This window comes from Peromyscus californicus, unplaced genomic scaffold (genome assembly GCF_007827085.1).
Source record: "Peromyscus californicus insignis strain IS unplaced genomic scaffold, ASM782708v3 Scaffold_21__1_contigs__length_65335640, whole genome shotgun sequence".
Classification (NCBI taxonomy): Eukaryota; Metazoa; Chordata; class Mammalia; order Rodentia; family Cricetidae; genus Peromyscus; species Peromyscus californicus.
Window position 1 is genome coordinate 38,100,955 of NW_026294514.1, and position 225,175 is coordinate 38,326,129.

The 225,175-nt window shown below is 42.6% G+C and overlaps 2 protein-coding genes across 5 annotated transcripts; both read left to right on the forward strand.

Annotated features, from left to right (window-relative positions):
• Positions 1 to 2,779: 2,779 nt before the first annotated feature.
• Smchd1 (structural maintenance of chromosomes flexible hinge domain containing 1) lies at positions 2,780 to 146,110 on the forward strand. 2 transcript variants are annotated; one of them, XM_052750092.1, is made up of 48 exons: positions 2,782 to 3,002; positions 14,624 to 14,699; positions 17,322 to 17,483; positions 25,063 to 25,145; positions 25,718 to 25,848; positions 29,679 to 29,793; positions 29,895 to 30,014; positions 36,072 to 36,238; positions 38,930 to 39,020; positions 39,623 to 39,833; positions 43,140 to 43,260; positions 48,316 to 48,499; positions 50,120 to 50,314; positions 52,414 to 52,527; positions 53,176 to 53,282; positions 54,187 to 54,269; positions 54,438 to 54,551; positions 56,915 to 56,992; positions 57,482 to 57,601; positions 61,170 to 61,314; positions 63,496 to 63,592; positions 67,915 to 67,987; positions 70,371 to 70,510; positions 72,153 to 72,287; positions 74,011 to 74,238; positions 79,581 to 79,729; positions 81,323 to 81,411; positions 81,976 to 82,094; positions 84,463 to 84,630; positions 91,351 to 91,476; positions 92,149 to 92,228; positions 92,448 to 92,605; positions 94,083 to 94,198; positions 95,462 to 95,526; positions 111,190 to 111,277; positions 111,848 to 111,979; positions 112,246 to 112,398; positions 117,639 to 117,765; positions 117,916 to 118,035; positions 119,758 to 119,843; positions 121,256 to 121,378; positions 122,328 to 122,518; positions 124,564 to 124,673; positions 124,804 to 124,874; positions 128,900 to 129,071; positions 134,868 to 135,026; positions 135,787 to 135,901; positions 142,091 to 146,110. In XM_052750092.1, exons 1-48 carry the CDS (start codon positions 2,817 to 2,819, stop codon positions 142,116 to 142,118), a joined length of 6,021 nt encoding a protein of 2,006 aa, XP_052606052.1. In that variant the 5' UTR covers positions 2,782 to 2,816; the 3' UTR covers positions 142,119 to 146,110. The 2 variants fall into 2 exon arrangements, with proteins under 2 accessions (XP_052606053.1, XP_052606052.1); XM_052750093.1 differs by lacking the exons at positions 134,868 to 135,026; positions 135,787 to 135,901; positions 142,091 to 146,110 and adding an exon at positions 126,336 to 126,429 and having other exon boundaries at positions 2,780 to 3,002; positions 128,900 to 128,997.
• Positions 146,111 to 161,078: 14,968 nt separating this feature from the next.
• On the forward strand, positions 161,079 to 223,232 carry Emilin2 (elastin microfibril interfacer 2). Of its 3 annotated transcripts, none has more exons than XM_052750095.1 (8): positions 161,079 to 161,784; positions 162,273 to 162,395; positions 192,507 to 192,682; positions 199,956 to 201,875; positions 218,293 to 218,658; positions 219,444 to 219,476; positions 220,095 to 220,223; positions 222,261 to 223,232. In XM_052750095.1, exons 1-8 carry the CDS (start codon positions 161,642 to 161,644, stop codon positions 222,596 to 222,598), a joined length of 3,228 nt encoding a protein of 1,075 aa, XP_052606055.1. In that variant the 5' UTR covers positions 161,079 to 161,641; the 3' UTR covers positions 222,599 to 223,232. The 3 variants fall into 3 exon arrangements, with proteins under 3 accessions (XP_052606055.1, XP_052606054.1, XP_052606056.1); XM_052750094.1 differs by having other exon boundaries at positions 161,082 to 161,784; positions 218,290 to 218,658; XM_052750096.1 differs by lacking the exon at positions 161,079 to 161,784 and adding an exon at positions 162,071 to 162,153 and having other exon boundaries at positions 218,290 to 218,658.
• Positions 223,233 to 225,175: the final 1,943 nt, after the last annotated feature.

Here is a 225,175-nt window from a genome sequence, read left to right on the forward strand (position 1 = left end):
TAGGTTTTTTTTTTTTTTTTTTTTTTTCAAGACAAGGTTTCTCTGTGTAGCCCTGGCTGTCCTGTAACTTGATCTGTAGAAGAGTCTGACCTTGAACTCAGAGAACTACCTGCCTTGAGTTAATGGGATTAAAGGCATGTCAGCTGAACCTGGGAAAGCTGTTGCTACTATTGATGCATAACACAATACTCCTGTTGTTGTTTTAATATAAGTATAGATGCATATATGATTTGAATCTTTGGAAATATTAGCTATGCTGTCAACTTTGGGAAAAAGTATCCTAATTTACCATGTAATTGTGGTATCACAATAATAGCCATATTGGTCTAGAAACATTAAGCTTCTTTCTTTTCTATTAGAACAGGAATTACACACTGTGTTAAATATGTAAGGTCTTATGTATAAGGGCTTGATTACAGAACCTAATAAAGTGTTCTCTAAATAATGAAAACAAACACACAAAAGATCCACATTAGGACCTGATGTTGAGAGTTCAGTTCTCTGCACTCACATCTAGTGATTCACAACCACCTGCAACTCCAACTCCAGAGAATCTGAGTCCTCTGACCTTCAAGGGGCAGCTGCACTTATGTACACACACACACACATACACACACACACACACACACACACACACACACACACACACACACACAGTGCTTCTATTTGTATTCATGAGATTTATAATTTGGTATTACAGAGAAACTGCCCTGTTGATCCTCCTGATTTGCTGAACCACAAAGGCAATTCATCTTGCTCATTAAGATTTAGAGAAACGGTTTTTCTTTTCCTTCCTTCTTTCTTTCGTTCCTTCCTTTCTTGTTTTTTCTTTCTAAGACAGAGTTTCTCTGTGTAGCTCTGGCTGTCCTGGAATTCTCTCTGTAGACCAGGTTGGCCTCGAACTCAGAGAGCTGCCTGCCTCCGCCCCGGAGTGCTGGCCAGGAATATTTGTTTTTCTTGAGTCATTTAAGTCTAACACAGTACAGAAAGGGATAGAAGGAAATGGTTCTGTGAGATTTTAAGATAATAATGTGAAATGTCAGCTAGGAGTAGTGACGCACACCTTCCCAGCCTTCCTGAGGTTAAGGCAGGAGGATCAAAGTTCGAGGTTAGCCTGTGCAGCACAGGAAGGCTGACAAAAAACCAAATTACAGTGAGACTTGACAGAAATCCCTTGATGGCTGGGGGCTAATTTTGTGTCTCCAGTCTCCCCATGCTCCCTTTCAGAAACATGCACGGCGTTTGGCCACAGTTTCATGTACGACCTACTGGCCCATTCTCTCTTCACCCAGTCATGCTATTTATGCCGCCCGACACACGCCTTCACACTTTTGTTCAGTTTCATGTTCTACCTGTAAAGTATGTCGAACCAACAATCCTTCAGTTCTGTCCTTGGTGCCAACAACCAGGTCTGTTCCTAGGGTGCACGGAGTTTGTGAAGCTGGCTTTATCATTAACCATAAAGGCTTCAGCAAACCTCGTAAAACAGCACACTTAAATGTGACCCAACTTGTGGAAACCTAAAAGGACTCCCTAAACCATTATTATTACCTTGGGTTTTCATTAATTTACATGTTGCTCTCAGGTACAAAACACCCAGGTTTGAGAACCAGAGAGCAAGTCTAGTCCTCCGCAAGGTTACTTTTGTTTGGTGCTATCAGTATAGTTATTATGAAGCGCATCCCCCCCACACCGGTGCTGAAGTTTTCGTGGAGGGTGTCCCACACATTATGCACTTAGGAGAACCTAACTTAACCTCGGCGAGCGGGTTAGAGGTCATTCGGTCAACCGATCCCGTTAAGGGGGGACCGGCAGCCACGGAGAGCCTCAGCGCCCAGCAAACCCCCCGGGGGGCCAGCCAGGCGGCCGCGGTGACGTCAGAGACCCGGTTCTTCCTCCAGGCCCAGCTTTGTCTCCTTGTCCCACACTGGAACCCACCCACGACCGCCAGGGAAGCGGACGCGCCCGGCGGGGCGCCGGGTCTGAAGAGTCCTGGCGACCGTGTCGGCCGCGTGGGGACCCGCGTGACCCACGCTTCCCGCCACCGCGTCCATCGCGCCCTGCAGAGACCGCGTGGCGAGCGAGCCGAGGAGGAGGAACCAGGACGCCCGAGCCTGAGTCCCAACACAGACAGACCCCCCCGGGGGGCGACGCGCCCGCGAGCCGTCCTCCCGCGAAGCGCCCCGGAGGCGCTGGGAGCTGTCTTTCCCGCCGCTCGCCCGTCCTCCCCACCCCCCCCCAGCAGTCCGCGTGAGGCCCGGGGGGGCGTGGCCTGGGGGAGGGGGAGGGGAGAAAGGCGCGCGAAGCCCCGCCCCGCCCCGCGGCCTGCCGGACTGGCCGGGTCTCCGCCCACCGCTCTCTTCCTCCTGCGCAGCCAGCCGCGGCGGCGGCGGCGGCCTGCTCTCGCTCGGGTCCCACGGCACCCCAGGCTCGCGTGGGCGGCGGCGGCGGCGGCGGCGGCGGCGGCGGCGGCGGCGGCGGGCGCAGCTAGCCGACTTCCAGGCGTACGCAGCGCGTCCCTGCCTCCGCGCGCGGGTCGCGGAAGTGACGTCTGGCACCCCGGCAAGAGAGCGTTTGAATCGGTTCCCGGGTTGCTTTCCCGGCCGCAGCCGCAGCCGCAGCCGCAGCCGCGGAGGGTGCTGCGCGTCCGGGCCGAGGCCCCGAGCCGCGGCGGCGGGAGCCGAGGGGACACGCGCGCCCGCCCGCCCGCCCGCGCGCGGGGAGGCGGCATCGCCACGAAGCGCGACCGAGGCCCGTGCAGGGTGTTCGCTTTCCTTCCTCCTCCCCCGCCCCCCCACCCCCCCCACCCCCCCAGTATGGCAGCGACGGGCGCCAGCGATGCCGGCGGCCTCTCGGCGGGGTCTGGGAGGGACGGCGGCGTCGACGGCTGTCGGACGGTGTACTTGTTTGACCGGCGCGGGAAGGACTCGGAGCTCGGGGAACGCTCGCTGCAGGTCTCGGAGCGCGCGGGCTATGCGGGGTTCCGCGCTTCGGTGTCTCAGGTACGCCCCAGGGCACAGGAGGGATGCTTTTGCGAAGAGGTTGGGGGGTGGGTGGGTAGGTGGCCCGAAGCCTGGCTGGGTAAACCGCCATAAACTTGTCAGTCGGCCCTGGTCCCGCGGCCCTCGGCCTCTGCCGGCTGCCGGCGTTGCGGATGATCCCCCCCCCCCCCCCGACTGGATGTTCCGACGGGCCTGGCTTCGGCCAGGGAGCATGTGGTCCCGCCCCTCCGTGGGCCTCTGCTGGCCGAGGGTTAGAGATCTCGAAGTTAGAGGGCGCTTATCGGGGTTAGCAACTGCTTGATCGCTGCCGAGCAGTTAGTTCATCATCCTGTAGGAGAAGCACCTGTCTTGGTCTTTTAGTTTGTAACTTCCAGAGTAGACTGCGGAGTTGTATTATTACCCACTGTATAGTCAGCGTTGCGAGGCTTGCGATGGTTAGAAGTGCTGAAATTCCGGGAGTTCCGGAACCTCAGGTTCCAGGAGAGGGTTTAGTCTTTTCCCAGGTTGTCTTGTCAGAAAGGTTTGCCTGGTCCGGTCCCAGAAGGATTCTTCTTCCACATTGTAACTCTCGAGTTAGGTTAGTATGCGTAGCTGTCCTTCCTCCTGGTTTTCTGAGCGCCAACCTTCTTGGGAGTTCCTGAACTACCCTCAAGTGTCCCTGGGGACAACAAAGAACGTGTATACCGACTTGAAAAATGAATGACTTTGTATCAAAATCTGCTTTAAACTGTGAGGTGCTTTATGGATTGGTGGTGTTACTGTTGCCTGAGCTTGTGAGTACGTTTCGGGGAGGGGTGTCGTGGGGTTTTGTTTTGAGACAAGGTCTCGCTGTGTACCTCTGGCTAACCTCGAAGTCTCGGCGTTGACCAGGTTGTCCTCGAACTTTGGATCATCCTGCCTTTGCGGTCTAGTGTTGGTAGTCACGGTCACAACTGCCACCTTTCTGGGTTCTGAACTTTTAAAAGAAGGGATATGGTAATGCCTGAATTAACCACAGAAACAGCTTCAAAGGAAAGAAATTGGAAGTGGTGGTGTTTTGCCTCCAGAAGACTTAATAAGTTTAGCATTGGTCTAGGACAGTGGTTCGCAGCCTTTCTAATGCTGCGACTTCAATAAGTTCTTCATGTTGTGGTGATTCCTGACCATAAAATTATTTTCCTTGCTACTTTGTAGTATAATTTTGCTACTGTATGGATCGTAATGTAAGTATCTTGTTTTCAGATGGTCTTAGGCGACCCCTGTGAAAGGGTCATTCAACCAGTGTCAGCTTACATGTCAAAAAAACACTGGCCTAGGGCATAATTTTGTATAGTTGTTGAAACAATTCAAATTGAGATTTACTTTGCCAAGGTGGACTTTCTTTTGTTTATAGCTCTATTCCCAGTGTCTTGACACATGGTAACTGCCCACACAATTTGGAATGGATACATGAATTAGGGGAAAACTAGGTAAACTCTGAAACTCTGAAGTTCATTCTATCTATGCCTGTGTATATGTGGTAGATTCTCAGTGTCTTGGTTGGTTTTTTTTTTTTTTTTGGTTTTTTTTTTTTCGAGACAGGGTTTCTCTGTGTAGTTTTGGTGCCTGTCCTAGATCTCGCTCTGTAGACCAGGCTGGCCTCTAACTCACAGAGATCCTCCAGGCTCTGCCTCCCGAGTGCTGGTATTAAAGGCGTGCGACACCTCTGCCGGGCACAGTGTCTTGTTTTAAGACTGATTCTCATACTGTAGCCAAGGCTGGTCAGGAGCCCTGCATGTTTCCCAGTGCCAGCAATTGAAAAATTGGGGAGCCTCAGCATTACTCCGGTGGGTCCCTCTTCCTTTTATGTCACTGTAATACAGTTTTACATTTTGTTTCTCTCTCTCTTTTTTAAGTTAATATTGCCAGCAAAGTCTATTTTACTTTTTAAAAAATGTTATTTATTAGTTTATGTGTATGGTTGTTTGCCTGCCTGTATGTCTGTGCACCGACTCATGCCTGGTGCCTTCAGAGACCAGAAGAGGTGTCTTGTGAGCTAGCATATGGGTGCAGGGAACCGAACCAGGTCCTCTGCAAGAACAAGTGCTCTTTTTTTTTTTTTTTCAGGTTTTTCGAGACAGGGTTTCTCTGTGTAGCTTTGCGCCTTTCCTGGAACTCACTTGGTAGTCCAGGCTGGCCTCGAACTCACAGAGATCCGCCTGGCTCTGCCTCCCGAGTGCTGGGATTAAAGGTGTGCGCCACCACCGCCCGGCGAACAAGTGCTCTTAACTGCTGAGCCAGCTCTCTAGCCCCAGAAATGTCTTAATGCAGGATTCATAGAATCGGGTGTGCTCTCTTTACTATCACAATTGAAATTTACTTTCAGAACTGTAATTTTTAGTACTGCTACAGTAAACATTTTTGAATTCACAACTTTTTTGTTTATTGTTTCAGAAATGTCTTTAAAGGTCTTTTTCCTTTTTTACACATTTTTGTGTATGTGTGCATACACATGCACTTACTTGCATGTGCTGTGGCACAGGTGGAGGGCAGAGAACAACTTGAGCAAGTTGGTTCTTTCCTGCTCAGGTCATCAGACTCCACAGTGCTCTATCAACAGGCCACCCCCACCCCCCTTTTTTAACAATCTTTAGAGACAAGGTCTCTCCTCTTGGTAACCCAGGTTGACCCCAGATTTGTGGCATTCCTCATACCTCAGACTTCAGAGAGTTAAAGTTACAGGTGTCTCCATCTTGTCCAGTTTTTTTTTTTAACCTTTGATTTTAGCCAAAAAAGCCAGTAGTATGTATATGTGTGTGTTTATGTGTGTATATATTAACTTTTTATTGTTTGTTTTATTTAGAAAACTCAAGGATCTTTTTGTTTATGTCTGGGATTGTAAGTGTAGGCACCGTGGTTTTTATGAAACGTATTTTTAAATTGCTTTTCAAAAAGCATTTCCTTTCCTTCTGGAAACATAGTGTTTCTTCCTATCCTCTGTGAAATAAATGTCTAACTCTTAGATAAATTGGATATTAAAAGGTAAGTTAGTATCCAAGCCCAGAACTCCTGTACTTTGTGTTGTATCTTTCTGCTGTTTCCTTTTTACTATAGGAAACATGTATTTTTTATAACCCTTTCATTTTCCAGCTTAACACCAAGCTTCCTTTATCTTGTTTGTTTATTCTAGAGCTGATGAAGGTTAAATTTGAATAGAAGTGAGGGGGAGAACTATAAGAAAAGGAAAAGTTAGGTATAAAGTTAGGAAGAGTAACCTTTTAAAATCAGTCTACCTTAAAAAAACTTTTATGTGTCTACGTGTTGCCTGCATGCATGTCTGTGCACCACACAAATGCCCGGTGCCTGTGGAGGCCAGAACAGGGCATGAGATCCCCTGCAACTGAATTACAGACAGTTGTGAGCCATCTTGTGGGTGCTGGGAACCAAACAGGTCCTCTGTAAGAGTAGCAGGTGCTCTTAACCACTGAGCCGTCTCCAGCCTCTGGATCCCCTTTTGTGCATCACAGATCCTGTGGCATTGTTTCCATTACACAGATGAAGGGCTGAATCAAGTTTGCAGAGTTGTCCCAGTGTGCTCCTCGATAGATGTGACAAAACATTCTGACCAAAAGCAATGTGGGGAGGAAAGGGTGTATTGGCTTATACATCCCAGTCCCAGCCATCATTGAGGGGAGCCAGGGCAGGAGCTAAAGGCAGGGGCTGAAACAGAGACTATGAAGAATGCTGCTTACTGCTCGCTCTCCCTGACTTCTTCAGCTTGTGCGCGCGCGCACACACACACACACACACACACACACACACACACACACGCACGCACGCGCGCCCGCCGAGGACCACCTGCTCCTCCATTGGTGCTACCCACAGTGGGCTGGGGCCTGCCATATCAAGAAAATGCCCCCACAGACTTGCCAGCAGGACAATATGATGGAAGCATTTTCTCTGTTGAGCCTTTTTCTTTCTAGATGACTCTAGCTTGGGTCAAGTTGACAAACTAACTAGCACAGAGGTTAACAAGAAGTGAAGTCAGTAGACTTGATCACTTGTTGTCTTGTTTGTGACACAAGTAACACAATTGGCCTGGAACACGGTGTAGTCTAGGCTGGCTTTGAACTCTTCCCATCTCACCCTCCATACCCAGCTTTAGATCATTTTGATTACAAACAAAAAAAACTTTGCTACACTGCTGTACTGTTATATTTCTTTTTCCTGCTGCTACTTCTGCTTCTTCCTCTTTCTGACAGAGTATCCTGGTATTTAGCTCTGGTTTAGTATACACTTCGTACTCTAGGCTAGCCTAAACTGTGAACAGACCTTCTGCTTAGCCTCCCGAGTGTCAGGATTACAGACATAGCTACTGTCTCCATCTTAAAGCATATGATTTACCATTCATGTGTTTTTACTTTTGAGGACAAGAACACTTAAAATTTACTCTTAACAATTTTCATATATGCAAGATACTGCTTTTTTTTTAACCTATTAGATTTAGATTTATTTGTGTGAGTATATGTATGTTTATGCACACACCACTGGGAACCTGTATGGAGATCAGAGGACAGCTTGTAGGAGTGAGTTCCCTTCCCCTGTGTGGGTGCTGGGGACTGAACTCAGGTTGTAAGGCTTAGTGGTAAAGAAGTACCATTACCTTATTAGCCATCTGACTAGGCCTGGTTTCATTTTTGTTTAAAGGCATGGTCTCACTATATAGTCCTTGCTGGCCTCCAACTTCTGATCCTTCTGCCTTAAGCGTCTTAGTGGTGGGGTCATAGACACGTACCATATATGATTTTTAAAATTGTGTGTGTGTGTATGTGTGTGTGTGTATAGTTTTGGTGCCTGTCCTGATCTCGCTCTGTAGACCAGGCTGGCCTCAAACTCAGAGATTTGCCTGTCTCCTGAGTGCTGTGACTAAAGGTGTGTGCCACCACTGCTTGCTGTGATTTTTTTTTTTTCAATGTAGATAAAAACTGTCTTCAGCCAGATGGCAGTGGTGCACGCCTTTAATCCCAGCACCCAGGAGGCAGAGCCAGGCAGATCTCTGAGTTTGAGGCCAGCCTGGTCTACAGAGTGAGATCAGGACAGGCACCAAAACTATATAGAGAAACCCTGTCTCAAAAAACCTGTCTTCAGTGGAGGAGAGTATAGGCAACCTTCAATTTAGAATGTGAATGTTTGACTTAGGATTTTTCAACATTGTGGTGGTACAAAAAGAGACATTCATTTGCTTTGAATTTTGAATTCTGATTTTTTTGTTTTGTTTTTTGTTTTTTGAGATAGGGTCTCTCTATGTAGTCCTGACTGGCCTGGAACTCACCATGTATACCAGACTGGCCTCAAACTTACAAAGATCTGCCTGCATCTGTTTCCTGAGTGCTGGGATTAAAGGCATTCACCCCCTATGCCTGGCTCGAACTCTTGTCTTTAAGAAAAGTATTTAATATAAATTTATAATGTGTATGTCTCATTTCCTGATACTGTGGTATTCACAGAGGCCAGAAGAAGATGCCAGATCCCTTGGGACTCAAGTATTAGACAGTTGTGAGCCGTTGTAAGGGTACTGGGAATTAAATCTGGGTCCTCTGGAGAAGCAGCCAGTGCTCTTAACCACTGAGCCATCACTCCAGCCTTTTCGACATAGATGTAGGCCAAACACTCATATACATAAATAATATTTATAAAAAGAAAATATTTTATGTAATATTCATACATGCCTATAATGGATTTGAGTCAGATCCACCCCCATTCTTTCTCCTCCAGTCCCCCATGCCCTTTACCATTTAATATGCTTCTTTTCTTTTTTAAAAATACGCACTGAGCCCACTTAGTACTACCTGAGTGGAGCATGGATAGCCTGTCAGGGCCCTTTCTCCCAGCAGTCATCAGTTGCCAATAGCTCCTCAGATATGGAGGAGAGGTCATGAGCCCCTCCATCCATGCTGGGATTGAGGCTGATGTGATCTTGTGCACACAGCCAGTCTCAGTGCTGTGCGTTTATGTGCAGCTCTGTCATGTCTGGCAAATACTGTTTTGCTTAGAGATATCTATTCCCTCTGGCTCTTAAAATCTTTCCACTCCCTTATTCCACAATGGTCCCTGGAGTGGGTGTAAATTCTGATCTTTTCCTGGGTTACCTATATGTTGCACAATACCGATCTGATTTTCATGTTCAGTATTCAACATTGCTGACAATTTTGCTCAACTGTAGACAAATACAAGTTTTATGAGCAATTAGAGATAGGCTAGCCCAAGCTATGATATTTGGAAGGGTTGGGTCTATGAAACACATTTTTAATTGCAATGTAATCCTCTTATAAAGGAATATCTATATAGTCTTAGATGAGTAAAAAGTAATTCAGGTAACAAAGGTGCTAGCATTCTTATCTATAATACATAGGTAGGTACATTGACAGATAGGCAGAACCTGTCTATGAAGTTAGTTATAAGCTAGATCAAGTATGCTGAGCCATTATTCTAGAAGAATCCTTAAGAAAACTTTAAAATAATAGATTTGTGGGGATATTGCATGAAATAATTAGAAATATATATACTTTGCAGTTGTACATTATTTTAGTTGGGATTTCTGTTGTGAAGAGACACCATGACCATGGCAACTTTTTTTTTTTTTTTTTTGGTTTTTCGAGACAGGGTTTCTCTGTAGCTTTGGAGCCTGTCCTGGACTAGCTCTGTAGACCAGGCTGGCCTTGAACTCACAGAGATCTACTTGCCTCTGCCTCCCGAGTGCTGGGATTACAGGCGTGCGCCACCGCCACCATCACCCAGCTCATGGCAACTCTTATAAAGGAAAACATTTCATTGGGGCTGGCTTACAGTTCAGGAGTTTAGTTTATTATCATGGTGGGAAGCGTGGTGGCATGCAGGCAGACATGGTACTGGAGAGGTAGCTGAGAGTTCTACATCTTGATCTGCAGGCAACAGGAAGTGAACTGTGTCTTACACTGGGTGTAGCTTGAGCATATGAGACCTCAAAGTCCACCCCCCACAGTGACACACTTCCAACAAGGCCACACCTCCTAATAGTGCCAACTCTCTATAGGCCAAACATTCAAACACACGAGTCTGTGGGGGGCATACCTATTTAAACCACCACACAGAAGTTCCCATTGACCTACAGTTGCCAAGTGGGTGAGGCTGGCTTCTTTTACTCTGAGGATCCTGGGGATTAAACTCAGGTTGTTGGACTTGGCAGCAAGCATCTTTAGAAGCTGAGATATCTCACTGTCCCTCGGTTTGTATTTTGAGACAGTTTCATGTGTTTCTGGGTAGCCTTTGTGTATCTGTGAGGATGACCTTTCTCCGCATCCTTAATACTGGGATTATATGAGTGAGATACCATTTCCTGATTTTGTAGGACTACATGAGGTGTACCGTGGTCTGACAGTATTATATGACTTATCTATTTCCATATGTATCTTGTAAATTAGATTTTAGCTGACAGTCTTCATTAAATTTAATTTAGAATTGGGATTTGGGTGGTTTTGGCTGGATTCTTCTAATTCTGATTTAATGGTCACCTGTTTTTGTTCTGTTTTCTTTTGTTTTAGACAGGGTCTTGCTATATAATCCTGGCTGGTCTGGCCTGGGACTTCTGGCAGTCCATCTGCCTCTGACTCCTAAATTCTATTATATGTATCAGCCAACAGACCCATCTGTCTGTCTGTCTGTCTGTCTGTCTATCTATCTACCTACCTACCTACCTACCTACCTACCTACAGCCAACAGACCCATCTATCTATCTATCTATCTATCTATCTATCTATCTATCTATCTATGTATCTATGTATCTATGTATCTATGTATCTATGTATCTATCTATATCTACCTACCTACCTACCTACCTACCTACCTACCTACCTACCTATCTTTGAGACAGTGTCTTACTCTATAACTCAGTCCTGCCTGGAATCACTCTGTAGCCCAGGTGGCGTCCAATTTAAAGTAGTCCGCTTGTCTCCTCCTTAGTGTTGGGATTACAAGTGTGAGCCACCGTGTCTTACTGGGTGGTTCATCTGTTGATGGTGTATTTTGATTGCCTTCCTCTGCTTATTTGCTAGGGGATCTCCAACCCCACCACATGAGGACTTAAACCTAGGGTCTCATGCAGGTAAATGGTGTTTAGCTACAGAGCTGTTATCTCTAGTCCTAGCTGGGATTCTTTAATGAACAACTTTTAAGCTGAGACCATGGTGGTATACACCTTTAATCAGTGTAATTGGAGATTGAGGCAGGAGGATTGCTGCAAGTTTGGGCCAAATAATGAGAACCTTGTTTAAAAAAGTAAGCAAATAAAACCACATCCCCTCCCCAAGGGGGGGGGGGGGAACCACATTGCTTATCCTGAAACATAATTAGTCCTAAGGGAAAAAAAGTGGTTTAGGGATTGGCATCCCAGTTATTTCTATAAATAACCCTAAGAATTTTGAGGGACTGGAGAGATGGTTTAGCAGTTAAGAGAGCACTTGCTGCTCTTCCAGAGGACCTGAGATTGGTTGCCAATATCCATGGTTGGCTCACAACCACCTGCAACGCCAGCCTCAGGATCTGATGCCATCTTCTGGCCTTTGAGGTTAAGCACACACACACACATACACACACACACACACACACACACACACACACACACACACACACATATTTGAGAAAAATAATTATTTTGTATTACTGAAAGATTTGCACATCCATAATTGTAAAATTTCTTAGACACCTTTAGGTAGAAAGGTTGGTCTAGAAAATAGTCTGTCACTGTCACTACCTAAGGCAGAGTCCTGTCTCAACTGCTCACTACTGTGTTTCATTTCAGAAATACATGTCTTCTTTTGAATTTAAATGATAGTGTTAATTTACCTTTCTAATTATTTTTTGGTAGTTTTAATCTTTTTTAGTTCATATCATCATTGTCACTTTTTAAAAAAGTTATTATGTTTATTCACTTAGTTATTTAGTGATGTTTTTAGAAAGATGTCAGGCTTCTTTAGATACCCTGTAGCATATGCACTCTACCTTACTGCTATGAAATACTCACCTATTTTCTTCTAACATTTACATATCTAATTTGTATAAAGTAAGTGTTGTATTAATGCTTTGTTTCAAATAAAATGATTCCTTATGTAATGGAATGAATGAGCATGTCTTTGGTTCCTCTTGATGAACCAAGGGCTTTTGAGATGACTCGGTGGGTAAGGGTGCTTGCCACCGAGCCTAAGAACCTGAGTTCCACGTTCAGGATCCACATGGTGGAAGGAGAGAATGACTTTCTCAGGTTGTCCTCTGACCCCCTTACATGTGCCATGTCCCCCATAAATGAATGAATAAATAAATGTAAAAAGGTTAATCCTTTCAAAATGTCTCACCTAGTCACTAGTGGGTTTTCTCATAAGATCTTTTGATTTGTTCTTTAACAGTTTTATTTGTGTACACAAAATGTATTCTGATCATACTAAACCTAAATCTTCCTTCCCTCTACCGCATACCTCCCCAAGGGCCCACTCCCATGCTTGAGTATACCTTACTGAATCCAGTCATGCTGCTTACATGCTTGAGTGTGGGGCCATCCATCAGAGCATGGGTAACCTACCAGCAGTCACAGCTCAAAGAAAAGTGACACCTCCTTTCCAGTTGTTACCAATTGCCAATAGCTCCTTAGTTAGGGATGGAACCTCTTCAGCTCCTCTTTTATCCACACTGGAATGTTCACCGGCTTGATTTTGTCTTAGGCAGGTAAAGTTAGCTGCTGTGTGCAATGCCTATGTCTTGCTTAGTAAATAGCATTTCACGGCACTCTTCCTCTTCCTCTTCCAGTTCTACATTTTGCTGCCTCCTCCAATATGTTTCCTCAAGAGGGTGTGGAGTCTTGATATAAATGTCCCATTTAGGACTGAGCATAGTCACTTTTCCCAGCATTTTGGCCAGTTATGAGTCTGCATTGACTGCTGCCTACTGCAAAAGCAAGCTTCCCTGACCATGAGTATAAACATAGTATTTAGAAGGCCACTTGACAACATATCCATTTACTACAACAAGTTAGCTCCCGCTAAATCATGGGCTTTTAACCAGGTTTATAGTCCCAGGCATGAATTCCCTCCTGTGGAGAGGGCTTCAGGTCCAGTCAGAAGCAGCGAAGCCACTATTGTATCAGAAGGCATGTATTGTCTAGCAGGTCAGTATTGGTGCATGTGGGGTCAACTTCTGGGTGAGTCCATTGTGACTTTTCCTATCCCACGGGCACTGTGAAAGCTAGCCATCAGAAAGGAAGTTTCCTGGTCACTTCCTATTTGATCTCTGTCCTGCAAACAAAGCATGTTGCATCTTCAGTAATAGGGTCTTAACATCCAGTTATGGTGAGCAAATAAGCAATACCAATAGCCTGTGTTGTTTTTGGAAGGCGTTGGGCCTTCCCTGATTAATAGCTTGTAGGAGGGTAACCTGTGCCTAGCATTTTTAATAACCCATGTCTTCTAAGAGGAAGCATTGACCACCTATTCAGGGTACCTCTGTTCAAGTGCCTTTAAAATTCTTAAAAGTTACATATTACACACACACACACACACACACACACACACACTCATTTTTTGATAATTTAGATAGGATATTTTGATGACATCCACTTTTTTCCCCTACTCACCTACCTTTGTGTCCTTTTTTTTTTTAACCCATCAAGTCCACTTTTGCTCCCCGTAAACTCTTGGGTTGAGGCTATCTGCTGGAGCACAGGAGCTGTAACTTTAAATCTGAGTCTCCCTCTCCTAGCAGCTGTCAATCATTATTATCACTTCAGCTGGGGGAGGACTTAATGCCCAGCTTCCCTCCGTGCTGGGTTTGGTCTGGCTTGGCTTGTGCCGGCCTGCGCATTCTTTCATAGCTGCTGTGAGTTCATGTGTGCGGCTGCTTTGTTGTATCCGCAAGTTACTCTTTCCCTGTAGTCACTCCACCCCTTTCCACAACGATCCCCAAGCCTTGGGAAGACTAGGTGTGGGGTAGATGTACCATTTCGGGCTGAGCATCCCATGGTCTCGTATCCTCTGTATCTTGATTACTTGTGGGTTTGTGTTAATCATTGTTTATTACAAGCAGCAGCATCTCTGATGAGGGTTGCGAGAGAAACCAATCTATGGGTGTAGTGAAAGGTCATTAAAAGATTTTTTTGTTTTGTTTTGTCTTTTGTTTTTTCGAGACAGGGTTTCTCTGTGTAACTTTGCGCCTTTGTAGACCAGGCTGGCCTCGAACTCACAGAGATCCGCCTGGCTCTGCCTCCCGAGTGCTGGGATTAAAGGCGTGCGCCACCACCGCCCGGCAAGGTAGCACACACCTTTAATCCTAGCACTGAGAGCCAGAGAAAGGCAGATCTCAGTGAGTTCGAAGCCAGCCTGGTCTAGAAAGCACGTTTCAGGACAGCCAGGACTGTTACACAGAGAAACCCTGTCTCAAAAAACCAAAAAAAAGGCAAATTTTTTGGCTTATAGTGATTAATTTTGCAAAGTCAAAATTTAAAAATGCTTAATTCTTTATTTCCTAGACAAGTAAGTGTAGTAGCTGTTTCAAAATTGTAATATCAGCATGTTCATATTCTTGCAAACGTGAGTAATGAATTTATTTCCTTTAAGTAATATATATTTTTTTAATTTTGATAGACAATTGGCATTTCATCTGAAGAAAAGTTTGTTATTACAACTACAAGCAGGAAAGAAATTACCTGTGATAATTTTGGTAAGTAAGCAATGTCCTCTTGCATTTATTTACTGTGTCGGTTAGAGCAATAGCTGTACATCCCTGTCTGTCCATAGCATTGATAATCTGGAGTACTTCTGTATTCGCAGAGGCCACATTTTTCCTGCTGTCAGTTGGGGCCATAGAAAATGAGGCCTTACTACTTAGCTTTATTTGGGCACCCACAAAACTGAGCTATTAGCAAACTTGAATTCTTCAATTTTTTTTAACCTTTTTTTTTTTTTTTTTTTTTAAGTTTCCATAACCTGCCAGATTTTATGCTCTTTCCCCTCTATGGAAGGATTTCCATATGTAACCCAGAGAGCCCTGGACCTGGAGTACTCTTTGAGTACTAGCCTTAGAGGTGTGCTCCACCATGCTTAGGTTGATTGCTATTCTTTTTGGAAAGGTGTACTCTTATTATTTTTAAATTTTGCGTCAGTATTTCTGTCTGTGTATGGATATATGCATGTGAATACAGTTATCTACAGAGTCTAGAAGAGGGTATTAGGTTTGTTGCAGCTGGAGTTGCAGGTGGTTGTGAGTCTCCCAACATGGGTACTAAGAACTCATCTTAGGTCCTCTGGAAGAGCAGCAAGTGCTCTTTAATTGCTGAGCCATCTCTCCCGTCCTGTTTTCTCTCTCCTGAAATGAAACAATGAAGAAGTCTCCATTCCTGTTGATATCACTCTAATGCAAATCTTCATCTGATGGTCATGTGATAATTTAACTTACTAGGAATTGAGTGTTGGGACTGACGAGATGACTCAGTGGTTAAGAGCACTTGTTCTTTCGGAGGACACAGGTTCAGTTCTTGGCACTCACGTGGTAGTTCACAACCATCCCTTACTCTACTTCTAGGGGTTTTATACCTTCTGATTTCCATATACACAAGCATGCATGCAGGCAAAAACTCATGCACATAAAGTAAATCCTTTTTTTTTTTTAAAAATTGTGTTTTTGAGATAGGGTTTCTCTCTGTATAGCCCTAGCTCTCCTGGAACTCACTTAGTAGACCAGACCACAAACTTGCTTAGATCCACCTGCCTCTGCCTCTGCTTCCCTTTACCCTGAGTGCTGGGATTAAAGGTTTGTCCCACCACACCTTTCTGAAAGAAAGAAAAAAAAGAAAGGAAAGGAAAGAATTGTGTGTTTAAAACCTGGGTGTGCAGACAGTAGTGGCACATGCCTTTAATCCCTGCCCTTGCGAGGCAGAGGCAGGCAGATAACTATGAGTTCGAGGACAGCCTGGTCTACAGAGCTAGTTCCAGGACAGCCAGGTGTATACAAGGAAACCCTGTCTCGAAAACAAAAAGAAACAAAACACCCTGGATATGTGGTACATGCTTATAATCTGAGCAATTGGGATGTGGAGGCAGAAAAATAAGGAATTCAAGGCCAGTTTGGGCTATATGAAACTCCCTATCTCAAAAAATACTGAGTTTTCCAACTTTTCATCATGTGAGGACACAGAAGATTCCATTTATGAGAAAACAGGCCTTCACTAGGCACCAGTCTTGGACTTTCCAAAATTTAACAAATTATGAGATGTAAACTTGTGTTACTGTATTTTTAAATGTTTTCTTAGTTCTTTATTTGTATATGTTTGTATTAGTGCAGAGGTCAGAGGATAACTTTGGGAATAGGTTTTCTCTTTCTACAGTGTAGGTCCCAGGGACTGAACTCAGGTTGTCAGATTTGGCTAGCTGGTACTTTACCATTGAGCAATCTAGCTGGCCCAACCTGTAATGGTTTTTTAAAAAATAAAAAATAAAAAATAAATGTGTTTTACCTGCCATGGTAGCTTACACCTATAATCCCAGCACTCAGGAAGCTAAGGCAGGACAATTGCCCAGAGTTGGAAGCCAGACTGGGCTATAGTGAGTCTGAGGCAACTTAGGCTGTAGTGAGATCCTCTTTCAACAAACAGACCATGTTGGGCATGCTGATGTCCACTTGTAACACCTGCACTTGGGTGACCGAAGCGGGAGACTCCCCCAGTTCAAGGCCTATCTGCATAGTGAATTCCAGGCCAGCCCGGGCTACTCAGTCTCCAGTGAAGAATAAACATTTCAAAGCTCCACACATTGGTACACTTGTCATCATAGCATTTAGGAGGCTGAGGCAGGAAGGTAAGTTTGAGGCCAGCTGGAGATATATTATGAGACCCTGGTTTTTTAAAAAACAAAACAAAAACAAAAAAAACCCCAAGGGCCACCATGATGGATCCGTGGGTAAAAACACTTGCCTGGAAAGCCTGATGACTTGAGGTTGACCTCTAATCCCACAGTGGAAGAAGAGGACTTCAGAAAGATGTCCTCAGACTTCTACATGTGTACTGTGACATGCACTTGCTCACATGTGTGCTGGCATGTACACACAAACACACTTAGTAACAATAAATGAAATAAATTTAAATATTTGAGTATTTTAGAGTTGTAGAAATATTTATGCTGTTCCATTAATGCTCTTTATATTCGCAACTGGAATTTGTAAATAGAGCCATTGACAGTTTACCTATACTGTTAAGTGCATTTTATAGATACAGGTTATATATTCAGAATAAGTTCACTGAGTTTCTGATGGTACCCTAGCACTTATGATTTCAACTCTCAATTACAGATGAAATTGTTAAAGATGGAGTCACTCTGTACCTGCTACAATCAGTTGACCAATCACTATTAACAGCGACAAAGGAAAGAATTGACTTCTTACCTCACTATGACACTCTGGTTAAAAGTGGCATGTATGAATATTATGCAAGTGAAGGACAGAATCCTTTGCGTAAGTAATCTGTTTGTACAATTTTTGATTTTTTTTAAATTTATTTATTTTTACTTTATGTACATTGGTATTTTGGCATGGGTGTTGGATCCTCTAGAACTGGAGTTTCAGACAGTTGTGAGCTGCCCTGTGGATGCTGGTAATTGAACCCAGGTCCTCTGGAAGAGCAGTCAGTGCTCTTAACCACTGAGCCATTTCTCCAGCCCCTGTATAATTTTGGCAAGTTGTTAATCTCTTTTATCCTTTCACCACATATGCCATTCCTTCACATTTTGTAGATCTTTTCATTTTACTTTATTATAAGGCCATGGGAAACATTTTGATCTGCTTTCTTAGTTTCTTTGTATATATCCAACTGAAATTGGAATTTTTGTTTGTTTTTAAAAATTTTAAGTTTATTCATATATATGTGTATTTGTTTGTATGCCACATGAGTGTGGTTTCCCAGGGAGTGCTGGAAACCAAAATAGGGCTCTCCTCAAAAGCAGCAGCTACTCTTAACTGCTGAGCTGTCTCTCTAGCCCAGTCCTGCCTCTATGTGTGTGTGTGTGTGTATATGTATGTATGTATATGTGTGTGTGCCACAGCCAGCATACATGTGAAAGTCAGAAGACATCTCCTCGCCTTCTACTGTGTTTGCGGCCTGGTGTCTTCGTTCACTGCTGTGGCTGCCAGGTTAACTGGACTAAGCTTCCAAAGAGTCTCTTGTCTGTGCCCGGAAGTCAACTTTAAAGTAAAAAAGTCACCTTTAACCCAGTAATAGAGCTGGATGCGCTTTACCTTGTAGTTAGACATCTTCCTGTCTTGCTGTAAACCACTTCTAGTTATGAAAAGACCCTTTACCTTCCATTTATTTTTATTTATTTACTCCGGATTAAACCCAGAGCCTTGCACATACAAGGTAAGCATTCTACTGCTGAGTTCCATCAGTCTCTACTCTGTAAATTTACATAGATAAATTGATGTGCCTATTGCCATGTCTTTAATACTTTTTTAAAAACCTTCATAGCTTGGTTTATCCTTATAGACTGTTTCAGATGGTTTACCAGATCTTTCTAGATGCTGTCAAAGTACTTTATGCTATTAACGTGTTTATTATAAACCATATTCTTTCATTTCTCTCTCTCTCTCTCTCTCTCTCTCTCTCTCTCTCTCTCTCTCTCTCTCTCATTGGAGTTTTGCCTGCATGTATGTCTGTGTGAGGATGCCAGATCCCCTGGAACTGGAGTTACAGACAGTTGTGTATAGTTGGAAGGTGTCTCTGGTCCGGCCCCACAGTCCCACAGCCACTTATAAAATAATTACTCAGAGGCTTATATTAATTACCAATTGCATGGCATATTGCGGGCTTCTTGCTAGCTGGCTCTTATAACTTAAATTAACCCATTGCTATTAATCTGTGTTTTGCCATGTGTTCCGTGGCTTACTGGTTTGCTGGCATGTTGTTCCTTGGGTGGCAGGCTGGCATCTCTCCTGCCTCTCCTTTCTCTTCCTGTTTATCTGCTTGGATTTCCACCTACTTGTAAGCTGCCTTGCCATACGCCAATGCAGCTTTATTTATCAACCAATCAGAGCAACACATATTCACAGCCTATGGAAAGATATCCCACAGCAGTTTTGAGCTGCCATGTGGGTGCTGGGAATTGAACCCAGGTCCTTTGGAAGAACAGCCAGTGCTCTTAACCAGTGAGCCATCTCTCCAGCCCCCAAATCCTTTTTTTTTTTTTTTATAAATGTGTTTTACTGTTAGAAATTGGAAAAACAGATGAGTAGAATGTGAAAATAATCATATTGCTACTACCTGAATGTAATAATCACCAATACTTTGGTGTTTATCATTTCAGAACTTTTTCTATTAGTTGATTTTTTTAAACATTGTTTTATATATGTTAAGTGTAGAAGTGGTATAGATAGACTTTCTATTAGTTTATTTTTTAAAATGTACTTTATGTATGTTAAGTACAGAAGTGGTATAAATAGACAAGTCAAAAGTTCTTTCCTAGCTAATCTCCCTCTTTGGCTTGCTGTTTTAGGCAGTAGCTCTCCTGTTTTTGTCTACCATTCACCTTAGTCCCTCCTCTCCACTGATGAGCCTGTCTCTGCTTTCTTCACCTCCTTCATTTATCTCCAAATGTCTGTGGAAGTTACCATTGACCAGAAAGGTTGGAGTGGAAATGAACTTTTTTAAAAAGTAGTTTTATTTACTTATTTGTCTGTTTACTTATATTTTATGTATATGAGTATTTGCTTGATATCTGTCTGTGCACCATGTGCATGCAGTATCCACAGATGCCAGAAGGGAGTGTTAGAGCTCCTGTGACTGGTGTACAGATGGTTGTGAGCTTGTGTGTGTGTTCTGGGAATTGAACCTCTGGAGGAGCAACCAGTGCCTTTGACTGCTGTTACATCTCTCTACCCTCCACCCCTAACCCTGGAAATAAGCTTTGAAAATTTTGTTTGTTATTGTTTTTGTTTTTTGATACAGGGTTTCTCTGTGTAACAAACAGCCTTGGCTATCCTGGAACTCGCTTTGTAGACTGTGCCCTGGGTGCTGGGATTAAAGGCATACACCACACACCCAGCTTAAATTTTTTAAAAAAGATTTTATTTTAAATGATGTGTATACCTGTGCCTTTGTTATTTGATCTCTTTGCTCATTTTACTCTATAGCACATACTACTTTGTAATATATAGAATTTACTTAGTTACTGTCTTTTTTTTTGGTTTTTCGAGACAGGGTTTCTCTGTGTAGCTTTGTGCCTTTCCTGGAACTCACTTGGTAGCCCAGGCTGGCCTCGAACTCACAGAGATCCACCTGCCTCTGCCTCCCGAGTGCTGGGATTAAAGGCGTGCGCCACCACTGCCCGTCTTAGTTACTGTCGTAGTGACTTTTCTGTTGCTGTGAAGAGACACTATGGCCACTTATAAACTTATAAAAAGAAAGCATTTAAGTTGGGGCTAATGGTTCCAGAGGGTATAGAGTTGGTGGTCATCATGGCAGGGAGATGGCAACAGGCTGGCATGGTGCTGAAGCAGTAGCTGAGAGATTATATCCAGTCTACAAGTTGGAGGTGGAAAGAGCTAAATGGAATGGTATAGGCCTCTGAAACCTCAAAACCCACTCCTAATGACACACCTCCTCCAACAGAGTCACACCACCTAGTCTTTTTTCAAATAATTCCACCAACTGGGGAGGGACCAAGCATTTAAACATTTGAGTCTGTGGGGGCCATTATTATTCAAACCACCACACTTACTATAATCATTTATTTTCTTTTTTTCTGTTTTTTTCCACTCCCACCCCCCACTCTTTGTTTTTGAGGCAGGTCTCACTTTGTAGCCCTGGCTGTCCTGGAGCTCTCCTGCTATGTAGACCAATTTGGCCTCAGACTCACAGAGATCAGCCTGCTTCTGTCTCCTGAGTGCTGGGATTAAAAACATGCACCACCACACCTGACTGTGATTATGTTATTTTTATTTATTTTTAAATTTTATATATTTATTTATTTAGTGTCTCTATATGTAGCCAGGCTGTCCTGGAACTCACTCTGTAGATCAGGCTAGGCTTGAACTCACAGAGATCCACCTGCCTCTGCCTCCTGAGTACTGGGAATGAAGGTATAATTATAGTTTTTAAAGTTTACATTTATTTATTTGTGTGCATGAGGGCATATGTATCAAGGTGTGCATGTGTGCATGTGGAGGTCAGAGGATAGCTTGTAAGGAGCTGCTTCTCTCCTGCCATGTGAGTCCTAGGGATGGAAGTCAGGTTGTCAGGCTTGATGACAGGCACCTTTACCCAATGAACTATTCACCTGTCCATGATTACATTTTATTTCCCATCTTCCAGTAAAATGTTGAACTCACAGAAATAGAACCTTTGCATTGTGCATTCCCTAGAGTAGTACCTGGCAGAGAATAGGTGCTTAAATGTTTGAGTTAATTTTAAATAACTTCTTTGGAGATAAATTTCTGAATATATATTGTGTATTCAGTGTAAAGACTTTCCTTGTAAAGACTTTCAGTGTAGCTTAATTACTGTACAGATTCACTGTATCGGTTTTCAACTGTGCCGTCGTTACATAAATATGTGGTGAATCTCTGCTCAAACTTCCCTTTGACTTACGTTAACTTTGCAATATATCCCAAGATCTTTTCTCTCATTTCTTTCCTTCTGGCTCTTCCTTGCTTGTTGTGGCCATGTCTTCAAGTCATGTTTATCATTTCTTTTATATATTTTCTTTTAGCAGACAGATCTGAGTTTAATTGTATATATGTATGTCAGTGAAACAAAAGCTTTACCTCTGGCTCTCTAGTCTCTTTGTTAAGGAGAGTATCTGTTCCAGCTTCTTATGTAATACTTCTACTAGCTGAATTTGATGTAGTAAGCATTGTATTTAAATTGTATATATTTCTAGAGGCAGAAATTCAAACTTGTCTCTGTTCCATTCCGCTTTTCTTTTGCGGGGGGGAAGAGACATGGTGTTTTGAGACAGGGTTTCTTTTGTATAGCTTTGGCTGTCCTGGAATTAGCTCTGTAGACCAGGCTGCCCTCAGACTCACAGAGATCCATTTGCCTTTGCCTTCCAAGTGCTGGGATTAAAGGTGTGTGTCACCACCTGGATCCTTTTCCTTTTTAAATTTAAATTCTATACATTTTTTTCTTTCTAGTTATTGTTGTCCATAGCTTGATTTATATGCATACCTAATTTGTGTTAACTTTATATAATTAGTTTATCAATCTAGTTATCACTTTAATGTTAAGTACTTGCTAAGTAAGTTAAGTGCTTGCTAAGTGGGTTAAGTCTTGTGAAGTGAAGATGAATTGGTAGAACTGCCCTTCCTTTCTCTGTTCTGTCTTCTGAGACAGTTTCACTGGGTAGCCCAGGCTGCTTTCCGAACTTGCTCAAATAATAGATATATGCTGTTTCTTTTTCTTCTCCTTTTCCTTCTTCACTTCTTTTTGTTGTTGTTTTCAAGTCTGAGTTTCTTATGTATCTCCCTGGCTGTCCTTGAACTCAGAGATCTGCTGAGTGCTGGGATTAAAGGTGTGTGTTCCACCACTGCCCTGTGTATTGTTTCTTTTTAATTAGAGAAATCGTTGAATGGTTGCTTTTCAGAGAGCAGGCTATAAAATAGTGCCGCCAGTAGTGAATTGAGTGCAAAGTTGGTTGGTAGTGTGCTGGGAATCAGTAGCATGGAGCTGTCTTTGTCTTGCCATTTGTTGTATTGATTTTCTGGAAGAGATGGGAACAGATAACGGCTCCAGTGACAACCAAAGACACCAGCCCAGCCAGTTTGCGTAGCAAGCCCCAGTGACTTTTGAGGTTGCTTACAGGAGCATGACTGATTTTAATGAGAAACAGCTGTGTCAGTAAGCGGCCCACTTGGCTGTGTCTTGGAGCTCCCTGTGCAACTTCAGGCTCAGCCACAGTTGCCTATTGCTTTTATAACTTTGGAGAGGGCTCTTGTGAATCTTAAGAGTCAAGAGCTTTCTGGGCCTAGTTTGTTTGTTTGTTGTTTTTTGAGACAGAGTATCACTTTGTAGCCCTGGCTGGCTTAAAACTCAATATGTAGACCAGGATGGCCTCATACTCTCACAGATCTCCCTGTTTCTGCACCGAGTCCTGGGATTAAAGATGTGTGCCACCATGCCTGGCTTGGGCCTGTTTTTAGAGTCCAGAGCCTTGTCAATTTTGTCTACTTCCTGGGTCTTAAGAGTTTGTAGGAGAAAATGTTTTAATTTGGAGAAAATCGTGAAACTGTTATTTAACACATTTTTTTGGTTTGGTTTATATAGTGAGAATATAACATTCTTTCTGTTACTATGATGAAATACCTGACAAAAAGCAATTTAAGGAAGGGTGTGTTTATTCTGCTTTTCAGTTCTATATTTCATCATAGACAAAAAGACATAGCAGGAACAGGAGCAAGCTAGTCACATTCCATCCACCCAGTCAGAAAGTAGAGAAGGATGAGTGTTCACACTCATCTGGTGCCCTAGTTTGCTTTCAGTTGTTCTGATAAACACCATTACCTGAAGCAACTTGAGGGAGAAAAGAATTTATTTGTTTTAAACTTCCAGGTCACAATCCATTGAAGGAAGTCAGGACAGGAATTCAAGTAGGAACTCAAGCAGAAACCATGTAGGAACTACAGCGCTAACTGACTGACTCTCGAGCTTGTTCACTGGCTCCTTCTGCTATTATCTACCTATTATGGAGTCATCAGAGTGGGCTGGGGCCTCCCCGTCAGTCAGTTTCATTTGGGCAGTTCATCAAGTAAGGCTTCCTCTTCGCAGACAGCTTTAGATTGTGTCTGGTTGACAATAAAAACTAGCATACTCGGCTTTACCCATTTTCTTCAGCCTGGTAGCTGCTATGGGTCTTCCTACTTAATTAACTTAATCTGAAAAACTCACAGAGCGGGGCAGTGGTGGCGCACACCTTTAATCCCAGCACTCGGGAGGCAGAGGCAGGTGGATCTCTGTGAGTTCAAGGCCAGCCTGGTCTACAGAGCGAGATCCGGGACAGGCTCCAAAACTACACAGAGAAACCCTGTCTCGAAAAACCAAACCAAACCAAACAAAAAGCATGCTCACAGATATTCCCAGTCTCTAAGCTGCTTCTAGATTCTGCCAAGCTGATGATTTAAACTGTTTGAGAATGCAAGTTCTCTTTGAACTCCTAGCAATCCTCCTACCTCAGCCTCTGGAGTGCTCAGATCACAGGTGCCTTAGTTACTTTTCTATTGCTGTGACAAAACACCATGACCAGGGCAACTTAGAGAAGAAAGCATTTAATTGGCTTATGATTTCAGAGGGTTAGTTTTTGATGGTGGTGTGAGGGCACAGAGGTGGGCAGCTGGAGTAGCAGCTTAGAAGCTCATACCTTGATCTACAAACATGAGACAGAGGGCACGTTGGGAATGGCAGGACTCTTTCTTTTGAAACCTCATACCCTACCTCCAGTGACATCTTCTCCACAAGGCCACACCTTTTCATCCTTCCCAAACAGTTCCACCAACTGGAGACCAAGCATTCAGACACATGAGTCTGTGGGTGCCATTGAAACTGCCACAGCTGGCTACCATTTAACATGATATTGTTAGTCTTTAGAATTCTATATCCAAGCTAGCTGTGTGTGTGTGTGTGTGTGTGTGTGTGTGTGTATTGTCCAGAGGATTGAATCTAGGGCATGTTCTTACTGAGTACAGGTTGGTCTTGAACATGCTTTGTAACCCAGGCAGGCCTTTAACTTAGAATCTTCTTGCCTCAGCCTCCCAGTTGAGACTACAGGCCTTTGGCCACCACACTGGCTTCCCAAACCAGCCCTTTTTCATGGCTTCTGTTTTGATACAGGGCCTTACTGTGTGGCTCAGATTGGTGCCTAATCTTTTTTATTCTGGTAGTGGTTGGTGATGAAACTTTATTGTGCATAACATCATTAGACTCAGGGTAATAATACTTGTAGGTCTTTGGAAAATAAAAGTGGTTTGCCTCAGAGTTCCTTCTCCTTGAACTTTTGTATAAAGTATTTGGGATGGAAAGGTTAAGCATTGTTTTCTTAATCTCTTTCAGCATTTGCTCTTGCAGAATTAATTGACAATTCATTGTCAGCTACTGCTCGTAATGATGGTGTAAGGAGAATACAGATCAAATTGGTAAGAAAATCATGCATAAAGAAATGTAAATTTTTTAGTAGTACATTGGAAAAATTAGAAATAAAGAAAAACTAGAAATAGTTAACTGATGTCTTGTTACTAATTTTTATAGTTTCTTTTATATATGTATGTGCTTATTCACATATCTCTTATTTATACATCTCTTTCTGTACTTAAGTTTTATAATTTCTTTTTTTAACAATGCAATTGTAAACAGGACATGAATATTTTATGATATTAATGCAGAGGGTTTTGTTAGCTACAGTGTAAGTTCTAGAGTCCATCGTTTTAAACAGATTTTTTTCCTCTCCTGTATTTTTGCCATGAGAAGCAATGTGGGAATAGTGTATATTTATGTATGCCTTGATTATTTCCTTAAGTTAAATTCTGAGAAATGGTATTCCTAGGTTAAAAAACATTAAGAATTTTAAGGTTTTTGATAGGTATAATTCAGTGCCTTTAAGAAAGTTGTATTTGTTTATATTTATGCCAGTGAAATGAGTAAGCGTATTGAATTTCATACTTCATGTTTTAAGTATTAATTGGCGTTTTCCTGACTCTTTATTTTGTAGCTTTTTGATGAAACACAAGGAAAACCTGCTGTCGCAGTGGTAGATAATGGAAGAGGAATGACCTCTAAACAGCTTAACAACTGGGCTGTGTATAGGTTGTCAAAATTTACAAGACAAGGTGACTTTGAAAGGTTAGCAAAATCATGTTTTTTTCCTATTTTTAGTGATACCTGTAAAAGTAAGAACTTCAGTGTGAGAGATATACCTATCTATCATTCATCTATCTGTCTGTCATCTTTATATCTATCATCCATCCATCCATCCACCCACCCACCCACCTACATAGATTCTAGTGTAAATCGATAAATCTATTTAAGAAGTATTAGGGAAATTTATTAAGGTATATTGAGGAAATACAGTCATGAATACAGAACAGAGCAGACAGCTGAAGTTGTCCTCTGATCTGACTGAGAGTGAATCCACCTTGCAGGCAGGAGCAGGGAGAAGGGGCATGTGACCCTTCTCCCTCTCCTTCTAAGAGGTCAAGTATAATAGCAGGAAGCACCACCTCCTTTGTGCCCTATAGCCCAAGGTCATGGGTGGAGCAAATACCACCATATTTCCCCTTTTTATCTAAATAAGAAAGTTCTAAACTTAATGCAAACTATATACAGTAAGAATGATTATCAAGTATTGTCCAGGAAAAACAAAGAGTAATAACATAAAAATAGAACTACAACCAACAAGAATAGCATCAAACAAGAAAGACATGCTAAGTGTCCAGAAATGTCCAGAATATAGGTAAATGGCAAATTACCAAGATTACTCCAATAGCTGTCCTATCTTGAAGATTCTAATTATATATTTATTATATATTATAGTATTAATATGCTCTAGCTAAGATACAAGAAGATTGTAACTGTAACTATCTCGTCTTCAACTCAATCAAAGACCTGAGAAGGAACATAATAATACCTAAGAAAATGGAAAATGCAGGCAAGCAATTTCTGAAATTCTTGTGAGAATAGACAATGACAGCTGGCAGCCTGGACACTCGCCTAAAGTTTCTCAGCATCATTGGGGCATCCAATTTGGCAACAGGCCTAGAATGTCTGACAGACCATTTTCAGAAGCACGGATTTTGAAAGACCATCTTACCCTGTCTTGGCAGAGTTCAGTAGTTGCTTTTCCTTGTGTCCTGCTTGTCTGGAAAGGACAGTGTCCATATTGGCAGCAGTCGAGGCAAGGGCAGTTCTTTGCCCAGTAGGCCAATTTGTGCCAAGAAGACAAACTTCCAAACAGAAATGTGTTAGAAGCCCAACATCTTCTTGGGATCAGATAGATGGGTGCTGCCAGGAGCAATCATGTCTCAGTCAACAGAATTCTAAGTTATAGAGAGATTCTTCCAGACTGCTGGGCAAGGCAGGGCTAGAGAAATTTCCGTAGTGTTTTATTTAGATTTTTTTCCCCCTCTCTTTTCGTATCTGTCCATGCACCTTCATTCTGATAGGTGTTTGTGTGTTTTCTTATTTGTTTCTTTCTTTTTTTTTTTTTTTTTGGTAGATTTTTTTTGTAGAATGATTGACAGTCTTCCTTAGCACTGTTCGTTTCCTTAATATTTTATAGGAATATTTTCAAACATGGAAAAAGTTGAAATTCTATAGTGAATATACCTACATGTGAGTTCTACCATCTGTTGTTATTTATTTTATTTTATTTCATTTTATGTGTATATATGTGCCTTATATAAGAACATTAGCTGTATATATATCTGTATATATATACATACATACACACATATACACACATATATACACATGTACATACACATACATATGTACACATATATGTTGTTTTATGTGTTTTGTCTGTAGGTGTATCTGTCCACCACATTTGTCCATTGCCCTCAGAAGCCAGAAGAGGGCATTGGATCCCCTGGAATTAGAGCTACAGATGATTGTGATCCACTATGCGGGTTCTGGGAATCAAACTCAGGTCCTCTCTGGAAGAGCAGCTAGTACTCTTAACTGCTGAACCATCTTTCCAGTCCCACTAATATATTTTTAACAGGGCCAATGGTTCATTTCAGTTTTAAATTTTTCTAGGTATTATCATCAGCACTTTGATTTATTATAATCTAATTTGGCTTAATGCCAGCTTGTCTCTAGTGCACAGAAATGTTTTATTCTCTTCTGTTCTTGTTTTTGAGGAAGGGTCTCACTTTGTAGCCCTAGCTGGCCTGGAAGTCGATATATAGACCAGGATGACTTTGAACTAACAGAAGTCCACCAGTCTCTATCTCCTAAGTTGTGGGATTCCATGTGTATACCACCAGCTCAGTTTCTTTCTCTGACTTTCAGTAGTTGAACTCTGATGTGTCTATCTATGACTCTTTATCATTTCATTCTCTTTGCAATTAATTCAAGTTCTTTTATTTTTGCAGTAAGTTTCCTTATATTTAGAAAGTGTAGTCCATCATTTCTCCAAGTACTTTTTTTTTTCTCTGTGCTTTTCCAGTGCCTTACATTTTAGGTATAGTGATGATCCTATAGACCTCAAATGTCTGTGTTCATTTTCCTTTACTTTTTTCTTTTTTTTAAGCACTGAAGAGTAATCCTGTACACATACTAAGCAGATTCTGTACCACTAAGTTGCTTTGTTTTTCAAACTATATAAGTTCAACTTGTCTACAAGTTTATAGATTTATTCTGCTACCAATTCAAATCTGTTCATGATTCAGCCACTTACATGAATTTTTCATTTTAGTTATTCTGTCCAAATGCAAATTGTGGATTTAAAATTTTTTTTATTGCCGGGCGGTGGTGGCGCACGCCTTTAATCCCAGCACTCGGGAGGCAGAGCCAGGCGGATCTCTGTGAGTTCGAGGCCAGCCTGGGCTACCAAGTGAGTTCCAGGAAAGGCGCAAAGCTACACAGAGAAACCCTGTCTCGAAACACCAAAAAAAAAAAAAAAAAAAAAAAAAAAAAAAAAAAAAAAAAAAAAAAAAATTTTTATTGATATATTTGGTAGAACACTTCTTTTTTTAAAGATTTTTATTTATTATGTATACAGTGTCCTGCCTACATATATGCCTGCATGTCAGAAGAGGGTGCCAGATCTCATCATACATAGTTGTGAGCCACCATGTGGTTGCGGGTAATTAAACCCAAGGACCTCTAAAAGAGCGGTCAATACTCTTAACTTCTGAGCCATCTCTTGAGCCTTAGTGGAACACTTTTATACTTAATGGTTATGGTTTCTGTTATTTGAACATGAAATATAGGTTGTTTAAATTTTTATCTAGTAAGTAACTTCTGTGACAGTATTTATTATGATTTTTTAAAAGATTTATTTATGTGTATTTGTATGCATGTATGTTCTTGTACCATTTGCATGCCTGATGGCCATGGAGAACAGAAGAGAACATTAAGTCTCCTGGAAGTGGAGTTACAGATAATTGTGAGCCACCATGTGGGTGCTGGAAACTGAACCCCAATCATGAAAGAGTAGCCAATGCTTTTAACCACTGAGCCATCTTTCCAGCTCTCTATGATGGATTTATTAACTGCTCTTTTTCCTGTCAGGGACCATACTTTAAAATTTGTTTGTCTTGTAATTTTTTGTTTTTTATTTTTTTGAGAACTAGAAAATTTAAATAGCTTGTCATTCTGTGTTAGCACTGAAGTCTGCTCACTTAAGTTTGGTGATCAGTTTATTTTACATTTCCTGAAATGAAACCATAAGTCTTCCTTTGCTGAGGGTTTCTGTGGGTATAATGGAAATCCCTGCCCCAGAGATCAGTCTCAGGGCTTTGCAGATGCTAGGCAAATGCTGTACTCCTGAATTATATTCCTAGCCCTTGAATGCACTTGGTGGTTTTGGTAGGGGTTTTGGTGAGTGGTAGGTTCTAAGACAGGATTTTATTATATGTCCCATGCTGTTCTCTAACTTAGGATGCTTTTCCCTCTATTTCTCAAGTAGATTGTTCTAAAGGTCTGATTAATACAGTGTTTTCTTTTAGTGATCATTCAGGCTATGTTCGGCCAGTACCAGTACCACGCAGTTTGAACAGTGATATTTCCTATTTTGGTGTTGGAGGCAAACAGGCTGTTTTCTTTGTTGGGCAATCAGCCAGAGTAAGTGAAAATTTTTCCTGTAAGTGAAAACTGATAAAAGTATTTTGGGATTGACAAACTTAACTAGTAGAAGTTAATGTATCTTTTAAATTGTTTGACAGATGATAAGCAAACCTGCAGACTCCCATGATGTTCATGAGCTTGTGCTTTCTAAAGAAGATTTTGAGAAAAAGGAAAAAAATAAAGAGGCAATATATAGTGGATACATTAGAAACAGAAAGGTACAGTACATTTTACAGCTAAAAATTACACATTTATTGCTTTGACCACATGATGGGACAGAATGTTTTTCTGACTTATTACTGGCGTGTCAATGTTTTAAAAACTTGAAAGTAGTAAGAGATTTTCAAAATGAGTTATTTTCATATTTTCCTTTAGAAAGTAGCAGACTTATCATTTATGTGGGTTTTTTTTTCAAGCTAAAACTTCTCATAAACTAACTTAAGAAACTTTCTGTAAATTACTTAAAAAGTTTCAGACCTTGGTTGGAATTTATGCTAAAAATTTTTTTGATGTTTTATTCATTTATTTTGTGTGTGTAGGGTGTGTGTGTGTGTGTGTGTGTGTGCGCGCGCGCGCGTGTGCGCGTGCCTGCGCGCATATGTGCGTGTGTGCGTGTATGTGCCATAGTGCACATGGTCAGAGGACAGCATGAAGGAGTGTGTCCCAGGGATCCAATTCACATCATCAGGTTGGTGTCAAAGTGCCTCGGCAGACTGAGCTATCTCTCTGGCCTAGAATATAAATTTTAAAATCTTTGCTATGAAGTAATAATAGAAACCAAGTAGGAAAATAGTGTTTGAGATAATGTAATTTGAGGAAATTGAGATTTTGTTACAACTATGCCCTCACACTTATGTATATCCCCTCCAAATATACATCTACTCATGATAAAAATAAACCTCTAAGACACAAATAACTATTTAAAAATGTCTTTCTTATTTGAAGATGTGCATAATGTTATGGGAAAGCAAATACAATACTCCCAAGTATCAGAGAAAGGTACTGATAACATTTTGATAAGTTTCTTTACAGTCCGCTGTTTAAAAATATGTATACTTAGAGCTTTGATACCACATTTCCTACATCAACCTCTTGAGTATTCCTCATTTGGAAAATGTTTTTGTATACAATACATTTTAAAAAGAATATGAGTTGTCTACATGTATGTATATATACTACATGTGTGTCTGGTAACTGAGACCAGAAGGGGGTGTTTAAATAGCTTTATAATATTTCTATTACTGGTTATACTGTTATTTTATTTGAGCATTTAGTATATTTGAAAAGTTTCCCTATAATTATACGTACAGTGTTTGGCTATCTTTGTGTAACATTTTTTCCAAATTGCAGATATTTTTTCTCTGCAGATTGTTAGAATTTGAATAGCTGTGATGAATTTGAATTTTTCATATTTTCATGATATGTTACAATTTTTTTGGTCTGAGAAATGAGACTCAGAAATTATATATATTTTCAATAATTTTGCATTGGAATACCTACCTGATCAGTTCCTTATTTTGTTGTTGTTGTTGTTGTTTGTGCCCTCCTTAGGCTCATACTGAATATTTGGTACCCAATTGGTAGAACTGTTTGGAAAAGGGTAGGGGTCTTGTTGGAGGAGGTATGTCACTGAGGGTTGGGTATGGGGTTTCAAAAGTCCATGCCAATTTCTGGTTAGGCTGTTTCTGCCTCCTACTTGTGGATCAAGATGTAAGCTCTAAGCTACTGCACCAGCACCATGCCTGCTTGCTTGATGCCATGTTCCCCACGATGATGGTCATGGACCCTACCACCTTCTGAAACCATGGGCTCCAATAAATGCTTTCTTTCATAAGTTGCCATGGCCATGGTGTTTTATCACAGCAATAATAACCAAGCAGGGAGTGGTGGTGCACACTTTTAATCCTAGAACTTGGGAGGCAGAGGCCAGCCTGGTCTACAGAGTAAGTTCCAGGACAGCCAAGGTTACAGAGAGAAACCCTGTCTCAACCACCCACCCCCCCCCCCAAAAAAAAACTGAGACAGAAGTTGGTACCTATGATTATGATATTGCTATGACAGACCTGACTATACTGTGGTTTGTTTGTTTTTGATACAAATACAGAACTGTATTTGTTGTAATGTACATATATTTCGACTTCTATTTGAAATATTTTGTATATTGATACAAATGTAATATTATATCTGTCATACTGTATATATGTTCTACCTCTGTTTAGGATATTTTATATATTGATATTTATTTAGGATTGTTGTCATATTGCATATTGCACTATATATTTCTACCTCTGTTTAAGTTTTGTGTATTGTCACAATTTTGAGATCATTGTTCTTTTGCTGCACATTTGTTTACAGACTGTTTACCTTGTTTATATGAAGCCTTAGTCCTTAGGTTATTTAGGTAGATAAGACTTACAGATTCATAGTCACCCATTCTTGTCATCTCTATAGTTAATGTTACTTAGCTTGTCCAGATTTACAGATACATAGGTCAGATGGATAGGTAATCTTTAAACATTTCACAGACCTAGAGAATATGGCATTTCAATAACTTAGAATTCTGCTGACAGGAGACACAGTTGCTCCTGGCAGCACCGATCTGAGACCGAGAGAATGTTGGGCTTTTAAGACACTCCTTTTGGAGGTTTGTCTTCTTCCTGGCGCAAAATGGCCTGCTGGGCAAAGAACTGCTCTTGCATGGACTGCTTAACACTGTGTTATATAAACTGGACGTGCAGGACCCATAGGAAAATGACCACTAAATTTTGCCAAAACAAGGTGAGATGGTCCTTCAGGTTCCTTCTTTGCAGAGGAGACTGCCAAACATTCTACAGGACACAGGGAGATGCGACTGAAAAACTCTAGGCCTACAGGCTGAAGAAGGATGCCCCAATGTTGCAAAGGAACTTTGGGTGACTGTCCAGGCAGGCAGCTGTCTCTGTCATTTTAGATTTTTGGAAGTTGCTTACAATGTACTTCCTGTTTACTTAGGTAATATTATATCCTTCTGGGGTCTTTGATGTAGTTGAAGACTAAATATAATATAAATTTCCTTGGTTATGATAAAAGATAAATTAGATATAAAACCTTAGACTCACAAATATATGATAGAATATTTTCTTTAATTTTGCCAAATACAAATAGACTAGATATTATAACTATAATTCCTGCTTGATAACTGTTTTATTGTATGTAATTTTACTATGTTAAAGTTAAAACCTTCCTTTTTGATTAGACATAAAAGGGGAAGTACTGTGGGATGTCTTTGTATGCTGTGAATTTGTATTGCTCTGATTAGTTGATAAATAAAGCTGCATTGGCCTATGGCAAGGTGGCTTAGAGGCAGGTGGGAAATCCAAGCAGATATATGGAGAGAGGAAAGGAGAGGAGGGGGGAGATGCCTAGCTGCTGCCCAAGGAGAAGCAAGACACCAGCAGATGGGTAACGCCGTGGCCATGTGGCAAAACACAGATGAATAGAAATGGGTTAATTTAAGATGAAAGATCTAGCTAGCAAGAAGCCTGCCATATATATTTATAAATATATATTAAGCCTCTGAGTGATTATTTTATAAGCAGCTGCGGGACCGCGGTCCAGGCAGGACTGGAGAAATCTTCCGGCTACATTTGTTTGTCTGTTTGAAAAATGTGGAAGATTTTTAGGACATTGGACTAAAAAACAGTTGAATGCTGTAAGCAGGGCTTAAAGGACCATCCTTGTTTGAGCTTGGAAATCAGTATTGCTGAGAGAAAGCCCAGCTCAAGAGATTTTATAGGGGAACACTATTAGCAACTGGGCTAGAGACCATTCTTGTGACATTTTGGCAAGGAATGTGGCTGCTTTATGCCCCTGTCCTAAGAATCTGTCTGAGGCTAAATTGAAATGTTTGGAATAGTTTTCTTACAGAGATTTCAAGAGAGCCTAATATTGGCTCTGTCTTGTATATATTAGTTATCACTCTTATGCTGATCTAGAGTAAAACAGAGCAAGAAATACAAAATGTAACAGTTTGAGGGGAGAAACAGCACTAGGAAATTTAATGCTGGACCCTTGGTTTGTGCTGAAATAGATAGGAGAAATGGAATAAAGGGAGTCCTACCCTCAGGGTGAGACTCTAACAACTAATCCAGCAATTTGTGAAAGACCTTAGAGACTTGAAATGGGATTAAAATTCATTTTACATTATGATGTGGCTACAAGCTGTGGGGGCCTGGGAGTAGAATGCACTGGTTTGAATGGGAGTGCCCTCCTAGGTTCATATATTTGAATACTTGATCCCCAGTTGGTGGAACTGTTGGGGAAGGATAAGGAGGTGTAGCCTTGTTGGAGGAGGTGTGTCACGGAGAGTGGGCTTTGAGATTTTAAAAGCCCAGGGCATTTCCAGTTAGCTCTCTCTTTGCATCATGCTTGTGGAACAGGTGTAAGCTCTCAGCTACTTCTCAGTGCTGTACCTGCCTATGTGCTGCCATGCTCCCCACCATGATGCTCATGGACTCTACTAAGTAATCTCTGGAACATTAACCCCCCCACCCCAACCCCAAACTAAATGCTTTCTTTTCTAAGTAGTTGTGGTCATGTTGTCCCTTTACAGCAGTAGAGAGTAAACAAGACAGTTTGTTCATGTATTTGTTTTTTGCTTGCTTGGCTAAGCCAGGGCCTCCTCACATGTTAGTTTAGGTTGGTCTGGTACTCATTATATAGTCCAAGCTACGCTTGAACTCAGTCTCCAAGAGTGTTAGGATTGCAGACATGCTGCATGTATTGGCTGCTGTTTTGTTGAATGTCTTTTCTATTGCTGTGAGACAATATGCTGGCAAAAGCAACTTAACCAAGACTGAGTTTATTTTGACTCACCATTCTAGACTAAAGTTCATCCAACTAGGGAGGTCATTGGGAGGCAAGAGCATTCTTGGTCCAGACATAGAGGCAGAGGAATGCTAGTCTCAGCTCTCTTTATATATACAGTTTAGGATCCTTGCCTTAAGATGGGTCTTATAACACTAATTAACCCAATCAAGAGAATCCCTCACAGATATTCCCATAGGCTAACCTTAATCAAGATAATTCCTTATAGGTGTGCTTGGCTAGCTTGCCTCTAGGGAGTCTAGATGCTTTCAAGTTTATAACATCACTGCTTTTTGCTCTTTTTCCTCCAGTGCTAAGGATCAAACCCAGAGCTCTTTCATCTGAGCAAACACTTCATGGGTACCAGTGGTACTTGCTTACCTTTCTTTCTTTCTTCCTTCCTTCCTTCCTTCCTTCCTTCCTTCCTTCCTTCCTTCCTTCCTTCCTTCCTTTCTTTAATAATTCTTTTCTAAAAAGATTTATTTTTTATTTATAATTTTATTGTGCGGGGGCTGTGTTTGTGCATGGGCATGCAGTTACACACACAGACCAGAGGAAGCATCTGATCCCCTGGAACTTGAGTTGTCAATGGTTAACCATAAGTCACCTGATGTAGGTGCTAGGAACTGAGCAGATTGCTCTCTTTCTGCAATATCATCCCTTGTGCTCCCTTTGAACAGTTCTTTGCAGGTATTTCAGTTGAACTCTTCTTGACTTGCTAGTGATTTTCAGAATGTGGATGGATTTGAGGCTCTTTGTAGGGAGCAGTTGAAGTCCTAAGTAGATGTGTGGGGTTGACATGAGCCTCAGACCTGTGGGAAAATGGCAGTGCCTTCCCTAAAGGTTAGGTTCATGGAAATGGCAGCATCCCTTCTTGATCTGAGTATGTGCAGAAAATCTCCATTGTAGCTTCCTCCCTCCAATGATAGTGGCTTGAAGACTGCTCCCCTACAGAGATAGTTCCTTTGCAGAAAATGCTCTTACCAATTGTCTGTTTTCTTGTTCAACTGTATATAATAACACCCCCTCCCTGCTCAACTGTATATTATAATACCCCCTTTCGGTTCAACTTTATAATACCCCCTGTTCAACTGTATATAATAAGCTTCTGGGGTACTGTTGCTTTTCCCTCAGCCCAGTGTACCGATCTCAGCTTCTCTGTGTGTCTGTGTGTTTATCCCTTTTTCATTCCCAGCCTTGACCGTTCTGGAGCTGTCTGTAAGCCTAGGCTAGATTCAAATTCAGAGATCAGCCTGCCTTTGCCTCCCAAGGGTTGAGATTAGATGCATGTACTACCATACCCATACCATACCCAGCATTAAAGATTGTTTTTGAAACATTAAAAATAAAATGTCTGAATCACTTTAAAACTTAAATATGATTATAATTATAGATGAATTAATCTGTTGTGTATGTATTCACCCTTTTAGCCAGCTGATTCTGTTCACATTACAAATGATGATGAAAGATTCCTACACAATCTTATTGTAGAGGAGAAAGAGAAAGACAGCTTTACTACTGTGGTTATTACAGGAGTGCAACCAGAACATATACAGTACTTGAAAAATTATTTCCATCTTTGGACACGACAGTTAACGTAAGTAATTTGGTTCAAGAAATGTTCCTGCTTACTTTTTTTGTTGTTGTTTTGTTTTGTTTTTGAAGCAGGATCTTGCTATGTACCCCAGCTGACCTGGAACCCTTCCCATTTTCTTCCTTCCCGACTTCCAAGTATTAGCATTACAGGCATGGTACTCCACACCTGACTTAAAATTTACCCATTGCCTCCTACTTAAAGACAGAAAATAATTAGAGATGTATTGAAGTCTCTTTGGTCCAGTTTTCTTCACATTGGTACATTGTGCACTGTTCTGATGTTGATTTTTAAAGGGTTATTCATTCACTCATTCAGAAATGAAATAGATTGCTTCGTATATTGAACATTAATTTTGAAGCACAGGTTTTTTGACATGTGCTGCAGAGTGAAGAACAACTGGAGAGTTAATCATGCTCCAGTGCGATTTTCAGTCACACTGTTTGCTTCTTCCCACAGGTGTAATGTAAACTTCCATACTGTAGTTCTGGATTCTTGTTTCTCCACTGTAATCTTTTGATTCATGCCTATGTCTATATCTTCAGTGTCTACAAGAATATCTACTACATAGTAATAAATGCTTGACAGATTAACACATTTAGGCCAGTGAAATAAGAAATGCACAAGCATTCCTTAAAATGTTCCATGTTAATAATTAATAATAAGCCGGGCGGTGGTGGCGCACGCCTTTAATCCCAGCACTCGGGAGGCAGAGCCAGGCGGATCTCTGTGAGTTCGAGGCCAGCCTGGTCTCCAAAGCGAGTTCCAGGAAAGGCGCAAAGCTACACAGAGAAACCCTGTCTCGAAAAAACCAAAAAAAAAAAAAAAAAAAAAAAAAAAAAAAAAAAAAAAAAAAAAAAAAAAAAATTAATTAATAATAAATACTAAAATATTATTGTATTATTCCAATAAATCCTGATTGTATATATCTCATTCACCAAATCAGAAGATTTACTTAAGTTTTTCCTGTATCTCTAAATATTTACTCTTAGTAGATTATTTACACAGTTTTCATTTAGTCTGGAATACTGACTCTTTTTAAATGGATATATCTTCACAAAATTAATAATTAAAAATCATCCAATATTTACTCCAAAGACTTTTGTACTTAAGTCTTTATTATATACATGTACATATTAACAGAGTGTACATTTTTGTTTTTTATAGGAAATAAAATTGACTCTTAGGAATACCATTTTTTCTTGAAATTTCTGTTTATTGCCTGACATATTTATATAAGAAATTTGGATTTTCACCGGGCGGCGGTGGCACACAACTTTAATCCCAGCACTCAGGAGGCAGAGCCAGGCAGATCTCTGTGAGTTCAAGGCCAGCCTGGTCTACAGAGCGAGATCCAGGACAGGCACCAAAACTACACAGAGAAACCCTGTCTCGAAAAAAACAAACAAACAAACAAAAAAGAAAAAAAAAGGAAATTGGATTTTCTTTTCTAAGTATATAGTAGCTACCCTTTATGATTTCTTCCTACTGAAGAAATTGTGTATACAAAATAAAGAATAATATATCCTGTTTTGTTCTTTAACTTATTTTATTCTTCAGAATAGACAATAATTAAAGTATGGTCTTAAGCATTGACGATTTTGAAGAAAAATACAATGTTTTAGTGGTTTCCTGTTGCTAGAGTTTTCCTGCCTGGCCCACAGTCAGGACAAATCTCTCTCACCTGCCAGTCCCACAGCCGCTCAAACCCGACCAAGTAAACATAGAGACTTATATTTCTTACAAACTGTATGGCTGTGGCAGGCTTCTTGCTAACTGTTCTTACAGCTTAAATTAATCCATTTCCATTAATCTATACCTTGCCACGTGGCTTGTGGCTTACCGGCGTCTTCACATGCTGTTTGTCATCGTGGCGGCTGGCAGTGTCTCTCTCTCTCTCTCTCAGCCTTCCACTTCCCAGCTTTATTCTCCTTCTTGTCCCGCCTATACTACCTGCCTAGCCAATGGCCAATCAGTGTTTTATTTATTGACCAATCAGAGCAACACATTTGCCATACAGAACATCCCACAGCAGTTTCCTTTATGTTAGTATTATTTTGAAGAGTAGCTAGGGTGATAAGTGTTGTTCCCTCTGCCTTTCTCCCTTCCTCTTTCCCACCTTCTCTTTCTTTAGAGTTAGATTCTCACTGTGTATCTCAGCTGGCCTGGAACTTGCAATCCTCACACCTCTGCCTGTCAGTCCTGGGATTACAGATGTGTACTACCATGCCTGGCAAACCTAATTTTTTTTTTTTTTTTTTTATTTATGAGAAGAAATTCTGTAAATTTCTACTTGAGGAATAATCAGAAATATTTTAATTTTGTTTAACCTTTATTTAAAAAATAAGACAGCAAAGATTTCTAGTGATTTTTTATGTTTTGTTGAATTTATTAACTTCTTAAAATGTTGTTATAGATCAATTGTGTATCTGAATCTGTAAATGGAAATGTAATGCTTTGATTTCAGAGGTTATTTTACCATTGGAATATTGTTTTAAAAAATGCTGGAGTGCATGGCTAGTTAGCATAGCTTAATGGTAGATGGCCCCTTTAGCATGTGTGAGACTTTAGCATTTCATCTCCAATGATCAAGTGCTTAGCTAGGAAGTGTATTCAATTGTGGGAAAATATTTTTTTTGAAGATGTAAACTATGGTTCTGTGTTAATAAATTACAATGTTATTCTTCATTTTAGGCATATTTATCATTACTATATTCATGGACCAAAAGGAAATGAAATAAATACAGCTAAAGAAGTTGGACCTTCCAATAATATTGATATTGAAGTAAGCCAAAAGTCCACCTTAGGATATCCCAAATGATACTGAATAACAAAAGTTAGTCAGTAATTAGACAAATTTTCTCTCCTTGTTTTTTCATCAAATTTCTTTGGTTGTTTGAATACCTAATGAAGAGATGGTTCTTAGATGTATTTTTGTAGCCTTGGATACAGCCCTTGGTTTCCCTTTTATTCACTTTTCTGTGGATATGAGAATTGTGGTTGGATATAATACTTTTGAAAGCAAAGAAAGAGAGGGATATATCTGTTCATGGCATCTTATTTGTTTTTGAAAGTCTTGTGGTGCACAGAACATTTTAATACTGGGTTCTGCATTTCCTTGTCTAAACACTGAGGAATCTCATGTAAAATGTCCTTAAATGTAATATGCTTATGACTTATCTGTCCTTCAGTGCTGATTTACTCCTTTCTATTTTATTATTGTGTAGTCTTTACTGAGTTTTGATCCATGCATAAATATGTATAATTTGTTAACTGGATGATTACTTTACAAATGAATGTAGTCTTGCCTATTCTGTGGTTGGAGCTTGGCTGTGAAAAGTAAAGTTACCATAGAATTTAATTATTTCTATTTTATTTTTATTTTAGATTTCTTTGTTTGAAAAAGGAAAGACACCTAAGATTGTCAACCTAAGGGAAATAAAAGATGACATGCAGACATTGTATATAAACACAGCATCTGATAGTTTTGAGTTCAAGGCTCATGTTGAAGGAGATGGTGTGGTTGAAGGGGTTATCCGGTATCACCCCTTCTTATATGATAGAGAAACTTACCCCGATGATCCATGCTTTCCATCAAGTATGTGAATCTGATCTGTTATTTGAAAATAGAACGTTGTGATTTATGATAGTATTCTCTAAATGATTTCTAGTTGGGCTAGTAAGACTAGATAAAAGTTCTAACAGTTTTTCTTTATGTACTGTTAGTGTTTATTATAATTTTTATAACTCCTGGTAGTCTTTTGTTTTAAAAATATATTTATGAACTATCAGCATTTAACTCATATACTTGTTTTACTTTATTTTTTTTTCACAGTTTCATACTTTTATACAAATACTTAATTTTTGTGTATCTTTAATTCCAGGTTAGATAAAAGCACTTGACTTTCAGAAACTTTTAATTTCTGACAGAGTTCAATTTTTATGTGTATGCATGGTATTCCTGAATGTGTTCCCCACAGTATCTTTCTTTTATGTGTATTTATTAAATTTTTATATTTGTACAATCACATTTACTCCTGTTTTCTATTGTACTTTTTGTCTTTTTTTTTTTTTTTTTTTAATTTATTTTATGTATGCAAGTGACCTGTCTTCATGCACACCAGAAGAGGGAGTCAGATCCCATAACAGATGGTGGTGAGCCACCATGTGGTTGCTGGGAATTGAACTCAGGTCCTCTGGGAGAGCACTTAACCTTAACCACTGAACCATTTCTCCAGCCTTGTCTTACTTTTGTAAAGCTTTTTACACCTTAAGTTTTTGTTTTTTTAATGATCCTGTAGGGTTTGGCCTTTTTTTGGTTGTTGTTATTTTATATGTAATATGTCTTTGTGTGTGTGTGTGTGTGTGTGTGTGTGTGTGTGTGTGTGTGTGTATGTGTGCGCTAAGATAGGTATTTAGCTTAATATTTTCCATATAATGTTTATTTACTTAAAGCAACAAAAACAATATCCAGTGAGTTTATTGGCGATTGAGTTGAAAAAAATTTATATTTGATACAGGGTCTGACCTGTAACTAGGAAACAATTGTGTTACCTTCCATGTTGAAATTACAGCATGTACCACCATGCTGAGCTTGTGTTGAAATAATATAATACTTTAATTATCCTTAGTTTTCTGACCCACGTCCTATCTTTGTCATTCTTCTATTTTGTTATTTTAGACAAACCACTCCCTATTTTGTGTTGACATATGTAAAATGAGTTTGTTTGTTTCAGTGATTATGAGGGTTAAATGAGAAACTGAGGCTGGGTGTGGTGGTGTAGTCTATAATCCAACACTTGTGAGGCTGAACTAGAAGGAATGTTCATAGCTAGCATGGACTACATGACAAGACTGTTTTGAAAAGAGAGGGAGGGAGGGAGGGATAGAGAGAAAGCAGGGAAATTACGGTCAGTCCTTAGAATAGTGCTCAGGTGGGCTGGTGAGATTGCTCACTGGTTAACAGCACTGGCTGCTCTTCCAGAGGTACTGAGTTCAATTCCCAGCAACCACATGGTGGCTCACAACCATCCATAATGAGATCTGATTCCCTCTTCTGGAATGCAGACATACATGCAGACAGCACTCATACATTAACAAAATACATAAATAAATAAAATGAAGAAAAAAAATAAAGAATAGTGCTCAGCCATGATGTAGTACCTCAGTGCAAGCAGTGCCTGTTACTCAGTGGTTCTATCTCCTGTGAGTCTCTGATCCCCACCAAACTTGCTATGTCTGGGGTTTTGTTTTGTTTTTTGTAATCTTCTAGACAGAGTAATACAATTCTTCAAGTGATGATCAGGGAAATTCTTTTAAGACCAAAGTGGCTTGGCTTGACAAGGGCATTTTGGGAGGTGAAGGCTTTATTAATTTAGGTAGATTACTTAATGCCAATATGTGCTAATATATCAGAAACATAGTGCTTAATTTATCTGGGTATTTAAGAATGTATTCATAAAAAGCACAATACTATTGATGATTGTACTAATTTGTTCTTGATGTATGGTAGAGTATCATTTCCTGTTTGTCTGAATCCAGTCTTTGGAAACATCATAGTTTATATAAAGTTAAATTGCGTACTCTCGACTAATTTGTGTAAAATAGATGAACTTGCTGCTCTTTGACACTGTAGAGTTGCACATAAGCATTGCTAGAGGTTTTGTTTGTTTTGTGTTTTCAAGACAGGGTTTCTCTGTGAAACAGCCTTGGCTGTCTTGGAATTCCCTCTGTAGACCAGGCTGGCCTCAAATTCAGAGAGAAGAGAGAAGGCCTGCCCACCTCTGCCTCCCGAGTGCTGGGGTTAAAGGTGTGCTCTGCCACCGCCGCTGCACCGTGCGGTGCTAGCTTTGTAAAATTGCCGCAGTTGTGGTTCAGGTGCAGATTTCAAGAGCCTGTTTGTGGAGAAGAGGAAGTCACTGTAGGAAAAAAACCTTTTTTTGATGTATAATTTAAAAAAAAACAAAAATTAGAACTAACTTTAAAAGCCGAGCATGGTGGCACATGCATTTTTTTGTTTTGTTTTGTTTTGTTTTTGTTTGTTTGTTCTCTGTTTTTTGTTTTTTCGAGACAGGGTTTCTCTGTGTAGTTTTGGTGTCTGTCCTGGATCTTACTCTGTAGACCAGGCTGGCCTTAAACTCAGAGATCCGCCTGGCTCTGTCTCCTGAGTTCTGGGATTAAAAGTGTGTGCCACCGCCACCCAGCCTCGGATCCTATGAGATACCCTTTCCTTGTAAGCATGTCTTTTTTTTTTTTTTAAGATTTATTTATTTATTTATTTATTTATTTATTTATTTATTTATTTATTTATTATGTATACAGTGTCCTGCCTGCATGTTTGCCTGCAGGCCAGAAGAGGGCACCAGATCTCATTATAGATGGTTGTGAGCCACCATGTGGTTGCTGGGAATTGAACTCAGGACCTCTGGAAGAGCAGCCAGTGCTCTTAACCTCTGAGCCATCTCTCCAGCCCCCGGTGGCACATGCTTTTAATCCCAGCACTTAGGTGGCAGAGGCAGGTGGGTTTCTGAGTTGATGCTGGCCTCGTCTCCGTAGTGAATTTCAGGACAGCCAGGGCTACATAGAAAATCCCTGTCAAAATAAACTGAAACAAACAAACAATTAACAACAAGAAAGAAAAGAAAGAAATAGCTTTAAAGATCACAGTCTTGTCAGCTAGTGCGATACTCCTACTTCATACTAGATAGTATGTAGGTAATCATTTATATTAACTATGAACTCCTAAATCTTTTTAACTAAAAATTTTCTGTTGCAATTCGAATGACTGTATGCAGTATTTCTCTGAAGCAACTTTAATGTGCCCTTATAGAAATTGATGTCACAGTAGTAAAAAAATGGTCCTGCTTTATGGACATGAAAATGTTGTCTCACCCTTTTGCTATAGAATTAAGAGATGAAGAAGATGATGATGATTGCTTCATTCTTGATAAAGCAGCAAGAGGGAAGAGACCTATTTTTGAGTGCTTTTGGAATGGACGGTTAATACCATATACATCAGTTGAAGAGTAAGTTTTCATTGTTGTGGATTACATTTTTTAACCTAACCTTTTTTAATTGAAAATAGGTTTTTTTTAATATATTCTGATTACAGTTACTTCTTCCCCAATTCCTCCCAGATCCTCCCACCCGCCTGAATCCACATCCTTTCTTGTTCTTTCTCTTATTAGAAAACAAGCAGGCATCTAAAAAAAAAAAAGAAATAAAGAAAAAAAAATCAGGTAAAATTAAAAACAAACCTGAACAGAGCAAAACAATGAGTAGGAAAAGAGATAACCAAAGAAAAGGCACAAAAAACACATATAGGCACATAGACACACATATTCACACACACACAGAAATCACATAAAAATACAAAGCCAGAAACCATAATATATATATATATATATATATATATATATATACACATACATATGTATACACACACACACACACACACACACACACACATATATATATATATATATATATATGCATATTTATATGCAGAAGACCTGTAAGGTCAACAAACATTTTTGTAAATGCCTCCACAAAGCATAATGAGACAAAACAAAACCAAAAAACCTCTAAACTCCAAAAATGCCATTGAGCTCATTCTGTGTTGGCCATCTGCTGCTTGGCTTAGGGCCCGTTCTTAAGTATGGTTTGTATACCCAGTGAGACTCTGTTGGGGAAAGCTGATTTTTTTCTTTACAAATGGTTATTAATTGGAGATAACTTCTGGGTTAAGATGAGGGCATGTGTCCACTTCCCCCTCTCAGCACCGGGACCCCATCTGGCTTTCACCTGAGGTTGCATGCTGCCATGGTCTCTGTGAGTTCAGGTGTGTGTCAGTCCTACTGTGTCTAGAAGGCATTGGTGTCTTCCATTCCCTCTGGTTCTTAACTCCTTCCACCCCCTCCTTTGAAGAGTTCCCTGAGCCCTGAGGTGTTGTAGGTTGTTGTTTGACTCTTTTGGGGGGGTCCACCACCCAGCTCAAATAAATCACACACAGAGGCTTATTCTTACTTATGAATGCCCAGCCTTAGCTTGGCTTAGTTTCTAGCCAGCTTTCCTTAAATTATCCCGTCTATCTTTTGCCTCTGGGCTTTTCCTGTTCTCTAACTTCTATAAATCTTACTCTTACTCTGTGGCTTTCTGTGTAGCTGGGTGGCTGGCCCCTGGAGTCCTCCTCCTCTGGCTGCTCGATCTTCTCTCTTTCCAGATTTCTCTCTATATTTATTCTCTCTGCCTGCCAGACCCACCTATCCTTTCTCCTGCCTTGTATTGGCCAGTTCTTTATTAGATCATCAGGTGTTTTAGACAGGCACAGTAACACAGTCTCACAGAGTTAAAAAAGTGCAACACAAACAAAAATACCACACCTTAAAATATTCTACTACACTGAGGGGATGGATTTGTTGAAGACATCCCATTTAGGACTGAGCGTCCCAGAGTCCTTCCCTCTCTGCAAACTGTCCAGTTGTAGATCTTGGTATTTTGTTTCCATCTACTGTAGGAGGAAAGCAGCTCTGATGGCTGAGCATGGCACTGATGTAAGAGTATAGCAGAATGTAATTAGGAGTCATTTTATTGCTGTGTTCCTTTGGCATAACAGTAGTATTTGGTCTTTGCTTAGATCCATGACCTGTCTAGTCTCAGGTTCTAGGCCACACGAGCTGCATAAAGCATGGATTCCATCTCATGGGGTGGGCCTTAAATCCAACCAGAGAGTGGTTGGCTGCTGCTGCAGGTGTGTGGATTTATGTCTGGATCTTCAATTTGATTCCATTTATCAATATGCCTATGTTTATGCCAATCCCATGCTATTTTTACTACTATTGCTCTGTAGTACAGTTCTGTTGTTGTTGTTTTGTTTGTTTTTTGTTTGTTTGTTTGTTTTTTTGAGACAGGGTTTCTCTGTAGTTTTGGTGCCTGTCCTAGATCTCGCTCTGTAGACCAGGCTGGCCTCGAACTCACAGAGATCTGCCTGGCTCTGCCTCCAAGTACTGGGATTAAAGGCATGCGCCACCACCGCCCGCTGTAGTACAGTTTTAAATAAGGGGTGGTGATACACCCAGCAGTTATTTTTATCATCCCACTCTGAAATCTAAGGATTGTTTTAGCTGTCCTGATTTTTTGGTGTTTCCATATGAAGTTGAAAATTGCCCTTTCAAGATCTGTGAAGAATTGTGTTGGAGTTTTAATGGGGAAGTGCATCTGTAGATTGCTCTTGAATGGCTTTTTTTGTTTTTGTTTGTTTGTTTGTTTGTTTTCTATATTAATCTACTGATCCATGAGCATGGATAATCTTTCCAATCTTCTGATAGCTTCATCAATTTCGCTTTAATGTCTTCAAGTTTTTTTTTTTTTTTTTTTTTTTTTTTTGGTTTTTCCAGACAGGGTTTCTCTGTGTAGTTTTGCGCCTTTCCTGGAACTCGCTTTGTAGACCAGGCTGGCCTTGAACTCACAGAGATCTGCCTGGCTCTGCCTCCCGAGTGCTGGGATTAAAGGCGTGTGCCACCACCGCCCAGCTGTCTTCAAGTTTTTATCATACAAGTCTTTTACTTGCTTAGAGATACCCCAATATATTTTATATTATTTGAAGCTATTGTAAAAGGTTTTGTTTCCGATTGCTTTCTTGGTCCATTTGTGATTTGTATATAGGAGGTCTACTCATTTTTGAGAGTTAATTTTTTATTCAGTTACTTTGCTGAAAATGTTTATCAGTTGTGGGAATTCCCCAGTGGAATTTTAAAAAATGATTTATTTTTATTTTGTGTGCATTGGTGTTTTGCCCACATGTATGTCTATGTGAGAATGTCAGATCCCCTGGAACTGGAGTTACAGACAGTTATAAGCCATCATGTGGGTGCTAGGAATTGAACCCAGGTTCTCTGGAAGAGCAGCCAGTGTTCTTAACTGCTGAGCTATCTCCCCAACCCCACCCCTCTTCAGTGGAATATTTCAAGTCACTTGCGTAAACTTTCATATCATCTGCAAATAAAGATACTTTGACTTCTTCCTTAATCTCCTTGAGTGTCTTAATTGCTCTAGCTAAGATTACTTTAAGTACTATATTGAATATAGTACTTTTCTTTTTTGTTCCTGATTTTAGTAGAATTACTTTTAGTTTCTCTCCATTTAAACTGATGTTGGCTATGGCTTGCAGTAACTTGCCTTTATTATGTTTAGTTATGTCCCTTGTATCCCATTCTCTCCAGGAATTTCACCATGAAGGGTGATAGATTTTTGTCAAAGGCTTTTTTGGTATCCAGTGAGATAATCATTGTTGTTTTCTTTTAATTTATTCATGTGGTAGATTACATTTACTCATTTTCATATGTTAAGCCATCCCTGCATCTTTGGGATGAAGCCTACTTGATCATGGTGGATTGTCTTTTTGAATGTTCTTGGATTTGGTTTGAAAGTGTTTTGTTGAGTATTTTTGCATCTATGTTCATAAGGGAAATTTGTCTGTAATTCTCTTTCATTGTTGAATATGTCTTTTGGGTATCAGGATAACTGTGACCTCATAAAATGAATTGGGAAGTGTTCCTTCTGTTTCCATTTTGTGGAATACTTTTAGGAGTATTGACATTGACTCTTTGAAAGTCTGGTAGAATTCTGCGCTAAAACTTTCTGGCCCTGGGCTTTCTTTGGTTGGGAGACTTATAATTACTGTTTCTGTTTCACTAGCTATTTAAATTGTTTATCTGATCTTCATTTAACTTTGGTAAGTAGTACCTATTGAGAAAATGATCCATTTCTTTTAGATTTTTTTCCAATTTGATGGGAGTACAGGTTTTTAAATACGCTCTTACAATTTTGTGAATTTCCTGAGTGTCAGTCTTGGCCCATTTTTCATTCAATAGTGAGTTGTTCAGTTTCCATGAGTTTGTAAACTTTGTGTTTCTCTTGTTGTTGATATCCAGCTTTAATCTATGGTGGTCTTATAGGATTCCTGAAATTTCCATTTTCCTGTATCTCTTGGGACTTGTTTGTTTCCAAGTGTGTGGTCAGTTTTGGACAAAGTTCCATGAGGTGCAGAGAAGAAGGTATATTCTTTTGTGTTTGGGTGAAATGCAAATATCTCTTAGGTCCATTTGGTTTATGACATCAGTTAGTTCCAGCCTTTCTCTGTTTAGTTTTTGTCTGGATAACCTGACTCTTGGTAAAGGTGAAGTCTCCCACTTATCAGTATGTGAGGTCAATATGTGACTTTAGCTGTAGTAGTGTTTCTTTTATGAACTTATGGGTGCCTTCATGTTTGGTGCATAGATGTTAAGAATTGAAAAGTCCTCTTGTTGAATTTTTCCATTGAGTATGTAGTGTCCTTCCCTACCTCTTCTCGTTAGTTTTGATTTGAAATCTATTTTTGTCAGATATTAATATGGCTATGGCCAGCTTGTTTCTTAGGTCCATTTTCTTGGAATATCTTTTTCTATCCTTTTACCCTGAGGTGATGTCTATCCTTGATGTTAAGGTGTGTGTGTTTGTTTCCTTTTTTTTTTTTGGTTTTTTTTTTTGGTTTTTTCGAGCCAGGGTTTCTCTGTGTAGCTTTGCGCCTTTCCTGGAACTCACTTGGTAGCCCAGGCTGGCCTCGAACTCACAGAGATCCTCCTGGCTCTGCCTCCCGAGTGCTGGGATTAAAGGCGTGCGCCACCACCGCCCGGCTCCTTTTTTTTTTTTAAGGTAAGTTTCTTGAATGCAGCAGAAGGATGGATCTTTGTATCCATTCTTTTAGTTTGTGTCTTCTTATTGGGAAATGAGACATTGATGTTGAGAGAGATCAGTGTTTATTGATTCCTGTTATTTGTTACTATGTTGTGGGGTTTTTCCCTCTCTTTGATTTGTTGGTCTGGGATTATTTATTTCTTGGGTGTAGTTAACCTCTTCAGGCTGAGATTTTCTTTCTAGTGCCTTCTATAGAGTTGTATCTGTAAATACTAATTAAATTTGGTTTTATAATGCAGTGTGTTCCTTTCTCTATTTGTTGTGTTTGAACATTTTGCTGGATATAGTAGTCTGGGCTGGTATCTTTAACCTACTCTTTACTGACCAATAATGTTGTTCTGTTCCAGCTTTGACTGGTGTGCTCCTCCTAAGAAGAGAGGGCTTGCCCCAATTGAGTGCTTTAATAGAATATCTGGTGCGTTATTCACTAATGACAGATTTCAGGTCAGCACAAATAAACTGACATTTATGGATCTTGAGCTGAAATTGAAAGATAAGAACACCCTTTTTACACGAATTTTAAATGGACAGGTATGCCTTTTAAGTTTCAAGCTGTGAATATTAGCCAGTGATCTCTCTTAAATTAAACCAAATGTATACATTAAGTAGGTTTTTACTAATATTTCATATTTTACTAATACTATTTTACTAATATATACATATTTTATATATATTTACTAATATATTTTACTAATATTTAATATTTAGATTCATTTACTCAAAAGACTTCTGTGTTTAAATACTCAATGTTTGTTGAAATAAACATTTAAATATTTTGTGTTTGTGTGTGTACGCAAGTACACATGAAGGCCGAAGGAAGGAATCAACTCCCATAGAGCTAGACTTATAAGCAATGACCCACCCAAAGAGCAGCAAGTGCACTTAATAGCTAAGTTTTTTTCTCCAGCCAGTTTAGCCAGATTTGAATATTATATAATATATATGTGCAATATTACATAGTACCCCATCAGTGTGTGTAACCTTTATGCTTTGATATGTCAGTTAAGTTTTTTTTCCTAAGACTTTGGTGATTTAATTTTTTTTTATTTGGAGTTTTTAACTGTTCATCACAGTAAAAAAATTTTAAGTTGGTTAAACTGTGTTTGTATAAAATTTACTTGCCTGCCTTTATTAACACCCCCAACCCCACCCCCACCCCCCCCCCCCCACCCCCGTGAGAAAGTCTCATGTATGGCAGGCCTACTTCAAACCTTTTATAGCCTAACCTGGCCTTGAACTCTTGATCCTGTCTGGTCCTCCTGCCTCTTACCTCCCAAGTGCTGGAATTACATGCATATGCTGCCATGCCCCACTTTATTAGATCTTAGTATCGAGACTTTAGTATCATCTCCACTTAATATGAATATGTATAATTGTGTTTCACGGGAACTGAACATTAACTACTCTATAAGGCTTTAATAATTTTTTGTTTGTTCTTGCACATGTTGATGTTCATGTGCATGTGTGTGCCAGGGCATGCATGTAGAGGTCTGAGGACAACTTGCTAGAGTCAGTTATCTCCTTCCATTATGTGAGTTTTAAAGACGGAACTTGGGTTTTCAGGTTTGGTGGCAAGTGTCTGTACCGGTTGAGCCACCTCACTACCCCTTAACTATGCAATTTTGTCTTGCTTTGTAAGGTACCAAAGGGGGGGCGCGTATAATTATGGAATACTTTTGGCTCAAAGGTGATTTGAGATTGATCAATATTAAAATGCATGCACTGGTAATAAAACAAAATGATTTCATTGGGTAGAAGTTTTTGAAAGTTCAATAGGACTAATTGTGTACTTTCATAAGTACATACCTCAAAATCATTTACTTTGCACTACTCTTTAAGTAATGTAATGCTTAGCTGCCAAAAGTACATCACATAACAGTTTTTATAGCCTTTCATTCTTATAAGTTAAGTCATTTTAAATTTTGCTCCATTTTTCTGTATAACTTTGGCATAAAGAATGTCATAAGGAAAAGCATGCCTTAATTTTATGAAATCCCCTAAATTAGTATAGGAAAAGGTCTGGCAAGATATTTTAATGTTCATCTAGGTTTCTGACATGTGATGTGTGAAAGGAAAAGGAAATAAGTGATATTTCTAAGGCTATTTTTGTTTATCAATAACTATTTCATAGAACATTTTAATGTTTTACAGGAGCAGAGAATGAAAATTGACAGAGAATTTGCTTTATGGCTGAAGGACTGTCATGAAAAGTATGACAAACAAATAAAATTTACACTTTTTAAAGGAGTAATTACCCGTCCAGATCTTCCCTCTAAAAAGCAAGGCCCCTGGGCAACATACTCAGCAATAGAGTGGGATGGAAAAATATACAAAGCAGGTCAACTGGTAGGTTCGGCTTATGTTCAAATTAAGTTCTTAGTAGAATCGCCAACTAGTTTAGGTGTATTAGAGTTTGTCAACTACAAAAATGCTTATGTTAGTTTCTATGGAACCTCTAAAGAATGAACAAGAAACCATTTTAATATACAATTTATGATGTCTTAAAAATCTTGTTTATTGCCAAAGGCTCCATGAGCAAAGTATTATTTCTTGCATTAACTTTACTCACTTGGAGTGACAATGTTGTATTAATGTGTTGTAAAGTAATTTTTGATGTTAGGTTTTTAGTTGTTGAACAATATTTTCTGATTTTAAATGTATTGTAAACATAGCAGAGATTGAAAGTGCTTTGATCTTAGAATATTGTAACCTAAAAATGGAAACAGTAAAAGCATAAGTAAAATGATAATTTGAATGAGAAGAGAATTGTAAGGAGAGGAGAGAATTTTCTGAAGTTGGATGATGTTAGGATTTGGAAGAAGAGAGCAAACCATAACATACTTTGGGTTAAAAAGTAGCATTTGGAGCTGGAGAGATGGCTCAGAGGTTAAGAGCACTGGCTGCTCTTCCAGAGGTCCTGAGTTCAATTCCCAGCAACCACATGATGGCTCACAACCATCAATAGTGAGATCTGGTGCCCTCTTCTGGCACACAGGCATACTGTACACATAATAAACAAACAAACAAACCTTAAAAAAAAAGTAAGCCGGGCGGTGGTGGCGCACGCCTGTAATCCCAGCACTCGGGAGGCAGAGCCAGGCGGATCTCCGTGAGTTCGAGGCCAGTCTGGTCTACAGAGCTAGTCCAGGACAGGCTCCAAAGCTACAGAGAAACCCTGTCTCGAAAAAACCAAAAAAAGTAGCATTTAAATTAACCTCAAGCAGAAGCTTGGATATACTCAACAGTTGCAAATTAGAAAGACGTGTCTTCCCTCCATGACTCTGAGGGGTGCCATCATATAATTAAAGCCCTAGAAGGAGCAAGCATGGCTAAAGAATCCGAGGCCTGGGGCGTTTATGACATTTATATCAGGACAGAAGGGAGCTTGGTGTCTAGACAGTAAGGATATCTAGTGCGATGAAGGGAACTAGGAGAACTAGAGTGTCAGGAAGCCAAAAAAGGAGTTGCAAGTCAGTTTGTCAACTGCTCCATGGACTTGAGTAAATGCTTTATGGATTATCTGAGCATGGACATACATAAATAATTAGTTCTGAAAAATAGGAAACATTAAGTTGGTTGGTTTTTTCTGCTACGACATGTACATATGAATCAAAATAATTTATAGTGGTTTTTGATTTATTTTAAATTTCTGAAGCTATTGATACTACCTTTTCAAGGGAAGACATGGATTTTTTTTTTTTTTTTTTTTTTTTTTTGGTTTTTCGAGACAGGGTTTCTCTGTGTAGCTTTGCGCCTTTCCAGGAACTCACTTGGTAGCCCAGGCTGGCCTCGAACTCACAGAGATCCGCCTGGCTCTGCCTCCCGAGTGCTGGGATTAAAGGCGTGCGCCACCACCGCCCGGCAAGACATGGATTTTTTTTTTTTTTTTTTTTTTTTTATTTTATTATGTATACAGTGTTCTGCCTGCATGTATCCCTTCAGGCCAGAAGAGGGAGCCAGATCTCATTACAGATGGTTGTGAGCCACCATGGGGTTGCTGGGAATTGAACTCAGGACCTCTGGAAGAATAGTCAGTGCTCTTAACCTCTGAGCCATCTCTCCAGCCCAAGACATGGATTTTGAATGACACAATGTGACTGTGTTGGACTGAGCAATCCAGTGCTCAACTCCAAGTGCCAGGGATTATAAATAGGCCCATCACACCTGACTCATAAACAAGTCTTGAGCTAATGTATTTGATGGGAATGTTAACTTGTCAAAGTCTAGAAACACATGCTTAACTATGACATATCTGAATGGAGAAGCTCCTGTCTTAACACAGATTTGCCAGCAATAAGTGCTAAGCCTCACACATCTTACTTGCTTCATTGGTTTGAAGTCATTGTTAATGAATGTTTTTCACATGCATAACAGTTGCATAAAGTAGTTATTAAACCTGTTTCCTCTTAGAAAATATTAATCTGAGTATTTATGCTAAATGTTAGGTCAAGACAATCAAGACACTTCCTCTCTTTTATGGAAGCATAGTAAGATTTTTCCTTTATGGTGATCATGATGGAGAAGTATATGCTACAGGAGGTGAAGTTCAGATTGCAATGGTAAGAAAGCAAGTGACTGATAGTCTCTTGGCACCATCTTTATGTAAATATGGCAATAAAGATAATGGTATTTGGAAATTGGCTTGCATTTTTTCCTGTTGAATGAAGTGATGTCAGCATAGTTTTCTGTTCCATATTTAATGTTTGTATGTTTTACATATATTTATATATTTTATTAGTATAATAGTGCTTTTATAAAAGGCAAATTTTCACTATGTTCACAGACGAGTAATATCACTGGACAGAATTCTGTTCTAAGAATAAGTATCCAAGATTAAAATGTTTTTTTCCCCTTAGCTTGTTTCTTGTTATTTGGATTTTATTAGGATTATGTAGATTAAATTAAAAAAATGAAAATAGTTACTAGAGGTAAAGTTGTAAAACTGATTCTCAGGTCTAAGAGTTGTCCTCCGACCTCAAACGTGTGCCCATGCACATACTCAATACACAGACACAATAATAATAATTTTTAAAGTTAGATTCTTAAGAGTGAAAATAGTTAAGTGTAAGAATAGTTACTCGCATTTGTATACTTAATTAGGATAAAATTGATGTCTTTGAAGGAAATACATGGATTGGTTTGTTTAGTAACTAAGCAACTTAATTTAAATTGTTATCTTTGTAATGTTGGTATAAATTCTTATTCAGGAACCCCAGGCGCTGTATGATGAAATAAAAACTGTACCCATTGCAAAGCTGGATAGGACAGTTGCTGAGAAAACAATTAAAAAATATGTAGAAGATGAAATGGCAAAGTAAGTCAAATTTCAAAAAACAAACAAATAAAATTAAGAATTGCGGTTGGGCACAGTGGCACCTGTGGGGGTGGAGGCAGGCGGATCTCTGTAGTTAAAGGGTAGCCTAGCCTACATGGCCAGTTCCAGGCCCGCCAGGCCTACATAATGATACCCTGTCTCAAAGGGGAGATATATATTTCAATATATAGTATATAGTGCAATATATAGTATAATTTTTGAATGTATAAAGTACAGTTTTGGATTCAAATAATGTGTTTTAATCCAAGAATTGTAGTGCTGTTCAGTATTCTCACATGTGTTATGTGCCTTGAGGTGAACTCTTTGACATTAAATATTGAGAGTTGTAGTTAGATGGGAACATTAGAAAAAGAAATCTTATCTAAAGTGTCACATTTATTTATACCTTAACATGGGCATTTAAAGGAAATCATTTGGCGTGGCTTACAGCTAGAGGAAACTAGCACTTTCTAAGAAATAAAGAGCACTAAAAAAGAAATAGCCAATAAGGAAGAAGCAGTGTCCCCAGGACACTGAAGTGGGGCCATTGAGGACCAGTCTGAGCTATGCTGTTTGTTCTAGGACAGCATGTACTAATGTAGAGGGGGTCCTACCACCATCACTTTAAAATTAAACAAAAAAGGAAAGAAAATGAAATAGATGACATTTCTATTTTTGGATCAAGCTAATGATGTTATTTTGTCTTTAAAGGGTATACATGTACTATAAATAGAAAAATCACATCTAAGTGTTAATATCAAGATAGATTTTTATCTTGGCTTTTTATTAGACATAGTGGGATTAGGTTTAACTTTTCAAAATGTATCAATAGTACCTATCTGCTAATTTTCATATTTCTAATTAACTAAATTCACAAAACATTAATATGCTGGTTTTATAATAGGCTCCCTGATAGATTGTCTGTAACTTGGCCTGAAGGAGATGAATTATTGCCAAATGAAGTTAGGCCTGCCGGAACCCCAATTGGTACGTTTTCTAATGTTCCCTCTGTTGGTTTTGTCTTTCTTATAAAAAATTTTTGTCTACTTCTAATATATAGAAAACTATAGAATATTGAAATGTAACATGAAGATCTTCCGGACTGTTGATGGGTAATTGTGATAGCCTTTCTTTTCACTTTGGGCATTCCTGCAGGTGCACTAAGGATCGAAATACTAAACAAGAAGGGGGAAGCTATGCAGAAGCTCCCAGGGACAAGTCACGGAGGATCAAAGAAGCTGCTGGTGGAACTTAAAGTTATACTGCACAGTAAGAGTGTAGATCAGTTTGGGCCTTGAGTGACTGGATGAGAGAGATTGAATGGCTCTAATTTTTGATGACTTGAATCTGGTTAATACAGCAGATTTGGTTAAAGTTAGAAAATAGAAATTAAGGTGCATTCTTCCAAAAGGTCATGTAGGGCAACTCAACTGAGGAATAGTTGAGTGCCCAAAATTCAGGGAATAGGAGTTTTTTGTGGCTCGAGAAGAGGAATCTAATCTGCAAATGCCTATGAGTTGTTCTAGGAATTTGGAGGACATTTCCAGGAATTGGGAAAGGAGAAATGATTTGATCAAATCATACCTAGGACTTTGGCAGGGGCCGACAGATCTCTGTGAGTTTGAGGCCAGCCAGCTCTACAGAGCAAGTTCCAAGACAGCCAGGGCTACTCAGAGAAACCAAAAACAAAACCAAAAACCAAAACAAAAAACTGAAAAACCTAGGACTTTTAGAGCCGAAGTCATATTTGGAGGGAGGCGACTGCATGAAACCACAACTAGTGTGCAGCTTGTGGGTAGCCACCCTGCAGAGCCCAGCTAACTCTGCTGTAGTGAAGGGTCAACTTCCACAGCACTGCTGGGCCATTCTAAGGTCAGTACATCTATGTTATATGAGGTCTTTCAGTATGCTCGGCATAATTTAAAGTACATAGACAGCCCCTTATGGTTGTTTATTCTGGTAATCTCAGCATTGGGGAGGCTGATGCAGATGAATTATTGCAGGTTTGAGGCCACCCTGGCCTATATAGTGAGTCCCAGGCCAGCCTGGGCTACATTTTTTTTTTTTAAAGGTTTATTTATTTATTATGTATACAGTGTTCTGCCTGCAATCCGGAAGAGGGCGCCAGATCTCATTACAGATGGTTGTGAGCCACCATGTGGTTGCTGGGAATTGAACTCAGGACCTCTGGAAGAGCAGCCAGTGCTCTTAACCGCTGAGCCATTTCTATAGCCCTGAGCTACATTTTGATACCTGTCTAAAAACAAAACAAAGCCATCCAAAAGAATAAAACTTATATGGAAAACCTTGTAACAGTTTCATTATGTTCTTTGCTTGCTTGAGTTATTGCAAATTTTTTTTTTTAATTCTTAAATTTAGTCAACAGATATTTTGCTGGTAATTTTTACATCTATGTCCTTTAGGGAGATTGATCTATACTATTTTTCTGTTTGTCTTTTCCCAGTTTTGGAATCAGAGAAATATTGGCTTTATAAACAGTTTGGTAGTTTGCCTTCCTTTCTTGACATATAGAATAATTTGAGAAGCACTGATGTTAGTTCTTCTTTCAAAGTCTGGTAGAATTCATCTCTGGATCTATCTGAGCCTGGACTTATCAATCTGAAATTCTTTTCTACCCTTTAAAGTCAAGATTCAGGTTACAGGGTCAGGCATGGTAATACATGTTTTTGAGGCAGATGGACTTCTGTGAGGTAAGGACATCTGGCCAGAAAGGGCTATAGTTAAGACTCTGGCTCAAACAACAACAAAAGATCCAAACTATAACTGAGTAGAAATCTCCAAAGAGAGCTTCTTGGACTACACAACCAGCTACAGCAAGTTATGTATCTCACTGCCAATAAGAAAAGGAACCAGGAGACTGAATCAGGCCAAGGATCAAGAATGTGTGAGATTCTAGGGTATCCCCTATTAGAAAATTTGCATCTAATAATAAAAGATATCCATCAATATGGGATAAACATGAAGGTGCTTGCCAAAGGAAAATAAAAACAAAAACCAATTGTGTTAAAAAGATCAAATTCCATACTCTTCCTTCCCCTTCACTGAACATTATTACAGAGCACTAATCAACTGTAACTTGAAATTTAGAAATACAACAACAACAACAAAAAATGAATCAAGCCTAGCCTGAATACTGCCTTTCACATGACATTTAAATACTATATTAGGAAGAATGTCTTACTTTGGAGGTACTGCCTTCTAGTCCATCACTTTACCCTCCAAGTGAAAGCATTGTAATGAGCTAAATAAACTTTCATTGTTTTTGCTCATTTGTATAAGATAATAATATATAGTTTGAAGCTTCAAAGCAGTATTATAAATTGTATAGCAAATAAAGATAACTGTATTTGATGCTATTTCGACACCTCATTTTATTTTACACACAGTTTCTTTGTTTTGTTTTTTTGTTTGTTTGTTTGTTTGTTTTCGAGACAGGGTTTCTCTGTGTAGTTTTGGTGCCTGTCCTGGATCTCGCTCTGTAGACCAGGCTGGCCTCGAACTCAGAGATCTGCCTGGCTCTGCCTCCCGAGTGCTGGAATTAAAGACGTGTGCCACCACCACCCAGATCTATCTATACTCAGTTTCTTAAGGCAGTTTTTCTTTTTATTAAGCTTCAAGTGGAAATAAAGAAATCATTTCACATATCAGTCAACATGGAGGAAAATGGCCTTACTGGTTTAAAAAAATGGGTGAGTTACTCTTATTTTTGTTTATTTTTTAGGTTTCAAATTTTTATTTTATGTGTATGAGTGTTTTGCCTGCATGTATGTATGTATGTATATATACAGTGTGCTTGCCTAGTGCCTATGGAAACCAGAAGGTAGCACCAAGTTCCCCAAGACTGAAGTTATGGATGGCTATGAACCAAACCTGGTCCTTCTGCAAGAGCAACAAGTGATGTTAACTGCTGAGCCTTCCCTCCAGTCTTTACTATGCTTGCCTACCAGGGTTGACCCCTAGGATTGATCCCCATCCCCACTGTAAACAACCCACATCCATGCATGGTGGTTCATATCTGTTGTAGCTACTCAGCTAGCTCAGCAGGGAGAACCACTGGAGTGTACTGGTTCAAGAACAGGCTGGACAGTCTTGTGAAATCCCCATTTCCCCTGAAAAGAAGATCACATATAAATCAATTTCTGTTGACATGGTGTTTAATCTCTTCTTAATTTATCCAGAAAATATCCAGAAACTGGGTAATTATACATTGAAATTACAAGTGGTATTGAATGAAAGTAATGCAGATACCTATGCAGGAAGATCACTACCATCTAAAGCAATAAAATTTTCTGTTAAAGGTAAGCAAAACACTATTGTATAATTCCATCTGCTGATAGTGCCATTTTAAATTGGGAATTTATATAATTCAATAAAAGATACATAATTGAGTAAACATCTTGATTTTTAAATGACTGTAAAAGTAATTAATCGTTCGTGTTCGTTCTTAATTCTGAAGATGTCATTTAAAAAATGTATTTAGTTAGTTTTACACTTTGCATAGTCTACAGCTATTCTGATTCTTAACCCTTTGGGTGATTTCAGATGTTGGGGGATTTTCTCCCTCAGTTTTATAATTATAGGATCATTGTCATCAGCTTCTGTGTAGTCAGCCTTTTTAGTTTTGAAACATTCTATTTTCTAGGCATTTTTCTTGAAATACTTGATTTTTTTTTTAGTTTTTTGTGTTTTTTTTAATAATATCTAATATGAAAGTACTGTGTCCCCAGACATGTACACTAATTAATTTTTTTCTCCTTTACACCTTCTGCTTTTATTTATTTTACTTGAGATTACTTTAACATTCTCGAATTTATATTAAATTTTCCCATCTTGCTATATCATTCCTTGTTATTCCCTTTTTAAAGCATTGTATTCCCACTTCATGGATTGGATATCTTCGCTCTCTAGGGCTTTTTCTTGATAGTGCTTTTCCTTATTCATAGTATGTCTCACACTTGCTGGGTTGTATGCTTGCTTGTTTGCTGTGTTTACCTTACATGACATATTTGCTTACATTACAAAATAAAATACATAAAAACATGCTTTATTTCAATTATGAGAATTTTCAGGTCTTTGAGTTTTGGCTATTGAGAGTCTCGAGTGGAACCTTCCAGTCTTCTGCTAGGGAAGGTTACTGTCTGGCACCCATTGTACAGAAAGTCAGGCTGGGTATAACAGCTGAAAGGGGAGAGGTCTGACTTTTTATATATATAATCCTTCAGTTGGTTTTCCAGTTTTCAATAAACTCTTCATCCTTTCCTAGTGCTGTGTCTCTCATTCCTTAGACCTACCTCTTTTCTTCTTTGAGGATGAGGAAGACATGACTGTTCTCTGTGTTGAGGATGAGGAGACATGACTGTTCTCTGTGTTGAGGATGAGGAGACATGACTGTTCTCTGTGTTGAGGATGAGGAGACATGACTGTTCTCTGTGTTGAGGATGAGGAGACATGACTGTTCTCTGTGTTGAGGATGAGGAGACATGACTGTTCTCTGTGTTGAGGATGAGGAGACATGACTGTTCTCTGTGTTGAGGATGAGGAGACATGACTGTTCTCTGTGTTGAGGATGAGGAGACATGACTGTTCTCTGTGTTGAGGAATGGTGATTTTGGGAACTGAAGCCAATTTCAACTATTTTTCTAGTTGTGTTCCAGTTTCATAACAGCTTGAATATACTGTAGTATGATTTACTTTGGGCATTAAGGATTTGATACTCTTAGCTTCCTACGTTTGCCCATGTGTAACGTATTAGTCTACTTTTTTTGTTTGTTGGTTGGTTGTTTTGTAGAGTTAGGTCTCCTAAATATCTGTAGTATCATAATGGTCTTTTGGGGGTTCTTTTTGTTTTTTGGAGAAGTTGGAGCTGCATGCCTTTTTTAATCAGAAGGACCTCTAGAAGATTTCATGTATCTGTACACTATATTTGTGTCTAGTGCCCATATAGGGCAGAAGAAACCTGAATCCCTAGATCTGGAGTTCCAGATGGTTGTGAGCTGCCATGTGGGTGCTGAGAATTAAATCTGGGTCCTCCACCAGTGCTTTTAACCACTGAGCTTTCGCTCCATCCCCAAGGTTTTATTTCATAAAATTATTTTTTGTTCTACAAATGTACTTCATGGTATAGATTTGTTATATTTTAGTTTCCTGTTGAAACATTTATGTTGTTCCAGTTTTTTTTTTACTAAAAAACGTAAGCTGTTTTTGTTGTTGTTGTTGTTTAAATATGCTAGTTTCTCTAGGATTGATACCAAGAAATCTCAAAAACTATGTGCAGAACACTCAGCAGTAGACTTAGAATTCATTTCCCACAAGCCTATTCCATATAACCTCAACATTTACATAGTAAAATGAGTGGTTAGGCATTTTCTCTAACTTTTAAAGTGTGTGCTGCTTCTAGTCCATGTGTGTCGTCTGAAAGCCTGTTCATTTCAGTGCTTGTTTTATTAGTTTGAAGTTGTGCTTTACTTGAGTTGGTAACTGAACTACCTTGAAGGACTTATTAAAGCACAGTCTGCTGAGTGTCACTCTCAGAATATCTTCATGCATGTTTGTTTGTACTAGGGATTGGACCTAGGGCCTCATGTGTGGTAGACAAGCCCTCACCAGAGCAATATCCCCGTCATTTTCATTTTTAGACAGGATCTCAATAAGGCACCTAGGCTAGCCTAGAACTTTCTCTGTAGCTCAGGCAACTTCCTGAATATCTCTGTCAGTGGCATGGCTATTCACAGAGTTTCTGATTGGGCATATTTAAGGGTGGACTCTTAAGTTTCATTTCCAGTAAATTCCAAGGGATAGTCAAAATTAGTAGATTAGAGATCACACTTTGAGAAAAGATGGTTCATGGATAGAGTGTAAGCTCAGCTGGAGCATATACAAGGCCGAATTAGTTCCTGACACTGTATGCACATGAGTACACAGGAACATGTGTAAATAAATAGATCATTCTTTCCTTGGCTTTTAGTTCCTTATTGCATGTGTTACAGTTAGTTTCACATATATCCCTTGTTGTAAGCTCATCAAATCCATTTTTAGTTTTTGAGAACTTAGAAGTTCTTAATTAAGGGCATAATCATTCTTCATTATATTCTAATAATTTGAGAGCTTAGAAACAATTTGAAGTTTGGCGTGATGGTATACACCTATAATCTCCCCCTTAGAAGTTAGATTGGAGGATCGGCTGGGCGGTGGTGGCGCAAGCCTTTAATCCCAGCACTTGGGAGGCAGAAGCAGGCGGATCTCTGTGAGTTTAAGGCCAGCCTGGGCTACAAAGCGAGTTCCAGGAAAGGCGCAAAGCTACACAGAGAAGCCCTGTCTTAAAAATCAAAAAAAAAAAAAAAAGAAAGAAAGAAAGATTGGAGGATCGTCACAAGTCTAATGACGGCGTGGTGTGCCCAGCCTACATAGTGAGACTGTTTCAGTAAGTGTAATAAGAGTAAAAGGAAGTAAAAGAAACACTTTGATGTCTACCCCTTGAATTTTCTTTTACATGTGGTGTGAGATAAAGTTCTATACTTATTTGCACTTGCTGGTTGTTGGCAATAGTTAAATCTTGGCACAGATTCTTTTTGTAAGTTTTTGTTTTATTTTTAATTATATTCAGTGTGTGGGTATGTGTACAAGTGCCCGCAGAGGCCAGAGGAAGGCCTCCAATATCCTGGGGCTGTAGTTCCAGGCACTGTGAGTCACTTGACAAGAGCGCTGGGAACCAGACTCAGTCTTCTGCGAGAGCCATCTTCCCAGTCCTTGCACAGATTTCAAATGCCATCTACATTGTAGTTGTAATTGCCAGGATATGTATGGGTCTACTTCTGACCTCCAGTAAGTTTTCTTCATAATTTATTTTCTCTTTTGTTTTTGTTAAAGAGGGCAAGCCAGAGAAGTTTTCATTCGGTCTTCTTGATTCCCCTTTTCGTGTTGGAGTTCCATTCAATATTCCTTTGGAGTTACAGGATGAATTCGGTCACACTACCCAACTATTATCTGATATTCAACCAGTTCTTGAAGCAAGGTAATTGAAGGACTTATTTGTATTTGTCTTTTTGTGTTTGCTAAGTCTTTACTCTTTTTTGTGTAAATTATATAAGGTTAGCATTTGTATTAATGTTTTAAATGAATTTTATAATTCCTAATGTATTTGGCTTCAGGCCATCCTCTGTGGCTACAATATCATGTGTAAATTACTTCACAGAAGCTTATTTACTAAATTTACTGCTGAAGTCATTGGAGATGTACTTCATTTTCTTTTTACAAGTATGGTGTGTTGTCCCGTGGCAATTCTGTTAGTTGCTGTTGTTTTTAAGTTCATGTTAGGGGGATTTCTTTTTTTTTTCTTCTTCTTTTTTTTTTTTTTTTTTTTTTTCAAGACAGGGTTTCTCTGTGTAGCTTTGCGCCTTTCCTGGAACTCATTCTGTAGCCCAGGCTGGCCTCGAATTCACAGAGATCCACATGGCTCTGCCTCCCGAGTGCTGGGATTAAAGAAATCTGCTTCATTACTGAGTCATCTCTCAGGGTAACTTAAAATGATCAGTGTGGACCTTCAAGGTGGCTTAGTGGATAAGGATTCTTGCCACCAAGCCTAAAGGTGTACGTTAATCACTGGGATGCACATGGTAGAAGGAGATAGATTCTGACCTTCACACATACACACCATGATTTGCATACACACCATGGACTACAAGTGTACACACATACACACTATAAATAAATTTTAAATTGTGCTTTTTTTTCCCCATCTTCATCTCTTTGTGTAGAATGAGCCTAGGTGTTTTGTTCATTGGAACACTTTGTTGGGATGAGTTAAAATGAAATAGTGTTACTTGATTGTAAAATCAAAGACTGTTAAGATCTTTATGTTATCATTTTAAATCTGTCTATTCAGAAAATACCTGTAAACAATTCTATGCTTGAGAAAAATGGGCTTTTTTTTTTTACCTTATGATGTTCTTTGTACCATTTTCTCTTGGATAGCTAACCTAGGTATCACTTGCACATAGCAGTAGAAAAGGTACTTAGCATATACTCTACCAAGCTTACAGCGACATGAAAGCCACTTGGTTATTTGGACTTCTCTGATGCCATTCTGCTGACTAGGTAGTAGAAGCTGCCTAAAATTTTACTGAGTGCAAGATTTTAAGGGATCCATAGAAAAGACTGAGGAAACCATGAGTTTACCATGTGAACCTGGTGTACTTGAGTATTTCTTTTGTTAGGGGTGTATTGTGGTCTACCTTTGTATTCTTTCTTTCTTATTGTATCAGCAGTGAGAGTCTGGAGTGATAAAATAGTCAAGGTGTGCCTGTTGATATTCTCACCAAGTCACACTTTTGTGAACAAGCCTAATGAAAGTAAGCTAAGGCAGATTCCAGGGGTGGTTGTGCGTAGGGTTTCTAGTATAGGGTACATTTCTTGCTTGTATCTGCCCCTTTTATAGTTTTGTTTTTTGAGTTTTTTTTTTTTTTTTTGGTTGTTGTTGTTCTTAAATACTGTCAAGGTATTTACAGATGCATAACGGAAAAGCCAGTCCTCCAAGACTAGTGCTATGGAATTATCAGCAGTTAGCCCAGTGGTTGTACAGTGGCAGGTGTGCTGTTATGTCAGACATATGTTGGGCATATAGCTTGCCTTATTCCTTGTGTCTTGATCAACTCAACATGTGTGGTTTCTTTATTTTATGACAACCTGTCATATTATTTTCAGTGTTTGCACCATTAGTATCACTTATACTTGCTTGGTCATATTTTTTTCCACCATAGAATTTTTTGGAGCTCTATAGAGTAGCACACATCTGTAATCTCAGTACTGGGGAGACTGGGGGGGGTTATGAATTTGAAGCAAACTTGGCTGTATAGGGAATCCCTGATTCAAGGGGGAAAAGACAATTTTTTAGGAATTTTCTTTTCTTTCTTTCTTTTTTGGTTTTTTGAGACATGGTTTCTCTGTGTAGCTTTGGAGCCTTTCCTGGAACTCTGTAGACCAGGCTGGCCTCGAACTCACAGAGATCGGCCTGGCTCTGCCTCCTGAGTGCTGGGATTAAAGGTGTGTGCCACCACCGCCTGGCTTTCTCTTTATTTCTTATTTAAATTAAATTAGAAATTTTATTAGAAAGATGAATTAAACATGCCAGTAGCGTATTTGCAATCTTATTTGTAGATAATGCAGGGAAATTTAAAAATAATCTGTTTTTTTCCAGTGGTCTGTCTTTACATTATGAAGAAATAACCAAAGGCCCAAATTGTGTAATTCAAGGTGTCGTAGCTAAGGGTCCAGTTAACTCTTGTCAAGGCAAGGTAAGCATTATACATAAATTTTATAATATTTATTATTTGTTTCCTATTATGTTAAATTGGAAATTTAATGTTAAATGACCTGGGTTTATTTTTTGTTTTGTATTTTGTAACGAAGATCACATTAATTCTGACTTGTTAGGAATTCATCAGTGCTATGTTACCTGACTCACAAGTTAGAGTGGTGTGAAAATCTTGCACTTTTATTACTGTAGTGATTTCAGCATCCTTGAGTTAAATGTTTTCTAGCTGTCTCTATCTTAGTTCAGAAACATTTATTCAACATTTCTCTGGTAATATTCCACTTTTTCCTCCTCTTCTTTTATTTTTCTCAGACCAGAAACCACAATTTCAAATCAGTGAAACTGTAGCTGACTAGTTTAATATGTTTTGAGAATTAATAAAGGGAAGTATTCAGTAAGAGATATATATGGTTAAAAAAGATACAAATATTTCCCTATCAATATTATGTTTAAGATTGAGCTTCCTGGGGCCTGGGTCTATGTTAGAGTGCTTGGAAGGCCCTGGGTTTAACCTCCCAGTACCAGCCCAAAGAAGAGAGAATGAACATGTACTTTCTTCAGATATTTCAGGTGGAATAGCCCTGATCTGAAATGTTTTGAGTGTTGATATGATACCACTGGTAAAAAATTCTACACCTGACCCTATTTGATAAATGTCAGTCAAAATGGGCACACCAGAATTACTGTACAAAAATGTATTGAAGGTGATGTATTTTAAGCTGAAAAGTAGATGAATTTCATGTTTAGACTTGCTTCATTCCGCAGATAGCTTTGTTTTTACAGATATTCTAAAATTCAAAATACTTCTAGTTCAAAATATTTTTATTTTATTGTGTGTATGGATGTTTTATCTGAATGTAAGTCTGTGTACCATGTGCATGCCTGGTGCCTGAGGTATCCATAAGAAGATATCGGGTCCCCTGAAAACTGGAGTTAACAGTTGTGAGCTACCATGTGGGTGCTGGAAATCAAGCCCAGGTCCTCTAGAAGAGCAGCCAGTGCTCTTAACCATCTCTCTAGCCCTGTAATAGAAAAACATTTTAATAGGTGTTACTTAACTTACATACTACTGCGTCATATTATCAAATGATGTTTAACATCAGGTTTTATACACCTTTCTCAATTGAGACTTTCCTGAAATAATTTGAGATTTGTGTCAAATTTTTAATGTTAAGTGGAGCCAGGCAGTGGTGGCGCACGCCTTTAATCCCAGCACTCGGGAGGCAGAGGCAGGCGGATCTCTGAGTTCGAGGCCAGCCTGGGCTACCAAGTGAGTCCCAGGAAAGGCGCAAAGCTACACAGAGAAACCCTGTCTCAAAAAAAAAAAAAAAAAAAAAAAAAAAATGTTAAGTGGACTTAAAATTATTTCTAGATTTTTAAAAGAACTTTAAATTTATAGAGGAGTTCAGAGATAATAAGAGCTTACAGAGTTTCTGTGTTAATATCTCAGAACCATATACATATATTTATACACACTAATAAACATTAAGACAGGACTAATAAGAAAACCAGACTTTATTTAGATGTCTCCAGTTACCATTACCTTTCTGTTCAAAATCCAGTCCAGAATATTGCATTCCATTCAGAAGTTTCTAGATTGAGTTTTTAAATTAATTTTAAAAATTGAAATGTAATTACATCATTTTCCTCCTTTCAGTCCTTCCCATGTATCCACTTCCTGCTCTCTCAGATTCTTGGCCGTGTGTGTGTGTGTGTGTGTGTGTGTGTGTGTGTGTGTGTTCGTTCTGCTTAGTCTCCATATTGTTCCTTGTATGTATATGTTTTCAGGCTGACCATTTGGTGTTGGATAACCAAATTGGGGCGTTTTTTTCCTGGGGAAGACTCTTTCTCCTGCTCTCAGCTCCTTGGTTGCCTCCAGTTCTTTGTCTGGGTTTGCAGTTCCATGGCATTGCCTCCTTCCATGCTCGCTTGTCTGTTGTTTTCGTCCTGATTCAAGTCTTATTTAGGCAGCCTTGTTATTTGAGACTTAGTTGGTATAGCTTCTCTGACATTTCTAGGAGATGTAGTCTCACAGAAGACTTCCTGTTCCTCCCACTCTTAGAATCTTTATGTCCCCTCTTCCTTGGTATGCCCTAAGCCTTGGGTGCAGGAATTATCTAGATGATGTAGCTGTTGGGGCTGGTCCCCAGAGGATCTCTTGTTCTGTGCATTTCAGTTGGTTTTGGTTTTCTGTAATCATCTCTGATGATGTCAGAGAGATTTTTTTTTGATGTGGGGGTGAGGGCCTACACTTAGCTGTAGGTATAAGGATACATATTTAGAGTGTTGTTAGGAATTAGTACTGGCTAAGTAAAGTGGTGGTTGTAGGTTTTCCAAGATCCATGGGCTCACTAGCTTTGAATAGTTGACTAGGTTTCCAATACCAGGCATGATTTCTGTTTTGTTGAATAAGACATAAGTCCAGTTAAAAAGCTGTTGGTTACCACCAAGATATGCATGCCACTATTGGACCTTTAGGGTCACTGTGCCGTGATGATCATTGTTGTGGATCATAGGCCTCATGGCTGCTTCCCTCTCCCAGAAACCTGCACGGCACCTTCTGATACCATGAAATCTAGTCTTCTAGGGAGGAAGCTTTCGGATCAGATCCAGCTCTATGTTGTAAGTGCATGATGTCTTCATGGATTTACCTTCAACTTCTAGTGATGCAACCAAGGGCAACAGCAATAGCCTAAAGTGCTTTGGAAGTCTCTTGGACTGCCCTGACCAACACTTGAAAGGAAGTGTCTCATGCCTGGTATTGATGTGTTTTTTGTTAGTTTATGTATGCTCTTGGGGGAGACTTTGTCAGCCCAGGTGTGAACGATTTAAACTGTTAGTATATTTACACACGTATTTATATGTATTATATGTAATTTTAAATAAAAAGATGATAATGAGAACTCTTTTCAGACATTCTTACTGTTACTGTACCTTCGTCCCTTCTCTCCTCCTTTATTGACCCTCCTCAGTAACATCCCTCCTCCACAATTTTTTTTAATTTCACCCTTCCAAGTCACCGGTACCCTGCTATTCCTCTCTATTGCATGCTCCCCATTATACCTTCCTATTTTACTGGTTTCTGTCATTATTCTTAGCTATGTACTCACATCTAAAGATTGGGAACTAGGAGTCTCAGATGAGAGAAAACATGACTTTGTTTTTCTGAGTCTGGGTTACTATATTCAACATAATCCTTTTTAATTACATTCATTTACCTGAAAATTTCATGATTTCATTTTTCTTTATATCTGCATAGTGTTCCATATTGTATATATACCACACTTTTATTATCCATTCATCAGTTGAACATTTAGACTGTTTCTGTTTCCTAACTCTTGTAAATAGAACAGCAATGTACATGACTGAGTAAGTATTTGTGGAGTATGATGTTGAGTCCTTTGGGCATATGCACAGGAGCAGTATACCTGGGTCATAGGGAAAATTTATTTTTAGCTTTTTGAGGATTCTTCCCACTGATTTCCAGGGTAGATGGACCAACTGCAATCCCAACGGTAAATGAAAGTTTCCTTTTCTCCACATCCCTTCCAGCCTTTGTTGTTATAGGTTGTTCCATTGATCTTTGTGATTTTGACTGAGATAAAATGAAATCTCAGGGTTGTTTTGATTTACATTTTCCTCATTGCTAGGGATAGTGAACATTATCTAATAATTCTTAGCCAATTTAATTTCTTCTTTTGAGAGCTCTGTTCAGATCCTCTCCCATCTTTTAAATGGATCTTTTACTTAGATCTCTTTAGTTACTGTTACCTTTCTGTTCAGAGTTCAATCCGGTTTTTCTTTCCCTCGTACTCCTTGATTGTTTCACTTAAAATATATTTTTATTTTTTTGTGTTATGACTGTTTTGCTTACATGTATGTGTGTGCACCCCATGGGTTCCTGGTGCCTGGAGTCCAGAAGACCTAATTGGATCCCCTGGAACTGGAGTTATAGGTGATTGTAGCCACCCTATGGATGCTGAGAACTGAACTTGGGTCCCTTGCAAGAGGAGAAAGTGCTGTACACCACTGAGCTGTCTTTATACCTCTGTTTTACCTTTTAAAAAATATCCTTATTCTGATAATTACCTGATAATTATTCAGATAAACACGATTTGAGTTTGAGGAAAGTTTTGTTCTTTTTTTCTCCTGGGATTCTTAAATATTTGTAATAATTTTTCTAAGTAAAATTATGAGTACATTTATATAATGATAAGATAAAAATCAAACACAAATCAGAATTGAAATGGTAAGCTACTTATTTAAAACCTGGGTTTAATTTTTGCTGTCTTTTTTCAACAGAATTTTAATCTGAAGGTTGTTCTTCCGGGTTTAAAAGAAGATTCACAGATTTTGAAAATTAGATTGCTACCTGGTAATACTATTTTAAACAATATTTGAAATAGTTACTTTTAAAATATTCTTAGGTTACTGTAGTGGTGAATGGCCAGAATATAGAACGTTGAGGCAGTAAAGACAACAATTGCGTACATGGGGGTGGCATATGCCCTTGGATGCTGTGCCTGCAGCCGTCAGGGATGACAGATCCCCCAGGAACAGTTGTAAATATTCTTAACCACTAAACCATTTCTCCAGCCCTAAAGGATTGCTCACAGTCCTCCTGCCTCAACCTCCCAAGTGATAAGTTACAGGCATGTAACACCATAGCTGGTTTATGTGGTGTGGTGCAGGGATTGAACTCAGGACTGCATTCTAGGCAAGTAGACTTATCAATGGAGCTCCATCCCCAGCTCCAGTATAAATCTTAAAAATACATTTAGAGTTGCTTAATGTAGCTCAATCTTGGGGAAATATTTTAAGTACTATGTATTAGGAAACATCTAGAGATAAGTTTATTAGACTTAGGGAAAAACTGCTGTATTAGTCTTACTGGTTTTACTTTCATATTTTAAGAATTATAGGTCCTTATTGATTTGATAAGGATTTATTTTGGGAAAATGAAATGGTATTCAAGTTACATAGGGTGGAATGTGCCTTTTAATTTAAGGGATAGCCTGTTGTAAGGATCTAAGAAGTATATTTTAGAATCAGACCATTTGGGTTTCAGTATAGTATAGTCTGGCTGCTTTTGCAAAGAATCATGAGAATGTTTTCTGTTCTCATAGGGTTGTAGCAGTAAAATGAGTTAATATGTAGTCTTCACTCTGCATGATCATGCAGTTGTTGAATAGAGAACAAAGTACTAGTTGCACATGAGCTTTCTTTAACACTGTCCTTTGCAAAGTGAGATCTGCCAGTAAGGTTATGCTTATTGAGTGTTTTACACTTGATCCTAGACTTAATGCCAAGGAACAATTGGCATGCAAATTTAGAAACCTTGATTATAACACTTGGTCCATAAGCGATCGTTTGTACTAGATTTCAGCAGAAGGAAACAATAGCTTATTTGCATTCACAAATTGAAGTTCTTGGAGGTTTTACCTAGGCATACACTGATAAGTGAAAATTGGTGCTAATGAGGAAAAAAATGTTCATTTATAGTAATAAATATGTATGCCTTTAGAAGTAAGCTAAGCCAAATAGAAATGACTTATAGAAATCTTATTACTTAGGTACATTTTTTTGGTGGTTTTTATTTTGATAGAAATGACAAAGTAGGAAATAGCACAATGTTGTGGTAAAAGGCAAGAAACCAGGACTTAAACTTGACTTTGCCACTTACTGACCTTGGGTCCATCTCTTTGTATTAAATATTTTCTTTATGTAGTCCCTTGATTAAATATTTTCTGGTGTTTGTAGATGCTTCCATTCTTATAAAATGGAGGTGATAGGACCTTGTGTTCTGTATGATGAGCATAGTAGTGCTTACTTAAAACATGACATAGTAGTTGGCAGATACTAAATATTCATATTAACCATTAAAGTAAGTGTGTCTAATAATTGTTTTATATACTTTCATTATCAGTATTTAGCATAAATTGAATTTTAAAGTATTAAGGATTGTGGGGCATATAGTTAGTTTTTTCTAGAAGTATAGATCCATTTTTTTAATCTTATAGGGAATGTATGATATAACTTGCTTGTGATATCAAAGACAGTGAGCAGTATACTTACCTGTTTATGTAGTTACACAATCACCAGGGCTTAATTTGTTTATTTCATAGCCCATGCTGGTCTGCAGCTCTCAGATGCTGGGATTGCAGGATTGTACTACTAAGTTTGACCTGAACTCAGCATGTTATTACTTGTGCTGGATCCAGCAGTCATTCATTGTGTAAAGCTAAAGATGATAAATAAACAGTATTTTGATAAACTACTTTTGCTTCTTGAATACTTTGCCTCCCAGATGTTTTTAAGGTTTTTCAGGACTGTTTAGGTCATTTCTAGCATGAATTAATCAGTGTGCTCTAGCTTATATAAGACTAAATCTAGACATTAAACTGTTTTTGTTTTTGTTTTGTTTTTCAAGATAGGCTTTCTCTGTGTAGCCCTAGCTATTCTTGAACTCTGTAGACCAGACCAGACTGGCCTCAAACTCAGATATCTGCCTGCCTTTGCCTCCTGAGTGCTGGGATTAAAGGTGTGTACCACCAGTGCCCCAAAACATCAAGCATTTAGCTGTGTTACTAAGACAACTCCATCATGTACACAAACTACATTTGGAAGATAGAATTTATCAAGTTCTGTATTCTTTTTTTCTTTTCTTTCTTGCATCACTCATAAATATTAAATACAAAATGCTAATTTTAGTCTATTTAATCTATTGAATATGTACTTTATTATGAATCTCCTGATAGGTCCTCCTCATCGACTAAAAGTGAAACCTGACTCGGAAATTCTGGTTATAGAGAATGGAACAGCCTTCCCATTTCAGGTGGAAGTTGTGGATGAGTCAGACAACATAACAGCACAACCAAAGCTGATTGTCCACTGTAAGGTAAGCTCACTGTGATGCATTGTGATGTGCAGCTAGGACACTTCTGTTGTTAGTGAATGGCAAGGACTGTCTTTTTGCTGTTTCAAAGTTAAGCCTTAAATAGTAAGTTTTTGTATTGTTTTGTTTTTAAATTCTGCAAGTTACAACATTTAATGAAACCAAAGGAAGTAAATCAGACTGTCTTTTTGCCCTCTTTTTTTTTTTAATCATTTTTTGTTTTGGTTTGTTTTTTTGTTTGTTTTGTTTTGTTTACAAGACTGGGTTTCTCTACATAGCCCTCGCTATCCTGGAACTTACTTGCTCTGTAGACCAGGCTGACAGATACCCTCATGTCTCTTCCCACCCCACCCCCCAGGTGCTGGGATTAAATGCTTGTACCACCACCGCCTGGCTTAAATAAATTCTTTTTTTTTTTTTTTTTTTTTTTGGTTTTTCGAGACAGGGTTTCTCTGTAGTTTTGCGCCTTTCCTGGAACTCACTTTGTAGACCAGGCTGGCCTCGAACTCACAGAGATCCGCCTGACTCTGCCTCCCGAGTGCTGGGATTAAAGGCGTGCGCCACCACCGCCCGGCTTAAATAAATTCTTAATGATTATTCCATGGAAAATTTCTTAGACCCTTTCCTTATCAAAAGTTTTTCAATAACACAAAGCTCAGTGAACACACCAGCTCTTCCCAGTTGTGTTTCTTTCCTTCATTTCTTTTTTTCATTTTCTTTTCGGGAACTGAATTTTAAGGCCTTATTTATACTAATCGAATGTTTTATCATTAAGCTATAGCTTCATACCTCTTGATTTTTTTATTTTGAGACAGGATTTCATAAAATAGTTCAAGCTGGCCTTAAACTCACCATGTAGCCCCAAAAGGCTTGAATTTATGATTCTTTCTACTGCCTTAGTCTCTAGTATTTGGGATAAAAGGCCTTCACTACCAGGCCCAGCTAAGCAGTTTCATAAGTTTGCTCCCTTTTCTTTCCTTTACCCCCTCATATATATGTCTGTTTTCATGTGTCTGAACTCATATGGCAGAGTCCATCCAGCTTGCTTCAGGAGATTCCTGTCTGTGACTCCTACCTTGCCTTAGGAGCACTGGGGTTGGAGAGGTACACTGTAGTGACTAGCTAGCTTTATGTGGTTTCTGGGGATTCAAACTTGGTCTTCCTGCTGGCATGGAGGCGCTTCATCAGCTACTGCGCTATCTCCCCATGTCCCTCCCTAACTTTAGATGAGGTGTTTCGTTTATAAAGAGAGTGCACAAACAAAGGTGGTAGGTAAGATCTACAATAAAAGAAACTCAAGACAGTAAAAAAGAGGGCTGAAGAGATGGCTGTAATGTCTATAATCCCAGTTCCAGGAGATCCACACCCTCTTAATGCCTGAGACAGACACACACACTCATACATGCATGTGATCTTTTTTTAGGTTAAAAAAAGAATAATGTTGAGGAAGGTTTTCCAAAAGGATAAATTTTATGTAACATAGAAAATCACTCTTTTTATTAAAACATTCTGGTGTTTTGAGTTTTATTTAGAATTTTCCAGTGTAGAGCCAGAAATACTAGCTGTGGTAAATTACTCAAGAATTTGAACAGGTACTCAGTAGTTATGGATTAGGTAGTTAATGATCTTTCTGTCCTCCCTCTAGTTTCTAGGTGCTCCAAGCCTACCAGTCTACACTGTGGATTGCAGTAGCTCTGGGACCAGCATCCTAACAGGGTCAGCAATTCAAGTTCAGAACATTAAGAAAGACCAGACACTGACTGCCAGGATTGAAATACCTGTAAGCTACCTCTCTCTTTGGTTTTACTTGGAGTCTTTAAGGTCTTTAGCAGATATAGAGTATTTATGCAAAGTTGTTTGATGCTAAAATGTATAGTACCTTGGTTCTCTTAAGAAAAACAATGTGAACTATAACTATTTTAACATTATGTATCACATATTAATAATTTTCTTGATCGGATCTCTTACATGGTTTATAACTATTAGTGATTTTATTTCCTTTTTTTTTTTCTTTTTGGTTTTTCCGAGACAGGGTTTCTTTGTGTAGTTTTGGTGCCTGTCCTGGATCTCGCTGTTTTGACCAGGCTGGCCTCAAACTCACAGAGATCCACCTGCCTCTGCCTCCTAAGTGCTGGGGTTAAAGGCATGCGCCACCACCACCTGGCACATTCTAATTCTTTTAAGGCTAATTATGTTTTTATAATCTTTTTCCTCCTTCTCAGTCAAACCTAGGATCTTTGCCAACTACTTTTCCCCTGAGCTACATCTCAGCCCTTGATAATCTTAAAATATTTAGGATTCATTTCCTTTTTGCAATAATGTAGGTAATGTGTGTGTGCACGTGCAAACATATGCATGCACATAATATCTTGCAAACTATCAAAAAGTATAGGACTCATAGTTATCTGGGGATGGGGAGAATCTGGCCTTTGAGGCAAAAAAGACTTATGTAATTATATAGCAGTATCAGAAGACCAGGAATTCAGTTTACTTAAAATAAATAGCAAGTTGTGTCTGCTTTTAGCTAGTTTTTAGTGTCTTATCCAAAGGATGCAGCCTTGAGAGTAAGGAGTCAAGTAAGTGTGTATGCCTTTAAAATAAATTGCTTGATATTTTATAATGTAGGAATTTTAAATAAAATTTAAATAACTCACGTAAATGGGTTTCTATAGGAATAGCTATAAATAGACAAACAAAGTTTAAAGTTATTTTAGGATTAATAAATAACTTTTTGTTGTTGAAGGTATTATAATTTGTTAAAGAAGTGATGGTTTAATAGTTTAATTTTGTATGACTAATTGTAACTTCTTTACGATGGGTCTGTACAATCGTAGTATACTGGTAATCAATATAAATTTCTCAGTATGTTGATAAGCTCAGCTTTCAAGGCATCTAAAGCTCTTCTGGCTATAAACAAGTTTTTTCATTTATCCCAGTGTGTTATTAATTGGGGAAAAACCCATAAAATTTCAATACAGCTTAATACTAAAAAGTAGTGTCTTCTGTGGCAGCAGTTTGTCTTCAATTTTATGGAAAGTTCTTGGTTTCTTCTTTATTGAATCTGTAACTTAATTTAAATCTTGTGAATTTATAGTAATTTTAAAGTGAATTTAAAAATAAGAAAGAAGGCATCCCTGTTAGTAGTTTTCAGAATGTACCCAATGCCATTTATGCCTGATGGTGTAAAGTTTTTACTGTTAAAAGTATAATACCTTTTTTGTTTGTTTGTTTTAAAGGCAAGGTCTCCTGTATATTCCAGGCTGACCTTGAACTTACTGACCTCCTGCCCACACCTCCCAAGTGCTGAGATTACAGGTGGGTGCCACCACATCTGGCTTATAATACCATTTTAATGATAAACTTTGTTACAAGTGTAACTATGATAAGATGATCTTTCCTAATATTGAAACTAAATTATTAAACAGTGCCATGGATTTGCCATTAGATAAAAGAAGAAATGAATATGTAGGGCACTCAATGTATATTCATGTTTTCTCTTCTAGAGTTGTAAAGATGTGTCACCTGTGGAAAAGACTATCAAGTTACTTCCCAGTAGTCACGTTGCTCGCCTACAGATATTTAGTGTAGAGGGACAAAAGGCTATCCAGATCAAACATCAGGATGAGGTTAATTGGATAGCAGGTGATGTAATGCAAAATCTAATTTTTCAAATGTATGATGAAGGAGAAAGAGAAATCAATATTACACCATCCTTGGCAGAAAAAATTAAAGTAAGTATTTTATACAGATTATTTACTTGTAAAAACTCTTATGTTTAGAAAATTGAAATTTTATGGATAACCTATAAAATTGTTTATCAAAAAAAAAATACTGTTATTAGGTTGGTCCTAAAGGAATTGTGGTATTGGACTATAAGTTTGATTTAAATCATAATTAGACTCCAACACATTTTTGCCAATGGGAAATAAGCTTGTGTATTCCTATAAAATAAAAATAGAAATTCTGTGAACTCATGGACAGCATAAGAGAGGACAGCAGTTGAGCTGGTCAGCTTATTCTCAGGAAGCTCACTGGGCTGCCTTACTGAGCTTCCTTTCCAGTTAGTTTAGATGCTGAGTAGCCATTGAGAGTGATGTAATGACAGAGAGTATGAGTCTCTTGCCTGGCCAGTACCACCACCCAGTTTTGTCCTTTTTGACAACCTTTTTATTTTTGTTATTTTTTTGTCCACTTAGTTTCTTGTGAACATTGGGCTTCAGAGCAATTCTGGTTCAGGCAGGGTAGCCAAAAATCTGGAGAGGCCCCACTGGTTCTAGGGCCTCCTCCAGGTGGCTAAGTCTGCCTTGTTGTTCTCTGAGCTTCAGGGGTTCTCTGATCTCCTTTATGACTGAGTGCAAACAGCCCAAAACAGAGCAGAGCATACTGGCAGGGGCATCAGCAGCTGGAGCCTGGGCTGTGCCTGAGGCAGGAGCTGAGTCCATCTTTTATCATAGCCATGAGTGCTTCTGCATTGCCAGAACCTGTCTGGACAAGTGAACTTTATCGGGGACTGGGGGGTCTAGCCCCTCGATAGTCCCCTCCCAGGGTCCGGGAAGAATCTACAACCAGCTGATAATTAATCTTTGAAGAAAGAAAATGAATCTATGTACACGAAACTCCTTAGTCCATACACTTTATTATTCTGTCAGTTCTCTCTCTACAAGCTTATGCTCTGCTCTCATTTTTAGCTCCTTTCTTGCCCAGTTTCTCTTTACATTTATCTGTTGTCCCCTCTAGGTTTTATCTTAATTCCTTCATCTAGTTCTGCCCCCTTCTAGGTTCTCATCCATTTAGTTCTTTCCCGTATCAGCTCCTCTCCCATCTCCTCCTCTCTCACCTTGTTCTTCTTCGTCTTGTTCTTCCCCATCTGGCTCTTCCTCATTTTCCATCTTGTTCCTCTAGTCCTCTCTTCTGGCTCTTTAGTCTAGTTCTTCCCCATCTCAGTTTGTTCCTCTCAAGTTCTTACCCATCTAGTTCTTCCATTCTCTTTTCTCTTTTCTGTCCCCTCGTACCCTGGGAGTCCTGGTATATATACACTTACAAGCAGTAAATCCCTTGGCAGTGCAAAGCCAGGCTTCCAGGGTCAAATGTAGGGGTGATAAGAATCACATAGGGAGGCAATAACCATTAATCATCATTTGCAACCCCAAAGGGAAGTGACCAATGGGGAAATGAATTAATTAACTAAAGGCTAAATTTGGGTAATAGCTAAGAAGAGGGATCTTATGTGCTCAACTATAGTCTTAAACATGATTGGTAGAAAATGTTAAGAATCTATAAGTTGCTCGGTCAGTGGGAGAAAATAAAACTGCCTTTTTTTTCCTGTGACTCCTATCTGTCCAAGCTATCTGCCGTTTTTCTGCAGGGTGGGGGAAAATGTGCTCGGTTGCTAGGCAGCCTGTATACAGCTAGATACCTCTGGTGATAGTTAAAGGGAGATCTGGAACTAGAGGTAAGATTTGGGAAAGGAGGAAGTAAAGCTTAGTTGGCACATCCGCCAGGCCTTCTCAAACAGGTAACCTGGTTGCTTAAGTCTATTCTTAGAGAGTACAGAGGTATCTCTGATAAGGTACTTTTCCTCCATCTGGGGATGGACGTGGCCGGATGCTGCCAATGATGATAATTACAGGGAGGCTTGAACTGGGGTTCTGGCTGAGCATAGCTGTCAGCACAGAAAGTTATTTAAATATTCCTAGAAGTGGTTAGATAAGGAGTTAAAGGTCTATAAAGTTAGTAAGGCTGTAAGAAAGGAGAGTCCGAGCTAAATTGTATAAAGCTATTACTTAACATCCACCTGACCTAGGCGGTGTCTCCTTGTGGAATTTACCTTAAATCAGGAGACTTTCATGTGGACTGTTTCTGTCCTTGAAAGTGGCTTTCAAGATTCCAGAGAAAGCCTTTCCTCGGGCTATTCTCCAAATACCTGTCCTTGAAAGTGGCTTTCAAGATTCTAGAGAAAGCCTTTCCTCAGGCTATTCTCCAAATACCTGGAATGTGTATGTCCAGAGAGTGATCACTGTTAGCCCTTCTTAGGGAAAAATCAATTGGGAAAACTATGAAGGCACACATGATTTTCATAACAGAAGACAGCTGATATATAACAAGCCAAATAACACCAAAAGCTCCTTGGAATTTGGCTTCCTCTGGAGGAAATCCTTGATCCCTCCAGGTAGTGACTTTGCCATAACCAGCTGAGTTCTTATGATATATTCCTGCCGCCCGCAGCTGAACTTCAGGCTCCTCTAGCTGGAGACAGAAGGGCTAGGGGCATTTCCCCTTGTGAGGTTGGTGCCAGGGGATCTCATCCATATCCACTGCATCATTACAGAGTCATCCCTTGCTGTGTCCCATGTCTGTTCGGTAGAATCTGACAACCTTAACTTGGCTTCTGTCTTGTGGAGGCTCTGTTGGGTTATCATCTGGCAGCAGGCCGATTGGGCTGATGGCTGAAGTTTTACAAGGTCCAATATAGGCCTGCTCCAGAAGTCCTGGTGATTTTTTTGGATGTTGGACATCCACTTCTCTGAGGTCCTCCTTGGGAGGGGAGGTTAGTAACAGTTTCTGGGCCAAACAGTTTCTATTCGTCGTCTTTTTTTTTTTTTTTTTTTTTTTTTTAAAAAAACATAGCTGTAGTGGCAACTGCCCACAAGTAAGTCAGCCAGCTGGCCAAAACAGGATCAAGTCTTTTGGACAGATAGGCCACTGGCTTCTTTAAAGATCCCCCTTCATAGGATGGGACATTTTTTTTTTCCTTCCCCCAGTCTGCTGGAAGCAGGGGGGAGGGAGCATGGTGCAGTGCCTTTGAGCCTGTGAGAATTTGTACTAGGGGCAGCATTGGGTGGTTGAGGTTCTAGGACAGTTCATTCCTGCTTCCATTTTATACCTGTTTCTTCAACCAAGAGAACCGACAGAAACACAGTCACACAGTAAAGACAACTAGGGTTGGCCACCACACATTCAGATACATGAAAAGACCAGCGGAGTGCAGTGAGGTCGTACACGGATCCTGAACACTGGACCAGTGGCTGCCTCTGTCCTCTCTGTGATCCTAATGCCTCTGAGGAGTCTGACATCTCCGACAGAAGATGCTTTAACCAGACTTACCTCTGGAGGTATCAGACTCCTCAGAAGCATTAGGCAGCGGTTGATCAAAGGGAGTCCTGGAGCCCTGGAATGGATCAGGTTGCATACCCCCAGGAGCTCCTTGACCACCGAACTCTTCCCCACTTGGAGGGCCTCTGACACTCTGGTATCTAGGGATCTCCCTGGGGCATCCAGAAATGTTGTGGAGTATCCACTAGAGAAGACAACTCCAGGTTTAAGCCAAAAGAAAATCTTTATTAGCTGGCTAGCCACTGCTTTGGGTGTTCATCAGTGATCGCAGTATAGCTCTAAGCCTTCATCGGGTCTGGGGCCCTGGTTCCAGTCCTTGCTCTGGCCCGTGACTTCTTTCCTCCATTGCAGAGGGAGGAAGAACTGAAAGAGAAGTAGGCCTCATGCTGCTTGCAAGAGGAGCACACCATCCCTTCTGTCACACTTAGATTTGAGGGTCAGTTGAGCAGTTGGACTGAGGCCCCGCTTCTGAGCGGCCTCCCTCCCTTCTTCAGTGAGGCATGTTTACTCAGCACTGGAGAAGGGGAGGTGGGCTGGGCCAACCTTTTTTTCTTTCTTATCAAGATTTTTTTAATCAATGTTAAGAAAAATGTACTGCTGTCTTTTTTCTTGTCTTTCTCAAATCAGAACTACAGTCTCTGAGGTGGTTGTGCATCTTCAGAGGCTTAGTAATGGTTGAAGGAAGTCAGGCCTCCCATGTTGTAGCATTAGGGTGAGCAGGATGCAGCCTTTGTCTTTTATGCCTATTTCTTATCTTCTGTCATTCGAGCAACATGAACTAGTAAACAGTATCAGTGATTTTTGAACTCACAATCAAAGACTGAAAGAGCAAGTTGAGCTAAAAGTTCTTAAATACAAATCAAAAGTTGAAAGTAGGATATAGTGTGGTAATTTAAAAGAATGGATTAAATGTCACATTAAAACACGTAATTTAAGGGATAAAAAATTTAATCTAGAAATACTGGAGAAAGGAATTAACCCAGAAGGTGACCAGAAAGGTAAAACAGCAGTGACGCACCCTTTTCTTGCAGAGTAGAAGTCCCCAGGGATCACATTCAGAGCCTCCACTCAGACCTCTCAGTGATGACATGTGCACATTCTTGTTTTCTTTTTGGGGACTTCACACTTGGTTGTGTCTGGTTTTGAGATAAGTGTCTCCTGTAGGCCAAGCTGGCCTTTAACTGCTAATGCTCTTGCCTCCATCTCCCAGCCACTAGGATTGCCTTCGTGCACTGTAGCATGGGTCTTTGTGAGGTTTTTTGGTTTTGTTTCTTCAAAGAACAAGGTCTTATATTTAGCCCATTCAGGCTTCCAACCTGGAATCATCTGCCTCAGACTCCGGAAGTGCCATCATATCTAGCTGGTCTCCACTAGAAACTATAATGGCCACAGTGACAACCCTGTAGCAAAACTCGGAAGATATTTGTCCTAATGGTTTTCAATTTTTACTCTGAAGATTGGGAAATATTTGCCACAAAACCAAAGATGCTTGTTTGTTATATTATATACTATTATTTCTGATCATAAAGTGCTTTCTAACTGGGCATGGTAGTGTACACCTTAATCCAGGACGTGGGAGATAGAGGCAGGTAGCTCTCCGAGTTTGAGGCCAACCTGTTGTACATAGAGTATTCCAGTACAGCCAAGGTTACATGGACTCTGTCTCCAAGGAAATACAAAAACAAGACAAAACAGGAAAAAACAACTTTGGTGTGGGGGGGGCGCAGATTATAATTTAGTTTTAAGCTTCTTGAGTAACTAGGTGGGGTATGGTGGCACATTCCTATAATCCTAGCAGTTGGGAGGTGGAGGATCATGAGTTCATGTCCATCCTAAACAACCTGAGTTTGGGGGCAGCCTGTTCTACCTGGAACCCTGTTTCAGTCTTTAGAAAATAAGTGGTTATTGGAAGTCTTTGAGCGAAGCCTCTCAGCTTTGTGTTATGTGTATTCTCTCCTAGGTTAACTGGACTCCTGAGGTTAACAAAGAACATTTGCTACAAGGTCTGCTTCCTGATGTGCAAGTACCGACATCTGTGAAAGACGTGCGCTACTGCCAGGTTTCTTTCCAAGATGACCACGTCTCTCTGGAAAGTGCTTTTACAATAAGGTTTGTGAACTTGTGGTATTTTGAGTTATTTGGAGTGCCATAGCAAGATAGTCTGCAGCACACACACACGTGAAAAAAGTTCCTTTTAGGATGAAAAGAACTACACCTTTTAGTTTCTATAAAATATGGGAGATTGTCTTTACAGAAAGGCTTGATTGTACATAGGTTGATTGTTGGGGCTTTGTTAGAGACAGAGTCCTGCTATGTAGCCCAGGCTAGCTTCAAACTCACTGTTGTTTTTCTGTTGGCACGGAGGCTTCGCTTTAATCTATCTACTGCTGTTTCAGGCAATAATTGCTGTTCCACAGTTACTGGCCTGCTTCTCTGGCAGCCTTGTCCTGGCGGGAATTCTGTTCCCACAGGCATCGGCTCGCATTCCCACAGGCATTTGGCTCCCACAGCCAAATATAGCTTTTAATTAAATCTCTATCCTTGTATTTATCAGTATGATTCAGGAGTCAGAGGCTGGGATAAAAAGCTGCTATCTCAGGGAGGTTGAGTAGCAACCAGCTGACCTCTCTTTGCTGCGGTCTTGGAAAGATCCCCTCCGTATCTCCACCAAACCAAAACCCCATGCCACTCCAAGCTATTACCTACTAATTCCTGTGCGTGTCTCTGTCATCTTCCAGACACCCTCTGACTCTCTGTGATTATTGCTTTCTGTCAACTAGTTGTTAACTCGGCCTCCTGACCCAAGGTGGATTTTATTTAAATAATGCAAATGCAGACTCGGAGTTCACAGTGCAATCGAATATCCCACAACAGCTCACAGTCCTCCTGCCTCAGCTTCCCGAGTGCTGGGATTACAAGTGGTGGCACTGTGTATGACTGATAGTGATTACTCTTATCATGATTATAAGCTTGCACTTCATTTAGTAACTGTAAAAATGCACCAAAGGAAGGTTCTTCAACTGAAAACAACAGAGGCCCAAAATATACGAAAGGTAGAGTGTGGTTTTTAGAGGGAAAAAATTATCACATTGGTTAGTGGTGAAACTTAGTTCAATCAGAATTAATCTACACACCTCATAGAAAAGAGTAGAGCTTAATATAAAGGAGCAAAAGACTCTTCTTGTTGCACAGCTCCTTGGCCACCCTTTCCAGTGACTCCAGCACTGTGACCCTCTACCTTTTCCCAGGCTGTTCTTTGCACCAAGAGCAGTTCTACTGCTCTGACCATAACTCATCGTTGTGATTTATTCTTTTTTTTTTTTTGGTTTTTCGAGAAAGGGTTTCTCTGTGTAGCTTTGCGCCTTTCCTGGAACTCACTTGGTAGTCCAGGCTGGCCTCGAACTCACAGAGATCCGCCTGGCTCTGCCTCCCGAGTGCTGGGATTAAAGGCGTGCGCCACCACCGCCCGGCCTGTTGTGATTTATTCTTACCTGTCTCTTGACAGTATTTCCTTATTATAATTTCCTCTTAATGTAATATAAAGAGTATAATGTAATTTTTTTTGCAGTCAATAGCTATTTAAAATGAAAGATTTGGAGGAGTGCTGTTGTATTTAAATTTAGGGTATCAAATATGTGTTGCTCTTCACTTTTTTTCTGCAATTAATGGTTCATTAAAGCCTTTTAACCAAACCAATTTTAGACCACTTCCTGATGATCCCAAACATTTAAAATGCGAGTTAAAAGGAGGAAAAACGGTGCAGATGGGCCAAGAGCTTCAAGGAGAAATAGGTTCGTATACCTACTTTTTTTTTTTTTTAAATAATGCTGGCTTTCATTAGTTTTTTAAAATGTATGCTCTGAAAGATACTTTTTAGCATACATTGAAACTCAGCTTTATGATAGTTGGTTTAGAAAATCTTGCCTTTGTTAGAAGAAATAGTTATGAATGAATTGAATTGATTCCTATATAGCCTTTATTTTTTCCTTATAGCTATAAAATTAAATACCATTAAAATGTTTCTTTTAAGTTTTAATTATTAAAAAAGCTGACTTAGGCTTTGGGGTATAGCTCAGTGGTGGAGCATACCATGTATGCGGGCCTATGTCCTTAACACCTCACAACTAAAAATAGTATTAACATTGGTGTACCTCAGAAAATAAAATTAAAAGTCACTTGGTTATTAGCAGTATTTAAACATTCTTGCACAGGTTCTTGATACAGTTTTAATGATTAGAAGAGAAATAAGTATAATTGTAAATTACCTATGTATGAGAGTAAAGCTTCAAAGTATATTTTATGTGTAAGATAGATCTTTAAAAGGATTTTATCTTAAAGCTTTTTTCTCTTTTAAGTTGTTATAGTTGCAGATCAGTATGGAAATCAGATTCCAGCATTTTCACCAGATTCTTTATCTACGTTGTCAATTGCTGGAGTTGGACTTGATAACTCTAACTTGAAAATCACTTTTGAGGTAAAACTACCTTATAAAATTGATTTTGTGTTTGACAAAAGTTGGGGGGGAAATGAAAATAATGAAAGTTTAACTTTACATACATTATTTTTAATTTTTTGAAACCATGTTTTATTTGTGTATGTTTGTGTGTACTACACATGGCTAAATGCTTGCCCTAGTGTCTCAGATATTGAACTCAGACGTGGTGGCAGGCTTCTTTGTTACCAGATGGGTCATCTTGCCAGCCTTGACCTTATGTCTAAAATTCTTCCTTAAATAAAACTTGTATTTAAAACATTGTGGGGATAGCATATGTGAGGTCTCAAGCTTTCAAAATACAATGAATTTGCACATTTGAAAACAACAGTAACCAGAATTGCAGGTGTTTCCTCCGGTCCCATCATTCACTTGCAGCCGTCATTGCATTTTCACTAATCATATCCCTTTGGAGCAAATTGTAGTTGTTAGAATATTTATTTCACTCTAAGTATTTAAATACACATATGTCAGCTTACGTGTACACAATATGTAAATTTTCAGTTAGGTATTTAAATAAAACTTAGTGCTTACCCCCTGCGTTAAAACAGGATACTGAGGAGAAAACTCACTGTTTAACTTTGCTACTGTATGGTTAATTCACTGTAGCTTGAGAAGTAAAGGCCCTGATAGAATTCTTGGAGCTTGAAACAAGCATGAAGCACTCTTGTTGAAAAGGTCAAAGCCAGCATTAGGTGAAAGGATGTTCTGGAATTGGGTCTTGACAAAACCTGCCAGCAGTGTAGATTAGAAAAAGGAGTTCCCCAGGTCTACAGAATTTGATTCATTGATTGCATTATGCTTTTTCTTTGACAGGATAACCATGAGAATTTCCTCACTAGTTTCTGCCTTTACAAAGTCTGTACTTTACTATCTCTCTTCGACTCTGTGTTGATGACATGAGAGGATGAATTCGCAACTGTTATAGCTATGTGTAGACAGTCTGCTTCTTGTCACCCTGTGCACACCATGTGCTTGGGTTCTTTAAAAAGTTTACTTTGACACACAAATTGTGCATAGTCATACATACAGACAGAGCACCCACATACATAAAAATAAAATAGATTTAGATGTATACATGAATGTATCTACACATATAGGACATGGGATCATTAACAGCCATTATTAAAATGTGAGTACTTTTGTGCTCTTTCTGGTCTAGAATCAGTTTAGTCATATTGCAAAGATTAATAGCTAGTTTCATTAGTAGGGTATGGTAACCATTATTCTGAATAATTGATAAGCAGCAACAAAAGCCCTAATCACAGTGAATATCACCTCGACAAAGGGGAGGGCATGCAAAAAATAACGGGGAGAAAAAATAGTGGAGATAATAGTATTTTACCATGTAGGATGTTCAGGAAAGACCTTGTTAAATTAAGGTACCATCTATGGAAATACTTAAAGCAAAGCCACAGTGAAAAAGAGTTACAAACTGAGGGAAAAACACAAGAGCCAAGTTTCTCAGCCAGGTGTGCTTGCTTTGGGGGTTAAAGAAAAGCACAAATACAGATTGAGCATCCCAAACAGAAAATTTGAAATGTTCTGAAATCCAGAGAATTTTGACTACTAGCATGATGCTCAAAGTTGCTGGTTTTTAGAGTATCTCATACTTATAGATTAGAAATCTTCTGGTGTGGGGGACCTGGATTGAGACAGGGTTTCTCTGTGTAGACCTGGCTGCCCTGGAATTTACTCTGCAGACCAGCCTGGCCTTGAACTCACAGAGGTCTGTCTCCTTCTGCCTTCCAGTGCTGATACTGAAGGCATGCACTAGCAGCGCCTGGCTAGATTAGGAATCTTAACCAATCCATGCAAATATGAAATTCAGAGAGCTCAGGCCAGGCAGGGTGTAGCACAGTGGCACATGCCTTTAGTCCCAAAAGTAGGGAGCAGAGATAGGCCAATCTGTGTAAGTTCGAGGCTGACCTGGGAATCTTTTTGTGTTCAAGGTTAGCTTGGTCACATAGTGCAGTTCCAGACCAGCCAAAGCTACATAGACTTTATCCCAAACAGACAAACAAACAAACAAACAAATTTAGAGAACTCCAAGATTTGAAACACTTGGTCTTAAGCATTTTGATCAAAAGATAACCTGTAGAAGAAAAGGGGAAATTATGAGAAGATAAGGTAAAAAGAGATCTATTCACAGTTTTATAGATTCTTTGCCACTGACAGAAGAGAGAAAGATACCATTTTTCTCTCCTGAAAATAGAATGGAGTATGCCAGTGTTGGCATGGATTTGGTCTCTTACCCAGAAATAGCAGTAGGTGAATTATGCAACTTTTTTTTTTTTAAAAGACTAAGCGACAACAACCTGTGTTTTCTCAATGTGCTTCTCTTCACTAGGCTAACACACAGAGCATAAGTGTACGAGGCATCAGATTTACTCCAGGTCCTCCTGGACATAAGGATCTTTGTTTTACTTGGCGAGAATTTTCTGACTTCATTCGAGTGCACCTAGTTTCTGGACCTCCAACCAAGCTGCTTCTTATCGACTGGCCAGAGCTAAAAGAGGTATACAACTTCATGTCTTCATGGTAATAATTAATAGTGCAGGTTCATTGCTTTCAGAGCCTTAGTGGATTAGAAGAGATAGATTTTGTTTTAGAAGAAATAATAATTGTAACTAGCCGGGTGATGGTGGTGCATGCCTTTAATCACAGCACCCAGGAGGCAGAGCCAGGTGGATCTCTGTGAGTTCGAGGCCAGCCTGGTCTACAGAGCAAGATCCAGGACAGGCACCAAAACTACACAGAGAAACCTTGTCTCGAAAAACCAATATAATAATAATAATAATAATAATAATAATAATAATAATAATAATAATAATTGTAACTAATAGTAACAAAACAAGGTAAGATTTTGTTTTGTTTTGTTTTTGTTTTTTTGAGACAGGGAGGGTTTCTCTGTGTAACAGTCCTGGCTATCCTGGAACTAGTTCTATAGACCAGGCTGGCCTCCAACTCATAGAGATATGCCTGCCTCTGTTTCCAGAGTTCTGGGAATAAAGGCTTGCACCACCGTTTTCTAACACGAGGTGAGTCTTAACACTTTAGTTATTCACTGAGTCTGAAATTATGAATTAATAATTTAGATTTTTAAAACTGTTCTAGACATACATAAAAATTAGAGCAACAATGAAACTGATTTTACTAGCACCCATTTTATCAGTCAACTGATTTTTGCTAAATTTGTTTTTTGTTCTTTTATAGTAATATAAAAACTTTATTGCAGTTTTTTTTCTTTGAAGATTAGTCTATTTGTGTGTCTAAGTGGATGTGCACTGGTATGCACATGTGCCAGGGTGTGCATATGGGGGCCAGAAGAGGTCTTCCTACTGTCCTTTGAGGTAGGGTTTTTACCCGAACCTGGGACTTGTGTTGGTTGGCTAGGCTGGGAGCCAGCAAGTCCCGGAACCACCCTGCTCTTCTTTCCTCAGAGCTGAAGTTACAGGCTTGTGTTCAACACCCAGCCTACTTCATGAGTGCTGGGATTTGAACTGTGGTCCTTACAATTATATAGCAAGTGTTCTTAACAATTAACCATCTCTCCAGTCTTGTTGAAGTTTTTGTAAAGCGTATTTCAGTGCACCAATACAAATGGACTTTCTGTGAAAATACCTAAGTCTTAAATATTCATTTTGCAAACATCTGGCAAATCCTACCTCTGCTGACTTCATTTACTGATAATTTTAGAATCTAGTGAATTTAGTATGGTGGCATGGTTGGAACAGACATCCAATCCCAGCACTCAGAGTTAGATTTTTAAGATTTATTTATTATGTTGACACTGTTCTGCCTGCATATATGCCTGTATGCCAGAAGAGGGCACCAGATCTCCCTACAGATGATTGTGAGCCACTATGTGGTTGCTAGGAATTGAACTCTGGAAAAGTTCAATTGGATTTCTAGAAAAACAGACAGCGCTTTTAACCTCTGAGCCATCTCTCCAGCCCCAAGATGGGGATTTCTCTGAGTTCAAGGCCAGCCTGCTCTACATAGAATCCAGTAAAAAAAAAAAAAATTTAACATTTTGTTGAGAAATTAAAATTGTATATACTTAAAATGTATGTTAAATGACAAGATGGATTTAATGATAATATATGTATCATCTTACATACTTACTGTTTTAAGGTGATGACATTTTTAAAATACAGTGTTTTTGTTGAGAATTTCCTTTACAGATGCATTGTATTTTAATCATAATTTATCATTCCTCCCCTTAACTCAGCAGTTCTCAGCCTGTGGGTCACAGCCCCCCACCCCCCACCCCCGGATTTGAAGAACCCTTTCACAAGCGTTGCCTAAGGGATTGGAAAACACAGACATTTATATGACAATTCATAAGAGTAGCAAAATTACAGTTACAAAATAATTTCATGGTTGGGGGTCACCACAACATGAGGAACTGTATTAAAGGGTTGAAGCATTAGGAGAGTTGAGAGCAACTGACTTAACTCTTCCCAGATCAACAGCCACCTCCAACTTAATGTCCTTTTAAAAAAAAAAAAAATAGCCTACCACCAAGTTCATTTTGTGCTTCCCATATACTTGTGTATTTGAAGCCACCCCAGAGTGTGGTCGATTTTCCAGGGGCCTCATCCTTAAAGGAAACTTACTTTACCTCTCCCAGAAACTCCCAACTGTCAGTAGCTCCTCCTTCAGTAATGGAGGCTCATGAGCCTCTCTGATCTCCATACTGGAATGTTGATTGGGTTGGTCTTATACAGCTTTCATGCTGGCATCCAAAGCTGCCGTGGATCCATGAGTGTAGCAGCCCTGTCAAGTCCTTCCCAGCCTCTGGTTTTTACAGCCTTTCTGCCCTCTTCCCCATAATGGTTCCTGGACTTTGGTGGGGAGGGAGTATGTAATATAGATGCCACATTCATGGCTGAACACTCCATACACACTTACTCTGTACTTCAACCATTTGTGAGTTTTTGCATTAAGAAATGGGTATGGAGATAGGAATATAGAAGCCAGTTTGATACTATGTCCATTTAGCAGAATAAGGATAGTAGTCTCACCCCTGTGGCCCATGAGCTCACCAGCCATGGATTTTTTTTTAAAACAACTACTTAACATTATAGTTTTATAAAAGAAAAAACAATTTGAAAAAAGAGCTGTGTAAAAATGCTACAATAATTTCAGGGTTTGAATTAATGAGAATAATAATGTTATAACAAAAACAAGCGTATGATTTAAACAGACTTGAACCAGTGAATTAGGTGGTAAACATTAAGAATCCTTCAAACCCATCTCAACAGTAGTGTAGACTCTAGTAGAGTGGAGATGTTGGCTGTGAGAGAACAAAGACACACATTCTCTTGAACTCAGATTCTTGTCCATCAGTGCCTTCCAGTCTCCCTATCTTTCTGACCCTTCCCCTTTCCCATAATGCATTTCTGTGTAAGTACTTTTAGTTTGGCACAGCTTTCTTTTTTATTATTGAGAAGTTGTGTCTAATGTTTAGATATTTCTACAGAGTGCCTGTAGTCAGCACTTGGGAGGCTAAGGGAGGAGGATCCTGAGATCAAATCTAGACTGAACTGTGTTGTGAGACCCTGTCTGTAGATGGACTTTCTCAGTCCCACCAGCCAGCTCCCCAAATAACCACACAGGGACTTAATATTAATTATAAGTGCTAGGCCGATACCTTAGACTTGTTACTTACTAGCTCTTACATTTTAAATTAACCCATTTCTATTCCTTTACTTGCTACCACATGGCTCATGGCTTGTTACCTTATTTTGTACATGTCCTGCTGCTTCTGCATCACTGGTGATTTTCAAGACTCCACTCTTCCTAAGTGTCCTCCTAGTCTGGCTCTCCCGCCCAGTCTCTTCCTGCCCAGCTATAGGCCAGTCAGCTCTTTATTAACCAATGAGAGTGATACATATTCACAGTGTTCAAAGATTGTTCCACAGCACCTGTCTCAAAAAAAACAAAAGAAAAGAAAACAAAACAAAAAAACAGAGTAAGGAGCTAGAGAGATAGCTCAGTGGTGATGAGCAGTACTGTGTGCAGGTATGTGCATATAAGTTTAGGTAGTCTTGGAGGCCATAGGTCAGATCCCCTGAAGCTGCAGTTATAGGATTACATAGGTGTTAAGAACCAACCTTTCATCTTCTGAAAGAGCAGTAAGCCCTCCAGCTCCAAAACAAAATATCTATACTCTCAGCTTTTCTGCACTTCTGTGGTTGGTTGGTTGGTTGGTTGATTGGTTGGGTTTTTTTTTTGAGGGGGGGGTTGTAATGTTTATTAGGGAGAGGCTTACAAACGTACACACACCAAGTGGGGAGGAGATCAGACAGCCATGGTTCTTGGCCATTTTTTTTTTTTAATCTGTGAAAACCAGTTGGTTAGTCCATAGCATTCATTCCAGCATTTCGCCAACAGGCCCATCTTTGCATGCCGGTTGTTACTGTATTTGTACCATTCACAGCTGGGCAAGACCGTTGATGTTTTTTCTCCCCCAGCAGCCTGTGTAGCACTTTTCTGGTACTGTGAAAGCCAGGCTGCCAGGTAGAAGCTTCCAGGTCAGCATCAGCTTGATTTCTCTATGTCCCGGTGGCCAGAGTGTTTGGTGTCTTACATCCAGTTCTGTTAGACAACCAGAATCAGTGGCAGTAGCCTGTATTGCTTTGAGAGACTCCTGAACACCCCTGACTTAACAACTTCAGGAGAAGTGATGAAGACATTTTAAAATCGATTTTCTTAACACCACTGTGTGTGGTGGCATTTTTCCACTATCCAGCACCCAGGAGTTAGAAACCATAGGATCACAAGTCTGAGCCATCCTATACTATATAGCCAGGGTCTATATTTAAGAAAAGGAAAATGGCTGACTGTGGTAGTGTGGCTTGCTATTAATTCCAGCACTTGGATCTCTGCATTACAGTTCTAGACCAACCAAAGCTGTGTAGTTAGACCTATCTCAGCAACAAAATGAAAGAACAACAGATCACTGTACTATTACCAGTTTTTCCAGAATAGATCACATCATTAACTGTAGAACCGTGCCTTACAAAAATCTATTAACTTAGTCCTCTTTTCTAAAGTTTTATATCCTTTGGCCTGCAGTTCACAGCAATCTTCTGTCTCTACCTCCTGAGTACTGGGGTTGTAGACATGAACCACCATGCCCAACATAACTTTCACTTTTCGGTGAAGGACAACGAATTTGTTTAACTGAGTAGTGGGCGTAATGATTCTGAGGAAGAACCAAGTCAGCTAAGAAGAGCTCACACCGGTGCTCTAGTTTGATAGTGCCCCTTTAATTTATGAGAAAACAGAAATTGGTTATAATAATTTGTTATAAAAAATTGGTGGTTCCCTTTTTCTTCTTTATATAATGTGTTGAATAAGGGCTTCATGGAAAAGGTAGTGCATTTATTTTTATCTGGGAACATTATATACATATTAACATATTTTTATACCTCTTGATGCCAAATAATTTATTGATGTGTTCTGAAATAAATAGTGTACTTTTGAGGCAGAAAAAGAAGTTCATATTACTGGGTAGAATGTAAACAATAGTGACAGCTTATTAAAAATTATTGTAAATTTATTTGTAGATACTATAAATTATCAACAGAAACTTTGAAATGAAACCTGGAACTAAATTACTTACTCTGGTTATCAATTTTTTTTAAGTAAATGAGTCTGGAAAAGTAATCATTTAACATCTGGTCATCCTAGCAGTTCCTAACGTAATTGTTGCTCTCTCTCATAGATGCTAACTGAAAGATGTCTACTGTGGTCATTAGGAAAAACTGTGTTACTGTATTATTAGTCAGTGTTCTACTTCTGTAAAGAGACACCGTGACCACAGCCACGCTATCAAAGAAAGCATTTAATTGAGGGAGCATAGCAGCCTGCAGGCAGACATGTTGCTGGAGAAGTAGCTGAGAGTTCTGCGTCTGGGTCTGCATCCAACAGGAAAAGAAAGACTCTGGGCTTGGAATGGGCTTTTTGAAACCTCAAAGTCCACCTCTGGTGACACACTTCCTTCAATAAGGCCACACCTCTTAACCTTTCAAATAGTCACTCCTTGGTCACCAGCCTTCAAATCTATGAGCCTATGGGGGGTATTCTCATTCAAACCACCACGTATATGCATGTGTTATTCATTTTATGAATGAAGAAACTGAAATAATAACTTGCTAAAACATAAAAGTGACAGAATACATTTATGTTCAGAGACATTTGATGTTGTAATTTGGCATTTTCCACTTTTCCCCTGAAAAACTTCCACAACTTAATTTAAAGTCTTAATTACTGAGAAACATCCTTTAGAAACAGGGTGGGGCTGGAACTTGTGAGCCCCATCTGTACCACATTTAGGGAGCAGAGTGAACTGGGACTAGCATGGTGTACTAGTACTCACGTTTGGGGGTCACTGAGACTGGCAGGGCTTGCCTGTACCCACCTTAGGAGGTGGATTAGACTACATAGTGAGACTCACACCAGCAGCAGAGCAGACAGTATATGGAACTATCATTGATTTATAAATCCAAACTGTTTGTCGTCTTTAGCTTTGTAAACCAAGCATTGTATATAACCACTGGTGAGATTCTTACTTGTTCTTGTCTGTAGCAAAGCATTACATTTTCTTCCATTTTTGGCAGCCTGCAACCTAGTTTGATTAACTAGTTAACTCAAATAAGGCAGGAGGGTAGAGGAAGTAAAAGAAACGTGGATAGGAGTGAGGTAATCAGTCAGCTTCCATTTTTTTACTCTATTATTTCTCTCCCATTTAACTTTTAACATCTTCCATGAGATTGATGCTTGATGTGGTATCTTACTTAACAATGTGTCCCATGGAGTGTATCCATTAATACATCATTACATGGATTTCTGGAGTTGCACAAGCTTTCAATACTTGCTAGAGAGAAAACAAGAAGCATTTGAACTTATGGTATGGATTGTTGTTAACATCATCTTTAGTCAGGGGCTAAATGTTATTGCTAAATGCCATTGTACATAAGCTTGAAAACTGACAGAAGTGTTAAACTACAGATTGATGCTACAAGCAAATAACATCAAATGCTGTTTTTCTTTTAAACAGATTGTTAGTCTTTTTTATAAGATGGTCATATACTTAAATTGGCTTTCCAGAGTTTATTTTCATTGATGAAAGAAGCAATTTATAAATATAACCTTACTATAAAAGTAATTATATTGTTTGGCACATACTTGTTTGTGTTTACTAAAATGTTTGTCTCTATTTCAGCCCATTCCAGTGATCAATGGAAGACAATTACAGAACCCTCTCATTGTTCAACTTTGTGACCAGTGGGATAATCACGCATTAGTCTCAAATGTTAAAATAAGTCTCATAAAAGTTAACAGTTTAAGGGTAAGTTTCAAACTTCCTTGGATATTTTTCACTGAAAAGTCTATATTTCAGGGCTGGAGAGATGGCTCAGTGGTTAAGAGCAGTTGCTGCTCTTACAGTGGACACAGGTTCAGTTCCCAGCAACTTAACAACCTTTTGTAACTCCAGTTCCAGATGATCCGATGCCCTCTTCCGGCCTCCCCAGGCACAAAAATGGAACATAGACATACATGCAGACAAAAGCACCCATACACATAAAATAAAAATCAGTTGATCTTTTTTTTTTTTTTTTTTTTTTTTTGATTTTTCGAGACAGGGTTTCTCTGTGTAGCTTTGCGCCTTTCCTGGAACTCACTTGGTAGTCCAGGCTGGCCTCGAACTCACAGAGATCCGCCTGGCTCTGCCTCCCGAGTGCTGGGATTTAAGGCATGCGCCACCACCGCCCGGCCAGTTGATCTTTTTTTAATAGTTATTTGCAAATATAACTTAAAATAAGAACATTCTAGAAGCATGGTAATAGAAAAGAACTTGATAGATTTCTAGAATTTTCTTTTCTTCTTTTTTTCTTTTTTGGCTTTTTTGAGTTCTGCCTGCCTCTGTCTCCCAAGTGCTGTGAATAAAGATGTACACCACCACCACCCAACTGATTTCAAGAATTTTTTAATCAACCTTTCTATTCTGTTTTATTTGTAGCTATTACCTTCAAACCAACAGCATAAAACAGATGATAAGGGCAGAGCCAATTTGGGGGTATTCACTGTTTTTGCTCCAAGGTAAGAACTGAAAATTTTATAGTTTTACAGAGATTGATTTTTTTCTTATAGTTTCTGAATTTAAGATTAATAACTCTTTAGTGTTAGACAAGAATTGTAACAAGAGTAGAAATAATGATGTTCTCTAAAAAAATTAGTCTTTGTATTAATTATCTGCGAAGGATTCAGTTATAACAATGTAATTTGAACCTTGCCTTTATTTTTGTCCATTGTTGTTAGGGGAGTACATACTGTGCAGGTTAAAGGTGTCTATAATAAGAGTGCCATAGAAGGACCTACAATTAAGCTCATGATTCTTCCGGACCCTGAAAAGCCTATTCGTCTCAATGTTAAATATGACAAAGATGCCTCTTTCATAGCAGGTGGCATATTCACTGGTAAGTACTGGAAAGTATTCAAATAAATCTTTAGTGATAATACCCCTTATAATAATATTAATGGGATAAATTATGTTTGGTGTTCAGTATGATAAAAAAAAATACATGTCATTACCTTTAAATGATAAAGAAAATACATAAGACTGCGCAGTTCTTCCTCTCATCCTGTTGTTTTGTAGTCCTTTAAGTATAAGAATGACTGAAAGTTCATATATAAACCAGGAGTCTGAGGTTAGTACTTCAAATGGGAGCCAAAGACTGGTGTAGAACTTTGGAAGCTGAGGCAGAAGGATTGCAGCAAATTTGGAGCCAACTTTGGCTGCAGAGTGAGACCATCTGACAGAAACAAAAAAAACAAAGAACTAAGTGGTAACTAGTATGTAGCTCAGCTGTGTTATGTGTGCTGTGATATCATCTTAAAGCCATTGAAACCAGGACCATTAGCTTAAATTGTGTAGAAATAAATTGCATCAGGATGTATTAAAGTATTTCAAAGCAACAACCATCCACTAAGTAACTGCTCACTTAGAGTCTTTGTTTTATTCATAAATATTACAGTGTTCAGTAAATACAGACTAATATAGGACATGACTCAGTAATCATATACTCTGGCTATTGCTGTCAATAGGAAATTAGTATGTCCTTTATTCAAGAATTTTCTACAAATCTTCTCTTTTCTTGAAGAGGTGAATGCCTGTGTGTGAAAGAAGTATACCAAAAGGTTAGGGTTAAAATCATTTAACTGTAATTTTTAAAATATACATATCCATAGGTTTTGTACTTCATAAATTTTGTACTCAATTTGGGCAACTTTTTCTTTGAATTTATAAAGATTAACAGGTACAAACAAAATGTTGGATATATATGGTAAATATAATGGGAATGTTACATATAGTACATTAGCTACTTTACCTAGTTAAAGGGTAAAAGAAAGTTAAAAAAAATTGTTTTGTTTTGTTTTCAAGACAGGGTTTCTCTGTGTAGCCCTGCGTGTCCTGGAACTCACTTTGTAGTCCATGTTGGCCTCAAACTCAGAAATCTGCCTGCCTCTGCCTCCTGAGTGCTGGGATTAAAGGTGTGCACCACAAATGCCCGGCAAAAGTAAAATATTTTTATTCTCTAAATACATATGGCATACAGTGTTGTGACCAGTCAGCCTAATTCTTAGGTACTAAACACATATGGTCACACTATTTTGGTTTTCCATGCTAGATTTACATCATGGCAAACTGAAGCTATGACAAGGAAATATTAGTAGCAAGGATCAGTTTGTTAAGATTTATTTTGGAAAACTTGATGGTCAGACTCAGCCCTAGAAAGTTGTCTGTCATAATTAACGGTTTCCTAGAATCATTTTTGGAGATTCCTGGTTAAGTAATGGTCCCATTACTTTTTGTCTTGTGTCTTTGAATAGCCTTATTGTCTTTACCAGAATATTATATTAGATGAATAAGTAAATTTTATGTTTACATGACAGATTTTATGGTTAGTGTGATCTCTGAAGGTGGTAATGTCATCAAAAATATCAATCCAATACGCATTTCCATGAAAATGTGGAAGCTGTCCAGTGGTGTGAGCCGGCCACCAACAAATGTGAGTAATAGCGATCGGGTTCAGAAACTAAAAATAGTATCATCTATTTGGTCCTCAAGGCATGGTGGTACACATCTTCAATACAGTACTAAGGAGGCTGGGCTCTGTGAGTTTTGAGGCTAGCCCTGTCTACATAGTGAGTTCCAGAACAGTCAGGCATATGTAGAGAGACTCTGTCTCACAATAACAACAAGTAAACAAAAAAGTGACCAAAAAAAGAAGTAAAATAATTTAAATATTGTTCATCTAATATATAAAAAGTTACCGTCTCAGCATGTCCTCAGTACTTGAGTATATACATTCTTTGACTAGTTAATTTGTGCAGATAAGTGGGTATGTGCTACTTATGTGTGAGTGCACAGATAATATGATCCCATGCACACCCATGCTTGCACATGCAGGTGATGGAGGAGGATGTCAGGTGTCTGCCTTTGTTGCTCTATTATTTCTTCATTCCCGAGATAGGGTCTCTAACCAACAAAAGCTCACTCGATGCTCTAGCCACCCAGTGAGATCTTGGAAGCCTCTCTCCATTTACCCTACAAATGCTGGGACTACTGCAACATACAGCCATGCCCAGCTTTTTATGTTAGTTCTGGGATTTGAACTCAGGTCCTCATGCTAACACAGTAAGCTCTCTTAGGCACTGAGGCATGTTCCTAGCCTTGTATTTTCAAAATCATTCAAAAATGAGAGTGTATCTAGCTGCATATCCCATTTTCAGAAAACCACATTTCAAGTACTCAGTAGTCACTTGCAGCCTTTGGCTCCCCTATAGTAAATATGCGATAACTCTTAAATATGAGAAACCAAATCCCAAAACTTGTTAGAGCACCCAACTTAATAACCTGCTTCAGTGTTGATAGTTCATTGAAATAATCTGTTTTAGCTGTGCAGTGGTGGCATACGCCTTTAATCCTAGCACTCAGGAGGCAGAGCCAGGCAGAACTCTGTGAGTTCGAGGCCAGCCTGGGCTACGGAGTGATTCCAGGATAGGCTCCAAAGCTACACAGAGAAACCCTGTCTCAAAAAACAAACAAACAAAAATCTGTTTTAAAAGCTAGCTTGTTTAAAAGCCTTAAAGTTACCAGCTGGGCAGTCTGAGTCTTTACTAATTTAGGACTAGAGTCCAGTGGTACCTATAAATATATAAATCCATATATAAATCCAAATGGAGCCTGTTTGGTTTTTCACATGTGTAAATTTTCATACTGAGTATACTCTGTTAACATTTGTTTCTCCCTCTTCTATTCCCCTTTCTAGGCAGAAACATTTAGTTGTAATAAAATAAAAGATAATGACAAAGAAGATGGCTGCTTCTATTTCAGGTACTACTTAAATCATTTCCTATTTTTATGTGTGCTCAGTATAGAATAATTCAGGTTAGGGCTGGAGAGATGGCTCAGCAGTTAAGAGCACTGACTGATCTTCTAGAGGACCTGAGTTCAATTCCCAGCACCCACATGGCAGCTCACAACTGGAGTCTGTAAATCCACTTCCTGGGAACCCAAGACCCATGACAAAGCACCAGTGCACATAAAATAAAAATAAATAACACTTAAAAAATGAATAATTCAGGTTAGTGGTTTTTGTAGTCCTTACCTAAGAAAAAGTAGTTTATGATCAAGAAGAAAATATTCAGAAGCTATTTGGAGAAAGGTGTGTTTGCTTGGGTTTTGTTTTGTTTTGTTTTTTAAATATTGCTCCGTAAAAATGTTTTTGAGGAAAATTCTTGTGAAGTATTAGCATTAAAACCTAGAAAATCCATGACAAGAATTTCTTTATGATATCAGAGCACTTTTGTATAATCATTTATTTTAGCGTGTGTTGTCTAAGTGTGTGTGTGCAGGTGTGCATGAAGGCCAGAGGTGGACGTCAGCTGCTTTCCTGTATCGTACTCCACTGTTTTTATTTTTGAGACAGGACCTCAATGATTCTGCAGGTTGTCATTTTTGGCTAGGCTTGCCAGCCAGTGAACAGTGCCGAGGTTGCAGATATGTGGGTGCTAGGGATCTGAACGCAGCCAGTGAACAGTGCCGGGGTTGCAGATTTGTGGGTGCTAGGGATCTGAACGCAGCCAGTGAACAGTGCTGGGGTTGCAGATATGTGGGTGCTGGGGATCTGAACGCAGCCAGTGAACAGTGCTGGGGTTGCAGATATATGGGTGCTGGGGATCTGAACACAGGTCCTCATGCTTGTGCAGTGGACACTTTACCCACTGATCCAACTCAGGCTAGGCTTGAATTTTCAGGCCTTCTGCTTTTAGCCTCCTTAGTTCTGGGGTTTCAGTCATGTAACACCGTGACTTCTGTTAGATATCTTTGTTCATAGTAAGGCTAGTGTTTGCACTCTTTGTGGTCTTTTGAACAAAAGTTCTAGATTTTTATGTACTCAGATGTGTTGAGACTTTCTTTTACAATTAATCCTCTTTAAAAAGTCTTTAGATTATAAAAACATTCTTTTATATTATGGTGTTGGCAATTCCATGACCAATTGATTTGGTAATTCACTAGTAGGAGGACCCATCAAACTTAGTACAATTTCACTCACTGCTGTGAATTATTGTGGCAAAGGTCACAGAGCAACATCTACAGAGAGAAGACTTGTGATAATATCCAAGAGGAAGCAGTTAGAGGCTTTAAAGTGTCCTCTCCTGGTGGATCTCATAAGGTGTGCTTTAATTCTCCAATATCAAGTTATACAGGGGAGGTGATTAGATTCCCGCCCCCCAGACAGGTAGCTTTGGAGTCTGTCCTGGAACACTCACTCTAGACCAGGCTTGCCTCGAACTCACAGAGATCCACCTGCCTCTGCCTCCCAAGTGTTGGGATTTAAGGCATACACCATCACTGCCCAGCTGGTTAGATTTTTATTGGGAGGTGCTGATATAGCCAGTCCCTGAATGCACATACCATACTTGCAGGCTTCCAGGAGAAAAACAAGCATTTAGCAGGAGCTGTGGTAACACAAATGTTTGATCAGTATAAGCCACACTGAAAAGTACAGAGTATCTGTCATGAATCTAACCTCACAGGTGCCAGACAAGAGCAAATATTGTGAACAGGTCTTTCTAAGAACACTTCAGATCTCCTGTGTTATACTTATACCTGGCATTGATTCTGCTTTGGTATTTTGGGTTGATTTTCTTGGGGAGGGGCACTAGGGGTAGTGATGATAGAAAAGGCAGATCTGGCCGGGCCTTTAATCCCAGCACTTGGGAGGCAGAGGCAGGCGGATCTCTGTGAGTTCGAGGGCAGCCTGGGCTACCAAGTGAGTTCCAGGAAAGGCGCAAAGCTACACAGAGAAACCCTGTCTCGAAAAACCAAAAAAAAAGAAAAAGAAAAAGAAAAGGCAAATCTGACTAGATATTGAGCTTAGAGTCTTACATTTGTTAATACATTCTTCCTGAACTATGCCTAGTGAACTATGTCATGATTATTTCCTTAGAACGTGGTATAAATTTAGTGATCATGATGTTTTTTCCAAAATATGTATGCAGGATTGTTTGTTGAAATGATAGATATTCTTTAGTAATAGTTCTGTTATAAATCATAAATTCAGGGGCTGGAGAGATGGCTCAGGGGTTAAGAGTACTGGCTGCTCTTGTAGAGGATCTGCGTTCAAGTCCTAGCACCTACATATTGGCTTACAACTGTGTATAACTGTGGTCCCATAGGATCTGATAGCCTCTCTGGTGTGCATAAAAAAAAAAAAAATACATGCAGACAAAACACCCGTGTACATAAAATAAATGTCTTTGAAAAATAATAATAAATCATGAATCCGTTCATGTGTCTGTTTCTAGACTACACATTGATTTAATGGCTCATTTGCCTGCATTTTGCCAATACTACAATATTTTAGAAGTCTATTATCCCCTGAAAAAAGTTTCTACCCTATTGTGCTCCCTACAATTCTTGGCCTTTTGTTTTACTATGTAAATTTTAGAAATAATGCAGAAGGTTCCAATAACAAAACACCGATGGTAAAACTGGGATTTTGTGAGGGCAGAAATCTGGAAGCATCTTTCAGTCTCTAAATATGGTATACATTGATAGTGGTTTCTTGAATTTTTCTTATAGTGTTTTATAGTCGTTTTCAAAGTCTTACACATCTTTCCCTAAATTCCTAAGTAGTTGGGTTTGGGGTTTTGTTTGTTCATGTGTAGTTTTTTGTTTTGTTTTGTTTTTTTAACAATATTATTAAGTATTTTTATGTTCTGTTTATTGTGGCAATAGAAATCCAGTTGGTTTGTGTCTGTCGACCTTGTAGGAAGTATCTTTTCCCAGCTCTGTGATTTCTAGTTTTGTTTAGAGTTTTTTTTCAAATGTCTATAAATTATGGTAGGTTTGTTTGCCTTCTCTTCTTATGGGTTCTGTTTTTTTGGTTGTTTTTGGTTGGTTGTTTTGTTGGTTGGTTTTGTTATTGAGCTTTTTTGTTTGTTTTGTTTTCTGCTAATGGACTAGGAGTTCTAAGTTTTTATGGTGATAGTAGACATCTAATGTCATTCTCAACCTAAAAGAGAACATTTAATTATTTTCTTTGGGTGTGTATCTTCTAACGCTTCACTTCTGGAGGCTAGGGAGATAGCTTAGTTGGTAAGATATTTGCCATGCAAGCATGGTGGCCTGGCTTGTTTTGGGGTTCCTAGCTAACAATTCATGTTACTATCTCGTACCTAGCACTGGGATTTTTGTTTGATTACCCATGGCTTCTTGGATTTACATTATTATCCACATTGCTTTTTCCTTAGTGTGTGATATAAAATGGTATTAAAAAATGTTCATACTTGTGTGTGTTTAAAATTACCTTATAAAATAGTAAGCTCATTACTTTTCTTTTGCTTTGATTAAATATCATGTCCGAGAGAACTTACCAAATAGTTTATTTGGATTTAAAGTTCCAGAGGGATGAGTCCTTGGTTGGGAGTTATGGCAGCAAATGCATAGTGGCAAGCAGTTAGGCAGGAGAAGGAAACATCTTCCAACACAAGCATGGCAAACTGAGAGGGAACTGGAAGTGGTGTGGGTCTTTAAACTCTCCAAGTCCTCCACCAGTGGCACTCTTCCAACAAGGCTGCACCTTCTAAACTACCCTGAACAGCACCTCCAGGTGGGATCAAGTGTTCAAATATCTGAGCCTATGATGAATACTCTCATTCAGACCAGTAAGTTTCCCTACACTTTTCGTTTTGGTTACCCCCCTCCTTCCACTGTTCCTCATCCCTGTCTGCATACCCTCCTCCTCACTTAAACCATTCACATGTGTTCTACTATTGCCCACCCTCAGGCCTCCTATCCACATGGCCCCTTTCTAGATTCATGCCCTCTCTATATACATAATATATTCCAAGTTAAACACATAGATCTAAAAATTCAGAGCTGTGATCCACATGAGAGATAACATGGGACATTCATCTTTTTGGGTCTGGGTTAGCTTCATTTAATATATCTTCCAGCCATATCCATTTTCTAGCACATTTAATTTTTATAACTGAATAAAATTTATCCCACTGTCTATTTATACAACATTTTTGTTATCCAGTAATCTTTTTTTGGGGGTGGGGGGCAAGACAGGGTTTTTCTGTGGAGCCCTGGCTATCCTAGAACTAGACCAGGCTAACTTCAAACTCAGAGATCTGCTTGCCTCTGCCTCCCAAGTGCTAGGATTAAAGCGTGTACCACCACTGCTCGGCAATCCAGTAATCCTTTGTTGGACATCTAGACTGGTTCAGTTTTCTAGCCATTATGATTACAGCAGCAGTAAACATGGTTGTACAGTTCAGTTACCTTTGTGGTAGGATATGGAATCCTTTGGATATGTGCTCAGGTATATCTGGGTCATATGGTAGTTCTGTTGGTCGGCTTTTGTTTGTTTGTTTTTAAGAAACCTCCAGACTGATTTTCAAAGAGGTTCCAGCAGTGTACAGTCTACAAACAGTGTATAAGGGCTATTACTGTGACAGGCTTGACCATGCTATTTCTATGGAAGAATGTGGGAGACTTTGGGACTTCCTAGTAGGAGCTTGGAATTCAGTAGTGCTAAGAGCAATGTAGACTATAAAGGCCCAACTCAAGAGGTTTCAGAGGAGAATAATATTAGCAACTAGGCTAGAGAAGATTCTTGTGATATTTTGACAAAGATTATAGCTGCTTTCTGCCCCTGTTCTAAGAAACTGCCTGAGGCTAAATTGAAAAGTAATTGGCAAAGAATATTTCAAGACAGCCTAATGTTGACTCTGTCATGTGTATTAGTAATCAGTCTTAGGTAAATCTATAATGAAAAAGAGCAAGTAGGCAAAAAGAAATACAAAATATGCAGTTTAAAGAGAAAAAAAGCACCAAGAAATTTAATGTTGGAGCCAAGGCTTGTGCTGCAAAAAATGAGAAGATTAAAGAGAGATCTGATTGAAAATGGAATAAAGGGAGGGGTGCTCTTAGGCTCCTATAGACACATGTATTTGAAGACTTGGTCTCTGACCCTGCCCTTCTCTCCCAACCCCCACCACCCCCACAGTTGGTGGAACTGTTTGGGAAAGATTAGGAGGTGTGGCCTTGTTTGAGAAGATGTGTCACTAGGGGCAGGCTTTGAGGTTTCCAAAAACTCATGCCATTCTCAGTGTTTGTGTGGTTGTGAAACAAGATGTGAGCTCTCAGCTGTTCCTTGGTCCAGTCTGCCATCATGGGCACTAACCCTCTGAAACCAAAAGCCAATTAAATGCTTTCTTTTATGGATTGTCTTTGTCATGGTGTTTTATCACAGCAACAGAAAAGTCACTAAGATGAGATCCCATATACCACCCTGAATGTGCCCAATCTTGTGAAATCTTGGAAGCTAAGTAGGGTAGGACCTGTTCCATGCTTAAGTGGGAGAAAGTCTGTGCCTATGTCTCTATGTTGAAGTATACTTTTTTTCCTCTAGCATTTTTGGAGCTCTGGGTCTTGTGTTGAGGTCCTTTATCCATTTGGAGTTGATTGTATGTAATGTGAGAGATCTGTAATTCCAGTTCCTCCTCTGGTCTCCATAGGCACTATGTACATATAGTGCACTTACATGCATGTAGGTCAGAGTCTCATATGTATAAAATAAAAATGATAATCTTGGGTGGGCATGGTGCCTCACAACTTTAATCCCAGCACAGGGAGGTAGATCTCTTGAGTTGAGGCCAGTCTGATCTCCATAGAAAGCTCCAGGCCAGCCAGGGTTACATAGAGAGACACTGTTTTATTTTGTTTTGTTTGTTTGTTTTTTAAAAAAGGAATCTTAAGAGCAATTAGCCCAGAAAAAAAATTCTTTTATTTAAAATAATCATGTAAATATATTTTGTGGACTTCTGTCTGGAGCCTCTATTATAGTCTATTGATCCGTGTGTCCCTGCTGTGGGTTTGGTTGTCTTATTTTTAGATGTCCTCAACGTGCATCCTTCAGTCATCTATTTGAATTCTGTCACATATATAGAGTAATAAAGGACTGCCTTCATTGTGTCCCAGGGGTTTTGCTGTGTTGTGCTTTCATATTCTTCTAGTTCAAGAAAAATTTTCCCCTTCTTGATTTTGTTGGTGAGCTAGTCTTTATATAAAATAATATATTTTTAATTTTATTGTTTTTAATTGTGTGTGTGTGTGTGTGTGTGTGTGTGTGTTACATGTGTGCAGGTACCCATAGACCAGAAGAGAGCATTGGTTCTCCTGAAACTGGAACTACAGGTGATTTTGAGCTAACCAGTATGAATGCTGGGAACTTAATAAGGTCCTCTGAAAAAGCAGGGCACACTCCTAACTGCTAAACCATCTCTCCAATCCCAGTGAACCATTCTTATTGTATTGCTTAATCTCTGTGAGTTTATGTACTTTGTCTGGTTTCTGTGTCTGTTGATAGCCTGCTTTTCCAGGAATTATTACATTTTTTGAGAGTTGCTTGTGTCTTAGCATGTGATCGATTTTAGAGAAAATTCTATGGGCTTCCAAGAAGACGATATTTCTTAGTGTTTGGATAGACTGGTCCATAGATGTCTGTCCATTTGCTTTATGACATTATTTAATTCAGTGTTTCTCTTCATTTTTTGTTTGTTTGTTTGTTCAGTTAGGCTGTGTATTATTGAGAGTGGGGTATTGAAGTCACCCATTACTTTTGTGTTGGGATTAAAGTGTGATTATATCTAATAGTATTTGTTTTATGAAATTGGGTCCACACCTGTTTGGTGTATATACTTGTACAATTGTAATGTTATGAAAAGTTATTCCTTTAACCTATGACCTTGTTTGTGTCATCTGACTAGTTTTGGTTTGGTTTTGTCTGGTGTAGAGTAGATACTCCCACTTGTTTTCTCGTTCCATTTGCTTGAATTATCTTTTTCCATACTTTTACAAATCTAAGGTGATGTCTGTGATGAGATACTTCACAGAGGCAGCAAAAAGATGTATCATTTTGTAACATGACCTGCTAACTTGTGTATTTTTTTATATAAAAAATAAGATATCTTCAGGCTGGACATATAGCTTAGTGATTAAAATCATTTACTGCTCTTACAGCCTAGATCTGGGTTCAGTTCCCTAGCACCCACACATGACTTACAACCATTCATAACTTGCGTTTCAGAGGCTTTGACAACTTTTTCTGAACTTTGTGGGTACTGGGCACAGACATGATACACATAAGTAAACTAAATATTTATTCTTTAACAACTAATGTGCAAATATATATTGTCTTAGATTTATGTATTTTCTGTGAGTGTTCTGCCTGCAGGCATGTATGTGCGCTGTGTCCATGCAGTGCCTCTGGAGGTCAGAAGAGGGCATCAGAATCCCCAGAACTGGAGGGATGGTTGCTCTGGTAGTTTGAATGAGAATGGCCCCATAGGTTTACGTATTCGAAGACTTAGTCTCTGGTTGGTGGAACCTTTTGAGGAGGATTAGGAGGTGTGGCCTTGTTGTGGGAGGTGTGTCACTTGGGGTACACTTGGAGATTTCCAAAGATTGGCACCATTTCCAGTTAGCCCTCTCTACCTGGTGAGTGTGTCTCAAGATGTGAGCTCTCAGCTGCTGCTCCAATGCCATCCCCACCTGCTGCCTTGCTCCCTGCCGTGATGTTCACCCAGTTAAATACTTTCTTCTATGAGTTGTATTGGTCATAGGGTGCTGTTGAAGCTATAGAAAAGTAAGACAGTTGAGAAACCATTACATGGATGCTGGGAACTGAGCCCGTGTCTTAACTACCTAGCCATCTCTCCAGCCCTTGTTCAATACGTCTTGATCATATCCACCCATTTCCATTTTCTACTATACATACCCTTCCCACCTTCATGCACTGTGCTTTCCCAGCCTCTACCCCTCAACCCACTTAGTCAGATGAGCGCTGTGTGCTGGAATGATCTCATTGGTTTGGTCTTGGCGGGTCATCTGTTGTCTTTTATTGGATGATTGGGACCATTAGTATCAGAATTATTACTGAAAGATGTGTATTACTTCCTGTCACTTCATGGTTTTGTGGTGGTGTCACGTTCCTCCCTTGCTTACCTGTCTTAGAATTACTTATTTTCTCTGGTTGTATTTATCCTTCTTTTCATTCTGAAGTAATTCTTTCCAGTATCTTTTGTAGATGTGGCTTAGTGGCCACAGATCTTTTGGTCTGCTTCTGTCATGGAAAGATTTTGTTTCTCCTTCAGTTATGGCGTATGGTCTTTCTGTTGTAATGATCTGGGATGGCGGCTGTGGTCTTTCAGAATTTGAAATACATCTGTGCAAGCTTTTCTGGCTTTTCAAGTTTCTGTTGAATCATCAGCTGTTAGTTTGCTTGGCCTTCCCTTAATGTGACCTGTCCCTCTCCTTGTGTAGCTTCAGTGCCCAAGTCTCTTCCTTGTCACACTGGTGGTTATAACATGATGTGGGGATTTGGGTTTTGGTCTTGTGTTTTTAGTGTTCTGTATATCTCTTTTGCCTGAATGGGTATCTCTTTCGCTGGATGTGGAAATTTTTCTTCTTTGACTAAAAAAATTCTGTGCCTTTGACATAGGCATTTTTCTCTTAAGTTTGTCATTCATAATTTGGTCTTTTCGTTGTGTCCCAAAGCTCTGCTACATTCTCTTCACACGTTTTCGCTTTAATTTATCGTTGATGTTGACCTGAGCAATCCAACTCCTCTCTGTTCTTGTCTTCAAGTCCTGATATTCTGTCCCATACATGATCAATCTATTGGTGGACTTTTTGTATGACTTACTGAGTTTTTCATTTCCAGCATCATTTTAGTTTGTTTTTAATTGTGTTTTGAATTGAGTTCCTTATTTCATTCAGCTGTTTGTTTGTGGTCTTCTGGAATACATTTAAGTCCTCTTTTAACTATTTGAACAGAGTTATAATTATTCCCTTGAATCCTTTGTGTGGAATTTCTTCTACATCACTCTCATTCAGACCACTTACTATGGAATTGGTCATTTTTAGAGAATGCATGTTGTCTTGGTGTTTTGTGTTACTTTTGTTTTTTCCCTGGGACTTGCACATCTGGAGTTGGCTGAGTTTGGATTTTGTTGTCCGAGTCACCTTTCTTTTTTCAGTGGAGGTTAGTCTAGCTTTCTGACCCCATGAGATGCTGTGGTTTCTGTCCCTCCTGGACTTCTCCTTCCTTTCAGTCTGTTCAGAAAATGGAGAACTGTTAGATTCAATAGGTCGATCAGATTAACCCTGTGTTTTCCTTGTATGCTATCAGAATGCTGTGTTTCACCCTGCACTCCTTCTCATTTGAACCTCTTTGGGTCTGCCTTCTACTTCTGAGGGTCTGGGGTGCCTTGTGAGTCTACCCCAACATATCCACGCCCTGGCTTACAGCATGGGGCTCTGCCTCTCCTGGCCTGTCTGTCCCAACCTGTGTCACCCTGAGACTTTAGGTTAGCACACCCTTTGCTGTTTGTTAGATGGGGCTCCATGGGCCTCAGAGTGCCCAAACTTTTCCTCACCCTGGGATTTGGTTCCTGTATGCTCAACCACTGCTGAACACCTGGAGCCTCACAGGCCTGTATATACCCAAATTCTGGCTCACCCTCCTCTACATACCCTCTGCTGTGTTACCCTGAAGTTCAGTTCTGAATACCTAGGTGCTCTAAAGTCCTGCCTCATTCCCTCGCTGCTTCTCCAGTCCACTGCTACTGGGTACCAGAGGCTCTGAAGCCCTGTCCATTTAAACCCTGCCTGAAAACCCTCCCCATTGAGTGGCTGCACTTAGTGCCCAGAGCCCCTCAAGCTTGTCTGCCTGAATTGTGCCTTGCCTTCTGGGCTGTGATGTGCCTGTGGATGCGTGGTACCTGGGGCCCACAGGCCTGGCTTTTGTTGTTTCTTAATTCCACTGTGGTCCAAAGCCCACCCCTTATGACATTTTCTTAATTATACCTTTTATAGTGGCATATAGGTGGTGGTTTGGGGTTTGAGGTGTTGTTGTTGTTTCGGTTTTTGGTAATTTATCCTCTGATTGAAAAGTTTAGATCTCATATAACCAGTGCACTTAATTTAATATGTACTACATTGCTGATTTTTAATTTTTTTAAATATGACATTTTATGCCAAAATGTATTTTTTTAAAATTATGTGTATGAGTGTTTTACTCATATGTATGTGCACCACGTGTGTACCTGGTGCCTGTGGGTCAGAAGAAAGCATGGGATCCCCTGCACTGGAGTTACAGATTGATGGTTGTGAGCCACTGTATGGTTACTGGATTGAACACAGGCCCTCTGCAGGAACAAGTGCTGTTAACCACTGAGCCATCTTTCCAGTCCCTTGATTTTTTTTTTTTTTATTTGATCCTATGCTGTTTTAGTTTTGTGTGTCAATTTGTAGAGTTGATTCTCTGGTTGCCAGGTTTACATAGTATCATTTTTTCTTTTTTCCAGAAACAGTTTTTAGTTTTTAATGAACTTGTAAATAAAAGGCAAGAAGCTCCCATTTCATGTAGATGCTTTCAGTGGTTGCATTTATATAAGTAACACACGTTCAGTTGTAAGACAATAACTAAATTTCTGTGACAAATATGCTTTTCTAGTAACAAGAACATTATAAAGTTATTGCAGAGTCCTAAGGATAATCTAGTAGTCGCTATGTTTTTTTCTTAAGCCTTCACTTTAGATGCTGTTATTTCTAGCACAGGTAAACAGGTAGAGTCTTTTTTTTTTTTTTTTTTTTTTTTTTGGTTTTTCGAGACAGGGTTTCTCTGTGTAGCTTTGCGCCTTTCCAGGAACTCACTTGGTAGTCCAGGCTGGCCTCGAACTCACAGAGATCCGCCTGGCTCTGCCTCCCGAGTGCTGGGATTAAAGGCGTGCGCCACCACCGCCCGGCTTAGAGTCTTTGAAATACTCAAACACTAGAATCTTTGGTTGCTACCATATCATCTGGCTTTCAAGCAAGAAGCCAGCTTCTTAAAGAATGTTTTAAGTTAACAACTTGCAAACTCCAGCGTGAAAAACCCTATTTATTACATTTATTGAACATTTATTACAGCCATCACAAATGTGACTAAAGACTGTTCATGTCGTTCTTCTGAAATGAGATCTCAAAGGAGTATAGTTCAAAATAAAAGGTTTTAACAAAAAATTGGCATATACACAATTCGTGTGTCAACCATTTAGTTAACTTTTCCACTTGAAAAAAAAAATGCAATAGAAAGCCAGACACCATGTTTCACTACTTCATTTTAATATTCACAATTACAGAGGCTACAGCTCGGGGCCAGCATCAGCAATGCTGCCCAGGGCCAGTTTACACTGACATTCAGTTCTTTACACCAAGTAAATGGTTGTTGACAACCACTGGCTAGTGCATATGAACTAAAATGTCTGGTTTGGGGAGAAACAAATGCTTCAGTCGTCTGCTCTGCTGCTTCTCTTCCCCAGTTCATGCCTAGAAACTCGTGGGAGTGGGAGCTGGGCCTGCCCACCCTCCTCACTGGAAGAGGCTGCCGGCTGTGCTTTAACAGGGTCCAATCAAAAAGTGTAGTCGTATTGATGTTCAGGGTCCTGAAAAAGATGTGGAATGGCTGCCTCAGACATGTAATCTGGAGCTTCCTCAGAGTGCAGCCCACAACAGTCATTTAAGTTCATGGTAAATTCTGCAGAAAGCCCCTTACTCAAAACTTCAACAGAAGGGGACATCTTCTTTTCACTAATGTTTTCATATTTTTACTTCTTTGTCTCAGCCTTTAGCCCTCATAGAAGCATCTTTACCCGCTAAGCCATCTCGCTGGCCCAATCCTACTGTTTTTTGCTCCTTTCTCATTTCTTGCTTTATCACTTTGATGTGTTGTCTGTAATTGTCATTCTGTTAGTAGTTATAAAACCAGGTGTGATACTTGCTTTTAATCCCAGCTGTTGGGAGGTAGAGGCAAGGCAGATCTTAGTGAGTTCAGGGACAGCCTGTGCTACATAGTGAGTTCCCAGACTTGTCAGGGCTACACAGTGAGTCTCTGTCTTAAAAAACAAACAAAAACTCATACATGTGAGTTTGTAGTTACAGATTCTCGTTCTTCTCTGAGTGATTTCCTAAGAGATTACAATATACATGCTTCCTATTCTAATGTGTATAGTGTTCGTATTTTCTGTCTTCCTGAAAAATGCAGATTCCAGGATATGTATTATAATTTTCTTCTTCCAGTTTACATTCCTTTTTGTTGTGCATTTAAGGCACTGTTACTATTAATTTGTATACCAGCAATGACCATTTAGATTTATCTTTCCTATTAATCTTTTTTATAATGTTTTACATTGTAACTATATAAATGATTTTGTCAGTTAAAAATTGTAGCACCATGAATGTATCTTTTTATCGGGAAGACAGTTGTTAACGGAAACTATGGAGACTGAGCTGGCCTTATCCTCAGAGCAAACCTCCTGTTTCCACCTCTCAAGTGCTGAGATTACAGGTGTGAGCCACTATGCCCAGGTATCTTCTGTTCATCTTGAACTCAACTCTTTGACAGTAGAAAGTTCTGATGATATTTCTAGTGGTGATACATTATCTTGTCATTTTTAATAGTCTATGTCTTTACTTACCTTCATACTTGAAGGATATTTCAGTAACTAGTTTCTGTTCTGGCAGTTGATTGGAATGTAACAGTCTGTGTTACCCAGATTGGCCTCAGCCTCCAGAGTCTTCCCTTGGAGACATGGAGCCTGGGCCCAGCTTTGTGGGCATTCCTCACATAGAGTGCCTTCTTTTATCTGTCTGCCATTCTTGTCTCTCCTCTAATGTTGGCTCCATACTTCTAGGTGTTTGGTTTGTTTTCTGGTTTTTGGTGTTTGTTTTTTTTTGTTTTGTTTTTGTTTGGTTTTTTTTGAAACAGGTTTCGCTGTGTGGCCCTGGCTGTCCTGGAACTTGCTTTGTAGACCTGTCCTGGAATTTACAGAGATCCGCCTGCCTCTGCCCTCTTGAGTGCTGGAACTAAAGGTACATGCCACTACGCCCAGCACTTTCAGCTCTTTTCAGTTAGCTAATTCTCTGGTAGAGCTTAATTTGCTGTGAAGACTGTCTTTGGATTAACAATTTCTGATCAGCATTTTTAGTTCTAGTACTTAAATTTCACTCTTCAGCGCTTGATATTTGAAAGGTCTATTTTGCCCAGGTTGGGCTCAAGCTTCTTGACTCAAGTGATCCACCTGTCTCCACCCCCTCAGTCGCTGGGACTACAGTCATGGTCAACTGACATTTCCTCTGTTTGTGTGTGTGTGTGTGTGTGTGTGTGTGTGTGTGTGTGTGTGTGTGTGTGTTTCTATTTATTTTATTTGTTTGTTTATTGCTTTTTGAGACAGGGTTTCTCTGTAGACCAGGCTAGACTCAACTCAGAGATCCGCCTACCTCTTACTCCCAAGTGCTGGGATTAAAGGCATGGGCCACCACTGCCTGACTCTGGCCTCCAGTTCTTGTTCATTCTCTGTCAGGCTAGGATTACAGGTGTGTGTCACCTCTTCTGTGTATTTAGTCATTTTTAAAGGTCTACTGTGTCAGTTTTTTAAATCTTTTTTCTGTTTTCAGCATGAAAAGCAGAACTCTGTCTAGAGTTCCCTTAGGTTCCTTGGGTGTCTTTGGTTTTTGTTCATTTTCAATCTAGTTCCTTTGTTTCTCATGTACTCGGATTATTTTTAGGGTTTTTTTTTTGTTATTTTGTTTAATTTTTAGACATTAATATCTATGGAGATGGTAGTCTGTTAAGAATAACAGTCTTTGCCCAGAGAAGGTTTACATTTGCTTCTCTTGTCAGGGTTGAAAAGGATTTCAAGCTGGGTTGTACATCCCTTGGGAATCCATCTGCCTTAGGTTTACCTGTGCTCTAGAACTGGCTCCCAGGAGGAATGCAGTCTTAAGAGTGAAACTCAGCGCTTAAGAATCCCATCCTTGTAGCATGGATCTTAAAGTTCTTATTAATAAGATCGAACCCGGACCAGGTATTGGGGTGAACACTGGAAGATCAGAGAGACAGAACAAGCCACAGCTAACCTCCTCACCTGGCCAACTTCTCAGCTGGTCCTGTTTCCTCAGACTGGAAGCTTCTGTGTTCTCATCCCAATGGCTCTCAGCTGAACTGCTGCTTGAAAGCCTGAAGCTTAACCAGCTAAAAGCTTCTAGTTTCTGGTCCTCACGCCTTATATACCTTTCTGCTTTCTACCACCACTCCCTGGGATTAAAGGCTCACTTTCTGGGATTAAAGGCATGAGTCACCATGCTTGGCTGTATCCTTGAACACATGGATTTCTGCCTCTGGAATGCTAGGATTAAAGGCGTGTGCTACCACTGCCTATCCTAAGTATCTAGTGGCTTTTCTGTTCTCTGACCCCAGATAAGTTTATTAGGGTACACAATATTTTGGGGAACACAATACCACCACACATCCTATTTTATCCTTTTAGCTGTTAGCTTGTAAACATCTGTAAGTAACTTGCTGACATAGCTGTTTTCTTCAGGGAAAGTTTTTGGTTTTCATTTTTTGGTTTTGGTTTGGGTTTTTTGGCCCTTTGGAGGGTTTTTGGTTTTGTTTGTTGGTTGGTTTTGGTTTTTGGCCTTTTGTTGGCAATGCTGTTTGATTTTTACTATAACTTCCCTATTTTCGTTACAGTTGAATATGGTTCAAATAGACTATATCTAAACAGGCACTGAATTTCTTATTGATAATAAGTCACAATAAGTGGATTGAATATATAAAGTTAGGCATTAAAAATACTGCCTGAAAAGAAAGTCACATGGAAGGTTAGTAAGGTGGCATATAACTTTGAAATTATAAAACTGTTAGTTGGGAATTGATAATGTAGAAATGAAGCAAAATCCAAAGGACACATAATCCATCATGGTTTTTGTGTTTACTCTCATATCTTTTTTTAATAATTTATTTATTCTCATTTTATGTACATTGGTATTTTGCCTGCATATATGTCTGTATGAGGAGGTCAGATGGAGTTACAGACAGCTGTTAGCTGCCATGTAGATGCTGGGAATTGAACTGGGGTCCTCTGGAAGAGCAGTCAGTGCTCTTAACCACTGAGCCACCTCTCCAGCCCTCTCTCCTATCTTTATATTCCTGTTATTTTTACTTTCACTATGTCTAGAACCTTTGTTCTGGATCTTGTAAACAAATGCAGAGGTAAGAGGTCCTAGGATTTAGCATGTGTACAGGAAATACTGGCTTGGTGTGATGACCCAGCAGTTGAGAGTGCTTGTTGCTCTTCTGGAGGACATGAGTTCGGTTCCTAGCCCTCAACCATCTGTAACTCCAGATCCCAGGGTCCAGGGGATCTGACACTTTATTGACTTCTTCTGGCACACACGGTGTATATACAAACATGATGGAAAACACTCATATAGGTATAATAATTAAACCTAAAATAAATATTAAGTGAATGAAAGCATGTACAGTATTAGAAATTCTCTTATTCATTTGCTTGTTATGAAAGGAAACAAATGTTAGTACTTTGAACTCATTTACTCTTTGTTAAAAAATTATTGTTCTTACCTCTTTATTTTTAGGGAAAAAACAATCCCTAACAAAGTTGGGACATACTGTATCCAGTTTGATTTTATGATCGATAAAACAAATATGCTCAACAGCGAACAGGTTTGTATTCTTTATTTTTTATGTACCATGGTATTTACTCACTTTATAAATGAAGTATTTGGTTTTAAAGTGAATTAATTATTGGACGCAAAATATAAATGCAAAAGTCACTTCCCTATTCAGGGGAGGCATTTCAAGACCCCAGTGTGTCTCTGAAACCACAAGCTACTAAACTCAGTTTTCTCCCGTTTATGCTTTCTTATGATCAAGTTTGCTAAAGTAGACACACTGAGAGATTAGCAACAATAATAAAATCAAATTATTAATAATATACCAAAGTAAGCTATGATATCTTATAAAATAATTATTTCTAAAATTTTCCATTTAATATTTTCAGAGCAATGGTTGATGACAGATAACTGAAACCATTGCAAGTGAAACTGGTTAAGCAAGGATTTTTATAATAAGATTTTTTTTCAGAATAATTAGGATAAAATAAACTTATTTTTAAAAAATTAATGGAATTTTTCAGGATAACTTTTTATTTAATATATATTGTCCTTTTCTCTTCCTCTGAAATAGTATTCCTAAGAATGCATTGTTAATATGAATGTTGCTTTTGTTTTTAAGGTTATAATTGATGTTCTGCCAAATGAACCTATGAAGTTGGTTCCTGACATCCAACCAGCTACTCCAGCTGTTTCTAATGTTCGCTTAATTGCCAGCAGGACCTTGGTCAAAGACCTACATCTCAGTATTACGGTAATGTCTATGTCTTCTTCAAACAACTACAGAGTTTAACGAGAGTAATTGGCTTTTATATTCAGGTTCAGAATGGCTATTATAGAGTAATATCAATAATTTAGTTTAAACCTACAAGAAAACCTTGAATAAAAGGTTAAATATTTATAAACATTTTTTGTATTGAGTTATCAATGAATAGAGAATATGTCTTGTTTCTGATTTATACATGCTCTTCTCTAAGTTGTCTGTCTTCTAATTAGTTATTTTTCATTGTGTATTTTAAGGATAATTATGGTAATCATACTGGAAGGAATTTGGTTGGCACTGTAGTAGCTACCATTAAAGGTTTTAATGAGGAGGACACTGATACTCCACTCTTCATCGGGAAAGTTAGGACACTTGAATTTCCCTTTGTGAATGGTTCTGCTGAAATCACAGTAAGTTTCTTAGATCTTTTCCAACATCCATACCACCTGTATTTTGTATATATACCAAGGAAGATGTCCTCATGTTTTATGTTTGGTGCAGTAAATCTAAAAATCAGTGAGATATTTGTGATTTTGCTATTACAAATTGGACCCAGAACCATCATTACTCAGATCTTCTTCCATGTAGGGTGACAGATAGCTTTCTCTTATTGTGCTGATTTTTCAACCTTAGTGACAATATAATATTTGTATTATGTTGTAAAGTACTACTATTATACAGACAGAAACAATAGAATAAAGGTGAGATAAAAATTTAATAAATTGGGGGCTGGAGAGATGGCTCAGAGGTTAAGAGCACTGACTGCTCTTCCAGAGGTCCTGAGTTCAATTCCTAGCAACCACATGGTGGCTCACAACCATCTGAAATGAGATCTGGTGCCCTCTTCTGGCCTACAGTCATACATGTTGTACACATAATAAATAAATAAATCTTAAAAAAAAAAAAAAAAATTTAATAAATTAGCCGGGCGGTGGTGGCGCACGCCTTTAATCCCAGCACTCGGGAGGCAGAGCCAGGCGGATCTCTGTGAGTTCGAGGCCAGCCTGGACTACCAAGTGAGTTCCAGGAAAGGCGCAAAGCTACACAGAGAAACCCTGTCTCGAAAAAAAAAAAAAAAAAAAAAAAATTAATAAATTACTAGCCTATCATTGTTATTTTTCTAAAATGAAATAGTTTGTTTTCTATCTTTAAAAATGCAATATAAAAAAAAACCTCTATAAGGGGCTGGAGAGATGGCTGAGAGGTTAGGAGCACTGGCTGCTCTTCCAGAGGTCCTGAGTTCAATTCCCAGCAACCACATGGTGGCTTACAACCATCTGTAATGAGATATGGTGCTCTCTTGTGGCCTGCAGACATATACACAGGCAGAACACCACATATAATAAACAAACTAACTAACTAACTAATTAATTAATTAATAAAGATTTTTAAAAAAAAAAAAACCTCTATAAGTAATTGTTATATTGTTAACCTACAGAAATAACAGTGATTGGCCCTATAGTGCAAAATCATCTAGTTACATTATGCACATTAGTGTGGTGTAGTGCTTTCAGTATGTGATGGAGGATATTAATTTTTTGAGGGTACTGAATTTTCCTAATATAATAGGACCAAGCTTTTGCAATAATCTTCTATCTTGTTTAGCTTATTTTTGATATATTTCTCCTTTGTTAAATAAAAGCCTATGTCATTAATGAAGTGACTACACGTATTTTCATCAGTCCTAGGTACAAATTTATTTTCTTTCCAAGGTTTATTTTCTTATGAGAAATGTTTCTATCAACTTTCTTCTATGTGTTGATTTAGAATGGTTGGTTGGTAGGTAGACAGATAAATAGATACTGATTTATTTATTGATTTAAAGTGACTGGCCATAAAATAATACACGTTTTAAATATTTTATTGTGATTGCAAGTATTTTTTATTTAGATTTCTACCAAAACTATATGTACTATGGGGGGCAGGGAAGGAGTGTTTTCCAGGATGACCTTAACTTCATGTCTTCCTGCTGAGTACTGGGATTACAAGAATGTGCCACCACACCAAGTACTTCTTACTTGCAACATTGGATATGAAAAGTTCTTTTAAAATTCTAATCACATTTACAATTTATTTTTGTGGACATGGTGATGTAGGCTTGTAACCCTGGCAGAGGTCAGGCTGCTGAAGCAGGAAGGTTAGGTTTGCTTGTGATACAGACTGAGGTTAAGGCCTTCCTCGAGCAATGTATTGACATTCTTTATCAAAATTAAAGTGGGCTGTGAATGCCTGGGGTTGTAGCTCTTTGTTAGAGTACTCAAGTACAAGGCCCTGGCCTTGGTTCCCAGCAATATTCTTTTTTAAATATTGGACAGTGTTAGTTTTTAGTATTTCTAGGTGTGTGTGTGTGTGTGTGTGTGTGTGTGTGTGTGTGTGTTGGTGGCCCATACAATCACAATGCTCCAGTATTATTTTTTTTATATCTGTTTCTTTTCTTTTTTCTTTTTTTTTTTTTAATCTTTGATTTAGGGATGGAGAGATGGCCCAGCAGTTAAGAGTGCTTACTGGTCTCCCAGAGGACTGGAGTTATGTTCCCAGGTCACAATACCTAAACTCTAGCTCCAAAGGATCCAGTGCCTCTATCCTCTGTAGGCATCTGCACTCAAGTGCACATACCCACATGCAGGCACACACACCTACCTACATATAATCAAAAATCATTTTAAATTTTTTCTTAAATCTTTTTTTTTTTTTTTTTTTTTTTTTGGTTTTTCGAGACAGGGTTTCTCTGTGTAGCTTTGTGCTTTTCCTGGATCTCGAGCTGTAGACCAGGCTGGCCTCGAACTCACAGAGATCCACCTGGCTCTGCCTCCCGAGTGCTGGGATTAAAGGCATGCGCCACCACCGCCTGGCTTTTCTTAAATCTTTAAACAGACAAAAAAATCTTTTATTTTGATCCTTTTTCCAATTCATTAATTTTTTTAGGGTTTTTATTAAGTAGTTCAGTGTATACCAATAAGTGCCAATAGTACCTTTTATTTTTTGTTGCCTACCCTTGTATATAACCCATTTCAAATATTTAATTGTTTCAGTACTTTAGGCTTGTAAATTGGGAGTCTTCCAGCTGTATCTATCCTAAAGACTTGTTGGTCTGTTAGGCAGTGACTGACCAAAACATTTTCATTAATTGAAATGTTACTAACATTTAAAAGTGTATATTTTTTATGTAAAGATCTGCACTTGTAATATGGAAATCTACAGAGTTGGCATCACCGTGTAGGAGGCCTGGACAGTGACTGCTGTTCTCAGTCTGTTTTGTACCATGCCGCTTCTTTTCATCTCTGTCTACTGCGGACCAGGGTCTGTTGTCACTGTTGTCAGCTCTTCATAGTTATTCTTGTTATAAAGGAGAATAGGTGCATTTCTCCTGCACCGTAATAAAATTAAGTTAGGAAAGTCACACACACTTTTTTTTTTTTTTTTTTTTTTTTAAAGAAGGTAAGCTTGTTTAACATGCAGAGTGAGCTGGAGTTGGAAGAGCACACCAAGCCTCATTTTCCTTGTGCCTCCCTCTTCCTCCCCCATGCGCATTTGAAATTGTTCTGCCTGGTTAAGACAGAGACTTAGCTATTTCCCAAAGCTGCATTTAAAATCTAAACTTCGCCGGGCGGTGGTGGCGCACGCCTTTAATCCCAGCACTCGGGAGGCAGAGCCAGGCGGATCTCTGTGAGTTCGAGGCCAGCCTGGGCTACCAAGTGAGTTCCAGGAAAGGCGCAAAGCTACACAGAGAAACCCTGTCTCGAAAAACCAAAAAAAAAAAAAAAAAAAAAAAAAAAAAATCTAAACTTCATGTGTCTGGATTTTCCCTCGCCACCAGAGGTCCTTCCTGTTCCTCTGAATGAATAGAAAAGTCTTGTTTTCCTTGGCTTCCACATGTCCAGTGCTAAGTGGATGAGAGGAAGACTGTTAGTTTATATTTGTTTCAGACTTATTTTGGTGGCTGGGTGCTAGGAATTGAACATTATGTCTCCATCCTTTAGTTCAGTTAAAAGAAGTAACATTGTGTTGATAAAAACAGAATTAAAAAGTAGCAGTATGTTGATAATTTTTGGCACTAGATCATGGGTATCAAAATACTTCACTAACTAATTCTATAATAGAAAAAGTGTAATGGTTGATAAAAGTGTTTTATCCTATATATGGCTATACATGTGTTAGATTAATTAATAAAAGTGTTTTATCCTATATATGGCTATACATGTGTTAGATTAATTAATAAAAGTGTTTTATCCTATATGTGGCTATACATGTGTTAGATTCATTTATTGAACATGTTTTTGAAACCTGACAAACTGCAAAATCTATTTTAAAAGGCATTCTAGGATAAAAATAAATGAGTAAAGAAAATGAATAATTTAGAATAAATGGCCATTAAAAACAAAAAAAGATGATCTTGGTAATGCTCAAGAAGCTAGTTAAAGCAAAAATAGAGTGAAATGCTCACCCTCACCAGGGGGATTGGTGTTTTTATACATTGCTAATGAAAAGGTAAACTATCTGATACAGCCTCTTTCCCCTTTTTAAGGAATATTTGATATCTAGTAAAATAAATTTTTAACTAGCTATATCTCTTACCCTAGAAAACAAATTTGCAAGGAAACAATCAGTGATATACTTTCTTCCTATTTCCTAGTAATTGTTAAAAATTTCAAGCCAAGTGTTTACCACCCAAAGACTGAGTGCTATAGTATGGTTTATCTGTATTATTCATAAACATTTTACATCAGTAACATTTTATGAATTGCTATTAACAAATCAAGTTTAAGCAGACAAGTTAAGGTTTATGTTACTTTTAGAAACTATTTTTATATGTACTTACATTCCTGTATATATATTGCTAATAGTTTTAAAATCTGAGTGGAACTGAGAATTGACTTATTCATAACTTAATGTTCTCTAATTTTTAAGAAAAAGAATTCTAAGTGTTGTTTATAATTTTATGTTTTATGCTCTATAGTATTCTATCAGTTTAGGGTTTTTTTAAAAATTGTAGTATATTCTGAAGAACAAAGAACTTAAGGTCTTTTTCTACAGAACTGAAAATACAGTTGAATTAAAATGTTTATAGTTGCATCAGTCGCTAATTATATGTTTTGATCTTAAGCTCAGATATACTTTTTGTGAATTGAAGAAGAAATAGAAAAGTGTAAAAACAAGTCTTGAAGCATTTTCAGGGGCCTCTTGTTCTGTCACCTGGGACTGGTCTCCCATGGTAACCACTGTAACCTAAACTCAGCTTTGTGCTTTGAGTATTTCTTTGTGATTGTTTTTATATCTGTCACTCCATTAACTATTTTACCCTGCTTCAGCCTAAAGGTTTGGATGAAAATAATTCTGCAGGTCAAGATAGAAGTGGCCACTGATATAGACAGAGTGATGGGAAATAGAGCTTTTTCTTAGAATTTCCTGTTACATGTGATTTTTTTGCTTAGTTGTACTCATTACATCATTTGGCTCTCCAGTAATATCAGTGGTAAAAAATGTTTATGTCTTGGGTGTTGTTGTTGATGGTTTGGTAAATCTGAAGAATCAGCCAGTGTTGTTCATGTTCAGATTTTCCTGCTTGTTTGGTAGCCACATGACAACATATGTAACATTGGAATGTCTCCTTTTTTAAATCTTGTTTTTCTCATTCCCTTTTCCCTTACAGACTCTAGTGCTGGCAGAAAATAGTCCTGGAAGGGATAGCACTGAATATTTTATTATCTTTGAGCCTCGGCTGTCAACTTTATCAAGAACATTAGAGCCTTATAGCCTGCCATTTATGTTTTATGATGGTAAGTCTTAGGGAAATAGGTTATTAAACTCTGTTGTTAATGGTTCTTCAGATAACCTTGTTTTGCTTTCCATATGCATAATATTATGGCATATGACATTGGTAAAGTCAGTTTCTATGCTGTTTAAATTATCTGAAATTTTTTCCTTAGATGTTAAAAAGCAGCAACAAATGGCAGCACTTACGAAGGAAAAGGACCAGTTATCGAAGTCCATCATTATGTATAGAAGTCTCTTTGATGCCAACAAGCAGCTTGTTGATGAAATGAAATGTAAGTCACCCTGTATTCAAAGATAATGAAACATTAGGCTTTGAGCAGGTGAGGCGGGGGTAGAGACCATTTGTCTTTCCTTCAAACAGAAGTAAAATGGTAAGTACTACAGAAGGGTGGTAAGGACAGCTGGTTCATTGTCACTTGGCAGTTTTTTTTTTTGTTTTGTTTTGTTTTTGTTTTGTTTTTTTGGGTTTTTTTTGGTTTTTCGAGACAGGGTTTCTCTGTGTAGCTTTGCGCCTTTCCTGGAACTCGCTTTGGAGACCAGGCTGGCCTCGAACTCACAGAGATCCGCCTGGCTCTGCCTCCCGAGTGCTGGGATTAAAGGCGTGCGCCACCACCGCCCGGCTCCACTTGGCAGTTTTTAACACGAAGTGTCCTTGTTTTAATTAAGCTTGTGGCAGGCTTACAGATTATAAAAATTGGAAGTTTTCCTCTAGAAATGTGGACGGACCTGTGGAAAATTTAAGGCTTTTTTGACAACATTGATAACTAACTTATCTAGCTCTAGCTTCTGGCAAAAGGTGTCACTGGAGGAATGATAAGTAATTTAACTTTTAGTTTTAATCATGGGTTCACAAGCACTGAAAATGAAATATTGAATTTATTCATGAGTTAGTCCAGAAAATGTTTGCTGTCTTTTACAATGATTTTTATATAATAAGCCATTTTTTGAATTGTGCACTGTTACCTGTTTTTCATTTGTCAGATGTTTTTACTGTGGGTTTTAACTTGTGTTAGTTTTATACTTTTTGTTTTGTTTTGTTTTATACCCACCCCCCTTGCCGAGACAGGGTTTCTCTATGTAGCCCAGGAAGTCCTGGAACTCACTTTGTAGAGCAGGCTGGCCTTAAAACTCATAGAGATCTGCCTGACTCGGCCTCCCAAGTGCTGGGATTAAAGACCTGCGCCACCACCTACCTGGCCAAAGGTTTTTATTTTTACATGTATAGGTGTTTTGCCTCCGTATATGTCTGTGCCTCGTGCCCGCAGAGGGCAGAAGAAGGTGTATAGATCCTGTGGAACTGGGGTTCCAGGCAGTTGTGAGCTGCCATGTGAGTGCTGGGAATTGAACCCAGTGCTCAGAACCACTTGTGTCCTTTGTATAGAGTGTTTATAGATTCTTAAATTGACTCCGAAGGCACATCTTGGGTTATGTAGCTCATGTATCCATGTGTGGGATCAAGATTAAATAACACCCAAAGTCATAGGAGTTTGCAGTATGATACCATAGTATCTCCCAATGCATTAATTTTCTTTCTCTTTATGTATCATTGAATCTTGAGATTTATAGCTTAACTTGGCAGTGATCAGTTGTCAGTTTTCATTTTAATATTAAACTTTAAAAGGAAAATGTAGTTGTAAACTTTTTTTTTTAAAGCTATATTTTAAGGACTAATTTAATTAAGAGAGGGGGGTGGGGAAGAGAGAGAGAGAGAGAGAGAGAGAGAGAGAGAGAGAGAGAGAGAGAGAGAGAGAGAGAGAGAGAGAGAGACTGGACCAATGGCTTAGCAGTTAAGAGCACTCACTGGCTGCTCTTCCAAATGACCTGGTTTCAATTCCCAGCTCCCACATGCCCGCTCACAACTCTCTGTAACTATAGTTTCAGGGAATCTGACACTCACAAAGACATGAGTGTGGACGAAACACCAATGTACATAAAATAAAATTAAATAAAATCTTTTTAAAAAAAAAAATTTTTCTTTTTCTTTTAAATTTTAGGCCAAGTTGAAGAAGCAAAATTAAAAGAGGTCCAGCTGAGAAATGAACTAAAATCACACAATATTGATATTCCTACAACACAACAGGTAAAACTTCCAAGTATACATTAAATTTTTTCATTAAATTTAACTACTTGTTTTGTTAGGAATTCTGTAGACACTGTTGTCTTTAACTTTATGGCGTGTGTGTGCAACTACTTGTTTTGTTAGGAATTCTATAGACACTGTTGTCTTTAACTTTATGGTGTGTGTGTGTGTGTGTGTGTGTGTGTGTGTTGTGCATACATCTGTCATGCTTGTGCAGTCCGTACTTGTACCATGTTTTACACATGGAAGTTAGAGGACAGCTTTGTGGAATTTGTTCTCTCCTTCCATCTTCATGTGGATTTGGCGAATCAGACTTAAGACTTGGGAGCGAACATTTGTCCTCTAACCTCTACATGTGTATCATGGTGCATATACATAATACACACACTCCATATGTTTGATTGATTGATTGATTATTTCATGCATATGAGTGTTTTGCCTGCATGTAGACTGGATCACCTGGAACTGGAACTGGGGCCTTGAACTGGTTGTGAGCCACCATATGGGTTCTGTAAATTGAACCCCAATCCTCTGTAGGAATAGTAAATGCTCTTAACTGCTGAGGCATCTCTTCAGCCCCACAGTGTTACTAGGTAATGCAAAATAGTATAGAGGACTTCTTAGCTCATTGTCTTCTGTGTGTGATTCAGTTTCAGAGAGAAGACAACTACATAGTCTGTTTATTTTTATCTTTTTTTTTTTTTTTTTTTTTTGCTTTTTGCTAGTCAGTCTTTCTATGTGGTTCAGACTAGGTTCAAATTCTTTCTCCCCCAATCTTGTGAATCCTGGGGTTACATGTGGAAACCACTAGATCTGGCTAGGCAGTATATTTCATAGTTAAGATTATAGAACATCATTGAATGGACAGCTAGGTGTGAGTGTGAGGTTAGGATGTATAAGAGTCTAACATAAATGCCAACATTGCCCCTTTTCCTCCTCAAAAAAAACTTTCTATCCTTGAGAGGATAGCTTAGTGATCGAGTACTTTCCTACCATGACATGGTCTTCAGTTTGTGACCCAGTATCCCTGATAAATATTTAATGGGCGTATGATAGGAGTTTTCCATCACTATTAACTATAGTTTTGTTGCTTATAAAATAGTGCCTATTTTAACAACTTTTTAGCTGGGCAGTGGTGACTCACACCTTTAATCCTAGCACTTGGGAAGCAGAAGCAGGCAGATCTCTGTGAGTTTGAGGCCAGCCTGGCCTGTAGAGCGAATTTCAGGACAGCCAGAGATACACAGAGAAACCCCGTCTCAAACACCCAAACACACACACACACACAAAGAAAAGAAAAAAAAAAAAAAAAAGACTTTCTCAAGTACTCCAAATTACTGGTTTTTCCTCTATCCTGGGCTGCCTGTTATAAAAAACAATTGACCTTGTAGATAAATTTTCTTTAATTACAGATACCTCACATTGAAGCACTTTTGGAAAAAAAGATAACAGAACAAAATGAACTAAAAAAAAAGCCCAGAAGATCATGTACTCTTCCAAACTACACTAAACGCAGTGGAGATGTTTTGGGAAAGGTTTGTGATTTAAGCTTTTTAAGAAATAGTACATTCTTGTTACCTTACTTTGTTTAAAATATGTCTGTCCTCCCTCTGAACCCAATTCTGAGGACTGAATCGGGGCTGTTCATGCACTAGACAGCACTCTGCTACTGAGCTTCCCCCAGGCAGCATGTCTATTTTCTTACTTTTTTCCCATTAATGCCTTGTAAATTAGAAAACTAGGGTAGATACTATGATGTATCTGTAGTGAAATAAAAGCCTTGTTTCTATGAGAATAAATGGTAGGCCTAATTATACCAACACAATGCAGAGGTTTTAGAAGTGGCCATAGTATCCCAATAGTAGCAGGCTTAAAGCAGGAATGCTTGTGACCACAGGCAAGTATTTGTAAGTAAGAAAATGATTTATTCTAATTCCTAATAAAGCAACAATTCTTAGAAAGGTATTTTAAATAATATGCTTAATGAATCTTGAAACTTTGTATTGCATATCTTTAAGTGTACTTCGTGATTACCAAGATCTTCCCTATTATAGACATTGAAATGTGAAATAAGTGTATATTTAATTAGCTGACAAATTTTGCGTCATTATTTGCTTATTTTGCAAATTTACTGTTGGTTAATATGTAGAAAATTTTTCTAAAATTTTAACAGAATAGACAGTTTAATGGATTCTAGTCAGTGTAAATGTCTACAGCTTTGTTTTTCTTTCTATTTATGTTTGTATTTGTTTTGTTTTTCTTTCTGTGTAGCTTGAATTAGTCTTAACCTTTGGAATCCTCCTGTCTCAGCCTGCCAGTTGCTGGGATTACGGTGGATGCCAGCACACTTGGCTGATGTTTTCTTTAGTCATGCTTCAGATGGGGTTCTTCTTTGTTGTTGTTCTCTAATGGTAAGACTTTCAAAAACGATGTTTTTTGTTTTTGTTTTTTAATTTCTGTGTGTTTTTATTAAAATGGCTTCAGATCGCACATCTCGCACAAATTGAAGATGATCGAGCTGCAATGGTTATCTCTTGGCATCTGGCAAGTGACATGGATTGTGTGGTCACCCTGACCACTGATGCTGCACGCTCTATCTATGATGAAACTCAAGGTCGTCAGCAGGTGTTGCCTCTTGATTCTATTTATAGGAAAACTCTTCCAGATTGGAAAAGGTTAGGAAAAAAAAAAAAGAAAGTAATATTCATTGTCTACTTTGTTGTTTTGCAGTGCTTGGGGTCAAACCTAGGGCCTCACACATGCTGAATACAAGTTAAACTACCTTCTCAGTAAGACTGTGGATTTAAATGATGTGATTTTATTGACATAACAGACTTTTATTTTGAGTTTCTACTTTTCCTTCCCATCCTAACTCACACCCATTACAAGCCATTACCTACCACACTCCTGTTAAATTGGTACTCATTTTAGACAGCATAGGAAATCAACACATCAAAAGAACTGTGTTGATAAGGGTAATACTTGGTGTTTTCAGGTGTATGCAAGTACACATGCACATGTGTGTGCATGTATATGTATGTAGGCCAGAGGTGGACCAGGAATCATTCACTTTGTTTGTGAGACAGTTTCACTGGCTTTGGGGCTCACAGATTCTGCTAGATTGGCTAACCAGTGAGCTCCAGAGATCCAACTGTTGCCACACCCCACAATACTGGGATTATTAGTTCATGGCGCCACACCAAGGTTGTCATACTTAAACTGCATGTACTTTACTGATTGAGTTCTCTCTCCAACCCTAAAGGTGATACTTTTTATGAGAAAACTTTTCCATTGAGGAAAGCCGCCTCTGTCTTAGTAATTCCTGAAGACCCAGTGGGGCAAATGCTGGAGAGATGATAGCTCAGTCAATAAAATGCTCATCACACTATCCTAAAGAACAGAGTTCCAACACCAGCACCCACCTGGAAACCAGGTGTGGCACACACATCTATGATCCCATTGCTCAGGAGACAGAGACAGGAGGATCCCTGTAGTTTGTTGGTTAGCTAGTCTAGCCAAATCATTGAGTTCCAGGTTCAATAAATAGATCTGCTCAAAAAATAAAATGAAGAATAATTGAGGAAGCCGCTCGACCTTTTCCTCTGGTCTACACACACACCTGAGGACCATTGTGCTTATACGCAAGAACTACACAAGATCAAGATCAAGCCAGTCAGCATTCTAGCATGGAGGAGGAAGGGGCTCACAAGCATCCACCCCTAGCTGAGGACCTATTGACTGTTAATGGCACCTGAGAAGGAACAGTCAGTTTTCTTTAAGGGTTTGGCCCCTGGTAAGTTGACCATGCTCAGTGGGTAGTCCCACACTCATGAGTATATGGGCAGCACAGATCAGACTTGGTGAATTATTTAAAAAAGAGGAGGTAGGCCGGGCGGTGGTGGCGCACGCCTTTAATCCCAGCACTCGGGAGGCAGAGCCAGGCGGATCTCTGTGAGTTCGAGGCCAGCCTGGGCTACCAAGTGAGTCCCAGGAAAGGCGCAAAGCTACACAGAGAAACCCTGTCTCGAAAAACAAAAAAAAAAAAAAAAAAAAAAAAAGAGGAGGTAGGCAGGGAGATGGATCTGGGAGGAGTTAGAGGAAGTGGTAAGAGGTGAATGTGATAAAAATATATTGCATGTATTAAATTCTTAAAATTATAAAAATATTAAAACCTGATATAGGCAAGCATGAATTGATGTGCAGGATTAAAGTTTGCTCTAGAATGTTGGCTCTATTTCTGTTTAGTAACCCTACACTCCCTCTGGGGAAGATATAGTTCACTTCTTTTTCTTATTCCACTTCTTTTTGTTGTTGTTTTGTTTGTTTGAGATAGAGTCTCTCTGTGTATCCCTGGCTGTCCTGGAACTTTCTATAAATCCTTCTGTCTCTGGCTCCCAAGTGCTGAGATTAAAGGTGTGCACATAGATTTCAACACAAGTATAAGAGAGTGAGAGAAACATGTAAGAATAGGACTGTAGTACATAGCACATGCTGTTTCCTGGATTCTCAAGAGAGACACTGAAACAGATCCTTTATATGGCAAATCTTCATTTCTAAAGAGAATACATGGTCGTTTAGGAATATTATTTGGGGTAGGTGGGTCACATGTGTCACATAATGTACATGTATTCATTCTGTTTTTCTTAGTGTATTTTTTGAATTTAAATAGTTATGTATGCTTTGTTTAGTACTTTCTTGTTGTTTTGTTTTTTTAATTTAGACCTCTACCTCATTACCGAAATGGTAAATTACATTTTAAACCTTTTGGAGATCCAGTCTTTGCCCGAGATTTGTTAACATTCCCAGACAATATTGAACATTGTGAAACAGGTAAAAGACTTCATTTTGTTCAACTGTTACATTTGTGATATAAATTTATAAAATGTTAACTATGAAAAATTACATTCTTATAAATACTACTTTCATCAATATTTAATTCTATGTATTTTGATGTTTTTAGTTTTTGGTATGCTGTTAGGAGACACCATTATTTTGGATAATCTAGATGCAGCCAATCATTATAGAAGAGAGGTATGTACTTCATTTATTTTTTTTTAATCATTTTATTGTAAAGAATTGGGAAATTTAAAAAAAAAATCACACAACTAGATTAACATAGCCACTTAAGCAAGCCTTTGCCCAGACTCAAGTCTGTGCATCTCAGTGAACTCACAGAACAGCGCTCCCAAGCTTTGGAGCTTAGTTTTGGATTTTATATTTTCACGATTAGTTTCATTTTTACGCACATTACCCTTTCTTTCCCTTATACATGCTGTTCTTAGACCCATATGTTCATTTGTTTATACATTGTAGGCTAAGGATACACATATAAGGGAGAACATGTGAGTGTTTTGTTTTGTTTTTCTTTGATTGGATGACCTTGCTTAATATTTTGCATTCTTTTTAAGCATACTCATTTTTCTGCAAATTTTGTGGTTTCCTTTTTTTTTTTTTTGGTTTTTCGAGAAAGGGTTTCTCTGTGTAGCTTTGCACCTTTCCTGGATCTCGCTCTGTAGACCAGGCTGGCCTCGAACTCACAAAGATCCACCTGGCTCTGCCTCCCGAGTGCTGGGATTAAAGGCGTGCGCCACCACCGCCCGGCCTTTTTTTTTTAAGAGCTAAATAGCATGCCATCTTATGTATGTACCAGATTTTTTTATTCTTTCATCTTTTGGGCAACATAGTGAGTTCTAGGCCAGCCAAGGATGTACCGTGAAACAAACCTAGCTCAAAAATAGTGTTTCTTATCTAAAGACCACATCATCAAGTTAAAAGCAGTGGCTCCCAACCTTCCTAATTCTGCAGCTCTGTAAAACATACAGTTCCTCAGGTTGTGGGGACCCCAACCATAAAATTATTTAGTTGCCTCTTCATAGCTGCAATTTTGCTACTGTTCTGAATCATAATGTAAATACCTGATATGTGACCAGTGGGGATCATGACTCACAAGTTAAGAACCACTAGATTATAGAGCCAAGTGCATGATGGGCTTTAGCCTAATGACTTTGAGAAAACACACTTAGTAGCACCTTTGTAGGCAGCTATGCTCACAAAGCACTTCACATCTCTGGAGGAGGGAGTTGGATGTGTTTTGAATTGTTACCTAACAAACATCTTTTGGGGGTCCTAGGCTTTTGTCTTAATTAGGGTTTTTTGTTTGTTTTTTGAGACAGTGTTTCTCTGTGTAGCCCTGGCTGTCCTGGAATTCACTTTGTAGACCAGGCTGGCCTCGAACTCAGAGATCTGCCTCCCCCTGCTCCAAAGTGCTGGGAATAAAGACATGTGCCACCATTGCCTGGCTCTACCAAATTTTATTTGACTAAGTCATTTATAATTTATAATGTATTATTATATTTATATATATAATTTATCAATATCTTAGTAACTGTTAAATTTCAGTAGCTTTGTTATTTTTCTTTTTTAAAATTTTTCGTGGTATTTATACTAACATTTCAACTCGTTACTGATTTTACTCCTTTTCTGTCTCTCCAGCAGTTAGAAGTAATCTCCATTTTTGTTCAGCCAACTTGTTCACTCTTAGAACTTGAGCTCCTGACTGTATGTTTGTTGCTAATAGTACAGTGAGGTAGGATCATGAAAATTGAATAAAAAAAAGACTGTGGTATTTTCCAATTGTTACAAAAGAAAGCCCAATTGTTCTTTCTACCTGAAGCTTATAACTGTCCCCTCCCATATTGTTAATCCTCTAAGAGGGGCATAATAAGCTAGGTGTTTGTTACTGAATATGATGTTAAATCCTTAAAACTGCCTGAGCATTGATAATTGGATGGTATTTCTATGTATGTGCACATGTGTGCATGTATATATGGAGGACAGATGTTGACAGGTATCTTCCTCAGGTGTTTCAGAACTCATCAGTTGACCAAATTTGCTGACCAGCAAGTCCCAACAGCCCACCTCTGCCATCCTCATGCTGTCATTACAGATGTGTGCCTCTGTGCCTGGCCTCTTAGACTAGTCTTGGGAACCCCAACTTGAGTTCTATTGTAGCCATACTTTGCTGACTGAGCCATCTCCCCAGCCCCCATTATTGTCTGTCTGTTTTGTGTGATGGATGTTTTGCCTGCATGTATCTCTGTGCACCACTTTCATGCCCAATCCCAGAGTAGTCCAGAATGGGGTATTAGATCCCGTGGGACTAGAGCTGCCATGTGGGTCCTGAGAATTGAACCTGGATTCTGTGGAAGAACAGCCAGTGCTCTTCACAAAACTTAGCCATCTCTACAGCCCCCCACTCCAGTTTCTACCTTTTATATTTCACCTTTAGAAAGCATATAAATCCAAATAAAAACCAAGAATAAATTGTAATTATTTCTTTTACAAAACCAATTGTCTTAGTTAGGGTTTCTATTGCTGTGAAGAGACACCATGACCACTGCAAGTCTTATAAGGAAAACATTTAATTGGAGCTGGCTTATGGTTCAGAGGTTTAGTCCATTACCATCATGGCAGAACATGGCAGCATGCAGGCAGGCATGATGCTTGAGAGGTAGCTGAGAGTCCTACATCTTGTAGGCAACAGGAAATGGTCTCTGACACTGGGAGTGGCTTGAGCATATATGAGCCCTCAAAGCCCACCCCCACAGTGACACACTTCCTCCAACAAGACCACACCTACTCCAACAACGCTACACCTCCTAATAGTGCCACTCCCTTTGGGGGACATTTTCTTTTAAACAATCACAGCAAGTAATTTTGAATCTGCAAATTCTTCATTAGTACAAGATTTTTTTCAACTAAACCAAGCATGATAGCATATGTCTGTAGTACTAGCCCTCAGCAAAGGAGTGTGAACTTAAGACCAGTTTGGTCGCATGGCAAAACTACACACCAAAACAAAACAGAAATAAGTGATTACTTTAGTCATTTTGTTGCATTTTAGGCTTTTTTTTTTTAATGCCATGTTCAATTAATTAATTAATAGAGACAAAAGTAAATAAAACTGCCAGTTTTCTGGAAAGGCGTATATGAAGTGCCTCTGGAATTATATTTTCTTTTTTTTAAGATGTAATTTTACTTCTATAAATTCTATGTAATTATGTAAATATTTTATTTATATAATCCAAATACTACTTAAGCTTTAATGTTAGATATTTGTAATGTGGTAAATTACAGTGCAATTCAGTCACACTTGAGGGTGGGGTGTGTACATTCCAGTGCACAGGCCAGAGGAAGATATTAGATATAGTGCTGCCATTACTGTTCAGCTTTTCTCTAGAGACGGGGTCTCATTGGACCTGGAACTTGTTTTTGGGGGGTGGGGCCAGGGGGTAGGCTGGCTGATCAGCAAACCCCATTGATTATCCTGTTTCCACAGCCTCCCACCTCAGCAGCAGAGGTTGTGAGTAAAACCCCATTAGCTGTTTTATGTGGATGTTATGCTCATATGGTAAAAAGTTCTTACCCGCTGCTGCATCTCCCCAGCCCCGCCCCCATCACTTTTTAATGTATGTATTCTACTTCATTGTGTGGGTGTGCTGCAATTTATGTAATTTACTGAGACATGTTAGTATTTCATAAGACTGTTTGAGTGTACATACTTGTGATCATTTTGCGAGGTTAAATGTTTATAAGAGGAATTACTGAAGACACTCTTAGAGATCAGGAAATGCCGCATCCAGTGAGATATTTTTATTCTCACTAATTGGGGGAATTTAATCCTTGACCCCTTTCTGACCATTGTAGTTTAAGCTAGTATTTGAAAACTAATCGGATTCTCTACTTGTCTGTGGACTTTCCCCCAGTGTATTTATTATTTATTTTTTATTTATTAGACACCATTAGCTTATTATTTTTGTGAAGACACTACCCCAGTGTGTCACTTGCTTCTTTACGTGCTTGCTTATTTATTGGGTTTTTGTTTATTTGTTTTAGAGACATTGTCTCTCTACAGAGCCCTACTGTCCTGGAACTCACTATGTAGACCAGGCTGGCCTCAAATTTATTGAGACCTATGTACCTCTGCCTCCTGAGTACTGGAATCAAAGGCATGCATTACCATGGAGTCAGTTTCTTCCTCTGTTTACCTTCAATAGGTTGTTAAAATCACACACTGTCCCACATTACTGACTAGAGATGGAGATCGTATCAGAAGTAATGGAAAGTTTGGGGGCCTTCAGAATAAAGCTCCTCCAATGGACAAACTTCGGGGAATGGTCTTTGGAGCTCCAGTACCAAAACAGTGTGTGATCTTGGGGAAAGAAATAGGTAAGCTAAATGTGGACTGGTTTGGTCTAGTTTGTGTATTTGTCATTGTTTCAAGACAGTCTATGTATCTCAGGCTGGCAGGAATTCACCATGTAATCGAGCATGGCCTTGAGTGTGTTGACCCTCCTGCCTCCACCCCTCAGTCCTGGGATTGTCTCGGCATTTATCACTGTACACCCAGTATCTGTGGTGTTGGGGACTGAACTGAGGACTCCTGCATGCTAGGCAAGCACTCTGCCCACCAGGTCACAACCCCAGCTCCCAAAGATACCTTTCTTTTTTCTTTTTTCTTTTTTTTTTCATGATAAAAGTATCTCTTGAGGAGTCACTGTTATTTATCTTTTTGTTTTGTTTCAGTGCAGGGGGTTGAACCTGGGGTCTTAGGTATGCTGAGCAAGCATTCTACTGTAGCTGTAATTCTAAATGGTCTTATTAAATAAGAAACACAGAGCCAAATGCAGAGTTAAAAGCCCAGAGATCACAGAGCAGTAGCCAAAAGCTAAGACCATCTTCTTACCACCCGCTGCCATCCTTCCCCTGAGAAAGAGACCTACTTCCTGTGTCTGTATTTTTTATTGACTTTCTGTTCTGCCTTCTCATTGGTTGTAAACCCAACCACATGACCTCCTCGTCACTGCCTGTCTGTACAGACCTCCAGGTCTTCTATGGTTGGTATTGAGATTAAAGGCGTGTGTCTCCAAACTGGCTATGTCCTTGAACACACAGACTCTGCCTGTCATGTGATTGGGATTAAGGGTGTGTGCTACCACTGCCAGACTTCTGCTATTAGCTCTGATCCCCAGGCAACTTTATTTATTGACATACAAATAAAATCACATTTCAGCACAAATAAAATTTCACCATATTCTACCACTGAGCTACAGTCCCAGCTGAATGTGTATCTAAATGCAATTTTTAATTTGACTTTAACATTTTCTTTAAGGGCTTATGTTGTCAGAGTCTAATGTCACAAATTAACCCGTAACCAATATAAAACGTGTTTGTTCTTAGAAAACAATCTACCTTATATCAAGTAGTTGAAATGTGCTCCCTTCTTCCTTCCTTTATTGAATTATTACAAGAGAGCAATAGTCTAGGGAGTAACTAGAGTACTTACTTGTGTCTTTTTTACCGTGTATTCAAGAATATTCTGCCTCATTGAATTACATTTATCAGATAATCATTTGTTTTTGTCTCAGTTAATAGTGAAGAGTTTTTGAGCCAGCCGTGGTAGCGTGTGCCTGCGCTGACTACTTAGGAGGCTGAGGCAGGAAAGCTTACTTGAGCCTATGAATTTGAGACTAGCTTGGGTCAAATAGCAAAACCCTGTCCCAAAACATATTTTTTCCTAAAGTATATGATATGGACCCTTCCGCCACTTCTATTCTTTTGTCTCCCAGGTGCCTCCTTCAAGTCAGCCAATGTATTATCATCTGTGTCTGCTCTAAGTGCATATATACTCAGCAGGAAGTCCCTGCATGCCATCACTCTATAGAGTCCTGCTTTTATTTCATGAAGTTGTAATGTGCTTGACTATTTAATTTTATGACACGGTAATTTCTGACTTTTAGCCTTTTTTACAGGTATCATATCATTTCCCATCTTAACTGTTTTCACTGCACAATTTATAGCATTAAATACTTTAACATGCTATACAATCTGTCTCTGATTTAACTGAAATTTAGCATCTTCCCATCCCTTCCCCTGGCTGTCGTCATTCTACTTGGAATTCTCTGTGAAATTGACTGTTCTAGATAACCTTTTATGTCTGTTCACTTAACATGAGGGCAGGGCTTATCCACTATAGGAAATGGTTGAGTTTCCTTTCCTGGTAACATTGATTGATACTCCGTTGTGTATTTTGCTCTTTTGGTTTGGTTTAATTTGGTTTGGTTTGGTTTGGTTGAGGCCATTTTTATTCTGTTGCCCTCAGCTGGCTTGACACTCACCATGTAGCCCAGGCTTGCCTAGATTTTATGGTAATTCTTCTGCCTTAATCTCCCAAGTGTTGGGATTACAGGATGAGGCACTACCCCAGGCTACATTTTTGTTCTTGTAGTAATGTATAATCTAAACATAGAAAAATACACATTTTGCAAACATGGAAATGGTAAGTTTTAGTATAAGAACACCATACTTATAAGAATGAAAAATAAGGCTTGGGGATGTGATTCAGTGGTAGAGCACCTGACTGATATGTTTAATCTGAATCACCACACACAATTAAAATGAGTAGACTATTATCAGCTCTACAGAAAACTGCTCATTTTCTCTTCAAGTCCCCACATGACATGACTTTCTTTACTTAGCATAGGTTACTTTTGCCTGTTTTTGTACTTTATATGTAAATAGAATCTTAGAATACACACCTTGTATCTGCTCTTATTCATTCTGTGCTGTGTATGTCGGTAGCTGTGATTTATTTTCATTTCAGAATAGTATTTCATTGTGCAAATAGACCATTATTTATTCAGCTATTAAACTGGGATAGCATCCAGTTTTGAGATGCTACTTTAGCCTTGACAGTTTTAAAAACAGCAGTTGAAAAAAACCATAGAAGAGTTATACATCTGCTTATTATGTCAATGATATATACAAAAACTATTCTGAAATGTAACTAAAAATTACATTAAGAGCCATCTCACTCAGTCAGAAAAAAGGAAAAATAGACTTACCATATGACCCAACACTCCTCCTGGAGATTTATCCAAAAGACTTCATTAGCATATAAAAGACAGTTGCCTGCCATTGTAGCATTTTTCACAGTAGCCAAGTTATGGAGCCAAACTACGTGTCCATTGACAAAAGAAATAAATGGATGAAATGTGGTTCACTCGCACAGTGAAGAAGAATGGGTCATGTCATTTGCAGGAAAATAGAGTCAGCTGGAGACAATGAAGTGAATCAGTCTGTCATAGAAAATAATACTGTTTCCTCTCTTTTGTGAGTTGTAGACTTAGATACAGCCACATAGATTATATGAGTATAGATAACGAGAAAGTAGAAATGAAAGAGTCCATGAGGAACCAAAGGAACTTAAGGGAGGGTAGACAAGTGGAAAAAAGTATAGCAGGGGATAGAGCAGGATATTTCCAATGTAGTATATATTTGTATGAAAACAACTTTCTGTAACCCAGGATGATACAATTAAATTAAAATTTAAAATCTGCAATTTAAAAAATAAGTGAACATCTGAGGAAACTGATAGAAAACAATCAGAGACAGTAGATTAACAAAACAGCTTTATTAACTAACCTCAATTTGTGAGACTACATTTTATGGCAGTGGTGTCAGCATACAGAATGACTTACAAAACTTTAAAAACACAGAGGTGCTCTATTTACGGAATTCTTAGAAATTTACTATATGGAGATCACTCTAATAGTATGGCCATCTCTGTGGACCTTTGAGAAGAAAAAATTATATTTATTAAAGATGTGCTCTACTCATATATGTAAGGTTAATAACATACTGCATTGATTTAAAAATTCTTTAACTGTGCGCCGGGCGGTGGTGGCGCACGCCTTTAATCCCAGCACTCGGGAGGCAGAGCCAGGCGGATCGCTGTGAGTTCGAGGCCAACCTGGGCTACCAAGTGAGTTCCAGGAAAGGTGCAAAGCTACACAGAGAAACCCTGTCTCGAAAAAACCAAAAAAAAAAAAAAAATTCTTTAACTGTGTGTATGTATATATTTATATGCATGTAGAACATATGAAAGGACAAGTACCAATCATGTTTTTTAAAGGCTTTAATTGGTGTTTTATTGTAACATGTGTCTCATTTTTTTTTTTTTTTTTTTTTTTTTTTTTTTTTTTTTTTTTTTTTTTGGTTTTTTCGAGACAGGGTTTCTCTGTGTAGCTTTGCGCCTTTTCCTGGAACTCACTTGGTAGTCCAGGCTGGCCTCGAACTCACAGAGATCCGCCTGGCTCTGCCTCCCGAGTGCTGGGACTAAAGGCGTGCGCCACCACCGCCCGGCCGTGTCTCATTTTTTAAACATATTTTTAGTGATTCCCTGTGAATCCCACACCATGTACCCCAGTCCCTCCTACCTCCCAGTCCATTCACATCCGCCTTTCACTCTTTCGGTGCCCCTCCCCCAAAGAAAAACAAAGCAAAAAATTAAACAGTCCTCTGACTTTGCCATCTCTCCATCATATCACTCATCTTAGTGTTATTGGGAACTGTGGTGTGTCACACATTATACCCTTTTGTCCAAACGGCTTTACTTGTAAATGTTCATTATAATGAGTCGTTGGTTTGGTTCAAGGCCTCTGGTTTCTGGTACACCATCAGTAATGGACCCTCACCAAAACTCAGATACCCTGCTGTTGCTTCAAGTCATGGAGATCTTGCAGCTATGGTTCCCTGGGACCAGTCCTTTCATGCACATTCCAGCCAGCAGGTCATAGGTAGATATTGGGGTAGGCCAACTCAAAGCACTGGATGTGGGCCTGGGCGGTAGCTGATTGGTCAGAGCCAGCTCTCCTGTGCCTATGCCATCAGGATCAGACCTCCCATGTGAGGGGTGGGGCCAGATCTCCCATTGCAGCAGCCAGTGAGAGCCAGGGCCAGATCTCCCAGGGCCAACAAAAGGCAGCGCCAGCTCGGCACGGCCCTCAGATTTCACATGGCCCCTAATGGTGAAGGGGTCACAAATATCAACACAGACCCCAGCTGTAGCATTACCACAAATCGAGACATGGCCCTCAGCAGCAGCTTGGGCCTAGATGTCACCATGGCAGTGCAGGCCACCTAGATGAGTATGGCCCTGGTAGCAGCATGGGTCTCAGACGCCAACATGGTCTCAGGTGGCTGTTCAGACCCTGAGCATCTGCACAGCCTTCTGTGGAAACAGGAGCCGTGGACATCAATACAGACCTGGGCCATGGACCCGACATGGCCCTTGGCAACAGCCTGGACCTGAATGTCACCATTCCTCAGCACCTCCACTCCTTCAGTTCCACCTGTCTCCACAGCACATGAACCACTCCGCTTCTCTCCCATTTCTCCACCACAGATTTGCTCATTGTAATGGTGTCCTTCTGGTGCCTCAAGGTATCAGGCTGCCTGTGGGTGTCTTTCACTCACTGGGGCTGTGTGGGGGGTGGTAATTTTTATTTTTATTTTTTATTTTTTTTTTTTTCAAGACAGGGTTTCACTGTGTAACCCTGGCTGTCCTGGAACTCACAGAGATCTACCTGCCTCTCTCTGCCTTCGGAGTGTGGGATGGGATTAAAGGCGTGTGCTACCACTGCCTGGCGAAAGTTACACATACAAAAAGAACTCTTGTGTACTAAGAAAGTGCGTAAGGAGTGGCTATCTCTGCAGTTAGAGTTGATCCAATGTTTTATTATAAATCAGGGAAATAGTGCTTTTCTGACGGTACAGTCTTTAGTGCTCTTGTGTTTCACCTCTTCTCTATCTGTGTTGAGTAATGTGGAACACTTTGTCAGAGGATGTGAGAATGTCCAAGCACTTTCAGATAGAAAACATTAGGTGTGACATTTGTCTAATGTGTGCGAGGCCCTGAGTTCTATCCCTAGAACTGCAAAGAATGAAAATAAAAGAAAGAGTAAAGGGTGGTAATTGAAAATTCCTTCCTGACAGAAATAAATTCAGTCAAAGAAAATTAAAATGTAACTGTCATGTATTGTCTCAACTGTACTTGTTCGTTTTCATTGAGTGATTCATAACTTTAAAAGGCATTCCTTGTAGGTTACTCAGTGATGGTAATTCTTTTTTCTAAAACTTGGATTTGGTATGACCTTAGCTTCTTTGACATCGACTTCTTTGCAGATCTTATTCAACAGTACCGTACTGCTGTGTGCAAGCTGAGTTCTGTGAACAAGGACTTGACTAGTCAGTTACAGTACCTTCACACTCCTGATATGAAGAAGAAAAAGCAAGAACTTGATGAACAGGAAAAAAGTCTGAAACTAATAGAGCAAAAACTTGGTATATATTTACTTTTTATTAACTTTCTGTTTGACAATAAATGATGAGGAGTGGAACTGTAAAAAGAGAATGCAGCCGGGCGGTGGTGGCGCACGCCTTTAATCCCAGCACTCGGGAGGCAGAGGCAGGTGGATCTCTGTGAGTTCGAGGCCAGCCTGGTCTACAGCGCGAGATCCAGGAAAGGCGCAAAACTACACAGAGAAACCCTGTCTCGAAAAACCAAAAAAAAAAAAAAAAAAAGAATGCAAATGAACTGATTTCTTAACTGCCAGGCTGTCTGATAAGTGCTTAAAACTATTCTCTTTCCAGGAGACTAGTGTCTTAGTTAAGGTTTCTATTACTGTGATAAACACCTGACCAAAGGCAAATTGAGAAGAAAAGGGTTTGTGTCAACTTACAGTCGGTTATCCAGGGAGCCAGGGCAGGAGAGGCCATGGAAAAACACCACCTACCATCTTGTTTCCCATGGCTAGTTTAGCTTACTTCCTTATATAACATAGGACTGCCTACCTAGAGGTGACACCACCCACAGTGGGCTGGGCCCTCCCATACGAAGACAGTGCCCCACAGACATATCTGCAGGCCAGTCTGATGGAGGCAATTCCCCAGTTGTGGTTCCCTCATCCCAGATGGCTCTAGTTGATGTCTGTTGACAAAAACTAATCAGCCCAAGTAGTCAGGATTCTTGGTATTGTTAGTTCCTTTTCACAAGTTTATCTATATTTGCTTTTTGTTCCAATCTTTTACATTTTCTTCACAGGTATGACTCCTACACGGAAGTGCAATGACTCATTTTGTCACTCAGCAAAGATTGAGTTGACAGAGTGTCCAATTCCTACTAAAAGAATGAGAAGAGAATCTACCAGACAAAATAGGTGAGCATATTGTGAGCCAATTATCATTGGTTAGTTTGCCAAAGATCCTGTGTCATTGTACTTTAAAGTCATTATAGCTTTATTTCTAAATCTCCTGAGGTAGAATGAGCATTTTTAAAACAAAAGCATGTGTGGGATGATAACTGAGTAGTAGACTGCTTGCCTGGTGTGTGTGAGCTCCCTCCTGGTTTTGATCCAGTATCGGTAGGGCAGAACATGTGGTGCTTCTGTATTATGAAGTCACAGAATCATTATGTTCTCTTAGGAAATCTAATTTTCTTAGTGGTAATTTACTGCTTGGAAGTGTTAATTATTTTTCTGCTATTAAAAGTCACTATAGAATGAAGTTGCTTTTATGTTTTGACATAAGTTTCAGCATACTGAACTCTAATAATGAAATCACCAGTTTTCTAAATAGTAATACGCATTTGTAAATTAAGTTACTTTTAAAGTTTTATGTTTGACTTGGTCAATCAAATACTTAGTAATTCATCAAAAATCCAACAAAGCCTTTGGCAACCTTACTTGGTAGTAAGAGCTATCCTCTTTTAATTAGATTTAGAAAGCTGCCTGTCTTGGGGTTAATGTTGCTATGGTGAAATACCATGACCAAAAGCAAATTGGAAAGGAAAGTGTTTATTTTACTCACGGTTCCATAATAACAGTTCATCATCAAAATCAGTGAGGACGGGAGCTCAAGCAGGCAGGAACCTGGAAGCAGGAGCTGATGCAGAGACCAAGGAGGAGTGCTGATTGCTCACTTGCTCCTCAACTTACTCAGCATGCTTTCTTATTGAACCCAGGAACACCAGCCCAGAGCTGGCCCCACCCACAATGGGCCGGGCCCTCCTGCATCAATAACTACTTAAGAAAATGACCTACACCTGGATATTATGGAGGTGTGTTCTCAATTGAGGTTCTTTCCTCAATTGACAGAAAACTAGCCAGGACACTGCCCCACCGAAGAATAGGGTGGCAGTGAATTTTTATATAAAGATTTGAGTAACATTCTCACATCAACCCTAAATTCCCTGAGACTTGTGGTGTTTGGAATTGGTGTCCTATGCTCTCTCTACCCGCTGCATATTCAGCAAATCTTTGACTATTTAGTTGTGCTGTTGTTGCTCCATAAGTAAACTGACCAGGCTCCTACCCCTGTCCTGTTCCTCAGTCCTCTGCAAAAGAAGGATCATTTGCAAAGTCAGCTTTGCTGCGTAAAAGGAGAGAAAATGGTAAGCTGGTAGAACATAGAGATAAAACAAGTCAGTGGTCAGGAAAAGGCACTAAAGCAGAAAGTGAGCAGGGGAAGGAGTCATCCACGCAGGGTTGGTATGGTTACAGAGGAAAGAGCACATGATGCTGCATTGGAAGAAAAGATACCTGGCTAAAGTTCTTTCCTAAGGATAAAGTATACAGACTTCATAAAGATAAAGTGACTTCGCCACTCTTAAGAAAGTAGTGGATATGGGAAGTAATAGTCAGTGGTACTAGATGACAAGGTAAAAAGTTAACTGGGAAGGTTCACAATGAAAAGATCACATTGCTACACCTGAATTCACTGTTCAGTCTTAGCAACCCCGAACGTAGTAAGACACGTGCTATTATATTAACTCTTCCTCAGAGACAGTATTTGGTTCTAATGATACTTGGAGTCATCTTTTCTTAGCTGAGTGATCTATCTGTTGGATGAACTGAATGTGAAAGCCGAGTGACTGCTTCCATCGTTTTCCCTAGGGTACAACCGAGTTGGCACCATCCTGGAAGCTTAAGTTAATGGTATTTGTCTTCAGTCTTAGTATTCAGGAGGATGAGGTGGGAGAATCTGAAGATTGAGGCCAGTCTGGAATACTACTGAGACACCCCTATCTCAGTCCCCGCCCCCCACAGAAAGATTTTATAGTAATCTGGAAGAGATAAGGGTTAAAATTATTTTAGTTGTTGTTAGTGGTTGTAGTTATGATGGTAGTGTATTACCTTCAAAGTCATGCATGCATAAAAGTTAAAGGTTTAGACTCACAGTGTACTATGTAACATAAGTCACATAAATATCCAAAATATTGTTTACACATGTAAACAATGTGGAAAAAGTTTAATTTTTGAGATAGGGTCTCACTATGTAGAACAGGCTGTCGTGTAACTCACTCTGTAGACCATTCTGTCTTCAAACTCACAGAGATCTGCCCGCTTCTGCCCCACAAGTGCTGGGATTAAAGACATGCACCACCATGCCTAGATTCAGTGTTAAAATTATTAATGAGTTATTTACATTTTGTTTTCATGCAAGGTCTTTGAAATTCACATGATACTTAATCTCAATTAGAACTATTAACATTGCAAGTATAGCTTCTGTGTTGGACAGTAAAGGTATACAAAGAGCTTACAGTAATAAGTATAGCTTCTGCGTTGGACAGTAAAGGTATACAAAGAGCTTGCAGTAATAAGCTTGTGCATCTTTTTCATCCCTGAGAGGTGGCCTCTAAGTATCATTCTATTGTTGCCTCCATTTTTTAAAGTTTTATTTATTTTTTTGTGTGTATACGTGTTTTGCCTGCATACATGTATGTGCACCAGGTTTGCCTGGTCACCCTCAGATAACCAGAGAGGAAATCAGATTCCTTGGAATTAGAGTTACAGATGGTTGTGAGCCACCACGGGGTACTGGGAACCAAACCCAGGTCCTCTGCAAATAACAACACATGCTTTTAACCATGGAGCCAACTCTCCAGCCCCTCCCTCTTTTTTCTTTTTAATGGACTTCTGGGGCTGAAGAGAAGGCCCAGCAGTTAAAAGCACTTGTTGTTCTTATAAAGGACCCATGTTTGGTTCCCAGCACTCACATGGCAGCTCACAGCATTCTGTAACCCCAGTTCCAGGAGATCCAATGTCTTCTGACCTCCACAGACACCATACATGCATGTAGGGACACATACATCCATGCAGGCAAGACACTCATACACATAAAATAACTAAACCTAAAAAATAAAATAACATGGACTCTTTTAACAGCTTTAGATAGAACTAGGCAAATTTGTCAGCTACATGATCCTGATGTCGTGACCTGTACATAGTTTACTAGTCAATGTTCCAAACATCAGATGGAAATAAGTCTTCTGTATTGTATCATTCTGAAAATCTTCCTAAATTTTATTTAATTAGTTATTTGGACTGCTTCCTGCTGCTAATTTTTCTGGCTTTTAGTTGCATTTCTTGTTTCTTTTACCATTACGTCTTGATCGCATCATCGTCCTCCCAAACTAGTGCTGGTATTTGTGGGCTTCCTTGGCTGTATCTTGGGCAGACTGCTCTTAGGTTGAATGCCTTGGTTCTGAGTCTTTCTGTCGTAACTTCCTTAGGAAAAAATGTGCCAAAAAATAATGGAGCCTTTCTATGCCTGAAACTATCTTTATACTGCCTAAATTCAAGTAAAGTTTCCTGACTAATGTGATGAGAGGTAAGGGTGGAATATTCTAGAGGCCAAGGGGTCAGGAAATATTTTAGAAATGGGAAACAGCCTAATAGAGAGAGCCCTCTAAAGGTCATCCTGGCCACAAGGGTAATGGGAGCAGGCTGAGAAGAGAGGGGGCAGCAGCTGTGCACTAGTGACACCAGAGTACTTGGTTCTGTCTCCATGCCTAGGCACTGCCGTGCCACCACAGTTAGATAAGGATGGGAAACCTTGGTGCGGTTGCTGTGTGAGCACAGAGAACCCTGTCTGGTGTTTCTCCTAGAAACCATCTGTTGGGAACTGACTCTTCAGCCAGAATGGAAGGAAAGCCTGTAGCCCCATGACCCCGCTCGGCCCTGTGTCGCTTCCAGTTCTCACTCCGAAGACACTCAGTGGGGAAACAGTCCTGTTTCTATACCAGCCGAAGAAATCTAAGCCAGCAACAATCTCTTTCTTAAATGTAGTGATACAATCCAGAGTCGTCATGTGAGAGGAGTCAGCAACAGGAGAGGAAAAATAACTAGCAGCACAGCCGTTATTAAAACTCAGGAACACGCTGGGCGGTGGTGGAGCATGGCTTTAATCTCAGCACTCTGGAGGCAGAGGCAGGTGGATCTCCATGAGTTCTAGGTCAGCCTGGTCTACAGAGTGAGTTCCAGGACACAGGGATACACAGAGAAACCCTGTCTTAAAAAACCAAGAAGAAGCCGGGCGGTGGCGCACGCCTTTAATCCCAGCACTCGGGAGGCAGAGGCAGGCGGATCTCTGTGAGTTCAAGGCCAGCCTGGTCTCCAAAGCGAGTACCAGGAAAGGCGCAAAGCTACACAGAGAAACCCTGTCTCGAAAAACCAAAAAAAAAAAAAAAAACCAAGAAGAAGAAGAAGAAGGGGAAAAACAGATGACAAATTAGGAGACAGGAATTGCCAGGGTGCCTTCCTGTAACACAGGTTACAGGAAGAGAACTAAAGTCCAAGAACTCCAGTGACAAGCGGGGAAACCATCAAGAGTTGGGAGACACCGAAAACTAATTCAGACTACTAGGAACCCTGAAGGAGGAAAATGTATCGTGTATAAAGTAATCTCCTGGAATGAATGGAAGAGCACAGATCTGTTGAGCACCCAGCACAGTGTCTGATGGAAGATGCAGAGAGGCATCGGATGCTCTTACATAATATCAAGGGAGGAATGTAAATGTCAGTGTAGTCTTTAATCCATAGGAAGAAACACATGGGGAAAAGTAGCCGTCCTTGTCTGACTTGGTGGTGTCAGAGTAAGAGGTGTGGGTGGAAGCTCCTCCCTTTGCAGCCTTTGTGTTAGACAAAAGGAAAATGTGTTTGAATGACTCCTTAGGGACTCCTCATCCCACTCTCAGCCTGCCCTCCTCTCAGTTTTTGTCAGTGTGAGAGTGTTTGAAGCTGTGTATTTTCAAATTAGTTTTAGCTTGGACTCCATTTTCTGTCTGCTTGGGGAAGTCAGAGGCTAATTTGCAGAGGCTCAGCCATCTTCCACTATGTGTGCCCTGGGGATGGAACTCAAGTTGTCATGTTACCTGCTGGCCCAGAGTATCCTTAACGGTATTGAAATGTCAGATTTCATCCATAAAATGAACAATTTTTATAGGAAAAGAGAAATAATAAATACATATCTATGTGTTTGTAATTTTTTACTTGTTTACTTGTTAAGCTAGCTCTTAACAGAAATCCCATATCATGTTTCATCAGCCCCAGTGTGTCACTGACTAGAAGAAACACTGTTTATCCTGTGAAACATTACAGAACTGTACCTTAGCCATGGTATTTGAGGGCTGTCTGGGTTTCAGGGGTATTAATGTGAAAGAGCATGAGTCTTCGTTTATACTTAAGAGATAGGGTTTCATTCAGCAAATGGCTGGGTGGTCAAGAGCACTTGCTCTTGCAGAGGATCTGGGTTCAGTTCCCAGCACAACATGATAGCTCACCGTTGTCTGTAACTCCAGTTACAAGGGATTAGACACTTCTCCTGATCTCTGCAATCCTGTGTGCATGTGATGCACACATGTGACTCAGGCATGTACATCCACACACACTAAATAAAATACAGAAATCTAGATGCTTTTGTAATCATAAGTTAGCAGTTTCTTTAAAATGTTTCTCTTTGTTTGGAGGTACTGTCATTTGAAAATTTGGTATTTAGTTGTATTGCATAACAACACATCTGTACCAAGGCATTCACGGCATTCATTGCTGCATTAACGTGAAGGGAAGGAGAGTGAGAGATGGGGCGGTCCGAGAACAGCTGAGGCTGTTGGGCACCGAGGCCGTGGCCTCACACACTAGGCAAGCCTCTTCTGTACTCACCTGCATCCCCAGCCAGCTCTTGTGAGCAGCAGTGAGGGAGTAAACAGTCTGTAGTTGTTATCTCAGGTTAGAGTGCTCAGATAATTAATTCCAGTTGTTCATGCATACTACAGACATAACATACACTAATTACTGATTTTTGTGTGCATATGAGATATGTGTGATTGCTAAATAATTAAAGATTGTATTAATTGTTTATACTAAGGATCAGAGTTAGAGCATAGTTCCGTGTGATATTTAATTATTCTGAAATGATCAGGGAATTTAGGAAAGGAAGTCACACGTATATAAATCATGGTTTTGTTTTTCTGCTTCAATCAGGATTGTAACTGAAGCAATGTATGAGAGGTGGTAGGGAATAAAGACCACCGGGCTCACTAAGAGTGCCTTCTTCTTTATCTCTTTCAGAAGACCAAAAGGTGATGTACCAAACTGAAGACAGTGCAAGAATCCTTGCAAGAATTTACTGTTTCTCCAGATGGGCCTGGAAGCAGCTGTTCAGTTGCAGAATCTCATTGGGCATTACAGATTTACTGGAATGATTCCAGTCATTGTGTCTTTTGGTGGTTGGCTTACAGATGTATACTCTTAACCTGTGATGGTCAAGCTGGCACTGAAGACAGATAAACCTCCTGTTTCTCAGCATAATCATGAGTATATCAGAACTGTTTCTTCAAAGCAACCTTTTTTATTGCTCTTTTGTGAACTTATTTAACAAACACGTTTTGTCTTTTGTGTATGGAAAGTTCTAGAGCTAGATATTTAATTGTAAATATGTGTGGAAAGTTGAATTTTTCATTAAAATGGAGAAAGCACAGGGGTCTGGAAATTTAAATGTTCAAATACATGGAAAAATAAATTGATGATGATAGGATAGCCTAAAGAGTGTATCCTGTACATAAGTAAGATATGCAGCGGCATTGATTTTTATAAGTATTGTCTGAATTTATTAATAACTAGAACTATAGCCTCAGCTTTAATTCTACATTTACATTATTTTCTAATTTTTTACTACTATTTTTAAGAAGTTAAAAACATATGAGAATGCAATAAGAGTTTGTTAGGAAGCTGTTGTATAAACATTTCAACTGTCTATTAACATACACTATGTATGTCTCTGTAAGTGCAAGACTTTTGATCTGTGACGTTATTTTGTAAGGAATACTTTTGGTACAGTTTTCAGTCCCAGGAAATGTGTGTGTTTTTAATCCTTTCTGATTATGCAGTAAGGTTAATAAACAATCATTTCTCCTCCCAAATTAGTGTTATCCTTAATTGAAATTCAAAGCTCTGTATAAGCTATCTTAGAAGTATTGACACAACTCTTCTGTGTTGTTGGTTCAATACTTGCATTGTTGAAGAAAGAAACAAGATAACAATAGTAGAAGTAGTTACAGTGAAGACTGGCTTCCTGGCTGTGGAGCAGCACTCCTGCCTATAATCCTAATACTTGGGAGTTGAAAGCCAGAAGATCAAGATCCAAGGCCATCCTTGGATACACAGCCAAGTTCAAGGCTATGTGAGACCCTGTCTTAAAAGATCGGGACATGTTTTAAAAATTAACCTTGGCGTTGCTCTCTGCCATGAGGAGGAATGAGAGCTGATGGCCAGCTTCAGGCCAACCAAAGGAGGCAGGTACTTGCACCCTCTCTGCAAATTGTCATTTTGTATTGGTAAGCAATCTGTAAAGTCCCCACACAGCAATCCTCTAGTTGAGGATTCTCTGACTCTTTAGACTCTTAGAAAGGGGTTGGAGCAAAGGAATTTGAAAAAAAAGCTTTAGTGAATGTGGAATGGAATATTTGCCAAGACTAGAAGATGGACAGCAAGAGAGAGAGAGAAATAGGAGGAAGCAGAAGAGAAAAGTAATAGACACATAGAACTTGAAAATAAAGAATTAGGAAAGGAGGAAAAAGGAGCAGGAGAAAAAAGGAAAGCATGGTTAAAGAAAATCCTCCATGAACTCTGCATCCCAGGTAACTAAGGACTCAGTCATTTGGGAAATACGTGTGTCCTCAACGAAGTTGTGCAGAATTGGTCACAAATACCAGTGATTAAGAACTACTAAAAGACTTGAAAGTGTCTGGAGTGATTGTGAAATGCAGCCGACCTGATTTGGCACTCCCAGAACCTTCAGAAGCAGACCTTGAGCCTCCAGGCCCACTTACTGTAGTCCTGATTCGGTTTCTTAATGAGATCCAAGAGACCAGAAGGGAAACTGATGCCTAGAGAGCTCTTGGGTCTGTAAAAAAGTGGCAGGGCTTAAAGGCTAGTAACCAGCCAGAAGCTAACTCACTGCTTACTGGATGGGATGAGAGCAGAACACAAAAAGAGTGAATAAAGGAATTATTAAAGCATTTGGTGATTGTACTGAACAATTAAATGAAGTAAAGAAGACCCAAGTTTTATGAGCCATATCTTTGGTGGCAAACCTGTAAATGGTGTGGTGAATACAGGACTGTCTCCTGGGTTTGTGAATCCTTCCCTTGATTTGTCTCTCCCAGTTGTAGATAATCAGAGTGGTAAGACAAGTATAAATGTTAAGAATCTGAACATTGCAGTGGAGGAAGAGATGACAGATAAAAGCACACGAAATGCTAATCCTTCAAGAACAAGGCTCGCAGGAGGAAGTGAAGGAGCAAGCCAACAAGCAACTTTCAAGAGAAAGTTCTTCACAGTGCTAGCTGGACCACTGACCACAGTGAGGACAGCGCAGAGGCTGGGTGTGGTGGTGCACATCTTGGATCCCAGGACTTCTGAGTTCAAGGCCAGCCTAGTCTATAAAGTGAGGTCCAGTACAGCCAGAACTACATAGACTGTCTCAAAACAAAAACACAAAACAGTTTGAATGCTGCACTCCATCCTGATGAAATAGATTCTGAGGTGGTAAATGAAGACCCAGAAACTGTTCTCCATATTCTTGTAAACAGAGAAGCTTTCAATACTTCAACATTGAAGTGTTCAATGTTGTTTACATTCGTTCACCCATCATGAGAAACTTCAAGATAGGAATGAAGTGCTTGATGATGTGTGCACAAGACAGCAGTACAGTGGACAGAGGAAGTGTTACCCTGAATGCCAAAATGCAGATGCTGATTTCTCTTGCTCTTGTTCAGTTACAGAGATTTCAGCAGCTGATTTTAACCTACGCAAAGTTAAAGTTTCAGGAAGTCTTAGATTTGGCTCTAACGTTTGTATCCTTGAAAGTAATGTTGCTGAAGAAAGCAGGAGAGTCCTGTATTTTTGTGTGGAGTTGTTGGATACACTGGCACTATGAAGTCAGGGCATTATACTTCCTGTGCCAAGGCAGGAACTGCAAGTCGTCATCTCTAATCTTGTTTGTCACAGTGAAATGGAATCAACGAAAGGACAGTGATTTTACATCAGGGGTGCACACATGCAAGCCGTGCCTCTATGAATGTTCACAAAGACCCTGTTTCTGGGTGAGTGAGGCATCCTGTGCCGAGTGATTCCAGGAGACTGCTGTAATGATCGGACACAGCTGTGCAAAAGACGGAGCCACCACGGAGGCAAAAGGAGAGAACAGCTGGGGAAGAGAGGCCATTATCCTGTGAGACTGAGGAACTAGTGGAGGCAGGGAGGCCGTTTCTCCCAAAGCTGTAACAGAAAGAGTAATTCATGGGCCTGGGCAGATGGCTCAGAGGTTAGAGTTTGGCTCCCTCAGCCTTTCACAAGTACCTGTAACTCCAGCTCCAGAAATATTCTCTGGCCTCCCTGGGCACCCTCACAAATGGGTACATACAGCATCCATACATAAGTGAAAATAATTTTAAAATTTTAATTTTATGTGTGGGTGTTTTTGTCTGCATGTGTATCTGTGCACCTGTGGAGGCCCACAAAAGTTTCCTAGTGAGATCTGAGCTTGCTTTGCCCAGAAGAGCTGCATTAGAGGATTGCTTGACCACGTGCGTGGGTCTGCACTTGGATGTGCGGTATGCTTTGATTTAGCAAGGGGAGATCTTTTGCCCTGCCCCTTGGCATTCCTTTAAAAAGCCCTTTAGAAGAGACAGAAGGGGCTGGTGGATAAGGATCCAGGCCCTCTCGAGCTATCTTATCTGTCTCTTTCTATCTATCTGTCTCTCTCCCCTCTATATTTCTATCTAAATATTTCTCACTTCTCCCTCCTCAAGAGTACCCTGGGGTAAAAGTGGGAGCAGGTCTCCCACATGCATCATGGGCATACACTGCCTGTGGAGGGTGTTGGGATCCCCTGGAAGTGGAGTTACAGATGGTTGTGAACTGCCTTGTAGATGTTGGGAATCAAACCTGGATCCTCTGGAAGAGCAGCCCATGCTCTTAACTGCTGAGCTATCTCTAAAAGCCAAAATATTTCTACAAATGAATCTTTTGCATTTTATGTGAATATGTTGTCTGCGATATGATAAAAATCAGTTTGTTAGCTAATCAGTCCTGTCTTGTTCATTTTCTCATGTTGAGGATTGACCCTACCTAGAGTCCCACATATGCTAACTAAGCATGTGTGATGTCATTCCATTACATTGCCCTAAAGTGTGTGTGTGAGTGTGTGTGTACTGAGTATATAGTCCTCTGTGTGTGTGTGTGTGTGTGTGTGTGTGTGTACTGAGTATATAGTCCTGTGTAGTCCTGCCTGCACTGTAATTTTATGTAGGCCAGGCTGGCCTCAGACTTGGTGTGCTCATCCCCCCTCTACCCCTTGTGCCGGAATTACCAACATATACCACCATGCCTGGCTAAAAGTGATAGCAGTGGCCTTCCTTAAGGGAATGTAACAGCCTGTGGGGGACGTTAGCCTAGGAAATTAATAGCTTTCTTCTGTGCCTTCCTCCATCCTTTGCCAAATGGTTGCTTGTGTAGTCCCACTGTGTGTGTGTTTCCTAAGAGTTAATAGCAAATTGTTTTGAAAAATTCAACCTGGCTGGGTCAGGTGTTTATGCCTGTGCTACTCTTGCAGGATGAAATCCATTCAGTATAGACTGACCATGGTCATCTGCATTCGGATACACCTTTAGCTTCTCGTTACAAGGCAATTCACGCTCAAATGAATTCTTCACACGTGTAGAAGTACATTGTATTAGAGAGCCAGTGTCCTCCAGCTTAAGTGTATTAGATGGCTCCACCACTTTCTTAGTAAGAAACTAGATAAATGGTGTTTAGATGATTGCACTCTACCCCCCTTTTTTTTAATGGGCATGGTGTTCTAATTAGAGACACTTAAGAAGAAGGAACCTCAATTGAGCAATTTCCTGCATCAGACAGGCCTATGGATATGTCTGCAGGGTATTTTCTTGATTGCCAATTGTGGAATGACCCAGTTCACTGTGGGCAGTGCTCCCCAGAGGGTGGGGCAGTTGGTCCTGGGCTATATAAGAAAGGTAGTTGCGTAAACCATAGGGAATGTGGTGATTTGAACAAAAATGGCCCCCAAAGGGAATGGCATATTAGGAGGTGTGGCCTCGTTGGAGGAAGTGTGTTGCTGTTGGGATGAGCTTTGAGGTCTCATATGCTTAAGCCATGCCCAGTGTCTCAGACCACTTGTTGCCTGAAGATCAAGATGTAGAATTCTCAGCTCCTCCAGCACCATGTCTGCCTGCATGCCACCATGTTTCCTACCATGATGATCATGGACTAAACCTCTGAAACTGTAAGCCAGCCCCAGTTAAGTGTTTTCCTATCTAAGAGTTGCTGTAGTCATGGTGTCTCTTCACACAACCCTAACTCAGACAGGGAACAAGCCATTAAACAGCACCATGGTCTCTGCCTCCTCACTGCCGGCCTCCAGGTTCCTGACCTAGCTCCATCGAATTAAGTCCTCTTCTCCCAGATAGCTTTTGTCGTGGTGTTCATCACAGCAACAGAACCCAAACAAGGACCCAGGGTCTCAGTGTGTAGCCCAGGCTGGCCTTCGGACTCAGACCCTCCTGCCCCATCTCCGGAGTTCTAGAACTAAAGCCATACTCCAACATGCCCAGCTGTGCACATTTTCTTTCACTTCTTAGGAGGTTAACATTATTTACCAAGAAAGAATTAAGGGAGGAGAGAATACATTTCCTTTTTCTTCTTTCTTTCCTTCCTCTCCTTCCTTTCTTTTTCTTTCTTTCTTTCTTTCTTTCTTTCTTTCCTTCCTTCCTTCCTTCCTTCCTTCCTTCCTTCCTTCCTTCCTTCCTTCCTTCCTTCCTTCCTTCCTTTCTTTCTTTCTTTCTTTCTTTCTTTCTTTCTTTCTTTCTTTCCTTTCTTTCACAGGGTTTCTCTGTGTAACTTGGCTGTCCTAGGGCTTGCTCTGTAGATTAGTCTGGGCTTGAAGTCAGAGATTGACCTGCTTCTGTCTCCCAAATTCTGGGACTAAAGGCATGCACCACTATGCCTGGTCTAAGAATACATTTTCTATCTTCTCACTTCTGGGACCTCTGGGGAAGGGAGTAGAGAATAAGTTGGGGGATACCACTCCTATTGAGAACAGTTCTTGTGAAGACCTCCTATTAATGAATGTCTGTTTCTGTCTCTGTCTCTCTGTCTCTCTGTCTCTCTGTCTCTCTGTCTCTGTCTCTCTCTCTCTCTCTCTCTCTCTCTCTCTCTCTCTCTCTCTCTCTCTCTCTCCAGGGTCTCACTGTGTAGTTCTGGTCCACCTGGAATTTGCTTTGTGGACCAGACTGGCTTCAAACACAGTGATCTGCTTGCCTGTGCCTCCCAAGTGCTGGGATTCAAGGAGGGACTCAAGGGATTCAAGGCGAGTGCCACCACACCTGGCCATTTTTAGTTTTTGTTTGGTTGTTGAGTTAGGGTCTTACTTTGTAGTTCGGGCTAGTGCAAACTCAAAGAAATCCTCCTGCTTCCACTTCCTGAGTGTGAGAGCTATAGAAGTAAGCAACCATGCTAGTCCTCTAAAATTTTAAAGTATCATTTAAACTAGTGAGATTATTAATAGTGAGTCTGTCCTTAAAGAGAGACTACTGGCGAATACGTCTCTGGGAAACAGGAGTTTTCCTTTTGTTTGTCAACACTAACCACTGGCAGGTGATTCCTGCTAGTGCCTTGCTGATTCTTGGTTTTGTTGTTGTTGTTGTTGTTGTTAGTTTGTGGGTTGTTTCTTTTTTTTCAGTACTGGGAATTGAATCAAGCCCTTACACATTCTGGGCAAGCACTCTTACAATGGAGACATATCTACAGCTCACAGTGTTCATCCTGAATTTCACTCATTTAAAAATGTACTTGACTTCCCCTTTGTCTGAATTTTTCTGACCTCTGTAGCTGTCCATCTGCTTCCTGAGACCTTAATCCTTGGAGTGTATTGTGTATTGGGCCATACTGGTGGGCCTGATTCCCAGAGGATATTGTAGGGAACCTGGGCTAGGGCGGAAGCTAGAGAGGTGTTGAGGGAGCTTGCCTCTCAGCACCAATCAGCAAAACCTTTTCTCCTGTCCCATAAATTGTGCCTAATTCACCTAGCTAACTCCTCATCCTTCAAAATCTTTGCCACTGATCAATTCTTGTGTTTTAGACGCTGTCTCAGAACTAAGATTCAGTTTTGGAGGGCTTTTCAGGCCTACCTCATCCCTAACTGCTTCCAGTGGGAAGTTACATACACTCAGAACCATCTCCCTCACCTCTAGGGTGAGGCCTCTGGATTCAGCTCTTTGAAGGGCCTCCTCACTGAGGAGGGGATGCCAGTACATGAATACAGGGCACACAGTTTCTCACAGTAAGGGAAGGGGCTATTGGCCCATTACTAGGACCTAGAGAGGTAGTCCTGGAAGCCAGAGCTTGTCAGGGCCAGCCCAGTCCCAGTGAGGGGTCAGGGTGCCGGTCTGTTTCTCTTTGCTGACTTTGGCCCCATATGTGTACTGGTTTGGATGAGAATAGTCCCCTTAGTCTCGTATTGAAGGCTTGATACCCACTTAGTGGAATTGTTTGGGAAGGGTTAGTGGGTGTGGCCTTGTTGGAGGAGATGTGTCATGGGGAGTAGCCTTTGAGGTTTCAAAAGCCCATGCTAGGCCCAGTATCTCTCTCTGTCTGTCTGTTTCCTGGGGGTCAGGATATAAAGCTCTAAGCTATGGCTCCAGCACCAGGCCTGTCTGCTTCCCACCATGGGAGTCATGGACTAGCCCTCTAAAATGTAAGTGCTCCCCAATTAAGTGCTCCCATTTGTAGCGTTGCCTTGGTCATGACATCTTTTCACAGCAATAAAACAGCAGCTAAGACGATGTGTGACATGGAATGGGCTAGGCCTGCTCAGTTCTGCAGGAATATGTACTAGGAATTTAGCTGGATATGATAAAGCTATCCCTGGAAAAAAATCAAGGAATTCTTCCAGAGGAACCCAAACCTCAAGGAATATGTGGTATTATTTGGCTTTTAATATATTAGCTGTTTCCTGCTATGAATTTCTTGTGTGCTCTCATACCTTCCCCAAGAACTTCTAACAATATGTTTTATCTGATATAGTTCTCTAGCATCCAAAGCCTAAAGGCAGACAAGACAAAGCATTTCAGACCTGAATTAAGTCTCCTGAATTAAGGTAAACACCCTTAAGGAGACAGGGAAACTTAGGTGCATAGCTTTGTTTCTTTTGCAAATGAAGCTCAGACCCTCCTTTCTCTTACAGGCCAAGTGGCATTCCAGAGCAATTGACTCAGAACAAAAGGGTTTTTTGCATACCAGGTGCAGTGTAGCTATGAGGCAGATTTCCTAGCTCTGAGCAGAGTTACCCCCTCCCCACCAGCATACGCCAACATTATAAGGATTATGTCCTTAATTACGTCACTAGCCTGCGATGGCGTCCCAGCCTAAAAAGCGGGCATGCTCTCTGTGCCCTCTCTCTCTTTCCTCACTCTCTGCTTCCATATTCTCCCCCCTCCGTGTGGTCTTTCTCTCTCTCTCTCTCTCTCTCTCTCTCTCTCTCTCTCTCTCTCTCTCTCTCTCTCCCTTCCTCCCTCCCTCTCTCCCTCCCTCCCTCCCTCCCTTTCTCTCCAATAAAGCTCTAGAAAGGTAACCATGGTTCATGACTCCTCCAACACTCTCTTGCATCAGCATGGCCGCAGCGGGCGGTGGCCAACCACAAGTGCCACCTCTTAACCAACAAACATAGGAATAGAGAGGCAGTTAGTTACATTTTAGTGACTTATACTCTCTTTACCTTACCACCTGTAAGATTGTAGTTTGAACACATTTATGATAAACTTGTAACTTTTAACCTAACCACTTAAAAGAAAATATTTTGAGCACATAAATTCCCTTTCTGACTCATTCCAGGCCTTATCTGACCCCATCTCCTCTATTCACTCCCCTTTTGGGTTGCCAATGAAGCTGGCTATCACTGCTCTTGTGGGGACCTTGGAAGTCTTGCGTTGTATTGTGAGAGTTACTGCTTGCAAGATCATATAGACTGGTGCCATGAGAGCTCTAGGTTGAATTTCAGGACCCTGTCTCAGTGAACAAGGTAGAAGATGTTCAGAATGATTCCCAAAATCAACCTTGGGGCACTACACATAAACACATTCACTCCCATGCACACCTACACACATGCAAACATGCCTACATATACACACACACATACAAGTGTGTGCACAACACACATGAACAGGGAAAAGAAAAAGAAGTAATCAGTATGTTGGAGGTCAGGACAGATACGACTTTTTGTTTGTTTGTTTGTTTGTTTTGAGACAAGGTTTCTCTATAACATCTCTGGCGGTCCTAGAACTCACTCTATGGATCACGCTGCCCTCAAACTCATAGATCTGCCTGCCTTTGCCTCCCAAGAACTGGGACTAAAGGTGTGGGCCACCATGCCTGGCATAGCTATGACTTTATGGATAATGACAGCAGGAGGAGCCACAACACCCTGGAGGTGCTCATGCTCTATCTCATGGTCATTGATGTTTATAGGGTTCAGTCCTCTTTCTGAGGATTTGTCAAACTGAATGTTTGTGAATATGCACTCTGTGTGTGTGTGGGTGGGTGGGTGGGTGGGTGTGGGTGTGTGTGTCTGGGGATGGAACACAGGTTCTTGCAAAGGCTGTACCTCTGATCTAGGTCCAGGTGGATTTGTACTTATTTTTTATCAGTTACTTAATTAATTTGAGACAGGGTTTCTCTGTGTAGCCTTGGTGGTTCTGGAGCTTGCTCTGTAGACCAGGCTGGCCTTGAACTCACAGAGATCTGCCAGCCTTTGCCTCCCGAGTGCTGAGATTAAAGGTGTGTGACACCACCACAACTGGGCTTGATTTATACCTTTTTTTTTTTTTTTTTAATTGGGAACATTACACTTAGGAAAAGCATAATCTGGGATACCATAGATGCAACTCAGTGTAAGACTGCTTGTTTAGCTGTGCAGAGCTGTGGACTTGATCCTCTGTGGTAAGCAGGAGGGAGGGAGGACACAGTTCAGCTGTGATGGCACACACCTGTCATCCCAGCACACTTGAGAGACAGACAGGAGAATGGTAAGTTAGAGCCCAACCTGACCTACATATTAAGATCCAAGCTATTTAGGGGATCAGAAAGAGAGGACACTGTCCATAAACATCTATTTTATCTACTTAAAAAATCCTTTTTATTTATTTATCTGTGTGTTTCCTTACATGAGTTTATGTGCATCGAGTATGTAGGAGCCTTCAAGGCAAGAATAGGACACTGGATCTCCTGCAACTGGAGGCAGTTGTAAGCCACCATGTAGGTACTGGGAAACCAAATCCTGGGTCCTCGGCAGGAGCAGTAAGTGCTCTTAGCCATTGAGCCATGTTCCAGCCCCGTTTTATCTGTTCAAATTCCCAATAGCAGACTGAACAGTTCTTTCAGGATCTGATCATCTGGGCCATGTTCTGAACCCCCTGCTCTAATACTCCCCCTATTTCTCCCAAGAACTGAGGCACCACTGTGCCCCCAAACAGCCCTTTAGAGAGTGTGACCTCAGAATAGTTGAGAAATCAAACACTCTGTTTTTATGTTTTGCAAAGTTAGATGGAGATGTGAGAGTGTAATAGTAAACCAGGGTGCTTTCTTCCTTGACCCTCCATGGTGCCTGAATATGAAATGATGGTCTCACCTCCTATTTTCCACCGGTCAATAGCAATTAGAGACTCTTATGTGCTTAGAGAAACGCTTTTGTTGACTTAGTCTTCTTGTGACACAAAGTGTCCTGAGAGGCCAGCGGCGCCACAGCCAGCCCAGACACCGAGGAGGAGCACGGTGCCCCACTGCCGGGTATATTTTCTGAGGAGTTTAAAGTGTGGTAGAATGAGATGTCTCTGAGCATTTATTTGTAATCTGATTCAGTCTGAAAAAGCAGCCAAGGAAAACCCATGCAAATATCCAGCGCCACGAAGAATCGAGTAAACAAGCCTGTCTGAGTTGATTTCTTGTATATGTTTGTTTGAGATAAGGTCTTTCTTACAAGGAAGGCCAGGCTGGCCTTGAACCCACCATCGTGCCTCGGTTTTCTAAGGACTGCAGTCACAAGTGAGTGCCACCATACCTATTCTACTCTTTTTTTAAATAATATAAATACCAAAAGTTCTCAAGATGAACCAGGCAGTAAGAGCACAGGAGAACTCTTGAAAACAGAGATGACGTCAAATCCAACTCTCTCCTGATTTCTGATTTCACTGTTTACACTGACATGTAAGGATGTTTTAACCTTTAAAGAGACAAGTGTTGAACAAACATCATGTGACTTTCAGTTCATTTCAGTTCTCTTCGAACGACCATATAATTTATTCTCAGAGCCCAGGCACTTTTAAAGATCAAAAGAGACACTAAAAATAATTAACCGTGTTAACTGATATGCAGCAGAAGCAGCCTCAGACTCACACAGGCAAATCAGGTCTCTGGCTATCCTATCTGTCTTAAGGGGGCAAAACAGAGTGTTGTCCCTGACAACCTTGCCAGTGACCTCAGCCCCCACCTTTCCAACCTACCTCACAGTGGTAGGGAGCAAACCCAGATCAGTTCTGGGTAAGTGCTTGCCAGGGAGCTAGCTACACCCCTTTATGGAGACATTTAATACTGTCATTGGTGCACACTTTTCTCAGGCTCATGAGCTATTCAATCCTGCCTAGCCGGCTTGCGTCCTTTTGCTCTTCCTGGCTCCTTAAAGACCATGCATTTCAATGTAGCTGGTCTAGTGCACTAAAAATATGGGAGCTTGCATGGTGGCATGAGCCTGTAATTCCAGCACTCAGGAGGTGAAAGCAGGAAGATTGAAAAGTCAAGACGGCATGGGAGCTGGAACGATGGTTCAGTGGTTAAGAGTGCTTTCTGTCTGTCATTCCAGAGGGCTCAGCCACTCACACTTGACTGTAACTCCTGCCCCACGGCATCTGACACCTTTTCCGGCTTCTTTGGGCTCTTGGACACGTGTGGCATACACTCTTCAGACACAAGCATATACATTGTAAACAAAAAATAAATCTTTAAAAAAATGTTTTATAGTCCAGCATGGGATACATAGCAAGATCCTATCTCAAAACAAATGAACAGAAACAAAACACACGTGATTGGGCTCTGGGTATCAGTGGAAGAGTTGGCCCAGTATGGGCAAAGCCCTAATACACTTATTCGATGTAAATGGTCCCATTCATTGTTTCTTCTTCTGCATTCACTCTGGACACTATGACTGATTAAAAACAGGACCAAAGGGAAGAGCAAATAACTCAACTTTGCCCCCACTCCAGTCTTTCCTAAGCAACACTCCACTTTTCTCAGTGCCTCGCTCTCCATTTCTCCAACAGAACCTGTGTGGTTTGGTTTTTACTGTTCTATCATCTTCTGGTTAGGGGACCATGTCGATCAAGGGAAGAGGGAACCAGATCTGTTTGTTTGTTTGTTTGTTTGTTTTCCTAGCATCATGTTGCCTGGTGCAACATCCAATGCACAAAACATCCTTCACATTCTGTCTAAACGGATACTTTCAAGTGGGGCACCAATAGTACCCAGGGTCCCCTGCATGCTAGGCAAGCGCTCTACCCCTGAGCTGCATCCAGCCCCTAAGCAAACCTTTCCACAGTCACAAACTGTTGCATTTTCCTGTGTTCCCTCTCTTTCATCGAAGTATGATTATTCCTCATTACTTACAGATTTTCTACTTGTGAACTTAATTACTCAGTAAAATTTATTTGTAGCTTAAGAAGAACACTCACCGCATCCTAGGTCCTCTGCTGGGAGGTATGTGCAGAGCAGGAGGTGGGGGTGGTGGGGGTGGGGGTGGTGGGGGTGTGGGGTGTGGGGTGTGGGGTCTTGCACAGAGTAAGTGCTCTCCTTAGTAAATTTGGAGTCACTTTTTTTTTTTGCACTTTTGTGCATTTTTTTGCATAAAATTTATTTGGGCTTTGGCAACAAAATGAAGCATGCAAAATTATTTTCTATTACACTTGACTTTATTTTTCTCCGTCAATTCTGTGTCAAGCACAAGAAGACCGTGCTGTGTGTCGTGGATGAAATACCCGTATCAGCACCTAAAACCTGCACGTCTTCTAGGCACAGATGTTCAATATTTGCCAATTCAGGGTGGCCAGAAACTTCATAGATAAGTAACACAAAACACACTGTTTAGCATTGCACAGTCTGAAACACTAGAAAGAGTTAATTTGCACATGAATATGACATGCTATTCTGAGCAGTGACAAGACTCTGCTAAAATATAATGATTTATTCCATAGTCACTAAACACATTATGGCTACTTAGAACATTTTGTTTCTTCTAGAACAGTCAAGGCCAAACTATAAATAAGCGATGATGACTACAACATAGTTTGATGTGGCTCATATGTATGATGATGCTACTGCCCAAGCTCTCAATACAATGATCCATCGGAGCTCTCAGAAACAACTCAAAAAGCCACAGGCCCAGAACCCAGAAGGCAGAAGAATGCTGAGAGTTTGAGGCCAGCATGAGCTGTGTAGCCCTGTCTCAAAACACCCAAACACCAAACTGAACAAAACCAGAAACGGAGTCTCACGTGTAACATGTGGTATACAGGTAGCTTTCCTAGGCCAAGGAAACATGGGGTAGAGGGAGGCCGTGAAATTAATAACTAATTTCCTTTTTTGAGGAAAAAAAAGATATTTACTATTGAATAGCACAGTGTTCTGAGTTTATTTACAAAGAGTTATTACTAATCCTCCCAAACAGCTCATTAAATCACTCAAAAACCAATTCCTTTGCAATATGGAGTTTAAAGTCTCCATAAATTGAGCATTCCTCGGGGAAAAAGTCAAGAGCCTAGCCTTTCTCTCTTTCTCCCCCCACTCCCCAGTGTGTGTGTGTGTGTGTGTGTTCTTGAGTATACATGTGTGCATGGTGGCCAGAGGTCATTACTAGGTGTCTTTCTCAATCAATTATTCCTCATCTTATTTATTTGAGACAGGGTCTCATTATATAACCCTATGTAGACCAGGTTAGACTTGAACTTACAGAAATTTGCCTGCCTCTGCCTCCTGAGTGCTGGGTTTAAAGGTGTGTGCACACGTGTAGTCTCCTTAGTTTTTGAGGCAGAGTCTCTCAGTGAACCTTAAGCTCAGGGAGTCAGCTAGCCTGGCTGGCCAGTAAGCCCCAAAGCTGACACTATAGCCATGTGCCACTGGGCCCCGGTTTTTGTGCAGGTCCCGGGGACCTGAACTCAGGTCCTGGTGCTTGCACAGTAAACACTGTACTGGCGGGGCTAACCCTCTACTGCCAGCATCCTGTTCGCAACTCTCACACTGGGGCGGATGATGAGTATGTACACGCTCTTCACACCTCTTGTTTGGAGAGATGGCTGGCAGCAGCCTTGGCTGACACACCCACACAAAGAATGTTAAAGTCCCCAGACCTTGTCAGAAATATGCTCCAGTGTCTGATGTGGTGACCCTGCATTGCCGTTCACTCTGGGTTGGCGCATGGTCGTGAATCCCCCACATACAGAGGAGGAACACTGAGGAAGGAAACACTTGTTTTTCCCAAGTCACTCTTTGTGGGAGCCCGTTTTCGGGTTCCTCGTGGCTTTACCCAGCAGGTCCGCATAGAGGATGATTAGACCACGGGCCTGAGTGCAGGTGTCTGAGATGGTCTGCACTTGGCTGTGCTGGGGGAGGAGGTCTTTTGCTCCACCCCTTGGCGTCTCTATAAAAACCCTGGGGCAGAGACAGTCAGGGCCCGTTGGAAAAGGTTCCAGGCCCTCTCGAGGCTATCCTTTATTTTCTATCTGTTTATCTCCGCGATATTCTCCGCAATAAATCCTTCTATCTAATATTTCCTGCTGCTCGCACTCAAGAAAACTCTGGGGAACTGTGGGGGTGGTTGGGTAAACGCCCCACAACTCTGCAGAGTCGGTGAGGACGACGTACTTGAGCAGGATGCTGACCCCACTGCATGAGCGACAGATACTTTTTCCTCTTTTTAACTTCTCGTGGCTTGCATTTCCCAGGTGACAGTGAAAATCACATGAGGGCACACACCCCAATACATCTTTTAAAGTTTCTTCTTTGCTGTGCAGTTTTCAAGGGCTTGTCTTCCCATCAGACAAGCAGAGCAAAGAATCAGAAACGACACCTTCATGGAGACCAAGAAACTCAGGCCAAAAAAAAAAAACAAAAACAAAAAAACTGAGTTCTTGTAAGCATAAAGAATGAGATCTGGGAGCCCAGGAGCATGGTCTCTTAACCACATCCTACATACAAATCAATCCCATCTTATTAAATGTCCCAGGTTTTGATGACTGGGATGGGATGAGATGGGATGGGATGTACCAGCCTGTTGTTGCCGGGGTAATCCTCTTCCACTGAATGTCTGGGCTTTTCCAGAAGAGGTCTGGCAGGCTCTCTGCTTCCACAGAAGTGTTCCCAAACACAACCCGATGAGTACCTCATTTCCTTTTATTTATTTAGGAATTTTTCTTCTTTTGAGACAAGTTTCTCTGTCTAATAGCCCTAGTTGTCCTGGAACACACTTTGTAGAACAGGCTGGCCTGGAACTCACTGAGATCCACCTGCCTCTGCCAAGTGCTGGGATTAACAGCGTGCAACACCACCACCTAGCTCCTTCCTTCCTTCTTTCCTTCTTCTCTCTCTCTCTCTCTCTCTCTCTCTCTCTCTCTCTCTCTCTCTCCTTATTTATTTTGAGACAGGGTTTCTCCATGCATCCCTGGCTGTCCCAGAAATCACGCTGTAGACTAGGCTGGCCTCAAACTCAGAAATCTGCCTGCCTCTCCTTCCTGAATGCTGGGATTAAAGGCGTGCACACCACTGCCTGATACCCTCTTTTTTAAAAATGATCCACCAGGTCCAGTTTGGGCTGCCCGTATATTCTCGGATCTTTCATCCTACAGGGACCACACCCGTAGACAAAACTGACTCTCCTCCCAGAAGCCACCGGCTGTCAACAGTTCCTCAGCTAGGGGTGGGGTTCATGCACCTCTTCCTACTCCATGCTGGAATGTTGACTGGCTTGAACTTGGGCAGATTTTGTGCAGGCAACCACAGCTGCTGTTGGGAGCTGATGAGTGCAGTGGTCCTGTCCGCTCTTCTGAGATAAATGACAAGCATCTTGTGTCATGACCGTAGATGACAAGTAGATGAAGAAATTGATTTAAAAGAATTTTTGGGGGGTACTATGGGTGGAACCCAGGGCCTTGGGCCTGCTATGGAAGTGTTCTGCCACTGAGTGGAACTCTCAGGCAAGAATGGGTTTTGTAAAACTGTTTCATGTTTGATTTTTTAGGGCTGGGGATACAACTGGTGGCGTGCTTGCTTCCCATGTATGAGGCCCAACCTCACTCACTACGACAAAAGAAAATTCATTCTAGCTTTTTGCTTTGGGTGAACTGATCACACCAATCAAAGGTGCAGGAGACTATGGGGTACTTGCATGTTAAACTCAAGAGAAATTCGAATTCCATCATGCTGTTACAGCAAACGGCTTGGAGGGCTCAGGGTCATTGGCAGAGAGTGCCAGAATCCAAACTTGCAGTATCCTGCCCACTATATTATGTTATTGCCTCTGCAGATGACCTGCCCGACTGCTTTGTTTCTTACTGTGCTTAAACCCTCCCTCCGTACAAAGCTGTTTCCTGTGGAAGGTCCTTTGGCTCCTGAGTTTGTGGCATCATCCTCTTGTCTGACTGAAAGAGAAAGGAAACTGGCCCTTGGTAACCTGTTGAGTGCTGAGTCTTCTTGGAGAAGTCCTATGCCAAGTGTTCAGGGTGTCTGTCTGGAGAAGCTTGAGTGGTAAACACTGGCTTGCTAGTTGACTGTGTGCACAGGGTACTCACTCCCTTCAGAGCACGGGGACTGCCTGGAAGCCCTTGTGAAGACAAGACCATGGCACTTTGGACTTCCTCATGGAGACCAGTAGGTTTTTCACAATACTTAGCATGACCCCACGATAGCCAGGTGTGGCGCCACACACCTATAACTCCAGTGGTAGAAGTTGAAGTTGTGAGTTCAAAGATGACCTGAGCTTCAGAGTCAGACTCAATCCCAAAAACCAAACCAACCAAACAAAAAGACTATCATACAACTGGTGCTCAGAATAAAGCGTATCTACTGAGAAGCATCATTTTTGATGGTCTTGGGGGTTGCTTCCGCTACCCTTGTGGTTGCTAAAATCTTTGAGTGCTCAAGACCCTGGCATAAAATGGCATATAACCTGAGTAACTCTACACACACACACACACACACACACACACACACACACACTTAAAAAAGTCGGGGCTGGAGAGTTGGCCCCATGATTAAGAGCAGAGGACCTGAGCATGACTCCTAGCACCCACATCTTGAGGCTCCCAGTGGCCTGTAACTCCAGCTCCAGGGGCTCTGATGCCCTCATGACTTGCTTCCTCAGTTACCACACTCATATGAACAAATCTAAACAAACACACATACACATAAGTATATTAATTCTTAATTTTTTAAGAATTAAAAATTAATTCTTAATTTTTTTTACAAGAAAGGAAGTTGTAGATGGACATAATTTGTGGGGTGTCTCCTACTCAGTTTCCATTTCTAGACTTCTATGTCTTCCCTATGACACTCAATGGACAAAATGGAGGTTAGAACAGGAGTGACAGAGAAGTCACACAGAAAGGCATAGCTCGGGTTACAAAGGACAGCCTTTTATCTCTGTTATTTCTCCCCCAGCGGGTTCTTTTGAAGGCTGGGATGACTTCAGTCCATTATTTGCATAATCTTCCACTTCGAAAGTTCAGGAACAGATTATGTCCTCACATGGTACAATTTTCTACTTTGGGAATTTTCTTTCTTCAATTTGCAAATCAAAAGACCCAACAAAGCCATCAAAGCAAAGCATATGAGAAACAAAACAACCAGTGGCTTCCTTTAGTTATGTCAAAACATAGCCGAGCTTCCCTGTCCCTCAAAGTCAACAGTGCCCTGTTAGCTCACAGGTACTGGCCCCGCTGAACCTAGTCAGCCTGCCAACCAGGGCTCATAGGAGCAGCAACTCATCTCAAAGGAATAGCTCCCTCTACACCCCCTAGAATACCACACCTTAGTGGTGCATATGTAGCCCAGGCTAGCCTCTTTTTTTTTTTTTTTTTTGGTTTTTCGAGACAGGGTTTCTCTGTGTAGTTTTGGTGCCTGTCCTGGAACTCGCTCTGTAAGACCAGGCTGGCCTCGAACTCACAGAGATCTGCCTGGCTCAGCTCAGGCTAGCCTCTTGAGGTGATTCTCTCTCCTGCCCCAGCTTCCCAAGTGGACTACCACACCCTGCTGCAGCTGACCTTGTCTCACAGTCTTCTGGGTAGTTACTTCAAGCTAAAAAGAAATTGGCTGACAGAGACTCCCCTAACTTTTGAATAGGCAGAAAACAAGAAGGAGGGAGGGAGGGAGGGAGGGAGGGAGGGAGGGAGGAAGGGAGGGAGGGGTAGGAGGGAGGGAGGAAAGCACCAGCAGTGTGTGAATTATTCAAAGACAAGACACTAGCATGATAATAAAAAAATATGTTCACCCACACATGCGTGAGTGTGTGTGTGTGTGTGTGTGCGTGAGTGTGTGTGTGTGTGTGTGTGTGTGTGTGTGTGTGTGTGTGTGTGTGTGCGCGCGCGCGCGTGCGTGTGGTTTCCTCTAGTCAATTGCTGTCTTATATTTTTGAGACAGGATCTGTCAGTGAGCCTGCAGTCCCGGGATCCCCCTGTCTCCACCTCCCTAGCGCTGGGATTAAAGATTTGTGAACACACTGCCTATCTTTTTTGTGTGAGTGCCTGGGGATCCGAACTCACGTCTTCTTGTCTGCACAGCTTTTTTTCACAGACTGAACCATCTGCCTTTAATACTGACAGAAAGAGAAACGTCCGAGCAGGACTAGAGTAGCACGTGACAGTTCGCTGCTGCAGAGAGACCAGCTCCGGAGGCCACTGTCCGGCTGCAGCTGGAACCTCTGGAAAGTTCAAGGCGCGCACTGGCTGCACCCGGGAGAGCTCGGGCGCGCTTAACTATCTCCCAAGTCCTTAATGGATGTTGGGGAGGTGGCGATGTGGCCTCAGAGGAAGAAATCCAAGCCGAGCCCCCTGCCTAGGTCCCCCGGGGGAACTGATGGAGCCATCCTGGGCTCTTTGCCGGAGGGAGGCCCCGGGGGGTCTAGGTTGGGACCGTCCAACGCTCGCTGCACTTCCGGAGGGGCTTGGGGCGCCTGGCTTGGAAGGTGAGAGGCGGAGCCGCTGGCGGCTGGGAAGGGACCAAAGGAATAAGTAATTGGAAATTCTGTAACCGAGAACCCGGTGCCTAACCCTTTGGCTCTTTCCCCCGAACCCCCTGCGGAGAGTCGAAGGGCCGAGAGACGGTGCCGGGAGAGTCACGTTTCGGAGAGGGAAGTGAAATAAAGAGGGCGGCACCCGGGGGGACCTGTGCGTCATTGAGGGACCGGAGCGGCCAGTGCGGAGGCGTGGGGGCCAAGAGCCGGAGGGCCCGCCAAGCGCCCGAGCCCGCTGCCCGTTCCGCTGCCCCGCAGCCTGCAACCTCGTAGGGCGCAAGATGTGGCAGGCGACCCCGCCCCGACCCCGCGCGCCCTGCCGCTGGGCGCCGGCCCTGCTGGCCCTGCTGGCCCTGGGCGGCGCGGGGCTGTGCCACGCGAGCTCGCAGCCTGGGTACCACGCGCGGCCCAGCGCCAGGAACAAGTAAGTGCGCGCCCCTTCTGCTCGCCTCCAGCCCCAGAATCCCGCGTCCTTGCCGGTCCCTTCCGAATTCGCCTGCACGCTCCGGAGCTGCCCAGCCAATGGCGACGGGCAGCAACAGAGAGATCCCTAAGGATTTTTGGGGCGTCACCACCCGGGGATGACCATGTGCTCCCCACCAGGCGCCCTGAGCATCCTGAAGCGGACCGGGGCAGTGGGGTGGTGCCCTGCTGAACCTCAACACGTCCTGGAGTCCTCGGGGGGGGGGGGTGTGGGGGCTCTTCTTTAATACTCCAAAGATGCAAGAGGCATCCTGGGGTGGCGGCTTTGGCACGCTCCTGCCTTCGGACCGGGTGACCCTCAACTTGCTGGGTCAGCTCGTCCGTCCATCTGTCCGTCCATCTGTCCATCCGTCCGTGCTCCCCCCCCCGCCCCCTCTCCCGTGCCTCATTGTTCTCCAAGTTTACCCAGCCCTTCTCTTTCAACCCCAGGAACTGGTGCGCCTACATCGTGAATAAGAACGTGAGCTGCACAGTTCAGGAAGGAAGCGAGAGTTTTATTCAGGCTCAGTACAACTGTCCCTGGAACCAGATGCCCTGTCCATCTGCTCTGGTGTAAGTCCTGGAGCGCGCGGGCCGGAGGGGTGGGTGAGTTGGGGCGCTGGGCTCCAGCCCTTGTGCAAATTTCTTCTAGACCCTCCCTCTACAAATCCTTGCAAAGTCTGAGAACTGTGCCGGCTACCAGCCACGCCGGGCCATTTAAGAGTGTGCTGTTCTGTGTGAGCCTTGAAGATGCGCAAAATTTGGGAGTTTGCAATCCAGGCCACAGGAGAGGATGAACAAAGCCCCTACCCCCATCTCTCTCTCTTTCAATTTTATTACTAACATAAGGCAGCTGAACCTAATTAGATCCATATTGCATGTTCTGGGGTGCATGAAGGATTCTAAAATGTTTTAGATGAAGGATTAGCTGAGAGGTTTGACTGGTTGGTGTTCTGACGTAGGTAGGTAAGTTTTGTCCCAACTATCCTCTTCAGCATCATAGTTTTTTAAACTAACCCCCACCCCTACCCCCCACCCCACCCCCCGCCAGGTTGCTTTAGAACACTCCTTTTCTTCTCAAGTTAGAGTTGTGGATTCACTAGGTAGATCTCAGAATAGAATGATCTTGAAGACAAGCAGAAGAGTTACCCATCTCTTTGCTTATAAAAGATTCTAGTATTTAAAACAAAAACAAAACTAAGCAGAGGGGAAATGATTTGTTAGTGTACCGATTCTGCAAACACATTTGTAAGCACCCACTTGTGATCAGAAAGGTCTCTGAGGTTTTGTGGAAGTCGGATCTCAGGAGACGGCTGATGTGGATAAAGGGCTGTTGGGGGCACGTGATGGCAGGGATTGTTTCCAGTAAGAATAAGTTGTTTGTCTTAGAGCGAGCACATTGTCAGGGCTGCACAGAATGGTCAGTGGCGGGCAGCTCTGCCGCTGGCCAGTCCCAGGACAGGCTGAGCTTGTATTCCAGCAAGCTGCTTCAGCAGGCAGGGGATAGACGAGACTGAAGACACGTAGGGAGGAGGAGGAGGTGGTCCCTGGATTCCACTCAGGCTGCTCTGGGGACAGCCTGGGAGGCAAAAAGAAAGCTGTACAAACTTGAGGAAACACGGGGAGGTCTCTACTTTCTCACATACGGAGGAAAAGGCCAATTCAGAGCCCCTGGCCATCACAAAGACTCAGAACTACCTTAAATCGGTCCATATTTAGATTTAGACCTCACAGCTCATGGCTAGCTGCTGGTAACAAGAGAACCAAGGGAGGTGACCAAAACACAAACTGAATCTTCAGCACCATCTGGAAGAGTTTATTTGCTTGAAATTAGAATTGAATTGTCAGTCAGGACAATTTCACTCATTTTATACCAGAACTACATTTTGCATTTTTCTGTAATGTTAATTCTTACGATGACAATTCAGAGATAAACAAATCTTTTCATCAAAAGTAAAACTTAGTGGGGGAGGCGGGGTGGGGCAATGGCTCAGTGAGTAAAGATCAAACTTAACAGGGAGGTGAAGCGGGGTGGGGAGCTGGCCCAGTGGGTAGAGAGAGATTGTGGTACAAGCCTGAGGACCTGAGTTTGGATCCCCAGCACCCATCATAGTTTCCTAAATAGCTGGTGGTGGTGACTGCCAGATAATCCCAGTGCTGTGGAGGGGTGGAGACAGGAGGAAGGCTACTTCCTGCTTGCCACCAGCCTAGCTCCAGGTTCAGCGAGAGACCTTGTAAGATGGAGAGTGGTAGTTGGCTATCTGACATCTCCACCTCCATAAACAACTGCACCTGCACACATGTGCACACACACAACACACTGAACACACCTGCACACACACTGGACACACCTGCAACACACTGAACACACCTGCACACATACTGAACACACCTGCAACACACTGAACACACCTGCACACATGTGCACACACACAACACACCTACAACACACTGGACACACCTGCAACGCACTGAACACACCTGCACACACACACATACATACATAGAGATTTGCATTTCTGGAGGCAATTTTTTTTTTTTTTTTTTGAGACAGGGTCTTACTATGTAACCCTGGCTGGCCTCAGATATCTGCCTGTCTCTGCTTCCAGAGGTACTGAGATTAAAATCATGTGTCACCACACTCAGTAGTCATTGTGGTTTTGTTTGCTTTTTAATTTGACTTTTTGAAGCAAGGTTTGCTATGTTGCTATGTAGAAATTCACTATGTGGCCCAGACTGGCCTTGAACTCGAGGTTCTCCTGCCCCGGCTTCTGGGATGCTGGAATTATAGACACGAGGCACTAAGCCCAGCTTTTCTTTTAGTTTAAAAGATGATCAGGGGCTGGGAATGTAACTCAGTTGGTAGAGTACTTGCTTGGCATGCACAAGCCCTGGGGTTCACTCCCCAGCACACAGCATAAACCAGCTGTGATGGCACCCTCCTGCACTCCTCAGATCTGGAACTTCTTATAGTGTGGAAAGGTTCCTTCTCGGTCCTAGGCTGGCTTTGGGAATATATTTTGGGAGACAGGAGAATCTGAATGACGTGGAAATCTTCCTGTGGGATCCTGGGCAGCTGAAGTCCCTGGAACTGAGGTGGAAACACGTGCTCTGTGTTTTCTATTTTTATAGCAATCCCTGAGAGTCATTAGAAACTAGCAGCAGAACCGACATCCAAGTCCAGGTCTTTTCTTTCACAGCCTCAGCCTCCTCCCTCAACTCTCTAGTCCCTGTTGTCAATGCCCCCCCCCTTCCTCTGCCCTGTGTATGTATGCCTGTGTTGCTGGCCCCTGGGGTCGTCAGGAATGGAGGAGGAAGGGCCTGCTGTGGATTGCAAGCCCTCCTGCTTGTACTCATGTTTGATTGGGTGCTGGGGAGAAAATGACTGTATTTCTTCCCTGGACAGGACTAGACATCCCATCTTTCTTGCATCTTTCATGCTTCATAGCAGTGATTCCGGATAGTTCCAGAACCTCCTACTGGACCGACAGCTGTTAGCATTTGTGGTATTTGGAGGCGTCTGGTCCATGGAGCAGCTCCGGTGTTGGCCAGGATGTCCAGGGAGCCTAGACGCAAGCATCATGAGTTTGCTTTGCTGCCCAGCCTGGGGCTCAGGCTTTCCGAGATGGGTTTTTTTCTGCTTTCTCACACCATCAAGAGACCCCTGCCCTCACCCTTCTGGCCAGCCTTGCTTGTGTTCCTTAGTATTTTTTTTTTCCTTTTGCTTCCTTGCCCTTTGCACTTTAAAGTATTCTTCACATACTGTAGCAGTCACCGTGGGAAGCGCTCTCACCCATGTGTTACGGCAAATGAAGACAACTGTGTCTTTGCTGCTGTGACCAGTCGAGGAGACAGTCCCTGGACCCACGGCCTGCTAGTGAATGTGCTGTCCTCTCCAATGCCTAGCCAGAAGAAGGTGTGACACAAATGGAACCTTTTGACATTAGCTTCTTCCTTTCCCTTAGCACGAGACCTGTGTGTGCGTGTCTGTCTGTCTGTCGGCCTGTCTTAATTTTTAGTGTTTTGAGACAGGGTCTCTCTATATAATCCTGCTGTGGCCTTGAACTCTCCATTCCCCTGCCTCAGCCTCCTCAGTGGTGGGGCAGCCGGTGGGCACCACCATGCCTAGCTCACTTACCTATTTTTGAGATGAGGTCTCCCTGCGTTGCCCAGGCTGAAAGCTTACACTTAATCCACTTGCTGACTCCTCAGCCAAGTGGCTGAGGAGTGGCTGAGTGGCTGGGGCTACAGGCGTAGCAGCACACCTGGCCTGTTGGGACATTTGAGACTCACCATCTGTCATGTGTAGTTGTTGCCTTATTCCATTCGTTAGAGCTTCGCATACTGTTTTCGGTAAGGGCGGGAGGGTAGACGTTTAAGGCGATGTGGGTCAGGCAGCCTCTGTTCAAGTTCACTGTTGGAGAAAAGCAATACGCTCTTCCTTGGAACTGTATGGCTGCTGATAGGCTCCATGGGTCCTAGCCCATCTGGGGACTGTCTGTGTTGCTCCTGTTGTGAATGAAGCCTCGGAAAACACGCAGAGACAGGTACCTGTGGAAACTCTCTCATTACAGCTCTCTGGGCGTGTGGTCTGGTTCTCCCCCTCAGCTGTGGTTTGGACATCCCAGCTTTGACTTTTGAGAGAGTGCGTAGCTCCGATGGCCCGCATATTGGTGTTGCAAACCTGAACCGAATCTGCTGTTCAGGCACAGTTGTTCTGGGGGAAGGTGACTGAGAGCATGCTATATGAGACCCCATCTCAAAAACAGAAAAAAACGGTCTGGGCAAATGGCCTCGAGCAGTGAAGAACACAGGCTGCTGCTGTTGCAGAGGACCCCACTTTAGTTCTTAGCCCCTGTGTTGGGGGGCTCACAAGCACCTGAAACTTCTGCTTTAGGGACTCTGTCACTCTCTTCTGACCCCCAAGGACCACTGCATTCACGTGCATACATCTGCCCACGACACTCGTGCATACACATAATTTAAACAACAAGAACCAACCAGAGAAACAGAAACCAAAGCAAGACTAACCTCCAAATACGACAGCTTCATCACTGAGATTTCTGGCCTCCATGCTGCCCGCTCCAGAGGGCAGTTTTATCAATCACCCTTTAAGATCTCAGTCTGTAGGACATACTAGGGAGGATCAAGGATGGTAAGCAGCTGGGAACATGGGTCTAAGGCAGTGGTTCTCAGCCTTCCAAATGCTTCGACCCTTGAATATATAGTTCCTCATGTTGGGGTGACTCCTAGCCATAAATTTATTTTTGTTGCTATTTCATAACTGTGATTTTGCTACTGTTATGAATCATAATGCAAATTTCTGCATTTTCCAGTGTTCTTAGGCGATCCCTGTGACAGGGAGAACTTCTGGTCTAAGGACTCTGATTTCAGGACATAGCTTGGGTCAATGTTCCTCTGCCCAGCTTACTGGCCAGTCTGGCTTCGAAGGAGAATGTAGTGACACACTGTCCCTATATTGCCTACAAGTTTGGCCATCACTGTTTCCCAGTAAGGGAACTCAGGCAGATCCTGTTCTAGCCCTGGTTAGAGCAGGGGTTTCTCAGTGACTGTAGCTAGGTGCTTAAAACAACTGTTTATCCTTGAGGGATCAAGTTACTTGAGGGCAGCAGTACTTGCTTCCCCAGGGGCTTACACCTCAAATTTGGAGGCAGTATCTGCCTTTATGTTATACAGTAGCCTTGCAGTGCCATAGAGGAGTGAGGACTTCCAGCCACCCGGCTTGGGATGCTTGAATGAGGCTCAAGAGAGCCAGGAGAGAGTGAGCTGAGGGCAAGTTCCTCCTGAGGAAATGACTGCTTTCACCTGCACGCTCGGCTGCTCGCTTCTGGTTCCTGCATCGGGTAGGAAGCAAATCAAAGATCTGAGAGAATTCCTGCCTTGGCCAATTTCTTCTTCTTGCCTTCTTTACTGTATGTGTTTATGTGGGGTGGGGTGTGTGTGTGTGTGACTGTGTGTGTGTGTGTGTGTGTGCGTGTGCCACAGCACTGTGCCAGCCTCAGAAAGCAACTTGGAGGAAGTGGTTCTCTCCTTTCCACCTTTGTGGGGGTACTGGGGGTTAAGCTCAGGTCATCAGGTCTGGTCGAAAGTTTCATTACCTTTCTGAGCCATCTAAGCAGCCCTAAAGCATTTCTAAAACCTGGAATCCGAGAACCCATCATTTACGGAAGCTCATGACGGCTGAGGTGTTCTGCCACTCTCTCTCTCTTTTTAAGACTTATTTTTTATGTGTGGAGGTGTTTTGCTTGCAAGTGTGTATGTGTACCACCCATGTGCCTGGAGCCCATAGAGCCAGAAGAGGGAACTCGAGTTACGGATGGTCAAGAGCTGCCAGGTGTGTGCCGGGAACTGAACCTGGGTCCTTTGTAAGAGCAGCAAGTGCCGTCTGTCTGGCCCTTGGTTCTCGTTTTGTTGCTGTTGTTTGTATCCTAGGCTCGCCTTGTATTTGAGGTCCTCCTCCCTTGGTCTCCCGAGGGCTGGGGTGACAGACATTGGCTCCAGTGTCCGGTCACTGTGGCTGCTCTATCTCACCACCCATTCTGTAAAGCCACAGTCCAGAATGCTGCCAAGAGAAAGGGAGAGAACGGTCTTTGTTCTCAGGAGAATGGGGAGGATGGCGGCTTGGGGCTTGTGGCTGCTGTGCAGAACTCTGTGAGAAGAAGGGCTGGCTTTGGAGGTAGGGACCCAGGCAGGCTTCAGGGAAGGGTCCTTGCTTAATGCTTTCAAGTTCTACTCCATGTCTGCCTGGCTTTACCAGTCTTCTCTCTGCTTTTTCTGTGTTTCTCCTTCTTTAACGACACTTGTCCATATTAGTTCTGTCTCTCTGTCTCTCTGTCTCTGTCTCTGTCTCTGTCTGTCTCTGTCTGTCTCTGTCTCTCTGTCTCTCTGTCTCTCTGTCTCTCTGTCTCTCTGTCTCTCTGTCTCTCTCTCTCTCTCTCTCTCTCTCTCTCTCTCTCTCTCGTCCCAGGGCCTTTCACAGGTGAGGTCAGTATTCTACCACTGACTACACCCCCAGCTCAGCCCTATTAAGAAGACAAGCCCCAAGAGGGATCTGGGTGGGGTACTCTCAGAGCCTGTGGCTGCTGGGGAAAAACGTACCCCAGGAATCTGCAGCAGGTGTTGGGTCTGGGTCAAGTTCCAAGACACTTCTAACTTCAGATTCCAAGGGAACAGATGGTCATCCAGTTGGAAAGAAAGTTGTCTATTAAGGACCAGTCCTCGCCAGGAAAAACAGTTTCCTTTTTTCTTCCCTTCTCAAGGACAGGAAGCTTAAGGCTAAAACAAAACCCCGAAGGGCTGACATCTTCTCCAGACAGTTTCCTCTCTCTACATCTCCAGAAACAGAATCCCATCTAATTCAGAGGGGTATTTCTCCTTTTAAACGATTTGTACACAGCTGGCTGTTTGGAGCCTTGCTCCTTAGCATTGAGGGAACATCAAATCGCCTGCTGAAGGCTGACGTGGTGTCAGAGGACACCCAGAGGGACCAAACATTTAAACCTGAAAGTCACATGGCTGCTGTGGAGTCTTTTTTTGGGGGGGGGGATTCCCATCCTCCAGCCCTTTAGGGCTGTATCTTCCTAGAGAATGCAAAACTGTCTTCCAAGTTTCTTGTTTGTTTTTGCCTTCTAGGTTGCTGTGTTTGGAAAACTCTCTCCAGAATATTCCCCTAGTTACTATTTCATTCTTGCTACTAGCTCAGTTAGGAGGGTGGGTAGGGCAGACGCTAGGGTTCGGAAAAATAACACCACTGTGTAAGGCCCTGGATTCAATCCCCAACATCCCAGCAAAACAAAACCCCGAACTTTGGTGTTTCCCTGCCTAACTTTTTCATCTTGGAGATAATGAATACAATTTAAATAGAAGCTATGGTCTTAAAAAACACAAGAAAGAAAAAAAAACCACCCAGTTGCTTCTTGTTAAAATGTGTTTTAATCCCATTAATTAGTCTTTCTCTGTTGACCTTTCCCACCTGCGTTAGCACATGGTACTCGAGCTAAAATACTAAGGTAGCCAGAAAAGCGCAGGTGGGTGTGGGTAGCCTGGCCTGTAGGGAGCTGTGAAGTGATCGGCCATCCAGGTCAGGCTCCCCTGGGTGGCTTCAATCCAAGCTCTCGGGATGGCAGCAGCACGTTTTGGCAGAGAAGCTAGGAGGTTCGGCAGGCAGTTGGCCTGAGGTCCCAGATACCCACCACCGTCACCACCATTGCCGTAAGTTACCGGGCATCTAAGGCCCGTGTTTTTCAGGACTGAAAGGCAGGCTTGTGGAGAGGAGGCCCAAATGAGGAAAGCCGGTCTGGCTGAGAGGAGTTTGGAAACGCCACTGTCACAAGGGTGTGAGGCACACCCAGCAGACCACCTGATACACACGCATCGGCTTCGTGTGTCCCCAATGCTCTTGCCTCACAGTGGTGCTGTCTCTGAAGGCTTGAGAGCTGGAGGTCACGCCGAGTTCTTGAGTTCTTTGAGGAAGACGGGGGTGCTAAAGACAGGGAAAGAACCCAGTGACCTGAGGTAGTGAGAAAGTGGTGTGCTGAAGATCAACTTGTAGTAAGTGTTGGGACCTCGGAGGTGGCCCTGGGCATGGAGCCAGCAGTGAGGTCCATTAAGGGAGCGCACATCAGCAGTCGCACTGTAGCAAAGGCTCCCCCGGCAGGTGTGGATTCCTGCTTCTGCAGGCAGTTGAGGATCTGTACTAGATCAAGACTCAGTTGGGATGTTGACATGGTTGGCCAGCACTGGTGCCCAAGTGATCTTTCCTCAGCCACTGAAATGCTGCTACCTTGCTTTTTTTTTTTTGGTTGGGTTGGGTTGGGTTGTGGGCGCTGGGGATTGGATCCAGGAATTGCTGCACATAAGTTATACCCACTGAGATATACACTCACTCCCTAATTCTTCAGGAACCTCCCACATATGGAGAATATTAAGATGTGCTCATGCTTGCTGAGTGCAAATAATGCAGTAGGTACAGAGCATAACAGTCACGCCCTCCTTCCCATGAGGAGTTTTAAACCTTAGGCTGATAGACTGCCAGTGTGCAGATTGCTTCCAGTCTGTCAGTGTTCTGACTAACTGCTGGTCACATGACCCCCCCCCCCCCCAACTTCTCAGAATTAACTGCTTTGGTTCTTTCAAGAAGCAGTTTTCTGGGATTAAAGTTAACGGTGAACAGCGGGTCAAGCGGTGTCTTTACAATGACATAGAGTAGTTACAGCCAGGCAGTGGAGGCACACGCCTTTAATCCCAGCACTTAAGAGGCAGAGCCTGGCGAATCTCTGCGTTTGAGGCCAGCCTGGTCTACAGAGTAAATTCCAGGACAGCCAGGACTACATAGAGAAACCCTCCCTGTCTTGAAAAACCAACCCTTCTTCCCTCCCCAAGCCCCCCAAAAAAGAGTAGTTACAAAGAGTGGTTTTACTGCGAGGGACCCAGGGAGTCACAGAGTAGTTTTTGATGTGACAGCAGTTCACACTGGAGGAAAAATGACTCAAATGAAACTCGCCACTAACTAACTTTGTCCCTTTCTTATTTAAAGAGGTAAGAGGTGCTGGGGGTGAGTGGAGGAGGGAGGGACATTCAGATAAACCCAGTTCCTCATTCAAAAAAGCTGTAGAAGGCGAACTTTTTGGGGTGTGTCATTTGGAAAGACCTGGTTGTTCTTTTTTTTTCCACCTAAAAATACCAAAAGACAGGGGACTCCGCCTAAAACGTTTGCTTTGCCGTGTCAGCCTTTCAGGACAATGTAGTTCGTTATGCATTTGGCTAAAAGGAAACCAGTCTGGGCAAAACCACAGTTCCACAGTAGGGAATCTGCTGCGACTTCTCTGTTTCCCAGTTTCCTGGACTTGAGTGGGCTTAACTGGTTATCCCTTTGTGTAGAGACTAGCTCAGTGTGGCCCCTTACAGAATGAGATGCGCGCCTCTCTTCCCTGCGCTCAGGAGGCTGGGGCAGGTGGACCTCTATGAGTTTGAGGCCCGCTTGCTGTCCACAGCCCTGCAAGACCATACAGGGAGACCATGATTCTAAAAACAAAAAGTGCTGGGAGTTCTCTTCAAGCTGAAAATTGTTTCACTGTCCACGCCAGACATAGATAATGAGATAAAGGGGTAAAAATGCCTTCGAAACCTCAGTTAGGGGAAATACTGCTTGTGGTTTGTTTTTTTTTTTTTTTTTTTTTTTTGGCTAACTGAATCTTTTCGGTGTCTGTATCTGGGAAAAGGAGGTTTGAGTTGTGATGCTGATTGCAACACACCGCAGGGTGGGGGTGGTTATGAAACCCAGCCCTTCATGGGAGGCTTGTCTCCATTAAAGCCTTTCTCTGGCTCCAGTCAGAAAGCACAGGCCTCTCTCCCATGCTCTTCCTTCCTTTTCCTTCCTGGGGATGAATGGGAGGCCTCATATCTGCTCAGTACAGGTCTTCATCCTGTCCTCAAGCATGATGCTGGGTTGAAAGGCTTGACAGGAAGGCGGCAGCAGCAGCAGCAGCAGCAGCAGCAGCAGGCCTTTCTTAATAGTCTGAACATTTCAGCCTGCCGGAGTGGCAGTGTCCAGGTCTGGTTTGTGGTCAGGTGTCTCCAGCCTTGGAGGGACTTCCTGAAGCAGCATGCAGGGTCAGCACAAGCAGTCAGGCAAGGCCACGTTCTCTCTCCCATCACAATGCCTTGCGACATCGCCTGGCCTTGCAACAGAGATATCATCATCACATTGCATCACTGGGGGAGGCAAGTTGAAGACACACCCCAGAGCTCCCTCTCACTTTGGTACAGGAGGCAACACAGAATGGCATGTGTGGCTTGTTCTCTGAACCAGACAGCGAGATGCTTCCCAACTCCCCACATCAAAACCGTTACTGGAGAGCCACTAATCCTGACAGCCACGCCATTTTTCTTTTTACTATGTTTTGGGGTGGGTGTGTATGTGTACATGTCACAGCATTCTTGTGGAGGTCAGAGGACAACTTACAGGAATCTGTTTTTTCCTTCTACCATATGGTTCTGGGGATGGAACTCATCAGTCTTCAGCAGAGCTTTACCAACTGGGGCATCTCATCAGCCAATTTTCTGCTTTTGTTTGTTTGAGACAGGGTTTCTCTGTGTAGCCCTGGTTGTCCTAGAACTCTCTCTGTAGACCAGGCTGGCCTCAAACTCGGAGATGTCCACCTGCCTCTGCCTCCCGAGTGCTGGGATTAAAGGCATACGCCACCACCTCCTGGCCCTTAGTTACTTTTCTTTTTTTTTTTTTTTTTCCAGAGCTGAGGACTGAACCCAGGACCTTGTGCTTGCCAGGCAAGCGCTCTACCACTGAGCTAAATCCCCAACCCCTAGTTACTTTTCTTTTTTGTTGTTGTTATTTGGTTTTTCGAGACAGGGATTCTCTGTGCAATTTTGGTGCCTATCCTGGATCTTGCTCTGTAGACTAGGCTGACCTTGAACTCTCAGAGATCCACCTGACTCTGCCTCCCGAGTGCTGGGATTAACTGGCTCACAGTTTCAGAGGGCTTACCCTATGGCAGAGAACAAAAGCCACACAGCATACTTCCAGGTCGCATCATCCTGATCAGCAAGTAAAAGACAGAGCTGTGAATGGTGCCGGTCTTTGGAAACCTCAATTCCGCCTGCCTCTGCCTCCAGCCTGCTGCTGCTGGGATTAAGGATGCACCACCAACCGGCTCATTTTGTGCTTTTTTCTGGGGTGGGGGTGGGGACAGGATCTTATTATGTAGCCCAGGTTGGCCTTGAGCTAACAGCTCTCCTACCTCAGCACCTGGGTGCTGGGGTTTCAGCTGTGCATCTCCAGGTTCATGTCGGTGATCGCTCTTTGTGAAACACAATGGGATGAATCTATGAGAAATCTCGTGTAGAAACTAAAGCCAGCGTCACTGGGTGGTATTTTGGAGTTTGTTGTATTTTCTGGTTCTAGGGCTTGAACACAGGGTCTTGTACATACTAGGCATGTGCTTTGCTATAGGGCTATACCCTCAGCCTTTGTATTTTCAAAAGCTAATGTTTATATCTATATATTATATATGTGTATATATATAATATATATAAAATTTTTTACAACCTGATATTTTGAAGGCAGTCATTGAAAGTCCTGTCTTGACGGTCAGAGGTAAGATGCAACCCTGACTAAGCCAGAAATTGGTGCCAAGATTATGGGGTATTGCTGTGACAGACCTGATCATGGTTTTGCGAGGATTGTGGAAGGACTTTGGAACTGTGAGCTAGAAAAGCCATTGAGTGTTGGGCTGTTCTGTGGGAGTTTGGAAGATCAGATGTTGAGGGCAATACAGACAATGCAGGCCAGACTTGTGAAGTTTTAGAGGGAAATTTAAATTTAAACTTCGGGGGCATTTGGTATTTTCAATTAAGATTCTATGGTGTCTGGTCAGCTGCAGCTGAAGAATCAGCTGTGATTAGCAAGAGACTAGAACTAATGAAGTGAAATCTTTGCTTTGCTGGGAGGATCCACGCTGGTCAGCTGAAGCTGAGAAATTAGAAGTAATTAAGAAGAGGCCAGCATCACTGAGGTGAAATCTTCTGGGAAGTGTTTCCTCAGAGTCAGCACATAGAAACTCTGTTCCAGAGGCAGCCAAGGTCTTACCTAGTGCTGGCAGCTGAGCTTGGTAGTGTAAGAGTCACCCAAGTGGTACTAATTTTGACGTCATTAATGGAGAGCAGTGGAGTCTTGGCACTGTGTGGCAAGGTTGTCCCTGAAGAGAGCCCAGGAGAGGCTACTGGTGAAAGTGCAGCCTAGTTGCAATAAGAGACCCCAACCTTTTGGAGACGCCAGCACCACGGGATGACCACCAAGAACAGCAGCGGTAACAGTGGAGAGAGTCAGAGCCTAGAGGACAAGCTCTGTGTGCTGGAGAGGGTAGGAAATCATGAGTGGATCCCGACACTGAGCTTTTTACACCGTCGGAGTCTGGTTTTGCTTTGTTCAGATTGTCAGTGGGCCCTGGTTCTTCCCTCTGGAAGTATGAACTTATTTTTTATTTTTACAGGAGCCCACATTTGAGAAATTTAAAGAAAATTTGGAGTTTTATAAGATTTTGTATTTTTTTTCTTTTTTCTTTTTCTCTTTTTTTTTTGAGACAGGGTCCTTGGCTATCTCTGGAACTTGCTATGTAGACAAGGCTGATCTCAAAAAAGGGTTTGGATTTTAAAAGAGACTAAATTTTTTTTTATTCTTCTCATATTCCATCCCAACCTCACTTTCCCCTCCCTCCACTCCTCCCAGTCCTTCACACTTCCCCTCTCCCCCAGACCCACTCCTCCCAGTCCCTCCTCCACACTTCCCCTCTCCCCCAGACCCACTCCTCCCAGGCCCTCCTTCACACTTCCCCTCTCCCCCAGACCCACTCCTCCCAGTCCCTCCTCCACACTTCCCCTCTCCCCCAGACCCACTCCTCCCAGTCCTTCACACTTCCCCTCTCCCCCAGACCCACTCCTCCCAGGCCCTCCTCCACACTTCCCCTCTCCCCCAGACCCACTCCTCCCAGCCCTCCTCCACACTTCTCCTCTCCCCCAGGATCCACTCCTCCCAGTCCTCCACACTTCCCCTCTCACCCAGACCCACTCCTCCCAGTCCCTCCTCCACACTTCTCCTCTCCCCCAGGATCCACTCCTCCCAGTCCTTCACACTTCTCCTCTCCCCCAGACCCACTCCTCCCAGTCCCTCCTCCACACTTCCCCTCTCCCCCAGGATCCACTCCTCCCAGTCCTTCACACTTCTCCTCTCCCCTAGACCCACTCCTCCCAGTCCTTCACACTTCTCCTCTCCCCCAGACCCACTCCTCCCAGTCCTTCACACTTCCCCTCTCCCCTAGACCCACTCCTCCCAGTCCTTCACACTTCCCCTCTCCCCTAGACCCACTCCTCCCAGTCCTTCACACTTCTCCTCTCCCCCAGACCCACTCCTCCCAGTCCCTCCTCCACACTTCTCCTCTCCCCTAGACCCACTCCTCCCAGTCCCTCCTCCACACTTCTCCTCTCCCCTAGACCCACTCCTCCCAGTCCCTCCTCCACACTTCCCCTCTCCCCCAGACCCACTCCTCCCAGTCCCTCCTCCACACTTCTCCTCTCCCCTAGACCCACTCCTCCCAGTCCCTCCTCCACACTTCCCCTCTCCCCCAGACCCACTCCTCCCAGGCCCTCCTCCACACTTCCCCTCTCCCCTAGACCCACTCCTCCCAGGCCCTCCTCCACACTTCCCCTCTCCCCTAGACCCACTCCTCCCAGTCCCTCCTTCACACTTCCCCTCTCCCCTAGACCCACTCCTCCCAGTCCTTCACACTTCTCCTCTCCCCCAGACCCACTCCTCCCAGTCCCTCCTCCACACTTCTCCTCTCCCCTAGACCCACTCCTCCCAGTCCCTCCTCCACACTTCTCCTCTCCCCTAGACCCACTCCTCCCAGTCCCTCCTCCACACTTCCCCTCTCCCCCAGACCCACTCCTCCCAGTCCCTCCTCCACACTTCTCCTCTCCCCTAGACCCACTCCTCCCAGTCCTTCACACTTCTCCTCTCCCCCAGACCCACTCCTCCCAGTCCCTCCTCCACACTTCTCCTCTCCCCCAGACCCACTCCTCCCAGGCCCTCCTCCACACTTCCCCTCTCCCCTAGACCCACTCCTCCCAGGCCCTCCTCCACACTTCCCCTCTCCCCTAGACCCACTCCTCCCAGTCCCTCCTCCACACTTCCCCTCTCCCCTAGACCCACTCCTCCCAGTCCCTCCTCCACACTTCCCCTCTCCCCTAGACCCACTCCTCCCAGGCCCTCCTTCACACTTCCCCTCTCCCCTAGACCCACTCCTCCCAGTCCTTCACACTTCTCCTCTCCCCCAGACCCACTCCTCCCAGTCCCTCCTCCACACTTCTCCTCTCCCCTAGACCCACTCCTCCCAGTCCCTCCTCCACACTTCTCCTCTCCCCTAGACCCACTCCTCCCAGTCCCTCCTCCACACTTCCCCTCTCCCCCAGACCCACTCCTCCCAGTCCCTCCTCCACACTTCTCCTCTCCCCTAGACCCACTCCTCCCAGTCCTTCACACTTCCCCTCTCCCCCAGACCCACTCCTCCCAGGCCCTCCTCCACACTTCCCCTCTCCCCCAGACCCACTCCTCCCAGCCCTCCTCCACACTTCCCCTCTCCCCTAGACCCACTCCTCCCAGTCCCTCCTCCACACTTCTCCTCTCCCCCAGACCCACTCCTCCCAGGCCCTCCTCCACACTTCCCCTCTCCCCTAGACCCACTCCTCCCAGGCCCTCCTCCACACTTCCCCTCTCCCCTAGACCCACTCCTCCCAGTCCCTCCTCCACACTTCCCCTCTCCCCTAGACCCACTCCTCCCAGTCCCTCCTCCACACTTCCCCTCTCCCCCAGACCCACTCCTCCCAGGCCCTCCTCCACACTTCCCCTCTCCCCTAGACCCACTCCTCCCAGTCCCTCCTCCACACTTCCCCTCTCCCCCAGACCCACTCCTCCCAGTCCCTCCTCCACACTTCCCCTCTCCCCTAGACCCACTCCTCCCAGTCCCTCCTCCACACTTCCCCTCTCCCCCAGACCCACTCCTCCCAGTCCCTCCTCCACACTTCCCCTCTCCCCCAGACCCACTCCTCCCAGGCCCTCCTCCACACTTCCCCTCTCCCCCAGGATCCACTCCTCCCAGTCCCTCCTCCACACTTCTCCTCTCCCCTAGACCCACTCCTCCCAGTCCCTCCTCCACACTTCCCCTCTCCCCTAGACCCACTCCTCCCAGTCCCTCCTCCACACTTCCCCTCTCCCCTAGACCCACTCCTCCCAGTCCCTCCTCCACACTTCCCCTCTCCCCCAGACCCACTCCTCCCAGGCCCTCCTTCACACTTCCCCTCTCCCCCAGGATCCACTCCTCTGGTTCTCTTCAGAAAAGAGCAGTAGGAGGAAAAGGGTCCCAAGCACAGGCAAAAGAGTCATAGACACCCCTTACTCCCTCTGTTAGAGGTCCCACAAGAACACCAAGCTACACAACCATAGCATACATGCAAAGGACCGAGGTCAGACCCATACCGGCTCCCTGAACATCACTTCAGGAACCTGAGTTTTTAAAGTGTTTGAACTTATGAAGACTGCAGCCCCTTTCGAGTTTGTAAAATGTTTTTATTGTGATATTGATATTAATGCATGATCTTGGGGTGAACAAGAAAGGGAAAGTTGTGGCTCAACAGTGATCTGTGTGTGTCAAGTTGACAAGAGGTCAATTGTCCCAGCTAGCTTTTTGTCAACTTAGTACAAGTTAGAGCCATTGGAGAGGAGGGAGGCTCACTTGAGAAAATGCCTCCATAAGATCATAAAATGCCTCGTAAGACAAGCTTGTATGTCGTTTTCTTAGTGATGGATGTAGTGGGGGCCGCCCCATGGTGGGTGAGTTCACCTTCGGGCTGGGGTCCATGGCTCCCCAAATCTTCTCAAACCTTTTGTTAATCCACCCGTCGTCACCAATAAATCTTCAACAGAAGCTGCCAACATTTGCTTTCTTTTTAATTATTATAGCTCTATTTGGGATGTTCTAGAGTTTTCTATAAATACTATCACGTGGACTACAGTCTTGATTTTTTCTGGCTTTTTTTTGTTTGTTTGTTTGTTTTTTTGTTTTTGTTTTTCGAGACAGGGTTTCTCTGTGTAGCTTTGCGCCTTTCCTGGAACTCACTTGGTAGCCCAGGCTGGCCTCGAACTCACAGAGATCCGCCTGGCTCTGCCTCCCGAGTGCTGGGATTAAAGGTGTGTGCCACTACCGCCTGGCTTTTTCTGGCTTTTTAAATTGAGCACAATTCCTTCGAGCTCTGTCTGTGTTGTCTGTACCCTGTTGTTAACCTGTTGTTGCTAGGTGTCTTTCCATTGTAAAGACACTGCCTTTTGTACATAATTACACTCTAGCTGAAGATTTACCGTGAGCTACAGAACAGTAGATCGTTTACATTGATTATAAAGTTACTTTTTCTGAAGGACAGCTGAGATGCTGAACACACAACATATGCAGAACATGAGATAAAAACCATAGTGGAGTTTAAAAACACACATCACATTCATAGTCTTAGAACTGTGAAATTAGTCAGGTGGTGGTGGTGCACGCCTTTAATCCCAGTACTCTGGAGGCAGAGAGGCATGTGGATCTCTGTGAGTTCAAGAACAGTCTGGTCTATAGAGCGAGTTCCAGGACAGTCAAAGCTACACGGAGAAACCCTGTCTCAAAAAAAAAAAAAAAAAGTGAGATTAGGGATGCGTAAATTAAGTGGCATAAGCCATTGTGAATTTGCAGGAAGCTCAGTGGAGCTGGGAAAAGACTTGTAATTCAATTGCTTTGGCTACTCCATTCTACTAAACCAATGTTTTTGTGTCAGGCCTACATCTGATCCCCAGACTAGGTGGCCATGGGGATCAACCAAGGACCCTTTTCCTGCCCTTCAGAAATGCATATCCAGTAGATGAAGGGAGGCAAGAGCAATGATTAGGAAAGATTGTAAAAAGATGTTTGAAATATTCAGAAATGGCAGAAACCATCCCCAGCCGGGAGGAATTGGAGAACTTGTTTGGAAACCCTGACATCTTGGCAGGTATTTAAAGGAAGGTTCCAGCAGAACGTGTGCAGGTATGAGAGAAGGGTAGTGTCACCATAGACATGAGCCAAGAACCTACACGATGGAGTCATACGTCAAGGCTGCTTCCTCCAGAGGTGGGGAGGAGTGAGGGATGGATCTATTCTAGGCCCTCCCTCCTTGGTCTTCTGAAGACTGCCATCTTCTCCCTGTGGCTCCTCACAACATCCTCTCTCTAAGTACATATCCCTGTGTTTTAATCCCCCCTTTACTGAATGGGAGCCATTGTCCAAGTGACCTCACCTTAATTTGATGATCTTGAGTTGCTATGGGGTCCTCTACCAAGTAAGGTCGCCTTCTGAGGTACTGGGAGCTAGGACTTGAAGATCTTTGAGAGTGGAGCGAAATTTAAGCCCATGCCAACAGGGTTGTGAGTTTGGGCTTCATTGTTCAAGGGAGGTTGTCAGAGCTCTGCTTCCAGATGTTCATCCGGCATCATGCATAAAGCGAATTTGCCTTGGGGAGTCTGGGTAGGGGTGGGAGATGTAGTGGGATGGACTTGGGAGACTGGCCTCAGTCTGTGCCACGACTCACAGGTAATGGGAGAATTGCCCAAGTTAGGCTGTACTGGGCATGGCGGGACATGGGACACACAGGGTCGGCACACATTGAGGCCATCTTTATCTGCATCGTGAGTTCAAGCCCAGCCAGTGCCACATAGTGACTTCCACTCCATACTCTCCTTGCAAATGAATGAATGAGAATGTGGAGGGGAGCCCAGGGCTGGGGTCAAACAATTCTGAATGTTTCTTGACACGTTGATCAGCTCTTCTTTTATTAAGGATCTTGAGAGAAAGGGCTGTATGTTGCAAGGGAAGAGAAGGGACTTCTGAATTATGTGGTGGTCACAGAATGATTGCATTTAAAATTTTGTGTGTGTGTTGGCAGAGTCTCACTACAAAGTCCAGGCTGACTTAGAACTCTCAATCCCTCCTTGTCAGGGACAAGGATAGAATCTCTAGTTAATGGAAAAATACAGACCCCCATAAGACAGGGAACTAGATCATCTTACAATCAGGTTGCCTAGCAACAGGACATTGAGGCAGAGCCCTTGACCCTTTCACCCTGTAAACATCCTATACAAACATCCTGATCGCTTGCCCCACCTTATGCAGATGACAACTTCTTGCTCCCCTCACCCTGCAGAAACTATATAAACCCTCTTGGAGAAAAATAAAATTGCACCTTGATCAGAATCTAGACTTGGTGTATTTCCTTGTATCTCCTGTCTCTATCATTCCGTCCTTAGGGTGGTCGAGAACCCGTTGTAGCCCTGCAGGCGGGGCACCTTCTGTCTGTCTCCCCATGTACTAGGATCATAGTTGTGTATTGCTACACTGGGCTTCCGACATTGGCTTTTAGCTGCAAGACACTTGTGCCCTCCCTGCTCATCCCTTGATAGTTGGGGTTTAACCCCATTATGTGGCCAACTGAAGCCATTATTATGGGAGGAACTTGTATTTTTAATTTTATAGCAAACATGTTTATTTACACACCAAATCCACTTTATAGAAATTTCATTTGTATGAAGTTCTCCAGGCTGTTATTTAATTCTTTCATATCTGGGAGACAGAAGAGGGGTAAATTTGGGTCTCCGTTTATGTTTGTGGCAACTGAGTAGAGAAATGCCCTGATTGCTCTGATGAATCTGACCTTTGGCAATGATGGAACAGGTAGAATGTCTGATGTTTTAGGTGGCAGATTTTGTATGTTTCTTGTGCATGTGGTTTCCAGATGGGTAAAACTTTCGCATATTGGATTCTGGTGGCTCAAGGAAAGACATTGAGTAGGCCTGGGTACCCTGGTAACTTCTGGTCTGGAGGCAGAATGTGCATTTTCCTTCTCTTGTTAAGACTGAATGAATTGAGTTTGGCTTTCAATTCTCAGATATAGAGATTTGTAGGCAGACTTTTCTTCCCTGCTTGCCAGTTCCCAAATAACCAACATAGAGACTCAATAGTGATTATAAATGCTTGGCCAATAGCTCAGACTTGTTACTAGCTAATTCTTACAATTTCAATGAACCCATATTTTTTATCTATGCTCTTCCATGTGGCTCATGGCTTGTTACCTCATTTTGTACATGTCCTGCTTCCACTGTGTCTGGCTGGTGACTGCTGAGATTCCACCCTCCTTCTTCCCAGCATTCCACTGGTTTGGCTCTCCCACCTAACCTTATCCTGTCCAGCTATTGGCCAGTCAGCTTCTTTATTAAACCAATCACAGTGACATATATTCACACAGTGTAAAGGAATATTCCACAGAGGCTGTTAATTCGAACAACTATCCATGGCTTGTTGAGCTACCTGGGGTTCTATGGTAGTTCTCAGAACCACACTGGGTTAGCCTAGAAATAGATCCCCATGACTTCAAAATCTCTAATAAAAATGTAGTTACACGAGTCCACACAAGAATGAGGATTTTGAAGATTGCAACACCAATGATGTACAGCATATTATAGATGTCCTAGGACTCCAATACTACCCTGCAGTAAATCTTGGGGAAAGTGTTTACTTCCTATTTTTCTGTGGGGCCGACCTCATCTCCCTCCCTGCTAAGAGCCTATAAAGTTATTCTTTTTATGTGATTGTGTGGGTGTAGATCTATGTGCCCATGTGTGTACATAACCATCATATACATGTGGTGACCAATGGTAGATGTTGAGAATTATTCTTCAGTTGCTTTCTGCCTCTTTTTTTTTATTATTATTTTTTTTAAACATATGGCCTTTCATTGAACCTGATTGGCTAGACTGGCCAGCAAGCCCCAGAAATCCCCGTGTCTCTGGTCTCCTCACACTGTAATTAAAGATGTGTGCTATCACGCCAAGCTTTTTGTACACGTGCTGGAGATCTGAGCTTAACTGTTTGCATGCCAAGTACTTTACTGAGTAAGCTGTCTCCCCAGGCCCCAAATTCCTTTTATCTTGCTAAGTAGTACCCTCCACTCATGATACTCGTTATATACTTAGAACCTGGTGTGGAGGCCAGGGCTGTGGCAGCATCCTTCCAAAGAAAAAGCCTGCTTTCTCAGCAGAGTGCAGGTGAGTGGGAACGGCTTCACCTCATTGTATTCTTCATGGATGGCCAGGGTGTGAGAAACGCCAAACTTCTTGGTTCTAATGTTTTCATCCTGTTTCCCAGTGTGGTCCTAACTTAGAAAACAAATACAAGTGTTCTTGTATTTTCAGTCTTTGGATGATGATGATGACTTCAAAGTGGGAATGAGTGGGCCCAACCGAGGACCCTCTTCTTGTATCTTCAGAGAAACTTCTTCAGTCCCTAGATTTTCTGCGCTTCTGAGTGATTGTCGCCAGTGTTGGTTTTAAATGCGGTGCTTGTTACCGGTCGAGAAAGGTCACGAGACACAACAAAACCCAGTATCAGAGCTTTATTAGGAGGAGGGTCGGGGAGAAACAGAAGAGAGTGACCAGGCCTGTGAAAGACACGAGCAGGGAGAGAGAAAGAGGGAGAGGAGAGAGCAGAACAGAGGGGAGGCGTCTGTGGCCGGCTTTTTAAGGATTTCCCTGCACACGCACATGTGGACTTATGGGGGCTATGCCGCCACGTATGCCATGACCACGCATGGATGATGTAAGACCCCTTGCTTGGCTACTAAACTGAGCATGTGCAGTCATGCAGCTGGAGGAGCGGCAGAATCCTAACAACCAGGCTACAGGTGTGGGCTAAAGACTCAGCGCAGTAAAGAGACTTCACTGAAAGGCCTGGAACCGATTAGTGGTGGGATGGCACAGTCAAATCTTGTGTAGTATCCACCATCCCAATGTAGCTCTGAAAACATGGATGGGGGTGCATTGTGCAGGAGAGCATTGAGCTTTGGAAGGGGAGGGGCAGAGTTTGCAAAGTCATGAACATTTGAGTCGAGTGAAACAGAATTTTGGAATTATGGTGATTTGTTTTTTTGTAGGAGAATCCAAGCAATTAAAGACGGTGAATCATCAAAATAGAATTCTTAGGCCAGCAAGATGACTTAGTGGGTAAAGGTACTTGCCACCAAGGCTGGCATTGAGAATTTGGTGCCCAGACCCTACATGGTGGAAAGAGAGAACTGACTTGTACAAGTTGACTTCCATACATACATGTAGGCTCTATGAGTTAATATGCACACACATCCACCATCACCACCACCACCACCACCACCAAAACCAACAAAAATACACACCTAAAAATCAGTGGCTCTGAGTAGAAAGGCTGGGCTCACAGACCATGAGAAGCTGTGTCTATGATGAATGTCTGCTTCCCAGCCCGGCCAACAGATGTTCTCATGGTTCACACTGTGGGAACATAAGGATGAGTTCATTAGGGAGTGACTGGGAGCTAGATTCCCTGTGACTCTTCTGCGAGGAATGAGGAAACAGGGTAGAGGTATGAGAAGTGGAGCAGTATAGATTGGGGGAGCAGCTCACAGCAGAGATGGGCCTCCCATAGAGAGCTGGCTCAGGCTCAGACTCCCTTCTCTTTCCCAACACCCAGTGACTTGATTTGGGGATGAATTTCCCAAAGCTCAGAATGTGGCCTGCTGGAACACAGCCTTAAGCTATAGTTAACTGGCTGGATGCGGCTAGCACCAGATGACCTCATCTTCAGCACTTGAGTTTGCTCAGAAGGCAGGTCCCCATCTTTGAGGAAATCTAATGATCACAGCTCCATTTTCTGCTGCAGCTGCTTCGGGGCAGGCTCCCCACTGAACCTCAGTGGTTCTTTAGGAATGAAGATTGTTCTTTTTTTCCCCAGGATAATTAGACATTGTGGGAGAAACCTACTCATTACTCTGTATGGTCAGGGCAAAATGCTGCACGGTGAAAAGGATTTGGGGTTTTGAAACCTAACTTGCCCCTAAGTACATAAGGAAATTAATTCAGGAGGAAATAGAAAAGCCATCAGCTTATAATCATGGTTTCTCCAACAACTGTATCCTTGTACTGGGAACCAGACGGCCCTTCTAGAAGGACATTTTCATTCTGAACACATTGCTTTGATCTAGGATCTGTTACTTTAAAACATCCACAAAACTTTCTTGTAATCTGACTTTAATCAAGGCTCATTAACCTGACATTTAGATTCATCATCTACATTTTATGTTGCAAAAAATATCATGGCCTAAGCATTCTGGCTTTTTAAAGTTTAGGAGAATTTTCCTAAAAAGCCAAGTGATGTATTTCACATGTCTTTGCTCCCCTGTGAAGTTCTCTATGCAGCAATCCAATTAAAAATGTGTAATGTAGCAGAAAAGGATGAAGATTTTGAGTTTGAGTTTGTGCTTTAAGCTATAAAGAGGATCTTGACTTTGGAGTGGAGCCTTGGGAGGGGCCCAGAGATCAGTTCCACCTCCTAATGTTCATAGACCATCTTTGGAGATAGCCATGGTTGAAAATGGCCATTCTGGTTTTCAGTCAGACACGAGATTCAAGTGGGAAGTGTTTTGAAACTCCAAATCCTCAGTTTTGAAATCACTTCCAACTTTTACAGCCTTCGCTGCCTGACTGCGTTTGCTTTTGGCAGAGGGTCAACCAGAAAAAGCTCATTTATCTATTCATTCACTGACCAAAAACCCCCACCAAAAAATAAAAAAATAAAAATAAGAAAAACATGTCAATGGTTCCTAGAAAAGTCAGTCTACTGTCTTGTCAGTTTCTTAATGAGACCAATTTTGTAAAAGTGAACTGCTTATAAAAAGGGAAGGAAATGTGGGCACGCCCTGCAACATGCAAGAACCATGTGGGGGTGAAAAGTCAGACAAAAAGACAAGCGCTTGAAGAATCTGTGCGCGTGAGGCACCGAGGGCTGTTGAACTCACAGAGGAAGTGATTGCCAAGGCTACAGAACAGGGAGGGTCTGGGAGTTCCTGTTCAGTGGTTACAGGGTTTCCATTTGGGAAGATAAGGGCTTGGAGATGGACACCATCAATGTGCCAGGTGCCACAGAGCCCATCACGTAAAGGTGGTTACCATAAGATGGGGGAGCTCGGAGGTGGAGCACTTGCTGGGATATGTGATGCTCTGGGTTTGAATCCCCCGGGCTAACAAATACATAAAATTTAGCATCTTAACATTTGCTTATATATTTATGTCGTATGTATGTTAGTGCAATTTTATTTTGAAACATGTAAATTGCTAGCTGGGTGGTGGTGGTGCACGCCTTTAATCCCAGCACTCGGGAGGCAAAGGTAAGAGGATCTGTGAGTATGAGGCTAATCTGGTCTACGGAGTAAGTTTCAGGACAGCCAGGGCTACACAAGGAAACCCTGTCTCAAGAAACAAACAAACAAAACAAACAAACAAAAGAATGAATTGTTGGCTGGGACATGGCTCCATGAGTAGTGTTTGCTTAGCATGCACAAAGGCCTGAGTCTAATTCACCAGCACCATACACAATTAGGTGTGGTGGTGTATGTTTGTGATCCCAACACTCAGAAGATGGAGGCTGAAGGATTCACAGTTCAGGGTCCTGCTCAGCTACATAAAGAGGTTGAGTTGAGGGTAAAGGGGGAAAAGTGAGTTGCTGGCATAAACATTTATTTCCTAGGCTGCTCTGAGATGACTCATTCCGTGTGGTTCCTGGGACTGGACGTAACAAATGAAGCCAGAAAAGTTGGCTCCAGGTTTTGGAAGGCCGGTGAATGGAAGGGGAAGGACTTACTAGAAAGTATGTTCTCTGGAAAAGTCCCAGGCTGAAGTGTATCCCCCGGGGGTCCTGGGCTCTGGATCTGTGCCATGTTTTAGTAAACAGAATATAGGTGAATGTCAAATGCAGTGTTGGTCCACTGTGTGGCTGGTCCCTCAACAGCAGCCGGTGGGCCTCTCGGGCAAGCTTTCTCTTTGCGTTCTACATGGTGTGTTGTACAAGCTATCTGCTCACTGGGCTCGGAAAGGATGGTTTGAGAGCGTCTGAAGATCAAGGTCTCACGATGACCCCTGCAGCTTCATGCACAATCTTGTGTATTTCTACCACAGCAAGCTCTGTCTGGTGGGGTTTTCTGTGATAACATTTACGCTGTTATATCCTTACAATGTGGCTGTTGGAATTAAATGTTTAATTTTATTTAATGTAAATTTAAAGAGCTTGGTGCGGCTAGTAGGCACCTTGGACAGCACAGCCCTGGGTCACCCGTGGGTGTGTGGCTGCTGTGTAGTTCATATTGAACCCAGAGGCACGCAGTTCAGTTTAGCTCTGAGGAGACTGAAGAATTCTTAGCTGCTTAGACCAGAGGAAATGGTTTTCTTTTGAAAATAGGATATTGGATTGTAACATGAATCTTAGAAGGTCTTATAATAAAAGACCCAGAGCCAGAGACTGGGGTGAAAGCTGAAAGATCAGAGAAGCAGGACAGCCAGCCACTAGCTTACCTCTACTAAATCCTCAGCCTCAAGAGAGCGAGTTCCTGTTTCCTCACGCCTTATATATACCTTTCTGTGTCCTGCCATATTACTTCCTGGGATTAAAGGCGTGTGTCACCACTGACTGCCTGGCTCTGTTTCTCTCCTGTAGCCCAGTGTGGCCTTGAACTCACAGAGATCCAGGCGGATCTCTGCCTTCCGAGTGATAGGATTAAAGGTGTGTGTGCCACCACTGCCTCTGTCCTCTGATCCCTAGGTAAGCTTTATTGGGGTACTCAATATATCGCCACATCAGATCACACAAACTTTGGCAAATGTACTTTTGTTTGATTAACCAACTATTGATCCAATTAGTGGTTGACAATTACTAATTGGAATTCTGCAGTGGGACGACTCTGTATTTCGGAATAATGTTTTAGACAGTGGGGTATTATTCGGCCTTAACCAGACATGCTCTCGGGCCGGAGTGTAGCTCAGTGGTGGACTGCCTGCCTATTGTAGGCAAATCACAAAAAGCCACAAAAAGCCAGGAGGAACTTGAAATGGCCTTCATAGCAAAGGGAGCCAGATCGAGAGGGCCCAGCACCCAGTGGTTACAGCTATGGGACGTAGTGGCAAGATGAAGGAGAGGATGAGGAAGATAAGTAGTCAGGGGACTTTTAGGGGAGTGAAAGACACTGCGGTGGTGGCTTCAGGCCACTCTGTTCCAACCCTAAAGCACACAGCGCCAAGCAGGAACCGCAGTGGGAACCAGGCGCTGGGGTGATGGTGCCGTGTGTATTCGGGTTCTTTTTTTTTTTATGATTTGTTTAACTTTATGTGCATTGTCGTGAAGATGTCAGATCCCAGGGAACTGGAGTTAGACAGCTATGAGCTGCTACATGGGTGCTGGGAATTGAACCCAGGTCCGCTGGAAGAGCGGTCAGTGCTCTTAACCACTGAGCTATCTCTCCAGCTCCTGTATGCAGGCTCCTTCATTGAAACAAATGTCTGCCTCAGAGGTAGACACGGCTCCTCCGTACACACAGGGTCCCGACACGTAGGGTCCCAACTGGGCGAGACTGGGGAGGGAGCCAGGCTGTGACCTGAGTTAGCCCAGCAGCCTTGGATTCGCTGCCTTGGCTGTTCCCTTGGTGTGGCTGCCCTACCCTGGGGACGTTAGCTAACTGTCTCAGCAGCAGCTAGTGAGCTCCTCCCTTGTGAGTTCAGCTCAGTCACGTGGGGACACCAGACTGTGTGGGCTCAGCCTCCCTTCCCCAGTGCTCGGAGGCCCCAGGTACCAGGGAGATGGGTGTGTTTCCTGAAGGAGGAAATGGGGCCCGGGTCTGGGGCTCCTGGATTCAGTTGCATTTCACATCTGCTTGGGGAGTTCTGAAATGTGCATGAGGTAAAGGCCTTGACTATTCTTATGTGGCGCGTGGGAAGGAACTGGGCCTTCATGCCAGCAAGCGCTCGGTCACTAAGTCACACCCCTGAAAGTTTGTAAAAGTCTGTGGTAGGATTTTTTTTTCCCCTGCAGTTCCCTGTGTGATGAGGACATTGTCCTGGCTCCTCCCAACCTCTGGAGCCCCTCAGACTAGCGTTGTGTTAGCGGGAGCCCCACTTCAGCTGGGAAAAATACCAATAGGTTTATGGGACTTGGCTAATCCTGTGCTGTGCCCCTGGAGGCCCCCCACCCAGACCTGGGGACCCTCTAGCAAGGCCCCAAGGTCACCTCAGGGGCCTGCCACTTAATGTATGGGGCAATTTCTCTGAGCTTTCCGGTGTCTGAAGGTGGCTGCCTGACGTTTCCCAGTTGTCGCTGCGGGCCGGAAGGACTTCTAACTTGAGATGATGTCAGGCAGCCGACCTGCAGGGTACCACCAGACCCCTGCAACTGGCTGACTGGGGCCAGGTGGGTGTGGCCCGCGCAGTCAGAGCAGGGTGGGAACTCGGGAGACCTTGCTGTGTGACGGTGAGCTGGAGGCGGCAGCTACACCCTTCCTTTGCATGGGCACATTGGGGGAGCAAGTCCCCCCTCACCCTCCAGCTCCTGGTTCAGGGTTAAGGGAAGGCTCTGGTGGGGTGGGTGGGATGCAGCCTACCACACCCTTCTCTCCAGAGGGAGGTAGTCTGTTCTGCTGGGTGCAGCCTTATCTGAAAGGGTTCCTGCAGCCTGTCATCTACTGGCAGACGCACACGCAAACACATTCTCACATTCCATCTGAATGCTCCGAGGAGCAGAGTTGTTTTTTTTTTTTCCCCCTGAGGTTACACATTCTTCTAGTGTGATGCTCTGCTCGAGTGCGCAAATGTGCAGGGCAATTGTCCCTCGGTGTGCAGGGATTCCGTGAGTGGGTGAGGGTGGCAGGGAGCCCGAGACGATCTACCTGCACCGCAGTAGATGTTCAAGCATGCGTCTGCTGTGTTGGGAGGTCAGGTAGCTCCTCCCCGGGCTTCAGGGCTTTCTGGAATATTTCCAGGTGGATCGCTGCTTTGGCCAGAGAAACTGCCAGAGAGAGTGGCTGGCTGTTACTGCATGCTGGGAGGGTGTGTGTGGGATCGAAGGCCCCAGAAGTTTCCACTCTAACCACTTGAGAACGAACTTGGGCAACTCACTTCACCCATCCAGTCTATGTTTTCTTGCTTGTGACAAGAGGGCAAAAATGATTAGCAGGATCAATGCGATTCTTTTTTAATGTTTAAAATTACATTTATCTCTCCCTCTGTGAGTGTGTGCATATGAGTATGTGTAAGTGTATGTCATATGTATATACGAGTGTCTGTGTGTGTGTGAGAGTGTCTGTGTGTGTCTCTGTGTGTGAGTGAGCGTGTGTGAGAGTGTGTGTCTGTGTGTGCGTGTATGTGTGAGAATGTATGTATGAGTGTGTCTCTGTGTGTGTCTATGTGAGTGTGTGTGTGTGTACGTGTATCTGTGTGTGGTAAGTATGCATATATGTCCTTGTGTAGCATATGTGTCTGTGTGGTATGTGTATGTATGTGAGTATGCTGTGTGTTTGGTATGTGTATCAATGGTATGTATGCATGTGTGTGTCTGTATGTGTGAGTGAAAATGTATGTTTGTGTGAGTGTATTGTGATGTGTGTGTTAGTATATGTGTTAGCATATATGTGTGTTTGAGTGTATGTATGAATGTGTTTGTGTGTGCATGCATGTGTTCTTTTTTGTTTTTTTATCAAGACTCTACTCTCTGTGTAGCTTTGCGCCTTTCCTGGAACTCGCTCCGTAGCCCAGGCTGGCCTCGAACTCGCAAAGATCCGCCTGCCTCTGCCTCCCGAGTGCTGGGATTAAAGGCGTACTACGCCACCACCGCCCGGCATGCATGTGTTCTTGTGTGTATGAGTGCATGTGTGTGTATGTGTGCGTGAGTGTGTGTGTACATACATGTGGATGTCAGAGGGAGAGTGCCCGGCATGCATGTGTTCTTGTGTGTATGAGTGCATGTGTGTGCATGAGTGTGTGTGTACATCCATGTGGATGTCAGAGGGAGAGTGCCCGGCATGCATGTGTTCTTGTGTGTATGAGTGCATGTGTGTGCGTGAGTGTGTGTGTACATCCATGTGGATGTCAGAGGGAGAGTTGCTGCTTCTCTTCCTCCATGTGGATCCCCCAGGTGACGACAGGTGCCTTTATGCACTGAACATCTCACTGGCCCAACTGATGACACTCTGAAGGGCCTGGGAAAGTCTGCCGGCTCTGATATCTTACCCGCTCATGACCACCCTTGCTTTCCCTTCTGCTTCCTGGGATTCCTGTTTGATTTTCCTTGGAAAGGTTTTCTCAGGAGCATCTCGGAAATGCGTCCCCTCAAGACCCACCTCAGGCCCAGCCAAGGAGCGCCTCTGAGGTGCAGCTGTTTGTCCACGATCCTTGGGTGGTTCTGAGGCTGGAGTCAAGAACCACTGCTCCAGGGAAGCCGGGCAGCCAAGCAGGAGCACTCCGGGAATTAAGCCTTCCCTGAGGGCTCCTCAGGGAAGATGGAAGACTGTTCCCTGTAGCCATTGGTGATTTTCCTAGACACATAACTTGGAGTGCACAACTCCAAAGCTGGTGCTTAACCTGGAGTTGCTTGTCTGACTGAGCCCCGAAATCCCAAGACACAAGTGTTCATTCCTCTGTGAGCAGCAGCCCACAGCAACCCCGAGGAAGTGGCCCAAAGCCCATTTCTCTCTAGAAGTTGGCTCATAGAGAAGTCCAGCGGCTAGCGCTAGTGTGGAAATGAGAAAGTGAAGATGATCAAGAGAACACGGCTCCAGGCCAGAAACTGGAAGTAGGGTTGAGTGTAGGAGGGCTTTTCTGTGTGGTTGGGCTTTTGTCTGGGCTGTGAGCAGTGGCCTGGCTGAACCCCTTGTCTCTGGCCCTCGTGTGTGCCTGTCATGCTGGCTTGTCGGTGTGTTAGGCCCAGAAGTGGGTCCAGAGGATTTTACAGCTCCCTGGAAAAGGTCTCTGATGTCAAGGAACACATACTATATTATTATTATTATTATTATTTATTATTATTATTACTATTTTCCAAATCAGATCTCCGTTCTATACTGGGCAATGGCTCTACCACTGAGCTATACCCCCACTCCTGGCACACGGCTATAAACAAAGACTTCAGCACCTGGTAGTCAGCTTTCAAGGAGGGTAGGTTTGCTTCGACTCAGGATTCAGAGATTGAGATTCAGGACTGAGGTTTCAATATCCCCTTCAAGGGCACCCTCAATGACCTAACCCCTCCCACTGGGTCCCACCTCCGAAATGTTCTGCCACAGGCTGGTGACCAACCCCTTGTCACATGGGCTTAGGGGACACTCATCTAAACCACAGCAGCTTCCAAATTTCTGTCCTTGGAAGCGTGGGCCAAGACATCTTTATAAAAAGTTGTGTCACTGCCAAAGCCCCCCAGGGGAAGGAGGTGCAGAGGAAACTATGGGGGGAGGGACCCCAGGGATGTTTATTGACAACACCAAGCCCCTGAGTTGCACCTAAAAAGTATCCCTGAAGAGCTGTGAATTGTAGAATCGAAACTGCTGGTGAAATGAAAACTCACTTTGAAGTCTGGGAAGCGTTTGTATTGAACAGATGTGTGGGGATGTTGTTACCCTGGATCTAAGATATGGAAGAACCAGATCTGATGACACACACCTGTAATCTCAGCACTCAGGAGGCTGAGGCAGGAGGATTGCAAGTTGGCTACGTAGCAAGACCCTGTCAAAAATAAACAAAACAAAAAACCTCCTAACTATCTATCAAACCAAAACAAAACAATAAAGAGTAGGGAGGACTCCAAATGACTGAATCAAATGCTTGATGGAAGCAACTTAGAGGTGGATGGATTTATGTTGACTCAGTGGAGGTCCATGGCTGCTTGGATCCACACTCTTGAACAGAACGGATAGGCAGTGAGAACCTGTGATAGAGGAGGGTTATACACAGTGGGCGGGAAGCAGGGTGGGTGTGGAGAGAAGTAGGCAAGGTTACTAGACTCCCAAGCACCTGCCTCCTCCAGCTAGACCCCACCTAAGGCAGGCCTTCAGAACCTCACAAAATAGTGCCACCATCTGGGGACAAAGTATTTAAAACAGGGCCTGTGTAGGACATGTCACATCATAATAAGGTCCAGTGTGGGAGGGCCGGAGACGCTCCTAATAGTGGTCACTAACGTGAGACCCCGTCCTCTCTGTCTTCAGGTATCGGGTAACCTTAAGACCCAGATTCGTCACTAGGTACAAGACAGTGACACAGTTGGAATGGAGGTGCTGTCCTGGCTTTAGAGGAGCAGACTGCCAAGAAGGTCCCAAAGACCCCCTGAAGACCCCCCGGCCCCCACCTGCTCGACCGAGAAACAACCTGAAGAAAGCCACAGGTAATGTCTCGTTGATGCCCTGTTGTGTGTGGTCACCTTTGATGTTCCTGGTGCTGATGCAAATGGCGGGGTCTATGATGGAGAGCTGAACAGTCCTCACAGAGTAGAAATGTATTTGAAGGGCAGGAACAGTTGGGTGGCACCCTTCCTTGCCAGTAAATTGCTTCCTTCGGGCCATGTGTCAAGCACTTCCTCTATTCTTATATCTGAATTTAAAGGAGTTAGGATTCTGTTTTAAAAATTAGCCAGGAGTGTTGGTGCACATCTGGGAGACAGAGGTAGGAGGATCACTAGAGTCTGAGGCCAGCCTGGGCTACACAGTGAGATTCTGTCTCAATAAATGAATCAACCAAAAATGAATAAAATAAAAATAAAGACTGGTCCCTCTCTGTTTGGATGAGCTATTTGCAAAGCTGAATCAAAGTCAGAATTCTCATGCGTTGCTCGCCTGTGCTCTTAAGCACAAAATGGACAGGATGAACTTCTATGGGCAACTGTTTCCCTTACTGTTTTGCCCTGTATAACTTTATTCCACTTTCTTTTTTTTTTTTTTTTTTTTTTTTTTTTGGTTTTTCGAGACAGGGTTTCTCTGTGTAGCTTTGCGCCTTTCCTGGAACTCACTTGGTAGTCCAGGCTGGCCTCGAACTCACAGAGATCCGCCTGGCTCTGCCTCCCGAGTGCTGGGATTAAAGGCGTGCGCCACCACCGCCCGGCTCCACTTTCTTTTTAATTTCAAAGAAATGCAGACCAACTTTTCCTGTGAAATTAAATATTTAAATTGTTGTTGATTTTTATTTTCCCATGAGATGTTTTAAGTTTTGAAATAGTAATGTGTCAAAATATTTTTTTGTAAAATAGATTGTTAAATAAATTTCATTACCAAAACAGCATACATAAACTAGGGAGTATTTGTAAAACATAGGAAAATATGTTTTTCACTTTGAAATAGTGCATTTTCAGAAACTGAATGTGTTCAAGATACACAAGGCAGTGACTTGACATTGTATACCATGTGGATCGGTGAGCACATTTAGTATACTAATCACCACCCATGCTGTACCTTAGATCCTTGGAATGTATTCATATTAATAACCAAAATGGGGTGTCAACATCTCCCCACTTCCCCCAACCCCAGCCCCCGGTACCCACCATACCTAGTCTATGAGTTTGACTGTTCAGATTCCACGCATAAGTAAGTAAGGTCCCATGTATTTATTTATCTGTGCCTGGGTTATAGTCTTCACACAATGTCCTCTAAGTTATCTGTTATGAGTAGCTAGACTTTCTTTTGTCTTTAAATGCTTGTGTGTGTGTGTGTGTTTGGTGTATGTCCGTCGTCTGTCTCTATGTGTGTTGCACGTGTTTAAAGAGGCCACAGAGGGCATCAGGTCCCTTGGTTGTGAGTTACAGATATTTGTGAGCTGTCCCTTGTAGCAGCTGGGAACTGAACTTGGGCCCTCTCTGGAAGAGCAGCGACTGTTCTTAGTCTGTAAGCCATCTCTCCAGCCTTGTATCCATATCTGAACACCGTTACTATGGTAGGTGAATTTCAGTGAGAGGCCCATTGTGGAATTTTATGTCTAATCTCAGCATGCAGAAGGTAGAGGCACAAGGACTGTGAGTTCAAGGACCCTGTCTAAAAAAAATGCCTGCCCTACAAATATTTCTTGATCTTCTTTATCTGGCAGGCTGGATATTAGCTACTTGGGATAAGTTATAACACAAGGAAGACACAGTTCCTGACTTATACAAGCTAAGCGTTGGGCAGTCATTCATTGCAGAGCGTTGAGATGGACACTTTGGGAGGTGTGAAGGAGGGGCCTGCTGAATACTGACAATTTGTTTAGGTTCAGGTTCTATGTTATCAAAGTTAAACAGATGTGTAGCTTCACAAATCAATCTATTTTACAAGGACTAGTGGGAAGGACAGTGATGACATTTTCACTTTTTGCCTCGGAGGTTGTTGTTTGGCTCTTTTGGGAGGCCCACCCCCCAGTTCCCCAATAAATCACACACGGAGGCTTATTCTTAATTATGAATGCCTGACCTTAGCTTGGCTTAGTTTATAGCCAGCTTTCCTTAACTTAACCCGTCTATCTTTTGCCTCTGGGCTTTTCCCATTCTCTAACTTCTGTAACTCTTACTCTTACTCCGTGGCCCCCTGTGCAGCTGGGTGGCTGGCCCCTGGAGTCCTCCTCCTCCTCCTTCTCTGGCTCCTAATTCTTACATCCCTCCTCCCAGATTTCTCCTCTATCTATTCTCTCTGCCTGCCAGCCCCGCCTATCCTTTCTCCTGCCTTGCTATTGGCCATTCAGCGCTTTACTAGACCATCAGGTGTTTTAGACAGGCACAGTAACACAGCTTCATAGAGTTAAACAAATGCAACATAAACAAAAGTAACACACCTTCAAATACTATCCTACTACATACTGTCAACACTTTTTGTTTTTCTTCCTGTGCTCAGGACTGAACCCAGGGCCTTGTTCACAGCAGGCAGGTGCTCGACCCTGGGGCCAGCCTTGTCTCTAGCGCATCGAGCACTTGCTGGGTCCAGGAATTTACCTCCTTATCTGTTGTCTTCTTGTCATGGAAGGGGATGATGCGTCTCCCCTTTGTCCGCTCCACAGCAGTGTTTTCTAGATATACCATTTTTTTTTGCATGATCAATATTTGCTGTATACAATGCAGTAACTATTAGAATTGTATAGCCGTGACCTATAGAGCACCATGAATTCCTTAGAGTTAGTATTTGTGTGCGTTTTCCTTTGCTTGGTTCTCAATGCTTTTATCTGCATGCCAACCCAAACTTGTCTCTGGTGATCTTTACATCCCCTCGTTATGTCCAGGCATCGCAGCAGCATTTGCCTGAAGAGATTCTTTAGGAATCTTCTTACACATCCCACTGTGACGAATCACCCTCCTTCCGTCACCCTGGAGTCTTAACCCCCCATCTCTTAGTTGGAATCTGTTTCCTCTGTTCATTCCTTTGTCTGGCTTGAACACAGCCTCCAGCTGCTGCTTTTCCTGTTCTTTCCTTTTTTCCCTTTGAGAGAAGGTCTCATATAGCCCAGGCTAGCCTCAAATTCGCTATGTAGCTAAGAATAACCTTGAGTTTCTGGTCCTCCTATATCCTCTATCTCCCCTGTGTTTACAGGCGTGAGCCAGCAAGCCTGGTTCATGAGGTTTTGTAAATAAAACCCAGGGTTTTGTTGCAGGCAAGGCCAGCAGTCTACCACTGAGCTATATATATCCCTAGCCCCTCTAGTCAGTACATGAAGAGATTATGTGGGAGGTAAACTTTTGTTTTGCATGTGTGTGTGTGTGTGTGTGTGTGTGTGTGTGTGTGTGTGTGTGTGTGTGTTTTGCAGGGTCACAGGGCTGTAGGCACATAATTTTTCCTCAGAATTTTTAAGACATTGCTGAGTTTTCCTGTGGGCTTCAATATTACTATTACCCAGTCTGAAAACACTTGATTCCAAATTTTATGTGCTTTGAGGGTGGTCTTTGTCCCTCCCTTTTTATTGCCGTATTAATGGAATGTTACAAGAAGGGGAAGAGCATGTTTGTTTTCTAGCTGTTCATTAGAAGGAGCAGCACACTCGCAACCCAGCACTTGGAAGCACTGGCCAGAGCAGAAGGATTGGAAGTTTGAGGCCAGTGTGGTTCACACAGTGAGGCCACGTCTCGAAAACCGATGCGTGCTCCTCACTTTCTGGAGTGTCCTTTACCAGCGGTAGAGCGCAGTAAGGACAACCTCCTGGTTTGGGTCACTCAGGTTACAATAATGTTTCATTATTAGAGATTGTATTTTGTTGTTGTTGGGAGCAGGGTTTGAGACAGGGTCTCACTATGGATCTATGGGCTGATCTGGAACTCACTCTATAGACCAGGCTGACTTAGAATTCAGAGTTCTCTGCCTCTGCCTCCTGAGTGCTGAGATTAAAAAGTGTGCATCACCATACCCAGCTGCCCTTGTGTTTTGTTTTGTTTTGTTTTCTTTGCTCAAAACAGCATTTTAGTTATCTGTTGTAGCACAAATCCTAATCGGTCTTAATAATAAAAACCCGGAGTCAGACATCAGGGTGAAAGCTGAAAGATCAGAGAAGCAGAGCAGCAGCCGCTAGAAAGACTTCTTACCTCTAGGAAGCCTCAGTCTGAGAGAGCCCTGAGCTCCTGCCTCCTCCTGCCTTATATTCCTCTCTCTGCCCATATCACTTCCTGTCTCCACCTTCCTAGTGCTGAAATTAAAGGCATATGAGATCCCAAGTGCTGAGATCACAGGGGTGTGCCACCACTGCCTGGCTCTGTTTCTCTTTTAGACTGGATCAATTTTGTGTAGCTCAGGGTGGCCTTGAACTCACAGAAATCTGTCTGCCTCTGCCTCCCGAGTGCTGGGATTAAAGGTGTGTGCCGCCACTGCCTGGCCTCTATGGCTAACTAATGGCTTAGCTTTGCGCTCTGATCTTCAGGCAAGTTTTACTTGTTAGATCACAAACAAAATATCACCGTGATCTTTGATTCTATAGTTTACTTTTTTCTAGTATTTTTATTTACTTTTTTTTTTTTGGTTTTTTGAGACAGGGTTTCCCTGTGTAGCTTTGGCGCCTTTCCTGGAACTCACTTGGTAGCCCAGGCTGGCCTCGAACTCAGAGAGATCCTCCTGGCTCTGCCTCCCGAGTGCTGGGATTAAAGGCGTGCGCCACCACCGCCCGGCTTTATTTACTTATTTTTAATTTAACTTCTTTACTGATTCTTTGGGAGTTTCACCTCATGCACCCCAATTCCGCTCACCTTCTGGTCCCCATATCCTCCCCTCTCCTCCTGCAGCACCCCCCTACACACAAGAAAACAAAACAAGCAAGCAAAGAAAAACAAGAACAAAACAAAACGAACCTCTATTGCACGAATCCTAAATGGTCTTATAATAAAAACCCAGAGCCAGATATTGGGGTAAATGCCGAAAGATCAGAGAGACAAAGGAACAAGCCACAGCCACTTCTTACCTCGCCAGCTCCACGAATCCTCTGACTCAAAGCCTGAGTCCTCTGCCAAAAAGGCTTCAGCTGAGAAGCTTCTAGTTCCTGTCTCCTCACGCCTCATATACCTGTCTCCGCCCAGCCATATCACTTCCTTTTTAGTGCTGGGATTAAAGGCATGTGTGCTTCCCAAATACTGGTAGCAGAGGTATGAGATCTCAAGTGCTGGGATTAAAGAAAGGTGTGTGATTCCCAAGTACTGGGATTAAAGGTGTGTGCCACCACTGCCTGGCTCTGTTTCTCTCCTAGACTGGATTGATCTCATGTAGTCCAGGGTGGCTTTGAACTCACAGAGATCCAGACGGATCTCAGCCTCCTGAGTGCTAGGATTAAAGGTGTGTGCCACCACTGCCTGGCCTCTATGTTTAATCTAGTGGCTTGTTCTGTTCCCTGATCTTCAGGCAAATTTTATTAGGGTACAACAAAATATCACCACAAAACTCTTCACTTCTCCTTTTTTCTCAATTTTCCAACATCTCTTCATTTGTCCTGGTGGCAATGGGGACCTTGGTGTGTCACACAGTATACCCTTTTGTCCAATCAGCTTTACTAGCAAATGCTCATTACCATGAGTCCCTGATCTAGTTCAAGGCCTCTGGTTTCTAGTACACCATCATCACTGGATCCTCACCCAAACGCCTCTGGGATATCCCATGGCTGCTCCCGAGTCATAGAGATCCTGTGGTATCCATTCACAGGACAGGTCCCTTCACGAGCTCCAGCAGGTCCTAGACGGGGTAGATGTTAGGGTAGGCCAACCCAAGGCCCAGCTGTGGGCCTGGGTGGTAGCTGAGCTTTAATCCCAGCACTTGAGATCTCATGCCTTTGCTATCAGTATTTGGGAAGCACACAGGCCTTCAGTCCCGGCCACCAGGGCCACCTGACTCAGGAGGGGGCGGAGTCAGCTCCCTATGCCCTTGTCCTGAGTTCACTTTCTCCTGTTGTGAGGGGTGGGACCATCTCTCAAGTACAGGGGCCAGTTCTCTTTCTAGTATCTTAAGATAGAATAAAAATCCCAACGTGTTCTTTATAGTTCTCTGCAGGAAAGCACTTGCTTAGGAGTTTGGACATTTGGTTTTGAGTCTTGTTTTCCTGCTAAGTGGATTTTAATAAATGAAAGCTGCTTGCTATTGCAATCTCGTGTGAAAGTTACAAGAAGAGATAAAAAACATGAAACTGAAATACCTACAGCATTCTGGATTCCAGGGTCTTTCATGCACATACGGGCACACATGCATTGTATGTGATTGCGTCTATATTTTTTGGCTTTTTTCTTCCCATGCCAGGCTTGTCAGTGAGAGCCTTGTCCAGAGTTCCCCAACCATCAGAGCTCCTACAGCCATCCAGGGTGTGGCTGCTTTGCTTCTTACTCTTTATTCAGTAGCTTCTTTCTTTTCTTTTGTTTAACTTAGTGCTCTCTCTATTGATGATGTAATCCCATTTCATGACTCATTACCATGATTTTTATTTGTCCTTTGGATTGTTTTTCCTGGCTTCTTTTTCTCAGAGTAAGATGATTAGAAATTGAATGTTTATCTGGTTCTATCTCTCTCTTTCTTTTCATTTTTCCTAATCCTTTTGTGTGGTGTGTGTGTGTGCGTGTGTGTGTGTGTGTGTGTGTGTGTGTGTGTGTGTGTGTGTGTGTGTGCTGGGTCTTGAACCTAAGACGTCACACATGCTAGGCAAACATCTCCTTTGCATTTAGTATCCACAGTCTTCATAACAAGGGTAAACAAGACTCTTAGCATAAGGATGCTAAGCGAAGTGAAAGAAGATTTCTGGAGGTGTTTTGAGGACAACCTCAACTATGGGATGTCATTGCCCAGAAGTTGGATCTCTCTAAAGTGCTTTGTGGCATTTTATCACCAGCAGTCAGCTAGTGGGGTATCTGCCGTTCATTGGGAATGATGTGTTCATATGGTACAGTAGATGATATCGTGACATCAGGGTGAAAGAGATGGCTGATTATCTTGCTTCATGTGCATACTTTCAACAGCCCTGGCGGGGTGCCCATCTTCTTTACAGAGGAGGGCAGTGCAGCTCACAGAAGTTAACTAACCTTGAGCACAAACTGTAAGCAGCAGAACCAGGATAGAAAAGAGGTCTGCTGTTCTCTGCCACAGAACAGCTTGCCGTCAGTGGGGCTGCCGTGGAAGGCTTCAGTATCTTCTACAGGCACCTTGCAGAAACTAGCTTACGGTAGAAACTGGCCGTTCATGTCCTGTTCTTTCTTTCAGATACTGATCCGAGCCGAGTCTCACAGCCTAAAGAAACTTTGTCCCCGACGGAGGCAGCGGAACCAGGTCAGGTAGCAGCAGATCCAAGGCAAAGTCCTCCAGAACTTCAGCAAACCAAAGTCCAGGTGCTGGAGGAGAAGGTCGTCCGGCTCACCAGGATGGTGCTGGATCTCCAGTCCTCCATGGCAGGACTGAAGGAGAACCTCAAACACTCTATTCAAGATGATGGCATCAAAGGGCCAGCCCCGTGGCTCGGTCACCTGCACCCTCCGCCAACCCCTGACAGCACCTTTGCCGGAGACGCAGAGCCGAGCCAGCTTCCTGGCCTCCTCCATAGCAAGGAATCTGGTATGAAAGACATCAAATCTGAACTGGCTGAAGTCAAAGACACCCTGAAGACCAAGAGTGATAAGTTGGAAGAGCTAGATGGGAAGGTAAAGGGCTATGAAGGGCAGCTCAAGCAGCTACAGGAGGCTGCCCAGGGCCCCACAGTCACCATGACAACCAATGAGCTGTACCAAGCCTATGTGGATAGCAAGATAGATACCCTGAGAGAGGAGCTCATGGAAGGCATGGACCGGAAGCTGGCCGACCTGAAGAACACATGCGAGTACAAGCTGGTGGGTCTGCAGCAGCAGTGTGACGACTATGGGAGCAGCTACCTGGGGGTGATAGACCTGATTGGGGAGAAGGAGACGAGCCTGAGAAAAGACATCGCCGACCTTCGAGCCCGGCTGCAGGACCCCTCAGCCCAACCAAGTTGCTGCGACGGTCAAAAGAACGGCGGCGACGTTGACCAACAGATCAAGACGTTAGACCAGAAAATCGAGAGAGTTGCTGAGGCCACCAGGATGCTGAATGGACGGCTGGACAACGAGTTTGACCGCCTCTCTGTTCCAGAACCGGATGTGGACTTCGACGCAAGATGGAACGAGCTGGATGCGAGGATCAATGTGACGGAGAAGAATGCAGAAGAGCATTGCTTTTACATCGAGGAGACCCTCCGGGGGGCCATCAATGGTGAGGTGGATGACTTGAGGCAGCTTCTCAACCAGAAAATTCACTCCCTGGAAGACCGTCTGGGGATCGTTCTGCAGGTGGCCAACAGCTCAGACGTGGAGTTGACACCAGTGAGCCCTGCCTTGCCGGGGCAGCCAGGGGCAGGGAATGGGCAGGTGCTACTGGAGCTGAACCGCCTGAAGGACAAGGTTCAAGTGGTTGAGGACATCTGCCTGCAGGGCCTGCCTCACGGGATAGATGGTACTTTGCCAAGCGGAGAGGACCTCACACATGTCAGCCTGAGCCTTTTGGAGTCCCTCAATGAGACGATGCACAGGCAGTTCCAGGAAACGGGTCGCAGCATCCAAAAGCTCCGGAAGGACTTCAGCGCTCTTCATTCTCAGCTGAACCGCTCAGCATGCGAGGGGACTTGTTTGCAGGGCAGAGCGGGTGACAGCGGGGTAGGCGACAGTGCCGAAGCAAGCGGGTTTACTAAGACAGGGACACAAGAGAGGACAGAGGGGACTGTCCCTTCCTCCGGGGCCCCCGGGGCTCCGTGCTGCGGCCAGCTGGAGGAACGCTGGCAGAGGCTGCAGACCCACGTGCTGGCCGAGCTGGACACATGTAAGGAGAGCGCTCACGGGGTTCAGAGTGGGGTGTCCGCGGTGGAGGGCAGAGTGTCTCAGCTGGAGCAGACATGCAGCAGGCTGGATGCCATCTCCGGGGGTCTGCAGAGGATCAAGGAGGGGCTGAGCAAGCACGTGGGCAGCCTGTGGAACTGCGTCCGGCAGATGAACGGGACGCTCAGGTCGCATTCCAGAGACATTTCTGGCCTCAAGAACTCCGTGCAGCAATTCTACAGCCACGTCTTCCAGATCTCCACCGACTTGCAAGATCTGGTCAAGTTTCAGCCATCGGCAAGTAAGTGGGTTGACAGCCCCGTTCCATTGCGTGCGTTTGCAGCATGTGGCAGAGCTCTGCTAGCATTTTGGATGGCTTTGGAATTAACTACATCAGTGCTTCCCCCAAAGTGGTCCATAGATGAGTGACAGTTTGTGAATCAGAAGCAACATGCCGACAGTTACTGACCAGGCTGGGGGTGGAGCTTAGCTGGCAGAGTGCTTACCTAGCATGCATGAGGCCCTGAGTTCAATTCCCAGCACCACCTCAAGGGAGGTCTGGTGGCTAGAACTTGGGAGGTGAAGGCAGGAAGATCAGAAGTTCATAGCCAACCTAGGTAACATGAAACCCCCGTCTCAAAAGAAACATACATACACATTCACAGGCTTGCACACCCCCCCCCCCAAACACACACACAAGTTCAAGGCCAACCTAGATCATGTGAACCCCTGTCTCAAAAGAAACACGCAGGAACACACACACACACACACACACACACACACACACACACTCACACTCACATGCATTCACACACATACATGCTCACATACACAACCCCCATGTATACATACACACACACACACATACACTTACACACTCACATGCACACACACACACACATGCACACATACACACACCACAGGGATTTCTAAGACTATATAACTTCATGGCAACATTCAAGCACCTGATCTGTGTGCTTTATAAGACTGCCAGTTTGTAACACATTGAAAGCAGGAAAGGAAAATCTAATTCACCACAGACAGATGGCAAAGAACTGATCTGTGTGACATGCTGGTGGCGGCGTGAGGGGTCCAGTTTTGGCACACAGAGACTGAGGGGTCCAGTTTTGGCACACAGAGACTCAGGGCAGTGTGTATTGCCTCTGCCTGCGCCAAGAGAAATCCCCTCTATGCTAACCCATTTACTTCTTTGTCGCCATCTTTTCCATTTCCTAAGATCTCCTCCAGTCATGGCAGATAGGGTGACACCCTATTATGTTCCTAGATACAGACAGGACCATGGCCAAGAGCACTGTGAGGGCAATCACTGTAGAAAGTCCCGTAGTGCTGTGACCTAGGAAGCTCAGCATAGTGCTAAAAGCAGTGCCTACTGAGCACAGACACCCAGCCAATGTTTGTTAAGTGACTGAGTGATAGCCTCCTGACCGTTTTGAGGAATGTAAGTTAGAGCGGTAGTTTTGCTTTAAGCCAAACACAATCCTTGAAGGATAAAGATGCTTGCATCTGATCCTCTCTTTTCCACGGCCCCAGGAACAGGCCAACCCTTTCCAATTGGAGGCAAGAAGAGAGGTTGACCTAGTCAGGGTCACTACTGTTATGACGAAACACCATGACAAAGCAACTTGGGGAGAAGAGGTGTTCCTTGGCTTACACTTCACTGTTCATCATCGAAGTCAGTCGGGACAGGAACTCAAGCAGGGCAGGAACCTGACGCAGAGGCCATGGAGGAGTTCTGCTTACTGGCTTGCTCCTCATGGCTTGCTCAGCCTGCTTTCTTATAGAACCCAGAGCTACCAGCCCAGGGGTGGCCCCACCCACAATGGGCTAAGCCCTCCCCCATTGCTAATTAAGAAAATGCTTTACAGGTCTGCCTACAATCCAATTTTATGGAGGCACCCCCTTTTATTAAACATAGATTCTTTTCTCATACAATATAATCTGAATACAGTACCCATCCCCCCAACTCGTCCCAGTTCCCACTCACATCCTCTTTCCTCTGGATCCACTCCCTTTGTGTCTCTCATTAGAAGAGTCCAGGCTTCTAAGAGATGATAAACAAACACAACAAATGAAGTATAATAAGACAAAACAAAACCATCATAGCAAAGTTAGCCAAGCCAACAGAAAAACAGGAGTCCCAAGAGCAGGCATAGGAATCAGAGACCTACTCGTTCACCCACTCAGGAGTTCCATAAAAACACTAAGCTGAAAGCCATAATGCATACGCAGAGGACCTGGTGCAGACCTGTGCAGGCCCTGTACTTGCTGCTTCAGTCTCTCTGAGTTCATACGAGCTGCGCTTAGGTGATTTAGAGGGCCTTGTTCTCCCGGTGTGTTCCATCCTCTCTGTCTCCCCTACTCCTTCTGCTTCCTCTTCCTTGGGGTTCCCTGAGCTCTGAGGGGGAGGGATTTGATGGAGACATCTCATTTAGAGCTGTGTGTTCCAGGGTGTCTCTGCATGTCTGGCTGTGGGTCTCTGTATCTGTCCCCATCTGCTGCATGAAGAAGCCTCTCTGATGCTGGCTGAACTAGGCACTGACCTTTGAGTAGAGCAGAGCATCGTTAGGAGTCATTTTATTATTGTTTTCCTCTACGTTAGGTTTCCATACTGCCCCCCTCAAATACCCTTCAATTCTAGCTGTCTCTCCCTCATTCTCTCCTTTAATCCTCTCTTCCCTCCCCTTCCCCACCTGATCCTTCCATTCTTGTCTCTCTCCGACTCCCCCTCCAAACCCCCTTGCACCCATAAAATCTATTCTATTTCCCCTCAGGAAGATCCATATGTCCCGCCCCTAGTCCCTTCCTCTTATGCCTACCCTCGTCTGATGCTACAGATTGTAGCTAGACCATTTATTTAACAGCTAGTATCCAGATATAAATGAATACATGCCATATTTATCTTTCTGGGTCTGGGTTATGTCACTCAGGATGATTTTTTTCTAGTTCCATCAAATGGATGGAACTAGAAAAAAATGGCCTGCAAATTTCAAGATGTCTTTTTTTTTTAAGGGCTGAATAATACTCCATTGTATAAATGTACCACATTTTCTTTGTCCATTCTTCTATTGAGGCACATCTAGATTGTTTCTAATTTCTGGCTGTTGTGAATAGAACAGCAACAAACATGGTTGAACAAGTGTCTCTGTTGTAGGATGAAGTGTTGTTTGAGTATATGCCCAGGAGTGGTATATGTTGTTTGAGTATATGCCCAGCTGGATTTTGAGGTAGATCGATTCACATCTTTCTGAGGAACCACCATACTTATTTCCATAGTGGCTGTACAAGTTTGTACTTCTACCAGCAATGGAGGAGTGTTCCCCTTGCTCCACATCCTTGACAGCATGAGCTGTATGGATCTCTTTGGATTCTTCTATATGCAGTCATCCAGTTTGACCAGCATCATTTGTTGAAGATGTCTTTTTTTCCAGTGTGTGTTTCTGGCCTTTTTTTTTTTTTTTTTTTTTTTTTTTTAGATCAAAAATCAGGTGTCCATAGGTGTGCGGGTTTATGTCTGGGTCTTAGTTTGATTCCATTGATCAATGTGTCTGTTTTTATGACAGTACCATTGCTAGAACTTCGTGTACAGCTTGAAATCAGGAATGGTGAGAGCCATGGCAGTTCTTTTATTGTTCAGGATTGTTTTAGATATCCTGTTTCCATATGAAGCTGAAAACTGTCCTCCCAAGACATGTGAAGACTTGTGTTGGGATTTTAATGGGGATTGCATTGAATCTGTAGATTGCTTTTGGTAGGATGGCCATTTTTACTATGTTAATCCTACCAATCTAAGAGCATGGAGGATCTTTCCATCTTCTGATATCTTTTTCAATTTCTTTCTTCAATGACTTGAAGTTTTTATCATACAAGTCTTTTATTTGCTTGGTTAGAGTTACCTCAAGATATTTTATATTATTTGAGGTTATTCCAAAAGGTGTTGTTTCCCTTATTTCTTTCTCATTCCATTTGTCATTTATATATGGAGGGCTACTGATTTTTATGAGTTAATTTTTTTTTTGGTTTTTCAAGACAGGGTTTCTCTGTGTAGCTTTGCGCCTTTCCTGGAACTCACTTGGTAGCCCAGGCTGGCCTCGAACTCACAGAGATCCGCCTGGCTCTGCCTCCCGAGTGCTGGGATTAAAGGCGCGTGCCACCACTGCCCGGCATGAGTTAATTTTTGTACCCAGCTACTTTGCTAAAAGTGTTGATCAGCTGTAGGAGTTCCCCAGTGGACTTTTTAGGGTCACTTATGTGCAAATAAAGATATCTTGATTTCTTCCTTTACACTTTGTATTTCTTTGATCTTCTTCAGTTGTCTTATTGCTCTAGCTAGGACTTCAAGTGCTATATTGAATAGACATAGAGAGACCGGTTATTGTCTTATTCCTGATTTTAGTGGAATTGCTTTGAGTTTCTCTCCATTTAAGTGGATATTAGCTGTAGACTTGGCTGTAAGTTGTGGAGGCATTTTCTTAACTGAAATTCTCTCCTCTCAGGTGACTTTAGCTTGAGTCAAGTTGACACAAACCTAGCCAGCCCACAGGTCATGTTGATTAAACAGCTCTGTGTACCACCGGCATGGTCCTAGGCCTCTAGGGCCACTAGCTTATAAGCCCAAAGCCACCCCACATGGACGGCGGAGTTTGCCAGAGGGAAATGTGTGCCACATTCCATAGTTTGTAGGTGGAGCTGAGACGGGAGCTCGCAGCACACAAAGATCATTGTGTCGCCACATAGCACTCGGCCCTTTGGGTCTCCAGAGTTGGATGCAGACTTCCAGGGCCCACAGCGCTTGGGGAGCACCAGCTGTGTGCTGAGGTAGCCATTTCCCAACCTCCTCTCTCCTTGCTTTCTCTTCTCTTGGCCTCCCCTGCAAGCCTGCCATCTTTTCTATTGTGTTAACTTCCAGGTGACACAGAGCTGAGCCTTCCTGGCTCCCGAGAGCCTGTGGTCATTTCTGACTAGGCCCCCACTGAGAAGGAGCTGTGGAGAGGGCCAAGGCCAGGTCCTGGCACCTCATGAAGTGTGGGGAGAATTCATAGTAGTCGAGTAGACATGCTCTGGATTTTGTCCCTAGGCATGGCGCTCATTTTGTAGATAAGGAGTCACCAGGGCCAAGCAGGGCTGGAAACTGGCCACTGTCCCCAGGCTTAGTTATCGGCAGGACACAGCCCCCACCTCAGCTCTCTCAGCCCCTGTGTCTCTGGAATGTAGAGTTAAGGTCACGAGTCCTGTGCGCTCACAGGGCAATTGTTCCTTGTGGTCTGAATGCTGTCTGGACTGTGCTTTACAATAACAGATGCAAGCCGAATATTTCCAGTTAAATGGCAGTGCTCGACAGCGTGGGAATCTGGGTCCATTCTGAGGCAGAGCTGGAGATTAGTAACTCTGGAGACAGTGTGGTTTTCACGTCCCGTCCTTCCGATTGGGGTCATGTGGGCTTGGGAGAAGTTGTGATTGAGAGGAGCCAAAAATTAAAGAGTGGTGGTCTGTGACCTCCAGAGCCCCCAGGCCCAGGAGACCTGGAACCTGGAGTGGCTTTGGAGCTAAGGTTGAAGTCACACGTCACACGGTTAAAAGGCAACAGAACATTTACTGAGCACCGACTGCATGTGAGGCTCTGTGAGGGGCGCAGAGACCACAGGTACCCCCCTCCTTCATAACGTGCACATCCTCAGGTCCGTGGAGAAAGTGCCCAGTCTGCACACAGTGAAGAGGGGTGCTGAAGTACAGTGGGCTGTGCAGGGGGTCCTGCTCTCAGGGCACCCCGCACACATAGCAGATGGTGCCTTACTAGGTGGCAAATATGAATAAAAAGTCTGGAGGAGAACCAGACAGGCAAAGGGGATCACAGGAGCCGGCTGTTCCCCAGCCTCCCTAGATGTGTGGAGACCCAGAGGGCCTCGCAAAGGAAGAAGCCTCCGAGCTGAGCCAAGAAATCACTGAATCGAGTTGAGAGAGATGGCAGGGTGAGTAGTGAGGGGAGAGAAACTTCTCGAAGAATGTGAACAGATAACTAAGAAGTGGGTGGAATTCAAAAGGCAGGAAGAAAAGGCATTTGTGGGAAGATTTTGGTGGGAAAGGGTGTGTTTTTGTTTGTTTGTTTGTTTTTCTGTGTAATCTCCTACCCCAGTCTTGGTGGTAGTGATTTTCCATTAGTCCTGGGTCAGGAGCTCACACAGCACAGTGCTGGGCTCAGCAGCTCTTCTGTGTCGTGTCACAGTCACGTACCCACTTAGCTCTATTTTGTGCTTGACAGGAAGGTTCAAATTCACGTGGGCCACAGCCCTGGAGTCTTGGTGATCCTCCATGTGGCCCCTTTCCCCGTGTGTCCGCGTGGTTTCCTCGTACCCTGCTGCTCTTAAGTAGTCTGACTTCCAAACGTGGCAGCTGGCTTAGAGAGGGGAAGCAAAGCCCTGGTCTCTTGCAGGTGGGGACTAGCGTTAGCTGGGCATCACTTCCGCCACACACGTTCTGCTGGTCGCAGCAAACCAGCCCTGGAAGGGTAACACATCTGTCATACTGGGAGCAAGGAGTCCTGATGATGAGTCCCTTCTCCCACAGTGAGTACCCGCCCAGAGGAGGGGCTGAGGACCTGTATTTAGACCATAACCTGGTTGCAGGTCAGAAATATAAATATAAATATAAATATAAATATAAATATAAATATAAATATAAATATAAATATATAAAACTCATGTTTCTACCCAGCCCGTTGTTTGCTCACAGATCATATTCTTGTGTGACTCCATGGAGTGGGCTGAATTACCCAGCAGCTCTCAGTTGGGTCTTGTCTGTATCCCATCAAAGCAAGTGCTCTTGCCTGGGGCTTAGGAGGGATTTGGAAGAGTGTATGCAAAATGTATATATATGTATGTGTTCACACACACACACACACACACACACACATATATATATATATATATATACTCTGATGGGTACCCAACAACTTCTGAAAGATGAACAACTATATAACAACAATAATAATAATAGTTATTATTATTATTATTATGTAGACAGGGCTCAATCTTGAGATTCCCCTGCCTCCTGAGTATTGGGATTGCAGGCTAATCATTGTGGTGCTTTGTTACTCTTGCCTTCAGCTCTGACTCCTTTCATTCCATTCATTCATTCATTCATTCATTCAGTCAGTCAGTCAGTCTCTTACCTGTACCCCAGGCTGTCCTTGAACTCAAGGTAATCATCCTGAGTTCTTAAGTCACAGGTGTGTATCACCACACCTGATTCAGTAGTTTATTTAGCAGATCTCTAAGTCATGTCCTGTCTCGGTCAACATAGATCTGACACTCTAGACTCTTGAGTCTAGAGGAAAAGACAAGGAGCAGCCATGCTGGTGAAGGTCCAACCTTAGTTAGCAATCAGTACCTTGAGGAAAGATGAAATATAATAGATGGATAGCGGGGGGCAGAAATTTGTTTCAGCTGCACGGTTAGGGAGGGCGGCACCATGGAGATGACATCTGAGATATAAATAGGTTGAGGACATAAAACCTGTCGCAATCTGTGCAGGAAGATGGTCAGAGGAGAGAACGGTGTGACTCTGGGATGCCCTGGGACAGGGATGGATTTGTTCTTCTGAAAAACTAAGTTTGGCCAAGTGTATCAGCAAAAGGCAGAAAGTGAGAGGCTGCGTGGTAAAAGAGGGGGAATCTGGTCATGCCAATTATATAGCCACGGTCAGGGATCTTGACCTGAAGTAGTATGAGAAACAACTGGGAGACCTTGGTTCTCTCCCAGGCCTGAAATCCCAGCCTATCTATACTGAAGCTTTGTGACTTTGGGTAGGTTGTTTGTGCCCTCAACGCTTACCTCCTTTCTTTATCTGTGAGTTAGAAATAAGTGATAATGATGCTTTGTGAGTATTCGGGATTATATAGCACTTGGTGATCAGTGAACATCCCCCCACCCCGTTTTAATTCACTCTCAACCCAATGTGTGCAGAATCTGCTCCTGGCTGAGCTTGTCTCTCCTTTTCCTCCTGCAATGTACACACACACACACACACACACACACACACACACACACACACACACACACACACACAAACCTCCTGCCATCACCCGGAGGAGAGTGGAGCCTGGGATGAGTCAGTCCCTTCCAGAGAGCCGCAGGGTGATGTTTCTCTTTCCTTTCTTTTCCACATTAGGGGCCAAATGGAGAGTGTAGAGCCTAGAAATCTCCCTGCCAGAACCCACAGAATCACGTCCTCAGACCCTTGTTGATTGCAAGCTTGTTCCTTCTGAACACATGGGGAGTTTTTCGAGCCCTTGGTTCTCTGTGCACCAAGACCTTCGGGTTGGGGTGCAGTCCTGGGTCCCTGTGTTCCTGGGTCTCATTTTCCCACATGGGTGGCACTGTTGGTCCTTCAAGCCACCTTTCAAATACCCTTGCCTTCTTCCCCTCAAGTCATTCATTCCATCCTCCTCAAGCTGTGGCCAGTCACCTGCATCCCCTTGAGTAGACGTTTGGTGCCGAGTGCTAATCCTCCCAGGTAAGCATGAAGGGCAGAGTCCGCCTTCCTGCCAGGGACCTAGGATAACCCTAGTCTATAACGTGACTGTCAACAGAGCCTGGGTTTGCAGGATCACCCAGGCTCTGGCTGAGGATGAACCTCACAGGAACCAGCGTTTCCCCTCTAACTTGTGAGAAGGGAGAGGTGCTGGCGCTGAGGAAGGGAGATGCCGCTGTGGACAGGGAAGTCTCTTGTCGTGTGTCTCTCTTGTCATGGTTCCAAGAAGGGACAGCCCTGCCGAGATACAACCACAGACAGCCTTTCAACATCCTGTGGTGAGAACACGTGGGTTCTCATTTTGTGGCTCCTGGTCTGGCCCCCAGGGAATCCCGCCTCTTGGAATTCTGTTACAATGCAGACTTAAGGATCCTATTTTTATCAAGTTCCCTATGGTAGGCTGTAACAGTGACAAAGCTCAGACTGTTGAAATACCGACCCATAAAGTCTGGCTGCGGCTGGTGGCTGCCAATAGTACCCTGTTGGCTTTTGCCTTGGCCTTAAAATCCACTGAGTTTAGGGGCAGCCTGAGTCCAAGGTACAGTGATGGACTATCAGAATTCTGTGAACTCACATAAAATAAATGAATATGTATGTCAGGCAGTCAAAACTCACAGGCCGTTCTTCCCTGGGGGCATCTGGTTTTCGTTACACCCTATTGCTGTAAATAGCAGCTTTTATTCATCAGACATTTGAATTTTGGGTCTGGAGAGATGGCTCAGCAATTAAAAGTAGGCATGGCTCTTCCAGAGGACTGAGTTCAGTTCCAAGACCCTGCATTGGGGAGGAGCTCCTAGCCTTCTATGACTCCACACCTCTGGCCTTCTCAGGGACCCCGATTCACACGCGTGTGTGCATGCATGCATGCGCGCGCGCACACACACACACACACACACGATTTAAACAGTAATCATGCTAAAACAACAGCACAATTCTGAATTTGAACAGAGGTGTTCTGGACCAGAGCCTCCCACGTGGCCACGTGGGTGAGCCCTGTGTAACTTCCAAAGACATGGATCACGCGAGATTCCCACTCAGCAAGGGTGAGGTGAGCACTGGGAATTGGTGGTTAAAACGAAAAGCCACTCCCAGCTGGGTTCTCGAAGTGGAAGGAAAGTCACATCACACGCGGCAGGGCAGACAGAGGTGCAGTCACACAGGGCAAGGGATGCCCAGATCGGGGTGGGGCAGATAAACTCCCGAGTCTGACACCATACCACTAACACAAAGTCAGCCATGGGAGGGAGCCCGCTTACAGGCTCCGCTGTCTTCCAGCTTTTAGCTGTTTTATTTTTACCTGTCTGTGGGGCCCAGGAGAGAACCCGCCGCCTTGTGTGTGCTCAGCAAGCACTGTACCACAGAGCCACATCCACAGCCAGCGCCGGCCACTGATGGGTCTCCCTTCACAGCGTATTCATATAAACGCTAGAGTTGACTGTGAATTCACCTTTCACAAACTTCCAGGGAGCCCCCCACCCCACTCTCCTCACCCACTCCCCTCTGCCATGGGATCGAGGGCTGATGAAACACAGAGGGCTTCCGTTCTGATGTCACCGCAGAGAGTAACACGCCACGCGGCTGTCGATGTCACCCAAGACAGTAGCGTGTGTTACAGATGTTGATGTCACCGCAGATAGTAATGTGTGATTCAGATGTTGTCACCACAGATAGTAACATGTGTGATACAGCTGTTGATGTCACAGCTGTACTGGATTCCTGTTTCCACTGGTTTGGACCAAGCAGAAATTAGATCTTGGACCCATTTTGCCCTCTGTGGGCTCCAGTGTCTTCACTTCTGACCCTTCTCTTGAAGGTCTGTCCTCGGTGAGGTAACTCAGAACGTCTCTTTCCATTGTAACCCAAACCGGAAACCGGAGCGAGTGGTATGGTCAGAGCTGGGCCTTCCTTCCACTGGGTGTTTCCCCGCCACGCTGTCAAGAGAATAGTTGAGATCATGGGATGATTGCCTATGAGATCTGAGCAGGCCTTTCACATGCCACCTCCCGTCTGGCACATGCCACCTCCCGTCTGGCGGTCACCGCTTCACCTTCCCGCAAGGAGGGTCAGTCACCAGGCCCGTGTGCTCTGCAGCTCTGGATCCCATGTTTCTGAGCTAAAGCAGCCATTTATCCTGCCTTGGGCTATAATGGGAGAGGCTTCTCCAGGACTCGGGCCCTGTGGCCTGGGGAGCATCTTCCATTCATCACTTAGCATTCTGCAGTGCCATGGTTTGATGCATTTGTTTTACATTTTACTTTTAAATTTTAATTATTAAAACGAGGGGGGGATGAAGGAGAGAGCACACGCATGCGCCACAGCACGCATGCGGAGGTCGGAGGGCAGCTTTCAGGAGCGGTTCTGTCTTCTCCCATTGCTGAAGCGGGGTCTCTCCTTTCTTCCGTGCTGTATGCTCCAGGCTAGCTGGTCCTCCAGCTTCCGGGAAATTCTGTTTCTGCCTCTCCTTCTGCTGTAGGAGTTCTGGGATGCTGTGGCATCTACCTTTTAAAATGCTGTTTCCAAGGCTGGAACTCAGGTTGCCATGCTTGGATAGCAAACATGTTTACTCACTGAGCCATCCTGCTGGCCCTTGGTCATTTTTGTTTTTAAGACAGTGTCTTGTTACGTACCCCTTATTGGCCAGGCATTTTCCTCTGGAGCCCAGGTTAGCCTTGAACTCGCTGCAGTCCTCCTGCCTCAAACTTCCAAGTGCTGAGCATAGAGGGTATATGCAGTACATCTGGATGGTGAGTTTTTTTAAAAGTTTGAAACCTCATTGGGTAGATTCTCCAGCTTCAGTACATGGATGGAAGGTACATCCTCTGTCAGGCAGGTCCAATCCATGACCCACAGGCCATATGTGGTTGGCCAAAAATAGCTATAAATGTGGCCCAACACATAACCATAAACTTAAAACATGACTTTTATGTGTGTGATTTTTGTATGTGGTGTATGTACATGTACGCATGTCAGAGGTCAAGCTCCATGTCTTCCTCAGTCACTCTCCACCTTTTTTTAAGGAGAGTGTGTGTGTGTATGTACACGCACGTGCGTGCACATATGAGTGCAGATGCCCACAGAAGCTAGAAGCATGAGGTTTCTGGGGCTGGAGTTTCAGTGAGACTAACATAGGTGCTGGAAACCGAATGTGAGTCTTTTGCAAGGGCATCCTGTGCTCCTAACCACCAAGGCATCTCTCCATCCCTCTACCTTATTTTTTGAGACAGAGTCTCTCACTGAGCCTGGAACTCAGTTTCTCAAGTTGCCAACAAGCTCTGGGGATCTGACTGTGTCTGCATCCCTCTCAAAGCACCAGGGTTCCTCGTGTGCCCCTGCACCTGGCTCTTTTGCATGCGGGGGTGGGTGCTGGGGTCTGAACTCAGGTCCTCAGGCTTGCATGGCAGGCCTTTTACTGAACGAGTCATCTCTCCCTTTCGGTTCTTGAGCAAATGGTTAGCTACCCCTGCCGGACACAGGGACCCCAGATATTCGTACCGTCTTCTGATGGATTGCACTTGACATTCACACAGCGTGCTATGGTCAGCACGTGTCTGACAGGTGTCTGGATTCCGCCTGGATGACGAGAGGGGGTGCTGCAGAGTCTGAGGCTGAGAGCTAGGGAGGCGATGCTGGCTTCCCACAGCCAGACCTCCAAGGCAGACCCTAGCAGTAACGGTGAGGGTCGCCTTCTCGGTCTTTCTGTGACTACACACCACCCGGCGGCCAGGTGTGTAGCTGCTCCCTGCCCCTCTCTGCCAGGAGCTCAGCCCCTCTATCCCGGGTTCTGAGGCAGCAGATAAAAGCCAAGGACTCCTGTGGATGGAGGGTGTCAGCTCAGCTGAAGACACCATCATATCACCGCAGCCTCCTGAGGAAAGTCTTGTCTTAGTAAAGCTGGCATTGGCTTCTAATCCGCGCTCTCCATCCCCCCCCCCCCCCTTATTTTGATAGTCTTTCTCTAACTTTATAGTCTTTCTCTAACTATCCCTGGCTGGCCAGGAGCTCACTTTATGACCCATACTGGCCTCAAACTCAATCCTTCTGCCTCAGCTTCCTAAGTGCTGAGATTATAGCCATGAAACCATGAAACTTAATCAGAGCTTTGAAGGACAGGGTGGGGGACACCCAGGGAGTGACCCCTCCTCTTCTCTCCGGTCCTCCTGGGGCCAACTGTTGGCAGCTAGGCCTGGTACCCTGGGGGCTGAGTGTTCCTTACACTCCTCAAGTGATAAACCTGGCTCTGGTGAGGAGTTCACTTTCTGGATGAGAAATGGGTGTGTTCAGGAGAGTTCTCTTTCTAGATTGAAGAGAGTGCTACTTAGCCTTTGCTAGGACTTGGTAATAAATATCTGTGGAATCACCATGTGACACTGGGTGGAGCCCAAGCTGGGTCAGAACCAGCTTTTCACTGTTATCTCCCTATGGGGTGGTGGCAGTTTCCCAGCATGCAGCTCTGCTCACCCCTAGAGCCCCTGACTTCCCCAAGATGAACTGGAGGCTCTTTGCTTAGACAGTATTTTGGTTCTTGCTTTCAGTGTCTTCCACTTGTTATGGTGAGGCTGGTGTGGAGAGAGACGAATTAAAAAGAGCCATCACGGTCCCGTGTGCCTAAACTTCTCAAGTACGACCCTAGAATGGCAGTGATTGGGGGGTAGAATTAGGGTTCCTGGGTGAGTTGTAGTAAGCATCATACTCCGAGGACCTCTGACTCAGTGTCACGTGCTAGGTCCTGGGGACCAGAGAAAAGATCGCACGCCCACCCCTCCAGCTGTAGATGGAAGAGACAAAATGAAAAGCGGCCCGAATTGTTGCTTGCTCAGACTTCGGGGAAATCTTCAGGGCTTCACAGAGGAGGTGGTGTTTGGACTAGACTTCAGGGGTGGGTGCTGGAGAGGTGGTTTTGGGGGCCCAGGGAGGCTCAGTGAGGGCTTGGCAGTAGTGACGGAGGCAGGAACTGGATACAGGGGAGATGTAGTTTGGGTTTATGGCAGTAGAAAACTGGAGTTTTCATTAGTGAGTATGGATCGTACAGAATGTTTCAGGACGTTTTCACGAGTGCACACTGCACTTGGGTCTTTCATCTCCCTTACCTTTCATTCCCTCCTCCCCTTCTCTATTGATTTCAACTTTTTAGGTTTGTTTGTACACACATTCATGTGTGTAGGTGCGTGTGCATGTGCAGGCTAGAAGTCGGGGCCAAATGTCTATTATTTTCCACCTTCCCTAAAAAGACTTTATTTTTGTCTGAGTGTTTTGCCTGCATGTATATCAGTGCCCCACATAGATACACGCAGAGCCAAGGAGGGTGTCAAATCCCCTGGGAATGGATTTACTCACAGTTGTGAGCTGCCATGTGGATGCTGGGAATTGAACTTGGGTCCTCTACAAGAGTAGCCAGTGCTTTTAAATGCTGAAAAAAATCTCTCTAGCCCCAAGATTTTTGAGAGTATGAGTGTTCACCTACATGTGTGTACATGCATCACATGCGTGAATGCCTGTGAAACTGGCTTTTCACATGGGTGCTCAGGGTCTCATGCTTGCTTGGCAAGCATGTTACCCACAGAGCCGTCTCCCTAGGACTCTGTGCCTTTAAGAAACCCACCTTTCATTTTTTACCCTTCTTCCAAAATAATCTCTCTACTGTTTTCCCATTCTATTTATTTGTTTTTTTCGACAGAGTCTAAGCGATCCAGAGCTTGATCTGTAGCCCAGGCTGGCCTCAAACTCACCAGGCTCCTCCTGCCTCTGCCTCTTGAGTGCTGGGATTAAAGGCATGCGCCATCACTGGCTCATGACCTTTTAGAAAAAAGTCCATATTCACAAGGGGCTAGGAGTATGGGGCGTTTACCCACCAACCCCACAGTTCCCCAGAGTTTTCTTGAGTGCGAGCAGCAGGAAATATTAGATAGAAGGATTTATTGCAGAGAATCTTGCGGAGATAAACAGATAGAAAATAAAGGATACCCTCGAGAGGGCCTGGAACCTTTTCCAATGGGTCCCTGACTGTCTCTGCCCCAGGGTATTTATAGAGACGCCAAGGGGTGAAGCAAAAGACCTCCTCCCCCAACACAGCCAAGTGCAGACCATCTCAGACACCTGCACTCAGGCCCGTGGTCCTAATCATCCTCTATGCAGACATGCTGGGTAAAGCCATGAGGAACCCGAAAATGGGCTCAGAAGTGCCAGCAGTTCACATCAGTGCCACGTGGGTGTGGAGGCCTGCCTGTAATTCCAGCCTCAGAAGGCAGAGTCAGGGCATCCCCAGAGCAAGCTGGCTAGAAAAACTAGCCCTATCAGTGAGCTCTAGGTTTGATTAAGAGAGCCTGTTCCAATGAATAATGGGGAGCCCTAAGGATGGTTCTCACATCAATGACATTAAACTCTGGCCTCTACCTCTACACATGTGCACTGCACATATAAAAATCATGCATATATGCACATCACATAAAGGAAAAATGAAAATAGATTTCAGATGTGAGGAAACATGCTATCTTCTCAACTTCCAACAGTCCTCAACACATTTTTCTATATTATAAAATATATCCAGGCACTTTTCAGTCTCATGTTTAAAATACTAGCAAGTCTCCTCTGTGAACTCTCCTGCTTCCTTATATACCGGGATTTTTTTTTTTTTCTTTTTTTGAGACAGGGTTTCTCTGTGCAGTTTTGGTGTCTGTCCTGGATCTTGCTCTATAGACTAGGCTGGCCTCAAACTCACAGACATCTGCTTGGCTCTGCCTCCCGAGGGCTGGGATTAAAGATGTGTGCTACCACTGCCTGGCTTTTTTTTTTTTTTTTTTTTTAAAGGTTTATTTATTTATTATGTATACAGCATGTATGACTGCAGGCCAGAAGAGGGCACCAGATCTCATTACAGATGACTGTGAGCCACCATGTGGTTGCTGGGAATTGAACTCAGGTCCTCCGAAGAGCAGCCAGTGCTCTTAACCTCTGAGCCATCTCTCCAGCCCCTACACCTGGATTTCTCTGACATCCCTCACCATTGTCCTAGAATAACCTTTAACCCTTGTTCTGGGTAAGACCCTCAACTCTTTCATCGTTTCCTCATTTCCGTGGAACACATGCCCCTGTAGCTTTTAAAGAAAGAATGCTTTTGCGTTTTAAATTCTTTTTTTCCTGAGAGGTTTTGGTAGTGCTGGCTGGCCTAGAACTTATCCCTCTGCTGAGCTCCCAAATGACACCAGGACAGTCACACCATCACACCTGCTTACCACCTGCATCCATAGTGGGATATCCAGCTGTCCTCCTTGGCAGAACTGAAATGGTGATTACTCAGATCATTCTGTGGAGCTTATTCTCTCATGAAAACTGGTCAGAGAGGGCCGAGGAGTAACTTTTTGGGAGTGCTCTGGAAACCTGCTTTTGAGTGGAAGAGGAACATGTATTTGACCTACAATATATATTTTGTCATTGTCACTGTCCAGCTCTAGGTGCTGGGGCACAGCAGGCACCAGACTAATAGAAGATGTGGACGGCATTTGCATTTGCAAGTGGTATGTTTTCAGATGCTCTGGTGAGCACGTAGCAAGGGCTTGTTGGAATTCTAGTTCCAGGAATGTATTCTCGGCTGCGTCACTGTGGTAGCCACCACCGAGACACACAAAGCAGGAGGTTCCCCTCTTGGGAAGTCCCTCCCTGGTGATCTGAAAGTGTGGGGAAGTGGTGGTGCTGCTGCTGCTTTGAGGTCAGTGCCAACTACAGGGGCAGCCAAGGTTCCCGACATCTGCCTGGGCAGCCCTGCGGGAGCCAGCAGTGAGGCCCCCAGTCTGATGTGGAGGCTGACTTGCTTTAGAGACTGTGGTAGCCAATGGCATTGGATCATGGTGGTAACGTGAGTGATCTGTGACGTGAGCATGCAGTGAAAAGATATGAGGTATTAGAGCTGGATCCGGCTGTTGCAGAGTGTTGTCATCTACACTTGAGGCCCCAGCTGTCTTCCTAGCTCTCCCTGGCTTATCGGAGGTAGTGTGACTCTAGTTCCTTCAGGAGATACCAGGCCAATGACCTGAAGCTGTGGCATCCTTTACATCCTGTTGGGGACAATGCCTCAGCTACACAGGCGTTCGTAGCTAATCAAGGGTTATGCCATGGAGGTCTCACACTGGGGACCTGGAGACATTTTAACATTGTTTTTCTTTCTCGCTGTTTAGCAGAAGAACCCTCAGAATTACCCCAGCCTCCATCTGGGAAGACCCCACTAGAACCCACCAGACCTTCAGAGGCGGCCCCCACTGAACCACCCCACCTGACCCCACCGCCGGAGGACTCTTCCAGACCACCACAGACAGGCCAGCGGCCACTCTTGCCCCAGAGGCCCCTGAAGCCGCCCCCTCTGCCTGCCTGGCCTGGCCGCCCAGGGCTGCCCTACCTGCCTGGCTCTAGTGGGGTCATCATGGAGACCGGAGAAGCTGGGCCTCCAGGAAGGATGGTCATGTCTGGAAGGGGCCTGCCCCAGGGAGTGGATGGACAGATGGGGCAGGGGCCCGTTCCCAGCTCGGAAGGCTATGCAGGTGCCCCAGGTGAGTCCACCCTTCAGAGGGCACAGGAGGGCGGACTGCTCTAGCCTACGCCTGCTGTCGTGTGCTGTGGGTCTAGAGTTCTACCTTTAGGGGACACAGGTCGGCGAGGTAGCTTCTAAGGGCACTAGAGTTTGGAAGAAATAATGTAACGGCCATGGGTGAGAACAATGACGCCGACAGTCAGAACTGGCGCCATCTCTCCTGGTAGCCCTCCCAGCAGCACTCAGAGGCCAGTGTTGGTGGGGTCTGTTCCATGTGTCTGGGACACGGATGTAAACAAGCACACCTGCTGGGGACAATTCGGAGTCCCTTTCCAATCAGATGAGGTTGCCCAGCCTCCAGGAGCACCCAGTCACTGGCAGGGCAGGGGTTAACTCCTCCCAGAGGTCTGATACATCAATAAACCGGTTCAGGACCAGGACTGTCTGGTGAGATGGGGCAGTGGGGAAGAGACACTTGCTCTTAGCCAGCAGGGCTGTGGCCATCACAGTGGCTTTTCCTAAAATGAGTCCATCTTTTGTTTTCATTTCATGGATGCTTATGCACACATCTAATGCCACACGGTGTTCACGTGGAGGAAGGTGTATGAATCTGTGGGTGGATCCGCCTTGCCTGACTGCTTGTACTCCTGTCTAAGCATAAGGTGGCAGGTGAAGAAGCCATCTCCCAGCTTGTGTCTGTGCTCTGTTTCTTTAGTGACAGAGACCCAATCTGAACATTTTGGTGAAGGGAGAGAGTTCTGTAAAATACCTGTTCAGGATCTGACATCCCACTCTGTTTTTCAGGCTACCCCAAGTCACCTCCTGTAGCCACCCCAGGTATGTCTACTCAGCATCCTGAACAGAGTTGTTCCCCTTGGTGGTCTCTGCCCTGCACTTCCTGCCTCTTCCCTCCGGGCTGTGGGCATGGGTAGAGCCTGGAGCCTTGCCCTTCCACACCCAACAGCCCTGAGGTCCTGGCCTCTATGGACTGAAAACCCTCAAGAGGCTCAGAGACAGGAATTTTTCCTCCTACACCTTCTCTGTTCATGTTTTCCAAAGGGAGTACTGGGTGGGCTGGGCCCTGTGTGGTCCTGAGGAGCTTTCTGGGGCCCAGGCTTTATTGGATCACAAGCAGCTCCCTAGCTGATGATCTTGATGTACCCAGCACCAGCCCCTGATGCAGCACACAACAGTCTCGCCTACAACTGCATTCTTTCTTACACACACACCAGCTTCCTGTGTACTACTCTAGATACACAATCCCCTTGGGGCTTTCATACGAAGCGTCCACGTGTCTCTTACACCTGTCCGGTTCCCCAGTTGCTCTGTACTAGCTGCTGGTCTGGGAAGGGGAGCCTCTGGGCCTTCGGCAGGAGGCAGAGCTCGTACCCTAGTCTACGTCAACACTTTCAGAAGACAGGCCGGTCCATGTGCTCTTGCCTCTCTCTGCCCTAGGGGTGCCACTGCCTGCTCTGGTGTCCTTTTCAGCCGGTCTTACCCAGAAGCCTTTTCCCAATGATGGAGGTGTCGTCCTCTTTAATAAGGTGCTGGTAAACGATGGGGATGTATACAACCCCAACACTGGTGAGTGAACTGGGATTCTGTCTTGCTTCATCCAAATGCAGGTACCTCCCCCCCCACCCCCGCCCCCCGCCCCGTGCTGGGGAGACCATAAGCTGCTTTATCACCAAACCTCCAACTCCTGGGCTGCAGGTGCGGGAGGGAGCACATGGCCCCACCACACTGGCCACCAAGTACACTTTATCTGTCAATCATCAGAGGCAGAGACTCCCTTCAGAATCTTGTGTTTATGATGAGAGGCAAAAAAAAAAAAAAAAAAAAGCTCTGCTCTCTCCAGAAGGGGCCTCACGCACTGAGCCAGAACTAAAGTGTGGCCTTTGGGAGGAGTGTCTGCAGCACTCAGGCCTGTTTCCAGAACCCTGTGAAGCGTGTGGTGGAACCTGCTACAAGCTGGGACAACATGGCCTTCTTTCCCTTCTTCCAGTTGGCACCGTCTCACACACCTGCTCTAGGCGCCCCCCGCCCCCCATACGCTGGCATAGACCCCTTCCTCAGAGCCAGACGTGGAGCTTTCCTGCCGCTTAAAGGCAACAGTTCCCTCCGACGCCCATAGCTGGCCACCCAGGATGATCCTGTCTGGACCATGGGGCGCCGTCTCCTCGCCTTTAGCAGTTGCGGCTGCTGTGTGTGTAGACAGGGTCTTCATTAGCTTCCTGGTAATTTCTAGCCACTCTTTCCACAATCCCCTGCCTGGTTACCATCTGGCTAAGTCACACTGGTTCTGAATTATCAGTTGCATCTAAGTCACTGGCAGACCTCAGATTAAGAATTGAGGTATCCAGACTGTTTGGAGCAAAAATTAGCCATCTTTCTAATCTATGCTTAGCGGCTTTGTGCCAGCGTTGGGGGTTTTGATTGAGAATGAGGGACTCTTTCACTTCTGGCTACGGTGGTTGTAGGGATCACTTGTCCACGCACATGGGCTGGTGGTCCTCACAACAGGCCAACAGTCACCATTTTTTTCTTTTTTAAAATTCCTAGAGTCAGTCTCGAGAGCAGGTCGGTACTATCAAGGAAGTTCATGTAATGGTGAGCTAGCCTTGCTCCCATCAGACAGGCAAATAAAAGCTTGGCCCAGTACACTGGGGCCTGATCTGTTCTCAGAGTCAGGCACTTCAAGATTCTAGGAGTTATAAACAGGATACAATTTCAATAGTAAGCATGGAAGGGGGCAGGGTGACCTCAGGCCGACTTGATGGCGAGGCTCTGCATACAGCGGTCCAGGACCTTCCCTCCCTGGGATGGAGGCTGAGTGGTCCACCTCTAGGCACTTCCTTTGCTTCCCAGATCATGTGGGCACTACATTAGCGGACAGCAGGGCTTCTGGCCACAAGTGGCTATCACCTGTACTCAAGAGGTTGAACCTCCTAGAGGAGGAGAGTTAGCATGGCCTCCTAGGGTGGTTCAGTGTCTGCATCTTGTTGAGCTGTCTCAGGAATTCGGTCCAGCAGCCCAGCTTTTGTGTGTACACAATGAGGAGAAATGCCCCAAGAGACATCCAGGATTTAGGAAGGTGCTTTTTAACAGGGCGGGGCGGGGTCTTGGTCCCAAGTCTTCAGGCAGCACATGCTATTGCACCTGGCATGTAGAGCAGGAATGTTGGTGGAACTGGCTGCCTATCCCAGCAGGGGCAAGGCCAGTTTCTGCTTTCTAACCTGCTATGTCTAGGTGAGAAGAATCACATTACTCCAGGCCCTGGGTTGTTGGAGCTCTTATCTTTTGGATGTTACAAGCTTAAGACAGTGGGCTATGAAATGAGGAACACGTCGGTATGAGCTGAGTGGTCTGCACTCAGGCCCCGCAGCTCATACCGACGTGTTCATTTCATAGCCACACTGGAGTTCATCTTCATACTGAAAAACAGGTGGGGGCAGGTGCCACAATCTCCCAAGCGGCCAGCCTTCTACAGATTTGCTGATTGATCATCCTCCTTTGTCCGGGTCTTTGGGTGCTAAAACCCAGGGGCAATAAGAGGAAACTTGAAGTGGCCTTGTGTGGCACCAACCCTGTCAGCTCACCTGTCTGCCTGGCTCTTTCTAGGGATCTTCACAGCACCATACGATGGGCGCTACCTGATCACAGCCACCCTCACCCCCGAGAGAGATGCCTACGTGGAAGCGGTCCTGTCTGTTTCCAATGCCAGTGTTGCCCAGCTGCACACAGCTGGGTACAGGAGAGAGTTCCTGGAATACCATCGTCCTCCTGGGGCTGTGCACACCTGTGGAGGACCAGGAGCCTTCCACCTCATTGTGCACTTGAAGGCAGGAGATGGAGTCAACGTCGTGGTGACTGGGGGCAGGTTGGCCCACACAGACTTTGACGAAATGTACTCCACCTTTAGTGGTGTTTTCCTGTATCCTTTCCTTTCCCACCTCTAGGGAAGTCAAGAGGGGAAGGTTGTAAACACTCCAAAGCTTTAATATATTCAGTTTATGTAACTGGAGCACTGGTCTAGTTTACTACACACACTCCACCTGCCCCCAGGATAAAGGTCTTACCTCACTGTAGAGACTGCTACCCCTTAGGAGTTTACAGGCAGCCTTGGAAAGTGACACATGGTTAATGTGGCCCCCATTTTTCTGGAACTCTAACTGGGCAACGAGAAGACTTGGCAAGTCCCTTTGGCAAGTCCCTTTGGCTAGAAGCTGGCTTCTCCTGGGCTAGGCCTATGCGGTGCTACCTGTGGAGGTTCAAGCTGCTCCCCTGCTGGGCCTGCTGCAGCTGGAGAATCTGTAGTTGGCCTTCACTGGAGAACACTGGAGCAGATGCTTCTCTACACTGCACGTAGGAGAATTTAAACACTGAAGTGCTGATGTGGCCTGGACCCAGAGTTTAATCTGGGCTGTCCCACACTTGGCTTGCTGTTCCCGTCTGGGACTCATCTCTGCTCACCTGGGCCCTGCTGCAAAGGGGGATGCAACAGACATTATTTATGAAACTTGTTGGGCTCCTTAAATGACATGTACAATGCAAGTGCAAAGATAGGGAGCATCAATAAAGATGTCAAAATCACTATGTTCCTTTTCCTTACCGGATGCCTTACGGGTTTGACTTTAAAAAGTAATCTTGTGTAAATTAATCCCAACCTTTAAACGGCTACCTGCCAGCTTCCAGGCTGTACACATTTGCGTTTTGATTTTGGCTGGTAAACACAGGCCAGATGTCCTTGAAGGTCAGGGCCTACCATGGTCCTGCAGCTGAAGAGGGGCTCTGTTAGGGGTAGTGATCTGGTTACAGGCTAATGAGACTGACTTCTCATTGCTCCACTGCACAGCTTGCTGGCAGGGACAGCACTACGAACTCTGGTTCCTAAGCAACAAGAGGCCCAATAGAAAACGGATGGCTGACTGGAAGCTGAGATCATCTGAGAGGACAGGCAGATTAGTCTAGGAGGCCTAGCATAATTCTTTCCCAGCAGCCCCACGATGCTCTAGGCACATAGGAGGCATGTAGCTCAGCAGCTTTTGCTAACCAGGTTTGGAAAAAGCTTAGCCAGAACCCGTAGGGAAAGGCAACTCCCCGGGTCCCTAGTAGAAGGTACAGACAGGGAAACCCGAGTTTCAATAGCCTTGTCTTGCTCTTAACCCAGTTGGCAGAAGAGGCTAGTGCTATAAAAATACCTTGGGTTTCAAGGGTTGTTGGAAGGCTAGACCTGGACTGCACATTTTAGAGTTCTCCGTTTTGACAGCTGGGGAGCTGGCTACAGAGGCTACCAGAGTACCCTTGCCTGTCCTAGCAATGACTCACGGAAAAATCTGAAGCAGCAGTGTTTTTAGGAAAACCCAGCTGGTGCACATGCGTGCTTTTGCCCTTTTCCCTCATACTCTTCTTTGAAGACCTTATTCAGTGCCAAAACGGCCAAGTGCTCAGTGGCTGGAAGGCAGCGGCCTGACAAGATGCATGGCCACTGTGTTCCCCCGAGCATCAAATACAACTCGGCCCTCCTGTGTGTGTGACTCGACTCCTTTACTGGCAAATGTGCACTTACTCCACCGTGCCTGGTGGATCTAGAGGGGTGAGCCCATGTTCACTGCAGGACAAAAGGGAATGAAAAAAGCCAGACGCCAGTCCATGCAGGAGACAGGTCAGGACAGCCAGGGCTTGTCTGGGGGAGGAGAGTTTGGAGCAGCCCCCCTAAGTCACCACACCCCTCAAGTCATGTGCCCATGAGTCAGAAATGAAATGAATTTAAGTACTTACTCAGGCTTAAGGTTTCAATGACCTATAAAAAATTCTGAGACAGGGTCTTGTTATGTCACCCAGGCCGGTCAAGCAGTACTCCCAAGCAGGGACGACTAGCATGCACCACAGGGCCTCCGTGTTCAGGGAACAACTTCTGAAATCAAGGCGCTGTTGGTTACTGAGAAAAAGTGCAGTACTTAAGGACTGGGGCATTTTGCCTGACATGTACCACCACCAAACGGGACTGTCTGAATGACTAAAAATTGCTGCTAAATTGAACCCCCAAGGAAGAACGCAAGTCTGTTTGTGGTGTATTTTAAGTCATTTCCAGATCAGCAAGTGGCCAGCATTTTCAGTGACAACTGTTCTTGCTTCCACACACTGGCAACAGGAAAAGGAAGTAGACACCTCAAGTCTAGGCCTACGGCTCTCAAGAGCGACTCTGGCCCCCCTATTGGCTTCCTAAACATTCATCTGTGTTCTCCTTATGCCATCTTATGACGGGCAGGAGGGACACATGCAGACGACAGGGGTCTCCACTGCGCGGAAGGGATGGACAAACTGGGTCCTCTGAGCTCATGAATGGATGCCTACTCTACTCTCACAGTACTTTAAACTTTTTCTAATCAGACTCTTCCTTTCTAGCCCAAAGTATACCACCAAAAGACCTGGGGTTTCTCTCACCCCAGCCTCTCGTCATAGAAAAGCAGCATCAAACACAAAATTTTCATTAAAGGATCTGTGATCCAACAGGTGTAGTATCCACTGCCTGG

Bases quoted from the DNA above. Each gene is read 5' to 3' on its own strand.
- Smchd1 (XM_052750092.1), top strand. From the start codon at position 2,817: ATGGCAGCGACGGGCGCCAGCGATGCCGGCGGCCTCTCGGCGGGGTCT. The intron at 82,095-84,462 runs GTAAAACTACCT...TCTCTTCACTAG, and splicing joins ACTTGAAAATCACTTTTGAG to GCTAACACACAGAGCATAAG. The intron at 94,199-95,461 runs GTGAGTAATAGC...TCCCCTTTCTAG, and splicing joins TGAGCCGGCCACCAACAAAT to GCAGAAACATTTAGTTGTAA.
- Emilin2 (XM_052750094.1), top strand. From the start codon at position 161,642: ATGTGGCAGGCGACCCCGCCCCGACCCCGCGCGCCCTGCCGCTGGGCG. The intron at 219,477-220,094 runs GTATGTCTACTC...TCTCTGCCCTAG, and splicing joins ACCTCCTGTAGCCACCCCAG to GGGTGCCACTGCCTGCTCTG. The intron at 220,224-222,260 runs GTGAGTGAACTG...GGCTCTTTCTAG, and splicing joins TGTATACAACCCCAACACTG to GGATCTTCACAGCACCATAC.